Source organism: Bos grunniens, chromosome 7, assembly GCF_055505025.1.
Source record: "Bos grunniens cultivar Pamir isolate PY7600 chromosome 7, Bosgru_T2T1.0, whole genome shotgun sequence".
NCBI lineage: Eukaryota > Metazoa > Chordata > Mammalia > Artiodactyla > Bovidae > Bos > Bos grunniens.
Window position 1 is genome coordinate 18,558,427 of NC_141171.1, and position 276,311 is coordinate 18,834,737.

General features: G+C 50.6%; 12 protein-coding genes, 6 long non-coding RNA genes, 3 other non-coding genes and 1 pseudogene across 140 annotated transcripts; 14 read left to right on the plus strand and 8 right to left on the minus strand.

Moving 5' to 3' along the window:
- The first annotated feature begins 3,515 nt into the window (after nucleotides 1-3,515).
- On the plus strand, nucleotides 3,516-9,737 carry FUT6 (fucosyltransferase 6). Of its 3 annotated transcripts, XM_086409943.1 has the most exons (3): nucleotides 3,516-3,674; nucleotides 6,789-6,929; nucleotides 8,301-9,737. In XM_086409943.1, the coding sequence occupies exon 3, from the start codon at nucleotides 8,313-8,315 to the stop codon at nucleotides 9,414-9,416; it is 1,104 nt and encodes a 367-aa protein (XP_086266069.1). In that variant the 5' UTR covers nucleotides 3,516-3,674; nucleotides 6,789-6,929; nucleotides 8,301-8,312; the 3' UTR covers nucleotides 9,417-9,737. The 3 variants fall into 3 exon arrangements, 2 of the variants coding, with proteins under 2 accessions (XP_086266069.1, XP_086266071.1); XR_015166796.1 differs by lacking the exon at nucleotides 8,301-9,737 and having other exon boundaries at nucleotides 3,545-3,674; nucleotides 6,741-6,877; XM_086409945.1 differs by lacking the exons at nucleotides 3,516-3,674; nucleotides 6,789-6,929 and adding an exon at nucleotides 7,357-7,454.
- Nucleotides 9,738-11,859: 2,122 nt separating this feature from the next.
- On the minus strand, nucleotides 11,860-35,111 carry NRTN (neurturin). 4 transcript variants are annotated; one of them, XM_086410000.1, is made up of 4 exons: nucleotides 34,593-35,111; nucleotides 29,045-29,160; nucleotides 15,357-15,575; nucleotides 11,860-12,449 (listed from the first exon to the last, which is right to left on the minus strand). In XM_086410000.1, exons 3-4 carry the CDS (start codon nucleotides 15,523-15,525, stop codon nucleotides 12,025-12,027), a joined length of 594 nt encoding a protein of 197 aa, XP_086266126.1. In that variant the 5' UTR covers nucleotides 15,526-15,575; nucleotides 29,045-29,160; nucleotides 34,593-35,111; the 3' UTR covers nucleotides 11,860-12,024. The 4 variants fall into 4 exon arrangements, with proteins under 4 accessions (XP_086266126.1, XP_086266125.1, XP_086266127.1 ...); XM_086409999.1 differs by lacking the exons at nucleotides 29,045-29,160; nucleotides 34,593-35,111 and adding an exon at nucleotides 25,536-25,675; XM_086410001.1 differs by lacking the exons at nucleotides 29,045-29,160; nucleotides 34,593-35,111 and adding an exon at nucleotides 24,992-25,129.
- DUS3L (dihydrouridine synthase 3 like) lies at nucleotides 34,668-39,629 on the plus strand. Of its 3 annotated transcripts, none has more exons than XR_015166795.1 (13): nucleotides 34,668-34,807; nucleotides 35,517-35,805; nucleotides 36,063-36,575; nucleotides 36,935-36,976; nucleotides 37,118-37,270; nucleotides 37,478-37,594; nucleotides 37,764-37,829; nucleotides 37,907-38,017; nucleotides 38,165-38,362; nucleotides 38,511-38,586; nucleotides 38,948-39,136; nucleotides 39,227-39,355; nucleotides 39,477-39,629. XR_015166795.1 is itself a non-coding variant. In XM_086409940.1 (13 exons), exons 1-13 carry the CDS (start codon nucleotides 34,710-34,712, stop codon nucleotides 39,547-39,549), a joined length of 1,953 nt encoding a protein of 650 aa, XP_086266066.1. In that variant the 5' UTR covers nucleotides 34,668-34,709; the 3' UTR covers nucleotides 39,550-39,629. The 3 variants fall into 3 exon arrangements, 2 of the variants coding, with proteins under 2 accessions (XP_086266066.1, XP_086266067.1); XM_086409940.1 differs by having other exon boundaries at nucleotides 38,266-38,362; XM_086409941.1 differs by having other exon boundaries at nucleotides 36,063-36,248; nucleotides 38,266-38,362.
- Nucleotides 39,630-40,059: 430 nt separating this feature from the next.
- PRR22 (proline rich 22) lies at nucleotides 40,060-41,939 on the plus strand. Its single transcript, XM_086409942.1, has 3 exons — nucleotides 40,060-40,274; nucleotides 40,373-40,435; nucleotides 40,822-41,939. The coding sequence occupies exons 1-3, from the start codon at nucleotides 40,145-40,147 to the stop codon at nucleotides 41,919-41,921; spliced, it is 1,293 nt and encodes a 430-aa protein (XP_086266068.1). The 5' UTR covers nucleotides 40,060-40,144; the 3' UTR covers nucleotides 41,922-41,939.
- Nucleotides 41,940-43,807: 1,868 nt separating this feature from the next.
- Nucleotides 43,808-43,887, plus strand: LOC147368747 (small nucleolar RNA U2-19). The gene has a single exon (XR_015168697.1). It is a non-coding gene; the product is annotated as a small nucleolar RNA U2-19 (small nucleolar RNA).
- A 172-nt stretch (nucleotides 43,888-44,059) lies between these two features.
- LOC147368748 (small nucleolar RNA U2-30) lies at nucleotides 44,060-44,129 on the plus strand. The gene has a single exon (XR_015168699.1). It is a non-coding gene; the product is annotated as a small nucleolar RNA U2-30 (small nucleolar RNA).
- Nucleotides 44,130-45,974: 1,845 nt separating this feature from the next.
- Nucleotides 45,975-83,679, minus strand: CATSPERD (catsper channel auxiliary subunit delta). Of its 50 annotated transcripts, none has more exons than XR_015166792.1 (22): nucleotides 82,979-83,675; nucleotides 80,416-80,470; nucleotides 78,488-78,564; nucleotides 77,609-77,681; nucleotides 75,780-75,894; nucleotides 72,795-72,862; nucleotides 71,254-71,367; nucleotides 68,600-68,683; nucleotides 67,370-67,520; nucleotides 66,551-66,646; nucleotides 64,793-64,875; nucleotides 64,221-64,397; nucleotides 61,134-61,885; nucleotides 60,860-60,949; nucleotides 60,111-60,169; nucleotides 59,348-59,426; nucleotides 58,824-58,876; nucleotides 55,777-55,851; nucleotides 53,924-54,052; nucleotides 52,391-52,574; nucleotides 47,600-47,757; nucleotides 45,975-46,293 (listed from the first exon to the last, which is right to left on the minus strand). XR_015166792.1 is itself a non-coding variant. In XM_086409892.1 (22 exons), exons 1-22 carry the CDS (start codon nucleotides 83,020-83,022, stop codon nucleotides 46,056-46,058), a joined length of 2,316 nt encoding a protein of 771 aa, XP_086266018.1. In that variant the 5' UTR covers nucleotides 83,023-83,675; the 3' UTR covers nucleotides 45,975-46,055. The 50 variants fall into 50 exon arrangements, 47 of the variants coding, with proteins under 47 accessions (XP_086266018.1, XP_086266052.1, XP_086266053.1 ...); XM_086409892.1 differs by having other exon boundaries at nucleotides 61,772-61,885; XM_086409926.1 differs by having other exon boundaries at nucleotides 61,772-61,885; nucleotides 71,240-71,367; nucleotides 82,979-83,671.
- Nucleotides 46,134-46,489, plus strand: LOC147368750 (uncharacterized). The gene is made up of 2 exons (XR_015166805.1): nucleotides 46,134-46,272; nucleotides 46,380-46,489. It is a non-coding gene; the product is annotated as an uncharacterized LOC147368750 (long non-coding RNA).
- Nucleotides 52,572-65,157, plus strand: LOC147368751 (uncharacterized). 2 transcript variants are annotated; one of them, XR_015166803.1, is made up of 2 exons: nucleotides 52,572-52,729; nucleotides 63,409-65,157. It is a non-coding gene; the product is annotated as an uncharacterized LOC147368751 (long non-coding RNA). The 2 variants fall into 2 exon arrangements; XR_015166802.1 differs by lacking the exon at nucleotides 63,409-65,157 and adding an exon at nucleotides 56,562-56,672.
- Nucleotides 83,680-83,785: 106 nt separating the features above from the next.
- LONP1 (lon peptidase 1, mitochondrial) lies at nucleotides 83,786-101,932 on the plus strand. The gene is made up of 18 exons (XM_086409889.1): nucleotides 83,786-84,231; nucleotides 88,081-88,169; nucleotides 88,722-88,841; nucleotides 90,218-90,449; nucleotides 90,646-90,707; nucleotides 90,893-91,022; nucleotides 91,399-91,482; nucleotides 92,249-92,469; nucleotides 93,954-94,092; nucleotides 94,622-94,800; nucleotides 95,941-96,028; nucleotides 96,419-96,541; nucleotides 96,621-96,737; nucleotides 98,783-98,923; nucleotides 99,297-99,462; nucleotides 100,153-100,373; nucleotides 100,454-100,618; nucleotides 101,596-101,932. The coding sequence occupies exons 1-18, from the start codon at nucleotides 83,800-83,802 to the stop codon at nucleotides 101,770-101,772; spliced, it is 2,886 nt and encodes a 961-aa protein (XP_086266015.1). The 5' UTR covers nucleotides 83,786-83,799; the 3' UTR covers nucleotides 101,773-101,932.
- LOC147368753 (uncharacterized) lies at nucleotides 97,185-98,917 on the minus strand. The gene is made up of 2 exons (XR_015166801.1): nucleotides 98,789-98,917; nucleotides 97,185-98,028 (listed from the first exon to the last, which is right to left on the minus strand). It is a non-coding gene; the product is annotated as an uncharacterized LOC147368753 (long non-coding RNA).
- A 127-nt stretch (nucleotides 101,933-102,059) lies between the features above and the next one.
- On the minus strand, nucleotides 102,060-103,331 carry RPL36 (ribosomal protein L36). The gene is made up of 4 exons (XM_086410004.1): nucleotides 103,297-103,331; nucleotides 103,025-103,119; nucleotides 102,266-102,400; nucleotides 102,060-102,192 (listed from the first exon to the last, which is right to left on the minus strand). Exons 2-4 carry the CDS (start codon nucleotides 103,115-103,117, stop codon nucleotides 102,103-102,105), a joined length of 318 nt encoding a protein of 105 aa, XP_086266130.1. The 5' UTR covers nucleotides 103,118-103,119; nucleotides 103,297-103,331; the 3' UTR covers nucleotides 102,060-102,102.
- Nucleotides 103,332-104,735: 1,404 nt separating this feature from the next.
- HSD11B1L (hydroxysteroid 11-beta dehydrogenase 1 like) lies at nucleotides 104,736-109,607 on the minus strand. 50 transcript variants are annotated; one of them, XR_015166799.1, is made up of 8 exons: nucleotides 109,490-109,607; nucleotides 107,725-107,811; nucleotides 107,511-107,641; nucleotides 106,775-106,886; nucleotides 106,283-106,374; nucleotides 105,886-105,992; nucleotides 105,610-105,775; nucleotides 104,736-105,344 (listed from the first exon to the last, which is right to left on the minus strand). XR_015166799.1 is itself a non-coding variant. In XM_086409986.1 (8 exons), the coding sequence occupies exons 4-8, from the start codon at nucleotides 106,827-106,829 to the stop codon at nucleotides 105,312-105,314; spliced, it is 477 nt and encodes a 158-aa protein (XP_086266112.1). In that variant the 5' UTR covers nucleotides 106,830-106,886; nucleotides 107,511-107,637; nucleotides 107,725-107,811; nucleotides 109,490-109,607; the 3' UTR covers nucleotides 104,736-105,311. The 50 variants fall into 50 exon arrangements, 47 of the variants coding, with proteins under 47 accessions (XP_086266112.1, XP_086266102.1, XP_086266098.1 ...); XR_015166798.1 differs by having other exon boundaries at nucleotides 104,736-105,507; nucleotides 107,725-107,843; XM_086409986.1 differs by having other exon boundaries at nucleotides 104,736-105,381; nucleotides 105,886-105,979; nucleotides 107,511-107,637.
- Nucleotides 109,608-110,189: 582 nt separating this feature from the next.
- On the plus strand, nucleotides 110,190-111,799 carry MICOS13 (mitochondrial contact site and cristae organizing system subunit 13). The gene is made up of 4 exons (XM_086410003.1): nucleotides 110,190-110,272; nucleotides 110,924-111,101; nucleotides 111,265-111,316; nucleotides 111,576-111,799. Exons 1-4 carry the CDS (start codon nucleotides 110,244-110,246, stop codon nucleotides 111,671-111,673), a joined length of 357 nt encoding a protein of 118 aa, XP_086266129.1. The 5' UTR covers nucleotides 110,190-110,243; the 3' UTR covers nucleotides 111,674-111,799.
- Nucleotides 111,800-114,683: 2,884 nt separating this feature from the next.
- Nucleotides 114,684-175,661, minus strand: SAFB (scaffold attachment factor B). Of its 7 annotated transcripts, none has more exons than XM_086409880.1 (37): nucleotides 175,347-175,661; nucleotides 172,184-172,268; nucleotides 162,818-162,882; nucleotides 162,533-162,737; nucleotides 159,009-159,067; nucleotides 156,497-156,524; nucleotides 155,034-155,544; nucleotides 154,560-154,609; nucleotides 153,684-153,778; nucleotides 151,811-151,960; nucleotides 151,637-151,719; nucleotides 151,193-151,332; nucleotides 150,948-151,036; nucleotides 148,732-148,838; nucleotides 146,810-147,040; nucleotides 145,575-145,712; nucleotides 145,110-145,152; nucleotides 140,715-140,799; nucleotides 130,939-131,003; nucleotides 130,648-130,858; nucleotides 129,768-129,826; nucleotides 127,296-127,323; nucleotides 125,837-126,347; nucleotides 125,363-125,412; nucleotides 124,487-124,581; nucleotides 122,691-122,840; nucleotides 122,529-122,611; nucleotides 122,085-122,224; nucleotides 121,840-121,928; nucleotides 120,141-120,247; nucleotides 118,847-119,134; nucleotides 117,959-118,096; nucleotides 117,468-117,510; nucleotides 115,954-116,072; nucleotides 115,565-115,665; nucleotides 115,151-115,202; nucleotides 114,684-114,970 (listed from the first exon to the last, which is right to left on the minus strand). In XM_086409880.1, exons 1-37 carry the CDS (start codon nucleotides 175,533-175,535, stop codon nucleotides 114,868-114,870), a joined length of 4,785 nt encoding a protein of 1,594 aa, XP_086266006.1. In that variant the 5' UTR covers nucleotides 175,536-175,661; the 3' UTR covers nucleotides 114,684-114,867. The 7 variants fall into 7 exon arrangements, 5 of the variants coding, with proteins under 5 accessions (XP_086266006.1, XP_086266005.1, XP_086266007.1 ...); XM_086409879.1 differs by having other exon boundaries at nucleotides 115,565-115,671; XR_015166787.1 differs by lacking the exon at nucleotides 125,837-126,347.
- On the plus strand, nucleotides 119,479-121,626 carry LOC147368758 (uncharacterized). 2 transcript variants are annotated; one of them, XR_015166807.1, is made up of 2 exons: nucleotides 119,479-119,614; nucleotides 119,874-120,605. It is a non-coding gene; the product is annotated as an uncharacterized LOC147368758 (long non-coding RNA). The 2 variants fall into 2 exon arrangements; XR_015166806.1 differs by having other exon boundaries at nucleotides 119,484-119,614; nucleotides 119,871-121,626.
- On the plus strand, nucleotides 144,663-149,178 carry LOC147368759 (uncharacterized). Its single transcript, XR_015166800.1, has 3 exons — nucleotides 144,663-144,870; nucleotides 145,162-145,239; nucleotides 148,443-149,178. It is a non-coding gene; the product is annotated as an uncharacterized LOC147368759 (long non-coding RNA).
- On the plus strand, nucleotides 169,707-169,779 carry TRNAK-UUU (transfer RNA lysine (anticodon UUU)). The gene has a single exon. It is a non-coding gene; the product is annotated as a tRNA-Lys (tRNA).
- A 294-nt stretch (nucleotides 175,662-175,955) lies between the features above and the next one.
- SAFB2 (scaffold attachment factor B2) lies at nucleotides 175,956-205,618 on the plus strand. 5 transcript variants are annotated; one of them, XR_015166788.1, is made up of 21 exons: nucleotides 175,956-176,205; nucleotides 177,312-177,396; nucleotides 181,367-181,431; nucleotides 181,520-181,723; nucleotides 183,954-184,016; nucleotides 184,736-184,763; nucleotides 185,685-186,195; nucleotides 186,623-186,672; nucleotides 187,180-187,280; nucleotides 189,858-190,007; nucleotides 190,096-190,208; nucleotides 194,529-194,659; nucleotides 195,948-196,039; nucleotides 198,671-198,807; nucleotides 199,813-200,103; nucleotides 201,016-201,156; nucleotides 202,256-202,298; nucleotides 203,170-203,300; nucleotides 204,052-204,822; nucleotides 204,944-205,010; nucleotides 205,240-205,618. XR_015166788.1 is itself a non-coding variant. In XM_086409885.1 (21 exons), the coding sequence occupies exons 1-21, from the start codon at nucleotides 176,020-176,022 to the stop codon at nucleotides 205,382-205,384; spliced, it is 2,847 nt and encodes a 948-aa protein (XP_086266011.1). In that variant the 5' UTR covers nucleotides 175,956-176,019; the 3' UTR covers nucleotides 205,385-205,618. The 5 variants fall into 5 exon arrangements, 4 of the variants coding, with proteins under 4 accessions (XP_086266011.1, XP_086266013.1, XP_086266012.1 ...); XM_086409885.1 differs by having other exon boundaries at nucleotides 204,710-204,822; XM_086409887.1 differs by lacking the exon at nucleotides 185,685-186,195 and having other exon boundaries at nucleotides 204,710-204,822.
- Nucleotides 205,619-207,538: 1,920 nt separating this feature from the next.
- LOC147368762 (small ribosomal subunit protein eS24 pseudogene) lies at nucleotides 207,539-212,939 on the minus strand (annotated as a pseudogene).
- Nucleotides 212,940-213,198: 259 nt separating this feature from the next.
- Nucleotides 213,199-218,564, minus strand: LOC147368763 (uncharacterized). Its single transcript, XR_015166804.1, has 2 exons — nucleotides 218,319-218,564; nucleotides 213,199-214,673 (listed from the first exon to the last, which is right to left on the minus strand). It is a non-coding gene; the product is annotated as an uncharacterized LOC147368763 (long non-coding RNA).
- Nucleotides 218,565-227,007: 8,443 nt separating this feature from the next.
- On the plus strand, nucleotides 227,008-235,514 carry TINCR (TINCR ubiquitin domain containing). Of its 3 annotated transcripts, XM_086413603.1 has the most exons (4): nucleotides 227,008-227,348; nucleotides 230,333-230,444; nucleotides 230,970-231,394; nucleotides 232,875-235,514. In XM_086413603.1, exons 1-2 carry the CDS (start codon nucleotides 227,089-227,091, stop codon nucleotides 230,334-230,336), a joined length of 264 nt encoding a protein of 87 aa, XP_086269729.1. In that variant the 5' UTR covers nucleotides 227,008-227,088; the 3' UTR covers nucleotides 230,337-230,444; nucleotides 230,970-231,394; nucleotides 232,875-235,514. The 3 variants fall into 3 exon arrangements, with proteins under 3 accessions (XP_086269729.1, XP_086269730.1, XP_086269728.1); XM_086413604.1 differs by lacking the exon at nucleotides 230,333-230,444 and having other exon boundaries at nucleotides 227,011-227,348; nucleotides 232,875-235,487; XM_086413602.1 differs by lacking the exon at nucleotides 232,875-235,514 and having other exon boundaries at nucleotides 227,018-227,348; nucleotides 230,970-232,133.
- The last annotated feature ends 40,797 nt before the right edge of the window (nucleotides 235,515-276,311 follow it).

The window sequence follows — 276,311 nt, forward strand, 5'->3', positions numbered from 1 at the left end:
TGTGTCCTGCAGGGCTCCAGAGCCCTCAGCAAGGCCCACCCACAGGCCTTGAGGCAGCAGTGAACCTCTCCTCCATCCCTGTCCCTTCAAGCTAATAGCAGTGACCGTCTGCCTGGGTCACAGTTTGGGGGACGTGCTCTCCCTGTCTGGCGACTTGAGGAGCCTGAGGGCCAGCTGAGTTGGGCGCCTGGCTCCCTCAGCGATGATAGCTGTGCAGGGTCTGGGGACTTGGCCCTGAGGGAGCTGCCAGCTGAGCTCTGCCTCGCCTCCTCTAAGCCCGGATGGGGACCTTGGAAGGTGTCAGTTGTCTTGGGACCTGGCCCTTTTTTGTTAGGACGGAGAATGACATTCGTTTGGTAGAGATTTACAGGAACATCATTACCTGACCATGACCTGACTTCAAGAACAAAGAATCTGACACCAAGAAGTTTGCAATAACTCACCACACCCCTCCCTCACATTTTGCTTTAAAGGGGCTTTGGCACCCCGCTCCAGTACTCTTGCCTGGACAGTCCCATGGACGGAGGAACCTGGTGGGCTGCAGTCCATGGGGTCGCTGAGAGTCGGACACGACTGAGCAACTTCACTTTCACTTTTGAAACTTCACTTTCACTGAGCAACTTCACTTTCACTTTCATGCATTGGAGAAGGAAATGGCAACCCACTCCACTATTCTTGCCTGGAGAATCCCAGGGACGGGGGAGCCTGGTGGGCTGCCATCTATGGGGTCACACAGAGTCGGACACGACTGAAGCGACTTAGCAGCAGCAGCAGCAGCTGAAAGCTTTCAGTAACTTTGGGGGTTCTTAGGACATGGCCGTCTCCTTCCACGGCCCTGTAATAAACCTTTCTCTGCTCCAGACTCCAATGGTTTAGAACTGATGGACCTCCCTGTACGTCGGGCACACAGACTTCCATCTTTTGGTAACATTCTGACCAGTGTGAGGTGGCACCTCATGGTAATTTTGATTTGCATTTCTCTAATGACTGGCGATGTTGAGCATCTTTTCATGTGCCTACTGACCATCTGTATTTCTTCTTTGGAGAAATGTTTAGTTAGATCTTCTGCCCATTTTTTGATTGGGTTGTATTTTTGTTGTTGAGCTGTATGAGCTTTTTGTATATTTTGGAGATTAGGTCCATGTCAGTTGCATCATTTGCAAATATTTTCTCCCATTCTGTAAGTTGTCTTTTCATTTTGTTTATGGTTTCCTTTGCTGTGCAAAAGCTTGTACATTTGATTAGGTCCCATTTGTTTATTTTTGTTTTTTATTTCTATTGCCTTGGGAGCCTGACCTAAGAAAACACTGGTACAACTTATGTCAGAGAATGTTTTGTCTATGCTCTCTTCTAGGAGTTTTATGATGTTACGTCTTATATTTAGGTCTTTAAGCCATTTTTAGTTTATTTTTGTATATGGTGTTAGGGAATGTTCTAACTTCATTGATTTACGTGTGGCTGTCCAACTTTCCCAGCACCACTTACTGAAGAGACTGTCTTTTCCCATTGTATATTTTTGCCTTTTTGTTGAAGATTGATGGACCATAGGTGTGTGGGCCTATTTCTGGGCTCACTATTCTGTTCTGTTGATCCATGTGTCTATTTCTGTGCCAGAACCATGCTATCTTCACTACTGTAGCTTTGTAATATTGTCTGAAGTCTAGGAGGGTTATGCCTTAATACAGAGTCAGATTTGTTCTTCCCAGGACTTCCTTTATGGTCCAGTGGTTAAGACGTCACATTTCCACTGCAGGGGATGCAGGTTTGATCTGTAGTGTAGGAACCAAGATCCAACAAAGCCCATGGTGCAGCCAAAAAAAATAAACAAAGACTTACGCTTCCCTATTACAAATGCCCTGCCCTGGTGGATACCCAGCCTCCTGGAGCCTCCGTCAGCCTGGAACTAACTGGATACTCAGATGGTGGATGTCCAGGCAGCATGAAGCAGCCTCATGGACATGATTTCTCATCTGTGAACAGAGGAGTTGTGGTACATGGGAGCCGCCCCTCGTGCTTTTACCCACCCGCCGCAGCCCCCTCCTCCCAGCCTCCCTGCCTCTGCCCTGCTTCCCTCCCCTCCCAATCGTCTGTCCCCAACACGACAGCCTGAAAGAGCACCTCAAACAGGAGTCTGTGGCGGCGACAGCTCCACTGGAAGCTCCTCATGGCCCCACTGTTGCCCTGTGTTAAATGTCCATTTCTGACCACAGCCAGATGCAGCTCAAGGTGGCTGACCTCACTTCCTGCTCCTGAACACCCAGGCTTCCTGGATCCCCTCCAATGCTGCCACTCCTTGCTGTCTCAGGGCCTTTGCGCAGGCTGTCCCTTCTGCCTGGAAAGCTCTCTCATACTGCTTTTTAGTTAGAAAATTCTTTTTAAAAATTGTTTTTATTTATTTGTTTTTGGCTGTGCTGGGTCTTCCTTGCTGTGCAAGCTTTTCCCTAGTTGTGGCAAGCGGCGGCTACTCTCTAGTTGCGGTATACTGGCTTCTCATCACAGCGGCTTCTGTTGTGAAGCATGGGCTCTAGGGTGCATGGGCTTCAGTAGTTGTGGCTCCCAGGCTCTAGAGCACAGGCTCAGGAGTTGTGACACACAGACTTACTTGCTCCATTGCATGTGGGATCTTCCTGTACCAGGAATGGATCATGTCTCCTACAGTGGTAGGCAGATTCTTTACCACTGAGCCACCAGGGAAGCCCTAGTTAGAGAATTCTAATGGAGCTTTAACCCCCAGCTCACATATCCAGGAGAAGTCCAGACCAGGCTGCAACCTCTTTTTTGCAATGTATTTAATTTTAGTATTGATCCAATAGACATTTTTAGAAGAGTATTTATTTATTCGGCTGTGTTGGGTCTTAGTTGGGGCACACAGGAGCTCTGTTGCATCATGCAGGTCCTTTTGTTGTGATTCCTTGACTCTCTAGTTGTGGCTCACAGGCTCAGTAGTCTGGCACAAGGGCTTATTTGCTCCACAGCATGTGGGATCTTAGTTCCCCAACCAGGGCTTGAACCTATGTCCCCTGCATTGCAAGGTGGATTCTTAAGTACTGAACCACCAAGAAAGTCCTTGCAATCTGTAATTTTTTTTTTTTTACAAGTTTTCTTACTGGTTATCTCTTTCACCCACTTGCTTCCTGCCATATTCTTGGGGCCTGACACAGCAGGTGCTCAAGAAACATTTCCTGGCTGAGATGGAATGAAGAGGTGGGATCTGTGGGAAGGGAGGGTAGGAGGCTTGAAATTCTCCTCACCTGCCCCTCCCCCACTCCAAGGAACCCCTGGTGCCCCCTCCCCTGCCACGGAAACCACTTTGAGAGCCAGTGATTTGGGTCAGCCCTTTCCCTTTATGGATGGGTCAACTCTATGCCCAACGCCATGAAAGCCTGGAGGCCACACGGGAGGTCAGGGCAGTGACTAGTCCCCAGTTCCCTCCACCCCTCCCTCAGCAGGCCATGTGGGAGAGATTAGCCAAGTCCCACCTTTGCTATTAAACATTGGCCTGGCTTGCGTGACAGCATATCCTATATCATCTGACTGCAGGTGTGGTGGAGCTGGACTGACTTGTCCACTTCCTTCTCCCCGGAGTCACCTTATCCCCTCCCAGCGTGACCAACTGTTCCTCGGCCCAAAGCCTCCTGGTCGGCTGCTGTCTGCCCTGCACACTGCCCCTCCAGGTAAGGCCTCCTGGGGAACACGTCCCCTCTCCCTGGAGGCAGTGATGCCCCCTGGGAAGGGCTTGCAGGCTGTACTCCCAGACATTTTTGGTGTTTTGGCTGTGCTGGGTCTTTGGTGCTGTGCATGGGCTTTCTCTAGTTGCGGCGAGCAGGGTCTTCTCTCTAGATGTCGTGTGCGGGCTTCTCACTGTGGTGTTTTTTGTAGAACATGGGCTATAGGCACACGGCTTCAGCAGTCGCCGCTCGAGGGCTCTAGAGCTCGGGCTCTGTAGTTGTGGTACCCCAGCTTAGTTGCCTCACGTGGGATCTTGATTGAACCTGTGCCCCTTGCACTGGCAGGGAGATTCCTATCCTTGGCACTGGACCACCAGGGAAGTCCCTCCCAGGGGTCTTTCTGGGTACCAGGTGCACCAGAGGTGGAGCAGGTGTGGGCAGTTCTGATTGATTTGCCAAACCAGGAGGAGCTGCGTTTCTCTCCATTTCTGTCGATCTGTCTCTGGCAAAGCTCTGGCTTAGAACCCCCACTGCTTCTTGGCCCCCATTAGCACCCCAGAGCCCTTCCTCTTTCCCACCCCATTCCGTGGGGAGACGACCTGAGGTGTGGGGAGAAGGGGGTGGATTTTGTTCTGTTTATCTGATCTTTATGGTGTCCTGGCATCATGGCATTTTTCTTCCTTTCTGGGAAAAAAATATCTCAGGTTCCACTTGGGTGGAATCTCAGCCCTGACCTCCCCAACCCCCATCCCCGGATCCAGGATCCTCCTCCCTGCCAAGGGCCTCAGTGCCTCCTAGGAGGAGTTGCTATAAACCCAGGACAAAAAAAAATATATTCATTTTAAGTGCATTTCCACACACTAACCTTCTGTGCGTGGCCCCAAACCCCAGCGGCATAAAGTAGGTTGTGGTCAGAGTTCAGCCTCCTGAACCTCCTCAAAGGTTTTGTCTTTTGGGTCTCTTTCCAGAAATTCTGGCATGAACATGTAATTCTAAATCCCACTCCCTTTTCATCACCCGAGGCCACCTGCCAGCTCCTCCATCCCACACTTGGAGGCTTATGCCAGCTGTGCCCAACAGAAGTAACCCACCAGCTATCAGAGTCTTCTTTAATTTTTTTGGCTGCCCTGCACAGCATGTGCTGTCTTAGTTCCCCGACCAGGGATCGAACCCTCAGCCTCGGCAGTGAGAGTGCAGAGTACTAACCACTGGACCACCAGGGAAGTTCCAAACTAGTATTATTCCAATGTGAAACCAACAGAAGTATTGAGATAATAATTTTAATCTCATTTGCATCCCAAGTCTTGGAATGTGTGCTCAGTCACTCAGTTGTGTCCAACTTTTTGCAACCCTATGGACTGTAGCCCACCAGGCTGTGGGATTTTTCTGGCAAGAATACTGGAATGCATTGCCATTTCCTCCTTCAGGGGATCTTCCTGACCCAGGGATCAAACCCGTGTCTCCTGCCCTGTAGGCAGATTCTTTACCGCTGAGACACTGGGGAAGCCCAAGTCTTAGAAACTGGGTGTATCTTACACCAATAGCACACCCAATCCAGACACTTGGTTTTCACTGTAGATCCTTGATCTTTAATTAGACTTTGTAAAAATGTCCTGTGGGAGCAGATTTGCCCCTCCAAGGTGTCCCAAATATTCTGTCAGGATTTCCAGTTGTTGAATTGGCTATCAGACGCTGATTTTGGTGGGGTTTTGTTGCGGGGCGGGGGTGCGGGTGGACGTTTGGGTTTGTTTGTTTGTTTTTGGCCTCATCTTGGGCATGTGGGATCTAGTTCTCTGACCAGGGTTTGAACCCATGCCCCCTACAGTGGAAGTGTGGAGTCTTAAACCACTGGACCCGCCAGTGTTTTTACTTTTTATCTTGAAATTGTCTTCAATGTACAGAATAGAGAAGCTTTTCTTAATTTAATTTAGCTTAATGCTAACAGTTCGTCCAACACAACTGCTATATTTCAAGGGCTTGAGAGCCAGAGGGGCGCACCCTATGGGGCAGACAAATAATATTTCCATGATAGCAGAACTTGTAGACAGCCTCAGGCTGTAGACTGGAGCTCCATGTGCAACACAGGAGTTCAGTTCAGTTCAGTTCAGTCGATCAGTCGTGTCCAACTCTTTGCGACCCCACAAACCACAGCACACCAGGTCTCCCTGTCCATCACCAACTCCCGGAGTCCACCCAAACCCATGTCCATCGAGTTGATGATGCCATCCAACCATCTCATTCTCTGTCGTCCCCTTCTCCTCCTGCCCTCAATCTTTCCCAGCATCAGAGTCTTTTCCAATGAGTCAGCTCTCCGCATCAGGTGGCCAAAGTACTGGAGTTTCAGCTTCAACATCAGTCCTTCCAAAGAACACCCAGGACTGATCTCCTTTAGGATGGACTGGGTGGATCTCCTTGCAGTCCAAGGGACTCTCAGGAGTCTTCTCCAACACCACAGTTCAAAAGCATCCATTCTTTGGCGCTCAGCTTTCTTTATAGTCCAACTCTTACATCCATACATGACCACTGAAAAAACCATAGCCTTGACTAGACGGACCTTTGTTGGCAAAGTAATGTCTCTGCTTTTTAATATGCTGTTTAGGTTGGTCATAACTTTCCTTCCAAGGAGTAAGCGTCTTTTAATTTCATGGCTGCAATCACCACCTGCAGTGACTTTGGAGCCCAGAAAAATAAAGTCAGCCACTGTTTCCACTGTTTCCCCATCTATCTGCCATGAAGTGATGGGACCAGATGCCATGATCTTAGTTTTCTGAATGTTGAGCTTTAAGCCAACTTTTTCACTCTCCTCTTTCACTTTCATCAAGAGGCTCTTTAGTTCTTCATTTTTTGCCATAGGGTGGTGTCATCTGCATATCTGAGATTATTGATATTTCTCCCAGCAATCTTGATTCCAGCTTGTGCTTCCTCCAGCCCAGCGTTTCTCATGATGTACTCTGCATATAAGTTAAATAAGCAGGGTGACAATATACAGCCTTGATGTACTTTTTTTCCTATTTGGAACCAGTATGTTGTTTCATGTCCAGTTCTAACTGTTGTTTCCTGACCTGCATACAGGTTTCTCAAGAGGCATGTCAGGTGGTCTGGTGTTCCCATCTCTTTCAGAATTTGAGCCCGGTGGCTACGAAGGCGCACAAGCGCAGGTGCCGAGAGGAGCTACCCTGCGCCTGAGGTAAGGAGTGGTGGCTGTGCTTTGCTGGAGCAGCCTTGAAGAGAGACCCCACATCCAAAGTAAGAGAAACCCAGGTAAGACGGTAGGCACTGAGAGAGGGGATCAGGGGGCAGACAGACTGAAACTACAGTCACGGACAACTAGCCAATCTGAACATGGGAGAGGAGTTTGCAATTACATTAAAAGAGGAGAGTTCGGATTCTGGATCATAAGTGCTCCAGCTTTGTGTTTTGGGGCAAAAGACATACCTATTGCTCAGAACCTCTGTTTTCTCATCTGTAAAAAGGGCAGCTCCATGGCTGCAGGAAGTGGAGGGGCACAGGGCTAAAGTCCTAGATTTCCGTTCCCGCGGTTGGGATCTGGAGTCTGGGAGGGCTTTGTGACCGCATGCAGGAACAGAAAGGACCAGGGAGTGGACCAAGAGACACCCAGAATCCCCTAGTGCATGACCAGGGGTGGGAGGTGTCTTGAGTGCTTATTCCCTGAGCTCTTCCTGTCCTCTCCCCGCAAACTGTTCAGGTTCTCTGTCACCTCCGGGCCTCAGCATTGGCTGTTCTGTCCACCAGGAGTGTCCTTTCCCCCAACTCGTATACTGCCTGGTGAGCCCTCTAACATAATTCCATTGTACTCCTCCCAGACGGAGTCTTGGCTCCAAGCCTCAACTCCAGGGCCCTGGGGAGCACTCAGTAACCAGCCCTGTCTTCTCCCTAGGCTGGGGAAGACTCTGGGGAAGCTAAGAAAGGGCAAGGGCAAGGGCAAAGTCAAGGTCAAGGTGGGACCTGAGAACCATTAGAACCTATCCTCGGTCAAGAGGTTGCGTGACCTGGTGGGTAGGAGAGCGTGGACTCCGGGGCCGGCTCTGCTGTTTTCTCACTGAGTCCCCTAGCCTCAGTTTTCTCATCTGTAAAATAGAAATAACCCACATCTGCCCGCTAGGCATGTGTGTTATTGGTTTTTTTTTTTTTTTTCAATATTTATTTATTTGGCTGTAGCAGGTCTTAGTTGTGACACAAGGCATCGTCAGTCTTTATCGCGGCATGCAAGGATCTTTAGTTGTGGCATGCGGGATCTAGTTCCCTGATCAGGGATCAAACCCCAGACCCCTGCATTGGGACCTCAGCATCTTAGCCACTGGACCACCAGGGAAGTCCCTTAGTTAGTTCAGTTGCTCAGTCGTGTCCGACTCTTTGCGACCCCATGAATCCCAGCACGCCAGGCCTCCCTGTCCATCACCAACTCCCGGAGTTCAACCAGACTCACATCCATCGAGTCAGTGATGCCATCCAGCCATCTCATCCTCTGCCGTCCCCTTCTCCTCCTGCCCCCAATCCCTCCCAGCATCAGGGTCTTTTACAATGAGTCAACTCTTCACATGAGGTGGAAGTCCCTAGGCATGTGTTATCCTTCTTGTCAAAGATGCCATATTCACTCTCCCCTCCTCCCAGCTGCTCCAAACCATGTATCCACCTGGTTGCGCCAAGGTGAAGTGTTCCTGGCACCACTGTCTTCCCGGGCTGTTGCTGCAGCTGCTTCTGGCTCTGTGCTTCTTCTCTTATCTGCGTATGTCTCAAGAGAAGCCCAAGCCCAAGCCCAAGCCCATGTGGGTCTCTGAACTGGGGGCCCCTTCCCAGGCCACTGAGGGGTCCTCCGCCCACCTGCCTCTGCGTGTCCTGCTGTGGACATGGCCATTCAACCGGCCAGTGGCTCTGTCCCGCTGCTCGGAGTTGTGGCCTGGCACAGCTGACTGCCAGCTGACCGTCAACCGAAGCGAGTACCCTCAAGCAGACGCGGTCCTCGTGCACCACCGGGAGGTCAGCAACCGGCCCCAGATGCAGCTCCCGCCTTCCCCGCGGCCCCCTGGCCAGCGCTGGGTTTGGTTCAGCATGGAATCACCCAGCAACTGCTTGAAACTGAAGGACCTAGATGGCTACTTCAACCTCACCATGTCCTACCGCCGGGACTCAGATATCTTCATGCCCTACGGCTGGCTCGAGCCGTGGCCCGGCCAGCCCGTGGAGACGCTGCTCAACATCTCGGCCAAGACCAAGTTGGTGGCCTGGGTGGTGTCCAACTGGAATAAAGACTCTATCAGGGTGCAATACTACAAGCTGCTGAAGCAACACCTCCAAGTGGACGTGTACGGACGCTTCCACACGCCACTGCCCCACGCGCTCATGGCCAAGCAGCTGTCCCAGTACAAGTTCTACCTGGCTTTTGAGAACTCCCTGCACCCCGACTACATCACAGAGAAGCTGTGGAAGAACGCCCTGCAGGCATGGGCCGTGCCAGTGGTCCTGGGACCCAGCCGGGTCAACTATGAACAGTTCCTGCCACCCAAAGCCTTCATCCACGTCGAGGACTTCCAGAGCCCCAAGGACCTGGCACAGTACTTGCTAGCACTGGACAAGGACTATGCCAGCTACCTGAACTACTTCCGCTGGCGGGAGACACTGCGGCCTCGGTCCTTCTCCTGGGCCCTGATGTTCTGTAAGGCCTGCTGGAAGCTGCAGCAGGAGCCCAGGTACCAGACGGTGCCCAGTATCGCGTCTTGGTTCCAGTGAGCCGGCCAGCCTGGCACCTGCACTGCTGAGTATCTGGGGCTGGAGCTCTCCCTTACCTGGGGCTTCACCTACTGGGCACCTCTGCTGCCAGGGGTCTTTCCTCCCTGGGAGCTCTCTTGCTAGGAACTTTACCTGGTGGGGGCAGGGGTGAGTTGCCAGGGGCTATGGCTGCCCCTGGGGAACTTGCCTTGGCGTCCTGACCACTGGTGATGGCTCTGGTGGACTGGTTTGTGTTTACTGCTGCTGTTGATGAACTGTCTCTGGGGTACTAAGGTAGGCAATACTAACACCATTTTCCAGATGGGAATGCTCTGAGGAAAACTGGCTTGTCCTCCCTTATTCCACACCAGCACTCTCCCCCCAGGGCAATTCTGCTCCCAGGGGTTACTCACAGGGTCTGGCGACATCTGTGCTTGTCACAAATCGGGTGGGCCGATAGCATCCAGTGGATGGGGAGCCAGACATCTTGCCCAAAAGTCTATGGCGCCCAGAACGGCCCTGAACTTGGGAGAACGGACCGGCCCCAAGTGTTCAGAGGTAGGAAAAACCCTCAAGCAGGGTGGGAAGACCGAGGCCTGGAGCAGGTGAGAGTGGGGGTGGGGCTATCTGGGAGGTCACGTAGGGCAAGGTTGAGACAAGTGAATCTTCTATACCCACTGCAGGGATATGGGAGGGGCAGGGCATGCCCCCAAAGGAGGTTTGCGCATGGTTCTAAGCCCCATGTGAGTGGCAGTCTCTGTGTCCTGTGAGTGTGTGTGTGTGTGTATGGCATGCACTGCTGAGAACCCCCAGCCCTGGGTTCTGCGAAGGCAGCTCTTATGTTCCAATTCTCTGGTGGGCTGGGCCAGCGCCTTGTGGTTGGATCCAGGTGGGAGACAGGGAGGCTGTGGTCCCAGGAGGCCACACACACACAAACACACACCCGCCAAGCCATTTCAGGGACCACAGGCCCAAGCACCAAAGTTGATTTTCCTGCTGTGTGTCCTGGGCTGAGCAATTTCCCTCTCTGAGGCTCAGGGCCTTCTAGGATGGGGAAACTGAGGCTCAGCTTCTTCGGCTTCTGGGAACTCTGGCCTCTCTGCCACGGCCGCTGGGCTGAGTCAGCCCGAATGGTGTAGGAATCCACCACCCCAAACCTCAGAGTCAAAAGACTGCGGGGGTGGATGGGGACCCCAGCCAGCCAGCGTGCTCTGAAACTGCCTTCCAAGCTGACCACCCACAGTCTGGGGCCTGGCCTCCAAGTGCTGCTCTTGGGTCTCCCTGGAAGTCCTGCCTATTAGCTGACTCCAGTGGGTCCAGCTGCCGCAATGGCAAAAAAGAAGACTGGAAAGCAGGGAGCTGGGGATGTTCCTGCCCAGCCAGGTGAGTCTCCCTGGGTGGAGCATCTGAGCTGAGTCTCCCAGCATCAGGATGGGGATTGGGTCTGCGAAGGAGACCTACCATGTTTAGTAGGTTCTAGAAGGTGGTCCTTAGCGCAGCAGAGAGGAGGCCAGTCTAGGAGACACAAAAGTAAAGGAGAGGGTGGGGCTCTTCTTTTGAGAATCCCAGACTAGTGTGGGAGGATGGAAGAGAAGGGACTGTGCCCTTACACAAACTGGGCAAAGGGGCAATTGTGCCTTGGAGACATTCCCCTGCCACCCAGTCTGAGGGGAAGAAGGGTAGGAGTCCATCCATCTGGTCCCCCGTGAGCCAGTCCTGTGCTTGCAGTGGCCACTGTCTTACCCGCCCTCCTCAGACCATTGACGAGCAGACCCCTCTCTGCCTGCTAGGAACCCAACACCCTGTGCCCATTCTGGGCGTGCCAAGCATCAAGGTGACACCGTGGGCAAATCTAAACACCGCATCACGCTTTTTCCATCCTCCACGGGGGCTCCTGGAAAATTCTCCCTCGAGCTCTGGCCAGAGCCTTTACGGCCCCAGGACCTAGGTCCCTGGGGACTCAGCTGTGCCCCAGCAGGCGCCGGTTTTGGGTTAGATGGGATTGGCGCCCGCCCCAGACCTATCCCCGCAGGGAGATGGGCAACGCGGATATTTTTAGCTAGTGAAAGGAGATAGTGGCTCCGAGTTCACCCTGGTGGCAGCTGACCAGGCCCGAAGACGTCTGTTGGGTGAGGGAGATTTGCACCACTTGGACCTCAGTTTTTCCATCTGCACTGTGGCTCAATCTTTCCTACCCAGAAGGACACCTTGTCAGGGAGTAGGCTAGGACACACCTGGAAGGGGCAAGAGAGCCTGTAGAGAGAAGCGAAGGAAGGTCCCTGTGGGCATCCCCCCATTCAGCCCCTTTGCTTCCTGCACGCCTGAACAAAACCGTCTTTCTTTCCCCCGAGCCCAAAGCAAACGGGATCCTCCCACTATAGTGCCGACGGTACCCGTCCCCCTCTTCCCAGTGGAGATGGCGTCTCCTCCCCGTAGGCCTTCAGCACGGAATCACAACCCTGGCTGGATTTTCCACACTTTATTTTGGTACAGTTAACGCGAGAGTCCTGAGCCCTGGACGGCATCTTCTGCTGGTGGGCAGTCTGTCGCGGGGCTTGCCAGGCGGGACCGTGGGTGCCGTCGGGGCGGGGGCCGTGGCCTCCGTCTCTCCGGGCCGGCTGAGGTAGGGTCACACGCAGGCGCACTCGCGCGCCGACAGCTCGTGGACCGTGTGGTAGCGACTGTGCGTGTCCAGAAAGGACACTTCGTCCTCGTAGGCCGTCGGGCGGCAGCAGGGCTGAGCGCGCACCCGCTCTCGCCGCACTCGCCGCCGCTGGCGCAGGCGTCGCAGCCCCAGGTCGTAGACGCGCGCGGCCGCCTCGCACGCGCCTGCGCAGTAGCGGAACAGCACTGTCTCTTCCGACGCGTAGCCCAGGCCCAGCTCGCTCACGCGCACCTCGAGCTCGCGCAGCCCGCACGGCCGTGTCCCCGACCGCGCACGCGCGCGCCGCCGCCGGGGCCCCGGCCGACGGCGCGGACCAGGGGACCGCCCGGCCCATGGCGTCAGTTCTCGAAGCTCCACCGCGTCCGGGGCGCCCTGCAGCAGTGCACGGTCTGCGAGGGGATGGAGAAGGGCCGAGGGGTCAGTGGGTGGATGCATGGGAAGGAGCGCCATATCTACGCTGTTCCTCTGCGAAAAGGGACCTTGGGGTGACTCAAGGCCTAGTGCACCCTCTCCCGACCACATCTTATCTTGCTCCCTGATTCCCGCTCATGCACCCTTTCTGGGTGGCGTGTGTGTAAGGGGAGGGTTGCATATCCAGGCCCACAGGCTGGGTCCCCAAGGCTACCAGCACTCTTCTCTGGAGCCTACACCTAAGATGGACTGCCCAGAACCATTTCCTGTACCACATACCAGTCTGCCCCAACTTGAGCTGAGCCGACCCGGTGTCTGTCTCCCTGTGGGCACACCCCTCCACCACTCTCTGTGGACCCCATCCCTATGCAGGGCAGCACTGGAAATTCTTCCCTTTTTCACTGAGCTGCTCTCACCTCACTGGAGAAAAAAAAAAGGAGGGGTGGCGCTCAGCAGGCGGTGTAGTGAACCAAATCCCTGTCCCTCCTGGGCCCCAGCTGTCCCCACCCCATGCTGGTTGCCCCAGGAAACTGGCACATCCTCTCTGAGCAGTGTTGGGGGCCTGCTTCCCACACCCCAACCGCCCACTCTGGTTGAGTTGTCATGGGTCTCTCACTCCCTCTCTGGGATCCCCACCCAGACCTCCGCATCTTCCCTGAACCTCTGGCCTGTTCACAACGCCTCCCCCTGCCCCCATCCCTCCTGCTCCACCGTGTAGCAGTACTCAAGTTTCCCCTTTCACAACACCAAATCAGGGTGTGTGAGCTTCTCAAAATGCACAGAGGAGCCGCAGACACTGAGACCTGTGTGTTGGCCCCACCACATGGGGTGACAGCTACCATCAGGGGCTCCCCCCATGTTACAGGTGAGGAAACTGGCATCCAGAGGGGAAAAGAGGTGCCTAAGACCACACCACTGGCAGGTGACGGAGAGAAAACCAAACAATCTTCCCACCTCCATCCCGTGCCCAAGTTTGGTGCAAGTCCAACCCTCTTCTCCCACAACTGCCTGGAGGTGCCCTGAGCCATAGATTCCCAGGACTCCATGGCCTAAATTTATTTCCCAAGCGGCTGGTCCTGCCCCAGTGCTCTTCAGCCCCAAGAGAGAAGTGTAGACATCGGAATGGCAGGCAGCACTGAACTGACATTGGGTCTGCAGATGGGGGGCTTCCAGCCCCTGAGCAGGTGGCAGTCACTCTTGTGGTTGAGAGAGGAAATCCCGAGTTTAAGCTCCCACCTGCCCCCAAGGCTGGCACACCTGGCTGTCAAAAGAAATAGCTTCCTGGGAGGCCCAAGCGGGAAGGGCTGTCTGTCAGCCTGGGAGCTGTCTGTTCCCACAGGGGGTCTCAAGAGCAGACAAGCCCCAGTTCTGAGCCTTGCTCTGCCCACTCTGAGCCTTGTAGTTTCAGGCAGATGACAGCCCTACTTTCGTTGCACCCGCTGTACCCTGCTGTACCCTACTTTCATTGTTTGCTCAGTGAGACTTGCAGAGTCCCTACGTTGGCTGGGGCTGGGAGGGTGGAAATCAGGGGCCACCCAACAGCATCTTCTGGGAGATGGGTGGGAGTAGGGTGACAAACACTGCTTGCTCTGGGATCAGAGTGAGCCTAGCTCACTAACGATGCCTAAAATTCCACCAGTGTGCCCACCCCAAAGATGTGTGTCTAGAGTTAATTCATAGGATTGCCAGGTTAAGATACAGATCCCCGGTTCAGTGTGAATTTCAGATAAACAATAATCTTCTAGTATATCTGTTCTTCCAGCAGGCCTGGCCACGTGCACAGGATCTGGAATACAAGGAGATGATGCCCACATCTCCCTGGCCCAAGCCTGAGATTCCTCCATCAGTACATTAATCCCAGAATCTAGAACACGGACTCTGGGGTATGGAAATCTTTGTCCTTCCTCCAGTAGGGCTAGATCCAGGGACAGGATGCAGGGCAGCCAGGACCCGACGGTGGGCCGAGATCCTCCCCGATGCCTGAAATTCCACTGGGCCTTTGCCCCAGGGCCTGGAGCACTAGCTTTGGGGAGCCCGGGTCTCTGGGACCCAGTGTCCTGGGAAGGACTTAGCAGCCTGAAGCGGGGGAGCGGCGGGGGCGGAAGTGGAGCTTGCGCCGGAGGCCACCCTTGTCCATTGTGAAGACAAGAAAGAAGGATTGTGTGGGCCGGCAGGGCGCGTGTGGACTTGCACGCAGGCGTGCATGCACCCCCTACCCACAGGGGCCCACGCACACTCCCCCGCCTACACCTAATCCCCATCCACCCGTGGGGATGCACATGTGGACACACCCGTGCACCCACGAAGTCAGGGCCCACGCACTGCTCTGGCCCCACAGAACCTGCAGGGGGCAGGCATCAGGGGCTAGTGGGGAGCTGGACCATGCAGCCACAACCCCCAGGGCTGACATTTCCACTTTTCTACCTCCTGGCCTTTTCCCACATCTTCTTGCTCATCTTCTGTTCCTCTATGTCTGTCTTTCTCCCCATTTCTAGGACTCGTCCTATTTCTCAGTCTCTCTCTGCCTCCCCTGTCACCCCCCGAGCAGGTCACTAGGGCCTCCGGTCCAGCCTCCCTCTTCCTCCACCCCCCGCTGCGCTGCAGGGGCCACCCGGGCCGAATGCCCAGGTCTAATCTCCATCTGGCCCCCGGGCCCCTCAGGGCTAGAGCCTAATTCCTTGTGACAGCTGAGCCGAGGGACCCCAGTTCCCAGCATCCATCCCCTCTGACACCCCTGCCAGGCCGTTGAGGGGATTTGCACCCTCCCTCCACCCCATCTAAAATAAGCCTTTGTGGCCCGCTCCACTGCGTACAACATTCCACCATTATGGTCGCTGTGACGTTGGGGGTATCTGACTCAAGACAGGGGGCGGGGGAGGGCTTACACTGGGCCAGACGGGCGATTCGGGCATCCAGGGTGCGAGGCGGCCGGCGCAATGGGGCCAGCGCAGGTCCGAGGCGGTGGCCGAGGAGCAGGCCCTCCCGACACATCCAGATGGAGAGCACGGAGCTGCAGAGCACCGAGGCCAGGGCCGCCGCCTTCCAGCGCTGCATCCTCAGCCTGCGTCCACGGGATGGTCAGCCACACGGCCTCCGTTGTCTGTCTGTCAGGCAACAAACGAATGGGCACAGGGTGCTGGACCAGCTAGTGGGGATACAGTGGGGCCCCTGGATTTGAACCACTCCTGCTTAATGACCAATAATAATATAGAAGTGATTCATCTAGGAACCACTGAACAAGGTTGTGGGAAATGCTGCCAAGGAGGAGGTGGGCACTGTGCCAGGGGTAACCTGGGAACCGCCCCCATGTGGGCGTCCCAGAGTGCTTTCCTGAGGATTGAAGAAAGTTGAAACTTGAACAAAGGTAGGAGCTAGCCAGGCAGAAGAGAATGGCATCTCAGGCAGGGGCAACAGCGGGTGCAAAGGTCCTGAGGCGTGACCTGGAGTGGCCAATCCAGCCAGGAGGCTGCAGTGGCTGGAATCCAGGGAGTCTGGGGAAGACTGGAAGGTGAAGACATCCCCAGCAGGGGGCACTGTGGGACAAGGGTGGTGAGGAGAGGTGGTGCTTAGAATAGGTAGTCTGGGAGGCTGGAGCCCTGGGGTTGAGCCATATTAATGTCCCTGGAAGTGACTTTCCACCCTGCTCTGGGCCTAGGTTCCCTGCCCCCCCGCCCCCACCAGACAAATAGATGCCCAGAAGTGGGCAGCAATGGACCAAAGCTGCCCTCAACCCACCTCCAGGCCTTTGTACAAGTGAGTCCTTCCGTCCAGAACATTCTCTCCTCCACTGCCGCCCACTCCTTCCACTTTCAGTCTTAGCTTAGACGGTACCTGCCCCAGGAAGCTTTCCCTGATTGCGCCTCCTCCTCAGCCCCAGGCCCGTGCAAGGGCACTCTCTGGGTCCCCATAATGTCTAAGCTTCCCCTACTGGGGCACCGATTACTCAGTGTTGTGGTTGCCTAGTCGCGTCATGCTCACAGTAGATGTTTAATAACTCCTGCGTACCCCCACACCCCCACCCTGTCTGTGAAGCTCCCCGCCACTGAGCGGCCTCCAGCCCGCGTTTACATTACTCCGCCGGCCGCCCGGCGCGGGGCCTGGCGGCCGGCCCGATGTAAACATTTACACGGAGCGATGAAAGCCGGGCTGGACGACGGTCAGCGCCCCGGCTCGGCCGCGGGGTGCTGGGCGTCCCCGCGCGCGAGCCTCAGGCCGCACGGGCTGACCTGCGCGCTGCCCAGAGCAGTTAATTGCGTGCTATTTGCATCTCATTTGCGTGCGATGTGCCTGTGTCGGCGGAGGGGGACGGGGCGTGGCTAAGAGCAGTAAGTTTGGAACCACCTCTCCCCTCGCCCCAAGGATGCACCCGCACAGGACCTACACCAGACAGTAAGTAACGGAGAACGCTTATTAACCCCCTGTTGTGTACCATAAGCGGTGCTGAGCCCAGGAAGGAGGCATTGTAACCTCCATTTTATAACTGGAGAAATTGAGGCGGGAAACAGAGTGGCTTGGTCAAGGGCACAGCTAGGAAAGGATCTAGAGACTCACACCCTGATTCTTTGACACAATGCACACCACGTGGGTGGAGCAAATGCTCTGGAGTCATTCTGAGGACCTGCCACTGTTGGTGGTATTGGATTTTTTTTTTTTGGCCACGAGGCATGCAGGATCTTCTCCAGCCAGGTGATGGAACAGGTGCCCCCTGCATTGGGAGCGCAGTCTTAACCACTGGACTCCTAGGGAAGTGGTTAAGTGGAAGATACTGCTGTTATTATTACTGTGGTGATAATATTATTACTGTCAGTAGGGTGATGGATAATGAGGGCCCCAACCTGGGGCCATGTAAACAAACCCTGGGCCAGCCTGGAGTTCTGAGGACATGTGCAAAGGCCCTAGGGCAGGGCCATGCTTGGCTGGTTGAAGGAATCACCAAGGCAGCCCCATGTCGCTAGAGCAAAGTGAGCAAGAGGAGGTGAAGGCAGGGAGGTGACGAGGACAGGTTGTGCAGGTCATGCAGCCCTGTGGGTTGGGAGGAGAAGACTTCATTCTCAAGGTTGTGCAGCAAACAGGTCAGTCTTGGCCATTTGTCAAGTGCCCAAACCCACCGCCTTTACTCTTAATGAGCCCCTACTTGATGCCAGATCCCATTGTACAAACTTAATGCATGTTATTAAGTCATTTTAACTTCACAAGAGTCCTTATTCCCATTTTACAGATGGAAAAACTGAGGCCCCAAGTGGCAAAGTGACCTGCCAGGGTCACAGAGCTAAGATGAGAACTCTGGTGGCCTCACCCACCCTGGCAGGGGGAGACATGGAAACCCCCCCAGGTGCAAGACCTCTGGTCGTCACACCCAAGTCTTGGAGTGGCGTGCCTCAGTTTCCCTGTTAGATTGGAACAAGGTCCCTGTACAGCACTAGTGTAAAACAGGGGGCTGAAAGGATAGATGGGTCTCCAGTCCTGAGATGGCCCAGCCACAGGAGCCCATGGTGGCCTTGGAGCTGCAGACCTCCTGGAGCTTTGAGGGGGATGGGAAAGCAGGGGACCGCTGGTGGAGGGGACCTGGCAGGCACAGCTGATAAGCGTCTGCAACAATGGGCCTTTCTGTATGGGGGTCACCCAACTGGTTTGTCTCTGGCGTGGACCTGATGGGGAGCGGGTGTGGCGGAGGGCATGGAGGGGGAGACCAGGTGTGCATGAGCTGTGTGCTTGTGTCATGGGGAAGGTGGGCACTCACACAGCACACTTGGAGGCTCATGTTCACACCCAGCCTTCCCAGACTCACACACACTCTGACTCGCTCAGCACATGTGCACGCGCACGCGCGTGCGTGTGCACACACACACACACACACTCTCTCTCTCTCATGTGTGCCCAATCATTGTTGCATGCACACTTTCAGACACTGCCCAGCTCACACATTCTGATATGCTCAGATGCTGTCCTGCTTACACACTCAGTGGTCTCACACACCCTCAAACAGAATTCCACTCACATGCTTGAACACAATCACACACTCCGGTGTTCTCCCACCTAGAACATGACCATGCACTCGAACGTTATCACACCCTCACACCTGAACATCATTGCATTCACCTGCTAGTGTGTTTCATACTCTCACATGTGGGCATTTTACTCACAAACATAGCATTCAAGCACTACCACTCACTACCACACACGTGCACACACATCCTGATTTGCCCTTGGGAGATCCCCTGATCACACCCCTTACACTCTCTCATGCCCATGGGAGCTCTCGCACACCCTTGAGACTCACACTCCCACACAAATCAAGCACCTTCACACTCAGACACATATTGTCTCTTGCACGCTGACACAGAGAATGGGCACGCCACACACGTGCTGCCTCCAAGCCACCCCTTGTGCACTTGAACTTGTGCGTGCACAGGCGTGCCTGTTATCACCTGCATCCTATATTCCAGCCACGCTCGTGCAAGCAGGCATGCAGACACACACATCCTGCCAGTGCTGGGGCCCTTGGCTGCCAAGATTCCAGGCGACATGGGGCAGTGGAGGCACAGCAGGTTGCGAGGGGGGAAAGGGGAATGTGGGAGGCAGAATGACCCAGAGGAAAAGGCCTGCTCTGCCCACACCTGCTGGCCTTTCAAGTGCCACCCATCTGCCAGACAGGACCTGGTCAGGGGTCCCCTCTCAAGCCAACAATGTCCAGACCCTGGAGAATTCTCATTGCCTAAGGAAGGGGGCATCTCCCTTCATGGGGGTCAGGTCAGCCTGAACTGCAGCAAGAGGGTCCTTGAATGACCTCAACTTCTAGCTGGAGGCCACAGAGTCCCCAGGGCTGGGAGGGAGGGGAAACTGAGGCTCAGAGAGGGGTGATGAACAGCCTGTAGACACACAGCCAGCTGGATCTTTCCAGTTATCCAAGGAGCAGACAATTAGGGTGAGGGTGTGAGGGTGTTCCTGGCAGCTTCTTTGATGGTGCCAGGAAACACTGCTCGTTATCTTGATGTCCCGGCAATGCTCCAAGTTTCCACCTTTCCACAGAGCTTCCCAGGGAACACCCACCAGGCATACCTGTTCCCAGGGTCACCAGCCTTTAGCCTGTGGAGCCGCTGGCCTCAGGGAGGAACCTGATTCATGCTTGTTCCCAAGGAGAGGTTGGAGGAGAGGGGAACCCTCCGCCCACACACTCAACTCTCTAGTCTGGGGGAGGCATGCCTGTCTCCATCAGGCAAACTCCTACTCTTCCTTCAAAGTCCCAGCTCCTATAGCCCCTCCTCCCGAAAGCCATGCCTGCTCCCTATCTTGACCGTCCCCCCACAGCTGCAGGTCCCTCCCCCTTGCCCAGCTCTGCCAGCATAGTGTGTGGGTCCATATCTGTCTTTGCTGGATAGGAGGAGCTTCTGGAGGGGCAGTCTGGGCTGAGTCCCCTCAAGGCAAAGATGGACATTGAGAATTCCATCCACAGTCACCAGGCTTTTGCCCGTGTGGTGCCTCCCTCCACTAGCACTGTTCTCCCCCTGAACCTCACCCCCAGATCTGTCTCTGGTCTTCCTGTATCTCTGTTTCCCCAACTTCAGAAAGGGTCCGAGGGGGTCCACCCCACACTATAGGAATGACCGGGTTGCATGTGGGGCTGTCATTGCCACCCACGGGCAGAACAAGCCAGGCTGGGAAGCCACGTGGGCAGTAGTGGGAGTGGCTGCCCCTGGAGAAGGGTATTTCTGGATGCTGCGGCACCTGGGGTCCAGACAGCTGAACTCACATCCATGTTCTGCCTCTTCCTGGCTGGACCACATGGCAAGCTCCTCCCCCTCTCTGAGCCCGTTTCCCATCTGTACAATGGGCTTCCCAGGACACATCCTCATCTGGAGGGCCATTTTTGTTCAGTAAAGCCCTGCAGGCCTGGCCTATGGCAGCAGTGGGGCCCGGGTGTCAGACGCCTGTGCTTGCACGCCCTTCTCTGCTTCCTCCATCAGTCTTCCAGCTCTGGGGCTGGCAGCTGGGCCCATTCCCCAGGCAGCCTTGCTCATTTTGTTTACCCCAGATGACCCCTGGGGGTTCCCTAGGGATCCACTGATGGGGAAACTGAGGCCCCATTTCATGATGGGGAAATGGGTGGGACTTGATCTTCTCTCCAGACAAGATTCAATGGTTCTGCAAAACGAGAAACAAATTCCACAGCCCACAAAAATGTGCCCCCTCCCTCAGAGGGCCCCAGGGCCCAGCCCCACCCTGTGGTGGGGATGGGGAGGCCGGGGCAGGCGGAAGCCAGCGTCGCACATCTGCAGATAAACCAGGAACATCTGGCTAGCACAGCTGGTTCCGATGTCGCGTCTGCGGGGGCCAGGGGCCAGCCTGTGGGGCGGCCTCGTGGGAGGGTGCAGGCACAGAAGCCCCCTGCAGAACCTCCCAGGCCTGGCTAGAGGTGGGAGCCCAGCCTCTCCTCTTTTTCCTCCAACCCAGAAGCTGCCTGCTGGCCGATTGCTAGAACCATCGCTGGCTCCCTGCTACTCTGAGAATCAAGTCTCGGGTCCTGAGCTTATCCTAAGGGGCTCTGGGTCTGTCTTCGCCAAAGTGAGGCTGAGGAGTAGACTTCTGGGGAGGACTTCTGTGTTGGTTGCTTTGTGATAATAGTATTAAAGAAAAATAGCTAATACTAACCCTAGTGAACAACACCATTGCTGCTGTTCTAAGTGCTTTACATCTTTTAGTGCCTTCGTAGAAAGGTGTGGACCATTTTATCCCCATTGTGTAGACAGAAAAACTGAGGTCCAAAAGACTGAAGTGTCTTCCTCAGGGTCAAACAGAGCATGAATGGCCAAGCTAGAATTTGAACTCAGGTGGCTAGGCAAACTCCTACTCATCCTTCAAAGCTCCAGCCTCAGTGCCCTCTGTTCCACATTCGTGAACACTGTGCCACATGGCCTTCCTCGTACAACCAGAACAGGAATAATAACATTAACACCTGGCGGTGCTGGCCGTTCCGTTTATTTAGTGCCGAGACCTCTGCTGAGTGCTTTCCACAAGTTTATTTCCGCCCCCCTCACAGTCCCTGGAAAAGATGTTCTTATTATTAGCGCCGTTGACCACATGGAAACTGAGGCTTGGAGAGGTAAAGTGACTTGCTCAAGATCACACAGAAATTAAGTGGCTGAGCTGCAGTTGAACCGGGATTTGACTCTAAACTTGTTCTCTCAATGTCTCCACAACCCCCCATAACAAGGGTAATGCTGGGGGGTGGACGGAGAGAAGCAAGGTCTTGCTGTTTAGGAGGGACTGAGGTCCAGGGAAGGAGAGTATTTTCTCAAAGACACAGAGCAGAGCAGCACTAGCAAGTAAACAGAAGACCCACTGTTCTGCCCCCAACTCATTCACTCAACACATATGGAGTGCCTACTAGGTGCTGGGCTGGCCAGGGAACACAGGATGGCCAAGGCCAACTGGGACTCCGCCTTGGCCAAGCTCAGACCATCCATTAAGGGAGATGGATAATAAAAAAGAGAGAAAGATTTTAGGGAATTCCCTGGCAGTCCAGTGGTTAGGACTTTGCACTTTCACTGCTGGGGCCCCAGGTTTGATCCCTGGTTGGGGAACCAAGATCTCACAAGCTGTGTGGCTACAAAAGTAAGAGAGAAAGGAGGGAGGGAGGGAGGAAAAAAGGGAGAGAGAAAGAAGAAAGCAGTAGAAACTAACACAACATCATAAAGCAATTATACTCCAGTTAAAAAATAAAAGAAAAAAATAAAATTAAAGCCCAATAAAAAATAAAGGGTAATTTAGAGGTTGTCAGTGCAACACCAGCCCCCAAATAAAACAAGGTGAAGCAATAGTGACCAGGGTTGCTTTTAGGCTGAGTGGTCAAGGAGGGCTTCTCAGAGGAGGCAGGATTTGCGCTGAGCCCACGTGAAGATCTAGAACAGTGTTCTAGGCAGAGAGAAGTGCATGAGCAAAGGCTCAGACACAGGATGATAGTTTTTCAAAAGGACCGGGGTGACCAGAGCAAACTTAGCCAGGGAACACCACAGGGAGATGAGGAGAGATGGGGGGGCTCCTATTCCCCACCAGTGCCCAGTGCCCACTTCCTATACTGGCCACTGTTCAGGCGTGTTCTTGGGGAGGCTGGGCCGGGGAGCGTGTATGTGGTGGGGCTGCCTGCTTTTCCGACCCGCTGTTTCTGGCCTGGTCTTCTGCGGCTGGCCCATAAAATTCCCACCTCGACCATACCAGGCTGGTCTGGCTTAGCCAAGCTGGCCTGGGACAGGCCTTACAGGCATCTGGGGCGGGCGTTGGGGGGGGACCTCCCCGGGGGAGAATAACAGGATCAACCTAATGAGGCCTGGCACGGCTGAGCAGCTGGCATGGGGCCCAGTGGGTGGCGCGAGGGACATGGGTCCTCTAGGAGGACGCCATACAAACCTGGCCTTGTGACAGAAAGGGAAACCAAGGCACAGACCTCTGACATGTCTCAAACTCTAACACAGGTGTCCTGGGAAGCAGGGGACCCGAGTCACCTTTTCTATGTCCCCAAGTTCAAATTCTGCCTTGGGGTCCTGACATACTGAGCTCTTTAGGCACGGATGGTGGGGCCCTTGCTCTGGGCTTTCTTTCCCCCACTGGGAAGTGAGGGCCACCTGCTGGATTTCTTCCAAGGCCAGACAAAGCCTGAGTCCTCTGGGATTGTTAGTTAAGATCTTTCTGCTCCTGAACACCGATGCCAAAGTGTCCCAGGTCCTACTCAGGCTTCCTTGGTGGCCGTTACACACCCTGAAAGTCCAGGAGGCTGGCTGGCTGTTTTGAGAGCCTCAGGCCTGCCCCCCACCCTCCCCCTCATGAGTGCAGCAGGCACCGGGCCTGTCTTATTTTCTGCTTCGTCCTGGTGCACAGCTTGGCACACGGTAGCTTAGGGCTCAGGAATTAATTACATGGCACATAAGGAAAGATCCCTCCAGCTTGCCCAGCCTCAGTTTTCTCAGATGTGAAATGGGGAGAACCAGCGTCCCACTGTGCCTGCTCAGTTGATTCACTGGGCAGAGGGAAGATCCTGTCTCCCTTCATGGGCCTTGACTCCCCTATCCCACCTTGGGGAACCAGGAAAGCTGCATCTGCAGAAGAATCCCAGAACCTCTCAGCAAAGATGGCTGCACCCGATGATGCCAGATGCATTAAAGGACCTGTTCCTCTCTCTGTGTCTCCAGCTCCCATCTCCAGGAATCTGTCCTTGAAGGCCCCAGCCCAGTTCTCTGTCAACCTTTCAGAATGATCTCTCCCTCCCACACTCAGGCCCCCTGGATTTTCCAAAACCACCCATGCACTTTCCTGCCTCCAGATCTTTGCATATGCAGTTTCTACTAGCTGGATGCTTTTACCTGTCCCACTTAGAAAACTCCTACTCATCCTGCACAGCCCCAACCCCAATGGCTCTCCTCTAGGAAGTCTCCCCTGACCCTCCTACCCGGAGGTAGTGCCTTTGCTCCCCACTTTGGCCTCCACCTTGGACTCAAGTTTGTCTTCCTGGAAGGACAAAGCCCAGGAGCCTGACCCCAAACAGAGTCAGCTACACCATGGCAGTACATGTTGGTGGAAGTGATATCTTGGTTGTGTTCTTTGCCTGGCTGCAAACTGTTTGGTTCCCTCTCTTGTCCCAGACTCTTGAAAGCTGTATCCATTTCTCACCCCCTGAAAACTGAGGCCTATCACCTGAGAGACAAGCAGTGATGGCAGAACCTCAGACACTGCGCCCAGCTGTAGGGAGGCATGATTTGGTTTCTTCCCTGCACCTTTGGAACTAGCTCTTTGCAGCTCTCTGGGAGTGGGCTGTAAGGCCTGGGAGTGGCTATGGAACCTCAAACCTCAGCAGTCCTAGAATGAAGGGTGTGGGGAGAGGTGTCCAAAGGGCCCAAAGCAAGGGGCTGGGGGCGGGGAAAAGCTGGCAAAACTGAAAGTGTCCCCCAACTGACATCCGCCTAGACCAGTCATGCCCTTTTAGGGCTTCCTCAGCCTGGGGCTTTTTTAAAGACAGACAAAGAATGCCATGCAACAGACAGAAAAGGATGTTGGACAGGGTGGACATGCACAAGTGAGGAAAATCAGGGGTCTGGCGTTTCATGCCCCCCACATAGGCCCTAGTTCTACTCCCCAGATCTGGGCTGCTGGCCTCAGCCTTGCAGGTAACCACAGACCCACTGAGCCAGGCCAGTGGCACCATGATATATGTATGCTGGTGCTTCCTGGGGAGGGGACTGTGGTGACACCCACCCCAGGAGAGAAGCCACTTCTGTCTCTGGTCCCAGCCCATATCTGCCCACTGTCTGCAGCCTCCTCCACTTAAAGACTGTGAACTGACAAACCACACTTTCTGGGAGAATTTTGGGACCATCCTGAATATGAGATGTCTTTAGTAAAAAGAGGAAGGAAGACCGCTCTTTCTTCAAATTTGGTCTTTGCCCTTAAGGGACACCCCCCCCCCCAAAATGGTTTCGCGCCCTCTTGCGGCTGCATAAGGCTCCAGGAGCCTAGAGAGCTGGGCCCTTACCGGAGGACACCGTGTCCCCGGCGGCAGCGGCGGCGGCGCGCAGGGAACGCGGCTGGAACGCGCCACTGACAGATGTTTACTTCTGCGTGCAGCTGGGCCGCGATGGCAGCCCCCCACTCAGGGTCCGTGGGATCCGGTTGTCCCCCGCGGCCCCTTGTAGACCACAAGGCCGAAGGGGTGTCTGGGTCTCGCCCACCTAAAGGCTGGGGAAGGGTGTCCGGCTGCTCCTGTTTCCACCCCCTCTCCAGAAGCATACAAGGGGGTCCGAGGAGGCAGAAGCGCGCCCGCCCCGTCGGACAGGGACCACCCCCTCCCCTGGCCATACGCTAGCTTAGAGAGGCACTTACATCGCCCTCCCGACCCCCTACCACGCGCGGACCTGTCGCCTCTTGACCCCACCCTCATACACACGCTTGTTCTTGGCTCAAAGCGGGAAGCTACTGGTCTACCGGGAGTCCCTGGACGCCCCCGCAACCTCCGTCCATGGGGGCCAGTCCTTCCCCCGCGCCAGTCCTCTGCGGGCCCCCCTTCTGCCCTTGCTTACCTGCTCTGGGCGCCCTAATAGCCGTCAGTGGCGGCCGCGCCTGCCGCCCGCGCCGGCCCCAGCCCCTGCCCCGGCCGCCGCGACCGCCATCCGGGCCGCCTGGGCCCGCGGCGCCCGGGGGGGCCCGGGCCGGAGGGGGCGGCCGCGGGGGGGTCGCGGCGCGGGCCGGCCCATGGGGCCCCCCCGGGCTCGCTCAGCCGCGGGCTGCGGCCATCCCGGCCCGGCGGAGGCTGGGGCTGAGGGGGTGCCCTGGACGGCCTGCGGCTCGGAGGGCGCGGGGCGCAGGGGCGCACGGACGGCGCGGGCGGCCTCAGTGCGCGGCGCTGGGGTCCGAGGCGGCGGCGCGAGGGGCCCAGACGCTCCGAGCGGCTCCACGGCGCGCTCTCCCGCCGCCTCCGCCGCTCCCGCCGCGGACGGCTCGGCCGGCTCGGGGCCGGGGGGCGGGGCCGGGGGCGGGGCCAGGGGCGGTGGCTCGGATTTCCCGGGACTGGGAGACGCCCCCGCCCAGTTCCGCCCAGCCAGAGGGGGACCTGAACAACGCAGGTGGCAAGGGTGCAAGGACAGCAGCAGCCCCCTGGACGGCGATATCCGCTGGCCCCAGAGGCTCGGGCGGCGCACCTTTGTAAAGCCCCTCTCCAAGGGCCTCTTGCTGAGATAAGAGCCACAGTGCCCCCCATGCCAGTCCCTCGACCTTCAGCGTTCCCCACTCCACAGAGAACCGGTCTTACTGCCAGACCCCTCCCCCCCCCCCACGTCCTGCTCGGTCCCCTTCAGGAACGCAGGGCCCCAAGAAGTCTTCTCGCCAAGGGAGCCCCTCGGGGGATTTCCCCCGGGACAGCGTCCCTCCAGGTTAGCCATATCCCACTCCCACTTCAAGAACCCCGACGGCGCATCTTCTATAAATCCGAGACTTCTCCAGACCCCCCTAAGATCCGCCTCCGTGGAATTAAGAGCCACAGCACTCCCCCGACACGGTAATCATGGCCCACAATTTCCCTCTTCATCTCACTGGGTATTACGGGCCCTCCAGCCCCTTCCCAGGTCCTCATTCCAGAAAGCTAAAGGTCCCCTCTGGGACCTAGTTTCCCCCGAAGATAGCAAATGAGACCCTAAGACCGACGTCGGACGGTACCCGCTGTCCACAGAGCCTCTCATCAAGTGGCAGTTCTCCTTAGTCTGGCCTCCAAGCCAGATCCCGCGGGGGGATATCTTCCCACCCCTGGCTCCCTGCGGCGCTCCCCTGGGCACCAAGGCCCAGCGCGGCCCAACGAGCCAAACCCACCCGGCACCCTCCCCGACGGCTCCGCGTTCCCAATGCGCCCCCTAGCGGCTCCAAAGGGCTCAGGGGGCGGGGCTGGGAGGGTGGGCGGAGGCTGATCCGCCATGGCCCCGCCCCACCCCGGCCTAGTTACGGTGAAACACCCGCCCCAGAGTCCCGCCCCCTGCCCCAGCGCTCGGCTCCTGCCCTCTGGGTCCCCGCCGCCGCCTGCGTTCCTGGAGCCGGGTTCTGGTTCTCACTCCCGCGGCCTCCCGCGGCCTGATTTCTTGGTGCCTCCTCACTCTGACTCAGGCCGTCTGCATTCCCCTGATTCCAGCTGCCTGGGGTTTGTATGGCTATTAGGTCTTGAGGCCCCCACCCCCACCCCCACCCCCACCACACAGGCACCCCAGCCATGGGGGTGTGGGGCGCACTGGACGCGCGAGCTGGGTGCAGCCTGGATTCTGAATTTGTCGGGGAAGGAAAAAGGGTGAGTGTGCGTCAGAGCCGGAGCCCCGCAGCTGCCCGATTCCAGTCCAGGATGCAAAGAACAGGGATCTGTGCTTGCCTCTCCGTGCCTCGGTTTCCCCGTCTGTAACACGGGATGTTAGCAGTAGATCCTGCAAGGGTTGCAGTAAGGATTGAATTGGTAAGTATGAGTAACCATGCCACTTGCTGAGCAATGTCCACGCGTCTGCCACTACTGGTGTCGTTAAGGACTCACTCTCAGCGACACACACACACACCCTGGCCGGGAGGGAAGGGTGAGGCACTGACCACCAAACCTTATTCCAGGCAGGGTCACACCCAGCGCCATGCTTGTTCTCACGCATACCCGCACACCCTTCTAGAACAGCGCCATCCCTACACACACACACACACACACACACACACACACACACACACAGAGTTCCCTGTAGAGACACAGACACACGTGCTATTCACGTGCTTAGCAGCCCACTGGCCCTCAGAGCAACCCCAGCGGATCTCCACGGTACGGAGTAGGATTGCTCCTGCACACACGTGTCCGCTTGGTGGATTGTTACACATACACACACGCCCTAACCCTCTGACAGTCACACGCAAGGCCGAGCATCGTGTGCCCACTCCACAGCCATGAACGCACAGGAGTCGAGGAGACTCTGTTGTCATGCGTACTCAGGCGCACACGCACACACCGTGCCGGTCCGGGAAGCACAGCCCATCTGCATACCCGTATCCAGACCAGGAGCCCACCCCCACCCCGCCAGCCATCATTAAGCTGTTACCAGCGGCCCCTTGGCCGCCTCCGCTCACCGCACACCGCCTGGACCCCCTCCCTCCCAGCCTAGGCTGGGAGCCATGGGGGCAGGGGCGTACAGACACATGGGGTGCAGGACATACACATGTGCCCACCATGTGGACGCTCGTAAAATGGTTGCCCTGGTAACAGCGACTTGAAAGACCAGGTTCTTCCTCTGGGGTGGGCAGGGGGACAGGGGCGGAGTCGAGGGGCGGGGCCCCCGGGGTGTAGGACTCATGCTCACCTTCCACCACCGTGGGGAGACTCGGTCACGCTCCCCACTTAGAAGGAGACCCCTGCACACTCAGGGACATACACATTGACCCAAACACACACGGAGGAGGCAGCCCCTGTCACACTCAGGCACCCAGAGCCCCGACCCACCTCAAGGCCGGCCCCACGTGATCACACCACACAGGTGTGACCCCCTCTGACATCAATGCATGTCACCTCATACAACCCAGCACGCTGGCCACTTTCTGTCGCCAACCACAGGCTTTGTCACCCCCTGGACAGGTGGTGACAGACACCCTGTCACACTGGCTGACTCACACAGCGGCGGGAACTGGTGCACACATGACATGCCCCCCCACCTCCGTCACGGGAGCTGTCTGAGCCGGGCTGCCTGTGAGGCCAAGGGGATTCAGGGGTTGGTTCTATTTGCAGGAAACATGGATATTTACAATGCTTTATTTTTAAACCTTGCTTGTTCCAGACTGGGCTACTGTGGGGCGGGATGGGTGGAACCCAGCCTTGAACCTCCCACGCTAAAAGTCAGCCCGTGGCTAGGGACTGTGGTCTTTCAGTGCACGGATTGGGAGGGTGGTGAAGCTCAGTGAAGAGCAGGGGGCACTCAAAGGCATGTGACCTCTGTGACTGATTTGAGCTGGCTGGCACCAAGGTCAAGGCTGAGGCAGGGGCAGCCAGGCCCAGACACCTGCCCATCGCCACCTCCTCTCCCATGCTTACTGGGAAATTAGTTCTGCTCCTTTACTGACTCCTCCACAGCACATCTCCGCCAGGTAGCTCCAGGTGAGGCCTTCCCTTCCCCAGCGTGCTGTAAGCCCATGGGGCAGTTGTGAAACCTGAGAATCAGAGAGGTCAAGACATCAGCCCCAGGTCACACAGTAAGACAGCAGCTCAACTCTGGGGCTGGATGATTACCAAACATGTAACCACTGTCCCCCACTGCTCCTCCAACCCTGTCCCTTCTGGTCAGAGGGCCCTCTGCACCCCCCACCCCCGCCCGATGGTCACTGCTTCCCAGGGGAGTGTTCTGTTCCTGGATAGAGGCTGAGGCAGAGGGTTAGGGAGGCTGGTGGCCATTGGCCAAGACGCAGAGACTTGGCTGGTAGAGAAGTTTCCATCTTAACTCCAGGAGCTGGTCCAGGCCCTGCAGCCCCATGGCTGCATTTCGGGGACCCCTCCAGGGACCAGCCCATGGAGGGTGAGGTGGCCTGGCGCCTTCTGTGTTCTCTGTCCCTCCAGCCACCCCTCCAGTCAGAGCATCCTCACACACTGAGTGTTACTCCATCCCCCCCAATATGCTGGTGGCTGAGCTCGCTGTGCCTCAGTTTTCCCATTTGTGAAATGGTTCCCGTGTTTCTTCAGCACAGGGTTGCTGATGCCCAGCCAAGAAGCTCCCTGAAACCAGGCTCTAGGGCTCTGGATTCATCAAAGTTATCCTCACCCTGAGCTGGACAATGCTGAGGGCAGAGAGAGGCCTCGGCTCCTACCGAGAACACAGCTGGACACCCACTCCTGGCCGAGGGTCAGAGCAAGGGCCCCAGGGACCAGGGAAGGAGCCAGCCGGACTGGCCAGGATGGGGACCCATGAGGCCTGCGGGCGGCAGGAAGGAGCAGGCTGATTCCAGGAGAGGATGATGGAAAAAGCAGGGCCGCCAGCTGTCCCTGCAGGGCCATTTGCAGCCCCAGGTCACAGGTCGAAGGCCCTGTCCCTGGGGGTCCCAGGTCGGCAATGCAGGAAAGCCATCAGGCTGGGGGGCGGGGCAGAGGGCTAGGGAGGCAAAGGGGCCTGGGCCTGGGGTTGGGGGACACCTAAGAGGTGGAGCCAGGGCTGAGAACCTTATGGCAGATCACAGACAACCCACACACACACAAAAGCCACAAATGTGTGGACATTGAGTGTGTATCCACACACACACACACGTACAATAGATACACACGCTCACAGATTCATAAATATGCACATCAAAACACAGACACCCCCCCCAAAGTCAGTCATGCTCTGCAGATGTGTGTACACACTCACTAATGCACACACACACACTCAGATGTGCACGGCAGCCCCAGATGCTAAGGCTCACAGGCACCCCACAGCACACACCTCCCAGCACCCTGGCCCTCACCACCCGCCAGTCTGGCCCTGCCTCCTTGCGTCCTTGGCCCAGGCTGCCCTAATCCTGGTCTCGTGTCCTGAAGCCAGAAGATAAGGGGCAGCTGCAGCCCCAGATAAAGGAGGCGAAAGCCGCAAATCCGGAGCGGCCCGGCGGCAGCGGGCAAAGAGCCCGGGCCACACCTGCCCTGCGCTTCCTCTCCCATCCGACCAGCCAAGAGGGACAGAGAGAGGGCAGGGGAGACAGTGGAGGGAGAGAGAGACAGAGTGGAGGCAGGGCAACCATGGGGGCTGGCAACAACAGCAGAGAGATGGAGACAGATGCAGCGAAAGATGAAGAGAGGGAGAGAGATGGAGAGCCAATATGTGGGGAAAAGAGCGAGGCAGAGAAAGGTATGAGATAGACACACTGAGAGAAGGAAATACAGAAAGAGAAGCAAAAAATGCTAAGCCAGAAACAGGAAGAATAAAAGGAAGGGACGGAGGCAGGGGGAGCCCCAGTGCCTGGGCAGAGTGCCAGCGGCACCTTCCCAGGCCCAACTCCACCCCCTCCTGAGTGCCTCAGTCTCCCTACCTGCTCAGGGGCCCCAGGGCAACCTGCCTCCCTCCTGCTTCCTCAGATCAACCAAGGTCAGGCATTTGTATGACTCAGGCCCAGTTCAGTGTTGCAGGAACATCTTTCTTGGTGTCCCCACACTCTCCAGGCTGGCACCTGGGAAGTCCTCAGCTCCTTGCCACAGCCTCAGTGAGGGTGGGACACCCCATCGGGCCAGGGGAGGTATGCCCCCAGTGCCTCAGTTTCCCTAGCTATGACAAGATACAATCACTCAGCAAGTGTTCAGGGAACCCCTACTGTGTGCCAGGCCTGGTACATGCATGCTGAAGACACAGAGGAGCCGAAGCCGACCCGATGCCCACCAGTTCTGGACTTAGTTTAATGAGGGGAAGATCCTCAATGCCTCCCTTTTCTAGAGAAGATGATGCTGAGAACAGAAGAGTGAGTGGGGTACCCAAGGTGACTGGGTGTGGGAAACTGTTACTGGGAGAGGGAACCGCATATCTGAAGCCTGGGAGGTAAGACCAGCTCACGGGAATTCTGGCATTAACTTGGTACTTGAGTTCAGGGAGTGAGGAGGTGAAGAGGCATGAAGCTGGGGAAGGCAGCAGGGGCTGGACTATGCAGAAACTTTGGGGCTATAGTCTAGGACTAGGGAAGTAGGGAGCCAAGGCAGGACTGGGAGCAGGGGAGGGTCATGGTCAGATCTGGGTTTTAGAAAGAGGTGTGGGAGGCTGGGCTATTGGGGGTAGGTTGGGAGATTGAGGCCTGGAAGGGGAGTTGCCGGGAAAGGGGACAGGCTAGAAAGAGACTCTGGAGAGAAAGCAGATTGGACATGGGGACTGACAGGCTGTGGTGGGAGGAGAGGCTGATGCCCAAGGTCTCTGGCTAGGCAATGGGGCAGTCCCCAGACCTGGGACCTCTGCAAGCCATTGATTCAGGTAGAGTTGGGATGAATGTCTGTTTCCTCCACACAAGGTCAGAGACAGGAATAAAGGAGCTAATACATGAAAAGAGCTTAGAACAGAGCCCAATATACAGTAAGTGCTCAATAATTGTGCAGCTACTGGTAAATGATTAGTACTATGCCATTAAAATAATGCAATATTATAACAAAATAATAACAAGCAATTAATAATGTGTCACTTATATTAATACCCATATCATGGTTATTACGGATTCCCTGGCAGCTCAGCTGGTAAAGAATCCGCCTGCGATGCAGGAGACCCTGGTTCAATTCCTGGGTCAGGAAAATAGGGATAGGCTACCCACCCCAGTATTCTTGGGCTTCCCTAGTGGATCAGACAGTAAAGAATTCACCTGCAATGCGGGAGACCCAGGTTTGATCCCTGGGTCAGAAAGATCCCCTAGAGAAGGAAATGGCAACCCAGTCCAGTATTCTTGCCTGGAGAATCCCCATGAACGGGGGTGCCTGGCAGGCTACAGTTCACGCGGTCGCAAAGAGTTGGACATAACTGAGTGACTACGCAGAGCACAGCACATTGTTATTAATTGCCAGTCCACAATCTCCCTTTCTCTCCCTACAGGAAGGCTTTCTGGATCGCCTTACACAGAGAAGGCTCGTTGTCACAGGGCAAATCCAGGAAGCCCTAAGAAGGGTCTTCTTGAAGCCTGAGGCCCAGAGAGGGGAGTCCCATTCCTGAGGTCACCCCCTGTGGGCCTCAGTTCTCCACCTGAACAACTGTTTCCCCAGAGAGATCTGGACGCCTGTGGGATGATGTCCCGGGAAACGATGGTAGAACCTCAGAGGGCAATGGGGCGGGCACCTCAAGAAGAAGTGAGTTCCTGTCCCTGGAGGTGGGTAAGTGGGACAGAGTCTCCCAAGGACTGCTGTGGTTTCTTCCAGAGTCCCTGATTCCAAGTTTTATTTCCAGTTTGTCCTATAGAGGGCGGCAGAGGCCAGAGATGGAAGACAAGCTGCTCCCTGACCCCCATTCCATTTTCCCCCAGGTCTTAGAAAAGCTGGAGTTAAGCCTGTTGCGGCCTCAGGCAAATCCTTTCCCTCCTCTGGCCTCAGTTTGTCCCTCTGTCACTCAAGGAATTCAGTCTCTGTCTCATTTCCTTGTTCCAGGAAAGCTTTGTCAAGGTTAGCGGTAAAATGCACGGGTGGCCAAGAAATTGGTTATTGACATCCTGCACTGTGTTCACATAATTCGAGGCAAATAATAGTGATAAAGAAATAGCAACGTTGGATCCCTGAGTCAGGAAGATCCCCTGGAGGAGGACATGGCAACCCACTCCAGTATTCTTGCCTGGAGAATCCCATGGACAGAGGAGCCTGGCAGGCTACTGTCCATAGGGTCGCAAAGCATTGGACACAACTGAAGTAGCACACAGTAGCAACAATAGTACTCTTTAATGTTTACTGACTGTTATTTATTGAGTCTATAATTTCTAAAACTGCTATTTTTATCAGCCCCATTTTTCTGATGAGGAGACTGAGGCACAAAGTTAAGGACAATGTTCTCAGTTGGTCAGCAGAAGTGCTGGGATTCCAAACTGGCAGGCTGAGTCCACAGCCCAGAGGTGCCTGTGCTGCACCAAGGCTCTTCCAGGAACAGGGAGCTTTAGGAGAGTGCAACAGGCAATGGTGGGGACTGTGGAAAATGGGGACTAGATTCTGCTCTCCTTGGGCTGTTTGTTCTCCACTTCCCTGGGATAAAATCCCCAAGCCCTCCCCAAAGCCTAGAGGGCCCTGCATGACCTTCACCTCCCTGTTCTCACCTCCTCCCTCTCTCTCCCTTGCTCACGCAGCTCCAACCACAGAGGGCTCACTATATGTCTAACACACCAGGCAGGGTCTTGCCTCAGGGCCTTTGTACTAGCTGTTCCCTCAACCTGGAGCACTTTTCCTTCTGATATTCCTGTCTCTCTCACTCATCTCTTGCAAAACCATTAAAATGTCCCCTCAGTGAAAAAGCTTTCCCTGACCATTCTATTAAGAACCGCAACCACCAGAAATGGTTTTTCCACTTCCTCTTCCCTGCTTCATTACCGTCCAATATATAGTATACCTTACTTATGTATTATGTTGACTGTCTTCACCACTTCTATCTAAGCTCCTAAGCATAAGGATTTTTTGGTCTGTTTTATTCACTGCTGTTTTGCTGACTTCCTTGGTGGCTCAGATGGTAAAGCGTCTGTCTACAATGCGGGAGACCCGGATTCAATCCCTGGGTTGGGAAGATCCCCTGGAAAAAGAAATGGCAATCCACTCCAGTACTTTTGCCTGGAAAATCCCATGGACAGAGGAGCCTGGTAGACTACAGTCCATGGGGTCGCAGAGTCGGACACGACTGAGCGACTTCACTTCACTTCGCTGGCGTCTAGGATAGCATGTAACACATAGGCATTCAACGAGTTACTCGTTTAAAGAACACCCCAAATAAAAGTAGTAGTGTTTTAAAATTCCATCAGGAAAACAAAATAGTTCTGTAAGCCGACTGTGGCCCGCGGGAAGCCAGTTTGAGAGCCCCAAGAGACTCATTGAACACTTCCGTTTCCCGCAAAGGGATCAGAGGTAGAAAAGGGACCCGAGGCCCCAGCCCCTCCTAGGTTCCGCCCCATTACGTCGATGCGCGTACAATTGCGTCACTTGGAGCGACCTGGGCATGCGCACTTCACCAGCAAGACCCGGGAAGACACACACGCGACCCGGAAGGCCTTTCCGCGGCACTCCAAAGCGGGCGTGAGGGGGGCCGATGGCGGAGGGAGCGGCAGTAGTTTCAGCAGAGAGTGATGGTGGTGGCGATCTAGGAACCGTCGAGCCGGAACGGGGAGTGGCGCCCATCAAACCTCAGTGAGTCGCTGGGTCAGGCGCGGCCCGAGCAGTGCTTGCCGGGAGCTGGGGCAGCGGCCCAGCATTGGAAGTTCGCCGGCTCTTGTGTTTCGGCCTTCCGTCCGCTCGCAGGGTCAGCGAGCACCTGAGATCACGCACGTTGGGAACTGTCACATGCACGAAGGGAGACCACGGTGCATGCTGGGGTGGGCGGGGTCTGGGGCGGAGGCCGCAGTGCATGCTGGGGACTGTAGGCCTAGCGTATGGCGGGAATGGCGCAAGAGCATTGTTGGCCAACCGCCGCACTTACAGGTAGGGACTTGTGTCTGAAGCTAGTGCCGCGGGGCATGCTGGGTCTTGGGGTCGGGGGGTGGGGTGGCTGAAAGGCATGCTGGGAAATGTGGTGGCAGCGGACCCGTTGCAGAGCACGCTGGGACTTGTAGTTTCTTGTAGCCTAAGGTCGCCAGGGATGTTCACATCTGATATTTGTACTTAATTCAGTTCTCCAGTCTGGGCACTGGGGACTCAGGAACAAAACAGATCCTCCCTGCGGCCTTGAAGTGTTCCTCGGCTGGCAGCTGGCTAGTTCTAAGTAGGGAGTACCCCATCAACAGAGGCATGTAAACAGGGGCAAGTGTTCTCAGCCCCTTTCTCTAGCGTTCATGAATCTGAGCTCAAGGCAGGATACTTCTTTTACAAGCCCTCCTTTCTTCTGCCTCTCTGCTGGCAGATACCTCACCACCAAGGAGCAGTTCCACGAATTCTTGGAAGCCAAAGGGCAGGAGAAGCCCAGCCAGGAATCCGAGACTGTAGACCCTGCTGGCAATGACTTGGCTGAGCCTGAGGCCAAGCGGATCCGACTGGAGGACGGGCAGACAGAGGACGGCCAGGCAGAGGAGGCAGCTGAACCTGGGGAGCAGCTTCAGGCTCAGAAGAGGGCCCGGGGCCAGAACAAGTGCCGGCCTCACGTGAAGCCCACCCACTATGATAAGAACAAGCTCTGCCCCTCTCTGGTCCAGGTGTGCGTCACTGTTACCGAACGTCCCAGATGCCTTGAGTGTGAGCCTGTCTGCCCCCTGTTCAGTCTTCATGACGTTATGATGTATCGTTATTGTTCCCATCTTCCAGGTGAAGAAACTGAGGCTTGGTGAGGTTTCTGCCTTGTCTGAGGACACACAGCCAGGAGGGGAGGGATCTGAGTTTCAGACCTAGGCTGCCCGACTGCCTTCATCAAGGTCTCTCTGTCCTCCCTCATTGCCTCTCTGTTTCCTTGCAGGAATCAGCTGCTAGGTGTTTCTATGGCGACCGCTGCCGCTTCCTGCATGATGTGGGCCACTACCTCGAGACAAAGCCTGCTGACCTTGGCCCCAGCTGTGTGCTCTTCGAAACCTTCGGCAGGTGCCCCTATGGTGTGACCTGCCGCTTTGCCGGGGCGCATCTGGGGCCTGAGGGCCAGAATCTGGTGAGGGAGGGGTTGGTCCAGGCCCCGCCTGTCCGCAACGGCCTGGACAAGGCCCTGCAGCAGCAGCTGCGAAAAAGGAAGATCCACTTCAAGCGTGCAGAGCAGGCTCTGCGCCAGCTGAGCAGGGGCCCGCTGCCAGGCCCCACCCCCGAAGCCACTGTCCCCGAGGGCAGGGAGGCCGAGGGTGCCCCAGGGCAGGACAACTGTGACATCCAGCTGGCCCCCCAGGAACTGGACACCGTTGGCCCTCCCAGTGGCCCTTTAAGGACCTGCGGACCCCTGACAGATGAGGATGTAGTCAGGTTGAGGCCCCATGAGAAGCGGCGGGTATGTGTCATGGGCCCCCTCTGAGGACACTAGCAGCGTCGGGGGCAGACAGAGCTGGACACACTCCCAGCTCCAGAGAGTCCGGGCTCTAACAGAAGGGGGCAGTGGAAAAGGCTTCCTAGAAGGGAGGGCATTGGGACTGAGGCTTTGATGGTTGAGTAGAAGCTCTCTAGCAGAGAAAAGCATGGAGAAAAGAACTTTCCTCTTGGAGGGATTAGGTGACCTGTGCAGAGGTGTGGAGGTGAAAAGGAACCAGACTTACTGGGGCAGGACAAAGCCTGTGGGAAGGCTTGAGGCTTGAGAGGCCTTGAAAGTCAGATTCGTGGGTGGAAATTCAGTGTGCTTTTTTTCCCTTTCAGCTGGACATCAGTGGCAAGCTATACCTGGCCCCACTCACTACGGTAGGACCCACAGCGGGGTGGGCAGGTGCTGGCAGTGTGCTCATCACAGCAGTACCCACTGCTCCCCCTGCCCTGGGGCTTGGGTCCATGTCTGGGGTCCTAGCCTGCCATGCCCTTACGTGTGCATTCCACTGTCCCCAGTGTGGCAACCTGCCCTTCCGCCGGATCTGTAAGCGCTTCGGGGCGGACGTGACCTGCGGGGAGATGGCTGTGTGCACCAACCTGCTGCAGGGCCAGACGTCTGAGTGGGCCCTGCTCAAACGCCACCCCTGCGAGGATATCTTTGGCGTCCAGGTTGGTGGCGCCCCGAGGAAGGGAAGGAGGAGGGGCTCTTGGCTGCCACGTGTCAGGTGCAGGGTCAGGCTCTCCTGGATCACCTCCCAGACCCCCTGCCTCAGCTACTGGCCACGTGCCAGCCTGACGCACCTGGAGGAGCTGATAGCCTCGGCACGGGGCCAGGCAGGACAGCCCCTCACTCTCTGCCCACCCACCCGGCCACAGCTTGAGGGTGCCTTTCCTGACACCATGACCAAATGTGCCGAGCTGCTGAACCGCACCATCGAGGTGGATTTCGTGGACATCAATGTCGGCTGCCCCATTGACCTCGTGTTCAAGAAGGTACCCAACATTCAGCTGAGTGGGTGAGGGTGGAGTTGCTCGGAATCTGTGGGGGCCTCTGTGCCTTGCTTTCTGCATCCGGACAAGGAAGGCAGTGGTAGGGTGGGAGCTGGCATCAGGCCCAGCCTGGGCCCGGCCTTCCCGAGCTCCAGCCACCTGTCTCTCCCAGGGCGGGGGCTGTGCCCTCATGAACCGCTTGGCCAAGTTCCAGCAGATCGTCCGTGGTATGAACCAGGTACTGCTCAAGATGACCACCCAGAGCCCTCACCGACCGACCCCAGGCCCTGCTGCCGACCACTCCCATTCCCACAGGTGCTGGACGTGCCGCTGACCGTGAAGCTCCGCACGGGTGTCCAGGAGCGTGTGAATCTGGCTCACCGGCTGTTGCCCGATCTGCGGGACTGGGGGGCAGCTCTGGTCACGGTGGGTCTTGGGGCGCAGTGGGCGTCAGGGCCCCGAGGCACTTCCCTTTCTAACTATCCCTCCCTCCCGTCTCCTCTCTCCTGGTCTCTGGCTCACCCTCCATCTCTTGTCTCCGTCTGTCCATCTCTCTGTCTCTCTCTCTCTCAGTCCGTCTCTCCCGGGTTCTCTGGGTCTCTTTCTCTCTCTCTCTATGGTCCTCTGCTTCCCCGGCCCCTCCTTCCCTCCCCACACGGCCGCCTCTCCTCCAGCTCCATGGCCGCTCGCGGGAGCAGCGCTACACCAAGCTGGCCGACTGGCAGTACATCGAGCAGTGCGTGGCAGCAGCCCGCCCCATGCCCCTTTTCGGTGGGTCCCCACAGGTCACACACCCAGGCCCACCCCTCACCTGGGCCCCTCCCTGCCCCGATGGGGGGCTCCCGGCTGGCGAGAACTCCTCATGCCCTGGCACCCCTGCCCAACGTGGCTCCCTGAGACCCCGGCCTCTGTCCCTCAGGGAATGGAGACGTCTTGTCCTACGAAGATGCCAACCGGGCCCTGCAGACTGGTGTCGCGGGGGTCATGATCGCGCGGTGCGTGTGCCTCGGGCTGCAGCTGTGGCCTTAGTGTCATAGCGTGGAACTCTCAGGCTTTTTTTTTTTTTTTTTAATTTGGCTGTGTCGGGTCTTAATTGCAGCATGTGGGACCTTTGATCTTTATTATAGGATGTGGGATTTTTAGTTGGAGCATGTTGGGTGTAGTTCCCTGACTAGGGATGAAACCCAGATCCCCTGCATTGGGAGCATGGAGTCTTAGCCACTGGACCACAAGCAAAGTCCCAAATTTTCTGGCTTTGAGCGTTGTGTGAGTGTGGCTGGGAGGCCGGGGACCGTGGTGTTGGGGGCCGGGGTTTCCCCAGCGGCCCACTGACCGCTGCCTGCCGCCCACCTCCAGTGGCGCCCTGCTCAAGCCGTGGCTGTTCACGGAGATCAAGGAGCAGAGGCACTGGGACATCTCGTCGTCCGAGCGCCTGGACATCCTGCGGGACTTCACGCATTACGGCCTGGAGCACTGGGGCTCGGACACACAGGGCGTCGAGAAGACGCGCCGCTTCCTCCTTGAGTGGCTCTCCTTCCTGTGCAGGTGGGATGGGGCGGCGGGGCGGTGGGGTGGGCCAGGCACAGTGTGTGGGGAGCCCCAGCCCAACCTCATTCCCGCCACCCTCGCCCACAGGTACGTGCCCGTGGGCCTGCTGGAGCGGCTCCCGCAGCGGATCAACGAGCGGCCGCCCTACTACCTGGGCCGCGACTACCTGGAAACGCTCATGGCCAGCCAGAAGGCAACCGACTGGATTCGCATCAGGTGCCCAGGAACTGAGGCCCTGGGGGACAGGGGGATAGACGACCTGGTGGGTCTGGGGTGAGCTGGACTGGGGGCTGCCCCACACCAGGCCTGACCCCGGCTGCCTGCCTCCCTCCCACAGTGAGATGCTGCTGGGACCTGTCCCGCCCAACTTCGTCTTCCTGCCCAAGCACAAGGCCAATGCCTACAAGTAGCCACAGGGGCCGGAGGGGCATCTGAGTACCCAGAGAGCCCCCTAAAGCATGAGAAGACAATAAATTTTATTCTTCTAAAACTCAGGCCTTTCTGTGACCCTAATGCTGCCCTTGGCCCTCTGCCATCCCCACCCCCAGCCCCGCCTCACCCCTTCACTCATTCACCAGCCCTGTGCTGGCCACTGCTGGTTCCCAAAAGGCCTTGACAACAAAGAAGCCATCAGAGCCCATGAGATGGGGCCTCATCCTACCTGAGTGTGGATCAGGGTGGGCTGCCTTGGAGGAAGGGGCCTCAGAGCTGACGGGCAAGCCATGCTGGCAGAGGTGGAAGGCAGCAGACCTCACCCAAGGTCCACCATACCCTCTGTGATGCCCGTCTCTGGCTCCCTTGGTTTCCTGGTCCACCCCTGCCCACTCCCCACTCCGCCATTACCCGGAACCTCGACTGGTGGGCGGGCCACAGCCTGGAACCCGCTGCCCGGAGTAACCGGACAAACAGAACTCCACAGGACTCTGAGCCTGTTCTCTGGGTGGGCCACCTGTGCTCCCCACCTGCTGCCCTCCTGGCCCGCCTGGGTCAGGCCCCCGCCTCCCTATGCAGCACCCCAAACCCTTCTACGCACCCACAGCTCCCCAAGAAGGCTTCAGTCCCCAGGGCCTGGATGCCACTGATGGGCTGGACAGCCAGCCCACTCCCGCCTGCACAGAGCCTCTGTCCGCTGTGGGTATGAGTCGGTGGCGGGGGGCGTGGCCATGGGGGCAGGGACTGGGGCTCTGTCCGCCAACCTCAGGACCCCACCTGCCTGCCTGCTTTTGTCCACAGGTTCCTCCAACCTGTACCACCCCCCAACCCCGGAGAAGGAGGTGTTCCCAACCCCTCCAGCAGGTACTGGCCTCCCGCCAACCCTTGAGGACTGGGGAGTAGGCGGGGCCATCCCGTCCCCACCCCTAACCCTAGATGGCTTCCCACTCCAAAGCAAGGCCAGTGTCCCTCATCCCCTCGAGGGAGCCTTGACAGTAAGGCAGGCCTATGACTCTTGTCCCTCAGTCAGTCCCCAAAGCCAGGTCTGTGTCTCCAGTCCCCCATCCCCCCTGATGAGCCCCCAAAGCACATCCTGGGTCCCCAGACTGGTAGATAAACCCCCAGAGGCAAAGCCTATGTCCTCATCCCCCAAATGGACCCCAGGGTTGGTCCGTGTCCTGTGTCCCCCTGATGTGCCCCCCAGGCAGGTCCCAGGACCATCCCTCTGAGGGCCACCCTCCTGGCCACAGGTTTCCAGATGGCGCCCTGCGGGTGCTTCTTTGACCCCCGCATCTACCGAATCGAGTGGGCTGCCACCGACTTCGGCCAGTCATCCCTGTACAAGCTGGTGGCCGTGGGCGATGGGGGGCCAGCTGGGGCCCCCACCTCGCCAGGCACTTACCTCCTGGAGCCCCAGCACTACCTCAAGGCCCCGGTGCCACCCCCACCGCCCGCACCATACCCCCACTACCAGCCACCGCCCCCTGGGGGCCCCCAGTACCTCCTGCCGTACTTCCCGCCTGAGGGGCCGGGGCCCGAGACCATGGGCTTCATGGGGGACGGGGGGCCACCCACCTTCGTGGAGCTGCCCCGGCCCTTGATCAAGGAGGGCCTGCCACCACCACCACCCCCCAAGGAGAGCAAGCTGCCCCCGCTGCTCATCACGCTGCCCGCCGAGACCGCACTGCCCCCAGGCACCTATAGCCACCTCAAGGGCCGCCTGAGCCAACTGCACGGGCCCGGGGAGCCCTTGACCTTCCCAGTCAAGGAGCCGCCCCCCAGCCCGCTGTACCCACCGGTCCCCACTGAACCCAAGGCAGCCGATGCCGAGGTGGCCCCACTGGGGGCGGGCGAGGCCAGGACCCCGGAGGTGGCCCGGGCCTTCGTGCTGCCCGAGAAGGTGCTGCTGGAGGATGCAATGAAGCTCTTCGACTGCCTGCCGGGCAGTGCCGAGCCCGAAGGGGCCCCACGCAAGCCCCTGGGGCCTGGGCCAGCCCTGCCCGACAGCGGGGGCGGCGGTGACGACTCCTCTGGTGACATCCGCTCGCTGCACCTGCCAGACGAGCTGCTGTCCTTCGACTACAGCGTGCCCGAGATCCTGGACACTGTCTCCAACGTGGACTACTTCTTCAACTTTAAGGCACTGGACGAGGAGCCGCTGCCCCGTCCGGGGCCCCCTGCCGCCAACACCACAGCCTCTGTCCCCAGGGCCGAGCCCCCTGGCAAGAGGAAGGCGGGCAGTTCCACCACCAAGAAGGGGCGGCAGGGCAGCAAGGGCAAGCAGGCCACGGGTCCCACGACTGCTGCCTCCTCAGGGCCCCGGCAGGACCTGGGAGCCACCCCCCATTAAAGCGGATTTGACCTCTCAGTGCTGTGTCCGCCCAGTGGCATCAGGGCCATCCCCACATCCTCCCTGTTGTACAGTGGGCCCCAGGCCATGGGGTGAGGCCCTGCAAAACCCCGAGGGTGCTGGACTTACAGAGCAGAGTAGGGGAGCCCTAGATTCAGATTTGGGATTCTAAATCTAGCCATAGAGAATCCACGTCAGCCGGCACTTTGGAGAGGTGGGAACTGCAAGAATTTCACTTCTGTGTTTGGGAAAGTCAGGGCTGCCCAGAGATGAGCAGGGACTGGCCTGGAGACACAGCAAATGCGGGAGTTAGGGAGTGGCCTGCATATCCCCGACCATCCCTCTGAAGCACACTATGGGTAGGAGGGGGGAAGGCCTTAGAGAGGCCTGCGGGCTGGGCTCAGCCTCTACCTACCTGGCAGGGCAGGTGTCGCCAATGGTGAAGGGGCAGGCCCCCACCCATGTTCATGCAGACAGCTGGGGTGTGGAGGTAGGTGCTGGTTGGAGGAGCGGCACCTGAGGCCTGAGGGTGGGGGCTGGGCAGGGATGCAGGAGATGGTGCCTGCCTGGTACACGGGTGGCTGAGAACAGGCCCGCATGTGATGGGGCGTGCAGAGTGCACCTGCAGCCCAGGTGAGGCCCGAGGCCTGGGTGGGCGTGCCTGTTCCAAGATGGGCAGGGGGCTGCGTCCCCTCATTGGACCCAGCTGCGCATGGCAGGCACAGGGAGCCTGGGATTTCAGTTCTCACACCTGTTCCCTCCTGCCTGGGCTCCTCCCGCTGCATCTACATGGCTCCCAGCCCTGTGGGTCCCAGGCCAGGCTCTCTTCAGCCCTTCCCACTGGAGAGTCTGGAGCAGCTGCTGTCCATACCCTCCCCTGAAATACTCAAGGTGACCCTGAAGGGGGTGACGTGCAAGGAGGTGAGGAGAGTTGGGGGCTTCCCTAGTGGCTCAGTGGTAAAGAATCTACCTGTCAATGCAGAAAACAAGCATTTGACCCTGGGTCGGCAAGATCCCCTAGAGACGGAAATGGCAACCCACTCCTGTATTCTTGTCTTGCGAATCCCATGGACAGAGGAGGGTGGCGGGCTACAGTCCACGGGGTTCCAAAAGAGTCAGACACGACTTAGCAAGAAAACAAACAAGGAGAGATGGAGCACACCTCTGGAGTGGGCCAGCCCTGCCTGCTTCCCTCCCCTGCAGGAGTAAGGGTCCAGGTTCAGGGCTGCGTCTCAGGGGCTTTCACTCTTGGACTCTGCTGGGAAGCTGGGGGGCTTGACTGGGATCCAGGAGATGTCGGGGTGGGGGATGCCATGTGCTGGCACCACATCTCAAGCCCACAGGGCTCGTCTCCCTGAAGCCTGTTTCAAGGCTCAGGGAGGCGGGGGCAGCCCTAAGTCTGCACCTGCACTTACTGACTCTCCTCTGAATGGGACATGGGCCGAGAGAAGCCAGGAGCTCACTTCCCTCACCTCCCTTGGAGCCCTCCTCCCTGCAGCCGTGTTAACGGGTGTTTTTGAGACGCACATGAAGTGCCCCCAGTGACGGGGAGCCCCTGGCAAACAAGGTGGATGCAAGGGGAGGAGCTTGGTTTTCTGTAAGATTAATGTGGACTGAGGATCGTGAAGCATGGCATCCCATCTCATGACCGCCCCCCATCAGGCCTGGAGGGTGGATGGGGCAGAGCAACTCAGCCCCTGATGGTGGGACAAAATGACTAGCTTGAACCTGGGCCCATGTCAGTGAAAATACCGAGTCCTAACCACTGGACTGCAAGGGAAGTCCCCGTATTAGGCAATTTAAATGACCATGGCATGGAGGGGGTGCTTCCCTGGGAGTGGTTAAGACTCCAAGCTTCTTCTCTGAGATCTGCTCTTACTGAAGTGGATCAGTGATGAAAGTAACCAAATCTGAGCATCAGAAGACCACCCAGTGTATCTGATGCATGATCTCTGTAGTTCTGAGAAGCAAAAGAATAATTTAAAATAAGGGGTATGAAGGGGTGTGTGTGTGTGTGTGTGTGTGTGTGTGTGCGCGTGTGTGTGTGTGTGTATAGGTGACTGGATAATTAAGGGGCTTATTGGTGGGTAAGTGAGAGTTGGTTGTGGGTGTGCTTGTATGAAAGGCTGATCAGTTCTGACCAATGATGAAGATTTTACTGCAGAACTTTATATAACTATGAAGGTTTCTACACTTGATCTGAGCTCAGAAAAAAAAAAAAAAAAAAGACTCCAAGCTTCCACTGCAGGGGGCATGGGTTTGATCCCTGGTCAGGTGACTATTAGGGCTTCCCTGGTTGGGCAGCTGGTAAAGAATCCACCTGCAATGCAGGAGATCCCGGTTTGATTCCTGGGTCAGGAAAATGACCTGGAGAAAGAATAGGCTACCCACTCCAGTATTCATGGGCTTCCCTGGTGGTTCAGACAGTAAAGAATCTGCCTGCAATGTGGGGGACCTGGGGTCGACCCCTGGGTTGAGAAGATCCCCTGGAGGAGGGCATGGCAACCCACTCCAGTATTCTTGCCTGGAGAATCCAGGACAGAGGAGCCTGGCGGGCTATAGTCTATGAGGTGGCAGAGAGTCACACATGACTGATCAACTAAGCACAGCACACACCACAGGGAACTGTTAATAAGATCCCACAGGCCTCCAGCCATGGCCCAAAACAAACAGAAAGCAAGTAAATGACCATGGGATGTGTTCTTTTAACCTAAGAGTGATCAAAAAAGTTACAGAGAAAATTTTCAGTAGAATGAGACGGTGTCCTGCACCACCTGGAATTTGAAGGATGTGTGGGAGAGGGAAGCCCGCTGAACGGAGGGACAGACTGATCCAACATACATATACATCTATGTGTACAGTGCATATATACATGTATACATGCCCATATATGTATCCACGTGTGCACATTTATATGCTTGTATGTGTGTACTTGTAGATAGGTGTGTTATTTACATCTATGTTCACATGTATTTATCCATACATGTACACATGTGTAATTGTATTATACATACACTTGTGTGACACATCACCCACATATATATGCATGTGTTTACATGAATGTGTATCATACATGTACACACATGTATGTATATTGCAGATATATATCACACACGTGTGCAATATCCACACAATATCCACACATATACAATATGCATGCACACACATGCACATTATCTACACACATGTATGTGAATGCCTTGCTGCTGCTGCTACTGCTAAGTCGTTCAGTTGTGTCCAACTCTCTGCAACCCCATAGACGGCAGCCAACCAGGCTCCCCTGTCCCTGGGATTCTCCAGGCAAAAACACTGGAGTGGGTTGCCATTTCCTTCTCCAATGCATAGAAGTGAAAACTGAAAGTGAAGTCGCTCAGTCGTGTCTGACTCTTTGCGACCCCATGGACTGCAGCCTACGAGGCTCCTCCATCCATGGGATTTTCCAGGCAAGAGTACTGGAGTGGGGTGCCATTGCCTTCTCTGATGTGTATGCCTTACCCATGCTATATACATGTGTGTACATCTCTCTGCATATATATATGCACACCATCTGTACCTGTATGTATGCCTAACCCATGTACATATAAAGTATGTACTATGCTTCCAAATCTTATTCATGGACATCCCACAAGTCTACGTGTGTTCATTTGTATATACGTCAGGGTTTATCAACAGAGATGGACTCTTGGGTCTCATCCTTCTCTAACAGAACTTATCATGTGTCTGATATATCTCAGGGGCTTGCAGATGAGCGCACCACATGCCTGGGTGAGCTCATTTCTCCAAGCTCCTGTTCACTAGTTTTTTTTTTTTTTTTGGCCATGCTGAATGGCTTGTGGGATCTTAGTTCCCAAACCAGGGATCAAACCCCTGCAGCGTGAAGTCCCAACCACTGGACCAGCAGGAAGTCCCCACCAAGCTCCTGTTCACTAGGACTTGGGCTGTCCCCCTTATCCTTATATCCTTACACATGTAGGTGCTATAGTTAAGAGGGACTCTGATGCCAGGATGTCCAGGGAGGCTGATGGGTATAGAAAAACCACAAAACGCGAGTGATACATGCTGCCACTAGCTATTTTCATAAACCCTTTACAACAACTCTGCCCTCTCCCTGGCATTCCCACCCTCCACAGGTGCTCAGCACCTGCCCCAGAGACATGCACAAGACTTCCTGCATCTTTGGTACAGTCTGACCCAGAAGCCGTTCCCCTCGAGGCCCTGCTCGGTGTGCAGCAGCTGGGGGATCATGTAAGCCAGCCAAACGGACAGCAAGGTGGCCGCCGTGAGCAGGACAATGGTGATCTCCGGCGGGAAGATGGACAGTGGGAAGGCCCCGTAGACGTAGACGCTGAAGGTGGTCTCCAGGCGACAGTAGCTGCGAGGGGTGGGTGGGTGGAGTCTGTGGGGCACCGCCTTCAGGGGCCCCGCCCTTCACCCCAGCAAGCTTTTTTGTTTTGGCAGCTCTGCTCAGCTCGTGGGATCTTAATTCTCCAACCAGGGATTGAACCCGGGCCCTCCGCCGTGAAAGCAAGGAACCCTAACCACTGGACTGCCAGGGAATTCCCCAGCAAAGATTTTAAAACCCACAGGAATGACAGCTGGGCCTGGAATGGTTACTCGGGACACTGAGTTCCATTCATACCCACTTCTCTCTCCTCTGATCTGTCATCCTCTTTGTATTTTGCAGAGGTCATTTTTCCCCAGGGCCCCTGTGGTCCCCTGCTCTTGGGACAAGGGGTCTCCCCTCCATGCCCAGGCTATCTTGGGGGTGGGGCAGAAGAGACCAAGAAACTGTTCATCACACAGAGGGGGTGTGACGGGGGCCACAGCATCCCTGAAGTGGGGGTAGCAGGATGGAGGGAAGGGCACCCAGGAAAGGGGACCCAGGGGGCGAGTAGCCAGGGAAACTGCAGGAGGCAGGTGGGGGGAGGGGAGGGGCTGAGGCTCCCAGGCAGGCCCCTTCCCCCCACTGGGTGCCCCCAGGGTTTCCCCAGCCTTCCACCCCTGACGTCCCAGAGGTGGTCTGGTCTGGGGCCCCTAGGGAAGGCAGGGTCCCCCCAAGCTTTTGAGGGTGGCTTTTGTGTCCATCTGGAGGGGAAATGTGATGGGGGAAAGAATGCCACCCACGTTCCCCCTCCCAGTGGGAGATGCTCACGATTTGATCCAGCACAGTGGTGAATATTAATAATACTCAGCTCTTAGGGTAGAGGTGGGGTGCCTGGGAGGCCAGGCCCATAACCTGTGTCAGTTTCCGTGGCATTAATACTCTGGCCAGTGCTGATTTCAAGTTACCAGTGGGAAGTCCGCCGGCTTGCAGACTCCCTGAATATCTGAGGGTTAGTGCTTGGGAGCCTGTCTGTGCCCACCAGTGAGACATAGCCATGGGGGTGACTCTGATTCCACAGGGTAGGGACAGGGGTGCTGCTGGGCATTGTTATTCCCCTTAGGGCCTGCCGTGGTCTCTGAATAAAGATTTACTTAGCCAGTGAACAAATGCCATCCACGACTTAAAGTATCACTCTTCCCGGGGATGGTCTGAGCTGTTGGGGGATTCAGGTTTATCCAGGACCTGCCTAAGGGTGGCAGAAAGTGGGCCCCACACACGTGTGGGACCTGCCCTGGAAGCGCCAGCTGTCTCCCCAGAGGCCCCCGGTGCACAGCGACTCCCCTCATCCACTCACCTGTAGGATGGATCCACGATAGAAATGAAGAAGATGTAGATGCCATTTCTTTGGTCGAAAACAACCTTGTTCTCTGTTTGGCCTCCCAAGATCTGATATGGGACGTCAGGCCATCTCAAGGGTTCATGGTAGTTGGGGTCATGGCAGCTCATGTAATTCTGGGGAGGAGGACAAAGGTGTGCTCGCTGGCCCTGGGGGTTGGGGAGGACTGTGGGAGCCCTCCGACACACCCCATGGCACACTGCCATCCACCAGCATCTGTGGCTGTGAATCTAGGGCCAGGTGCCCGCTGGGCAGGCCAGCCAATTTGTGAGTGTGGATCCGTCTTCCAGCCCTCCTCCTTCCTGGTCTGCCCAAGCTTGAGGTGGGCTGCAGGCATAGTAACTCCTCTCCCCAGGGTCCCTTGCAGCTCTGAGTCTGGGGGTGAGTCTGATACATGTGCTCTTGGTGTTTGTTATGAGCTGGGTTGAATTCCTCCCCAAATCATATGGGGAAGTCCTAACCCTCAGGGCCTTGGGCAGTGTCCTTATTTGGAGATGAGGTCTTTTAAAAAATTAATTTGTTTATCTATTAATTTTTGGCTATGCTGGGTCTTCGTTGCCCCTTGGGCTTTTCTCTAGTTTAGGAGAGCAGGGGCTACTCTTTAATTGCGGTACAAGGGCTTCTCATTGTAGCGGCCTCTCTTGTTGTGAAACTTGGGCTCTAGAGCACACAGGCTTCAGTAGGTCTAGCTCGTGGGCTCAGTAGTTGCAGCTCCTGGGCTTTAGAGCACAGGTTTAGTAGCCGTGGGACGCACGGGCAGAACAACTAAACCCGCACGTGGCAACCACTGAAGTCCATGTGCCCTAGAACCCATGTTCTGTAACAAAAGGCGCCACTGTGATGAGAAGCCCATGCACTGAATGTGTGAATCCCCAACCCCATTCATGTTGATGCACCATCCCCTAGTGGGATAGTATTTGGAGGTGGGGCATTGGAAAGAGATTTGATGAGGTCCTGAGGGTAAGGCCCCTATAAAGGGATTATTTCTTTTGTAAGAATTGACACCAGAGAACTAAAGCAAGGTCTCAAAGAGATACTTGCACTCCTGAGTTCACAGCAGCACCATTCACAATAGCCAAAAGGTGGAAGCAAACCAAATGTCTATGGACAGATGATGGATAAACAAAGTGCGGCTCATACACACTAATAGAGTATTGTAGGAGCTTCTGACACCCTCTACAACATGGATGAACTGTGAGGACGTGATGCTCAGTGAAATAAGCCAGACACACAAGGTCAAATACCATCTGATCCCACCCATGTGAGACCCCCTAGAGGAGTCAGATCCTTAGAGACAGGAGATAGTGAGGGTCAGGTGCCAGGGGGAGGGGACAGGAGTCAGTGTTTCATGGGGACAGAGTTTCAGTTTGGGAAGAAGAGAAAGTTCTGGAGATGATGGTGGGGATGGTTGCAGGACAATGTGAATGCGCTTAATGCCACTGAGCTGTGCACTTAAAAATATTTAAAATGGTCAATTTTATGTTATGTATAAGTAAGTGTTAGTCGCTCAGTCGTATCCGACTCTTTGCAACCCCATGGACTGCAGCCCACCTGGCTCCTCTGTCCATGTGTGTTTGACCACAGTTAAAACAAAATTTTTAAATTATTTTAAAAATTTATTTGGCTGTGCCTGCTGTTAGTTGGCAGAGAAGGCGATGGCACCCCACTCCAGTACTCTTGCCTGGAAAATCCCATGGATGGAGGAGCCTGGTGGGCTGCAGTCCATGGGGTCGCTAAGAGTTGGACACGACTGAGTGACTTCACTTTCACTTTTCACTTTCATGCATTGGAGAAGGAAATGGCAACCCACTCTGGTGTTCCTGCCTGGAGAATCCCAGGGATGGGGAGCCTGGCGGGCTGCCGTCTGTGGGGTTGCACAGAGTCGGACATGACTGAAGCGACTTAGCAGCAGCAGCTGTTAGTTGGGGCTTCCCAGGTGGCGCTAGTGGTAAAGAACCCAGCTGCCAATGCAGGAGACCCTAGAGACACGGGTTGATCCCTGGGTGGGGAAGATTCCCTGCAGGACGGCATGGCAACCCACTCCACTAAGGTATGAAGGATCTGGTGACATGACCAGGGATTGAACCCCAGCCCCCTGCATTGGGAGCTTGTAATCTTAACCACTGGACCACCGGGGAAGTGCCTAACAATTAAGAAAAAATTTAAAAAATCTTTTGAGAGTAAAAGGGAAAAAAAAAAAGCTGGATCACATAAAAACTATGTGAAATTTAATAAGGAGGACAGCTGCTTAGCCTAAAGACTCATTATTATTATTATTTTTTATAGCTAGCTGCACCCCATGGTTTGGCTAAGTAGCTACATAACTGCCCATCTAATGATCATGCTGGAAATGCAGGCATTGCAGCTGTATCTTGATAGAAAAACCCTCGGGGTTCTACAAAATCGCCCACCAGGGCTGATGGGAAAAAAGCAACTGGACAGTCTCTTAAAGGAATGTGTGCCACTTTGAATGAGACGGCTAATAAAAAATGTAAACACCAGCACAGTCAGAAAACAATAAAGTTACATGTGTGTGGCTTGTACTTTTTAAAGAAATGGTCAGACAGGTGGTGCTTGGGTAACATCTGGAAGGCACAAAACGCCCAAGTTGTGAGTTGTACTTTTTACATTAAAAAAAAAATTCATTATAGGTTATGTGAAAGATTAAAAAAAAAAACACCCAATGTCACCAACCAAATAAATTCTCAAACTCACTGGACGGAATGGGGAGTGAGGAAGGGTGAGGCTGCTGGCTCTGAAAACAAATAAAAATTTAAGGAGCCCGGGGTCGGTGCGGGAACCGGCTTCGGATGCGGGTAGCGCGCGCGCCCTGCTGGTGACGTGGCAGCATTGCACTGTGTTCGCGCCCTTGGTGTTGAGAGGCGGATGGCGCTGGAAACTAGGAAGCTCCCCTAGGGGTGCAGAAGCTCCCCTTCTGCACCAGGACCAAATCGACGTGTTCCTTTCATTATCACCAGAGCCCTCTTTGTCAGTCGTGTACCAACGCGCGTAATAGAAACAATCGCTGAGCAGAACCGTAAATATAATCAGCCCCTTACATAATGGGCATTTGGATGGTTTCAGAGTTTTGTACGTCATCAGCAGTGTGCTCCATGAACGCCTTGGTCCTGACATCTCTGATCGTCTGGTCATTCCCTTGGTAGAGGTTCCCAAAGGGTTTGTGCATCTTACATTACCAGCATCCAACACCCCAGCTATTCAGGGACTAAATGTTGTGTCAACCAACTAGAGGTCATCTGTTGAACTGTACTCCCAAAGGTGATGAATTAGGAGGCGGGGCCTTTGGGAGGCAGCAGGTCATAGTGGTGGAGTACTCCTGAAGGAGATTTTGTCGTTCAGTCACTAAGTCGTGTCCCATTCTTTGGAACCCCATGGACTGCAGCAAGCCAGGTTCCTCTGTCCTTCATTATCTTCCAGACTTTGCTCAAATGCATGTCCATTGAGTGGTGATGCTGTCTAACCATCTCAGCCTCTGTCACCTCCTTCTCCTTTTGCCTTCAATCTTTCCCAGCATCAGGGTCTTTTCCAATGAGTTGGCTCTTCGCATCAGGTGGCCAAAGGATTGGAGCTTCAGCAACAGTCCTTCCAATGAATATTCAGGGTTCATTTCCTTTGGGATTGACTGGTTTGATCTCCTTGCTGTCCAAGGGACTCTCAAAAGTCTTCTTCAACACCACAGTTCGAAAGCACTAATTCTTTGGCCCTCAGCCTTCCATATGGTCCAAATGTCACATTTGTACATGACTACTGGAAAGACCATAGCTTTGACTATACTGACCTTTGTCGGCAAAGTTATGTCTCTGCTTTTTAATACACTAAGTTTGTCACAGCTTTACTTCCAGTGAGCAAGTGTCTTTTTAATTTCACCACTGCAATCACTGTCTTAGTGATTTTGGAGCCCAAGAAAATAAGATCTGTCACTGCTTTCACTTCTTCCCCTTCTATTTGCCATGAAGTGATGGGACCGGATGCCATGATCTTAGTGTTTTGAATGCTGAGTTTCAAGCCAGCTTTTTTACTCTCCTCTTTCACCCTCATCAAGAGGCTCTTTAGTTTCTCTTCACTTTCTGCCATCAGAGTGGTATCATCTGCCTATCTGACATTGTTGATATTTCTCCCAGCAATTTTGGTTCCAGTTTGTGATTCATCCAGCCTGACATTTCATATGATGTACTCTGCATTTAAGTTAAATAGGTGGGGTGACAATATACAGCCTTGTCGTACTCCTTTCCCAATTTTGAACCAGTCAGTTGTTCTGTGTCCTTATAAAGGGACCTGGGCCTGGAGCAGGAAATGGCAACCCACTCCAGTATTCTTTCCCGGAGAATCCCAGGCCCAGAGGAGCCCTGGGGGTGGGGGGTGGGGGTGGGGCGGGGCGGGAGGCGGGCGGCAGCGTGGCCACAGTCCACGTGGTTGCAGAGTTGGACAGGACTGAACACGTTCCTGGGCGCAAACGCATCTGGAAGAGCTTCCCCACCCCTTCTGCTCTGTGAGGACACAGGAGGCGTCACCCATGAACCAGACCCCAAATCTGCTGGCGCCTTGATGTTGAACTTCAACCTCCAAGATCCGTGAGAAACCGATGCTGCTCTTAAAAGCCCCTGGGGTCTCTGGTGTTCGGTTAGCAGCAGCCTGAACAGGTCGAGCCGGCTCCCAGCACACACTGCGCAGGACCGGAAGTCGCCTTCCCAGGCCTGCCCTGGGACTATTCAAGAGCGCAGGCCTTACCTCACGGTCCCAGGAGAAGGGCGCTGTGTCGCCAGCCATCTTGGTGATGGTGGTCCAGTTCTGTGGCTGGGCACTGCAGCCTGCCGTGCCGGCCGTCAGGGAGTACGTGTAGGTGAACAGCCCGTTCATCTCCAGCAGGACATACTCGGCCTCCACCACCTCCTGGAACTTGCCTTCGCGCCACCTGGGACAAGGCACGTACAGGCGAGGCTGTGGGAGGCCAGGGGGCCCAGCTATGCCGGGCTGGTGAAACCATCTCATCTGGGGGCGGACGCCTTCTCCCACCACCACCCCAAAGCTGACGCCTCTGGGACATTCAACCCTGATTCCCAGTGGCAGGTAGGGACAGCGGGCACTGACCGGGTGAGGGTAAGGTGGGAGAGCGGGTGTCGATTTAATTCTGGCACCTGCAGATATTCTAGGGTGATGAATTAGAGTTGTTCTAAATCCTTAATTTTGAGAGAATTCCCTGATGGTCCAGTGGTCAGGGCTCTGAGCTTCTACTGCTGGGGACCCAGGTTTGAGTCCTGGTTGGGGAACTAAGATCCTGCAAGCTGTGCAGCCAAGCCCCATGCCCCCCCCGCCCCCAATTCTTATTTTTGAATGCACATTTGTCTCCTGCCAGGCTGGGGCTTACACCCTCCTCTGATGGGAAAGTTGAGTGTTAATCGCCTCAATCATGTCCAACTTTTTGCGAACCTATGTTCTGTAGCCCGCCAGGCTCCTCTATCCATGGAATTCTCCAGGCAAGAATCCTGGAGTGGGCTGCCATGCCCTCCTCCAGGAGATCTTCCGGACCCAGGGATCAAACCCAAGCCTGTGCAGTGGAAGTGCTGGAAGTATGGAGTCTTAACCCCTGGACCACCAAAGAAGTCCCTCCGGAGATGCTCTAATGAACCTAAATGTTTCCACGTGTTTGAGGGTCCCACCATCATTCAGTTCAGTTCAGTCGCTCAGTCGTGTCCGACTCTCTGCGACCCCATGAACCGCAGCACGCCAGGCCTCCCTGTCCATCACCAACTTCCATCATTCAGTTGTCAACAATTTAGTTCAATGATCCTAAGTGGGGGCAGGTTGGGGGTAGGATCAGATCAAAGAAGACAGAATCCATGGAAGGGACCAGAGTGAGTGCACCTAAAAGGTGCCCCCCCAAATTCCTATGTGAAGTCCTAACCCCCCAAAATGTGACTATATTTGGAATTGGAAGCTTTAATGAGGCGATCGAGATGGAGCAAAGTCCTAAGGGTAGGCCCTGGTGCCATGGGAAGAGGTTGAGACACCGCAAGACACCTTGATCTTGGACTTCCAGCCTCTAGGACTGTGAGAAAGTCAGTGCCCGTGTGTGCCCCCACTACCACGCCCACAAGCCAGTCCAGTCCCTGGTGTGTTTTGTTAAAGCCACCGAGTTAAGACAGGGAAAGGGAAAGGTATCAAAGGTGGGAGCTGCGGAGGAAAAAAGGGTGAGGATGCAGCCTGGGTAGAGGGGTGGGGAGGATAGTGGGGGATTGGGGGGGTCGGGGGGGGGGGTCTCACAGCTCCACCACTGGCTTCCACGGGATGTCATAGTAGGCGAGGAGGGGGCAGCCCAGCTTCTCATAGGGGTAATGCACCTCCAGGTCTTTCTTGGCCTGCTGCCCCTGGAAGTTGGGGTCATAGGCTTTCCTGTGGGAAACAGGACAGAGACATGGGTGAGCTCCCCCAGGCGCCCAGATGTCCAGCCACCCACCGCCCTGCTTCCTCTCTGCAGATGGGGTGGGCCACGGCCGTGGAGGGGTGTCTGAGCAGGGGACTCACAGCCATTGTCAACATGACCCCTGGGATGCCCCCGTGGGTGGTGGTTGACCTTCTAGGTCCTCTGAGCTTTGCTGTGGCACTTGATTGTGGGCAGATGCATTTCGGGATGTTTCTGTGAGCTTGTTCTCTGGGGCTGAGAAAGCAGTGCTTGCCCTAATGTGGGTACAGCCGGAGGGCCTGAGTGGAACAAAGAAGGGCCTCCCCCAGTGAGGAGGAAGTCTGCCTGTGGATGGCCTTGAACTAGAACAGCAACTTGTGCCAGAGCTGCCAGCCCCTCAGCCTCCCCCGAACCTCCACAGTCAGGGAACCAAGTCCTTAAAGTGAATCTCTGGCAGTCACTCTGTGTGTGTCTCTATCTTGCTCTGTGTGTCTATCTCACACACACATCCTGTGGCTTCTCTCTCTCTGGAGACCTTGATTCATACACTCTCGTGCACCCAGGAGGTCTGGCTGCAGCCTCATTGGTCAGTAAGCCCAGGAACATCAGTTTGTTAATAGCTTTTTTGTGTGTGGGGAGGGGGAGGTTTGATTATTATTATTGACTGTGCTGGGTCTTTGTTGCTGCTTGGGCTCCTCTAGATGCAGCGAGCGGGGGCTACTCTCTAGTTGCGGTGCACGGGCTTCTCACTGCGGTGAGAATTCTCTTATTGTGAAGCACAGGCTCTAGCACACGGGCTTCAGGACTTATGGCACGTGGGCTCAGTAGTTGTGGTTCCTGGACTCCAGAGCACAGGCTCAGCAGCTGTGGCGCATGGGCTTAGTTGCTCCGAGGCATGTGGGATCTTCCGGGATCAGGGATCGAATCTGTGTCTCCTACGTTAGCAAGCAGTTTCTTTAACACTGAGCAACAAGGGAAGCCCTGGCAGCACCAGTTTTGACTTCAGCTTTGAGACTTTGGATGGGGGATGGACTCTTGGCTTGTATTGCAGTAGGGAGAGCCAGGTCATATAAGACACACCAGTATCCTCCTATGCCAGGGGGATGGGCAGTGTGCACCAGTGTGGAATCGGCTCTCTGTGCCACCCTGCATAGAGGGTTCACCATGGCCAGCCACCCCCATTCCCCGCCTTGGCTAACTGTCTGACCAACTCCACTAGTTGGGGCGAGCAAGTGGCTGGGCTCCACGAGCTGGTGGCAGGCTGGGGAGGGGTCTGAGGCTGGCTCAGCAGGCAGCAGAGCCTGGGCAGACCTGGGCCAGGGACTCTGACACATCACACTGGTTCTCCCACAGGCCTGGCCCCATCCCCTGCCTGTCTCCTCACCCCCTCGGATTCCTTGCTGGCCAGATAACAATTGGCATGGTATCAATTTTAAATGATTCTTTTTCTCTTTTCTTTAAATTTTTTTTTCTTTTCCATTATGATTTAAGAATGATTCTTAGGACTTCCCTGGTGGTCCAGAGATAAAGACTCTGAGCTTCCACTGCAGGGGCACGGATTTGATCCTTGATCGGGGAACTAAGATCCTGCATGCTGCTCCAAATGGCCAAAAATTTAATTAATTAAAAATTAATTGGCCTTTGGCACATGCACACCAAATGGTCATGGGTGTGAGCGCACGCGTGTGACTGTGTGTTGGGGGGCGGGGCTCACCTCTCAATGATGTAGCTGTAGTTGTCCTGAAGGGCCACAGGGTCGAGGACTCCGTGGTAACATGCTGAAAGTTCACTGTGGGCAACAGAAGATGGTGAGATGCCGCCTGACCCCGTGCAAGACCAATAAATCGTTCCCTTTGATCGCCCCCATTGGTTGGATGGGGCTCTCTAAGATGCTCCAGGCTCATCTAGCATCTTCCCTGCCTGGCCTAGGCTCAGCCATTTCGCCAAGGAGCCCTAATTCCTTGGGTTGGAGAACGATGTTATACTTGGAAATCTGGGAGCTGGGTTTCCTGACTTTTGAGATGATGCTTTCCCTTTTTATCTTTGTACCATTACCATCTGTGCATATATCCTTAAGCAATATGGTATCAGCAGGGGGATTGGTTCTAGGATCTGCCACAAATAACAAAATCCCAGGGTGCTCAAGTCCCATAGTGGGGGCCTCTGTATGTGAGAGTTTTACATCTGCCAGTTTCACAGCCGAAGATTCAGTTAACCTAGAAGGTAAACACAATCCATCCACGGTTGGTTAAATCTGCGGATGAGGGACCCACAGATACAGGGGTCGACTGTAGTTTATTTTTGCCAGATTTTTTTTTTTCTTTTTTCCATGTTGCGCGCCTTGTGGGATCTTAGTTCCCCAACCAGGGATCAAAGCCTTGTTCTCCACAGTGGTGCAGAGTCCTAACCACAGGACCACCAGGGAATTCCCCTGATTCTGGATTTTGTTTTTTTAAAGAATAGAATCATGCTATGTGTTCTTTTCTGTCTTTTGCTAAGTCTCTTCAGTCGTGTCCGACTCTGTGTGACCCCATAGACGGCAGCCCACCAGGCTCCCCCGTCCCTGGGATTCTCCAGGCAAGAATGCTGGAGTGGGTTGCCATTTCCTTCTTCAATGCATGAAAGTGAAAAGTGAAAGGGAAGTCGCTCAGTCGTGTCCGACTCTTCGCGACGCCATGGGCTGCAGCCCACCAGGTTCCTCCATCCGTGGGATTTTCCAGGTGAGAGTACTGGAGTGGGGTGCCATCGCCTTCTGATTCCATGCCTATGTTTGTATGATCCATACAGGTAACCCTGTCTCATGCCTTTTCACTGCTGTGACATTCTGTTGGATCAAAACTTTTGCACTTGATTTATCCATCCTCCTGTTAATGGCCATTTGAGTTGGCTTGCTTCCAGCTTGGAGCTATTAAGAATAATGCTGCTGAGAACATTCTGGAACCTGGGTCAGTGCAAATGTGCATGAGTGGAATTGCTGGTGGAAAGATATACATTCTAAAGCAGCTGAAAAAACACCACCAGCTATGTCTGGAAGTTCCCGAAGCTGCCAGGGGGTTCCCACCCTCAAGTTCTACTGCTACCATCCAGGCTTTGTCGCTATGCTGGTGAATAACCCTCTATAATGTGTATCATTTTTGTTTTCATTTTCTTACTGAGGTGGACAACCTTTCTTGCACTTTTTATGTATTGATCAGCCTTTCCCCCCACCCTCTATTTGGGAGTGCCTGCTCAAGCCTTTTGCCCATATTTTTCTCTTCGTTTGTCATTTCTTTTTTTGATTCATAGAAATTCTTTATAAATCCTGGATACAAGTCTTTTGTTCATTACACATGTGGCAAATTATGTTCTGACCCTCTTTAGGGCAGAAGCTTTGAAAAGATTGTTTTAAAATGCTTTCCTGCAATATATTCTAAATACATCATTGACTGATTCAATAAAGTGTTTCCATTTTGGGGGAAAAATGTGGTAAAATCATCCCTTGAGTTTATTAGTGCCCTTCTTCGGTGAAGTGCTGAGGCTGGCTCTTGCTAGCCATAAAATCCTCAGGAATTTTGTGGGGCAGTAGAGACATGTCGGTAGCGATCAATGGGCTCAGTGGGAGCATTTATACTGTAAGAATGGCAAAAGCTACCAAAGCAGGCTTCCCACCTACCCAGAACTCGCTGTTGCCCATTGACCAGCACACCACCGCCTGAAGGGAAAACTATGGTGATCTGACCAATCTTCAGGGTTCTTTCTTTCTTTTTAAAATTTCATGCTGGTGATTTTTCTTTTTTAAAATGTAAGCCACTGATTTTAATTAATTATTTATTTGTGGCTGTACTGGATTTTCCTATTCCTAGCTGCAAGTGGACTTTCTCTAGTTGTGGTGAGCAGGGACTACCCTCTAGTTACAATGCATGGGCTTGTCATCACAGTGGCCTCTCTCGTTGCGGAGTGGGGCTTCTAGAACTTGCAGGCTTCAGTAGCGGTGGCTCCCGGGCTCTAGATCACAGGCTCAGTAGCTGAGGTGCACGGGGTTAGTTGCTCCTTGGCATGTGGGATGTTCCTGGATCAGGGATCGAACCTGTGTTTCCTGCACTGGCAGGAGGGTTCTTTACCACTTAGCCACCACAGAAGCTCCCTTTTCTTCTTTTTTTTTTGTGGCAATTTCATGCTGGTGATTATTCTTTTTTTTTTTAAATGTAAACCACTAATTTTTTAAGAAAAAACTTTAACCCCAAAGTTGCATGTTAATATTACACACAAACTGAGACATATTGCCTTTTACCACAGTGTGCACATCCTTACATAAACTCAAATATTTACAGTTAAAACAATTTCATTTCACATGTGAACTTTCTGAAATACATACAAGCATTAATACTTTCCTTGGCTGCATTCCCTGCGGTAACTGGAGGCAAAGTTCCCCCAAATGTTCAGCAGGTTATTAAACACAAAAACTCAGCAATTGTAATCAAAATGAAGAACTCAGGGATTAAAAGGGAGAAAGAGAATGAGCAGAGGCTGAAGGAACAGAAAGAACAGCTGAATATCACCCAAGTCCATGGCGGGGAGGAGCAGCCACCTGCAGGAAACTCAAAGTTAATCTATTATGATTCCTTATTGAGCTGTTCCTCATGGAAATGTTAAACATATACAAAAGTAGACAGCAGTGTCCCCACCTTTAGCAACTGTGAAGCAATGGTGACTGTCTCATACCGTCCCCAAGCCCCACTTTCCTCTCCCCACCCCTCACTTCCACCCTCCTGACACACTCACTTCTGAATGACGATCTTCTTCTCCAGGTCGCACCCCACTGAGATGAGCGCTGTCTGCAGGTGGGGAGACACGGGTCAGGGGAGAGGAAGGGGGTAAATGGGGATGCTGACCCAAGTCAGTGAGGACGCCCATCGCCTGGCCCCGATGAAAGCCCACGAGGGGTCACACTCAACCCAACAGGGACTGGAGACCCTGAGCTTGGATGGAGATGTGGTGACCAGGTGCCTGGGACTCATGGAGTCATTCCCTAAAAACCTGCACCAGGTATGGGGTGCCATGAAGATCCCCCATTTGATAACTCCCAGCTGGTACACCTGCTCTGAGGATGATGAGTCCTAAGGCACAGCCCTGGGGAAGATGAAGGGGAGGGGCAGCCACCTTGGCATCCGGGACAGGACAGCATCCATTTCCAGATCCTGAGTGTGAGCTCAGCCAGCCCCTTGGGGAAAGCTAGTCAAGGCCTGCTGCCGTTAGTCTGAACATGAAAGACAAAGAATATGAGATGGCAGAAGTTTGGGTCATACCAGTGGCTTAAGGTCCACACATGAAATTTCTTTGTTGGCGATGTCCAGAGTGATGGTAGATATTGTGGGTCTCTTTATGCTACAAGGCAATGGGAGTGTGTGTAACTGTAAAAAGCATCACTGATCCATCCATTCATTTTTCTATTCATCCATCTATCCATCTGTCCACCCATTTGTCTATCCATCCACCCCCCCCACCCATCCATCCATTCATTCATTGCTCCATTCATTCACTCATCTTTTCTCCATTCAGTCCAGAATATTGACCAAGAACCATGGGCTCAGACATGGTGGCACCACCCTCCCTCTAGTTTCTACCTCTTCTTGAGTCAGTTTTTTTAATTGATATACAATAGCTTATTGAAAAGAACACCTGAGCCCCAATTGTATTATCACCTTGCTGCATATAATGTTTTAACATCATTCTTTTAACAGCTGTATCCAAACTTTTTTTTAAACCCCAAACTCCTGATCCATCCCTCCTTCCCGACCACCCTCCCCCACTCAGCAGCAAGTCTGTCCTCCGTGTCTGTGAGTCTGTTCCTGTTTTTTAGATAGGTTCATCTGCGTCATATTTCAGACTCCACGAGTCAGTCACATTATATGCTATTTGTCTTTCTCTAAAGAGTTTTCAGTCATTCTTGCTTTACTGCCCTTGGATTAGGGGAGCCTGGATCTTGGTTCTGTTTTCCCCAGCTCCTGTTAAGGGAACCCTACAGAGACCCTGGGGCCACCTGCCACTACCATCCAGGTGGTGACATACCTGGAGGTGAAGTTGGGGTCAGCCCTGCCCCAGTGGTGCTGTTGCTTCAGGGAAATGTTCTGTGGAACCAAGAGAGAAAATGCAAAATGCAGCTACCACTGTGGGACAGCCCCAGGGTAGTCCTGGAATGGGGTTCAGGAGGAGGGCAGGACCAGGTGTGGGTGGGTGGTGGGGATGGAGGGGTGTAGGGGAGTTGGGAGGAGGAGCCTGGGAGCCACCCAGCCCATCTCTGGTTCTCATTTCCTTCTAGAAGCTCATGGAAATGGACCCTCTTCCCAAGCTCCTTCATTCCCTCGCTGCCTCTGTCCTGGGGACCCACCGTGGCGTATGAATCAGTTTCCCCTCCTGTTTAACTATGATGTGACAAGGTCTGGTGCAAAGAGTTTGTTGTGGTCTGGGGTCAAGTCCAGACTTCCTGGTGTGACCCTGGCTGTGGCCTGAAGATCACCCAGACCCATATTTAAGTCAAGCCCCTTCCTGCGGCCCATTTTGCCTCCTGATGCCTCCTCCCATCCCTCTTCTGGGGGACTGTCACCTGCCTAGGTGGGGAAGAGGCAGGGGCTTCTTCATACCCTGCAGCACCTTATCTGAGTGTTTGTAAGGGAGGGATGACGGATGGAGGTCAGACCTTGAGGGACATCATCAGGTGACCCTTGACATCTGCAGGTCAAAGCCGAGCCCCTCAGCCTGAGGGCTTGGTGGGAGTGGGGGGAGGGGTACGCGGGGTGGGTGCGGGACAACGAGCTCACCAGTCTGTGCTTGGTGTTGCCATCGTAGGTGTAGCCGTCCTCACAGATGACCGCTTGCAGCCCCAGGGAGTGGGGGTTGCTCACCGATACCTGGGGGGTGCGGAAACGGGAAGGGAGGCGCATGCGCTGTACGGGTGCTGGCAGGAGTGGAAGGGCACAGCTTGGGGGCGCAACAACCAGTGATCCCAGTGCCCCTTCGGACTGAAGACCCAGCTTGCTCCGCAAATACTACTGCAGGTTCCATCCCCAAATATGCTCTCCTTGTCATACATACCCCCTAACTGTGGCTCTGAGGCCCTCTGTGAGGACAGCCTGAGGCTGAAGTGCCACAAGACCCAGACTGGTCCCTCGTGCGCGGAGAGGCTCGTCCTGTGCAGGGAGGGGGCTTGAGGGGTACGGGTGAGAGCGCAGGGCAAGATCCGGCGGCCAGGCCGGCTCCTCTCTCGGGCCCTGGTCCCAGCTGACTGGACAGCCCCTGGAATCTTACATTGGACCACTCCCCTGTTTTCAGCTTGATTGCTTGCACCCAAGGGTCCAGGTTTGGACACCTGGGTTTCAGGTCCAGGGATGCCCACTTTTTCTCAGGCATGCCCTGCAAGCGGGAAAGCCAACGCTGGCTGAGCTGGGAAGAAAAGGCGTTTTTGGAAAGGGTCCGGGGCAGCTCCGAAGGGGGTTGGAGGACCAGCATAGAGGTACAGAGAAAGGAGGCAGGGTGGGCAGAGGGACAGCCACGGCCAGACACCTGGATGCTGGTGTCTGGAGGAAGAGGAGAAGTCTCTGGGGGCTTCGTGAGCCAGTGTCTCTCTGGGAGGATGCTAGGGAATTTCCAGAGCCTGGGAACTGTGGGCACGAGACATGAGGCCAAGGATGGCAGATGTTGAGACACTTGTCAAACAGATAAAGTGTCCTTACTAGTGGGACAGGTAACGTGCCTGGCCGGGGTATCATTAGGGCCGTCAACTCCAACTGGCTGTTCATGTCAATGGTGTACATTTTGTTTTCAAATTCCCCTTGCAGAAGCTCCACCTAGTTAGAAATAAATTATGTTTAAAAAGAAAAAAAAATAATCCATCAATCTTTGGATCAATTAAATCAAGCCTCTGTTCCCCAAAATACAGAGCAAGTGGCCAGTGGCAGGTGGGGGGTCCCTAGGGATGGACCCTTTCAGTCTGGTAGGTGCGGCAGCCTGGGTTGGCACTCAAGCCACTCCCCACTGGACCCTGCACCCCTGGAAGACCCTGGAGGTCTCCCTAGTCACAGCCCTTTTTCTCTCCAGAAGTAGCCTGCCCTGCTTCCCGCCTGACTTCTGCAGTAATCACTTACTTGCGTTTCTTCCTAGAATGATTTTTATGTCTTTATTTATTTTAACTGGAGGTTAATTACTTTACAATATTGTGATGGTTTTTGCCATACATCAGTATGTATCAGCATACTGATGCCGATAGGTATACATGTGTATACAGAGGTATACATGTGTCCCCTCCATCCTGAACCTCCTTCCCACCTCCCTCCCCATTTCCTAGAATGATTGCCGAGTGCACATCCCTAGGGCTTCCCTAGGTGCTCAGTGGTAAAGAAGCCACCTGCTAATGCAGGAGACATGAGACTCGGGTTCGATCCCAGGTTGGGAAGATCCCATGGAGTAAGTAGGGAATGGCAACCAGCTCCAGTGTTCTTGCCTGGAGAATCCCATGGCCAGAAGAGCCTGGTGGGCTACAGTTTAGGCGGTCACAAAGAGTCGGACACCACAGCATAGCACAATGCATTCCCAGATGACGTAACTTAGTTTTTCTGTTTGTAAACACTGTCTTTTTCAGTCTCTTCAACCTACAGTTTTCCCTCCCTTCCTTTCTTTTCATTTCTTTCCTAGGCATCTTTAAAAAAAGAAAAACAAATGTATCTAGCAGCGCCGGGTCTTAGTTGTGGCACATGTGATCTTCGATCTAACTTGCTGCACAGGGGATCTTTAGTTGTAGCATGTGGGATCTAGTTCCCTGACCAGGGATTGAACCCAGAGCCCCTGCATTGGGAGGGTGGGGTCTTAGCCACAGGACCACCATGAAAGTCCCTCTATGCCATTGAACCTGTAGATTTCCCATCGTCTGGATTTTCCCTGGTGAGGTTCAACACCCGTTCCTCCATGCTCTGCCTTTTCTGGCAGATTGGCAGCTGGATCCATCAGATTAGGGCAGAATTGAGATGGGAGAGCCAGTGGGTGATCCATCTTCTGTAGGTGGCACCTAATGGCCGACTATCTCTCTTTTCCAACACTGAGCATCAGCGCAGGGCAATATTCTATCATTTTGTTTTCATATATTCACCAGAATAATTTTATGAGGAGACCCTTTCCCTGTGCTATTTGCTGACTCAGGAGAAGGTGTGGAGGAGAAGTGGAGAAATTGTATCTTGTCTTTTTTTAACGTGGTTTTTGAGATCGTGTGTAGGCTGCCTGGTGTCCTAGGAAGAGAACCAACAAGTTGCTTCTGGTTCCAGACCTGGGGTTGATAAGGGACGACACAGTTAACTGAAGTGTTCTTTCCTGGCAACAGGGCTCATCGCTGCCCATGTGCATCCTGGTCTCCTGGTGAGGGTGGTGGTGTGAAGGTGGAGGTTCCTCCAGCGCTGAGTGGCTGTCTCACCATCCAGACCCTGTTCTTTAAAAGTGAGTCACCGACTTCCCTGGTGGTCCAGTGGTAAAGAATCCACCTGCCAACTGCAGGGAACATGTGTTCTATCCCTGGTTCAGGAAGATCCCAGCTGCTGACGGAGCAACTAAGACTGTGCGGCACAGTTACCGAAGCCCGTGCTGCACAGCCCGTGCTCAGCAAGACAGGCAACTGCAGTGAGAAGAGAGCAACTGGAGAGTAGCCCCAGTAGCACCATCATAAAAGGATATTTTGGACAAAATGTGCTTGACTGGGCTTCCCTGGTGGCTGCAGTGGTAAAGAATCTACCTGCCAATGCAGGAAACATGGGTGTGATCCCTGATCCAGGAAGATCCCACCTGCCGCTGAGCAACTAAGCCCGTGTACCACAATTATTGAGCCTGTGCTCTAAAGCCCAGAAGCGGCAACTGCTGAGCCCACGTGCTACAGCCACTGAAGCCCGAGTACCCTAGAGCCTGTGCTCTGTAACAGTAAGCCTGAGCACTGCAACTGGAGTGACATCCTCGCTCGCCGTAACTAGAGAAAAGCCCGAGCAGTTAGGAAGACCCAGCACAGCCAAAAACAAATAAATTTTTTTAAATGGCACTTTTTTCTCATTCCACTGATTGCTGTGGTCCAAAGGCCCTTTGGAAATGGACGGTCTAATATCTTTCTGGAAACTGACCTTCTCCCTACCCCAAGTCACGACCACATACTTTGCAGACGCCAGCTTGGAGTTGGGGATCCATGAGAAGGGCTTGGATATTCAGGCGGCACTTCTGGAAATCGAAAGCTGGAAAGAGCACGTCACGAAGCGGGGTCAGTATTTCCAGCATCCCCACGTCAGTGAACATCAGGACTGCCTCTTGGGACCAGATGTTTTGGTCTGCAAACTAAGAGAAGAGTGACTTATGAGATCAGCTCATTCTCATATTTTTTTGAGGATTTAACTTTCCTTATGATTCATATTTACAGAAGGTAGGCCAAAAACAAAACTCTAAGAAACCCCATGGTCTCTGCCACAGTCCATGGGGTCACAAAGAGTCAGACACGACTGAGCGACTGAACAAGAACCAAAAAGGCCAAGCTAAGTCTTAGATACCCTTTGTTGAGACACCTACTTTTCAGGTGTCAAATTAATTAAAATTCATGTTATATTATCATTATTGCTATTAAATGACTAACTGCTATTTTAATAACTAGAGCAATTTCTTTATAAAAAGGATCAGATGTTTGAGAACAAGACTGTTAGTCCTTAACAACTGAGTAACATCGGGATTTTACCTACTTTGATCAGAGAACTTGACTGGATTCCCAGGCTGCCATAATATAAATTATTCTCTTCAGTCAAAACTGCCAGTTCATTTTCATCTAGGGAAAGCCAACAAAACAGGACAAAAATTGAAACAGGGATTGTTTCCATGGACAGAAGTATAAACATATGAAATATTAAAGTTTAAAAAGTTACCCCAAGTCCCATCATACGGACCAGGGGTCAGCAAGTTTCTTCTGTAAAGGACCAGGTGGTAAGAATGCTCTGCTTTGCTGGTCATGTGATGTCTGTTACAAGCATTTGGCCCCGGGAAAGCAGCTTATGGACACTTTGTAAATGGATAGGCAGGACTATGTGCCAATAAAACTATTTAAAACCCATGGTGGGTCATGGGCCACAGTATGCTGAGCCCTGACATAGGTACCACTGTTAGCATTTCAGTAAACATGCTTTTCAGTAGCTTTATATACTTGGGGATCATATTCTGGGACCCTTTAAGCTGCTTTGTATTTATTTTCTTTTTTTTAATAGCACAAGTTGAGTATTTTTTACTCTATGTACTTATTCTTAATTGAAGTAGCATGGAAATGTATGTTTATTTCCTTCCATACACATGAGTGTAGTTGACCCTTTGGCATTCTGTTACTTAGATGAATCATAACTTTGTGTAACCAATGCTCCACTGATGAGCACAGGTTGTTTCTGATCTTTGGCAGATATAGAGTTCCGACGAACACAAGATATTCTTAAAAGGCTTTTGTTGTTGTTGTTGCACTGTGTGACATGCAGGATCTTAGCTCCCCAGCCAAGGATCAAACCCACGCCCACCCTGCGTTGGGAGCACAGTCTTAACCACTGAGCAACAAGGAAAGTCCCATTAAAAGTTTCCATGAGAAGGGGTAGCAAGATCCAATGTGTATTTTTATTTGGTTTAAAAAAGACAAGGGTGTTTCCTGCTTGTCCAGTGGTTAAGAATTCACCTGCCAATGCAGCGGACATGGGTTCAATCCCTGGCCTGGAAGATCCCACATGCCATGAGCAACTAAGCCCACGCACCACAACTACTGAGCCCACGCGTCCAGGACCCGCGCTCCACAAGAGAAGCCGCTGCGATGAGACGCCTGAGCCCCACGACTACAGAGTAGCCCCAGGTGCCGCAACTAGAGAAAAGCCTGCACGGCAAAGAGGACCCAGCAGAGCCACAAATAAATAAATATATTAAGAAAAGGGAAATTTGGACATAGACACCACACAGGAGATGGTAGGAGACAGAGGGGGAAAATAGCCGCCTGCAAGCCAAGAAGAGAGGCCTCCAAAGAACCCGGCCCTGCCAACACACTGATCGCGAACTAAGAACCTGCAGCCCTGGGGAACAGTACCTGTCTGCTGTTCTGATTCACCCGGTTTTGGACTTCCTGATGGTACGGCAGTTAAGATTCTGTGCTCCCGCTGAAGGGAGCTCGGGTTCAATCCTTGGTCTCGGAACTAAGATCCCACATGCCCTGAGAAGTGGCCAAAATAATCATAGTAATTCACCCACTTTGTGGAGGTTTGTTAGAGCAGCCCCAGCAAACGACATCCAACTGACATTCCATTTCATTGCGAAAGGGCACAGACGTTTCTGCCCCGAGTTGTTCTAGAACATGTAACAATCATGTTCTGTTTGTTTTGGCCAGGTGGGATCTGGCGGTGGGGGTGGGGCGGTGTGTGTCAAGAGTGAATAAGTCAGGTCTGAAGCGCTTCTAGAAAGTTACCCGGGGGTCAGGCACATACTGGCAGCAACGCTGTGGATGGTGATGTTGGCTTTGACAATGGAATTATACAAGATGCGTTGTCCTTCTCGCACCTGGACAGATTCGACCAGCTGACCTAGTAGACAACGGGGTAAATCCAGAGAGACCTGTGCACTTGTTGGCAAAAGGGTCCCCTGCCACCCACACAGCCCCTTGATTCTTGACTCAAAGGAAAATGCAGCTACGAGATGCAATGCTGTAAAATATCTCATGGAAGACATTAGGTTTAAGAAAACGTGACCTCCCCATCCCACCTAAATCTTGATGTGAGAACTCTTAGGGATGGACTGGATACCAGATGAACTTTAGGATGCCTCTTACTGTACAGGTAACATGTAATCAGGCAGAACTTTCTTTCTGGAGTGGGTGCCCCCTGCATGGCCAGGCCAGCCCTAAGCCCTTTTCTTGCATGGGAAGGAAACAGCCATATTCAGGTGGCCTAACCGGTACTTGGGAGCATGTTGTGATTGAAGGTGCTCTTGCAGCCACAGTTGTGCCCAGAGGTCCTTGACAGCACCTTCTTCTAGGGGGCTGCCTTGTGCTTCTCTCCTGGGACTCATGTGTCATAGGCTTCAAAATAAGATCTCAGTTCTTGGATGTGGCCCCTCTGCCCTTGGGGTCTGGTGACTTTCAGAACCTGCCTACAGGGCCTCAATGTCCCAGGTGGCGTAAAGTGGGGGTCGGGGGTTGCAATGAAGATGGCAAGGTAAGAATCAGCTTGTCATGGTACACTAAAGTCAAGGGAGAGGGGAAAACAGCCGCTTGCACTGGCTATGCCCCAACCCTGGGCCTTGCTCACCTGAGTTTCGGGAAACCAGCAGGTTCTTCTCAGACCAAAAGATAAGGATGCCTTTCTGGCCCGGGGCGATGAGGATGTCAAGGGCCCTGTCATAGTCAAAGGGCAGCCCAAAGCTGCGGTTCAAGGGATGGTCAGAGTAGCTGAACATGGCCTGAAAGAAAAATACTCAATCTTGAGTGAGAAAAGAAATCACCAAGGGGACTCCCCTGGTGGTCCAGTGGTTAACACCCTGCACCCACAGGTTGTATCCAGAGCCTGATTCCTTAGCCACCATTATATTCTTAGGATTTCCAGACTCTGGGAGTGTCTGTTATTCATGACGGGACCCTGGCAGTGTGTGCAGGTGCTTGAGGGGACTCTGGATGGGGGGGTGGCCCCACCGTGTGATTAGAGGGAGGGCCTTTTAGCTACCAGGTGCAGCCCAGCCTCTGGGAGCTTCCTGATCCCTGGGCCTCCCCCAGATTTCAAAGCCACACACTTTGTTCAGGAATTTTGCAGCAGGGGTACCAACTGTACTTTAATCTTTGCCTGACTTAATAGTTTTTCTTCAACTGTACTTTGCATGAACTGATTCCTCTTCTTAGTCTTATCCTAAATGATACCAGTGAGGTCATGGTTTCCATGTCCCGATTTTCTGAACCCACGTGAAAATAATCATTAAAAAAAGGGGTGACACGAGGCATGTAATGGCCTCGGGTGCCACCAGTGACACATGCACCGTATCTTATATTCCTACTGAAGTATTGCTGAGTGCATGGCTGAATGAGATAATGAAGGTGGGTGGTGGTGTGTGGGTGGGTAGAAGGGTAGATGGATGAGTAAGTAGACTGATGGATGGATGAGTGGATGGATGAATGGGAGAGTGGATGAAGGATGGATAAGCAGGTTAATGGATGGATGGAAGGACAGATAAGTGTTTTGTTGGGTGAGTAGGTGGGGAGGTAGGTGGATGGGTACATAGGAAAATGGAAGAATGGATGGATGGGAGAGTAGGTAGGTAGGTAGGTGCATGGGTAGGGGATGGATTAATAGGTAAATGGGAGAATGGGTAGAAAGGTGGATGGATGTGTAGACGGGTGGATGAGTGGGTGGATGGATACATGGATGGACAGGTGAATCCAAAGCTAGATGGATTTCAGATATGATAATCTAAGTGTATGAGTTTTGACAAAAACCTATTTTGGGGTAAAGGTCACCAAAGTGGTTCTTCCCAGTCCAAATGGTACTTACCATCTGTTTGTCAACAAGAAGCAGCCCGACCTGTGACAGGGAGTGAAAGGAGAAGATCCCCCCGAAGGTCCCGACTAGCTCTGCCTGTGAGACAAACGGAATACTGCATGTAAATAAGATCATCAGTGTGCTTCCTTTATAACTTAACTCTAGATTAGCTAGTAAGCTAAAAGGAAGGAAAGTCTTTTTTATTATGATTTTTTAAATTATGATCTGTTTCCCCTCTGTAGCATTGAGAAAGTCAATTCCTAGGCAGATTGATAAGAAGTCCAAGGTCCTCAAGGAGGAGAAAGGGGTCTGGAATTCTCGAGGAGAAAAGGACAAACTTTTTGTCCGTCTACATTCCTTCAGTCCACCACCAGTGAAGCTGCTCAGTTGTGTCCGACTCTTTGCGATCCCATGGACTGTAGCCTACCAGGCTGCTCCATCCACGGAATTTTCCAGGCAAGAGTACTGGAATAGGTTGCCATTTCCTTCTCCAGGGGATCTTCCAGACCCAGGGATCAAACCCAGGTTTCCCGAGCCTTGCAGGCAGATTGCTAGTCTGAGCTAGTCTTAGTCAATTACACAATTCAGTTTAAACTCTGTACTAGGGATTATACAACAGTAATGTATCTGGCTGGAGGACAGTTTCTCCTTCCTGAAAACCTTCTGACTAATCCTGATATCTTAGAATGTATATCATGGGAGTGGGTCTGGTAAAGTGAAGTCGCTCAGTCATGTCCGACTCTTTGCGACCCCATGGACTGTAGCCTACCAGGCTCCTCCCTCCATGGGATTCTCCAGGTAAGAGTACTGGAGTGGGTTGCCATTTCCTTCTCCAGGGGATCTTGCTAACCCAGGGATCGAACCTGGGTCTCCCACATTCCAGGCAGACGCTTTAACCTCTGAGCCACCAGGGAAGCCCTTTGGGTCTGGTAGAATCTTTCTATTGTTAAATTCTAATCTTGTTATCCTAAAATGTAAATTGTGGGAGTGGGTCTGGTAAAATTTTCAGGAACTTGAGACATTCTTTTGATTCATTGTAATAACTAATTAAAAGGTATATAACTCCATTGCTAACACTAGCAAGGGGGTACTCTTTCTGATGTCTGTGTCAGAAGCTTTCTCTATCCCTTTTATACTTTAATAAAACTCTATTACACAAAAGCTCTGAGCAATCAAGCTTTGTCTCTGGCCCCGGATTGAATTCTTCTCTCCTGGAGGCCAAGAATCCCGGCATCTTTCGTGGCTCAGCAACAACCTTTCAGCATCTAGGGCAGAACTTTGAATGAAGACAGCTTGGTGTGGGGTGCTTGAGGAAGTGGGGTGACCCAGACTCTGAGATGCCTGCCTAAATCCCTCACTCCTGCCTCGGTTCCTCATTCCTGATCTTTGGCTGGGCAGCAAAGTGCCCATTGGCAGGCATGTTGGAGCATAAGGCCAAGGACCCCAACCTATGGTCAGTGGGACAAGTTGCCATGGCAACCCACCTGGCTCCCCCACCCCTCCCTGGACATCTTTCAGGTAAGAGAGAAAGACTCCCATCTTATTTAAGCCTCTGTTACTTGGTTGTGTTTGGGTGTGTATGTGGGGCAGGGGGGACAGTATTTCTATTATATACAGTGTTATGGACCAAATGGTGTCCTCCTCCAGTTCATAGGTTAAAACCCCAACCCCCTGTCTTAGTCTGTCCAGGCTGCTACAACAAAATATCAGAGACTGGGTGGCTTATAACAACAGAAAGGCTGTTTGAAGTCCAAGATGAAGGGACCAGCATGGTCAAGTGAGGGCCTTTTCCTCGGTTGCAGACTTCTTGGTGTGTCCTCATATGGAGGAATGGGGTGAGCTGGCTCTCTGGGGCCTCTTTTTAAAATTTTTGTATTTTGGCTGATCTGGGTCTTCCTTCCAGCACACAGGCTTTCTCTAGTTGCAGAGCACTGGCTGTAGAGCTCAAAGGCTCAGTAGTTGCAGCATACAGGCTTAGTTGCCCCATGAAATGTGGATCTTAGTTCCCCAGCCAAGGATTGAACCTGCGTTCCCTGCACTGGAAGGTGGATCCTTAACCACTGGACCACAGGAAGCCCTTCTGGAGTCTCTTTCATAAGGGCACTAATTCCATTCGTGAGGGCTCCACTCTCATGACCTAAGCACCTCCCAAAGGCTTCTAATACAGATCACATCAGGCATTAGGATTTCAACCTATGAACTGGGGTGAGGGAAGTGGGGGGACACAAACATTCATAGAACCTCCAAAATGATAGTATTTGGAGGTAGGGTCTTTGGGTAGTGATTAAATCTAGATGAGGTCAGGGTGGGATTAGTGCCCTGATAAGAAAAGACACCATGAAATTAAAAGATGCTTGCTCCTTGGAAGGAAAGCTACGACAAACCTAGACAGCATACTAAAAAGCAGAGACATCACTTTGCTGACAAAGGTCCATATAGTTAAAGCTATGGTTTTTCCAGTAGTCATGTATAGATGTGAGAGTTGGACAGTAAAGAAGGCTGAGCACCGACGAATTGATGCTTTCGAACTGTGGTGCTGGAGAAGACTCCTGGGAGTCCCTTGGACTGCAAGGAACCCATGCCTTCTGCATTGCCAGGTGGATTCTTTACCACTGAGCCACCAGGGAAGCCCCTATTTGTTCATTTTCTTACCACACTGAACATACACGTCTTTCCTGGGTGTACTTCTGAAATCTGTATCCTCGGGAGTTTGAGAAATAGATGTTGGCCTGAGACACCTGATCTCCACGCAAATAAGCAAAAACCGAGTTACTTATATCCTGGAAGAACACACACATAAAACAGTTACTTTAAAAGGAGATAAAAGGTGGAATGGGGTGGCAGCTGGGGAGATGTTCTTTAAGTAGGTAGATAAGTTCTGGAGGTCTAATGCAGAGAATAGTGATCACAGACAATACTAGATTAGAAACGTCAAAGTTGCTAAGAAACCAGGTCTTGGTTATTCCCACCATAAAAAAGAAATGATAATTTCATGACATGATGTGGTAATCATACCGCAATATGTAAGTGTAGCAAATCAACACATTGTATACCTTAAATTTACACAGTGTGGTATGTCAATTGCATCCCAATTTAAAAAGGGGGTGGGTGGAGAGGAAAAATCGGGGGAAAAAAGGGACTTCCTGGGCAGTCCGGTGGTTAAGACATCGCTCTTACACTGCAGGGGGTGAGGGTTTGCTCCCTGGTTGGGGAACTAAGATCCTGCAAGCAAGAAAAATAAAAAGTTTTTTTTTTTTAATTAAAAGGGAGTGGGGAGACAGATGCCAGTGATCACATTCCTGTGCATTTCTCCCAGGAAAATGGAAACTTGGTGTCCACACCAAAAAGCTACATGAACGTTTCTAGTGATTTTATTTATAAAAGCCAAAAAGTGGAAACAACCCAATTCTGGTACGTCCAGGCCATGGAAAATTACTCAGCAATGGAAAGGAACAGACTAGTGACATATATGCAACAAATTGGATGAGTCTCCTGAGAATTTTGCTGAGAAAAGCTATTCTCCAAAGGTTTCATATTGTATGACCTCATTTATAGAACATTCTTGAAATGATACAATTAGAGAGATGGAGAACATTAGTGTTTGCCAAGCGCTAGGGCAGGGTAGGGAGGTATGGAGAGCCTTGGGGCCATGGAACGGTTCAACATTTTATTTTATTATTACTGTTACTGTTTTTACTTTTCGGCTGTGCCATGCAGCTTTCGGCACTTTAGTTTCCCAGCCAGGGGTTGAACCTGTGCCCCCTGCAGTGGACGCACACAGCCTTGACCCCTGGACCACCAGGAAGTCCCCAGTTCAGTATTTTGATGGCAACAGCAGTTCTCTGACTTGACACAGTTGTACTCAAATCAATTTCCTGTTTGTATCACTGTAGTTGGTCATATAAGATGTAACCACTCAGGGAAACTAGCTGAGGGATACATGGGACTCTGTATAATTTCTTCAACTTCCTGTACACCTATAATTATTTCAAAATAACACATTAAGAAAAAAAAAGATGAATATATTCAGTGTGTCAGCCAGATGAGCCCCTCCCATCTCTCAGGTCCTCTTCTGAACCCAGTAAGATAACACAGCCTGAGTCCATCACACTCCCAGCCCTCAAGGCTTACACTGTCCTTATTTCCATTCCTAATTATCTCTGCTCACAGCAGAGTAGAAAATGAGATAATGACACGTGGTACTCACCATGCAGAATGAATTTCCACTGTAACAACAGTTGTCACCAGATACATGTGACACAGGGTGTTGTATGCCTGAAAGTAAAAGGGAACTGAGATGATCTCTGAGTTCCCTGAAGGTTCCGAGAGAGAAGCTTAGAGCGGGGCTTCCCATCCTCCCCACTGACATCTGTGGCCAGATTTCTCAGTTAGGGGGCTCTTGGACACTGCGGCATGTTTCACAGCATCCTGCTTCTGTTGTTGTTGTCCAGTTGCTAAGTTGTGTCCAAATCTTTCTGATGGACTGCAGCACACTGGGCTCCTTTGTCTTCCACTGGAGTTTGCTGGAGTTTCCTCAAAGTCATGTCCATTGAGTCAGTGATGCTATCTAACCATCTCATCCTCTGCTGCCCCTTTCTCCTTTTGCCTTCAATCTTTCCCAGCATCAGGGTCTTTTCCAATGAGTCAACTCTTCGCATGAGGTGGCCAAAGTATTGGAGCTTCAGCTGCCTGCTTCTGCTGACTTATTTAGCTTACTAAATCACTTATGTAGTGACTTATTTGACCAGTGTCACTCTCCTCTAGTCTTTTTTTAAGATCTTTTTTTTTTTTGGATGTGCATCATTTTTTAAAGTCCTGATTGAATTTGTTACAATATTCTTCTGTTTTATGTTTTTTGGCCATGCAGCATGTGGGATCTTAGCTTCTCAACCAGGCATCAAATCCCCATCCCCTCCATTGGGAATTGAAGTCTTAACCACTGGACCACCAGGGAAGTTTCTTTCCTCCAGTCTAGACAACTAAAAATGTCTCCTGACATTGCCAAGTGTCATCTGGGGGTGAGGGGTAAACTGTCCCCCCAAATAGCAGGAAGGGCACCTTTCTCTGAGCAAGGCATCCTTTGTTTCTGAAGGAGAAGCTTCAGCTCCAAAGGAAACACACATGTGGCCAAAAGCGTATGAAAAGATGCTCAGCATCACCAGTCCTTAGGGAAATGCAAAGCAAAACCACAGTGAGACCCCCACCTCACTCCCATTAGGACAGCTACCATGACAGAATCGGAAGACAGGTGTTGGTGACAAATGCGAACAACTTGGAACCCTTGTGCACTGCTGGTGGGAATGCCAAATGGTGTGGCCAGGGTGGAGGGTCCTCAAAAATGGGAAAATATGAGCCAGCAATTCCACTTCCAGGTACATACCTTCCCCCAAATTAAAAGCAGTATATACATGTTCAAACCAGCATTATTCACAATAACTAAAACATGGAAGCAGCCTGAGTATTTGTTGACAGATAAATGGATTAAAAAAAAAACGGGCCTAAGGACTTCCCTGGTGGTCCCTGGTGGCTAAGACTCCGCACTCCCAATGCAGGGGCCCGGGTTCGATCCCACATGTGGCAACTAAGACCTGGTGCAGCCAAATAAATAAAATTTTTTTAAAAAAGAGTAGGCCAGCTGATGTCTTGGAGGGAGATGAGTGTTTGTGCTGAATGTGACCCTTTGATGAGATAAGCCTAAGCCTGGCCCCCAGGCCGCCTGGCTTCACTTGGGTTATACATTCTCTGTGGGCCATTTACGCTGTGTTTGCATGGCACCTCAGCCACCGGGCTTGAAACCTTCCAGCCGTCAATCACTAACCATCATCAATCAGTCACTTCCTGGAGGGACAGCCTGGAACACAGTGATGAGACACGTAAGCCAGAGACCAGGGCAAGGCGCGGCTCTTCTCCCGTGCTTCTCTTTCCCTCCAGCGGGGAGGGGGGTGCTGTGATTGACTCTCCAGCCAGAGCTTAGCAAGCTCCCCAGCAGGCACTGTGGTGACGGACTGCAGGGCTCCATCTTGTTGGAGGGAGTGGGGACCACAATCTTTCACCACCAGGAATACAAGTGGAGCAGAAGGATAACAGGTTGCGAGATGGTGGTATACCACCCCAGTGGTTCTCCACTAAGGGAATTTCAAGCCCCAGGAGACACTGGGTGCTGTCTGGGGACGTGCTTGTTGTCAGGACTCAGCTGGAGGGGGGTCCTGGCATCCAGTGGCTGGGGGCATAACTGCTGCCCCCACCCATAGCACCCAGAGAGTGCTGCATCCCCAGTGTCAGCAGGGCTGGGGCTGAGAAACCGAGTACTGCCCCGTCTCACCAATGGGGGCCCCTGTCCTCGTTCCCCGCGAGGGACGGGCCATCCCTGTCTGTGCTTCTCTTCTCTAGAAAGTACCATCTCCCTTTTCTTCACTGGACCCCGTCTCCTTGCCTCCTCCACCAGGGTTCTCGCTTTCTCTGTCCTTAAAGCCTGAGCTTCTCCACTGTTTCCTGTCCTGAAGGTGACATCTGTGGGACTGCATATGCGCCCCACTCCGGCATCTCGGACCCATCGTCTGCCTTCCCTGGTCCTCCCTGATTTCCTTGCCATCACAACTCCCACTGAATCCTCTTACTGTTCCAGTCAGTGATAGCACATTTCTGTGGCTTGTCACCACAGTCCCCAGTGGAAACAGTCCCCAACCTGTGGGAAGGGGGCTTAGACCAGCTCTCACTGAATTGCAAAGGGTCACGTAGGGAATTCCCTGGCAGTCCAGTGGTTAGCACTGGCCACTTTCACTGCCTGGGGCTCAGTTCAATCCCTGCTCTGGGAACTAAGACCCCTCAAGCTGTGCAGCATGGCCAAAAAAAAAAAAAGGACAGCGTAATGTCCAGGGACCGATGTCCAAGTAAAAGCATCGTCTGTAACTTCCGAAACTTTTCTTTGATGTTGGCCAAACGCAAACAAGGTTTTTAAAAAATACAAAATATAGGGACTACCCTGGTGGTCCACGGTTAAGAATCTGCCTTCCAATGCAGAGGACGTGGGTTTGATCCCGGATTGGGGGACTAGATTCCACTTGCTGCAGAGCAACTAAGCCTGTGCACCATAACCACAGAGAAGCCTGTGCACTGCCACAAAGATCCCAAGTTTGGCCACTGAGAGCCAATGCAGCTAAATAAATATTAAAAAATTACAAAATACACATACCTGTAGATGCAGTCCAGAAGTTGGCTTCATAATCATAAACATAGACTTTTTGATTCACTACTAACAGCAATACCGAACCAGCAAAATGTGCTGACGTTACTTCCGGTGTGCCAACCTAAGAATAGGATATACACTAGGATATCAGTATGTGCAGCTTTTCAAAATCGATTTCAGAAAGCAGTACTTCTAAACAGGCATCCCAGGAACGTTTAGGTCAGCGAGCATTGTTTGGGGTCCTAGATACTGGGAACTATGCGTCCTAGGGATCAGCTGAAGGGAGAACTGGGAGGTTGGCATTAGTGTTGGGTGTCCCTGGGAATACCCAAGTCACTCCATCTCCTCCCATATCAAAACCTCTGAGGGGACTTCCCTGCTGTCTAATGGTGAAGAATCTGCCTTCCAATGCAGCGGACCCAGGTTTGATCCCTCGTTGGGGAAGCTAAGATCCCACATGCCGTGGGGCAACTAAGCCTGTGGGCCACAACTAGAGAACCTGCTTGCTGCAACTAGAGAGAAGCCCACGTGCTGCAATGAAAGATCCCACCTGCTGCAAGTAAGACTCGACGTATTGTTCTATGTCTGTATCTCCATTGCTGCCTTGTAGATAGGTTCATCAGTACTATCTTTCTAAATTCCATAAGCATGCATTAATATACAATATTTGTCTTTCTCTTTCTGACTTACTTCACTTTGTATAATGGGGGTCTAGGGTTGTCTACCTCTTTTTACAATAGCTGGGACATGGAAGCATCCTAGATGTCCATTAACAGATGAATGCTTACAGAAATTATGGTACATAAATAAATATTTTTTAAAGGACCTTTCCTGAGGATAAAGCCTAATGCATCAATAATGAATGATGAACATAACTGATCAATGTGTCACTTATCAGAAAAACTGAGACTTCCCATGTAGCTCAGCTCTTAAAGAATCTGCCTGCAATGCAGGAGACCGTGGTTCAACTTCTGGGTCAGGAAGATCTGCTGGAAAAGGGATAGGCTACCCACTCCAATAATCTTGGGCTTCCCTGGTGGCTCAGCTGTTAGAGACGTGGGTTCAATCCCTGGGTTGGGAAGATCCCCTGGAGAAGGGAACAGCTACCCACTCCAGTATTCTGGCCTGGAGAATTCCGTGGACTGTATAGTCCATGGGATCACGAAGAGTCAGACACAACTGAGCGACTTTCACTTAGCTATCAGAAAAACTGGTATTAATATTTTAACAGATGATAGAACCCTCTGGAGTATAAGTGCCAACCATCAGATTTCTCAAGATAGTTACTGAGAGGGTACAGGTGTTTCTGTTTTGGTTGACAGTAATTTGGGGAGGGCCTAAAATCAGTGCATGTCATGTATCACAAAACCAATTATAAAGAGCTCTTGGAAGACATCTGATTCTTTTTTAAGGGAAAAAGAATATCTGTTCTGGTAGTAAGGGCAGAATAGAATCAACACTCCTTCCAGATTAGAAATGACTCTCAGTGCCTTTAAGTCCCCAAACTACCAAACACAGAGCAGTATGTGCACGGCGCTTCCCAGCTATATCTAGCCCTGTGCGCCTGCTCAGTCACTTCAGTTGTGCTGGACTCTTGGCAACCCCATGGACTGAAACCCACCAGGCTCCTCTTGTCCATGGGATTTCCCGGGCAAGAATACTAGAGTGGGGTGCCATTTTCTCCTTCAGGGGATCTTTTCCACCCAGGGATTGAACCTGTGTCTCTTGCATTAGCAGGCAGATTCTTTACCATTGTGTCACCAGGGATGCCCCTATATCTAACCCTAAGTATTACTATTTCAAGCATCTCTCAGATGGTTCAACAACATAACTACCTGCATTGACGTAGGGATGGAAAATGGAATGAGACTACTCTCAAAGGTGTCCTTTGTGAGAAAAATTTGTCTTCTGAAACAAACAGGAAAAGGTTTCAATTAGGAAAAATTCACCCAAGCAAAGAAAAAAAGACAATGTCAGGCATTTTAAAAAATGTTCCATTCAAATAAAATTCCTTTCTTAACAAGGAACCAGAGATTTATTTATCTGTCTGTCTACCTATCATCCATCATTGTCTATTTAGCTATTGCTCATCTGTTTATTTTTGCCTTAGTAAACCTCTTTAGCATGGCTATTTGACTTCTAGAAATAACAGTTGAAAAGTGTGACTGCATCAAAAATAAAATTATATAAAATGTACATTAAGTCCCAGCTTGTTTTGCTGAGGGTGAACTTCAGGTTTGTCCTTTTATTTCACGCTCAGCCCACTAAAGTAAAGGCTTTCATATCAGGAATGTGACAGAAAAAAGAAACAGTATGTTCCCTTAGGCAGGTAACTTTTAAGAGGCCAAAGGCCATCCATGAACATGGTATATTGTTGCCTTATCCAGATCTCTTTCCCTTGCCCCACCTCTGGAATAATTTTATGGTTTTAAACAGAGAGGAGTTACTGAGTTCACTCCTATGTATTTTAAAGTTTCTGTTTCTACTGTGAATGGCACTCTTCACAGCTGCCTTATATCAAGCCTCTGTGACAAGCTGTACTGTAATTATTTATCTTTTCACCTCTTTCTCTCCAGTTGGACCCCAACTGTGGACTCCCTATAGGCTAGCATCTAGCAACAGAGGACTGAGCTGTCTTTTTTCCTAATGTTTGTGTAATCAAAGAACAAGGGTGAATGTAATGGTTTGATAAAAAGAAGGGAACGATATCTTACCCTAGATACAGGGCTAGGTTTTTCTTACAAGGATGCTTAATCAAGTGAGTTTTCCCAGATGAAAAATACAGGCGGTCCTAGAAAGAGAATCACAAAATTTTAATCCCTATCGATCCTAATAAACACCTGATGAAAACAGTTCCCTATGGGCAACGTGGAACTTGTAAAGGTAGAATCTGAGTTGGGCACGTGGACTGCATCTATGTCATTTTCCTGATTTGATATTATCATCTGATTTTGTTAGAGGTCACCAATGGGAGAAGCTGGGTGAAAGGGACCTGGGATGTCTCAGCACTGTTTTGTACCTTGCTATGAATCTATAATTATGTCAAAAACAAAAAGTTTAGGGACTTCCAAGGAGGTCCAGTGGTTAAGACTCTGCCTTCCCAAGCAGGGGATGCAGGTCCAATCCCAGGTTGGGGAGCTAAGCTCCCACATGCCTCTTGGCCAAAACACCAGAACATACGATAGAAGCAATAGTACAACAAATTCAATAAAGACTTTAAAAATGGCCCACAACAACAACAATGAAATCTTTTAAAAAAACATTAAAACTTTAAAAAGTTTCACAGGACAATAATCCGTATCACTTCGCCTCGTGTATGCTATTTGTTTACAGATTACTCATCATTTGAGAAGCTCGAGGACAAAAAAAGTTAGAAATCTGCTAATAAATAATCACTTGGTTATTTAGCAAGTGCTGACATCACTTCTGAGATAACATGATGTCAATGGGAAACACATTTGAGCTGACAAAGTATTTTTTTCTTCATGCATTTTGGCACATGTGGGTGAAAGGAAGTTTCCCGCTTTGTTTATGTCGTGTAAACAAAGTAATTTGCCTACTATGCTAGTCTGCATTTAAAACCTCCTGTCAGGTGGTCTAAGGCTAAGACTGTGCTCCCAATGCAGGGGGGCTGGGATTCAGTCCCTGGGAAGGGAACTCGATCCCTCATGCCTCAACTAAAAAAGATTCCACATGCTGCAAGTAAGATCTAGTGCAGTCAAATAGATTTAAAAAAAAATAAAAAAAATAAACCACACACAACTAACCCTCCAATCAGATAGAACACTGAATAAAAACTCGGATGATCTTTTTAAACCCAACTCCAGCTTCTGGCTTTGTTGTCTTGTACTGTTGTGCTAAGTCACTTCAGCCATGTCCAGTTAATTCTTTGCCACCCCGTGGATCGTAGCTTCTCTGTCCATGGGATTCTCCAGGCAAGAATACTGGAGTGGGTTGCCATGCCCTCCTCCAGGGGATCTTGCTGACCTAGAGACTGAACAATGACTCTTATATCTCCTGCATTTGCAGGCAGGTTCTTTACCACTAGCGCCACTTAGGAAGCCCTCATTCTGTCTGAAAGTGAAAGTCGCTCAGTACTGTGTTCTGTCTACTTCATCTCAATTATTAATAGCTTTTTAGTGACATGGGAGAGGTTACTGCCTACTTCAAAAGGCAATAGTAAGGATTAGATAAAGTAATATTCTATGCCGCCCACAACACTGACACCCAAGAAATACTAGGAAATACTCATTCTGATCCAGCAATAAAAGTAAAGAATGAATGTTAACTATGGAGCCATGTGTGTGCATGGTCTGTTGCTTCAGTCATGTCTAGACTCTTTGCAACTGCATGGACTGCGGCCCACCAGGCTCCTCTGTCCATGGGGATCCTCCAGGCAAGAATACAGGAGTGGGTTGCCATGCCCTCCTCCAGGGGAGCTTCCCCACCCAGGGATCGAACCCGAGTCTCTTGCATTGCAGGATTCTTTACCCACTTAGCCACCTGGGAAGCCCTCGGAGCCACATAAGGTGTTAGTTGCTTAGTCGTGTCTGTGTGCAACCCATGGAATGTAGCCTGCCAAGCTCCTCTGTCCATGGAATTCTCCAGGGAAGAATACTGGAGTGGGTTGCCAGACACATACCCCTTGTATTTTCTCTTCGACAGGAAACACCTTTCCTGTCCTCAACGTTCGAATACTAGAGGTGAGACAAGAAAATACCTGTCAGTATTTATTCAGTATTCAGTGTGACTCCTACCAAGTTTCCTCTGGGTTAATGGTGCTGTACCAGTTCTTGAAGCTTGTAGGATTAAGGGAGCCCCTGGAGAATCTGATGAAACAGTGAGCCTTCCTCACCTGGAAAGAGACTTATGTATAGGCAAGAATGGAGACATAATTCCCCAGAGCTCATCAAGGGTCATTTGCAGACTGACTCCAGATTAGGAATACTTACTCCTGGATTTTGAGGGGGTGGTTTTTGGCTAGGGGGATGGGAGGTTGTTGGTGGCTGGGAGAATGTTGGTCCAGTTTACAGCAGGTTCTTAGGACTTCCCTGGTGGTCCAGTGGTTAGAAGTCTGCCTGCCAGTGCAGAGGATGTGGGTTTGATCACTGGGTTGAGAAGATTCCACATGCCAGGGAGCAACTAAGCCCATGTACCACAGCTACTGAGTCCATGCTCTGGAGTCTGTGCACATCAATGAAAAGTAGGCCCCACTCTCAGTAACTAGAGAAAACCCACTTGCAGCAACGAAGATCGAGCACAGCCAAAAATTAAATTAAAAAAAGATTCTGCCATCTATAGCAGGTTCTCAGTCTTGCATGTGAGTTAGAAGCACACGAAGGTCCTGATAAACTGTAGACTGCTGGGCTCCACTGCTAAGTCTCAGCAGATTCAAGGATCTGCAGTTCTAACAAATCCCCAGGTAACGCTGATGCTACTGTATCAGGACCGCACTTTGAGAACCAGTGTGGGGAAATGGGAGGATTGGATGGTACCAATCTTTGCAGACTTTGAGACACATCCAGCTAGCAAGTTTTACCTGAAAGTCCTACTCCCCACTGCCCTATTAAAAGCAAGTGTGTCTTTAATTTTACGGCGTATGTTTTTACTTCTATAAAGTAAGGTTAAGGAATCACTCTGCTATGAAATTTGTTGCAGTGATCAAATGGGAGTATGTACCAGAAATACACATTCTCTACTTCATCGGCAAACAGGGCTCTCTGAATGTACAGCTTATTACTGGCAGGAGTTCCCTGAGGGTTGAAACTGGGCTTTAGCATCTGTCCAGTGCCTGTGGCACCTCATGTATGATATTTACTAATCTAACATTTACTGAAATGAAAACATTTGGGGCAAGGAGTGAATAAGAGAAACAGTCAATACCCTATGGAGTTAATATCTTAGTGACAGCAACAAACAAGAAAAAATAAGTGTAACAGAAGTTAGTGATATATAGGAAGCAGCAGCTATAGGGGAGAAGTGAAGTGAAGTCGCTCAGTCCTATCTGACTTTTTGCGACCCCATGGACTGTAGTCTACCATGTTCCTCCGTCCATGGGATTTTCCAGGCAAGAATGGTGGAGTGGGTTGCCATTTCCTTCTCCAGGGGATCTTCCCGACCCAGGGATTGAACCCGGGTCTCTGGCATTGTAGGCAGATGCTTTACCACCTGCGCCACCAGGGAAGTCTATAGGGGAGGGGGGGGGGGTCTTTCAATAAAGCAGTGTACTATTTAAGTTGGTAACTGAATGAAGACGTCACGGAGAAAATCTGGAAGCAAAGCGTCCCAGGCAGAGGGAGAAGCAGGCCCCGAGTCTCCCCTGTTCCACAAGGGACCGGTGGCTGGGAGCAGTGATTCAGGGGTGGGCAGGGGCGACATCAGTGGTTGTCACATCCCCTGCGGACCCTTGGTGATGCCTAGACACGTTTGATTGACTGTCAAGTCTGGGGAACAAGGTACTACTGGCATTGAGTGGATGGAGGCCAGGGACGCTGCTCAGCATCCTACAATGTACAGGACGGTCCCACCCCAGAGAGTGATCTGGCCTTAGATGTCAGCAGCGCTGTTGAGGAACCCTGGGCCAGACCATGCGAGGGAATGAAGGCTGCGCAAGGAAATTGGTTTTTATGCTGGGTGCCACAGGGAAGGGGAATTACGAGGTCAGATTCGTTTACAAACAACTTCTTTGGCTGCCAGGTACAGCCCAGGGGTAGTGGTGGCGGAGGTGGCTTGAAGGCATCGGAATCAGGCTAAAGTCTTTAAGTGGCAATGGGAGGACTTGGTGATGGGCTGGAAGGCATGAGGTGGGAGAGAAGAGTGGGAATCAAGTAAACTGGGAATCCTCAAAGAGGTTGGGGAGCGGAGCATCTTTCCTAGTTTGCGCCCAGAGATGAGCCTGCCCCCTCCCCGACCCCTGGCAGTACCCCAGGCCCGGAAGGGCAGCCCCACCGGCACAGCGGCCGAGCTTTCACCAGCGGGCAGAGCCGAAAGGTGGTCGCCACCACCAACATTAACACCAGCATCTCGCTCCGGCCGTTGCCTCCGATACGCAGACTCATTTGCCGCGGGGAGTCGTTTCACAGTCTGGGCATGCGCACCTTGCTCCCCAGGAAGCCCGAAGCTGACCTTCTCAACAAGCCCCACCCACCCACCCCACCAAACCAAACGCTTGGGCATGCGCACACGGCCGCCCATAGGCAATCTACCTTTTCTGCCCGCACTTAGCGTCTCCCGGGAAACCCGAATCCATCAATCGTGACGCGTCCAGAGTCCGAGCATGCGCATATCACCTAAGTTCCTAAACCTGTTTGGACTGGGCTGCCCACTCGTTCCTAAAGCTGCGCTTGCAGCCACGGTTTTGTCTTTCTAGGGGCCATCATGCGTGTCCACAGCCCTCCCCGCGATTCGAAGGAGCCTTGAACACGCTGGCTCAGGTCAGTTCAGTCGCTCAGTCGCGTCGGACTCTTTGCGACAGTCCATGGACTGCAGCACGCCAGTCTTCCCTGTCCGTCATCAACTCCCGGAGCTTGCCCAAACTCATGTCCATCGAGTCAGTGATGCCATCCAACCATCTCATCTTCTGTCGTCCCCTTCTCCTCCTGCCTTCAGTCTTTCCCAGCATCATGGTCTTTTTCAATGAGTCAGTTCTTCGCATCAGGTGGTCAAAGTATTGGAGCTTCAGCTTCAGCATCAGTCCTTCCAGTGAATATTCAGGACTGACTTCCTTTAGGACTGACTGGTTTGATCTCCTTTGCAGTCCAAGGGACTCTCAAGAGTCTTCTCCAACACCATAGTTCAAACACGCTGGCTAGAACATCGGAAAAGGTGGATGCGACGAGGTATCTTGAAAGTTTCTAGCTCCGCTGCGTGTAGGCCCCGCCTCCACTCTTCCATGTCCCGCCCCCGCAGCCATCTGTTTCCGGCCACCCCTCCCGCGGGCACCCAGACACGCGCTGGTCGTCACGTGCGCCCCAGCCGGGCCCGGGGAAATGACGCAAGTCTTACGCGCCGCCAGGATGGCCGGGCCATGGCGGGGGGCACAGGCTGTGTGCGGCTGTGGGGAGCTGCAAGGTGTTGGACGCTTCGGCGGCCGCTACTGGCCGCCGCCGGGGGGCGGGTCCCGACTGCGGCCAGAGCTTGGTTGCCCAGAGGCCGGAGGGCCTGCGACGCTTCGCCTCCCTGGGCGCTGTGGGGCCAAAGCCCCGCGGCCGCGGGCCACTGGCGGGGACTTTGGGAGGCGAACAACCGCAGCGGCGGCGGCGCCTTCTCGGGAGGCGAGGATGCATCCGAGGGCGGCGCCGAGGACGGGGCCTCGGGCGTGGGAGGCAGCGCGGGCGGCGGGGAGGGCCCTGTCATAACGGCGCTGACGCCGATGATGATCCCGGACGTATTCCCGCACCTGCCGCTCATCGCCGTTACTCGCAACCCAGTGTTCCCGCGCTTTATCAAGATTGTTGAGGTAATGAGCGCCCCGCCCAAGGCCTCGGTTTCCCCATGTCTGCAAGCCGCGGGTTGGACCGAGGGATCATTTACCACCTTCATACCCCAGCAACTTTTTCCAGGAGCGAAGCTTCTCCAAGGCCTGGAGTTCGAGTACGAGTCTTCTCAGCACTAGCTCCATGAGCTTGAGCTAGATTTCTTCCCCTTTCAGATCCCTTCAAGAAAGTTGAATCCAGTGAGCTTAGGATTGTCCAATAGACTCCCAGTCATAGAAATTTGGTGCCGGGAAGGATCAGAACAGTCTTGCCGCTCAGTTACTTTTCTGCGGGTTTCTCCGTAGCTGTTTTGTGACACTCTTCCCCCAGGGCTATCCGCCTTCCTCATACCTTCATTATATGTTCATTGAGGTCATGGGCCAGGTGCGGTTGTAAGTCTAAGGGATACAGCAGTGAGCAAAACGGGCACACATTCATGCTTTTGGAGTTTAGGTTCCAGCGGGGATTAGAGAAGCATAAATAAGAGTAGTAAGTTAATTCTGTATCGGGAGGTCATTAGTAGTACAGAGAATGATTGAGCGAGAGATTGTAGAGGAATTTTAGGAGGAAGGTGGCAGGAGGATGTTGTCGGATTTATTCATTCAGTAGAGTGTTCTTTGGGCTTCCAGGGTGCCTCGAAGCGGTAAAGAATTCACCTACACTGCAGGAGACGTGAGTTGAATCTCTGGGTAGGGAAGATCCCCTTGGAGGATCCACTCCAGTATTCTTGCCTGGAGAATCCCATGAACAGAGGAGCCTTTTGGGCTATATATATAGTTCATAGGGTCGCAAAGAATTGGACATGCCTGAGCAATGCAGTCAGGCAGAGTGTTCTTGACTTGTTACCATGCAGCAGGCTGAGGATTCAGCAGAACAAGTTAGACACAGCCCTCTGCCTCAGAGACTTACATTCTGGTGGAAGAGACAGTAAGAGCCATGGCTTAGGGGGTGGGGCAAGTGGACCGGGGTGATGTAATAGAAAGCAAGAGTGCAAGGAACTTGAGCTTTTTTTTGTTTATTTTTTTGGCTGTGCTTGGTCTTCGTTGCTGCACTTGGGTTTTCTCTAGTTGCGTCAAGTAGGGGCTACGCTTTGTTGCCTTTTGAGGGCTTCTCACTGCAGTGGCTTCTCTCGTTGCACAGCACGGGCTCTAGAGTGTGGGCTCAGTAGTTGCTCTCGGGCTTAGTTGCCCCACAGCATGTGGGATCTTCCCAGACCAGGGATTGAACCTGTGTCTTCTGCATTGGCAGGTGGATATTTAACCACTGGACCTTCTGGGAAGTCCAGACCTTGAGTTTTTAGAGTAGGAAGAACCTGAATGCCTGCTTTCTTCCCCACCCGCCCCCATCTTTTCTTTAATGATGTGGAAACGAGTCTGTGGAGGAGGTTATCTGTTAACTGTCTAAGCAAGGTCATACAATGAGTCAGCCGTGTCTGCATTCACCCTCCTCCCCTCACACTCCCATCTTTGCTGCATAAATTTCAGGGATCCCTTGGAAAGCAGAGGGACAGCATTCAGTCAGCAAGCAGGGGACAGAAAGACATCCCCACCCTGGAACTGCTGATTGCATGCGTCTGAGCTGCCCTTCCAAGGGCGTTCTCTGATGTTAAATAGTGATTACTGGCAGGCCCTAAGGCCAGACCTTGGGGCTTCATATCCTGGTCCCTCTGCCCCCAGCTTGATAGCCTTGGGCAAGATGTTCTCTGGGCCTCCATTGCCTCATCCGTGAAATGGGCAATCCCTCATTTCTTAGAGCTGTGATGGGAGGTAAATAAGGTCACATGTAGGGGACTTAGAACCATACATGGTGCTTCATACACCTTCATAAGAAGTGGCTGCTGTTTCCTCTATGGTGTGCTCTGACACCTCAGAGATGACCCTTGTGGGTCTTTTTTTCATCCTTGTCTCCCACTGCCAGCTGTCCTCTACCCTCCAGGCCTCTGGGGCCAGGACTGTTTGGCAGGTATGGTCCCCTCAGCCTTGCAAAGTGGCACCTGCCTCCTGTCCCCAGTGCCCAAGCAGGGATAAGATTCTTTCAAGAGACCCTGTCTGCCCACCTAGGGCTAGCCAAGAGGGTTATAGGAGTTGATGCAGATGGTATGAGGCTGGCTTGTGGAACGCACATGGAGTATTTCTATTGCTGTACTCAGTCACTCAGTTGTGTCACACCCTCTGCTGCCCCATGGACTGTACTCCGCTGGGCTTCTCTGTCCAGGGGATTTTTCCAGGCAAGAATACTGAGAGTGGGTTGCCATTTTCTCCTCCAGTTCTATTGCTGTTACCTTGCAAATAAGGAAAAGGAGTCCTGCCAAAGGAAGGGGCCAGGTGTTAAGATGCAAGGGTCAGGGGACTTCCTTGGTGGTCCAGTGGTTAAGACTAGGAGCTTCCAATGCAGGGGGCACAGGTTTGATCCCTAGTCAGGAAGCTATAATCCTGTGCTGCTGCTCCTAAGTCGCTTCAGTTGTGTCCGACTCTGTGCGACCCCATAGACGGCAGCCCACCAGCCTCCCGTCCCTGGGATTCTCCAGGCAAGAACACTGGAGTGGGTTGCCATTTCCTTCTCCAGTGCTTGAAAGTGAAGTCGCTCAGTTGTGTCCGACTCTTCAAGACCCCATGGACTGTAGCCTACCAGGCTCCTCCATCCATGGGATTTCCCAGGCAAGAATACTGGAGTGGGTTGCCATTGCCTTCTCCGATAATCCTGTGCAGTGTGGTCAAAATAAAGATGCAGCAGTCACCTGTTAACAGAGGAGAAATTGGGAGCTTCCAGAGTATTTAATAAGTAAATCTGAACTTGTTAGCAAAGTTGGGATTATCTTGATGTTGAAGTTGACCCTGTCTGTGGCTAACTTGCCCCAGTAGCATCTCCTTATCAGTAGCCTCTGAGTGTAGGCCAGTGACTCTTAAGTTTGGGTGGGTCAGGTATCCTCCTGATGGATGTCATGGGCCTTTATCCTGGAAAGAATGCCTTTAGAGTGTTAGGAATCCCCATAACATGTGGTCATGGAGCGAGCTAGCACTGCTTCTTAAAGTCTGGTCCCTGAAAACAGCAGCATCCCCTGGGAGCTCGCTTGAAATGCAGAATCCCAGGCCCATTCCAGCCCCCAGCAGATCAGATACTTCAGAGATTGGGGCCCAGCCGTCTGTTCTTTAAAAAAAAAAATCCTCCCGGTGGTTCTGATTTGTGCCAAAGTTTGAGGGCCATTAAGTTGAGTTCAGGTCTGGCCTGGGAATGAACAGGGGCTTGAAGGGAATCGTCTGAGCCCTAAGGACATCTGTGCTCCTCCCCAGCAGCTGTTTCCTGGGAAACATGAGCCCTCTATCTGCCAATAAAACAACATGAGAATGTGCTGTGATTGAGGGGGGCGGGGTTGGATGATCAATATATGGGATATAGATGGGATTGGGATAACTGTCCATGAAAATTATTAGCCTGTGGAGTGTGTCACAGTTGAGTTATGCACATTTACTGTTGTCCTCCTGACAAGAGCAGAAGGTTTAGACTTTCAAGCCAACGCATTTCCCCGCAGAACCAGCTCTGGGAAGGGGATGTGAAATCAATTTCTTGGCTTTGGCTGTTCATCTCCTTTGAGTTTTCCTTTTAGCAAGAGGGAAAAAAACTAAGGAGTGCGGCTCGCCAGCACTGCCCCACTCCATTCTCCACACCCGTCCTCTCTTTTCTTTTTGGTTCAGGAGTTCTTGAACCGTGTAGGTTAGTCCTGGATCAGACTAGTGCATCTCCAGAGTGTAGCACTGAGAATGCTAGAGTTGCTGTCAAAATATCAGCCAGAAAAACCTACCCTGTGTTTCACTTTGGGGTTGTTGTCATACTAGGTTAAAAATAAGAAGCTGGTTGAGCTGCTAAGAAGGAAAGTCCGCCTTGCCCAGCCGTATGCTGGCGTCTTTCTAAAGAAAGATGACAAGTAAGTGTAATTTCCCCCTCACCCTTTTGTTGAGACCACCCTGGAGTGTAGCTCCCCACAGAGCCCGATCGGTAGAGTAGCCTAGACCTCTGGCCCTTGACCTGAAACAAACCTAGCAAAAGCTACAGGGGACAAGACCAAGAGCTGAGCATCCTTTTTTAGATGGGGCTAAGATTCCGCCCTGAGCCCTGGGCCTTGTGTGTAGTTCAGGTGGGGGGAAATTAACCTCAATGATCCCCCGTGTCAGACCAGAGCAAGGCCACTTCAGAGCAGAGCTAGGTGGGCAGGTGTGGGGGCTCAGGACTCATCCACCTCACTTCTGGGTAGGATTTAGTTCCACTTCAGAGTCAGAAGGCATGTTCTAGGCCGGCTCCAAAAGAGGCAGTATGGAACCAAAGGCCAGGTCCATATGGCCCTGTCTGCCTGTGTGCAGTAACCCTGCATCCTAGAGTGCCAGTGGGAGCCAGGTGGTCAAGGCCAGGATGGGTGTTTCTCTGCTCCTGAGAGAGCCAGAGCACCTGTGCCCATGTGCCACGTGTCCCTCTCCCTCAGCAATGAGTCTGACGTGGTCGAGAACCTGGATGAGATCTACCACACGGGGACGTTCGTGCAGATCCACGAAATGCAGGACCTGGGGGACAAGCTGCGCATGATCGTCATGGGACACCGGAGGTGCGGGGGCGGGACGGGAGGAGCGGCCACAGCTGGGGGTGGGTCCCCATCCCCAATCTCAGGGCCCTTCTCTTAAAGCAGTACTTTGGGTGGTCAGGGAGAAGCCATCTCTCATGCTTATTAGTCCACAAAGCACCACAAAACGGAAGCTGGCATGTTGCCGTGTCTCCCACGTCTGGGTGTTGGCCCGCCATCCCTGCCCATGTCTGCAGCTCCATTCAACTTGGCAGGTTGCGGGGTTTTTTGGTTGGTTGGTTAGGGTTTTTCTTGACTGTGCCGCATGGCATTCGGGATCCAGTTACCTGATCAGGGATCGAACCCAGGCCCCCTGCATCGGGAGTGCGGAGTCTTAGCCACTGGACACCAGGGAAGTCCCATGGAGCCCTGTTCCCTGTCACCCTGCAGAGCGCATCCGGGAAACAATCTGGGCTAGCAGCGCATCTGTGGACCGTCCAGGTGGCTGCGCTGATTCCCATGCCCGTCTTCGTGTTAGGAGTCTGTTAGAGTCTGTTTTAGGAAAGAGCCTGCACCTTTGTCTCCTGGGAGGAGTCATGGCTCAGGAGAAACAGAATAAGGTGCAACCAGAATTAATAAAGACACGGCAGCTCCTCAATGCCCTGCTCACCTGCAGGGTGCCTTGTAGAATGAGTGCTGCTGGCCTTTGAGGCCAGGCCGCCCCAGGGCTCACTGAATCCCCACCGCCTTTTCTCTGCGCACCCTGGGTGTCTGCTGGGCGCTGAGTCCACACCCCTGGTACCTCTCAGGCCTGCTCTTTAAGAGGGTGCTGTTGTCAGTTAGCCTGCAGGTAGAAAGGAGCCAGCGCAGCAGTGACGCCCGGCCTGTTGTCTGCTGGGCTATCGGGGTGGAGCAGCAGGTGAGGGACCCACCTTGGGGAGCTCACCCCGAGTGGGGAGAACAGGTCACAAGCTGAATTCTGATGGTGGCAGGTGCTTTGTGGGAGAAACAAAGATGGAGGGCGGTGCTGGGTGATTGTGCAGGTGGGGCTGGACTTCACGTTGAGAGGTCAGGGAGAGCCTCTTGGTGGAGGCGCCCTTGAACCTGAATGGTGTGCAAGAGCCACTGAGGGGTGCGCTGGAGGCTGAGGGAGGGGCAGGCAGAGTCCTGGATGAACCCTGGAGGTGGGCTGCCACTGGCTTCCTTTTTCCCGGGGGGCCGTAGGTGTTGAAATGGATGGGTTGGCTGGAGTCCCAGGGTGGAGGTTCTTGGGTTCTGAGATGGCAGCGAGCCTCAGGCCTGGTGGCTGCAGGGGTCTGGGCCCAGTGGGCCCTTCAGTCATGGACACTGCAGAGGAGCGTGCAGGCAGAATCCCCCCACCCCACCTTGGTGGTGGCTTTACCCCCTCCTCCTGTCTTCAGGGTTCACATCAACCGACAGCTGGAGGTGGAGCCTGAGGAGCCCGAGGGTGAGAACAAGCAGAAGCTGCGCAAGAAGCCCAAGCGGGGCAAGAAAGAGGCAGAAGAGGACGGGGCCACCAAGCGGCCACTGGAGGTGGTGGTGGGGCCTGGTCCCAGCCCCGCCGGCGAGGTGCTCATGGTGGAGGTGGAGAATGTGGCCCACGAGGACTTCCAGGTCACGGAGGAGGTGAAGGTGAGTGCAGGGGTGTTGGGGGGCAGAGGGCCGTGTTCCCCCAGGAGTCCTGGGAGGAGCCAGCGGCTGGCAGGTGGGAAGTGGGCCAGGGCTTCAGCTGCTGTGGAGGATCTGGGTCCAGGGCAGAGGGGAGGGGCCGGGGGCTGCAGCCCCCTCTGGTCCGGTGACCCACGCTTGGGGCTTCCCTGCTCACTAGGCGCTGACTGCGGAGATCGTGAAGACCATCAGGGACATCATCGCCTTGAACCCACTCTACAGGTTGGTCTCATGCACTCTCCCGGAGGCCGGGGCTGGCCCAGGCGTGTCCTGCTCGGGGGCTCCTGACGTAGCCCGGGTCGGGGGAGCGGCTTCATGCTTCAGTTGTCGGCAGATGGGAGAGCGCGTCAGGAGGTGTGGCCGCAGTGGCGGTCGGTGCCCTGGTGCAGCGCCTGGGTCCCTTGCAGGGAGTCAGTGCTGCAGATGATGCAGGCCGGCCACAGGGTGGTGGACAACCCCATCTACCTGAGCGACATGGGCGCAGCGCTGACGGGGGCCGAGTCCCACGAGCTGCAGGAAGTCCTGGAGGAGACCAACGTGAGTGCGGCCGGGGGCCTCCCCCACTGGCTGCTGCTCTTGGGCCTTGCTGTGGGGCGGTTTCACGTTAGCCCGCCTCCTTCCGTCTGCCTCCGACCCCTGGTTCTTGGTAGTACCGCGCGGTGTCCTCCTGGGCAGTGCCCATCATTCAGTCGGTGGCGTGTTTGGGTTGTCCCCAGACTCAACATTAGAAGCAGTGCCCCTGCCAACGTCCTGGTCCCTGCGGGCCTGGCTGGAGCCCTGGGACCGAGGGGGCAGGCCTCTCGGATTTGGGGAGGCGTGGCCTGTCCACTTGCTAGAGCTCATACTTCCTGTGCCCTGCTTCCCCTGCCCCCCAACCCTCAGCCTGCACACATGATCTTCCCTTTCTCGGCAGATTCCAAAGCGGCTGTATAAGGCCCTGTCCCTTCTCAAGAAGGAGTTTGAACTGAGCAAGCTGCAGCAGCGCCTGGGCCGGGAGGTGAGCAGAGGTTGCAAACTCATGGCACCATCACACTGGGGCCAGGAGCTGTGCACAGTGAGAGCTCCCCTGACTGTCCAGGGAGCTCTGGGGGAACCTAGAAATTGGGAAGCAGCCTAGGAAAGGTTGAAGGGACTTTCCCCATACTCGGCTGGTGGAGGCCTACCTTGGCTGCTCGGACTGTCCGTTTAACCTTTTCCAGATTTAGGTCACTTTTATTGTTTAGTTTTTTAAGAAAAGTTTTACTAGAGTATAGTTGACTTACAGTGACATATTAGTCACTGCTATACACCAAAGAGAATTAGTTATGCAAATACTCTTATTTTAGATTCATTTCCAACATAGGCCATCATATCACTTGATTCTATGTTAGGTAAAAAAGTTGTATTGCATCTTTCATTGGAAAAGCCACGAGGCAGCTGTCAATATGCAGGGCAGCATGACTCGGGGCAGGCGCCAGTGTTGAGCCTGTGTCCTGCTGTGTCAGCTTTTAGAGAGAGGGTGACACCACTTTGATGAGTGTCGGGGACATGCTGGCATCAGGTCCGGCTTTCCCTGATTGTAACCAGGATTGAAGGGCAGATCCCTTCCTCCCCTGGAAGTTGGGGTCACTTATCGCGAGACTCGTGTGCGGGGACTCCAGGTTGAAGGTGAGGGCCGTTGGAGGCTGAGTGTCCCAGGTTTGTCTCCTGGGTCCCGAGGATGTGGCAGGCCCACTCAGGCCTCGGCCCCCTCCTCTGGTCTGACAGTGGCCTGGGCCCCACAGGTGGAGGAGAAGATCAAGCAGACACACCGCAAGTACCTGCTGCAGGAGCAGCTGAAGATCATCAAGAAGGAGCTAGGCCTGGAGAAGGATGACAAGGACGCCATCGAGGAGAAGTTCCGTGAGCGGCTCAAGGAGCTCGTGGTCCCCAAGCATGTCATGGACGTGGTGGACGAGGAGCTGAGCAAGCTGGGCCTGCTGGACAACCATTCCTCCGAGTTCAAGTGAGCAAGTGCTGAGGGGCCTGGCGTGGGGGGCCAGGATTTGACCCTGGAAGGCCAGGACAGTGGGGGCCCTCGGGCATGTTCTTGTCACCACACATGTTTAGTGCTCTCGTGTGGTCCCTGTGGGGGCTGGGTCTCTTGTCACTCTTGTTTCACAGATGAAGGAATCGTGGCTTGGAGAAGTTAAATCAGTGCCCCCACCCCTGGGCTGGTAAATGGGGACGGATTTGAAGCCAGGGACGTTGGGCTGCAAGCCTGTGCCACCCGTCAGGACCAGGAGTCCCCAGGGCCAGTGCCCCAAGGCCAGCCCCTCCCCTGACCTTCTGTTCCCTGGTCTCCTCTGGCAGCTTTGAGAGTCAGAAAACGAGTGTCTTCCTGGTCTTGCCTGGCTGGCCTTCTCCTGTGCACGCTGGCTGGGGGTCAGAGTGGCGGCTAAGGGGTCAGGGCACCATGTGATGCTTCTGACTCTGCCTGGGCGCTGCTCCGGGACAGCTTCTCAAAGGGGCGGGCTTCCCAGGCTGCTGTGTTAGGCCCCTGTCTGATCAGGGTGTCTGGTGGGGTCTGCTCTCTTGCTCAGGGACCCTGGGACTCCCTGGTTTCCCCAGATGCCGCAGGCCTGTACACCAGAGAGACTCCCAGCTTCTCTCCCTGGGGCAGCAGTGCATTCCCCACATTCACATCAGGGTGGACCACACACGTAGTGCCCCAGACAGCATCGACTTCTCTTCGGGTCTGGAGGCAGAGACCCTCATTTCTGGTGTGATGAGAAGGATGGGTTCCTTCTGGAGGCCTCGGGGGAATTGTTTCTAGCCTCTTCCAGCTTCTCGGAAACATTCCTCGCGCCCAGCCCATCCTCCTTCAGAGCGTCACTCCACCTCTGCTTCTGTTGTCCGGGTCCTCCTCTGATTGCCCTTCCTGCCTGCTCCTCCTCAGGCCCCTTAAGAGGGGTTCCTCTGTCCCCGGGTCACAGCTCCAGGCCTCAATTTCCCCACTTGGGCTGGGTCAGGTTGTTCTCATCGCTGGCCCCTCCTGAGCTGTGGGACTCTGAGCCATCCCCATGCTCACTGAGCCTCTGGGCCAGGAGCTGCACCCACACAGGCAGACCTCAGGACAGCGCAGGCTTGGTTCACGGCAGGAAAGTGAGTCATGTGAATTTTGTCGGTTTTCCTGTTGAATGTAAAAGTTATGTTTACCCTGTACTGTAGTTTAAGTATGCAATTGCATTCTGTCTAAAAAAACAAAAAAGTACGTTACATGCTTTAATTAAGAAGTACTTTATCACCTGCTGAGGCAGGGTTAGTACAGACCTTCCCGGTATGACACACACGGTGCCTGCCTGGAGCCGTAGGTGAGGCGGGCGGCCTGTCCAGCGCAGGCTGTGCAGTTCCAGTGTTGGGTGCCTGGGTCCCAGCGCCTGGGTGTGCAGCTGGGGAGGCAGGCGGCGCGCAGGGCCCGCTCACCGGCTCTCACCTGTCCCGTGGTAGCGTCACCCGCAACTACTTGGACTGGCTGACGTCCATCCCGTGGGGCAAGCACAGCGACGAGAACCTAGATCTGGCGCGGGCCCAGGCGGTGCTGGAGGAGGACCACTACGGCATGGAGGACGTCAAGAAGCGCATCCTGGTGAGGCCCCGCCCCCGCCCCGCCCATGCCCTCGTCGGGGCCTCCTGCTGCGACCCAGGACTCCCTGTGCAGCTGGGGAGACCCTGAGGAGTCCCCTGTGAGTCTAGGCTCTGGGAGGGGCTTGGCCGTGGCAGGGCTGGAGTGGCGTCAGCAGGGGCCTGAGGCACCAGTGCTGGAGTGGCTTAGAGGTGCTAGGGGCCACTGGGGGCCCACATCCACCAGGGGGATAAAAATCGTGCTCCTGAGCGGAGGAAATGGGGCAGAGGCATCTGGCTGAGGGCTGGTGGGCCTGGCATTGGGGTCACCCCCCAGTCAGTCCCCACATCCCCTGGTGCCTGCTTGTCCTGTTGGTGCCACACGTTGTCCATCCCTGTGACAAATCACAGTCTGGCCAGCTTGGCTCCTCCAGGCCAGGCGCTGTCCCTTCCCGCAGCCCCAGGTGCCTAGCCATGGGGAGCCTCAGGCCAGGTGGGGCCCCTTGCCCTTCAGAAAGTCCGGCACTGTCTCATACAGTTGCCTCTGCACACAGGAGTTCATTGCCGTCAGCCAGCTCCGGGGTTCCACCCAAGGCAAGATCCTCTGCTTCTATGGCCCCCCGGGCGTGGGCAAGACCAGCATCGCCCGCTCCATCGCCCGTGCCCTGAACCGGGAGTACTTCCGCTTCAGTGTTGGAGGCATGACAGATGTGGCTGAGATCAAGGGGCACAGGTAGGTCTGCCCCCCACACCCCCCAGAGCTCACCTCTCCTGTCAGCCTGCCTTTTCCTGGGTCTGTTCCTGCTCTGGTATCATGATGGGGACAAGCAGCAAACTGCACACAGGAGTAGGTAATTAAAAAGGTGTTGACTGACTTCAGGCCTGGCTTGATCGAGGTGCTCAAACATTAGCTCAAAATCTCGGCTTCTCAGTCACTGGGAGAGCCTCTCGGCCAGGCTGTCAGTAGACAGCTGCATGGCTCCAGCTCGCATCCCACCAGCTCAGCTCCCCACAGCACTGGCCGAAGTTCGGGAGCTGTGTCGTGGCCAGGGCCGGGCACTAGAGTGGGAGGTCTCCCAGGTGAAGACTCAGGGCCTGTCTTGGTTCTTTGCTCCCTTGTCAGGCACAGAGCGGGGGCTGGTGTTCCCTGTGTGCGGGCTCTTAACAGCCACCTGGTCCGTGCATGGCACCCTTCAGTGGGACGTTCAGGGTGTTGTGTTCCAGGGCTTCGCGCCCTGTTGGCCTCTGCAGAGGGTGGGTCTCTGAAAAGCCGGGCTCAGTGAGACACAAGCACAACAGATACATGAGTGTCTGCTCCGAGCTGACTTGGAGCATACCTTTATCTGGTGGTGTTCAAAGAAGGGTTAAATCTGTGTCTAAATTACTTTTCTGGTTTTTCTAAAAACACGGACAGTACTGGACATTGGGACCCGCAGGTCTTCCTGGCAGTAGTCCTCCTGAAAGCATGTGCCGGCTGGGCCCTGGGCCTGGGGACCCTGGGGACCCAGGCATTGGAGACGTTGCTGCCACAGGCCGCAGCTGCTCCCCACTCTGTCCTTCTGCTGAGTCAGGCCATGCAGGCTGGGTTTTGCTATCTAGAGGGATGAGTGAGACTTGGCTGTGAACCTGTTCCCTGTGCTTCCTGCCTGAGCTGGGGGAGGGGTGATCTAGTGCTCTGCCCACCTGCACAGCACAGAAGCATTTATCTTCTGCTGGGCCCCCTGTGCTGCGTGTCTCCTCTCTGGGCAGCTCTCGAGGGGGCCCATGTGTCTCACATGAGCGTCCTGGAGCTCCAGGGAGCTGGGCCTCAGGCGCTGGTGTGGCTAGCCCAGATGCTGGGGCACCCACCACCCCGCCTTGCCCTCTTCCCCAGGCGGACGTACGTGGGTGCCATGCCGGGCAAGATCATCCAGTGTCTGAAGAAGACGAAGACGGAGAACCCCCTGGTCCTGATAGACGAGGTGCGTGGGGCTGGGTGGGCGGGCCTGGCTGGGCGCACACCCCTTCCCGAGGCTGGACGTGGGCCCTGGGCCTTCCTGGCCCCCAGCTCCAGGTGGCGCTGAGCAGACGGAATCTGTGTTCAAGGTGAAATCATGGCCTCTGCGGTTTCCATGGCGCCGGTCATGGGGTGGCCTTGCTGCTCCCAGGCTGTCTCCTGACACTGCCCCTGCCTTGCCCTGGAGGGCGCTGTCCCTGCCACAGCCTCATGGTCATGCCAGCCCCCCTGCTCTTCCTTCTGCTCCGGCCTTCCCCAGCTCTGACCCCTGGGTCTGTCTCCCATTGGGGTGTCTGGTGAGCAGGCGCTCAGGCAGGACAGGGGCCAATACCCCCGCCCACTTCTGCCGCTTCAGGTGGACAAGATCGGCCGGGGCTACCAGGGCGACCCCTCATCTGCACTGCTTGAGCTGCTGGACCCTGAGCAGAATGCAAACTTCCTGGACCACTACCTGGACGTGCCCGTGGACTTGTCCAAGGTGCGTGTCCTGCCCGGGGCTGGGCCAGCGGGGAGGGATGGGCACCCTGTCCCCCCACACCTCACGGCCCCACCCCCAGGTGCTGTTCATCTGCACGGCCAACATCACCGAGACCATCCCCGAGCCACTGCGGGACCGCATGGAGATGATCAACGTGTCAGGCTACGTGGCCCAGGAGAAGCTCGCCATTGCTGAGGTGAGACACCCACAGCCCGGCCCTAGGCTCAGGAAATAGCCAGGTGCTCCCTTGGGGCCAGGCCCTTAGCTAGAGCTCAGGGTACTGCTCAGGGGCTCTCGTGCCAGAGGGACAGATGGGATGGGGCGGGATGACGAGAAGCAGATGAGGCTGGTGTGAACCGTTCCTGCCAGTCACACCTCTGACACTGAGGTGCTGGGGTGGGGGTCCCTGCACCTGCCGGTTCCCGCTGAGGGGCGTGAGTCAATGTGGTCTTGACTCGGCATCCAGGAATAGCATGAGACCCAGGGTCAGCACTCAGAGCAGAGCACAGCCCCCGGCCTGGATGCAGGCCCAAGTCCCTGGCCTCTCCTACCTCAGACTGACCAGGTGTCAGTCAGGGGTTCCCACCATCTGCTCCTCGGTTTGATAATTTGCTGGAACAGCCTACAGAATTCAGGAAATGGGTTTATTCACTGTTACCAGTTTATTATAAAGGATTCAACCAGGGAACAGCCAAAAAAGAGACACTGGGGCAAGGTGTGGGGAAGGGCCCATTTCTTGGGTTATTGATCGGATCCTTGGTTGTGTGTGATTAGCACCCCAGCACCCTCCCCTCCCTGGGGGCAGAAATTGTCCCTCCAGTCTCTCCGTTGGTTCTTCTGGCCCCTAGCCAGCTATGCTAATAATCACCTTGTTATTCTTAGTGTTCTGGAAGGGGCTTTTCCTGAATAAGAAGGGCTGCTCTTCTTGTCCCTGTCACTTGGGAAGCCCCACGGGTCTTGGAAGCGCTTGTGTGGGAATTCTCGTGTCCCAACATCGCAGGCCGTAGAACAAGAACAGGAGACACCTCTGCAAGCACAGTGCTGAACACAGCACAGCCCTACCTGTGGCCTCAGGGCCCCACCCCATCTTGGGGTCCTGAGTTCCGCTCTGATAGGAGGCCCCCGCCTTTAATGTCACACATGTGGCTGGTGTCCAGGCCCAGTCACTCGCAGTCGTGGGCTTTACAGGGAGGCTGTGGTTCCCAGTTCTGTGACCGCCTGCTGGGCCTTTTCCTGGTCCCAGGCTCACCTGAGGTTCGGGCCTCTGCCTGCACCTGTGTAGGAAGCTTCTCCTGGGTGGGGGTCCTTCCCCTTCTGGTGCCCGGGGTGTGGCGGCTTCGCTAGCCTGCGGTCAGGAAAGCCGGGCTTCCTTTCCAGAGGACTGTATTCCTCACGGAGTGTTCTCTTTCTAGAATGGACTTGAGTGTACTCGTCCCCTTGAGCCTTCTGCAGGTGTGACCGGAGCTGGCTCCCAGTCTCTGTGTCCCCTGGTGGAGTGGGCGGCGAGAAAAAGAGCTCTTGGCTGAGGTGGTGGCAGGGGTGCTGGACTCCCCCCCCAGCCTGGAGACTTGACGGGACAGAGGAGGGGCAGGCTTGGTGGAGTGGGTGGAGGGCTTCCTTCAGGGCCCTGGAGGAGGAAGATGAGGACTATGGGATGCATCAGGCCTGTGGTCAGTGCTCCGGACTGACTGTCCGGCCACTGCTGTGTGGCAGGAGTGACCTTGGAGCCTGTGACCTGCTCCCCATCCCTGCCTGTACTGGGCAGCAGCTACTAACCAGTCTCTGTATGAGGAGCAAGTCTAGGGGATCAAGGAGGCCTTCCTGGAGGAAGAGGCACCTACGATGACACCTGGAGGGAGGGCAGGAGTCAGATCTGGACAGAGGATGCAGCAGGAGCAGAGGCTGGAGCCTTGGGAGCATGCGGAGGTGGCAGGCTAGTGTCTGCAGGTCCCAAGCCCTCTGTTCAGGATCCTGGCACCTGCAGGGATTGCTGCCTGCACCTCACGTCCTGGCCTCGCTGATTCCTCACCCTTTGGGTCTTGGCTTAGGCATGGCCTCGTGGAGCAGCCTCCCTGACACCCTGTCATTGCTGGATGACTCCCAGTGGACAGGGGCTCCTCAGGGCAGGCCCAGGGTATACCTCGGTGACCGCATCTACACAGCCAGGGGTCTTGGAAGGCTGGGCGGGGGGTCCCAGAGAGGCTCTTGGGCCCCTGACGGCAGCTCTCCTCCTCCCTGTAGCGGTACCTGGTTCCTCAGGCCCGTGCCCTCTGTGGCCTGGACGAGAGCAAGGCCAAGCTGTCGTCCGACGTGCTGACCCTCCTCATCAAGCAGTACTGCCGGGAGAGCGGTGTCCGCAATCTGCAGAAGCAGGTGGAGAAGGTGAGCTGCCTGCCCAGCGGCGGATGGAGCCTGGGGCCGTGATGGCTAAAGTGGGCCCAGCCAGACAGGACACATGCCACAGTGGGTGCCCAGAGGAGTCACAGCCATAGACAGGAAGCAGATGGTAGGGTCAGGGCTGGGAGTGGGGAACGGGGAGTGAGTGCTTAATGATCAGAGGGTTCTGGAAGGGTGGTTGGACAAGAGCCCCTGTGCACTTTTGCCACCGAGCTGTCTGCTTACAAATGGTTCAGATGGTTTTAGGTCATGTGTGCTTTACAAACTGTAAAAAGGCGAGTGGAGATGAGCTGGGGTCAGGTTGGGGACGGCAGGGTCCTGTGGCCTTGCCACCCCCCAGCCCACTGTGCCCACGCAGGTGTTACGGAAGTCTGCCTACAAGATTGTCAGCGGTGAGGCTGAGTTCGTGGAGGTGACGCCCGAGAACCTGCAGGACTTCGTGGGGAAGCCGGTGTTCACAGTGGAGCGCATGTATGACGTGACACCGCCTGGCGTGGTCATGGGCCTGGCCTGGACGGCCATGGGTGAGTGGCCTCTGCACCCCCAGGAGAGGTGGGCACGTCCACCGTGGGGTGCTCTGAACACCCTTCCCTGCTGCTAGGAGTGCGCAGGGCTGGTTCAGGAACTTTGAGGCAGCAGCAGCGCCAGGAGCTTTGAGTTTCTGTTTTTCAGGTTTGCCTGAAGGAGAGCTCCTCACTGCAGGAGAGGCAGCTCTGGGTAGAGGGTTCAGGGAACCCTGTCCAAGTGACCTCGCTGAGCCCACTGGCCCTGAGGTCTGGGAGCTGCAAGGTGGTGGGAGAGCAGCTCAGGGGCTTATGTAGCTGAGATGCATGTCTGCAGGCAGGCAGGGGGTGTGTGTCAGAGGAAGTAGACTGAGGGCATGGAGTCTGCTGATTTGGGCTATAGTGAGAGAACCGTGCTCCTGAGCCTGCAGGCTCTGCGCTGCAGGCAAGTACTCTGGGAAGCCCAGCACAGAGGTCTTCAGGTTTTCGTGTAACTGGGTCCATTCCTGCAGCTCCACCTGCTGCCCCGAGGAGGTGGCTGCAGGGACAGTGTGAACATAGAGGGGTGAGGAGGTTCTAGGCTGGGATGAGCTGGTTAAGGAACTTTACTGGGAATGGCTGAGCAGGTGGTGGGGGCAGCTGTCCTGGAGTCTGGGGCTGCCCCGGTTCATGGCTCTGCCCCGGTTCATGGCTCTGCCCTTGGGTCCCCAGGAGGCTCCACGCTGTTTGTTGAGACGTCCCTGAGACGGCCGAGGGACAGAGACAGTGACAAGGGGGACAAGGATGGGAGCCTGGAGGTGACCGGCCAGCTGGGGGAGGTGATGAAGGAGAGCGCCCGCATAGCCTACACTTTCGCCAGGGCCTTCCTGATGCAGCACGACTCCGCCAACAAGTTCCTGGTGACCTCGCACATCCACTTGCACGTGCCTGAGGTGAGGCCCACCCTGATCCCCCGCCCTGGGTCACACACACATCTGCCAGGCTGCCTGCCCACCTGCCTGTCTCCCCGCAGGGTGCCACCCCCAAGGACGGCCCGAGTGCCGGCTGCACCATCGTCACGGCCCTGCTCTCCCTGGCTTTGGACCGGCCAGTGCGGCAGAACCTGGCCATGACGGGCGAGGTCTCCCTCACAGGCAAAGTGTTGCCTGTGGGCGGCATCAAGGAGAAGACCATCGCGGTGAGTGTTGCACCGGCTCAGCAAGAGAGACCCGGATAACATATGGCCATCACAGCCATCACTCAGGGCTGAGCCCACCTCCAGGGGAAAAGGCAGGGTGACAGGCTGAGTTTAGATGGGAAAAGTAAGGCTCTTTGGGCTTGAGGTTGGACCCAGGGTTGCCTGGCCTGGAGCCTCTATTGAGCTGACAACCTGACTCCCCACCCCTTGCCCCCCAGTGGCTGATCCAGCCCATCTCAGCTCCTTCCTTGAGGTTGAGACTGGGGTCTCCATCTCTGCCCAGTGGCTGAGCAGTGAGAATGCGGCTGCAAGAGACAGTGGCAGGGGCCTGGGCTCAGGCAGTGCAGATGGACAAGAGCCCAGAGCCTGGAGTCTCCCCAGGTGTGTAGGTTGGACTGAGGACTTCCTAACAGAGCCCTACTGTCTCTGAGCACCCACACACCTCACTGTGGCACCCTGGTTCTGGCCCTCATATGCTCCACCCTGGTATCTCAAAGAGACTGGTCCCCAGAGGCTCTGACGAGGGAGACACCCCAGGCAGGGTGTGTGGGCCTTGCTTTCCTCACCTGTAGAGTGGGAGCTTCCACGGGCCACTAATCCTTAAAGCAGCATATGGGAACCCCCATCCCCCAAGGAGCAGTCAGGCTGAGGAGCAGGTCGTAGTGTGGGAACTTTCAGCTCTTATGCACTTTTAGGTGCCAAACCTCAAAATGTAAAGCAGTGGGTGCGGTGAGTGACCTAAGAAACCACGTACATCACACTGCATGTATTTCCAGGCCCACCTGTGGTATGGGAGCATCTGGGCTGCGAGCACCTGAGCAGAAGTCTGAGCCCTGCTCCCCAGGCTGCCAGAGTGGAGGCTGGCGATGGTACCTAGGGCCTGTTTCCTCACCTATGCAAGGCAGGGCGGGCACCGGGAGTCTGGCTCCCTGCCCAGCCCTCTCTTTCCTCCACACTGACCAACCCCTCCCTCCCAGGCCAAACGTGCTGGGGTGACCTGCATCGTCCTGCCAGCTGAGAACAAGAAGGACTTCTATGACCTGGCTGCCTTCATCACCGAGGGCCTAGAGGTGCACTTCGTGGAGCACTACCGTGAGATCTTTGACATCGCCTTTCCGGAGGAAAGGGCCGCGGCCCTGGCAGTGGAGCGGTGACAGCAGCCCTTGGTACTGCTGGGCCTGGCCCCAGCCGGAACTGCGCCCCGGGAGGGGCTCTGGGCAGCTGAGCCCCAGGAAGCTTGGGGGAAGATTGGAAGCCCGATCCTACTATGACTCAATCAGTGTATTTAATTATGATTAAAAACCGTTTCCAGTACTGCTTGTCTGTGGCCTCTTTTGTTGCCCACCACCACCTCACCTGGATGTTCCAGGGGGTGGGCCCTCCCCCCAATTCTCAACGTGAACTACCCTTCAATTTCCAATGGCAGCAGAGAAACGCCGAGTTTTGGGCAAGATTTATTGTGATTGTGAACAGAAGGGAAGGGCTCAGTCCTTCTTGGCTGCCGCTTTCCTCATGGCGGCCAAGACGTTGCTCAGCTCCTCTCTCTTCCTCTTCGCGCGGATATGTGTCCCCACCTGCCGGGCAAGGAGGGCCGTGAGCCTGCGCCCCGAGTCCCAGACCGGGCCGCCGCACGGGAATCCCACCTACCCTTTTCTTGATGAACTTGAGGGCCCGCTTGTCCTTGGAGACCTTGAGCAGCTCCATGGCTCGTCGCTCGTAAGGGGCGAAGCCACACACCTCCCGGATCATGTCCCGCACGAATTTGGTGTGTTTGGTGAGACGCTGCGTGAAACAGGGGCGTCAGGGCTAGGGCTTCAGGGACCTGCCGACGACGGAAGGCCAGATCCCCCCCAACTCCTCCCACCTTCCCAGTCTCATTGGCATCAAGGCGGCGCGTCACGCCCGGCCCTTTGCACGGCCTGTCCTGGCACCCTGAACACTCGCCCTGCACACAGGCTGGGCACGGTGGAGTTGGGCCCGCTTAACCAAGAAACACACACACACACTCTCCCCTCGAGGCCACGATTCCTCAACATGAAAACCAAGGAATCCACTTTCCCTCCACGTTTCAACCCGGATCCAGGCACCTTCCTACTCGGCAAACTCCTGCTCATGTGTCAAAACCCGCCCCCAAGTCGCTCCCGCCCCAGCTTCCGAATCCACGGCGCGAGGAAGGGTCCTGCTACGTGGCCTCGGTGGGCATCCGCAGCAAAGGGGAACACACAGGAGGGTAACCAGCATTTCCACTCTCTCCTCCGGCCAGCCGCACATTCTTTTTTCCCCTGCTTAAAACACCAGGGTTCCCCCGGTCCTCGATACCCCGACGGAGCTCCGGGAGCTTCTGCCCAGGCCCTGCCCTCCGTCCGGGAGACTTCCTACCCACTAACCGCGCGCCCTGGTACTCACCCCGCGGCGGCGGCTGTGCCTCGGCTTGCCCACGTTCTTGGTCACCTTGTGACCCTTGTTGAGGCCCACGGCCATGGGGTAGCGCAGAGCCATGGCTGCGGACAGAAGAGGGGAGAAGGGATGTGGGTGAGCTCCGGCTGGGTCCCCACCGCCTGGAACACCGCGCTTCGGCTCCCACGGGCTCGCTCGCTACACTCAGCCATCCCTTGAGTTGCCTGGGACCCCCAGGGTTCGGATGGCAACGGATGCTACTCGCGAGAGAGTTCACTAACCTGTTGTTCCACAATGGCTGCCGCGGCGGAAGGACTTCAGACGAGCGGAACTCTGGGATATCTACCAGCTCGCGGGTGGAGCGGGCCAGAGAGGCAAGAATGGCTCGGCCGCCCCCTGGCGGCTTGGAGGAGTCCCTGCGGGCTCTCTGAGCATGCGCGAACAGACACCCAGAGCAAGCTAATTTACCCAGCGAGCCTTAATCTTTAGTCGGACTGGGGGTGGGCGTGACTATGGCGACGGTGCTTCCCTCTGCAGGTGGGTTGAGAGTTGGAATCCTACCTCTTCAGCCACCCGGCTGGCCCAGCGCCAGGGACTCCACCTCCCACTACCAGAATTTCTCCATTTATAGAAGGATGACAAAAATACTACCTATTCCGAACTGAGTAAGATATAATGACACCTGGCACAAAATAAATCTTCCACTAACGGAGGAATTGGTTTTACGATACATGAAGCCAAGTTCTGGACTAGCGCTAAGGAAAGTGTTGTGATATAGTCCCCGGAGGCACTTGATATGTGCGTGTGTGCTAGGTCGCTTCAGTCGTGTTCGATTCTGTGGGACCCTAAGGACTGTAGCCCGCCAGGCTCCTCTGTCCATGGAATTCTCTAGGCAAGAATACTGGAGTGGGTTGCCATTTCCTCCTCCAGGGGATCTTCCCAGGGATCGAACCCTCGTCTCAGGTCTCCTCCATTGGCAGGTGGGTTCTTTGCCACTGGCGCCACCTGGTGTAATTTTAGGGGCAGAGATAGGAGGCATGGTGGGAACAAAACCTTTTTTCCCCCTCGTTTTTATCTTTCAATCCTGTTTATCACCAAGAGTCAATATCAGTTTGGGGCTGATCTGTTTGGGGGTTACCCCTTCAAACATCCGCTGATCTTGGCGCCTTGGAGAACCAACAGTAGCTTGCATTTTATAACACTGTTTTCATGCTACAGTTTTAATCTTTACAGTTACTTTTTCTTTATGCAAGCAGTGCTGGTATACCATTCTAAGGAAAGTCTCCATTTTAAATGTATTAATGTAAATATCAGTGGTGTGCAGATGCACACATGGCCTTAAAGAGGGATAGTCTGTTGTAGGAATCTCAGCTTCTGCCACCAACTTCCCCTGTTTCCTCATCCATAAAATGATAATAATGATAGCACTGACCTCTGGTTGCGAAAATGCCATGAGGTCACGAATGTCAAGTGCATAGCGCTTGATGCAGGTGATCATTACTGGGGCATAAATCACGTGCTTAGTGCTGCAAATAACGCCTTTGGCCCACAAGGGGTTCCCTTCCCTTCCATCCCTGACTTCCTGGATGAGGTCCACCTGTCTTGAAGCCTCCATTTCTCCATCTGTGAAATGAAGTTGAGCATTCTGACATAAATATATCATAGACATCCCTCTCCACCTCATGCCACAAACAAACTGGAGGAATCTGAACAGCGGATGTGCAAGGGAAGAAGGATTTTTATTATCAAATGGGAGGTTGGACCTAGCCTAGAACATGTTCCTTTACTTCTCCCTCTCCTCAGACCCCAAGAGCAACTCGAAAGCTTCAGGGGCTCCCTTGCCTGGGGAAAGGGTTGGAGGATGCTCTGAGGCTGACTGAGTGGAAAGAACCAAGTGGGAGGCAGTGGATTCAGGTCACAGATAGAGCGCGCTCCAAGGGTGGCTCAGTGGTGGTATGCGCTGTTTGATGGGGCCGGGGCTCTGAGACAAGTCACATCACCTCTCTGAGCCTCAGTTTGTCCATCTGCAAAATGGAAGCAACTCTTGTATCATCAGTAACAGCTAAGAGGACTGAGGTAATTGACTTCCGACTTCGTGACAAGATGCCTGGTACACTCCGAGTTCTGCTTGTTTTCAAGTGCTGGTAGTTTTTCTCGGGTTTACTTTTTTGTGTCTTGATGACTTTCTCTTGGCCCTTGACCACCTGCTCAGAAGTGTCTTCAGTGTGTGTCCCAGCTCCAGAAGGGTTGGCTGGAAGGTCTTCTGGGAAGATGAAGGGGCTTCAAGCCCAGAGGCTCAGGCAGCAGCGGGCGTCGTTATATTGAGCTCCTGGCGGACGAACCAGGCCCTTGAGTGTGGCATCCAACTGCGGAGCAGGCAGAGCAGGTGGAAGCGCCACGGGTAGAAGACCCCAGAGGCACGCGTGGCGCCTCCGCGGATTACGGCCAGGGCTGCCTTGGGCCCTGGAGCGGCCCTGACCCTCGTGATGCCCCTGGGGACGGGAGGGTATGATGGGGACTGCGGCTGGGGCTGAGCAGCCCGGCCACAGCCCTTCCCAAGCCAGCCTGGCCCCGCCTTGCGTCCTGGACCTCACCTGACTCCTTCGGCGGCTGAGGCACGATCTCGGAGACCCAGAACGCACATGGTAATGGCCACGTTCACTTCCTGCACGTCCAGCTCCCGCCGGAGAGAACTGAAGAAGCTGTCCAGCGCGAACTTGGCTGCCGAGTAGGGGCTGGAGAAGGAAGTGGGCACCCGGCCTGGGGGCGTGGGAGGGCAGTGGCTGAGCGGCTGAAGCCTTCCTGCCCGCTCCAGGCTCTCCTGCATCAGCCCTTGTGGCTTCCCCACGCCCCGCCCCACGTACACGCACCGAGCAATGAGGACACCACCACCAGGGAGCCCTTGCTGTCAGTCAGGCTTGGCAGCGCCGAAGAAGTCAATTGCACGTAACTTAGGAAGTTCATCTGGAGGTGGCGACTGCGAGTCACCGGGCGGAGGAGGAATCCAAGCCCAGACGGGGAAGGGGTGAAGGCCTTGGTAGGTAGGGGCGGGGCTTGAGGACTGGGACTGCGCTCCGATGAGAGTGTGGGAGCATTGGCCGGGGAACGGAGCCAAGGCCAAGAGGGCGGAGCCTAGAACCAGGAGAGGCGGGGTCTGGAGCCCCGAGGGGCAGGGCCTGATGGGAACGGGGAGACGGTGGAGTCTGGAGGGAGGGCGGGGCCAGGGCCACGAGGGGGCGCAGCAGGGACCGCGGAGGGGCGGAGTACCTGCATGAGCCAACGTGTCGACTGGGAGCTGCGGACCCTCGTGCCTGCTGGGGCGGCGCCGAGGTGGTTCAGCACCAGGTAGTCCAGCCCCCCTGGCCCGGAGAGGCCCGTCAGCCTGGAGCTAGTCCTTGAGGCTCCGTACCCCCCGGCCCTATGGGACATCGCCCCGAGCCCTGACCCCTGAACTAGCGAAACTCCGGCTAGAGCATGGACTCTGTGAGTTCTAACCCAGGTAGTGCCACAACTAAGATCAAAGAGAACCCGTTCTACTCCTTAACCGGGCCTCAACCCTCATTCAATGGGCCGGGTCCAGAGTTCCACCCGCTGGATGGGTTCCACCCACTGGATGCCATGAGGCTCCACCCCTAGCCACGCCCCCTGAGCCATACATCTCCACCCTCAGGCGGCTGTTACTACCACACCCCCGCCCCAATTTGGGTCTTGACCCTAAAGCCTAGACCAAGGTCCCAGACTCCAGGCCCCGCCCCTCACCCAGCTTGTCCAGCGCAAACTGCACCACGCGCTCGGGCACCTCAGGGGAGGCCATGTCCGCAGCGATGTAGAAGACCTTGGGAGCGCCCAGCTTCCGGCAGTTCCCTACCACCTAGGGGGGCCAGAGCTGCCCGTGGGCCCCTCCACCCCAGCTGGTCCCCCTCCACCTGTCGGCTCCATGAGGGCCCCAGCCTGAAGCCTCCCCTCCCCTTCAGTGAGCCTCGGGTTCCATTTAACATCATCCCCAAAGCTTTAACACTGGGATAGCAATCTGGCAGCTCATGGGCCAGAATGGGGGACATTTTTGCTTGTTCAACCATCAAAATTTAAAACTCAGGAGATTTAAAATAAATCTTGAGATTGCTGGCCTCTTGAAGTTTTGGAAGGTTTGTCCCCAGGAGATGTATACTTCCTTGAAGCAATACTGGGCTGTTGCTAAGAAATGTCTACCCACCTCACTTTTGTCCTTGAGAACCTGAGCTGTCAGCACAGCCTTTGTTCACTATCATTACCCTCCTTCAGTGAGAAAAACTCGCTTTACAACTATCTCACTGCTTCAGTCCCACACCAGAACTCAGGAGAAGGTACTCTTGTCTGAGTTGCAAATAAGGAAACTAAGGCTCAGAGAGATTAGGTGACTTGCCCAAGGTCACACAGGAAGCCCGGATGATTGCAGGGGTTCAAACTCAATCCCTGTTCCCCACTCCCCACCCCTACTTGAGATGGAGTGTCTCACCTGCTGCAGCAGAGCTTCGGTGTGGGCAGTGAGCACGAGGTGGGAGCCCAGGCGCGCGTAGTGATACGCCAGCTCTTCCCCTATGCCGGCACTGACTCCGGTCAGTAGCACACGGGCTCCGTGGAGGCTGGCTGGCGGTGAGCAGGGATGGTCAGCTTGGGGGATGGACAGGATAGCCAGACCATCCCTCCCTCCCCCACACCCGGGCACTTACCTGGGTCAAAGTTGTCATCCCAGTAATAGGCAAAGAACAGGGCTCCCAGCCCCATAAGGAGCAGCACCTTCATGGCCCTCCCTGGGTCTGCAGTGGGAGAGAGGGCAGCCCACACAGGCCTGGCCCAGAGTTAAACCCCAGTCACACCCATTTCCCCAATGGTGTCTTTGTTCGAATAGCAAGTGATGATGCCCCCAGCCCTGGCCCCTTTTTTTCTGTCCCCATAGCCACAACCTGGTCCAGGTCATCATCCAGCTCACCTGAGCCACTGCAGCAATCTTCTTACCTGCTGAAAACCCTGCCTGTTTCACTTAGGACAAAAGGTGGGTGACCAAAAAGACCCTGCTTGGATCAGCCCCTCTCATTCACTCTGCTTGGCCATACTAGCCTCGTCACTGATCACATGAACCAGCCAGTCACCATCCTGCCTCAGGGCCTCTGCACCGGCTGTTCCCTCTGCGAGGATGCTCTTCCCAAGTACAACCCAGTGGCTCTCTGTTTCAAGTCTCGCGGCAACCACCACCTCCTCAGAGGGTGCTTGCCTGGCCTCCTTCTCTACAGCACCTCTCTTCCTGATCCTCCTCTGTTCCTTACCTGTACAACATTCATCTCCTTCTCAGCACTTGTCATCCCCTGAAATGATGATTTATTACCTGTTCAGCTCCCTCTTTCCCCTTAGACTCACTTCCATGAGGGCAGAAAGGAAAAGGAAACCTGTTTCTGTTTTGCTCACTTTTTTTTTTTTTTAATGTTTTGGCCACGTGTCATGCCGCATGTGGGATTTTAGCTCCCCGACCAGGGATAGAATCCAAGCCCCCTGCAGTGGAAGCGCAGAGTCTTAAACCCTAGACCACTAGGGAAGTCCCTGTTTTGCTCACTTTTGATCTTCAGTGCCCCAAACCGCCAGACTTGTAGCAGGTGCTCAATAGATAGACTGATCCAGAGTGATAGGAGGAATGTTGGGAGGTGAGAAGTGGGGGAGCCCAGAAAGACAGCTCTATCTGGAGACACCCAGAAGGAAGTGGACACTCAGGACTGGCTTGGAGATGGAGGTGTCCATGTCATCAGGGTTAAGATGTGACTTCATCTGTGGGAGTCGATTTACTTGTATCTCAGGTAGAAGGCATAAGAGAGAAAAGCCAGCTAATTAAAGTGCAGGTGGTCATGGGTTTCCCCTGAAAAGGGCACAGGGCCATTCCATCTTGGGGTTTCTATCCTCTGAACTGCATGGGGCAAAGATTACAGGGCATAGGGATCTCTGTCCAAAAAAATTTGGCATGTCTCTTGCTGCTTCAAACCCTTCCAGGGTTCACCACTTCCCCGAATGGAGACCCAGCAGGTCTGGCCCCTGCCTCCCTGTCCATGCTCATCTCCCCCACGTCCCATCCATAAATCTATCAATTCTCAGAGAAGTGAACTCCTCGCCTTAACCCAGTTATGCCAGCATCCCCTCAGCAAAGAACGCTCTCCCACCTCTCCCCACTTCCAGGGAAAGCCTTGAAGCCCCTCAGCTCAACCCTCTCCTTAACCAGGCCCTGATCACAGCAGCCCCGCAGGGGTTATCTGGCAAGCTGGGTGGGCGAGGGGGCGGGGGTGAATGGATGAATGGGTGGATGAAATAGCTAGGATGTGATGGGGGAGAAAAGGGAGAACCCAGATCCTCGCAGAACCCACTGGCTTCCTGACATCGCTGGGCCTCAGTTTCTCCTCTAGACAAAGGGGGCGTGCGACCCACTTGCACGTTCCCAACCGCGCATTCACTCACTCAGGTTTGTTTCTCCCAACGTCCAGAGGAGCCGGGGGCCGGGCTTAGGAGCCACGGGCGCGCCCCTCCACCCTCACTTTACGTCCGTGTCCCCGGGGCTCGGACCGCGCCCCTCTGCGTAGGGTCTGAGTCACGTGACTCCGAACCGCCCTGCTCGGGGGGAGGGGCTAGACTGTGTGTTGCTGGGGGGAACTCAGCTCCAGGCGTTGCCAGGCAACAGCCTCCGGCCTAGCTCTTTCCCTGACCCCACCCCTTAAGGAAGCCCCAACCCCGACCGGATCACGTGACCAAAGCCCCGCCTATCAGACAATTCCGCCCTCGTGTTGCCGTGACAACCGGGCGGCAGACACTCTCTTCCTAGGTCTGAGCCCTTAGTCCCTCGCGCGGGTGGATCTTCTGGGTTGTGGCTCTCTCTCAGGCCTCACTCAACCTGACTTCTATTTCCCTCACGTCACCAGGGCCGTGCTGCGCCCGACTGCATTTCCCAGGAGGCTTGGCAGCTAGACGCGCCTCACGGGAAGTGCCGACTACTTTTCCCAGACAGCCTTGCGGTGGCCGGCCCTTGAGGACTAATCTTCGCGGAGACGTTTTTTGCAGTCGGACCGCAGCCCATCTTTGGTTTCTCGGAGCCGAGACTCCGACTCCCAGAAACCTTTGCGGCTGACAAGAGACTACGCGTCCCAGAGGCCCCTGCGGTGCCGCAACCGGAAGCGGCGGGCGAACCGAGTGTCCTTGCGCGCGGAGCCGAGCGATCATGGTACCCCGAGTTTGGTCGCTGATGAGGTTCGTGGGGTCACCGGGCGGGCCTCAAGCCCCCGAAGATGTTCCCTTCTGCGGGCACCCGACATCTGGTTTGCTCCCGATCGCCTCTTTGCTGCCCGTTGTGTCAGGTTTCCCATGTCTGTTCAGACAGGGTGGAGCTTCTCCACTTCCTGCTTCCTAGCGAGTCCTTGCCTTCGCACTCTGTATGCTAGAGCCCTCGGAGTTTCAGTTGCAGGCTCTATAATATGGGAGTGCCGCACGCATTTGTTGAGAGGTTAAATGGACACTTAGAAACCTCCCGCGGGTTCCTCTCGGAGCATTCCACGGGAACTGGAAGGTAGAAGGTGGTCAGACGTCTTAAGCCTTAACTTTTCCCTGGCCTCTGCAGGATCTCAAGTGACCCCGTCCCTCTCCATGCTTCAGTGTACCAGTTAAATGGCGCTGAATATTCCTGCACGCTCTAAATTAAGTGCTGTGTGTCAGTCCCGCCTCTGGGCTCCCAAGATGCCCCGCGCTTCCCCCATTAGCTGTCTGGCTTCAGGTGTGTCCCTCTTTGGACTGTGGGCACCCTTCCCCTAGTAGTCTAATCCCACCCTCACCTTTGCGGGCCTAGACCTGGGAGGTGGCCAGCAGTGTTTGTTGAGCTACTGTGGTTCCTTTCTCTGCCTGCAGGTTCCTCATCAAGGGCAGTGTGGCTGGGGGTGCTGTCTACCTCGTGTACGACCAAGAGCTGCTGGGGTCCAGTGACAAGAGTCAGGCGGTCCTTCAGAAAGCCGAGGAGGTGGTCCCCAATGCCGTGTACCAGTTCAGCCAGTATGTGTGTGAGCAGACAGGCCTGAAGTTACCACAGGTACCCTGAGCTGGTATTGAGGCTGTGCCTGGGAGGGATGTAATCTCGGGTCCTTCAGCCCTGCTTGACATCCTCGGCACTGGATGCTGCTCTCCTGGCCTGTGAGGGAGGCTGGGCCTGCCAGGTCTTCTTTCACCAGCCCCTTCTCCCCTTCTCTCCCCAGCTCCCAGCCCCTCCAAAGTTTAACTTTCACATCCGCGACTCTTGGAATTCAGGTAGGCCCTGGTCCATCTGCAGGCAGGGGAGGGGCCCCAGATACCTCCCATATCCCTTCCTGGCCATTCCTTTTCATCACTAGCTTTCCTGCTCTTTGTACAACCCCCCTCCCCAAGAGCTAAAAGAGACAAGGGGGTGGAGATTCCAGGGAGTGGGGAGCAAGTGTGACCTCCATCTGTTTCCCTGTGTGGAACTGACAGCTGGTAGTGGTACCTCTAAAAGTCTCTGCTCAAAGTGCCTGGCCCTTCCTCCCCACAGGCATCATCACCATGATGTCAGCCCTGTCCGTGGCCCCCTCCAAGGCCTGGGAGTACTCCAAGCAGGGCTGGGAATACCTGAAGGAGCAAACCAAGTAGCCTGTCAGAGAAGCTGTCTGCCCCAGGTGGGAACAGGGGCAGGGGCGCCACGAACACCAGACTGGGACCCAACTGGGCAGCTCCTGGCCTTGCTGGCCCAATAAAGGACTTGGAAGTGTTTCTCAATCCATGTGCTGGACCCCTGGGAAATGGGCTTCTGGCTCCTGGGGGCCTGACCTTGATCGAAGGCCAAGGTCCACTCCTTTGTACCTGGACCCTGCCCACCAGTGGACCCTCGACCTGGTATGGGGAGTGGGAACAGACAAAAGCCCTTGGGCTCAGGGTTCAGAACATGCTGAGGGCCCATCTGGGTCTGGGGTCTCCTTGGTTTCTGGAGGGCTGAGCACAGGGTGGGGCAGTCTGGGGGCAAGGGCTGATCCACACGGCCGGCAGTCCCCACAGCTACTGGTTCTCCTCCCTGCTTAGCTCCCTGATCTGCATGTCTAGTCAAGTCCCTGCCCTTCACCCTGTGTCCACTCCCATTCCCCCCTTTCCCCACAATCTGAGGATTGCCGGGGAGCACATTCTGCGCCCCTGGGAAGCCGCCTCTGACATCCCATGCCTACTCTGGGTCAGCTGCCTGGTGACCCACATGTCTCCCCATCCAGCCGGAGTTCTGGGGAGGGTGAACCCTTGAGATGCTCCCTGTGAGGTCCCCAGCACCCAGCCACAGAAGGCATCCCACCATGATGGCAGCAGGAGAAGACCGCTGCCCCTGACAGGGTAGGAGGTGGATGTGGGTGGGAGCCAGCTGCCGGCCTGTGAAGCTACCCTGGGAGCAGGGAGCAGGCCTGGGTAACGACTGGTGCCCTGAGCTGGCACAGGATTGTCTGTCCCCAAGAGTTCTTGGGTTCATGTCACTCTAGGGGATGGAGCTCACTCAGGACTGTAAGCCAGGATGGCAGAGCAGTGTTATAGATGCGGGAGGCAGAGCTCAGAGGCCAGGGTGTCTCCTAGGCTTACCTGAGCGTAGGAAACTGCACATGTCTGTCCATGCACTCAGCCAGTAATGGGTGGGGAGGACTTGTGTACTTGGGAAAGGGATGACCTGTGCCACCTGGTCATTATCTGACAGCCTGGAGACTGGTGCTGCTCTTAACCTCTCTGTGCCGTCGTTGTCAGACCCAGATCCCTGTCCTTCGACTTGTATTTGTTGCCAGTGACCAGCTCCCTGCTGGCCCCAACTGTGGGGCCACTCCCTCCATCTGCTCCCCATAGACCATGTCTGATGACATTATGGACCTTGCTCACACACCTGTGGCTCCCCCACCCCTTAAGACTCCTCAGAGGGGCCCCACCTCCCCTCTGTCCTTCTGGGACACACCGGAAGCCCTGTTCCCAGAACACAGCTGCCTTTCCCCTGTTGTGCGGCCCCTCACTAGGCCATCTCCCCTGGCTTAGACGCCTTCTCCAGGAAGCCTCCCCTGCCCCCTTCCTCCAGTGCTTCTCAGTGCCCTGTCACAGTGTCCATCACCTCGGGGCACATTTCCTCAACTCGGTATCACCGACATCCAGGAAGGATGAATCTGTGTTGGGGTCACCCTAGGCATGGTGTCCAGCAGTGTCCCTGCCTCCAACCCCCAAAATACCAGTGGCGCCTTACCCACCAATGTCTTCTGGTGTTGCCAGCTGTCTTCAGGGGACACAACTGCCCTATGTGGCTGGAAGTCCAGCCAAGTATATAATGCTTCCTTTGGCAGACTGTGGGGCGTGGGGTCTGTTTTCTGTCTTTACCAACTTCTAGAGGCCATTGCCCCTTACCCACCCTCACAGCCAGCAGGGTTGTCTTCCTCTGTCATGTCTCCAGCTTGTCCCTCTGCCTCCATTTCCCTTGTAAGGACACTTCCAATAAGAGGACCCACCTGGGTGACTCCAGGTGCTCTCTTGTGTGAAGCTTAACTGAGTCCTGTCTGCCAGGTCCCTCTTGCCCAGTCAATATGGAAGAATTATGACAGGGATGTGCCTGGCCTGGTGGAGGTGTATTCAGCCAACAGGTGAAAAGGCCTGTCCCGTGTCTGTCTTCCCTTGACTGTGGGCCTGGGGGGATGGGCCTAGTCAGCTTTGGTTGTTGGTACATCTCAGCCTCCAGAGAGGGCCAGGCCAGACCCTACCTGAGTGTGAGAGATAGAGCCAAGAAGCAGGGCTCTGACCACTATTCCCCTAGGAAAGTGGAGTGGGGTGGCCCCAGCCCCATCCACACAGACCCAGGGCCCCTGGAGACAAGGCACATAGTTGACCTAGGGAGGTGGCACTGCCCCATTACACACTGCATTCTGCAGTAAACCTGGCCACCCCTGGAGTCCAGGCAGCCCCTGATCCCTGAACATACCTGTACCTTGCGTGGTGAGACCCCTCCCCACTCCTCCATCCTGACAACTCCCCTTCCACTTGGGCCCTGCCCACCCCGCCCAGGCCTACTTTTATCACTTGGTGTCCAAGAACCCTTCTGCTCCTGTCACAGAACATGTGGTCATTTGTCGTTCACAGTAGGACACAATCTCACTAAAGGAGTCAGATTTCAGAGACAAAAAGTAGGTGGTGGGAGCCAGGGTGCTGGGGAGTAAGTGCTTGATGGGGACAGAGTTTAGTTTGGGAAGAGGAAGTTCTAGAGATAGACAGTGGGAACAGATGTACGACACAGAGAATATACACAATGCCACTGAATTACACCCTTAAATAGTTAAAATAGTAAATTTCATGTGTATTTTTACCACACAAAACCCACATGGGGCAAGCATCTCATATATGGAGGCAGAATGTGGGCGATGGGATAAACACTAGGCCCCCAAGGAGAGACAGATGGCTGAGATGCATAGCCCAGACAGTCCTCTGAACTCTGGGCCTGGGCTCATGTTGGGTGTGCTGCTGGCAAAGTGCTTCTGGAAAATTCAACAGTCCCTGAAAGCTGCCCCCTTCCAGCCTCTTTCCCTGAAAGAAGAGCTGTGGCTTAACATCGATGAGTGCAATTTCATTTTACTTGAGGTAAAAAAAAAACACACAATGCTTTAAATAAAGGGTACTGGAACAGAAACACATTTATTACAAAAAACCAAAAAAAAAACAAACAATTTCACATTGTATTGAGCTACAATATGGCAGGAGATTAAAAAAAAATTATTGTACACAGTTTAAGGGAACTCTTAACAGAACATATTCTTGTTGCCACGTGACGTGTAACACAGGAGCCCAAGCACTTAATAGCGGCGAGTGAAGTGGGCGTCGGTGGGTCTGCTCCCAAAGCCACCTCGCGGGATCACGTGGCCCCGAGAGGCCCCCCCAGGGGCAAAGCTGCCGCGCCTGGAACAAAGGCAGATTGTGTTTGTTTCCCTTCAGTGGGCTCTGCCCTGTGCCCAGTCTCTTTGGGGCTTTCTTCCCTCCAGGGTGGCACGAACAAGGGTCAAAGGTATACCCTGTGAGCAGCAGTGACACCCGCCAGAGCCTACAGGCAAAAACGAGACCAATGATGACAATCCTTACCCGGACATGCCTCCCCGGTTCATCATGTGACCAGACATACTCCTCTCACCACCTACAAAACAAGAAACACTCTTCACACAGTGCCCTGGGGCACAGGACACAGAGATCAGAGGACACAGGGCTCAGACTCAGGGCTCCAGTCCCTGTCTTAAGACCCAGGTTCCTGGTGCATACGTGAGCACATGGGTCACACATACCCACGGTCCTCGCTAAGTCGAGGCAGAGAGAGAGGCGCTATGGCACCCACAGCACCCCTCCCACCCACTCAGGAGCCCCCAGGCCCGCCCACCCACCCACCCAGTGCAGAAAGAGGTGGGAAAAACAGAGTGCTGCTCCCACCCTCAGGAGCAGGGGTGCCTCTAGCTGCCTGGTGCTTCTGCACAGACGCTGCAACTGCCGAGAACCGGCCCTCACCTTGCCACCTCCTGTGGTCCCTGTCCATCAGGCCTCCGTCAGCAGCGCCCTGCCACGCACGGTCCTCCTCTATTCTGCGGCCGTGGTCCCCCCACTCTCGTCTGCCCCTTGGAGAAAGACACCTCTGATTTGGATTGCCCCCACCTTGGCCTTCCAGGTCAGCAACAACACTAAGTTTGGCATTTTGTGATCCCAGCCCTCTGAGCAATGGAGGGCTGCAGGGAATGGAACTGGCACTTGGTCCAAGGCTCTCCAGAGACTGGAAACAGCCTGGGCTGCAGAGCCTATACTCAGTTTATCTCCAAGACCAGGAGTCCTCAGCTGGATACATCAATTAGGCCAGCTGAATGTGAGGCCCTGGTGGGGACCATGGGACATGGGTCACAAACCTGGGTGGAGGAGGGAGCCCCCGGCCTTCACTCATCCTCTTGTCGGAGCCGTAGCCGCCCCAGCCATCACGGGAGTCGCGACCATGCCGCTCTGGTCCTCCGTGGCGTTCAGGGTAATGCTGGATGTGAATGGGCCAAGATGAAAGATTTTAGTACAACCCTGGATCCCACGGCCTCTGGGCAACAAGTTAATAATAACAAGGACGGTAACTCAGACAGAAGCCCCTGTAGGTCTGAGACAGTGCGAACAAGCACTGTATACACCTTCTGGGGTCTAGAGGCCTTCAGCTGGCATGACACAGCTGCACCCTGGAAATCCGCTCACATCCTGGGCAGAAGTGCTCGTGGAGCCCAAGACTGAATTAGATGCTCCCTAACCAGCAGGCAGAGATTCAGGCACCCATGGACCAAAGGGTGGAGGGGTCAAGTGTCTGACCCACAGCAGGAAATGATCACGATGTGCCAGGTGCCTGCATGCAGAACATAATCATGGAGTCACCAGGGATAAACAGCCTTTTGATTTCAGGAGGGCACTAATCAGATGACAGAAGCCATCCATGTTCAAGAGCAGCATGGCAGGACTGGATAGACACACGCAAGTCATCTTATTTAACACCCCCTGCTCCCTTACACAGCTGGAGAAACAGGTTCAGGAGGAGTGGGAGCACCAGGACGTGACCCTGCTCTGGATCCCAGAGAGGGACATGTAACTACCATGATGCTGCTCAACGTGTCCATCACAGGAAACCCAGGACACCAGGGGCACATTCAGCTGTGTGTGAGACGTACCTCTGGGAGGAGAGAAACAGGAATCGGGAGAGGGTCATGAACTGCTCCTGAGGCGGCAGGAAAGGCCTCAGGAGCTTGGCCACTCCCAGCCACGTTCTCAGGCTCGGAGGGAGGTGGACAGTATAGCAAGATGCTGTGGTCAGACAGCACCAACCCCCAGGGTGGCGACTCTGTCTGCCTAGTAACGCCTTGACCATACCTTCCCTCATCTTTTACATTCTCCAAGGAACCCACTAAAAAGTCAAGGCTCTTTGAAGAAAGTTTCTCAAGCTAAATATAAGAGGAAAAAAAAAAAAAGGAAAAAACTGCACTTGTTTTCTAATGTGTTAACGCTGCTAAAGAAAAAATGCGTGGGCAACCACTGACACTCCAGGTGCACCTGGAGCCCACATGAGGCGTCACATCTGGCTAGCACCATGGGTCACACCAATGTTCCAACAGACCCTGGCAGGCTCACGCAAAGCTCTCCAGCACTTTAGTACCCATGTAGTCACAAAGATGTATAGAACCTCAGGGTCAAGGCTATACGAGGCTTCAGAATACCTGCCTGAATTCTGGGCCAGCACAAAGTACAAGCTATTCCTTCACACTGTTGTTCCACAGGCTGCAGGTGCCACACTCCCTTACTCCTCATCACTCTAACTTGGGTGGAGGAGGAAGCAGGCATGTCAAAAAAGAATCAACTGTACAGGGAAAATAGGCTAAAATCACAGCTTCTGCCTTACCTGTCCTTCTCTTTCTCCCATGATTGACCTTGAACCTTCTCTCCTGAAAAAGGCAATTCAAATGAAATCATGAGGCGGAATATAGGTTGGACAGATCCCCAAATGGAAAACATTTCCCAAGTTGAACTCAGGTAATTCACACACACACACACACACACACTGCTGGTTCAACTGGGCTTGAGACCTAGAAGTGCCACTTGAGATCTTCATTATGAATGGACCAAAAAAACAAAAACAGGACAGGGAATGTCCCTGTGATCCAGTGGTTAAGACTTGGGCTTTCAATCAAGAGGATGGGGGTTCCATCTTTGGTTGAGGAGCTAAGATCCCACATGCCATGGAGCAATAAAACCAAAACATAAAACAGATACACCATTTTAACAAATTCAAGACTTTAAAAATGGTCCACACACAGAACAGAATGAACCAGAGCAAAAAACAAACAAAACAACAAAACCCCATGAATTAAGTGGCCAGGGTGAGTGGCTGACCTGTCAACAGAGTGGTCAGGGTAGCGGCCCCGGTCCCTGTGGTCAAAGTCGTGGAAGCGGTCCTGACGATTGAAGTCAGAGTGGTAGCGCTCATCCAGGGCTGCCCGCTTAGCTTCCGGCCAGTAAACATCATCTCGCCTGGGGTAGGGGGGCGGGAAGCAAGAAAGGTGATTTCTCCTCCTTAATGGATGACCTCTGTGGAAGCTGGTAAACTAAACCCTCAACAGTCCAACTGCCCCATCACTTCAAAGAATGAGAACTAACTTTATCCATAGAGTCTATTCTCTGCTACTAGAGGGGACAGTGCCTGGAGGGGTGATGTGGAATGTGACTGAAAAGCTCCATTCTCTTATCCAACATACCTGAATCCCCCAAAGAGAAAGCTCAGGTCTCCTTACAGGAGGGGATCAGTGAAGTGGATGTCAGATCCCTTCTGGGAACTGCTCATGGTCACAAGGGTTGGCAAGTCTATTAGGACAGTTAGTGCACTAATTGTCCTGCCCCGTGCAGATTTGACTCAGGAGACACCCAGTGCAGAGGACTATTAGGAGCACTTGCAGTGTAGCGGTTCAAAACCATTTATATCACTGCAATGATTTCAAAGCCTGGAAAGTGTGTGTGTGTGTCTATCTGTGCTGGTACTCAAACCTAATGATTTAATAAGAACCACTTTCACCCACTGTTTCTCAAACAATCTCAAACCACCTCAGGTTTCCATATAAAGTACAGAATATCAAGGTAAACTATAGCAAATACTCATATGCTTTTTTTTCCCTTGTGCTTCTTTTTAAACAAAAATCACTCATTAACAGGGTTCTGGGGAACATGGCAGAGTTCTAAACGCCACGGGCCACCTTAGGGGTGGCAGTGTGCTGTGGCATGGCTTACCGCCCATAGTCATAGGGCCTGCGGACGGCGGGCCGCCGCTCCTGCTCATAACGCAGCTCCTGCTGGCGCCGCAGCTCCTCACGCTCGTGGTGGATGCGCTCCTGCTCACGACGGCGCTCATGCTCCACACGCCGGCGCTCCCGCTCCAGCCGCTCCCGCTCCATGCGCTCCCTCTCTAGGCGGTGTCTGTGGAAGGCCAGCCTCTCGCGGGCAATGAGCAGCTTCTTACGTTCCTGCCGCTCCAGCTCTGCCTGCATGGACTGCTCACGCTCGCTATGCTCACGCAACCTGCAAGCAAAGAGTAGAGGCTGCAGGGATCCCTGAGCTGCAGCAGTGCCCCCTGGTGGGATTGGGGGTGCCCTTGAACTGCAGATAAACTTAGTAACAAGCAAGTGCCAGAGGATGGTGGAGTCAGAAGGTTGTACAGGACCCACCCTCCCTCCCGGCACTAGGCTGAGACACTGACAGCCCAACTTTTGCAGAGATACTGATGATGCCCACCATCTACTTCCCTCCAATCTCCTGTCCATTCTCTGCTTTGTTTACTGACAGGGAATAGTACCAGCAGAAATGCCTTATCTAGTCTTGTTTTCTGTTTGTGTCAAGGACAAATATTTCTGTGATTTCCTTGCTTCAGGGACCATGTCTTGGACCCTGCGCATCCCCATCCAAAATAGAATAACACCAGGCTTTTGGGAAGGAGCCCATGAAGTGGAAAGGCCGGGATCACCTCTTTCAGTGCATTCATCTGCATGGTCCTGATCCTTGGTAAGACTCAATGATGTTTTATGACCCTGCTGAGCCACTTCTGTCAACCTGGCTATCAGGCTAATTTTTGTTTATTTATTTCAAATCACCTTTATTCCTATCTGTCACATATCTTTGGTCTTTCAGTGCTCAGAAGGGAAATTTTAATTTAGTCAACTCCTTTATAAATTTTTAGTCATTTCAAAAGGTCAAACTCAAATAGATTTACTTTTGCATCACACAGATGAATTTAACTTTTATGTTTCTGTGCAACCAGCAGTTTATGTTGACGTGGGTGTCAGTAATGTGAGCCAGAGACCCAAATGATGCTCCGAAGGCACAGACCAGTGACCTGAAGCCACTGAGGAGAGAGCCTGTCCTTCTCTCAATACTGGAAAATGTCATGATAAATATTTTTATCATGTTAAAGTAAACATGCATGAGGGTCGGTTTCATTCATCTATTTGCCAGTTACTTCACCAAAACTGTACTTCTGGCTGATATGTGTGTCGCCCAAATCAGTCAACATCCCTGGATCCCAACTCACCTGCGAGACTCCGAGTCTCTCGACTTCCTCGACTCTTTGACTTCATCAAAGGACACAACAGACCGCTTCTCTCTGCTGGCCGATTTGCGATCCTGGCTCTTAGATACCTGGTTCACCAAGAAGCATTGACAAGTTAAAGCAGGAAGAATCAACTGTGTCCAGGTCTAAGCATCCAAGATCAGAAATGAAGCTGAACAGCAAATGAAATAATCAAGTAACACTGTATTCTCTCTGGAGAAATCTGATCTTGGCTCACCAAAATCCAGTCACAGACTCACTACCAAGCTAAACTGGAATCCATTGCCTAATTTCAGTAGTCAACATTGAAAAGAGTTTTTTCTCAGAAACTTCATTTAAGATAAAAAAAAAACAAACACAAACTTTTTTTCATTTTGTCAAGTGCATCCAAAACACATTCTTTAATATTAAACACCCAGTGGTGCCTAATCAAGGCCACTTCTGCCATGTCTGAGGATTCCTTATTTGTGCCGAGGGCATTAATTTTTGATATCTATTCATCTTAGGCCTTGAATTCACACTTCGATTTTTCCATTTGACATCTTTTGTTAGAAAGAAGGGAGAAATGATCTGATAGTGAAATATTTGAACACAGTGCAGATATGAAATGCCATACACAGAACTCGCAGCTTGTAATTGGTCCACAACATTCATGAGCTTAAATTAAATGGCTGGTCATCTGGCCAGCACAGGTTAACATGGCAGGCCTGAGGCTAGTGGTGGGAACTTTGGAATTCAGAGTACCCTCGCCAACAGTTAACTGGCAAAGATGGCTCACTGTGCCCTGACCATGCAAACGATGGTTTATGCTGAACAACTGCTTTCCTTCTGGGAGTCAGGAGAAGGTACGTATGTGACCAGCCTCAATAAAAAGCCTGGGAACTGAGGCTGTAACAGGGCTCCCTGGGCAGAAGCGTGACCCTTGTGCTGCTGCACTGTCCCTGCTTGGGGAGCCATCTTGGGAAGGAGACCACAGGGAGCCAGCAGAGTGCCCTCCAGACTCTGGGGCTTTCCCCACCTGCCTGGCTGTGTGACCTCCCTGCATCACTGCAGCCAACCTTAGGCGTAACTACAACTATGTGCTGAGCCCAGTGGACCCTGAGTGGCTCTGGAAATGTGGGTAGTCTGGGGGACCTGGGCCCACATCCATCCTAGTTGTAAGGCTGTCAAGAGTTGAATTATGAACATCCAGAGCTGCCCGTGACCCTAAAACAGCAGGCAGAGTGAAATGGTAAGAACCTGAGATGGGGACTCTGTGGATTCTGTGGCTCTATGCAGTGTCTGCACGGAGACAATGCATGGAATGAGTAAGATGGAGATTGGGCGCAGAGGCAGCCAGAGGGCCGGCTCTGGCAAGTGTGGGTTACGAATGCACGATGGAGAGCTGCTGAAACCTGAGACCGGCAATGAACGTGGACTGCTGTGCCCAGATGCAGGCAAATAAAGCCAATCACATCCATAAAATGAATTTCAAAATAGTTTTTTTTTTTTTTTAAAGGGCAGTAATTCTTACCAAAACTATAAAGGAAAGCCTTTAAACCTTCTCAATTTTAAAGTTCAAAAAAACCCTCCATTTTCAGAAGACTGACAAGCTTTTCTCAAATTACACTCAAGAATCCCCTAAAACACACAGAGAACTGTCAAAGGAAATAAATAACCCAGGCAGGAAAAGAATACTCACTCGCTCTTTGGATCCCAAGGTTTTGACACTGATAACAGGCACACCTTTAGATTTATCCATCACCACTGTCCGCTCAGTTCCTCGGCTTCCTATAGGAAGAAAGGAGTCAGGTAAGAAGGGACACCTCGTATTGAGAGAAAAGTACTCAACTTCAAGGAAAACAAATGTAGTTTGTGTTGCCCATTAACCACACCAGCCAGGAACAGAAGCCAGGGTGCAGTCTCTCACACCCACTGGTCAGCTACCTGACTTTGTGGCTCGAGAGCGCTCTGAAGAGCCAGGTTTCTGATCATCCTGGTCTTCACTCTTCTCTCCACTCCCGTCTTCACCCTTTTTAGCATCATCTTTTCTGTCAGCTTTCTCTTCCCTCTTGAGGTTGGCAGATCTGTAAATGGCATGCAGATACAGATATGTGTGAGATGAAACACTGAGGGAACCACCCAGCCAAGACTCCTGCAATGAGCACCGAGTGAGGATGGGGCTGCCTCGGAGGCAACCACAGGACGGAGAACATGCAGCCTAGGAGAGGAACTCGAGACACCTCTGAGGACTGGCGGGAAAATCCTCCAACAAGTGCACAGAAGGCAAGGGGGTAAAAGCCTCACAGCCTTTCCCACCCATGGAAAAGTGAGAACAAGACATCAAGAGAAAGGTCATCTTGGCCATAATCCCCTCGAGAAGACTCATACCTGTCAGTATTGCTGGATTTTTCTTTTTTCCCCTCCCCTTCTCTTCTCTCAGAGCTTTTCTTCCCAGCAGGTTCATTTTTCGCCTAAAAAAAAGAGAATCAGGTAGAAGTATTACCTTATTTCCTAACGTGGCTAGATCCCAGGAGGAAAATGGTCCCTTACTTTTTCCACTGAGATCATCTTCCCATGGAGCTCTGTTTTGTGCAGGTGGTTGATGCATTTTGTGGCCTCTTCTGCCGTGGACATGGTAACAAAGCCGTAACAGCGTGCTCCAGGACTCCGGGCATTGGTCACAACTTTGGCGCCCACCACCTTGAAGGAAAACACATATGTACATCTCAGACACGAAGCCCCCACATAGACCCCTACATTGTGGTTCATGCCACTTCCAAGAGATGCCAAGAACAGGTGGACAACAAGTGGCAGGTAAAGGATGTGGAGGGCAATCCACATCCAATCTGGCTGCTCCTACTCCATCATGGCTGTTTCTCTAGGGGACCAGGATGACAGTGAGGTGGAGACAGGAGAGTGAAGCTGAAGGCAGCGTCCTGCCAGAATTCCATTAATACTATGCAAACCTTGAAGGGAAATGTTTCTAAATATGCAGCCAGCCAGTAAGAAGACATACCTATAGAAGGAGAGGGACATAGGACGGGTTTACAAAGAGCACTCTGGAACGCAGAGCCCACCCTATTACTCACAAAACAAAATTCACGGGTATGTTTCAGGTGCTACAGATACATCCTCACGTGCTAGATGGTAGTTAATTGACCCAACAGCAGCAGCAAACTAAGGCTGGGTACGCCCATTTACGAGAGAAGGCCCATGGCTCAGGAGAAGTCCCAGTGTGTCAGGAGCCATCACTGGTATTCATCTTTATTGTGCCACATGAAATCTGAGCCCCGAAGTACGGATTCCCAGGAGTCTGGCCCCTATTCAATCCAGATTAAGCCTGCAGTGTACCCAAGACACTGTAGGCTCCAGATGGACACTTCCCTGCAGAGCAGACATCTGCTCTGAGGGCCACTGGAGAATCAAGAGAAGGGTCCCACTCCGTAATGCAGATGTCCAGGAAGTTTTGAGTTACTGTGAGGAACATGTCAAGCTTTGTTTTCCTTGTTAGTTCCTGAACATCAACAGCCAAGATCAAAGATGTTGGTTTTCTCCGTTATCATTTCTGAATCCTAACTGTAAATGAGGGCCTGTGCTAAATCTTACTTGTCAAAGCAGACTGAAGACAAGGAGGTGTGGGCATGGCAGCTTATCTGGAGGTGAGTCCAGGAAGCACTGGAAGGGGCTGGGGGAGAAAGGAAGAAGAGGCAGCACTCAATGTGTATGTGTGGGGGCCCCACCTGGGCATCATGTCCACCTTTTCTGGGCGGAGGAGGGAGAGAGGGAGACAGGCAGGTGTGGCAGAGGTGGCTACAGTTACTCTGCCTAGCGGGGAAAACACGGAGCAGAGGCGGGGCTGCCACAGCTCTGAGAGCCCCAAGTGTAGAGACAAGACTCACATGGGACTGGCAACATGCCCCAGGCACACCACTCTGTGCTGCACAGCTGAGGCCTACAGCTGCTCACAGGGGTCTAGTTGAAAGATCTTTTGTTCACAACACATATCTACCGCTTCTCTAAACACTATGACTCACAACAATGGGCTGCCCTGTCCTCCCCACCTAACAGCAATCCCCCAATAGGTTTAAGGCCAGATATGGACTCATTAAGTTATCAAATGATACGGTGGACTGGAGCCAAGGAAGCACAAGATATACAAAGTGGATGTGGGCTCTGGGAACTCCCGCTGGCCTCACATCTCTTTCAGTGAGGGTGGACCGGCCACAGGCCTGCAAACCTGTGAGTTCAAAGAACCACACGGTGTCAAAGTCCTCATTGCAGGAGACAATGATCTACACGTAGAGGCCATGTCACATGAGCTCACAAGCAGCTTTGTCGGCTCTTACCTTCCCATACTTGCTGAAAAGATTCTTCAAATCTGTAGCTCTGGTGGTAGAAGAAAGTCCACTAACCCAGAAATTCCTTCCACAACTGCTACGACCTATTTTAAAAGAAAGTTCGGTCAAAAACAAGATACAGACAAAATCCTGAGTCTTATGTATCTTAGAATCATTCCCAACCAGACACTCTCCCTGCTTGCTCTAGAGGCCAGCAGTACAGAGAAGGCTGGGGCTGGAGGCCAGCCTGCTGTCCTGACATGAGTTCTAGGGCTGCACACAGGGTGGATAGAACCAGTGGCAATGTCCCTTAATGACTGGTCAGGGCCCACTGGGCCCGTGGCTGGGGTAGCCATCAGCTACCAGATGGCACCACCCATCCCAGTGAGGTGACTTTGGAATGTAAGACAGAAGCTGTCACCGTGGAGCCTGAGATACATCCTCTCCCCAGCTTCTGGCCTTCTTCGAACACCGATTAAGGATGAGTCTGGAGCAGCCAGCAAAACTACTTCTCAATCAGCAAATTAATAAAGGGCTCTGGTGTCGATAAATCTGCCACACCAGGGACCCACCAAACCCCAGTATCTGAAAACTCAAAGCATTTTCTCCATCTGCATGTGTCACTGTGTCCAAGAAGTTCACAAATCAGAGAGAAAGTCAGGATGGAGGAGCTCAAAGGACTCTGGCAAAATCAAGTAAGTGTCCAAATCAAATCGAAGTGACAATTCCGCCCTGCAACCCAGAACCCGCACAGTGAGGAAGCAGGTGGCCAGAGTGGAGAAAGGCTTTGAGACAGGCTCACAGGCCTGTGAGGTGTAAATGGGTGTGTGACGGCTAGAGCCGACTAGAACCATCGCTCCCGGGGGTGCCACCCTGCTGACTTACCCTTCTCCTCTTTCGAAAGCTTTTTTGTATCCGAGTCATCTTCGACAGAACTAGAGACAAAAGACAATGTCACTCCAGAAGGAAGAAGCAGAGAGGAAACTAACTCAAAATTATAAAATATGTGCTGAGGTTGCATACCTACCCGAAATTTAGTTCTGAAAAAAATGATACCCCTACAAACGTGTATGGGAAATCTGACCTAACCATAAGATTTCAGACCCACAGGAGTTAATTAATTCTGCTGGGCTAAAGATAATTAGGAAGAATTAGAGAAAACAACCATGATAGGTTGAGAAAAGAAAAAAAGATTATGTAATCAGCTTAAAATACACAAAGAGAAATCAAACATTCTTTAGAGGTAAACTACAATTGCATCAGTCTGGCTGGCCAATTGCAGAAAAACAGCTCATGTGTGTCATTAAACGACCAATGAAAAGGAGATAGCGTCTGGTCTAAAACTGAGAAAAAACAAACCTCATTTTCTGATCAGCGCCCTCACTGGCTGAGGACTCTTTAGGAGCCGGAGGGACTTCATTACAAGCTTCAAAAGCAAACTTCTTCACGTCTTCTTTGCTATCCCCGGGGTCCGGGCTTGAGGCTTCCGGGGGCGCTTCCGCGGCCTCCTCGCTACAGGCTTCCGTGTGCTCTGAGGCTTTACTACTCTGCTCAATTGGCTTCTCTAGCCCTACAGGCTCACAGTCCGTCCTCTCGTCATCGCCTGTCTGCTCCACGGGCTCCCTTTTCACTACCGCTAACAGGGTGTCTGCCTTGCTCGACTGAGCGTGTGCTGTTGACTCGTTGGCCAAATCTAAATCACCCTCCTCCGGATGGGCGCTGTCAAAAAGGTCCTCTTCCTCCGCAAGTTTTCTGTCTGGCCCCACGCTACTTGTTTCCTGTGCAAATGGCTGCTCCAGCTCGGAACCTTCTTCTTTTACTGGCTCAGATTTACAAGTTTCCCCCAAAATGTCGAGTATTTTCTCATTTTCTACGGATTTAACAGGAATAGAATGGCACAAGGTTTAATTACCAGGGAAATAAAGCAATCACAAATGCGGAACTGGCACGGCGGCCACACTAACACGAAGAGAACTGCTAGCTACACAGAGATTGGAAAACCCGCGGGTACACACACTCAACACTGGTTACACTACCTGCACTCCGACCGACTATAGAGTAAGCCTCTATGCTACATGGAAGAGAAATGAATGCATCCCAGAGACTTATTTAACCCCCAACACCTTCTGGCTGATTCTTGACAGTCTTCATTCTGTCGGCGTGTATATATGACTCTTCCAAATTTAGCTTCCAAAGTCCAAGTTGCTTAACTCAATGTATCACCATTCACTGAACAGAGCTCAATTTCCAAATTTCTTTGAATTTCTTTTAACAGAACAGTCCGACATGAAAACCAGAATCTCTTCCATCGGTGCTCTGAGATATTTGTAGTCCAGAAAGTGAATAGTATTTGTTTGGAATTCTTATGAAGAAACTTTTCCTTCTTCTGGAATCCAGTTATGTCTCAATGCTTTAAAATGTTATCTCCCTACCACTGCCTGCACTGCCTGAATTAAAAGACCACAAAATTAACACACTGCCCAATATCACAAGATCTGTTTTGTGGGGTACAGAGGTATTATCTTTTGAGGCATCCAAACTCTCTCTGTATCTGTTTCAGTGCCGTGTTCATTTAAAAAGGCATGAGATAGTCTCATCTCACCAATACGTTTTACAAAATGAGAAATCAGCCACTTTCACAGATCTGGTGATATGGCTGGGTTTCCAATCTCTATGATCCTGGTATATTTTGGATCGTAAACCTTTAAAACAATGTATACTATAGTAAGATAACTTTAATATTAAAGAATTCAAACAGAGAAGGCGGAAAACTAGAATGATTCCAAACCCCATTGCTAAGTTTTTCATTTAACAGTACCTGGCTCCAAGGACGGTTCTTCAATTTCCTGCAACAAAAAACATAAATAAAATTGTGCCAGATGGATGAAACTCAGAATTTATTTACACCCCAAAGTATAACAACTAAGAAGGGAATTTTTAAAAACACAGACAAGGAACCTCACAAATGCAACAGGCGAAGAAACCTGCTTGTTTCAGGCAAGAGCCTGCAGGGGAGTTGGTACCGCACTTCATCCACCTCGGACCCAGGGAACTGTTTCCATGTTTAATGTAGTCCTGTGCTTTGCTGCATTTCCCAGCGCCTGGCAACATTATCACTTTTAATGGTGAGGAACCTATCACATGGCTGTCTTTTTCAACTGTCTTAAATGCCTGGATAGCTGTGCTTTAGTTTTATACTTTTATTGTCTAGCAGAATACCAGACACATTATACCAGATAATCATTTCTCACTAATGCACTATTAGTTTCCAAAAATTCCAAAGATCAAAGGGAAGAAGGCATGGGTGGCTTGACCCATGTTCTACATGTGCACGGTGGACTCACAACACACACATGCCCACCTACCTGGTCAATCGAGTCCCTACAGTATCCCGTGTACCTTCTTCCTTATCTCTTCCAATCAACAATCCAGTAAGCCAGATCTAATTCTTCAACAACCTTCAAGCCCTTCCCAGGAAGCTGTTGTCAAGTCATACCACTGTTACTCCTCACCAACATCAGTGCTTGATTTTACTACCCCCATTCCTACCTCCTCCGCAATGGGCTCATCTGTACCTCACCCCACATCAGGCCAAGTCCTACACATTTACTGCAGGGACTATGTGCTCACAGAGAGCCCGCCCAACTAAAGGAAGGGACTTGCAACATGTGGTCACTGGCCCCTGTGTTCTCTCTGTTCAAGGGACAACATTCTAGAATTCCAGCCAATTCTGATAAGCAATCTAGGTTCCAGGCAGAAATTTAAGCACTTTACATAAACATATATTAACCAATCATCACACAGCCCTAGCAAGTTGGTTCTATTAGTATCATCCTTCTTTTCAAAGATCAGGAGTCAGGCACACTGTGGTTCACAAACTTGCTCGAGGACATACAGCAGAGCTAAGATCTGAGCCATGGCTGTGTGACTTGAGTCCATTTATCAGTCAGGCCCACGCATCGTTCTGTTTATACACAGGGAGGATTGCAACCAACCTCTCTCCTCGTGCATGAGACACCACAGGTGCTTAGCGTGTAAGTTACATGCACATGAATGGCTGGCACAGTCCACTGGGCAGTGACCTGCCATCCTGGGGAGCCCTAGAAAACGGGTCACTTTTATAACAATTTCATTTACTGGTAATCAAGTTTGTTTTTTTCTCCATTTCATGCTGGGAATTAAAGATTCTACACGGAAGGAAACAATCATTTTAGGCAGAACGATTCTCTCTTAACTTTCCCTAGACAAAAACATATACATTCCTATTTGTCTCTGAAAGGGGCTTGTATATACTGTCCTGACCAGATAATGTACACAGGACTGTTAAACCTGAGGAGACACTCAAGAAAATAAGCCTGCTCCTCCTTTCCTTTCTGAGTCAGGAACAGGCTTTGTCTCTGCAGCTGGAGAGACATCAATCTGAATGGTGAACCAAGTTTCACCAAGTTTTCTTGCGATCTGTACCCTCCTGGAGGCTGGCTTGTGGCTCACTAGTAACACACCCGGCCTGTCTGGCAGAGAGAAATGAAGGTGGTTTCTGAAAGGTGGTTTCCAATTAATCAGCATAAGTTACATTATTACAACAGTAAAAAAACAAGGACTGGCATAAGCCTTTTCTTCATTTCCTCAAAAACGTTCTGAAAATCAGATACTCAGGTTTATTTCAACCGTTTAAACCAACATCGGCTGACAGAAAAAGTAAAAGGAAACTTAAGATCCATATTAGTGCAAACTATACTTAAAAGTTTACCCACATCTTATTTGTTATTTAACTTTTAACACAGGTGGTAGTTTAACCTGTGTGTAATAGCCAAGATGCTACAATCATCAACAGAACTCTGTACTTTTTGAGGACAAACTTCCCAAAGGGAAAATCAGAACCCATCTTTCCCAGCTATGACGTCAGTGCTCTGGCCACTCCACCGCACCCTCCTGCACTGTTGTCCGAGCCCCATTCTTCTGTCCTGGGGAGGGGGTGCTGCCCTTGCAGTCTCATGTCTCACCTAGGAGTACTTCTGCTGCAGAGGAGGTCCTCCGGGACAGACCTCCATGGTTTGACCTGTTACTGATCAAACTAACAAGAGCCCCCCAAAAGTCCCGAGCCGAAACAATGAGCAATTCTCAACAGGCACATTCTACTCAGGAAAGTTGAAAGCAAAACTCCCTCTAGGAGGCCAAAAAAGGAAACAGACCTTGCAGTGACTTTTAGTGGGGACTGTATCAGAAGTGGATTCCAGAAACTGTAGTCTAACCTTTCATTTTAAAAATATTGAGCCATACAACAATTTACCTGTAATATAGTGAAGTCAGATGATGAAGTATCTAAATTGTTTATACTTTCTTTATCCTCTACCTGTAAAATAAACGGAGAATAAAATTTCCAATACCAATAACAGAAATGCCTTCAAAGATGTCTCACGGCTTCTATTTTTTAATCGCCTTTTCTGTCTGAGAAACATTCATCCTTTTGGAAATAACAATCCACTGAATTAATGGCACGAGAAAACGCAGGGTATGAGTTAAGTGCATAGAATCTGGAATTACCTTGGCTTTCATTCTTATTCTCATGAGCTACTGCCTGGAGATATTTACCCTGTACCTTTTTACCCTCCTACTTTCCCAACTGAAAAATGGGCATAATAGCATCTATATATCTGTGGTTAACAGGATGAAAAAACTAATGCCTAATGTCTGGCAGACAGAATTCAGTAACTAATACTCACCATAATTGTATTGTGCCCTGGATTTCATCCTAACACAATTAAAGCTAAGGCTTTAAAAACAAGGCCACAGTATTCGAAGACTGACTAGGCGGGGTACCAATCGAATGACAGCAAAAGACCAACTTTCCACCTGTTTTGGTATTTCAGACATCACAGCTATTACATCACAGAGTAATCTCCTATAACAAGAAGGCTAGAATAGTGTCCTCAAGATGCTTAATGCCGCACTATTCAAATGGAGAGCGGATACAATTATTCCTCACAAGACACCATTTTTCAATGAAGCAAAGTGTGCCTTTTCAGACTCATCTGTGATGTGAATGGATCAGCCAAACATTGTACTGAAATGGCATTAAAAGAACATAATTCCAAATTTAGTTACTATCTGTTACGCTGTTTGAGGAATTTTTACATTTAGGGTACATCCTAGAGACCCTGCCGAGGTACCTACAGCATGTTCTTGAAGCTGCTCTGGAAGCTCTTTCATCTCCCCCTCCACAAGCTCTCTACTGTCAGACAGGGACTCCTGGAGGTTTTCAGCATCATCATCTTCCACACAGTCTGCAACACTCCCGTTATCAATCTCTGCTTCATCCAACACACTGATATCCATCATGTCGATGTCCTGTAAGTTCTCCAAACTGGTCTCAACATCCTCCTGTGACAAAGAAAAATACAAGCATCAGATGACAAGCCCTGGTCCGTGTACGGAGCTGATCACTGACGAGGTTCACATACCTGTCCATCCCCAGAATTTTCCTCTAGCCCATTATCTTCCACACCCTCTTCTTCTGGTTTGCGCCCTGGAGGAATAATTTATAGTGTGAGATCAGACATATGTATTTTTCAGAAGTGACAACTTTCACTTTTATACACCCTAAGCACTACAGAAAGACAACCTAAAACACCTGTGGGACTTCTCCGTTTAAGAACACAGTAATCCAGGAATAGTTATATCCAATCTGGATAAGGGAGTTACCTATGACCCCTAGTAGAAGTGGTTCTGTTTTTATTAACTAGCTGTGCAAGTACGAGGCACTAGAAATGGATTCTTAATAAGGTGGAAGCAACCACACCTTTTCCAGGCCTGCCCGTCATGTTAAGTGGCTTTGGTTATGGGGAGAAGAGTATCACATACAAATGTGCTGCTGTGGGGAATTCCCTGCAACTCCAGTCGTTAGCATCTGTGTTTTACTACAGATGTTTCAGGTTCAAAACTTGGTAGGTGAACTAAGATCCCACAAGCCTGGCATTACAAAAACCAAACAAAACCCAAACTAACAAAAAGGCATACAAACCAAAACAATCAAAAAAGATCATATTTGCTGCTTTTTGGTTAAGGAATGTGGAACATCTTTACCCAGAGACAACCACATAAAAGGAAAACACAGAAAAGCAAAAAGAAAGTAAATGCCTTTCAGAATTTTACCATCTAAAAGTTAGTCCTGGAGCTATCATACAGTGGGCCAGGGATATCCTTCCATACTGTGCTACGAACATACAAATACTCTCCTTTTAAAAACTGTGCTGCCATTTTACAATCCTTTCACTTACTACCTTGTGAATAGCTTTCTATATTCTTTCATAGCATTATATGGTTTGTGTGAGTATGTGCACAGTCGTGTGCGACACTATGGACTGAGGCCACCAAGCCTCTCTATCCATGTGATCTTCAGGGAAGGATACTTGAGTGGGTTGCCATTTCCTACTTCAGGGGATCTTCCCAACTGAGACTGAACCCGCATTTCCTGCACTGGCAGGTGGATTCTTTTTTTTTTTTTAATATTTATTTTTAATTGACTGATGATTGCTTTACAATTTTGGTTTGATTTCTATCATACATTAACATGAATTAACCACAGGTGTACATATGTCCCCTCCCGTCTAGGTTATTACAGAGCCTCAGTTTGAGTTCCTTGAGTCATACAGCAAATTCGCAGTGGCAATCTATTTACATACATTAGTGTGTATGCTTCCATGCTACTCTCTCCCTTCATCTCACTGTTTTCCTCTTCTCCTTTACCCTCTATGTCTGTGTCTATTGGCAAGTGGATTCTTTACCACTGAGCCACCTGGGAAGCACCATTTTTCTCCAAATTAAAGATGAATTTCTTAGGTACTAAGTGTTTATCTAGTAAGACATCACTTTGCACACGAAGGTCCAATTAGTAAAAGCTATGGTTTTTCCAGTAGTCATGTACAGAACTGAGAGTTGCACCATAAAGCAGACTGAGGGCCGAAAAAATGATGCTTTTGAACTGTGGTGCTGAAGAAGACTCTTGAGATGTCCTTGGACTGCAAGGAGATCAAACCAGTCAATCCTAAAGGGAATCAAGCCTGAATAGTCACTGGAAGGACTGATGCTAAAGCTCCAATACCTTGGCTACCTGATGTGAAGAGCCAACTCATTGGAAAAGCTGGTAAAGATTGAGGGTAAAAGGAGAAGAGGGTGGCAGAGCATGAGATCGTTAGACAGCATCACTGACTCACTGGACATGGACTTCAGCAAACTCTGGGAGATAGTGAAGGACAAGGAAGCCTGACTTGGTGCATTCTATGGGGTTGCAAAGAGTCAGGATGACTTAACGATTAACAACAATCATTTGTACCATAATTCAGACTTTAGAATTTTCTTATACCACGTGTTACTTGATTTTTCCATATTCTAACTTCACTCATGTTTTCTGAATTTCCCCCCCCCCCAGAAATATTTTAATTGCAAATAGCCTTGGTAGTTGGCTGGGAACCTCAGTATCCTATGGCAAAACATGCCTCAAGCTTCAGAAATGTCTGGAACTCAACCTAGTGGTCTTTATAAATATGCTAGGAAGATATACCAGCAACACTTCCACAGACTTGTACCGTTCTAGAATATGCACATTGGCTTTTGCCCAATTCCATTGAGTTAGTAGGAAAAATCTAAGTAGACTACTAGAAACTTGCCACCCTTTCTACTGTCTTTCTCCCTTTCACAAGGCAGGCAGCAGGTTTTCATCAGGCAGATCCAGATCTCACTTCAACTAGTACACACAGGTACAATGCAGCCTGAAGCCCTCCCAGGGGAGAATTGTCCCAGGTAAGAAATGCCCTAACAAGCAATGTCAAGAGGATGTGCAGTCCTAAGAACATCCAGTCTTCACTATGGAAAGCACACCCCCATCGGGATGCTAACCAACAACCACTATTTGGCAAAGATACCCTGCTTTCCACAGATGAAAAACAATGTGTCTCAATGAATCCAAAATTAATGTGAATGAGAATTACCACTGTGGCAAAAACTAAAGCAACTGTTTTTGGTACTACTAAGAGAAAAGGCACCCCTCAAATTCTTCCTCCAAAGAGTAAAAACGCCTCCCACATTCGCAATCTCCAAACCACAGGCCCATGCAGCCTCACAGTTCTTGTCTCTGTAACTTTCCCCCATTAAGCTTCTACTTCAGGGAGAATGTCCAATTCAACTGTTAGACCTCTCTGCAGACTCCTGCTGGAACTCCCCCAGGCCCCAGTGTGGCTGGCTGCATGTGGGCAGGTATTTTAAAAAATCTGATTACACAAATACATTCACACAAGTATACTGATTAAAAGATTCTCACCACTTCATAGTAAATTTCACTTTACTAGTAAAAGATCCAGAGAAGGCAATGGCACCCCACTCCAGTCCTCTTGCCTGGAAAATTCCATGGACGGAGGAGCCTGGAAAGCTGCAGTCTATGGGGTTGCACAGAGTCAGACACGATTGAAGTGACTTAGCAGCAGCAGCAGTAAAAGATCCACCCTCATAAATACATGAAAAAGTTCTTTTTCATGTATTTCATGTAAAAAGTTCTTTTCCTTTCTCCCCGTTGCACTTCTAAGAGGTAACCATTGTTGTCAGCTTGGTGGCCCTTGAAAACATCTTGTGGATTTACACAAATACCATTCAAATGGAAATGAACTTGTTATGTAAAGGAATCACACTGTGTATATATACATATTCTGTAACTTGCTTCTGTTAATAAAGGCCTTGGAAAATTGTCTTGCCCTATACGTTGACTCACCTCCACGGTTAGTTTCACAGTTTGGTCACCCCTGTCCAGAAAGCAGCTTTATTAATTTACCATCTCCAATAACTACTCACTTCCTTACACCCTTGTCAATGTGGAATATTGAGAATTATGTACCTATTTACCAGTGTAATTGGCAAAAATGATAGTCATTATTATTTTTATTTGCTTTCCTTCAAGAATTTTTCTTTTTTGTATATAGGCCTTGTTTGTTTTTTCTTTTATCTGTGACCTGTCTATTCATGAAAATGAAGGGGAAGTGTTAGTTGCTTAGTTGTGTCTGACTGTTGTGACCTCGTGGACTGTAGACTGCCAGGCTCCTCTGTCCATGGGATTTCCCAGCAAAGAATACTGGAGTGGGTTGCCATTTCCTTCTCCAGGGATCTTCCTGACCCAGGGATTGAACCCAGGTCTCCTGCATTGCAGGCAGATTCATTACCGTCTGAGCCACCCGGGAGGTCTCTTTTCTGAACTCAATTGGCTATTTTCTTATTAATTTGTAGGAATATTGAATGCTTTCTGGATGTTTATATGCTGTAACATTTTCTCCCAATTATATCTATTTATGGTATCTTTCATTAAGAAAATCTTAATATTCTACCATTAAAATGAGAGCAAGAATGCAACAGTTTTTCAATTTGAGTTATTCTTCTGTATTTTCTTTTTGATGAATATTAGAACAGACAAATCTCAAAGGTCTTTTAGGTTACTTTGAGGGGAATTGAGAACCTTATGCTATCAAGTCATCATATCTAGGAAAACTTTCTCAAAATTAGTTATGTTACACTACTTAAATATTTCCTTGTAGCTTTACCTATTACTTGAAAATACGGTATCTATTTTTAATGTCCTCTGGCAATACCTTAAGTCTTTGACTTGAAAACGATGTTTCATTGGCACATCAAAAACAAAGCAGACAATTAAAACCAGTTAGCAAGTTTTGCAAGTGCACTGTTCATATTAGCCATTCCCACTCCCCAACATTTCTTAAGCTGTCATTGGCTCATTTTGGATTGCTTCACTAGTATTTAATTTCATGAGGTACATGAAGACTAAAGGACCTTAGAGACCCAGCAGTGGCCAAGAATTTGACACCTGCAGCAAAGTCAATGCAACAGCACCCCACTCCAGTACTCTTGCCTGGAAAATCCCATGGACGGAGGGGCCTGGTGGGCTGCAGTCCAGGGGGTTGCTAGGAGTCGGACACGACTGAGCAACTTCACTTTCACTCATTGGAGAAGGACATGGCAACCCACTCCAGTGTTCTTGCCTGGAGAATCCCAGGGACGGGGGAGCCTGGTGGGCTCCCGTCTATGGGGTGGAACAGCATCGGACACAACTGAAGCGACTTAGCAGTAGGAGCAGCAAAGAGTAGGACTTCCATGGTAAAGAATTCGCCTGCAATTCAGGAGACCCCAGTTCATTTCCTGGGATGGGAAGATCCCCTGGAGAAGGGATACGTTACCCAATCCAGTAGTCTTGGGGTTCCCTGGTGGCTCAGTCAGTAAAGAATCTGCCTGCAATGTGGGAGACCTGGGTTCAAGCCCAGGGTTGGGAAGATCCCCTGGAGGAGGGCCATGGCAACCCACTCTCTTCTATGGAATTCCCTGGTGGCTCAGATGGTAAAGAATCAGCCTGCAACACAGAAGACTTGGGTTCCATCCCTGGGTTGGGAAGATCCCTGGAGAAGGGAACAGCCACCCAGACAAGTATTCTGGCCTGGAGAATTCCATGGACGGAGGAGCCTGGCAGGCTACAGTCCATGGGACTGCAAAGAGCTGAACACGACTGAGCAACTTTCACTTCAGCAAAGAGTACACTAGCACTCTGCAAAAACGAAGAAGGGCATCTGGAAGAGATGGTTGATTCCCAGTGCAGGGCAGGGAAAGCAAACAAGACGCTGAGCACCCTTTTGTGCCACAAAGTGTTCAAAGAGCGATGTAAACATGTTAAGAAGATACTGGGGCCAGCTTGCAGGAGTCTCACAGCCAGAATTTGAACATCAAAATAAATAATAATCACAAAGGCTTATCACCTACTGAATAGGAATCTCTAAATTCACACTGATAAGTGGGGGAGAAGTGCAAGTTACTACCTCTTATGGCAGAAATCCAGCACTAGAGATGGAATGATGAATTTAGAAAATCACCACTGGACAACTCAGTGGAATGCTGACACTAGTGGAGGGTGAAAGGTGGTATTTTTAAGTCTCTGAGTATCCTCCCCATAGATACAATTTCAAACTCTCCTGTGGAGAAACATCCAACCAACACCACCTCGAGTTACCTGCCCAAATTGTCAGGATGTGCCTCTAAGGAGGACACATAACAACAGAGGAAAAATAACACTTCCAGTGGTATTTCTGACAAAAGTGTGTGATTTGAACCTAATCATGAGGGGAGGAAAAACACCACCAGAAATACCCCCCAATAAACCCAAACTGAAAAACAGGCTTCAAAATAAGTGGCCTGTGCTCTTCAGAGAATGCTAATGTCACAAATACAAACAAAGGCTTGGGAACTGTTGTAAATTAAAGGAGAGCAAAAAGATGTGCCATGACAACTGAAGGCAAAAGACCCTAGAATTTCTTTCTTCTGAGTTATGAAACATTACTGGAATAAATGATTAAATAAGGTCTAAGCTTAGATAACAGCATTATTCCAATACTAATTTCTTGATTTTGGTAACTACGTACATAGTTATGTAATATCCTTGCTTTTAGAAAATACTGTAGTATGTAGGAGCAAAGAGGCACATACTTGCAACTTATTCTGAAACAGTTCAGGGGAAAAGGGAAAAATATATATGTATTACATTTGTTTTATCCTTTTCTTTCTCCCTCCTCCCCTCCCCTCCCTCTCTCGAGAAAGAAAAGGATAAAACAAATGTATTAAAATGATAGCATTTCGGGAATCTGGGTGAGAATATATGAAAATGTCTTGTATTTTTCTTGTATCTTTTCTAAGCATGAAATTATGTCTCCCAAAAAAAGATACACTGTACATTCATATTCAAAGTTTTTATGGATCCATGCTTTCATTTATCTTGGCTAAAGACATAGGAACGGAATAATTTGGGATGTATTAATATTTCAGTTGAATTTTTAAAAACTTTTATGTGCCAATTTTTCTCCCAAAATAATTGTATCATTTTATATACTCCACAGCAGTGTATGGGAAGTTTGTTTTTCTATGTCTTTGCCATTTTAATAGTTGTTTTCTAGTATTTCTCATCATTTTAATTTTCATTTCCTTGATAGCTAAACGTAACAATTTTTGATGTGGTCACTGGCCATTTACTTATATTCTCTTGTGAAGCATCTAGTCAAAATTTTGCCAATTATTAAAATGTATTTGATTGCTTAAAAACATGCTGCTGCTACTGCTAACTCGCTTCAGTCGTGTCCGACTCTGTGCGACCCCAGAGACGGCAGCCCACCAGGCTCCCCTTTCCCTGGGATTCTCCAGGCAAGAACACTGGAGTGGGCTGCCATTTCCTTCTCCAATGCAGGAAAGTGAAAAGTGAAAGTGAAGTCACTCAGTCATGTCCGACTCTTAGCAACCCCATGGACTGCAGCCCACCAGGCTCCTCTGTCCATGGGATTTTCCAGGCAAGAGTACTGGAGTGGGGTGCCATTGCTTTGCTTTTCTAGTTAAATTACTTTAAGTGATCTATTAAACAAAGTTTTGGTGTAAAACTAGTTTGGAAGCTTTCTAGGATTCTGATTAAAACCATAAGATTTCAAAGTATTTTGAGTTTGTTCAAACTGAACAGAAGAAAAAACTCTTATTTTCAGTAAAAATCTTAATAAAATTTAATAAGGCAGTTGTAAAATAATTCAAGAGAACTTATAAAGTAGTCCTCTTGAATATGAAAAAGTACTGTAAAACTTCAGAATAAGAATGACTGCAAGCATCTAAGAAACCAGACAGAAAAGAGTTTGTATTGGGAATTCCTGGCAGTCCAGTGGTTAGGACTCTGTAAGCTAGGGCCTAGGCTCAATCCCTGGTCAGAGAACTAAGATTCCAGAAGCCACACAGTGCAGAAACTCACGCCCAGTTTTTTTGCTTTGAATGGTTCTACTTCCCGTGAAGTTTCAGAACAGGCAAAACTAATCATCTACGGTCAAAGTAACTATTCTCCCCCCCCCCGCCGCTCCCCGCCTGAGGGACAAGCAGGGATTATGACTGGGCAAGAGCACCAGGAATTTAGCAGAAATGTATCACACTGGGACTTCCCTGGTGGTCCAGTGGCTAAGACTCCACACTCTCAATGTAGGGGAACCAGGTTCGATCCCTGTTCAGGGAACTAGATCCCACATGCTGCAATAAAGACCTGGTACATCCAAATAAATAAGTAATAAATATTTTAAAAATCCCATTATTCTAATCACTATTTAACATCATATACAAAAATAAATTCCAAATGAACTCAAAATAAAACTATTAAATACTACTCTGCAGTGCACATTTCTTAAAAAAGTAATTTTAAAGCAAAGAACTGCTTTTTAAAATACAACATAAAATCTAAACCCAAATAAAACAGGTTAATGGCATTGCCTGTATTAAAGATTAAAACTTGAAAGACAAAAACATCACAAATTAGTTAAGTCAAAACAAACTAGTTAAGTCAAATGAAAGACTGGGGAAAAAAACAATCGACATTTTACAGAGAGAGCACTCTCAAAAGTGAGACAAGCATCAAAATGAGCAAAGGGCATGAAGAGACAATTGAGAAAATACAGATGGCCAATTATCAGAAATTTTCTAATCTGTGAAGAAATGTAAATGGACACTTTACCTGTGGAGAAATTCAGACAGATACAAAGAAAATAATATTTAGCATTAAGCAAGAATTTAAAGTACCAAGTACCTGCCCATGTTGCTAGTTATTAACCAGTAGAGCCTGTTGGAAAGCCACTTGCTAATAACTATTTTAAAAATAAATGTACATATCTTTTGACACCAGAATTCTACTTCTCTCAGTTAACAAAAACATATTGCTTCAGCAGAGGTAACTGGCACATGGACATGCTGAAAACCGGAACAAATAGTCTAGTGATAAAACTGAGGAGCTCAACTGTAATACAAAGGACGAATACTTAAGCCATTAAAAGAATGAGGTCTTTTTATTTTCTGCATTATTGAAAAAAGTAAATTAAAGGATGTTGTGTGTAGTATGGATTTTTTTTTTAATGGAAAGATAAAACCACACTGGGTTTCTGGTTACATCTTTCCGCATTTGTTTTTAGGTAACGGTAGACACACAGAAAAGTCTGGGAAAACATGCCTACTTTTAATAATGGATCGTCTCCTTTATTTAATGCACATTTATGTTCCTAAAAACCCTAACACAAGGATTTCTTTTTCTTAAAAACAAAAACAAACTCCACAGGCTATATCCTCTGCCTGCCCGCCCCAATAAACGTTTTTCTCTGATTTTTCAGTACTCTGCCCTGGCAAAAACATCGACTTAGGCAAAGTCAAAATGTACAACAAACCGTGGGCCACACAAGTGACATCATCCAAGTGATGACACTGACTGCTATTCTCCCAGAACTAATATACCAAAGCGTGGTCCATATTGGTGCCTGCCTCTCAGACATTTCACACCTAGGTCTTCACCACTGGCCAGGTAAAAATATTTCATTTCGGGGCCTGAGCAATAAAACTTTCAATTACCCAGAGAACTTTCAGGATGGCCCAACTGGCCGGTTTTAGCTGATTCTTTCTTAAACCATAGTTGAATGTCACTGAATTCAATTAGGAACTCAATTTATTGAGTAAATACTAGCAGGAAAGAAGACAATGAAGAAGCAAACCCTGTCCTCAACAACCTAATAAGGACACAAGGCAGGATGATGTCAGCATTGAAACTCAGGCCAGGGCAGTGCAGAGGACCTAAGGAGAGAAGACTTGCTACTGGTGAGATCAGAAGTTGCCTCTTGATGAACTAGGACTCAAATGCAGACAGATGGGGAAGAGGAGTGGGTGGAGTAAACCACACGTCTGGGACCTGATTGCAGGTGGATGTAATAGAGGAAAGGTGGTGGGGCGGAAGCGGGAAGGGACCATCTGGGGCAATGGTGAGGGTCATTAATGCCATGTGGAATCTGGCTTTCATGCGGTAGGCAGTTTCGAAAGCAGCATCTGTAAAAGTGACAACTCTGTTTTGGCCAGGCGGTATTTAAAAGGCAAGTTATTTTCCACAAGTCAGAGCAATAGGTCTGAGACTCAAGTAATCCTAAACACTCTCTACCTCAAGAAGGTTAAGACTCTGGATAAGCAACAGCTGCCGAGAAACCTACAGAAAAAAATAAGTAAAGGTGTCAGTACCTCTTCCATGCTGAGACTTCCCAAATCCCATGGAAACACCTTCATTCAAGGTACATCAAAGATTCACAGGGCAGTCCACAGGCACATTAGCAGAGGAAGCCAGATTGAAAGAAGTTCCTAGCATCACCCTCCATACCTTTGCTGGATCTCTTTGATGTCTTCTTATTTCCTTCAGAGGTAATTTCAATTTCATCAGGATTACCTCCCTCATCTTCAATTGCCTAAAGGGAAGGGAAAAGAAAAGTTCACCCAAAAAGGCAGCACACAGACTTGACTTCCACAGAAGCTTCAGGGGCTGATCTGGAAAGGGTCTCTCCCCACCTATTCATTCCATCTTTCTGTTGCAGCAAGGGCCCCAGAGGCAGACCGATTCTACCGTACTTTGGCTGCCTGGCCTCAGGCAGGCTTACTTAATTGTTCCGAGTTTGTTTTTCACTCGGGCATGAGGGACTAATTAAAGTTCTTACCCTGGAAAGCTGTCATGAAAATTCTTGTTAGTCACATAAAGCAAGCACTTATCAGACATCTGACTTATTTTTAATATTATCACCACAATCTGACAAATCCTAATCCTGGGTCCAAAAGAACTCAGAAAGGGAGAAGCAAACTAATTACCTATGACGTCACTCGGCAATGTGTTATTAGACCCTCCCTGATCCCCTCTCAATTCCACGCCTGAATTAGCACCATCTGGACAGAATATGGGATGTGCAATGGATGGGACATTGCACTACCTCATCCCTCACAAATCTGACTCCTAAGGTCTTTCTCTCAACCACTAGGGGACCTGCTTCATTGGACACAGAACCCTAAGGATTTTTGAGTGAGTGCCGCCTCCCATCCCAAGACTGTGTTGCTCAGTTAAGCAGCTCCCAGGCTCGCTCAGCACCGTGAAGGCCACTAAGGAGGCACTCAGGAGGAAAAGAAACAAAAAACCCCCAACCCCCACAAAACAAACAAACAAAAGAAGATGTACTGAGCCTGTCAATGCTGATATCCCCAGACACCAGGCCTCAGATTTTAACTTTTGGAAACCTTTTCTGAATAGTCTTGGGAACCCATGTTCTATTTTTAAATCAGTTTCAAATGCTGTTTTGTTTGTAAGTAGTTTCAGAAGTCTCAAAGATTCTCAGGAGTATTCTAGCTTGGTAAAGTCTAAGTTCAGAATGTAGCTTGGGGGCTCCACAACTAACCTGTACCAGGAACAAAGAAAACCTCTTCTCTGAAGCCAGAGCCAGAAGAAAGATTTGGAGTTATGCCCTGGCATGAAGAAGGGCTCAAACAGAAAGTGCCTTACCCTCTGCCTGGAGACAAAAGATTCCGGACCACCAGCAGCAGAAAACAACTACCTCGGACAGAAAGTGGACCAGTCTGCCTCTCAGATGGTCTCTACGTGTAGTGTTTACAGGGTCGTCCCCAGGGAGGGACCGAAGGCTATGAGTCATCGTTATAGGCCTTGCCAAATTAGACTGTTGTCTCCACCTTTCCCTGTTTTGCTTTTCTACAAAAATAAATAAAACAGAAAAGAGACAAAACACTCTGTGACAGAAGTAGAAGAGAAGAATTCCAGTTACTTCCAGACTTGCTCGGGCAGAGTGGCAGATGGGTGTATACACTGATGGTGTTTGTGTATTTTGAGCACATTCCTAATAGAAGAGCAAGAAGGGATGGATTTCTCCTCTCAGAGATCCTAGTGGAGATCATACGAGCGTCAACCACCAACCTGACAGGGAGGTTCAATGCTCTATCAACATCAAAGGCCTGTGGATTATCTGGGGGAATAATGGCTAAAGCCCTCCAATTTGGCTTTGTTGACAGGAGGCCCTGAAGCTAGTAACACGGATCACAGGTCCCTGGGTGCCAACCATCCCCTCCTTGCATACTCTCCAGGTAAACACTTCAGTGGTGAACTGCCTGCCCTGTCGTCTTAGACGGGAGTCAGTATCCATAGTTAAAGAAATATACACTAGAGTTACAAATGCCCCACTGACTCGGGGCAATAACAACTCATCACTCTCAAGCCTGAACTTCCTCAACCGGATAATAGAAAATTACCCTCACTTCCTCTAAACAGAAATTAATGAATAAAACCCGGATCCTCTGTTTGTGAGGCAAGAGAGGGTGGAATGAGTCACAAACTGTACTGCTTGGGGAAGTAAGGTGGGGGGAGGATAGGTGACAAGGCTTAGAGATCACAGAGGAGAAGTCCTGGAACAAGAGTTGAGAGACGGTGAAACAAAGAATTCACCAGAATCAGACAGCACAAGGCAAGCGGAAGAGCACAAATTCTTAACTCCCTACTTTTCAAACGCATCCCTCAGAATCCTACCTGGCAAGAAGGCGTCAGAATCCCCAGTTTGCAAATACCAAACAGTGGTACCTCCGGTTGTTATAAGAGTTTAGGGCTTTCCTCATAGCTCAGTTGTTAAATCATGTGCCTGCAATGCAGGAGTCCCAGGTTCCATTCCTAGGTAGGGAAGATCCCCTGGAGAAGGAAATGGCAACCCACTCCAATATTCTTGCCTGGAGAATCCCATGGACATAAGAGCTTGGCGGGCACAGTCCATGGGATCGCAAGAGTCGGACACGATTTACCGACTAAACCACCCCCACCAAACAGTGATACAGAGAGAACAGTCAATTGTGGCAGCGATTGCCCCTCAAGCGTTCACATGTATCAGGCAGCGCGCCAAGCCCATTTCATGCCATCTTACTTAAGCCGAACGCGAAAGAATTCTTTCTTTTGGACACAAGGAGAAACAGGCCTAGAGAGGGTTAAAATGTCTTCCACGCTCAAGATCGAGTCACGGAGACTGGCAGAGTCCTTAGGTTCTGAAGTCTAACTGTAGGTTTCATTTCTAGTCTTTATTACAAACAGCACTTTCCCTGCCAGGCTGAGCCCCCGAGCCCGTGCTGGCAAATCCCTAAGCCATTCCCCCCAACCCCGCTCCCAATAAAATACCCTTTTAATACGGTTACTTCGTAAAGTACCCCCCTATTCTCGGCTTCTAGGCCCTAACGGATTAGGCAGCATCTCTAGCTCCAGAGGAGGCCCCGCAACCAGCACACGCTCAGAAAATCGCCCGGCCTGGGTTCAAATCTAGACCTCCCCTCCCCGGCCGAGTGACCTTGGCCGAGTCCCCTGACTACCCGGGCGGAGCGAGGATTTCAGGTTCCGCGTCCACTTTTAGACACTGGGATAAAAGCAGCCAAAGGAAACCCTAAAAAGCAGGGACTGACGCGGATAACACAAGCCCTCGGCCCATGTCACCCGCCACCTCGAACTTCCCCCGTTCGCGTCGAGATTTTCTTGTTCTCGCTCCGATGCAGCGCTGGGCTTTGAACTTGGGCCCGCCGGGGTCGGCGATCTCGCTCGGGCCTCAGAGAAGCGGGGACAGGCCCGGGGCAGGCCGCAAACGGACCCCGAGGCCAGGAGGCCCCCCGAAGCGGCCGCCGGGGTTCCCCGGGCCACCTCCCACACACCCCAGGGTCCCAGCTCTACCTTTCTAAGCCGTTCCATCAAAGCGCTCTTGTTGCCGCTCGAATCCAGGTTCCGTTTTTTCAGCTCCGCCCGCAGATCGATCACCCTAAGGTCGGTGAGGCGCCGCGTCCCGGTCTCCGACGAGGCGGAGCTCAGAGCCGCTGCGCCCGCCGCACCAGAATCGCCTAAGCCGGACAGAGACTCCGCCATTCCAGGGACCCTGGCTCCACCGACTACTTCACAGAGAACCCGGCCGGGTTTACCTCGGCTTTCAGCACAAAATGGCGCCGCCTGCGAGAGAACCGCTCCGGCCGCCCCTGTGCGACTCGCTTCTGCGCAGGCGTATCCGGCGCGGGTTCGACGCTCCCGGCCGCGTCTGCCCATGCGCGGTGGCAGCCCTGGGAGGGACGCACGCCGGCGCACTACTTCTCGCCGGCCTCCCGCCGAGAACGGCCGAGGCGCATGCGTACCGCGGTCACACCGCCTGCCGGCTGTGGCCTGGCGCCAGAGCTGTTCAGCTTGATCAGGCCCGTCGCGCAGGCGCGGCCGGAAAAAGGGGGCGGGAGGAATGGAGTGCCTTTTCCTCTCAGGCGGCGCCATTTTGTGCTAGAGCCGCTACAGCTGCTGGCGGTGGGGAGTAGTTGGTGGAGACAAGACACTTAGGATAGTACTCTGGAAGGGGCCGCCGACTTTGGAATGGCCGCTTTCGTCTCGGAAATCGGGACGCGACGGCTTGGCGACCTGCGGGCGGAGCTGAAGCGGAACCTGGACACGGGCGGCAACAGGAGTGTCCTGATAGAATGGCTGTAAGGTGAGGCGGCCCGGGGGCCCGGGGTGGCGCCAGAGGCTGAGGAACTTCCCCGGCCCTAACTGCCAGGGACTGCGGGGCCGGGCTGTGAGACCCAGGACTGACACCGCCCCTCGCTGTGGCCGGCGCCTCTCTCCAGCCGGGGGCCTCAGAGCGCTGCTCCCAGGGCCGTATGACAGATAGAGGCATACACAGAATTGAAGAATTGACTGTACTGGCTACAATCACAGCCCCTAACTTACCTGTTCTTCTCTTTCTTCCATGATTGACCTTGAACCTTCTCTCCTGAAAAAGGGAATTCAAATGGAAGCATAAGGAGAAAGACAGGGAGTCAGATTCCCGAATGGAAGACATTTCCCGAGTTGAACCCAGGTAATTCACAAACTGCTGGTTCGAGTGGGCTTGCAACTTAGAAACCTAGAACCCAGAAGGGCCGCTGGAGCTTTTCGTCATTAAGATTGAGCTTGGACCAAAAAAAGAATGAGCCAGGACTGGAATGTCCCTGTAGTCGGGTAGTCAAGGCTTAACCTTCTAATCAAGTGTTGGGGGTTCCTTGGTTGGGAAGCTAACACCCACCCCAAAAAACCCAAAAGGTAAATATTGTAAAAATTCAATAAAGACTTTGAAAATGGTCCAGATTAAAAGAGAGAGAGAGAGAATGAACCAGGACAAAGACATGCATCAGGTGGGCAGGGTCAGTGGCTGACCTGTCAACTAAGTGATCAGGGTAGCAGCTCTGGTCCCTGTGATCAAAGTTGTGGAAGCAGTCCTGGTGGTCGAAGTCAGAATGGTAGCGCTCATCCAGGGCTGTCCGCTTAGCTTCTGGCCAGTAAACATCATCTCGCCTAGAGAAGCAAGAAAGGAGGATGTACATTTCCCCCTCCTAATGGACGACCTCTGTGGAAGCTGGTAAACTAAACCCTCAACTGTCCAACTGCCCCATCACTTCACAAAACGAGAACTAACTGTGTCCATAGAGGCCATTCTCTGCCACTTGAGTTGCGAGTGCCTGGAAGGGTGATATGGGATGTGACTGAAGGGCTCAATTCTCTTACCCACATGCCCAAGTCCCCCACAGAGAAGTTAGGTCTCCTTACAGAAGGGAATCAGAGAAGTGGGTGTCAGATCCCCTCTGAGAACCGCTCACAGCCACAAGGGTCAGCCAGTCTACTAGGACAGTTGCCCCATGCAGACTTGACCCAGGAAACATCCAGTGCAGAGGACTAGTAGCACTTGAGATATAACTGTTCAAAAACATTCTATGATCTTCACGAACTCTCCCATCAATATTTTGTAAAATGCACAAAAATCCTAAGACATCTTAAAAACCCTTTACAGAAGTCTCAATGTTATATTACACAGGGACAGATTAAAATGAACAAACGCACACCATGCAGCCTCCCCCAAGTCACCATCCATGTGGAAAAGCTCTCATAGGATCAGCCCTAGGATTATTGCCCCAGACTCCTCACAGCAAGGTCTGAAACAGGCCTTTCTATTTTAGTATTTGTATGTCACAACAGTATGTCTGGGGAATTAAAATAAACCTCATTAATAGAATGAACCAACACAAATCACTACAATGATTTCAAAGCATGGAAGGTTCCCAGGAGGTACATTTTGGTCCCTGATCACCTGACCAGCACCCTGTGTTATGTGCTGCTGTGGGGGTCTGAACTTCCTCGGGGGGCTGGGGGGACAGCCTGTACTGGGACTCCAACCTAATGATTTATTTAATAAGCACAACTTTCACCGTTTCTCCATCAACATCAAACCATCTCAGGTTTCCAAATAAAGTACAGAGTATCAAGTTGAGCTGTAGCAAATACTCGTGCTTCTTTTTAAATAAAAAGCCCGTGTTAACAAGGCTCTGGAGAGCAAAGCACAGTTCTAAATTCCACGGGACACCAAAGAGGCGGCAGCGAGGCGCGGTGTGGCTTACCGCCCGTCGTCATAGGGCCTCCGCTCCTGCTCATAGTGTAGGTCTTGCTGGCGCCGCCGCAGGAGCTCCACGCGCATGCGCTTGCGCTCCAGCCGCTCCCGCTCCATGCGCTCCCTCTCCAGGAGGCGTCTCTGGAAGGCCAGCCTCTCACGGGCGAATAGGAGCTCCTCGTGCTCCTGCCGCTCCAGCTCTGCCTGTGCGTACTGCTCTCGATCACCGAGCTCTCGCACCCTGCAGGCGAAGAGTAGAGGCTGCAAGGGCTCATGAGCTGCAGCAGTGCGGGCAGCGCCCTGGAGTGGGATCGGAGAGGGGGGGGGGGGGAGGGGGGAGGGAGCCTAGCCCTGAAGGTACACTTGGTAACAAGTAAGGGCCAACCGCTGGTGGAGGCAGGCTGTGCAGGACCCCGCTTCAAGCGAGGGACACTTGACAGGCCTTTTGCAGGTGACACTGATGGTGCCTATCACAGTCTCCTCCTGACTCTGCACAGCTGCCAGGTCATCTGTTCATCTTTGTGTTTACAGACACAGAATTGTACCAGCAGGAATGTCTAATCTTCTCTTTATTATGTGGCTGCCTTGCTTCAGGTACCATGGCCTGAACCCCATACATCACCATTTGTTCAGGTGCACTATGCTTTTGGGAAGGAGCCCGTTGAGTGGGGAGGTGGGGGTCCACATGACCACTTGCAGATGTCAGCCTTCTGGCTGTTCCCAGCCTCAGGGACATGGCTGCCCCGCCCCCATTATCATCCACACAGGTTCAGGTAGGGGGCTGTGGTGTTACTGGGTCTGGAACACTCTCCAGGCTGACTTGCCCCTGAACACGCCTCTCCCACCACCACAAGCACCATCTCCCCTACTGTAATTCCCATCCAACCCACAGATGGAAAACCAGTCTCACCGCACTTTTCATCTGCATGTTCCTGATCCCTGGTAAGGCTGAAAAGCCCCTTCTGTCATTCTTGCTATCAGATTAATTTTTGCTTATTTATTTCAAATCATCTTTACTCCCATCTGTCACACATCTCTGGACCTTCTCTTTGGTCTCTCAGTGCACTGAAGTGAAATTTAAATTTAGTCTACTTCACCATTATAAATTGTCAGTCCTTTCAAAAGCTCAAGTTCATAAATTCACTTACTTTTACATCATGAGGATAGCTTTAATTTTTAATTTTATGTGCAGCCAGCAGTTTATGTTGACACTGTGTCAGTGATGTAAGCCAGCCACATGACCTGAAGCCATTTTGGGGAGAGATTGTCCTTGTCTCACTATGGGAAATGTCACTTTTATCATGTTAAGTCCCCACATGCACATGATCTATTTGCCAATTACATCATTTCTAGTGAACTATTTGTCAGTTTCTTTACCAAAACAGCATTTTTTCTTTGCTTGTTGCCTTTGCTTGTTCAGGAGAAAATTCTGTATCATGCCCCCTTTCTCACTCTTCTACTAGAATTTTTACTAATGGTTTTAATTTTTTTTTTTTACAAAAAACATTAACTGTTGCTCAATATAATTGATACGATGTGTTTAGTTTTTTAAAATTATGAGGATATTGTATTGGGCTTATTGAAGGGTGGGACCTCTCAGTTTTCTGACGGGGTCTGTGCCACTGTTTTTCCCCTATTGACAGGTTCTGCAGCAAACTTGGTATGTTGTGTTAACTAGCTCCAGGGAGGCATTCCATCTCCTTGTCATTGCTACCTCCCAGAATCTTGAGAATATCTACCTGAGAAGATAGTTTGAAAAAAAGTCACAAGAAGAAAGCCTGTACACAGGACATGTGTGAAGATAAAGCCAAGGAGCAAAGGTTTAAAGCAACATTCCGCCCTCCGGGACATGAAAAAAATCCTCCCAGGATAGAGTTATCACCAGTCTAGGGCAACACCCAAACCAGCCATCATTCCTAGATCCTGACTCACCTGCATGACTCTGATTCTCTAGACTTCTTGGATTCTTTGACTTTATCAAAGGAACCAACAGACTGCTTTTCTATGCTGCCCGATTTTCGATCCTGACTCTTGGATACCTGGTTTACCAAGAAGCATTGAATAGTTAAGGTAGGAAGAAATCAAATGTGTCCTGGCCTAAGCATACAAGATCAAAAATGAAGCTGAAGAGTGAATGAAACAATCAGGTTAACACTGTTTCTCTCCAGAGAACGTCACCTTGGCTCACTAAAATCCAGAGTCACAGACTCATTACCATTTAATTCTAAAGTGGGACCCATCGAGTACTTTCAGTAGTCAACACGCAAAACAGGATTTTCTCAGAAACAATCCATATATTAGAAACAAGCAAACTTCCTTTCACTTTCTCTTTTCCATTCAAAACACATTCTTCAATATTAAACACGCAGTGATGCCCAACTGAGGAGGCCGCTACTGTCATGTCTAAGGATTGCTGAGTGCGTTCATTTTTGAGGTTCTTCTTAGCCCCTGAATGTACATTTCTATTTTGCCATTTTACATCATTTACTATAAAGTAGTTAAAGAATTTGCCTGCAATTCAGGAGACCTGGGTGGAAATCCAGCTTCCCAGGTGTCTCAGTGGTAAACTGCCTGCCAATGCAGTGGATGCAGATTCCATCCCTGGGTCGGGAAGATCCCCTGGAAAGGAAATGGCAACCCACTCCAGTACTCCTGCCTGGAGAATCCCAAGGACAGAGGAGCCTGGTGGGCTACAACCCATGGTATCCCAAACAGCCAGACATGACTTAGAAACTAAAGAACAACAAAGGGGAAAACACTCTGACACAGTACAACAGTGGTAGAAACACAGTGCAATAATGAAATGCCGTAACAGAACTCTCAGCTTGTAACTGGTCCACAACATTCATGAGCTTAAATTAAATGGCTGGTCATCTGGCCAGCACAGGTTAACATGGCAGGCCTGAGGCTAGTGGTGGGAACCTTGGTATTTAGAGTACCTGAAGGCAATGGCACCCCATCCAGTACTCTTGCCTGGAAAATCCCATGGATGGAGGAGCCTGGTGGGCTGCAGTCCAGGGGGTTGCTAAGAGTCGGACACAACTGAGCAACTTCACTTTCACTTTTCACTTGCATGCACTGGAGAAGGAAATGGCAACCCACTCCAGTTTCTTGCCTGGAGAATCCCAGGGACCGGGGAGCCTGGTGGGCTGCCGTCTATGGGGTCGCACAGAGTCAGACACGACTGAAGCGACTTAGCAGCAGCAGCAGCCAACAGTTAACTGGCAAAGATGGCTCACTGTGCCCTGACCATGCAAACGATGGTTTATGCTGAACAACTGCTTTCCTTCTGGGAGTCAGGAGAAGGTACGTATGTGACCAGCCTCAGTAAAAAGCCTGGGAACTGAGGCTGTAACGGGGCTCCCTGGGCAGAAGCGTGACCCTTGTGCTGCTGCACTGTCCCTGCTTGGGGAGCCATCTTGGGAAGGAGACCACAGGGAGCCAGCAGAGTGCCCTCCAGACTCTGGGGCTTTCCCCACCTGCCTGGCTGTGTGACCTCCCTGCATCACTGCAGCCAACCTTAGGCGTAACTACAACTATGTGCTGAGCCCAGTGGACCCTGAGTGGCTCTGGAAATGTGGGTAGTCTGGGGGACCTGGGCCCACCCACATCCATCCTAGTTGTAAGGCTGTCAAGAGTTGAATTATGAACATCCAGAGCTGCCCGTGACCCTAAAACAGCAGGCAGAGTGAAATGGTAAGAACCTGAGATGGGGACTCTGTGGATTCTGTGGCTCTATGCAGCAGCGTCTGCACGGAGACAATGCACGGAATGAGTAAGATGGAGATTGGGCGCAGAGGCAGCCAGAGGGCCGGCTCTGGCAAGTGTGGGTTACGAATGCACGATGGAGAGCTGCTGAAACCTGAGACCGGCAATGAACGTGGACTGCTGTGCCCAGATGCAGGCAAATAAAGCCAATCACATCCATAAAATGAATTTCAAAATAGTTTTTTTTTTTTTTAAAGGGCAGTAATTCTTACCAAAACTATAAAGGAAAGCCTTTAAACCTTCTCAATTTTAAAGTTCAAAAAAACCCTCCATTTTCAGAAGACTGACAAGCTTTTCTCAAATTACACTCAAGAATCCCCTAAAACACACAGAGAACTGTCAAAGGAAATAAATAACCCAGGCAGGAAAAGAATACTCACTCGCTCTTTGGATCCCAAGGTTTTGACACTGATAACAGGCACACCTTTAGATTTATCCATCACCACTGTCCGCTCAGTTCCTCGGCTTCCTATAGGAAGAAAGGAGTCAGGTAAGAAGGGACACCTCGTATTGAGAGAAAAGTACTCAACTTCAAGGAAAACAAATGTAGTTTGTGTTGCCCATTAACCACACCAGCCAGGAACAGAAGCCAGGGTGCAGTCTCTCACACCCACTGGTCAGCTACCTGACTTTGTGGCTCGAGAGCGCTCTGAAGAGCCAGGTTTCTGATCATCCTGGTCTTCACTCTTCTCTCCACTCCCGTCTTCACCCTTTTTAGCATCATCTTTTCTGTCAGCTTTCTCTTCCCTCTTGAGGTTGGCAGATCTGTAAATGGCATGCAGATACAGATATGTGTGAGATGAAACACTGAGGGAACCACCCAGCCAAGACTCCTGCAATGAGCACCGAGTGAGGATGGGGCTGCCTCGGAGGCAACCACAGGACGGAGAACATGCAGCCTAGGAGAGGAACTCGAGACACCTCTGAGGACTGGCGGGAAAATCCTCCAACAAGTGCACAGAAGGCAAGGGGGTAAAAGCCTCACAGCCTTTCCCACCCATGGAAAAGTGAGAACAAGACATCAAGAGAAAGGTCATCTTGGCCATAATCCCCTCGAGAAGACTCATACCTGTCAGTATTGCTGGATTTTTCTTTTTTCCCCTCCCCTTCTCTTCTCTCAGAGCTTTTCTTCCCAGCAGGTTCATTTATCACCTGGGAAAGAGAATCAGGTGAAAAAAATCAGTTGGGAGTATTAACTGATTTTGTAACATGGTCACATCCCAGGAAGAAAATGGCCCCTTACTTTTTCCACTGAGATCATCTTCCCATGGAGCTCTGTTTTGTGCAGGTGGTTGATGCATTTTGTGGCCTCTTCCACTGTGGACATGGTAACGAAGCCGTAGCAGCGTGCTCCAGGACTCCGGGCACTGGTCACAACTTTGGCGCCCACCACCTTGAAGGAAAACACACAAGTATAGCTCAGACATGAAGACCCCACACAGACCCTAATTGTGGTTCATGCTAGTTCACCCCACTCCTCAGAGACACTGAGAACAGGTTGACAACAAGTGGTACGTAAAGGCTGGGGACGGTAATGCTGTGGCCTGACTGCTCCTACTCCATCCTGACTGTTTCTCTAGAGGACTAGGATGACAGCAAGGTGGAGAGAGGAGTGAAGCTGAAGGCAGTGTCCTGTCAGAATTCCGTTAATAATGTAAACCTTGAAAGGAATGTTTCTGAATATGCAGTCAGTCAGACGGACAGTGAAGTAGGAAGACACACCTACAGAAGGAGAGGGACACAGGACAGGTTTACAAAGAGCACTCTGGAATGCAGAGCCCACCCTACTCACAAAACAAAATTTAAGGAGATGTTTAAGGTGCTACAGATACATCCTAGATGCTAGATGTACATGCTAGATGCTAGTTAACTAGCCCAACCACAGCAGCAAGCTGATGCTAGGGACACCCTTTAATGGCAGAAGGCCCACAGCTCAGGAGAGGTGCCACTGAAGCCAGGAGCAGTGGCTGGTATTCGTCTTCATTTTGCCACATGGAGTCTTAGCCCCAAAGGAAGGCTTCCAAGGGGCCTGGTGCCCTATTCAAGCTGCAATAAGCCTGCAGTATACCCAAGACACTGCAGGTTCCAGACGGAAACTTCCCTGCAGGGAGCAGATGTCTGCTCCAATGGCCACTGCAGAATCAAGACATGGGCCCTACGGAGTTACACAGGCCAGGGTTTCATGAGTGTCTATGAGAAGCAAGTTTAATTTTAAGTCAAGTCAAGTTTAGTTTTCCTTGTTAGTTCCTCAACATAAACAGCCAAGGTAAACGATGTTGGTTTTCTCCATTATCATTTTTTAATCCTGGGAATGAAGGCCCAAGGCCTGTGCTGTCTGACTTGTCAAAAACTGATTGAGGTAAGGGTGCGGCAGCTTATCTGGAGAAGAGTCCAAGAAGCACTGGAAGGAGGAGGTGGAAAAAGGAGGAAGGAAAGGCAGCACTCAATGTGTGTGTGTGTGTGTGTGTGTGTTGGGGCGGGGGGGCTGTCCACCTGGGCATCATGCCCACCTTTTCATGCCAAGGGACAGAGGGAAACAAGCAGGTGTGGCAGAATAGACACAGGCAGAGGTAGCCAGGACGGGGTGAAAACAGGGAGCAAAGACAGGGCTCCTGCAACTCTGTGAGCCCCACGTACGGAAACAAGGCTCCCATGGGACCAGCAACTTGTCCTGGTGTGGCAGAGCTGGGGCCTAAGGCTGCCCATAGGGGTTGGGTCCACAGGCCTTGTTCGTAAAATTTCTCTACAGCTTCATGGTGTTCTGTAATCACCACCATCTCAGAAGAAGGCAGACTGTACCTTTGCTCAGAACTCCCCATGCCACAGTCTTCCCTCCCTAGGTTTAAGGCTGGAAGCCAGAGAAACGGACTCAGGAAACTATCAAATGACTTGGTGGCTTGGAGGCCAGGGAAGCACGAGAAATACAAAGTGGACGTGGGCTCTGGGAACTCCCGCTGGCCTCACATCTCTTTGAGTGGGGGTGTACCCAGCACAGGCCTACACACCTTCGAGTTCAAAGAACTGCAAGGTGTTCCAAGCTCTCACTGCCAGGGACAATGATTTGCCACATAGAGGCCATACTGCATGAGCTCACAAGTCTCCTCCCCTGGTCTTACCTTCCCATATTTGCTGAAAAGATTCTTCAAATCTGCAGCTCTGGTGGTAGAAGAAAGTCCACTAACCCAGAAATTCCTTCCACAACTGCTACGACCTATTTTAAAAGAAAGTTCGGTCAAAAACAAGATACAGACAAAATCCTGAGTCTTATGTATCTTAGAATCATTCCCAACCAGACACACTCCCTGCTTGCTCTAGAGGCCAGCAGTACAGAGAAGGCTGGGGCTGGAGGCCAGCCTGCTGTCCTGACATGAGTTCTAGGGCTGCACACAGGGTGGATAGAACCAGTGGCAATGTCCCTTAATGACTGGTCAGGGCCCACTGGGCCCGTGGCTGGGGTAGCCATCAGCTACCAGATGGCACCACCCATCCCAGTGAGGTGACTTTGGAATGTAAGACAGAAGCTGTCACCGTGGAGCCTGAGATACATCCTCTCCCCAGCTTCTGGCCTTCTTCGAACACCGATTAAGGATGAGTCTGGAGCAGCCAGCAAAACTACTTCTCAATCAGCAAATTAATAAAGGGCTCTGGTGTCGATAAATCTGCCACACCAGGGACCCACCAAACCCCAGTATCTGAAAACTCAAAGCATTTTCTCCATCTGCATGTGTCACTGTGTCCAAGAAGTTCACAAATCAGAGAGAAAGTCAGGATGGAGGAGCTCAAAGGACTCTGGCAAAATCAAGTAAGTGTCCAAATCAAATCGAAGTGACAATTCCGCCCTGCAACCCAGAACCCGCACAGTGAGGAAGCAGGTGGCCAGAGTGGAGAAAGGCTTTGAGACAGGCTCACAGGCCTGTGAGGTGTAAATGGGTGTGTGACGGCTAGAGCCGACTAGAACCATCGCTCCCGGGGGTGCCACCCTGCTGACTTACCCTTCTCCTCTTTCGAAAGCTTTTTTGTATCCGAGTCATCTTCGACAGAACTAGAGACAAAAGACAATGTCACTCCAGAAGGAAGAAGCAGAGAGGAAACTAACTCAAAATTATAAAATATGTGCTGAGGTTGCATACCTACCCGAAATTTAGTTCTGAAAAAAATGATACCCCTACAAACGTGTATGGGAAATCTGACCTAACCATAAGATTTCAGACCCACAGGAGTTAATTAATTCTGCTGGGCTAAAGATAATTAGGAAGAATTAGAGAAAACAACCATGATAGGTTGAGAAAAGAAAAAAAGATTATGTAATCAGCTTAAAATACACAAAGAGAAATCAAACATTCTTTAGAGGTAAACTACAATTGCATCAGTCTGGCTGGCCAATTGCAGAAAAACAGCTCATGTGTGTCATTAAACGACCAATGAAAAGGAGATAGCGTCTGGTCTAAAACTGAGAAAAAACAAACCTCATTTTCTGATCAGCGCCCTCACTGGCTGAGGACTCTTTAGGAGCCGGAGGGACTTCATTACAAGCTTCAAAAGCAAACTTCTTCACGTCTTCTTTGCTATCCCCGGGGTCCGGGCTTGAGGCTTCCGGGGGCGCTTCCGCGGCCTCCTCGCTACAGGCTTCCGTGTGCTCTGAGGCTTTACTACTCTGCTCAATTGGCTTCTCTAGCCCTACAGGCTCACAGTCCGTCCTCTCGTCATCGCCTGTCTGCTCCACGGGCTCCCTTTTCACTACCGCTAACAGGGTGTCTGCCTTGCTCGACTGAGCGTGTGCTGTTGACTCGTTGGCCAAATCTAAATCACCCTCCTCCGGATGGGCGCTGTCAAAAAGGTCCTCTTCCTCCGCAAGTTTTCTGTCTGGCCCCACGCTACTTGTTTCCTGTGCAAATGGCTGCTCCAGCTCGGAACCTTCTTCTTTTACTGGCTCAGATTTACAAGTTTCCCCCAAAATGTCGAGTATTTTCTCATTTTCTACGGATTTAACAGGAATAGAATGGCACAAGGTTTAATTACCAGGGAAATAAAGCAATCACAAATGCGGAACTGGCACGGCGGCCACACTAACACGAAGAGAACTGCTAGCTACACAGAGATTGGAAAACCCGCGGGTACACACACTCAACACTGGTTACACTACCTGCACTCCGACCGACTATAGAGTAAGCCTCTATGCTACATGGAAGAGAAATGAATGCATCCCAGAGACTTATTTAACCCCCAACACCTTCTGGCTGATTCTTGACAGTCTTCATTCTGTCGGCGTGTATATATGACTCTTCCAAATTTAGCTTCCAAAGTCCAAGTTGCTTAACTCAGTGTATCACCATTCACTGAACAGAGCTCAATTTCCAAATTTCTTTGAATTTCTTTTAACAGAACAGTCCGACATGAAAACCAGAATCTCTTCCATCGGTGCTCTGAGATATTTGTAGTCCAGAAAGTGAATAGTGTTTGTTTGGAATTCTCATGAAGAAACCTTTTCTTCTTCTGGAATCCAGTTATGTCTTAATGTTTTAAAAGGTATCTCCATACCACTGCCTGCACTGCCTGAATTAAAAACCACAAAATTAACACACTGCCCAGTATCACAAGATCTGCTTTGTGGGGTACAGAGGTATTGGCTTTTGAGAGGCATCCAAACTCTCTATATCTGTTTAAGTGCTGTGTTCCTTTAAAAAGGCATGAGATAATCTCATCTCACCCAATATACTTTACAAATGAGAAATCAGCCACTTTCACAGATCTGGTGATACGGCTGGGTTTCCAATCTCTATGATCCTGGTATGTTCTGGATCGTAAACCTTTAAAACATTGTATACTACAGTAAGGTAACTTTGTAAAATTAAAGATTCCCAAATTAGAGAAGGTGGAAAATTAGAATGACTCCAAACCCCAAGATGCTAAGTTTTTCATTTAACAGTACCTGGCTCCGTGGATGGCTCTTCGATTTCCTGAAACAAAAAACATAAATAAAATTGTGCCAGATGGATGAAACCTAGAGTTTATTCACACCCTAAAGTGTAGTAACTAAGAAGGGAAGTTTTAAAAACACAAACAAGGAGCCTCACAAATGCAACAGGTGGAGGAACCTGCTTTTACCAGGCAAAAGCCTGCAGGAGAGCTGCCACCCCACTTCATCCACCTTAGCCCCAGGCCCCATGTCCCAGGCTGATCTCAGGGGGATTGCTGTCCATCATTACTCTCGTCTGCTTCTGCAGTTCCCAGTGCCTGGCAACAGTATCATGTTTAATGGTGATGAACCCATCACATGCTTATCTGTCCTTCTAAACTGTCTTATATGCCTGGAGATCAGTGCTTTCATTTTTCTACATTGAGTTTCTAAAAGAACGCCTAACATATATTAGGAAATTGTTTTTCACATAATCAACATAGCATTTGTTTCCAAAAACTCAAAAGATGGAGGGAAAGAAGGCATGGGTGGCTTGACACCTGTTCTTACTTTGCACAGTGGTCTTACCGTCCCTGCCCACTTGGTCAATCAGAGCCCTACAGTATCACACATGCCTCCTTATCTCTTCCAACCACCCACCCACCAGACCAGCTCGAATTCCTCAACAATCCCAGGAACCCCTGTGAAGTCACACCATTGCTACTCCTCACCAACAACAGAGTTTGATTTTACTACCCCTATTCCACCTCCCTGCTAAACAGGCTCATCTGAACCTCTTTCCAAAGCAGGCCAAGTCCTACACATGCCTAAGCATTTAGTGCATGGACCACTTCCTCACAGAGAGGCTGCCCAACTATAGGAAGGGATTTTCTCTCAGTGTGGAATGTGGTTCCTGGAACCTACATTCCCTCTGCATAAGTGACAATATTCTGAAACTCTAGCACATATTGCTAAGCACTGTCTAGGTTCCAGGCAGAAATTCCACCTTACATACACATACATTAACCAATCATCACACAGCCCTAGCAGGATGGTTCTATTAGTATCATCCTTCTTTTCCCAGATTAGGAGACAGGCACACTGTGGTTGACAAATTCGCTCAAGGACACACAGCAGAGCCAAGATCTGAGCAATAAGTGTGAGAACTGAGTCTATCAGTCTGCATCTACCCACCGCTCTGTTTACACAGGGAGGATGGCAACCAAGCTTTCTCCTCATGCCTGAGACAACACAAGCTACATGCACATGAATGGTTTGCACAGTCCGTTGGGCACTGACCTGCCAGTCTTGAGAGCCCTAGGAAACGGGTCATTTTCCTAATAGTTTCATTTGTAATCAATTTTTTTTTTTCATTTCATGCTGGGAATTAAAGATTCTACACTGAAGGAAACAACCATTTTAGGCAGAATGATTCTCTTAACTTTCCCTAGACGGAAATGTATACATTCCCATTGTCTCTGAGAGGGGCTGTGTGTACTGTCCTGACCAGACAATATACACAGGAGTCTCTGAACTGAGGAGACACTCAAGAAAATGACAAGCACCACTCCTCCTTTCCTTCCTATGTCAGGAACAGGTTGTGTCACCTGAGGAGACATCAACTCTGGAGAGACATCAACTGGGTTTTACCAAGATTTCTTGGCATTTGCACCCTCCTTGAGTCTGACTTCTGGCTCACTAATAACACACCTGGCTCCCGCCTGGAAGAAGTGAATAAATATCTTTTCTGAAAGATAGTTTCCAATTAATCAGCACAGGTGACATTATTTAAACAAAAAACAAGGACTGGAATAAGCTGACTGTATTTTCATTTCCTCACAAAACCTTCTCCTGGAAATCAGATACTCAGGTTTATTCCAACAATTTATACCTACAAAGGCTGACAGAAAAAGTAAAAGGAAACTCAAGATCCACATTTATGCAAACTACACCTGAAAGTCAGTGCACATCTCATTTGTTCTCATCTAACATTTAACTTTTACATAGGTGGCAGTCAAACAGCCAAGACACCATAGTCATCAAGAGAAATCTGTGTACTTTCTGAGAAGTTCCCAAATGGAGAACCAGACACCCTGAGAATCCACCTTTCCCAGCTGCGATGTCAGTGTCAGGCCTTCCTCACCCTCCTGCACCCTCATCTGTGCCCCATTCATCTCTCCTGGGGAGGGGGTGCCCCACCCTGCAGTCTCATTTCTCACTTAAGAGTATTTCTGCTGCAGAGGAGGCCCTCCAGGACAGATCCCACAGGCTGTCCTCCTAGCCATCATATTAACAAGAGTCTCCCAAATGGCCTGGGTCTTAGCTGCATGGGTCCACAGTGCTGGTGGGAGCCGAGACGACAAGCCCCTTTCACTAACACATTTTATTCGGGGAAAGTTGAAAGCAAAGCCCCCTCTTCAGAGGCCAAAAAAGGAAACAGACCTTCCAGTGACTTTTAGTTGGGATTGCCGTAAGATATCAGAAGTAGTCTCCAAAAACTGTAGTCTAACCTTTGATTCTAAAATCATTGAGACATACAATTTACCTGTAATACAGTGAAGTCAGGTGATAAAGTGTCTAAATTGTTTATACTTTCTTTGTCCTCTACCTGTAAAACAAATGGAGAACAAAACTCATGACATCAATAATACGGTAACGTAACTACATCTATACAATGAACAGTTACAGCCGTGAAAAGTCACTTAAAGTGACATTCTAAACACAGAGCACGAATCAAAACAGCATTACATTGTGATTCCACCTCAACTGAGAGAAATGTTGTACATAAACATATACCTGCAGGCAGTCTAGGAGACCCACTTAAATGGTATCAGTGGGGGTTCTCAAGACACAAGTCAAACAAAGAAAAACAAAAGTCTAAGTCAAGCAAAAAAGTACAGCTGGGTAGTACATACGTTCTCCCAGTAGAACAGAACACCAGGGTTGGGGCTGCTCTTCCAGGAACAATGTCTAGAATCACATTGCAGAGGGTGTTCTTGGACTTCATGGCCAACATGACTTCCCAAAGCCAGGATGCCTCCACTGCTGGGACTGCTGCCCCTGGGGCGGCTATGGCCTGCATGGGAATGGCATCTCTGGGACCACTGCCTCCTAGCATCATCAACTTTCAAACTGAATGTAGGGGACAGGAGCACAGGACTGGCAAAGCCCAGGTGACCCATCACTGCCCCACCTGCAGGGGAAGAATCACTGGTATGAACTGGGCTCTGTCCAGTGAGGTGAGGGATTCCTCAACACAGAAAGGGGGTTCATAAAATCATTGTTGTGTGACTCAATAAATTAGACTGTTTGCTATTAAGTCCAGAATGTTAGTTTATTTTGGGGGGGGGGAGGATATTTTTCAAATATTTTATGAGCATGTACTGTTATTACCTTTACATGACTAAGATTTTGCACCACTCCTTCCTTCCCCTGACACAATCATCTCAGGACATTCTATGCATGCTCCTAAGGGCATGGACACACACTCGTGTCAAAGACCATCTCCCCTTCTTCTGTCTACCTGATTGATAGCACATTATTCTGGTTCCTGCCTTACTTTTGCATCCATCTTAGAGATTATCATTTTAGTTCACACAAAGAAGCTTAGTTCACTGATATGGTATACAGGAGTAGTCACTGTATTACTGGAAGTCATAATAAATATCTTAGAAATAGTAGCAAAAACCCTACTGTGTTTGCTATACACTAGACACTGCTCTAAACCGAGGTCAAGGGCCAGATAGTAAATATTTTAGGTTTTGTAAGCCAGATAGTCTCTGTCATAACTACTCTACACTGCTACTGTTGTCAGAAGTCAGCCATAGACAACTGTCACAAATAAGTGTGGCTGTGTTCCAATAACTCTTTGGCCAGCTTGATGACTTCTGCTTTAAGTTAGCAATAAACATTCATCTAATTAGACTTCCTCAAACCTATTTTTGCAAATGAGGCTCAGAGAGGTTAAGTGAATTATCCAAGGTCACATAGCAAGTTAAGTGACCAACCTCTAGTCAATGCTGTTACCGCTTAAACAACTGGGTCCACTAAACCATAGTTATTTAACCTTTCAGTTCAGTTCAGTCGCTCAGTCGTGTCCAACTCTTTGCGACCCCATGAACTGCAGCACGCCAGGCCTCCCTGTCCATCACCAACTCCCAGAGTTCACTCAGACTCACGTCCATCGAGTCAGTGATGCCATCCAGCCATCTCATCCTCTGTCGTCCCCTTCTCCTCCTGCCCCCAATTCCTCCCAGCATCAGGGTCTTTTCCAATGAGTCAACTCTTCACATGAGGTGGCCAAAGTACTGGAGTTTCAGCTTTAGCATCAGTCCTTCCAAAGAAATCCCAGGGCTGATCTCCTTCAGAATGGACTGGTTAGATCTCCTTGCAGTCCAAGGGACTCTCAAGAGTCTTCTCCAACACCACAGTTCAAATGCATCAATTCTTCAGCACTCAGCCTTCTTCACAGTCCAACTCTCACATCCATACATGACCACAGGAAAAACCATAGCCTTGACTAGACGGACCTTTGTTGGCAAAATAATGTCTCTGCTTTTTAATATGCTATCTAGGTTGGTCATCTTCCCTCCAAGGAGTAAGCGGCTTTTAATTTCATGGCTGCAATCACCATCTGCAGTGATTTTGGAGCCCAAAAAATAAAGTCTGACACTGTTTCCACTGTTTCCCCATCTATTTCCCATGAAGTGATGGGACCAGATGCCATGATCTTCGTTTTCTGAATGCTGAGCTTTAAGCCAACTTTTTCACTCTCCACTTTCATTTTCATCAAGAGGTTTTTGAGTTCCTCTTCACTTTCTGCCATAAGGGTGGTGTCATCTGCATATCTGAGGTTATTGATATTTCTCCCAGCAATCTTGATTCCAGCTTGTGCCTCTTCCAGCCCAGCGTTTCTCATGATGTACTCTGCGTATAAGTTAAATAAGCAGGGTGACAATATACAGCCTTGACGTACTCCTTTTCCTATTTGCAACCAGTCTGTTGTTCCATGTCCAGTTCTAACTGTTGCTTCCTGACCTGCATATAGGTTTCTCAAGAGGTAGGTCAGGTGGTCTGGTATTCCCATCTCTTGAAGAATTTTTCACAGTTTATTGTGATCCACACAGTCAAAGGCTTTGGCATAATCAATAAAGCAGAAATAGATGTTTTTCTGGAACTCTCTTGCTTTTTTGATGATCCAGTGGATGTTGGGAATTTGATCTCTGGTTCCTCTGCCTTTTCTAAAATTTAACCTTTACTGACAGACATTTAGGAGTTTTCAGGCTTTTGTTACTGAATATATTGTTTTCTAATCACGGGGAATAAAACAGCCTTAAATAAGCAGTCACTAGGAAGGGTTTCACAGTTTCATGTTTTTGGTGTTCCTTCTTAGGAAGCTAGTGAATGAGACTCATCAAAAGATAAACAACTGCATACCCTCCCTATCTGTGTCCAAATAACCTACACCACCGCACCCCTGCCACAGCCATTCAAAGATGACAACCTGCTACTGTGAAGGGTACTGAGATCAGTTCCAAAAGAAATGCAAACACATTTCAAGGAATCCGATTCGTGGATGGATGGACTGGCGGAGCACATGGTCTCGTTTCTCCCATAGCACTCATGAAACATTCCATAAAAGAACTGAGGCAGCTATGAAAATGAGGTGCCGCCTAGGACCGACCCCTAGAAATTCCTACAAAGAAGTCTCCTAGTTTCTATTTTCAATTGTCTTTTTCTGTCTACCTGAGAAATATTCATCCTCACAGAAATAACATAATCCACTAAATTAACAGGTCTGACTTAATGTGGTGTATGAATTGTATATGTAGCTTAATGCTACACTATTCAGATGGAGAGCAGATACAATTACTCCTCACAAGACACCATTTTTCAATGAAGCAAAGTGTGCTTTTCAAACTCATCTAATTTTTTACATGTGAATGGATAAGTCAAATGTACTGAAATGGCATTAAAAGAACATAATTCCAAATATAAAGCTTATCATCTCTTAGGCTATTTGAGGAATTATCACACCTAGGATACATCCTGGAGACCCTGCCAAGGTACCTACAGCGTGTTCTTGAAGTTGCTCCGGAAGCTCTTGCATCTCCCCCTCTACTAGCTCTCTACTGTCAGACAGGGACTCCTGGAGGTTATCGTCATCTTCCACATAGTCTGCAATGCTCCCATTATCAATCTCTGCTTCATCCAACACATTTATATCCATCATGTCGATGACCTGTAAGTTCTCCAAACTGGTCTCAACATCCTCCTGTGACAAAGAAAAATACAAGCATCGGATGATAGTCACTGGTCCATGCACGGAGCTGATCACTGACGAAGTTCACATACCTGTCCATCCCCAGAATTTTCCTCTATCCCGTTATCTTCCAAACCTTCTTCTTCTGGTTTGCGGCCTGAAGGAATAATTTATGGCATGAGATCAATGATATGCATTTTCCAGAAGTGACAACTTTCATTTTTATATGCTTTAAGCACTGAAGAAAGATGACAACCTGAAACACCCTTCTCCATGGCCTTCTAAATGGCTCTTCTCCATTTAGAAACACAGTAATCCAGGAATGGTAGGGCCAATCTACCCCCTAGTAGAAGTTGTTGTTGCTTAGTTGCTAAGTCGTGTCTGACTCTTTAGCACCCCGTGGACTACAGCATGCCAGTCTCCCCTGTCCTTCACTATCTCCTGGAGTCTGTTCAAACTCACATCCACTGAGTCAGTGATGCTATCTAACCATCTCATCCTCTGCCACCCTCTTTTCCTCTTGACCTCAATCTTTCCCAAATCAGTCATTTCCAATGAGTTGGCTCAGCTCATCAGGTGGCCAAATATTAGAGTGGCACTGGAGCTATTAGAAGTGGTTCTGTTCTTATCAACTGGAAGTTTGAGGAGATGGAAATGGCTTCTTAATAAGGTGAAGGCAACCAGACCTTTTCCAGGCCTGCCCTTCTTGTTAAGTGGCTTTGGTTATGGGGAGAAGAGTATCTTATACAAACGTGCTGCTGTGGGGAATTCCCCAGCACTCCAGTGGTTAGCATTCTGTGCTTTCACTGCCTATGGCTCAGGTTGAAAACCTGGTCAGGGAATTAAGATCCCACAAGCTGCATGGGAAAAAACAAACAAAACCAAAACAAACAAAAAACACACAAAAATCAAAACAAAGAAAAAAACAAAACCACAAAGTGCTGCTTTTTAGTTAAGGAATGTGAAATGTGTTTTCCCAGAGACAATCACATAAAAGGAAAACACAGAAAAGCAAAAAGGAAGTAGAAGCCTTTCAGCATTTTACCATCTAGAGTGAGCAGTGGAGCTGTCATACAGTGGGGGATGGATATCTTCCCATACTGTGCTACGTACATACACATACGCTGGTTTTGAAAATGGTACTGCCATTTTATAATCTTTGCACTTAGTATTTTGTGAACATGTTTCTATATTCTTTCATAGCATTATATGGAGATATCATCATTTCCCCGCAAAGTGAAGATAAATTTTTTAAGGTCACTAAGTATTTTTCAAGTAATATAAAAGTACTAGACATTAATCCACCTATATTTAATGATTAATCTTAAGTGTACATAGAATGTGTAAAATGTGGCGGGGGGGATAGAGGGAGAGAAAAAGCTCAACCCTAAATCATTTATACCAAAATTTACACTTGAGAATTTTCTTACACTATATGTACTTGATTTTTCCATATTCTATATTTCACTCATGTTTTCAGAAATATTTTATTTAGGAACACAAGGAATTGTGACACTAATACTAGTATACAATACATTATGTGTAAATAGTCTCGGTGGCTGTCTGGGAATCTCAGTACCACTGTATAACATTCCTATGGCAAAACGCACCTTAAACTTTCAAAAATATCTGGAACTCAACCCAGTGGTCTTTATAAATATGCTAGGAAGATACACCAGCAACATTTCCACAGACTCGTACCATTCTAGAATATGCACATTGGCTTTTGCCCAATTCCATTGAGTTAGTAGGAAAAATCTAAGTAGACTACCAGAAACTTGCCACCCTTTCTACTGTCTTTCTCCCTTTCACAAGAAAGGCAGCAGGTTTTCATCAGGCAGATCCAGATCTCACTTCAACTAGTACACACAGGTACAATGCAGCCTGAAGCCCTCCCAGGGGAGAATTGTCCCAGGTAAGAAATGCCCTAACAAGCAATGTCAAGAGGATGTGCAGTCCTAAGAACATCCAGTCTTCACTATGGAAAGCACACCCCCATCAGGATGCTAACCAACAACCACTATTTGGCAAAGATACCCTGCTTTCCACAGATGAAAAACAATGTGTCTCAATGAATCCAAAATTAATGTGAATGAGAAATACCACTGTGGCAAAAACTAAAGCAACTGTTTTTGGTACTACTAAGAGAAAAGGCACCCCTCAAATTCTTCCTCCAAAGAGTAAAAACGCCTCCCACATTCGCAATCTCCAAACCAAAGGACTGCATGGTTTTTGTCTCCATAACCTTCTCTCATCCACAACCTTCTCTTCTGCTGGGATTAACCCCCAGTACCCTGTGTGACTGGCTGGATGTGAGCAGGTGAATATTTTTCAAAATTTGTTTGATTACACAAATACATTCATACACACAACTCAGCAGTGGCCACAGGACTGGAAAAGGTCAGTTTTCATTCCAATTCCAAAGAAAGGCAACGCCAAAGAAGGCTCAAACTACATTACAATTGCACTCATTTCACATGCTAGCAAAGTAATGCTCAAAATTCTCCAAGCCTGGCTTCAATAATACGTTAACTGTGAACTTCCAGATGTTCAAGTTTTAGAAAAGGCAGAGGAACCAGAGATCAAATTGCCAACATCTGCTGGATCATAGAAAAAGCAGGAGAATTCCAGGAAAACATCTATTTCTGCTTTATTGATTATGCCAAAGCCTTTGACTGTGTGGATCACAATAAACTGTGGAAAATTCTTCAAGAGATGGGGAATACCAGACCACCTGACCTACCTCTTGAGAAATCTGTATGCAGGTCAGGAAGCAACAGTTAGAACTGGACATGGAACAACAGACTGGTTCTAAATAGGAAAAGGAGTACATCAAGGCTGTATATTGTCACCCTGCTTATTTAACTTATATGCAGAGTACATAATGAGAAACTCTGGGCTGGAGGAAGCACAAGCTGGAATCAAGATTGCTGGGAGAAATCCCAATAACCTCAGATATGAAGATGACACCGTCCTTATGGCAGAAAGTGAAGAAGAACTAAAGAGCCTCTTGATCAAAGTGAAAGAGGAGAGTGAAAAAGTTGGCTTAAAGCCAACTTAACATTTAGAAATCTAAGATCATGGCATCTGGTCCCATCACTTCATGGCAAACAGATGGTGAAACAGGGGAAACAGTGTCAGACTTTATTTTTTGGGCTCCAAAATCACTGCAGATGTTGACTGCAGCCATGAAATAAAAAGACGCTTACTCCTTGGAAGAAAAGTTATGACTAACCAAGACAGCATATTAAAAAGCAGAGACATTACTTTGCCAACAAAGGTCCATCTAGTCAAGGCTATGGTTTTTCCAGTAGTCATGTATGGATGTGAGAGTTGGCAGATCAAGAAAGCTGAGCGCTGAAGAATCAATGCATTTGAACTGTGGTGTTGGAGAAGACTCTTGAGAGTCCCTTGGACTGCAAGGAGATCCAACCAGTCCATTCTGAAGATCAGTTCTGAATGTTCAATGTGTGAACGTTCAGGACTGATGTTGAAGCTGAAACTCCAATACTTTGGCCAACTGATGCAAAGAGCTGACTCATTTGAAAAGACCCTGATGCTGGCAAAAACTGAAGGTAGGAGGAGAAGGGGTCAACAGAGGATGACACAGTTGGATGGCATCACCAACTCAATGGACATGAGTTTGAGTAAACTCCGGGAGTTGGTGATGGACAGGGAGGCCTGGCATGCTGCAGTCCATGGGGTCGCAAAGAGTCGGACACGACTGAGCGATTGAACTCAACTGAACTCATTAAAAGATTCATACCACTTCATGGTAAATTTTAGTTTACTAATAAAAGATCTACCCTCCTAAATAAATACATGACAAAGTTATTCTCCCTTCTCTCCGTTGCACTTCTAAGAGGTAACCATTGATAGCAGTTTGGTGGTCCTTGAAACCATTTTCTTTCAGATTTACACACATAACATTCAAAAGGAAATGAACTTGTTATGTATGGAATCATATTGTGTATACAGTCTGTTACTCAATAAAGGCCTTGGAAAAGTCTTGCCCTTATACATTGATTCAGCCCCATCATTTATTTCATGCTATAGAGTTCCTTAGTTTAGTCACCCCTGTCCCGAAAGCAGCTTTGTTAATTTACCATTTCCAATGACTTCCCATTTCCTCACCCCCTGGTCAATGTGGGATATTGAGAATTATGTAAATTTTTACCAGTGTAATAGGCAAAAATTATTATCTCTTTTTATTTGCTTTCCTTTAAGGAAATTTTTTTTGAACATAGGCCTTGTTTGTTTTCCTTTCATCTGTGACCTGCCTATTCATCATCTCTGTCCTTTCTCTACTGGATTGTCTATTTTCTTTATTAATCTGCAGGAATATTTCATGCTTTCTAGATATTAGTGCATTGCAGTATTTTCTCCCAATTGTATCTATTTATGGTATGTTTTATTAGGAAAGACTTAAAACTTTAAAACTTTCAAGTAGCTAAATTTATTTTTCTTTACAGTTTTTTTTAAAAAAAAATTTGGTTGCACTGCACAGAATATGGCACTGTCCCCGCAGACACAATTACAAACTTTTCTGTGGAGAAACCCAACCAATACCCTTAAGTCACTTGTGCAAATTGTCAGGATGTGCCCCTAGGAGGGAAACAGAAAAACCACACTTCCGGTGGTATTTCTGACAAAAGAATATAATTTGAACCTAATCATGAGAGGAACCCCCCCCCCCCCCGCCGCCGCCGACAAAACCTCCCAATAAAACCCAAATTGAAAAACAGGTTTCAAAATAGGTGGTCTGTACTTAAAAAAAAATAGTACTGTTACGAACACAAAGAAAGTCTTGGGAAGTGCTGCAGATTAAAGGAGATCAAGAGGACATGATAACTGAAGACAATGCAAGACCCTAAATGACCAAATCTAAATAAGACTAGAAAACAGTATTTTATCAATATTAATTTCTTGATTTTGATAACTACATATATAGTTATGCAATTTTCTTGTTTTTAGAAAATACTATAGAATGTAGGGACAAAGGGGCACATGTACTTGTAATTTATTCTCAAGTAGTTCAGCAGAAAAGGAAAAATACATATATTACACTTGTTTTATCCTTTTCTTCCTCCCTCCATGTCGCTCTTCTGTCCTCCCTCTCTCCGTTGAGAAAGAAAAGGTTAAAACAAATGTAAAAATGACAACATCTGGGGAATCTGGGTGAGAATTTATGAGAATTTCTTGTATTATTCTTACATCATTTCTAAGCATGAAATTATGTCTCCTAAAAAAAGATATACTGTACATTCATGTTCAAATTATTTTGTGGATCTACACTTCATTTATTTTAGCTAATGATACAGGAGCTGAATAATTTGGGTTGTATTAACATTTTAGATGAATTTTTAATTTTGGATGTGCCAGTTTTTCTCCCAAAATAGCTGTATCATTTTACATATTCTACAGCAGTAGGGGGAAGTAGGTATGGAAGTTTGTTTTTCTATATCTTTTAAACAGTTGTTTTCTAGTATTTCAAATCACTTTAATTTTCATTTCTTTGTTAGCTAATGATAAGCAATTTTTGATGTGGTCATTGGCCATTTATTTATATTTTCTTATAAAGAATCTATTCAAAATTTTGCCAATTATTAAAATGTATTTGATAGTCATTTTTAAAAAAGAAAGAAGGGATATCATGTCAAAAGAAACAAAACAACCCAATAACCCAGTGGCTTAGAGGTAAAGAGTCCACCTGCAATGCAAGAGATGTAAGAGATGTGGGTTTGATCCCTGAGTCAGGAAGACACCTTGGAGGAGGGCATGGCAACCCACTTCAGTAATCCCGCCTGCAGAATCCCATGGACAGAGGAGCTTGGCAGGCTGCAGTCCACAGGATCACAAAGAGTCGAACACAAGTGAAATGACTTGGCATGCATGCTTGCAACACACAATCAGGCAATAGTTTAAAAAGCAAACATGTTGACTTTGCTCTTCTAGTTAAATTACTTTGTTGCTAATTATTTTAAAAGCGTCTAAAAGAACTAAACAAAGTACTGGTGTAAAACTACTTTGGAGGAATGCTGAAATTACCTGAGGTATGCTTTCTAGTCTGCCTGATAGTGCAGGAGACTGGCGTTTGATCCCTGGGTGGGGAAGATCCCCTGGAGAAGAGAATGGCTACCCACTCCAGTATTCTTGCCTGGGAAATCCCATGGACAGAGAAGCCTGGCCAGCCACAGTCCATGGGGTTGCACCGATCAACTAACACTTCCACTTTTCATGCTTTCCAGGATTCTGATTAAAACAACCAGATTTCAAACAATTTTGAATTTGTTCAAACAGGGCAGGAAAAAAAAAACCACCTCTATTTTCAGCTAAAATCTTAACTACAAAATATAATTACTCCAAGCTAAGACACCAGACACAAAAGAGTTTGTACTGAAAATTCTCTGGCAGTCCTGTGATTAGAATTACATGTTCTCACTACTGAGGGCTTGGGTTCAATCCTTGGTCAGGAAACTAAGATTCCCACAAGTGGCATGCACCTGCCCAACTTTATATTGAATGGTTCTAGATGAAGTTTTAAAACAGGCAAAACTAATCATCTATGGTCAAAGTAATCATTTTTTTTTTCCCTGAGGGACAGGTAGGAAGTATGACTGATTGGGCAAGGGCACAAGAAATTTAATAGAAATCCCATATTGGAACTTCTCTGGTGGTCCAGGGGCTAACACGCCACGCTCCCAATGCAGGTTCAACTGTTGGTCAGATAACTAGATCCTACATGCTACAACTAAGACCGGTACAGCCAAATAAATAAATAATATATATACTTTTAAAAATCCATGTTTTGATCCCTACTTACTTCACATCACATGCAAAAATAAATTCCGAACGAACTCAAAATAAAACGGTAAATACTACTCCATAATGCAAACTTTTTAAAAAGCAATTTTAAAGCAAAGGACAGTCTTTCAATATACAAGAAAAAATCTAGGTGCCTGGACAGCTCCTAAAATAGGAGCCTGGATAGCTCAGTAGGTAGAGAATCAGACTTTTAATCTGAGGGTCCAGGGTTCAAGTCCCTGTTCAGGCATGCTGTCCTCTATTGTGGGGCTTCCCCAATAGCTCAATTGGTAAAGAATCCACCTGCAATGCAGGAGACCCCAGTTCAATTTCTGGGTTGGGAAGATCCACTGGAGAAGGGATAGGCTACCCATTCCAGTATTCTTGGGTTTCCCTTGTGGCTCAGCTGGTAAAGAATCACCTGCAATGAGGGAGACCTGGGTTTGATCCCTGGGTTGGGAAGATGCCCTGGAGAAGGGAAAGGCTACCCACTCCAGTATCCTGGCCTAGAGAATTCCATGGACTGTATGGAGTCGCAAAGAGTCAGACATGACTGAGCGACCTTCATAAAATTTAGAAACCATATAGGTTGACTGCATTGCCTGTATTAAAGATTAAAATTCTAAAGACCAAAACACCACAAAGTAGTTAAGTCAAATAACAAACTGGGAAAAAACAATTGTAACATTTTATAGAGAGAAAGCACTATCAAAAGTCAGTAAGACTAACAACCCAGCAGAAAAATAGGCAACAGGCATGAAAAAGCAATTCAGAAAATAAAGGCAGTCGATTATCAGAAACTGTTTAACCTGTGAAGAAATATAAATAAAAACTTTAGCTGTGGAGAAATTCATACAATGAGCTATTTTTCTTCTATATATGAGGCAACATTAAAAAGACATAATATTCAGCATTAAGTGAGAATTTAGAGAAACAGGCACCCTCTGCCATTCCCTGATGTTGCTAGTTATTAACCAGTATAGCCTGTTGGAGAACTATTTGTTAAGAACTATTTTTAAAATAAAATGCACATATTTTTTGACCCAAGAATTCTACTTCTCTAGTTAACAAAAACATATTCCTTCAGCAGAGGTAATTCTGGTTCACGGCCATGCTGAAAACTGGAACAAATAGTCTAATAATAAGACTGAGGAGCTCAACTGTGGTACAGTCATACAAAGAATGATTATTCACTGTTAAATAAATGAGGTTTTTATTTTCAGCACTATTGAAAATGCCATTTACAGGCTAAGTAAAAAAAGTAAAGAATACTGTGGGGAGTAGGAACAGTTTTTTAAGGAAAGACAAAGGTACACAGGTGTGTGAAAATCCTTCTGTATTTTGTTTTTAGGTGACTTTAGACACACAGAAGTCTGGGAAAATATGCCCATAATCTCAATAATGGATTGCCTCCTTTATTTAATGCTTATCTGTGTTCCTAAAAACTTTTAACACAAGGATTTCTTTTTTTGTTAGAGAAAAAGAAAGCAAAAAAGGAGCTCCACAGGCTCTATTTCTCCCCTGCCCCATAATAGTCTATCTGTTGAATTTTTTTCCCTTAATTTATTTATTTTTAATTGAAGGATAATTATAATATTGTGCTCTCTGTTGATTTTTTAAGTACTCTGCTTTGGAAAAAACATTGACTTGCGCAAATTGAAAAATGCATGATTAACTGTGGACCACACAGTGACTTCATTTCAAAGTGAGGTCACTGACTGCTCTTCTCCCAGAGCTAATACACCACACAACCTGGTCGACATTGGTGCCTGCCTCTTAGACATTTCACACCCAGGTCTTCACCACTGGCCAGGTGAAAGAATTTCATTTTGTTTTGGGGCCTGAGCAACAAAACCTCCAATTACCTAGAGAACTTTCAGGATAGCCCAAATGCCCAGTTTTAGCTGATTCTTTCCTAAAACAGTAGTTGGATGTCATTGAATTCAATTAGGAAGTAATTCATGAGCAAATACTAAGTAGGAAAACAAGGAAGACACAGCTTCTGTCCTCAACAACCTGAAACTCAGGCCAGGGCAGTGCAGAGGACCTAAGGAGAGAAGACTTGCTACTGGTGAGATCAGAAGTTGCCTCTTGATGAACTAGGACTCAAATGCAGACAGATGGGGAAGAGGAGTGGGTGGAGTAAACCACACGTCTGGGACCTGATTGCAGGTGGATGTAATAGAGGAAAGGTGGTGGGGCGGAAGCGGGAAGGGACCATCTGGGGCAATGGTGAGGGTCATTAATGCCATGTGGAATCTGGCTTTCATGCGGTAGGCAGTTTCGAAAGCAGCATCTGTAAAAGTGACAACTCTGTTTTGGCCAGGCGGTATTTAAAAGGCAAGTTATTTTCCACAAGTCAGAGCAATAGGTCTGAGACTCAAGTAATCCTAAACACTCTCTACCTCAAGAAGGTTAAGACTCTGGATAAGCAACAGCTGCCGAGAAACCTACAGAAAAAAATAAGTAAAGGTGTCAGTACCTCTTCCATGCTGAGACTTCCCAAATCCCATGGAAACAAAAATACACTGGAGAGATCTTGAAAGAAAATGCACACCTTCATTCAAGGTGCATCAAAGATTCACAGGGCAGTCCACAGGCACATTAGCAGAGGAAGCCAGATTGAAAGAAGTTCCTAGCATCACCCTCCATACCTTTGCTGGATCTCTTTGATGTCTTCTTATTTCCTTCAGAGGTAATTTCAATTTCATCAGGATTACCTCCCTCATCTTCAATTGCCTAAAGGGAAGGGAAAAGAAAAGTTCACCCAAAAAGGCAGCACACAGACTTGACTTCCACAGAAGCTTCAGGGACTGATCTGGAAAGGGCCTCTCCCTACTCATTCATTCGTCCTTCTTTCTGTTGCAGCAAGGGCCCCAGAGGTAGACTGATTCTACCGTACCTTGGCTGCCTGGTCTCAGGCAGGCTTATTTAATTGTTCCGAGTTTGTTTTTTCACTCTGGCATGAGGGACTAATTAAAGTTCTTACCCTGGAAAGCTGTCAGGAGAATTCCTATTAGCCACGAAAAGCAAGCACTCATCGAACAGTCAGCTTATTTTTAGAATTATCACCACAATCTGATTGACCCTATTCCTGGGCCAAACTACCTATGACATTATTCAACACTGTACTGTTCATCTCTCTCCCTGATCCCTTTTCAACACCCGCACTAGCACCATCTGGACAGAATATGGGACATGGCACGGGATGGGACACAGACTACAACATCCCTCGCTCATCTCTCTGTCGGATTCCTGAGGTCTTGCTGTCAACCACCAGGGAACCTGCTTCATTGAACAGAAAATTATAAGGATCTCTTGGCAAGTCCCGCTTCTCATCCCAAGAGCCTGTCCTTCACTTGACTAGCTCCCACTTATGTTCAGCACTGTGTAGGCCACCAAGGAGGCACTCAGAGGAGGGGGAAAAAAAAAATGCCACAAAACAATCAATCAAAGGAACACCGACCAACCCTGTCAATGCTGATATCCCCAGACACCAGGCTTCAAAATCAGATTTTTGAAAACCCTTTCTCTACTGCATAGTCCTGGGAGCCCACATTCTGTTTAAATCCATTTCAAATGGAGCTCTATTTGTAGTTTCAGAAGTCTCAAAGATTCTCAGGAGTATTCTAGCTTGGTAAAGTTAGGTGTGGGGGCTCCACACCTAAACTGTACTAAGAAAAAAAAAAAAAAACCTCTCCCTTCTCTCTGAAGTTACAGCCAGAAAGAAGATTTGGAGTTATGTCCTGGCCTGAAGAAGGGTTCAAACAGAAAGTCCCTACCCTCTTTCTAGAAACAAAAGATTCTGGACCACCAGCAGGAGAATGCAACAACTACCCCAGACAGGCGGCCCAGTCCGCCCCTCAGGTCATCTCGTCCAGGTGCAGTGTTTACAGGGTGGTCCCTGGGGGACTACAGGCTATGAGTCATCCTTACAGGCCTGGCCAAACTACTCTTTGTGTGTTGTTACCTCCACCTTTCCCTCTTTTGTTCTTCCTAAAAGAATAAATAAATACACAAACCAAAGAAGGGACAAAACAACAGGTGACAGAAGTAGAAGAGAAGAGCGCCAGTACTTCCAGACTTGCTCGCGTAAGATGGCAGATGGGTATATACGCCAGTGGTGTTTGTGCATTTTTGAGCACATCCCTAAGAAACTGAAGAGGAGAGGAATAAGGAACGGGTTTTTCCCCTCAGAGATGCTGGTGGAAGATCATACCAGCTTCAACCAACAGCCTGACAGGAAGGTTCAATGCCACCCTATCAGCATCCAAGGCTTGTGGACTATCTGGGGGAACAATGGCTAAAGCCTCCCACTCCCACCCCCACCCCCCCACCAATTTTCCTTTACTGACAGGAGGCCCTATGGCTAGTAATACCATGGATCACAGGTCCCTGGGTGCCAACTCTCCCCTCCTTGCATCTTCTTCCGGTAACACTTCTATGGGTGAACTGCCTGCCCTGTTTGCTTAGAGGGTGTTAGCGTCCATAGCGAAAGACACACACACTTGAGTTACAAAGGCACTACTGACTTAGGGCAAGTAACTCACCACTCTCCAGCCTGAGTTTCCTTATCTGGGTAACAGGAAATAATCCCCACTTCCTCTAAACAGCAACTAACAAACAAAAACCCGATCCTCTGTTGTTTGGGAGACAGGAGAGGGTAGAATGAGTCACAAACTGCACTGCTTGGGGGAGTGGGGGCGGGGGGGAATAGGTGACAAGGCATAGTTAGAGATCACAGAGAAGTCCCAAGACAAGAGTCAGTGAAAGGAAGAAGCCACCAGAATCACATAGAACAGGGAGTGCAGAAAAGCACAACTAACTCTCTGCTTTTCCAACGCATCCCTCAGAACACCGCAAGGCAGGGATCAGTAACACCCAGACTGCAAATACCACACAGTGTATACAGAGAAAAAAGTTAATTGTGACAGCAATTGCACTTTGAATGTTTATATGCTATAGGTAGCATGCCAAGCACATTTTGGGCCATCTTCCTTAACTCTAACGATTAAGAATTAATATTTTTCTCTTTTGGACACAAAGAGAAACAGACCCTCTAGAGAGGATTAAAAGAAATGTCGTTCACGCTCAAGATCGGGTCAAGAGACTGGCAGAGCCCTTAGGTTTTCTTCAAGTCTAACCGTAGGTTTCATTTCTGGTCTTTATTACAAGCAGCACTTTTCCTGCCAGGCTGAGTCGCCGAGCCATTCTCCCTCAACCCCGCTCCCAATACCCTCTTAATAAGGTTACTTCGTAAAGTACCCCCCTATTCTAGACTTCTAGGCCCTAACGGATCAAGCAGCATCTCTCGCCCCAGAGGAGGTCCCCGCAACCAGCACACGCTCAGAAAATCGCCCGGCCTGGGTTCAAATCTCGACCTCCCCTCCCCGGCCGAGGGACCTTGGCCGAATCCCCTGACTCCCCGGGCGGAGCGAGGATTTCAGGTTCCGAGTCCACTTTCAGAGATCGGGATGAAAGCAGCCGAAGGAAGCCCTAAAAAGCAGGGGCTGATACGGATAACACAAGCCCTCGGTCGATGTCACCCGCTACCTCGAACTTCCCCCGTTCGCGTCGAGATTTTCTTGTTCTCGCTCCGATGCAGCGCTGGGCTTTGAACTTGGGCCCGCCGGGGCTCGGCGATCCCGCTCGGGCCTGAGAGAAGCGTGAAGAGGCCCGGAGCGCCAGGCCCCCGGCAGGCCGCGAACGGGACCGGGGCGGGGGTGGGGGGCGGGACCTCGAGGCCAGGAGGCCCCTCGTCGCGGCCGCCGGGGTTCCCCGGCCCACCTCCCACACACCCCAGGGTCCCAGCTCTACCTTTCTAAGCCGTTCCATCAAAGCGCTCTTGTTGCCGCTCGAATCCAGGTTCCGTTTCTTCAGCTCCGCCCGCAAATCGATCACCCTAAGGTCAGTGAGGCGCCGCGTCCCGGTCTCCGACGAGGCGGAGCTCAGAGCCGCTGCGCCCGCCGCACCAGAATCGCCTAAGCCGGACAGAGACTCCGCCATTCTAGGGGCCCTGGTTCTGCCTACCACTTCACACAGAACTGGGCCGGGTTAACCGCAGCTCCCAGGACGAACTTGCGCCGCCAGTAAGAGAACCGTTCCGACCGCTACGGCGCTCCTCTCTTCTGCGCAGGCGTACCCGGCGCGGGTTCAACGCCCGGGGCCGCTTCTGCTCATGCGCAGTGAGAGCCCTGTGAGTGAGGTACAAGGCGCCTTACGTCTCGCCGGCCTCCCGCCGCGAACTGCCAAGACGCTTACATACAGCAATTACAGCGCCTGCGCACTGTTGCCGAGGGCCTGCGGTTGGTCGATGCGCGAGCGTCCGACTGCGGCCAAGAACGCCTATTCGGGCGGCGCGCGTGCGCGGCCGGAAAAGGGGGCGGGAGGAAGCCAGTGCGTTTTCCTCTCTGGCGGCGCCATTTTGTGCTCAGAGCCGCTACAGCCGCCGGCGGTGTGGGAAGTACTTGGCGCGGACAGCATACCCGGGATGGCGGAGACTCTAGCAGGGTCCAGCGACTCGGGTTCTGGCACGGCCGCTGTCGTCTCGGGCGTCTCAGAGGTCGGGACGCGGCGACTCAGCGACCTGCGGGTGATCGACCTGCGGGCGGAGCTGAAGAAGCGGAACCTGGACACGGGCGGCAACAAGAGCGTCCTGATGGAGCGGCTCAAGAAGGTGAGGCGGCCCGGGGCCCTGGGGTGCCGCCAGAGACCGAGTAACGCCCCCGCGCGGGCCTGTCACTGCGACTCCCTACTGCGAGGCGCCCCCGGCCTGCATCTCTCGTTGCGAACTCCGGTCCGAACTGTCAGGAACCTCGGGTCGGCTGTGTGACCTTGGCCCGACACCGCCCCTCTCTGTGCCTTGTCGCCTTCTTCCATTCAGTCATCGCAGTGTTGGGAAAGCCCGTCTTAGTCTTAGGGTAGCCCCTGGATTTTTCCCAGGGTTGTGTGACCTTGGACAGGTGCTGTTCCCTACCAGCGCCTCAGTTTTCTCCCCTACGGAACGGATGATTGAAGAACCTTTGACATTGCCCGGGAAGGGGAGATGTGCCAGTTTTTGCCCCAGGACGTTTGCGTTCACCGTGCCCTGCACCTGGCGGCTTCTCTCCCAGGTCTCCATCTGGCTGGCGCTTTGTTGTCATTTTGGGGTCTGTCTTGAGATGTCTCGTTGCCCCCCCCCCCAAGTGAAGACTTGTTCCAAGTCCATGACTTCCTGTATCGCACCATCCTGTGTTCATTGTCCCATTTCTCAGCATTAAACACAGAATTGAGTATGGCGGGTGGTCATCTCTCATGGAATCAGGCTGTTGAGGGTAGGAACCTGGTGAATTCACCGGGGAGTCCCGAAGCGCGGGTAAGAAGACACTGTTGGCGTGAACCACCAACCTCCCCCACTACCCAGGATGTTCTTTGTTCTTCCCTGCCCTGGGTCAAAGGTGGCCTTTTTGAGCAGTGCTCAGCCCTTTGCCCACTGCCAGACCAAGTGTAACCTGTTTGTTACATTGTTGACTTAAAGTTGAGACAGTGTGGAGGTTAGGGACCATTTTGGAACTTCATCAACCCTGACTGTGAGCCCCAGGCTCTTTTGGGTGAAGGGCCCAGAGAGAACCAAGTGGTACTGGGTTCACCTACTGCCTGGGGACCTGACAGCCCAGGTGGCAGAAACAGAGTTGCTCTTTGCAGGGAAGTGTTGCTTTTGTTGCTGGGAAATTGTTACAGAGGAAGAGCAGTGTGTGCCCCACAGCTCTTAACAGTGTTGTCAACTTTGTCTCTTCCCAACAGGCGGTTAAGGAAGAAGGGCAGGATCCTGATGAAATTGGCATTGCCTTGGAAGCCACAAGCAAGAAGACAAAGAGATTCGTGAAAGGTATCCACTTTAACTTTCTGCTGCTTGGGGTAGCTACAGCAAGAGAGCTTATATAGAGAACTGTTTTTTTAGCATTCTTCTAGCCCTTCAAGTCAGGAGAGCTCCTTTGGCCCTCACTGTCCTCCATCTAACAGGTTGCTTTTCCACCAGCTAACGTGTAAATGTCAGGGTGCTGGGGAGGATTTGTAGGTGCCAAGTAAAAGACCCGTGGCTCATCGGTAAAGAACCCGCCTGCCCAGGCAGGAGATGTGGGTTCGACCCCTGACTCAGGAAGATCCTTTGGCAGAGGAAAATGTCAGCCCACTCCAGTATTCTTGCCTGGAAAATCCCATGGACAGAGGAGCCTGGCAGGCTGCATTCCATGGGATCTCAAGAATCGAACTTGTCTTCATGACTGAACAACAATTAAAAACATTACAGCTTTCGTTTCTAGGATTAAAAAAGAACTAGCGTAAGGCACAGTCTTAAAAGCTGCCCCGGCTGACCTGAGCAACCAGATGCACCTACTTGTCTTCCTGGTTCAAAAAATAGGACTTAAACCAAGGAAAATGACAGCAGGCAGAGACCCAATAGAACCCAACTTCTTTAGGGTCCAAAATAGGTTGTTGGAACATTTGCATGTTTTACTAGTGTGATATTTTGTTTTCAAATCTAAATATAATTCATGTAAAATTCACATGTTTAAAGTGTATAATGCTGTGCTTTTTAGTATACTCACAAGATTATGAGGTCATCACTACTCTTAGTTCTCGAACATTTTCATCATCTCAAGAAGAATCACCTATCCCCCATTAGCAGTCAGCTCCCACATCCCCCTGCCCCCAGCAGTATCTAATTGAGGTTTTGTCTCTAAGGATTTGCGCATTCTAAACATTTCATGTAAGTAGAATCATACAGCATGTGACCTTTCATGTCTGGCATCCTTCACGGAGCATCGTGTTTTTAAGGTTTATCCATGGTATAACATGTATCAGTGCTCCTTTCCTTTTTATGGTTGACAGCAAAAGCTTGGGAACCTCACTAACAGTGGTTCTCATTTTCAGAGTTTACTGTGATAAGGATGGTATAATTTGCAACTCCCATACGATGGGCTCGTTGTCTTGAAGGGTGCTGCACGAAAGTTTTTACAGCTGTCCATGTCCCATTCACCTAAAAAAGTGCTAATTTCAGGCAGTGGGATACAGCTGCTCAGAAAGTAAAAAGAAAAGACTTTGTGTTTTCTGCAACTTCTATTTATATTTTTCACAGCTTTTTCTAACAGGATGACTTTTCCACAACTCAGTGAACTGTTTAAATCTTATGCACCTGTTTTGAAAGGTTAAATTTTTGAGTTAGGTTACATTTAAAGGGGTTTACGTTTAAAACACTGGTATCTTTTCAGTGCTCGTGAAACTGCCTGTATTTCAGCAGAAGACATGGACCGTTGAAACAAACCAATCATGAGGGATGGGTCTACAGCAGGAAACATACAGATAGCCTGTTTGTACTTTTCTGTTAAGTTACCCATATCTGAAAATTTGGTTTTGAATAGCTGAAAGTTTAAACTTTTTTGTGTGTAGATGCTCATTTTAAACTGTGAGGTTAGGCTTATTCATCAGAATGATTTTGGCTCCTATAAGGAATCTTTGAATCGTTAGAAAAACTTAGTTGACTGCTTCCAGTACATGTCTGAATGGGTTAAAGCATAGGTCAGCTCAAAGCTACTTGGAGTTAGCATTGTGTCAGGGAAGCCTTGATAATAATTACTTTTGGTGTAAAGTGAGTGTACCAGTACAGGTTGGGGTTAGAAAGGCACTGGTACCTTTCTTTTTCACAGAAGTCCCCAAAGCCCAAGATCCTGGGGCAGAGAACAGCTCCTCCAGGTTGTAGAGCTAGTGTGTTTTCCAGAGGGGTCTGGGCATGTGCTTAGTTATACGAAGTGTTAGGTCCTCATGGTGTCCTGGTTGAAAATTAGGTCCTCAAGGTTACTAGGCATCAGCCAATAGATTTCCAAAGTCCGCCACAAAGTTGGACTGATTCTGGGAATTCGTGAGTAACCACTGCCTTTCAAAAGTGAAAGGAAGCTGAACTTTGAAAGTTTCATTGCAAGTCAGAACTTGAGTCCTTTTCCCCAACTCATCTAAATGGGCAGAACTGCTGAAAACTGGGTGTGTTTTGAAAAGATCATTCTAAATTAGGTTACGTTTGGGATTAAAATTGGATAGTCTGTGCCATTCCCCTGTTCTGTTCCCCCACCCTTCAGTTTTTAGTCAAGACCCATCCCTTGGGATTGGGGTGCAGCCTGTGTGCCCAGCGTTTATCTTTGTCGCTCCCACTTAGGGTGCTTTCTGGTGAGGTTTTTTTGGTCTGCCTCTCTCCTGTTTACCTTCTTCATGGGCACTTCAAGCTACTGTTTGAGGCTTGAGAAATTGGGTGTGGTTATCAAGCATTTTAAATAGTGTGTTTCAAAAGGATATGCCCAGTTCAGATATAATGGGAGGTGGGACAGCTCAGTTTTTGAGTCCCAGCTTTGGAGCAGAACCAAATTCTCCTGTCAAATGCAGATAATAAACCTGCTGGCATTGTGAGGGGTATTAAATAATGTGAAGAGCGCAGTGTGTAATAAAACCACATTTCTTGAGTAATCATTGATAATAATGGGAAATGAAATACTTAGGATATTGCAGTTGGCATCTTTAATAAATGATTGAGGTTTCTTCAGACTCAACAAACATAGAGTTATGGTTGTGGAGGGTGGGGTGTGTAGGGAGAGCGATGGAGTGGTGGTTTGGGATCAGCGGATGCAAACTACCATGTATAGGTTGGATCAACAAGGTCGTACTGCGTAGTGCAGGCAGCTGTATTCAGTATCCTGTAATAAGCCATAATGGAAAGGATGTGAAAAAGAATATATATATGTGTGTGTATAACTGAATTATTTTACAGCAGAAATTAGCACAACATTGTAAATCAACTAAACATCTATAAAATAAAGACTGAGGCTTCTTAAGTTGCAAAACTGGCATGCCACAGCATTTTGCAGACTCAGCAATGTTGATAGGTTGAACTTTGTGGTAGGGTGCTGTCCTTCGTGTTACTGTGTGCTGGGCAGCATCCTTTGCCGCTGCCCACTACATGCCTGTAGCACTGCCCGTCGTAACACTAAAAATGTCTCCAGGCATCACCCTGTTGCAGCCCACATCCCCACTGACCCCCCCATACTGGCCTCCCACATGTAAACATACGCGCCATGGTTTGCGATTCTTGGGGATATTAGTCTGTATACGCCCTTTAGAACAGGTCACCTTTGTTTTGCACGTCCTAAGGGGAATTCTAGAATATAGGTATGTACATTTTTAAAGCTGTTGATAACAGGGAGCCCAAAGATTTTACTTTCCTTCTAAGAGTTTCCACTTTCTTTTCCTTCCAGCCCCATTGGGAATACCTGGCATCGCTCTCAATAGTCCTTTTGCATTCGCAGAGCCCAGGGTGAAAATAGACTTTATGGTAGCCTTTGCCTTTTTGCCTTGAGTGGAAAAAAGCTTCTGGGCTGAAGAATGTCAGAAAGCCAGAGGCTTGATGCAATGGGGTGGAGCGAAGGGGAACTCACAGGTCTGTTGTCCAGCACACACTCTTAGGGTGTAGTTCTTTGGGTGCTGTATGGACATGACTTTTTTAATTTAATCATTGGGAAATGCCTGTTTTTATCCTTTGCTCATTTTTGTTTGAGGATGTTTGTGTTAGTTTGAAGTAGTTTGGAAACCTTTTGAAGCTTTGGCTATTTTGTTCAGAATCAAAATACTTTGATGGTATTACAGAAATTCTAGATCTTACGTTCCAGTTGAGACAAAACTGTACGTGATAGACGAACAGTCACATTCAGCTTCCTTGTATCATGTTCTCACCAAGACTGAGCTGCGTCGTCCTGCAGAAGCTAATTACAAGGCCAGAACCCAAGTGCTCTCTGACTGAACAATTTTTCTGTTATTAGAACAAAAGGCAGAAGAGGAAGGCACTGAAGACAATGGCCTAGAAGAAGATTCCAGAGATGGGCAGGTAGATGCCATGACAACAGAGGGGGCGGCAGGAGCTCTGCGTCCCGGTCCACCTGGTAGTTGATGCCTTTCGTCGTCCCTCGTTACAGGAGGATATGGAAGCAAGTTTGGAGGGTTTGCAGAGTATTGACATGATGGACGTTAATGTGTTAGAAGAAACCGAAGTTGAGAACAGCGCTGCTCCAGACTTCGGGGAGGATGGCACTGACAGCATCCTGGAATCCCTTTGTGAGAGCAAAGACTACGTGGCCACGCAGCTGAGGGAGCTCCCGGCTCAGTTCACAGGACACGCTGTAGGTAACGCAGTTGCGGTGCAGCACGCTACAGCCCTGGGGCTCCTCACTGTTTGTGTGCGCTTCAGCCAAGACGGAACACGGTGATGGTTGGTTAAATAACACGCAGCTAAATCACCATTTGGTGTCTAAATCTTGGCGTTAAATTGCATCCATTTAAACTCAACACAGATCAGATGTTAACTAATGGATAACTTCTCTGTAATGCTGGAGAATATTTCTGTAATTGGGTAGGGGATACATTCTTAGCATAAGTCAAAAGTCTGACACTGTTGTTAAAAGTATTTTCTTTGAAAAGAAAAGTTTAAAAAAACTATAGAAAGATAAGAAAACAGAAACAGTTCATAATCTCACCATGCAGATAATCCTGTTGATAGTTTAAATATGTATTCCATGTATGAGTTGACAGTTGTTAATTAAAGGATGTGAACTACAGTGAAGAAAAGTCTTTGTCGCCTAGAAGAATCCCTCCAGTTAAAGGGATCCACTGTTAAACTTCCTGTGTATGAGGGAAGACTTCAATTGTCTTAAGCAACATCATAGTGCCAGCTTTTCACTTTGTGTTTTTGGCATAAATTTTCGTGGTGGTCCTCCTGGAACTGGTTGCCAGTTTAACCTCACCACTTTGGCATGCCCAGCTGTCTTAGTTTGGTTTTATTTAAGGCATTCTAGCTTTAAACTGGAAAAGAAGTACCCTTAAAGGACTGAGCTTTACACCTTTAAGGTCAAAAGTCACAGATTCAACACATTGCCACAGCTTGACATAGGCTAGCATGGAGCTTTGGTTTATTCTCTCTGTGTGATCCTATTGTGTGTTAATTATTTCCATAGCATAGACTTGACTTCTTGGTTAATGGAAACATCCTGGTCATAAGTTTCAAACCTGGGGTTTTCCTGGCGGTCCATTGGTTAGGACCCTGTACTCCTAGAGCAGGGGGCATGGGTTCAGTATGTGATTGGGGAACTAAGATCCCGCATGCTGCATGACCTGCCTTTCCCACCCTGCCCTCAAAAAAGTTTCAAACCTAAGAAAAAATCTTTAGGGAGGGATATTTTTGTATTTCACTTAAAAAGTTAGAAAGCTTTCAGATTTAATAACCTTTAAGATACTAGTTTTCCTTTAGCATGCTGTGCTGTGCTTAGTCACCCAGTCGTATCTTTGTGACCCCATGGACTGTAGCCCGCCAGGCTCCCCTGTCCATGGGGATTCTCTAGACAAGAATACTAGAGTAGGTTGCCATGCCCTCCTCCAGGGGATCTTCCCAACCCAGGGATTGAACCCAGGTCTCCCACATTGCAGGTGGATTCTTTATCATCTAAGCCACCAGAGAAGCCTAAGAATACTGGAGTGGGTAGCCTGTCTCTTCTCCACGGTATCTTCCTGACCCAGGAATTGAACCAGGGTCTCCTGCGTTGCAGGCGGATTCTATACCAGTTGAACTACCAGGGAAACCCTTTGTTTAGTGTAGTAGATGATAAAAAGAAAACAAGTTAAATATTTGTTTTAAAGTACACTAGGCGAAAGTGCCAGGTTATTGTTATTTTAAAATAATTGGTACCAAGTAAAATCAGGAATGTGGAGTTCACTTTCCCTTTGAGTCAGCTTCAGAAATCTGAGGCTGGGTAGTGTATACTGACCACCAGTGTGGGGAAACTGCCTGGAGAATGAATCTGCTCACTCGTTCAGTTGGTGCTGCCAGAGTGCTATCAGAGATGCTGGGGCTGCCTGATCCTGGAGCGGGCCTAGAAACAGGGAGGCAGGTGATCAACAGAGTAACATCATCCCCCCCTTTACCCACGGTTTTGCTTTCTGAGGTTTCAGTTACCTGTGGTCAACTGGGGTCTAAAAATATTAGATGAAATAAACAATTCTTAGTTCTGAATTACACGCCATTTGGAGTAGCATGATGAAACCTTGCGCCATCCTCACCGGGACAGAAATCATGCTTTTGTCCAATGTATCCATGGTGTGTGTACTCCCTGTCTGTTGGTATGGAAAAACATGGTGTTTAAGGCCTGATGCTGTCTGAAGTTTTAGATAGCCACTGGACTTTGGGGACATATCCCCTATGGCTAAGGGGCAGCCACTGGGATCCAGCAGTGGGTTTGCAGATGGCGTTTGGCATCGTGAAGAAAACAGATCTGTAGGTGGCCTGGAGAGTGGTGAGGTGTGGGCCTTGGCACTCATAATTCTGTCTCTGCAAAGAGGTCTTGGCGTTTTTTCTTTCAGGTTGATGGCGAAGGCTTCGAGAACACTTTGGATGCTTCATCATTGGACTTCAAAGTGCCTCCGGTAGGTTACTCTCTGGTTCTGCATGGCTAGAAACCTGACATGAGTGGTGAATTTTCCACAGTGAAAAAGAATGAGTGAGTGTGTGTGTGTGTGTGTGTGTGTGTGTGTGTGTGTGTGTAAACAACCCATTGCACTTTGGTCCTGAGGGATGCTTAGCATAAGCAGGTGAGCTAAATTGTCAGGGTCAGGGTTTGCAGCCTAGTGGGCATGGTGTTAATGACCAACGAGAATGTAACCAGAAGGAAGAAGTGCAAGTGATTGGGTTACACAAACACTAAAGGGCTTCCCAGAGGAGTTTCTCTGTCAGAGTTGAGGTCTGGCGAGCCATTCAAATTAGCCAGTTGAAAGGGTAAAGAAGACTTTGGGGCCTGTTGCAAGGATGGACAAAACAAGGTGGAAGCGAGGTGGAGGGCTGCAGAAATACGTGGGCTGGACTCCCAAAGCGCCGGAGCTAGTGTCTTCAGTCCAGGGTGGAGTTAGGGAGAGCCGTCCAGCAGGGTGGAGAAATGGTTTTGTTGACACGTTCCAGTTACACATAAAGTTCCATGTTGGGAGAGAGATTTTTCTCAGATCTGGTGTGATGTCTAAAGCAGTCATCTGTGTGATCTCTGCCTGGACTGGGAAGTTGTTGCCAATTGCAGAGGCCTAACTACAAGGGGGGATTGGACGGGCTAACATTAAAGTGCTCTGTGAGTTTTGTCTTTTCTTTTTCTCAATAGGATATTGAAGAACCTCTGTTGGAGCCAGGTACTGATAAGAGAAACACAACAGTTATGGTTTGAAAGTCTTCTCACTTTTCTTTTAAAGCTGTTTATGTATATTAAGCTTTTTTACGGTCTTATGAATTATTTTAATGGTGGACAATCCAGATCGTACAAGGATCAGAGATTGGAAACCCATTCGTATCACCAGATCTATGGAAGTGCTGTTCTGGTTTCTGGAGGTCAGATATGTTAAGTGAGATGTAGTGATGACTTTCATCTCTCTAACCATGTAGAGTGGCATTTAAGTACTTCCCCTGCCCCACCTTCCCCGGTGATTCTTCCATGTGTTTCTACACATGAAGCAGATCTTGTATTATTTCCTGCAGTCATTTAGATTAATGCAGTGAAGGTAGGACAAAGCGATGGTCAGGGCACTGATTGCCTGAGAAGTGACTGAATTCCAGAAGAGGAACCAGAGTTTCTCCACGAAAATTCCCAACGTGTTGGTCCCCTTCTGGACTGCATTTGTCTCCTCCGGCGGAAATTTCTGGTTTTCCTATTGGACTGTTCTGTTAAAAGAAATTCAAAGAAATTTGAAGGTCGAGCTGTCCTTGAATGGTGATCGCGTTCAATTCAGCACCTTGGACACTGGAAAAATAAGGAGAAGACCCATACTTGAACAAAAACATGAACGAGACTGTCGAGAAGCTGTCACACTGTTGTAGGTGTTTAAATCTGTGGGGGCCTTTTCTCTTCCATGTAGCATAGAGGCTTACTCTATAGTCGGTCGGAGTGCAGGTAGTGTAACCAGTGTTGAGTGTGTGTACCCGCGGGTTTTCCAATCTCTGTGTAGCTAGCAGTTCTCTTCGTGTTAGTGTGGCCGCCGTGCCAGTTCCGCATTTGTGATTGCTTTATTTCCCTGGTAATTAAACCTTGTGCCATTCTATTCCTGTTAAATCCGTAGAAAATGAGAAAATACTCGACATTTTGGGGGAAACTTGTAAATCTGAGCCAGTAAAAGAAGAAGGTTCCGAGCTGGAGCAGCCATTTGCACAGGAAACAAGTAGCGTGGGGCCAGACAGAAAACTTGCGGAGGAAGAGGACCTTTTTGACAGCGCCCATCCGGAGGAGGGTGATTTAGATTTGGCCAACGAGTCAACAGCACACGCTCAGTCGAGCAAGGCAGACACCCTGTTAGCGGTAGTGAAAAGGGAGCCCGTGGAGCAGACAGGCGATGACGAGAGGACGGACTGTGAGCCTGTAGGGCTAGAGAAGCCAATTGAGCAGAGTAGTAAAGCCTCAGAGCACACGGAAGCCTGTAGCGAGGAGGCCGCGGAAGCGCCCCCGGAAGCCTCAAGCCCGGACCCCGGGGATAGCAAAGAAGACGTGAAGAAGTTTGCTTTTGAAGCTTGTAATGAAGTCCCTCCGGCTCCTAAAGAGTCCTCAGCCAGTGAGGGCGCTGATCAGAAAATGAGGTTTGTTTTTTCTCAGTTTTAGACCAGACGCTATCTCCTTTTCATTGGTCGTTTAATGACACACATGAGCTGTTTTTCTGCAATTGGCCAGCCAGACTGATGCAATTGTAGTTTACCTCTAAAGAATGTTTGATTTCTCTTTGTGTATTTTTAATGGGTGATTTCAGTTCCTTTTGTTTTCCTCAACCTGCTATGGTTGTGCTCTTAAATTGTTAAGTGTTATCGTCAGCTAAATAGAATTGATTTTTAAGAATCTGACATTGTATTGGGGGGAGGTGAGATTTCCAATATAAGCTTGCAAAGGTGCCTGTTAAAATTTTATTTCTGACTAATTTTCTGGTAGGTATTCAGTCTTAGCACATACCATACTTTTGATTTAGTTCTCTTTTATTTTTTCTGTACGAGTAATACTAACTTTTATCTCTAGCTCTTTTAAGGAAGAAAAAGATATAAAGCCAATCGTTAAAGATGAAAAAGGTATGATTCAACTTACATGTCAGGGAGTCACCTTCGGATCTCTTATTTTGGGAGGGAGGGGTCTGCAGGAATCCACAATTTGGATCCAGTACTTGGTTTTTTTATGGATTACGGAAATTAATCAGCTAGCTAATTGTATCTTGAGAGACTAATTTTTAAATGTTGGTGAGCTTCTGAATGTATGTTTTTGTTGAGACTCATTTATGGAATGGTGAAAGTCCTTTTATAGGACAGGTATTTTTCTACCTGTAAAATGATAGAATTTTAGAAACTGTTATCTTGGTCATGAGCTGATCATTGAATGCCATTTCAGTTTGTAACTGACATAGGTGTGATTAATCCTCGAGTAAGAAAATTCAGTTTTTGTGATCTAGATTTTTCATTTTCTGTCCCATGTGTTGGCAGTAATTAAATTCTTGAGTCAGAGGAATCAAGGTTGGATTGCGTTAGGGTTTAAGAGAGGGCTGCAGTCTCAGGAGGCCAAGCATAATCATCTCCCTCCTGCAGGTCGAATCAGCAATAGCTCTGGAAGGAATCTGTGGGTCAGTGGACTGTCTTCCACAACTCGGGCAACAGATCTGAAGAACCTCTTCAGCAAATATGGAAAGGTACGCTCCCCTAATGTGCTGCCACCCACCTGGGCTTGGCATATAGGTTCTCATTTCCAGTTGGGGGAAAAGAAATAGACAAGAACAAAACCTTGGAGGTGAGTGGAACCTAACCAGTTGTGGGTAGTAAACCTTGTCTCCTGCTTGAGAGTGGATGACAGGCGGAGCAGACAGCTTGTAGGTGCTGCTCAGAGAAGGTGTGTAAAACTACAGTCTCCGTGTCCCTGCTGTGCTTTCCAGCTTCTCTTGAACAAACTGTCTTTTAGCCAATACCAAACTGGAAACTGGGACTTCCCTGGTGGTCTAGTGGTTAGGAATCTTCCTGCCAATGCAGGGGACACAGGTTCGATCCCTGATCTGGGAGGATTCCACGTGCTGTGGAGCAACTAGAAAAAAACACTGGCAGCTGGCATGCTGAGTTTCTTCCCCTTAACAGTAAGTGAAGAGTTGGTCTCCATATATCTTCTAGCATCTTAAGTACATAGTTGGAGAATTTGAACAGGATGGTGGCTTAAAAATAAATCAACTCCTGGTCACGGTGGCAGGAGGAAAATATTACAATTCAGAAACTTCTGAGAAACATTCAAGAATGATTCTGTTGTCGTGGAATTAGCTAATGAAGCAGTCTCCTGGTCTCCTGGGGGTCCGTGGTGGGTGGGAGAAGTCAGCAGAGTACCACTCAGCAGCAGGAAGTGGCAGGGCTTCCAGGTCGCTGTGCCATCTTGGCTGCCCGGTCATCATTCCTTTGCTCAGGGCTTTGTTCCTTGATGAGAAATTAGGGACTGAAGCGGACAAGACCCTGAAGAAGTATTTGGAAGGACGTAGAATGCTATTATGCCAAAACCTATTTATTCACTTACTTACAGTCAGGCACTGGGCTTCTCTTGATGATTCAGTTGGTAAAGAATCCACCTGCAATGCAGGAGACTCTCGATTTGATTCCTGGGTTGGGAAGATCCGCTGGAGAAAGGATAGGCTACCCATTCCAGTGTTCTTGGGCTTCCTTTGTGGCTTAGCTGGTAAAGAATCCGTCTGCAATGAGGGAGACCTGGGTTCAATCCCTGTGCTGGGAAGATGCCCTGGAGAAGGGAAAGGCTACCCACTCCAGTATTCTGTCCTGGAAAATTGCATGGGGTCTCAAAGAGACATGACTGAACGACTTTCACTGATTGTAAAGCTGAAACAGATAACAAGGCATTGTTCTAGGTCTTAACATCTGCTGGAAAATAACTTACTACAACATGTCATATGTATGCATTTTTAAGTATATTGAAGATTACTGTCTGCCATCATTGTATGGTAGAAGGACCTAATTTAGACTTGGAAGGTGGACTCAGTGATTATCACTGAGGATGTGATGTTTGGGCCAAGACCTGAGTGTTGAATGTGCCTGGCCGTTGGACCAGGGCAGCAGGACTCAGGAAGGCCGTGCAGTGGAACTGGGCCCTGGGACTGGGTGTGCAGACAGAGGCTTGATCTTCAAGAAGCTTGATGGCGGCGGAATCGGGGAAGGGGCGCCGACAGGGAACTGGGCACTTTCTGTGCTGTCTTTTTTCACTTGGGCTTACCTGCCATCAGAAGTGATGCCTTGGCATGGCTAATTAGTTGGATGGAATGCTCAAATGACCCAACCCCTCACTTTGAGGAGAGGGGAGAAGGCAGAACTTCATCTCTGATGTGAGAACTGACATCTGTGTCCCTCTCAGCAAAGGCTCTTTCCCTTTTGGCCCTATATGGGGTGCTTTGGATATATCGGGGCTTCCCTTTGCAGGCTGGGCAGTGGTTCTCTATCCCTATGTGGAAAACCATGAATGTCAGGGTCTGCTGGGACCCTAGGAAGCATGGGTCCCCTCACCGTCTTAGAGCTGGATACAGGAGGTCCAGAGAGGAGCGAACTTGTTCTCATTGACCAGCTGAGTCAGAGGAGGTCAGAGCCAAAGCCCAGGCTCACGTGTCTCAGGCTCTCTGTGTGTCCCAACCCTCATTTCGAATGTCCTTTGGGAATATTTACATTTGACACGAGCATTGGTATAGTGGGCTTTAAGTCTGTCGTCTTGCTTTGTGCCCTGTTTTTTTTTTTTTTGGTGGGGGGGTGGCTTATACTTGTTTTATCTGCTTGACTTTGCATTATGTGTTTTTGATGATATATGGCTAATTAGCTGTATCTGGTATATGTGACTAGTTTGCATTCTGATTCCTTTCATTATTAGAGTTTTTTCTTGTCTTGATGTGGGCATTCATTGCAATGAACTTTCCCCTTAGAACTTCTTTTGCTGCATCTTATTGTATTTCTAGTTTCATTTGTCTCAAGGTTACTGAAGTTGTGGTTACTGACGTCTGTCTTTAGCTTTTCTTATTTATATTGTCACTGTGAGAGTTGATTTTGTATCAAAAGCAATTGTATTTTGACAGGTCAGGATTAATTAGAAGTACTTTAATAAATCCTTGCAAGGAACAACAATTTCAGAAAAGTGCAAACAAGTAGAAATAATTCTGATGATCAATTAATTGCAGGTAATTTTTGACACATAGTGTGGTTATTTTTATGAGAAAATTAGAGTACCCTTTCTCATGAAGGTTGTTGGAGCCAAAGTGGTGACCAATGCCCGCAGTCCTGGGGCTCGGTGCTATGGGTTTGTCACCATGTCAACATCTGACGAGGCCACAAAGTGTATCAGCCATCTCCACAGAACTGAGCTTCATGGAAGGATGATCTCTGTTGAGAAGGTAAGGCCGTCCTTGCCACTGGAACTTGCAGGATTCATAGGCCAGAAGACCTGGTCCCTGAGCCATTTCTGTCTATGTTGTGTTTTAGGCCAAAAACGAACCTTCTGGGAAAAAGCTGTCTGACAGAAAAGAGTGCGAAGTGAAGAAGGAAAAATTGTCTAGTGTTGACAGACATCATTCAGTGGAGATCAAAGTTGAAAAGTAAGGTGCTTTTTAAAAACCTTTCTTTTGGGAGGATGCCAAGTGGCAGCCACAGGGTCATCAGCTCCTCATTTAAATCTCAGGTGGTTCTTGCATCTTAATATTCATGTTCAAATCACTGAGCCAGTGATTTGCTGTGATAAAGAATCCGCCTGCCAATGCAGGAGATGAGGGTTTGATCCCTGGGTCAGGAAGATCCTCTGGAGGAGGAAGTAACAAACCACGAAGTAACAAACCACTCCAGTATTCTTGCTTGGAAATTCCCATGGACGCAGGAGGCTGGCAGGCTGCATGCAGTTCATGAGGCTGCAAAGAGTCAGACACGATTGAGCACAGCATAGAGATTTATGTTCAAACAAGTTATTTATCTGTTGAAACAAATAACAGACTGAAAGACCTTTTGGCAAGGCAGATTTGAACTGAGTGGGTCCACTTACACGGGGAGCCTTTTCAGGAGTAAATAACGATAGCACTGTGGAGCCGAAGTTGATTGAAACTGCAAATGTGGAACCATGTGGATAGGAAGGGCTGATTATGAAGTTAAAAGTTGACTTTTGACTATGTAATGGATCAGCACCCCAAACCCCACATTGTTTAAGAGTCAGCTATATTTTTACTTCATTCTTGACATTCTGAGCTGTTGCACGGCCTTGCAAACCTTGAAATCTTTCCTGATCCACATTGATTTTTGTGCAGTTCTTATATTTTATCACAGTAACTGCAGAAGCCCAGCTTTCCAAAGCCAGTGTTACCCAAAGGAGTATAGCCTGATTTCATATTGAGATGAGTAACCAAAAGCTCCTAGTTCACCTAGCATCTGACATAAAGCGAATATTTGTCTTCAAAATTTAAAATATCCCAGGGCACTTGTGAGTTGACCCATCCTGGTGTGCCTTGAACTATAGTTTGGGAACTGCAGGTCTGAGGTACTATTTTTATAAAGGAGGTGATCTGCATCTTTAATCAAGATGAAAACAAGGACAGATCTTTCAAAGCAGGCATTCCCTGTTGATACTTTTTTTTTTTTTTCTTAAAAACTGAAGGCAACAAAAAAACAAATTAATAAATAATAGCAAAAACAGAAATAAAGAAAGCTGTCCTTTTTTCATACACAATCTTCTGGAAATTCTGTAAAGGACTAACAGCATCCTTAAATTATTATTAGCAATATTGGTGGATGGACCTAGAGATTGTCATACTGAGTGAAATAAGTCAAAGAAAAACAAATATCATATGATGTATCTCTTATATGTGGAATCTTAAAAAAAGGTACGAATGAATTTATTTATAAAACAGTAACAGATGCAATGGACATAAACTTGGGCAAACTCTGGGAGATGGTGAGGGACAGGGAAGCCTGGCCTGCTTCAGTCCATGGGGTCATGAAGAGTTGGACAGGACTTGGCGACTGAACAACAGCAGAGTTACAGACTTTAAAAAAAATATATATATATACACATGAAGCTAACACAACACTGTAAATCATCTATACCCCAATAAAAATTTTTTTAATAAAATAAAATTAGCACTATTGGGAATTCTCTGGCGATGCAGTGGTTAGGACTGTCACGAGAGTGTATGTTCCTTGGTTCTTTGTCTCGTCACAACAAAGAATTGGAGCGACGGACATTAAAGCCCTCGGCGCATCACAGCTCTCGGGTCTTGGACAAACCGTGTTACAGCTCTTAGGCAAATCAGTGTTACAGCTCCATTTTATTTAGAAGATAGCAGGAGAATCCAAGACTCGAAGAGAAGAGAGTGGAGGAGTGCGTGGGGAGAGAGAGAGAGAGAGAGAGAGAGCGTGTGCATGCCCGCGGGAGAGAGAGTCCATCCCTGTTGATACTTTTATCAAAACAGTAGGTTTATGTCTTTTGAGGAGGTAGACTGTTGACGTGCCTGACAGGGTGCCTTTCTCAGAAGGTAGAGTATCTGCCATGAGTTTGTATTGGCAGCACAATTTATGTTCATTTCTAGGTCCACTTACACTCTAAAAGTTGAATCCTTTGCTGAGAATGTTAGTCTTCTGTAATTCTTTTCTTCTCCTTGTTTTTTTCATGTAAGAAAATTTATGGTTAAGTAAACATGCTTAGGGGCAAAATTATATTCATAAGTTAAACTTAGTTTTTAAAGATGTTCTTGTTGATCTTCATTGGAAATGAAATAGCCAAATTGGAATTCATAAACCCTGGAGAAATGCATGTCAGGTGAGCCTTTTTGTATTAGGGGTGAGATGGTAGTTTTATCGGCAACTTCTCCTAAGAGACACATCCCGTCAGTGGTGCTGAAAACCAATTCTGGTAGAACACGGGAAGCCACGGGGGCAAGGAAGGGAGTGCAAGCCCCCTTAGTGAGCCCTTGTCAGGTGGATTCCACAACCAGTGGAATGATGCTGTGAGCCCTGTGCTCTGCGTGGAAGGAGGCGCAGCTGGGAAAGGAGTGGAATGGGCCTGTGGCAAGCAGGGGCTCTTCCCCCTATATAGGGGCACTTAACTGGGTGACAAACTTAAGTTGTTTGAAACCAAACTGCTCTCACATAGGTGATGTAGGAGCATTTTATAATTTGATTTTAATCTTACTCTTTCTTCAGTGGACACCCTTGTTGACCTCTCGTTTTGAAAATTTCTAGGTTTGGTAATCAGCCTAAGGGACATAGAGAAGCTTTTCCTGAAGAGGGGGCTGGTCTTGGATGAGTTTTTATGAAATTGCCATTTCGAAAGTGCACTCAGATGTCAAGTATAACCCCACTACCCAGGGCTGACACTTTTGGTGTATATATGCATCTAGTGTTTTAGAAATTGCTTTTTAGGAAATTCCTTGGTCCAGTGGGTAGGACTCTTGTGTTTTTACTGCCAATGGCCCAGGTTTAGTCCCTGGCCGGGGAACTAAGATCCCACAAGACACACAGCGCAACCAAAAAAAAATAGAAGAAAAGAAATCCCTTAACTTTGTGATACTGAGAAGTCCCTTTGTGTCTAGGAGGTGGCATGTGAGTTTGGAAGAAGTAGGAGGCATCTCCTTTCAAGATGTTTCTTAGGTCTGCTGGGAGGGAGAGGGTTCCCACACCAAGAGTGGAAGAAGCATGTCAAAGGCGCTTCCTGGGGACTTCTCTTGCAGTCACATAGTGACCAGGAAGCAATCTCTAGTCTGTCAGAGGAGAACCAGGTGAATAACAGAGGACTGGGGTGCAGCAGGTGAGAAGACCCACATCTGTGCAGTGTGTCTACACAGCTTGACGGGCAGAGCGTGGGTTGAAAGGTGTGATAGAGCAGCACAAGGACCATCCTGCTGTGTCAGTCTTAAGAAACCTAGAGCATCGCTGGAGGGCGTCATGGTTATAGGGACATGAATGTAAAGCCAGCAGAGGTGGAGCCACGTGATTGGCAATAAAGGCATCCGTGGTGGCTGTCTCAGGGTGCAGACTTGAGCTGTATCTATAGTGTTTGGTGTTGTACATTACAAGCATTTAGAGTGAATGGTTCCAATTAAAGATGACAGCTTCATGTGTGAAGTTTAGGAGGAGGGAAGGGTGTGCTGCGGGGCACCTGGGAGAGGACTCCTTGGGCCTCCCACACTCTGCCTGGTTGGTGGGAAGAGAGGGCAGGGGTGCCTGTTAGCAGGTCTCATGGGGCCTGGTTTTCCCAGCCTGGACCCTAGCATGCAGCGGGCACTCAGTAAGCATGGACTGAGACGAACACCAGTAGAGGATATGGGAGACATGTTTGAATGGCAGCCGTGATGTGTTTGACTGCTTAGCGGGAAATCGCCTTCAGCTGAAATAGCACTAATGGTTTTCATGTTTGCTGGCACATCACATGGCATTGTCCCTCCCCCAGAGTGTGGTATGCAGGTGGTCTGGGTGGGAACCACTGCTCCATGCGGCAGGCACCACCCATCCTTGTGCTGAACCTCCATTCGGTTTTACACTCTACTTACTGGGAAACGTGTTTTTTTCCTACAAAAGATAAAAATAATATTCCACAAAAACAAAAGGAAGCATTTGAAATTAGTCTTTAACAGGCTTTTTAATACAGTTGGAATGTTTCTTGTGTCTGCTTGTGGGTCTGTTGATGTACTGGTGCATTTAGCCTTTGGGAAAAACGCCCTGTGAGCCTTCAGTGTCATGCAGCAGGTTTCTAGGTGTAGCAGGGAACTTCAGTGGGAAGGGGCTGTATCTGAAGAGGGTATTATCTTTCCCATGGTTTTCAAATAATTCTATTCCTTTGACTGCCAGCGGGCAGATTTGCTGTGTGTGGAAGTATGACCTGCCCCTGAGGGACTCTCAGGAGCTCAGGTATGGTAACTTTGTTTCTTTGTACACAGAACCATCATTAAGAAGGAAGAGAAGATGGAGAAAAAGGAGGAAAAAGAGCCTGAAGACATTAAAAAGGAAGAGAAAGATGAAAACGAGCTGAAATCAGGACCTGAAAATCGGTCCAGAGTCACGAAATCAGGTGATGAGTCTGTTATGTGTTGACAGGACGGGAAGAGATGGCAAGGGCGGCGAGTAGGCATGTGGAGTGAGGGCCCAGCAGGTGCCCTTTGCTGAGCTGAGCTGTGTACAGGAAGCGCTGAGAGCACCAGAGCCTCGGTGATGAAGTGGCTGAAGGGAGTTTGCAGATCAGAGATCCGGAGCTTTCCTGGTCAGGGTCTGTGTTTGTTGGTGGCTCAGTGACCTGGGTATTTGCTTTCCCTGAGTCTCTGGCAGAATAAAGTGTGGGATTTGCAAGAGCCAGGTGTCCTGGGTTCCTGTGACTGATTCCGTGAGATTCTGCTCTTCTGTCATCAAGTTTTTCCTGCATTTATGTTAACACTAGATATAGTTTAAAAAAAAAAAAGAAGAAAAAAACCAGAAAACGGAAACCTCAGAGGATGTACATCCATTGCACCATTGCAGCAGCCACACTTGGGGCACTTCACCTCTGTTGTCATTTTATCACAGTTGATTGTGCTCTGACCTTTGGGTTTGCATGAGTCCACAGAGCACTTTGTTGAAAAAATAAAACCAACGTGTGCACCCTCCCCTCCCCCCCCCCAAATAAACAAAACCCAGCCAGCTGGAGCCTAGGAATTTGGTACAGCACATTACAAGTTACATCTCAAGTGTTTGGGATACTTTGCCAGCAGTTTCAAGACAGGCATGTTTTTTAAGATGTTCCTCAAGTATTGTAAATCCCTAAATCAGTCATTGTTGGGGTGGTTAGAGCCTGCTAATTGTGTCATTGAGGGAAAATCAGTTTGGAAGCCTTCATTGTGGGAGATGAATGAAGGGAGCTCACCCATCTGGCAGGGCGCATGAGCCCGCAGGCAGCGTCTGACTTGGAATATGGGGCCCTGGGTTGTGCAGAGCTTCCCAAGATGTGTGGGCGGAACACACGTCCAAGTGGGTTCACCTTGAAGCTGCTGGGGTTTAGTGTGGGGGTGAAGGAAGCCCGCAGGTGGCAAATGTTTGCACCCATATTGCAGAATGCACTTTGATCCTCATTTATGCCGTAAGAATCGAACAGATCACCCCAGATGAGTAAAGGCCAGTCGGGGGACACTAGCCACCTCACACCTAATGTTGCCATGTCAGCAGCGCTTTTTATCACATCGGAGAGGCGAGTGGGGACACCAAGGCTCCAGAGCTTAGCAGCAGTCTGTGGAAGGTGTGTCCAGAGCCCCCAGTCAGCCTGGGGCCCACCTGTGGTCGGGGAGGGAGGGTGTCGACATGCGTTCATAGACGGTGTGTTTTTCCTGAAGGAAGCAGAGGAATGGAACGAACTGTTGTGATGGATAAATCCAAAGGGGAGCCTGTCATCAGCGTGAAAACCACAAGCAGGTCAAAGGAGAGAGTGAGTATTGCCCTTGCCCTCTCGAGTCCAGCCGGTTCCAGTGACGGTTTAACAACCACATTGATTTGTGTTAGGAGAACAGCGTTGTTTCACCCTTGAAATGTTAAGGTTCTTTGAAATACTTAGGAGACATGTTGCTATTAATAACTAGACTGTGCACAGACACGGATTAAGTTCTGAAACTTAGTCTGAAACAATCCTTAACTGTGTTTGTAGCCCATAAACGTGTTGACCCTTTGCCAATCCTATTACTCTATACCTAATCTTCAGGAGAGCTGATTCATGAACTGGATAGAATGGGCAAGGCCTAGGGCTTGTCAGGCTGGAAGGCAGGTTCTGCTCATTTTCTGTAGCTGTTTTTCCTAGTTTTTTATTAAATTAACCAAAAAGACAAGTTGAGCCCACCTGCCTCTCTTCCACGATCAGAGTGAGCTCCGTTGCCTATGTGTCCTGCACCACAGGACAAGCTTATTGCTTCTTGTTTTACTTTTTCTACTCTGGCAAACTGAACCCTTTGCTTCCCAGCTGAAGGTTCTAACTAAAACATGAGCGAGGAGAGCAGTTCCCTTTTAGTGATATAGAGCTAGCAGTGTTCACCCAAGAGCACTTTATGATGTTGAGGCTTAATTTTGAAATGAGCACTTGGGGTCCATAAAGCGGCAGTTCCCAATGCTGTGTTCCCCTGAGGAGAACCATAAAATACAGAGAAAAATCAAGGAAGGCCAATAATCTCACCAGCCAGATAACTCTGATGTTAAACAAAAATGTAAACTTGATGAGAAATACAACTAGTACAGAAAGAGATGAGGTAAGCAAAGCGGAAGCCTCCACTCTGCATGGGCCCCTCTCAGCGGCCAGTGCACCCGCCACTCACGTATCTACACGCACCACACCATGGGGCCTGGGCTCCTGGGACTTGGTGCTGTGCACATCGGTGCTGTCTTGTGGAGCTGTATGTATGGGACAAAAAGGTCGGCTTTAAAGTTCAAGTTTCGAAGTGATTATAGATTGTTGGGAAGTTATCAGAGATAGTACAGAGGTCCCAAGAACCTGCCCGGTGGTTCTGTCCCCGTTAACTGTGTGGAGGTGGGGCAGCACCAGGATACTTTGTCACCAGTGTAGACCTGAGTCCTGCCACTGCAGTCCACACGCATACCTGGTCCCTCAGCACAGAGATGTCCTCCTGGACACCCCTGTAACGTTGCCCCACTCCACCAGTCCATCCCCAATGCTGGAAGCCTGTAAGCGGTTTTTTGTCACCAGCATGGTGTCCTGAGAATGTGTGTGAATGAAATCATACAACCATGACCTTGAGATTGGTCTTTGCCCTCAGCATGGTATCCCTGAAATCCATCCAGGTGTGTGTGCAGGGGTGTCCTTTTCCGCATAAAGCTTTATTACTGAGCTGTGGATGTACCGTGGTCATTTTGACCAAGTCCTCTGCTGGCGGACACTGGCTGTCTCCACGTCCCCTCTGGATGCAGCATTTGTGGGTATACTATTTGTTAGGGCAGGTCCAGAGCTGCAGACACATTGTTTGTTGTGGTAGATGCTCATTGAGTGCCCTTCAGAAAGGTTATGGAGGACACTGGCATGTGCCAGGCCACTAAGAAGTGACTAGGGCAGGCTGTGGACCCGGGAACCCAATGTGAGACACAGACCTCTCCCCCCGCCACTGCCATGCCACCCTCCCCAGCAGATGACGTCTGTACCTCAGGATGCAGGCCGTCTGTCCTTCCCTTCTCCAGCCTGCAGTGTGTGCTCAGACTCCCAGTTCTGCCCTCCTTGCAGATCATTGCTGTGTTTGGGGTTGTGAACCTGTCCTTGTAATGAGCGTGGACAGGTCTCTGTCCCCTCCTTTTTTTTCCCTCTTCAGTAAAATGTTTGGTTATGACCTTTGACTTTCTTTTGGATTGCTTTGTTTTTCATTGATATTTTGCCCCTCTGTGAGCCAGTTAAGACTGCTGAGGACCTTTTTAAAAAATGTGTCCCAGGCTCCTTCCCTGGGAATTGTGAGGCAGTGGGTCCACAGGAGGCCCTGGGTTCTGAGTTACACGAAACCCTCCAGGAGAGGCTGGCTTGTGGCCAGTGTGGGAGCCCAAGCCTTGGAGAGCCTCAGAATGGAAGTCATTTGTCAGTGTTTCCTGCCTTCTCCCAGAAATGGAAGAGCACAGAAGTGCCCACAGTACTCTGCTTTACTGTGCTGGTTTACACTTGGGGGCCTTTGGCTTGCTCTGTATGGAGGCCTCCTGCCTGAGCCCTGAACCAGCAGTCGAAGGGTGACCCCACCGAGCAGAGTGATTGCTGCCCTGGCTTGTGCGCCTGCCCTATGCCTCTGGGGAGCCTGGTTTTGTTGTAGATAATGCAGAGAGCTTGGCTCTGCGATTCCAGAGAAACTGCTTGCTGAGGTTTTACCCTACTCCTTCTCTTTCATTAATGCCCTTTGCAAGATTTGAAAGCAAGGCTGTAGCACCCAAACTCAGGCGGTGTGAGGCAACCCGTGCTGGGGCCTCCCTGTAAACCCCAGGGGACCCAAGGTTCTTAGTCTAGTCCAGACATGCTAATTTCACTTGCCTCGTATATTTGTCATCATCAGTTCCCTGACATTCATAAGCCAGTTTTGGTCAACAGAGCTCAAAGAGTCAGGATCGCAAGTCGGAAAGCAAAGAGAAGAGAGACATCCTGTCGTTTGATAAAATCAAAGAACAGAGGGAGCGAGAGCGCCAGAGGCAGCGGGAGCGGGAGATCCGAGAGACAGAGAGGCGGCGGTGAGTGGGGTCTCTTCTCGGGGGGATGCCCTTCCTCCCGAGCCAGCCGCCTGGGCTTGCTGGCCTCCTGCTGTCCGTGCTGCACCCGCCCATCCCATGACGTAGTCGTCCCAGCATAGTCATCCAAGGCTGTTTCTGCTCAGCAGCATCTCCTCTGGCTGAAGTTGTGCCCTGGCCCAGGTAGCACGCATACCCAGGCCACCTGTGGCTTTGACAGAGGAGGGTCTCTGGGGTCAAAGATCACCAGCTTCTCCAGTTTGCTTTTCTAAAATAGTGTGACTTTAGCTTCTGCATGTGGGCTTTAGAAAGTCAGAGTTTCTTGACCCATTTGAAGATGTTTCACTTCCAGCTGGCTTGCCCTTGGTGTAGAGCCTTCCCTGGCACCCTGGGAGCGAGTGAGGAGAGCAGGGGGGCATACCCAGCTCCCTCACCAGCTCCTATGTGTGGTGGCCAAGGGGCAAGACCTGTGATTCCTTCACTGGTGCCTGGCTTTCTCCTGTCCCCACACCGTCTTAGGTCCCTTTCAAAATGCCATATGTTAAACGTACACCCTCGGAGAGGGAAGGGGTGACAAAAAGGAGCATGAGTTGCGTCTCAGGGAGAGTGGCTGTCATCCGTGTCTCCAGGGTTTTATCTGCTCAGGAACTTCAGGGTAGTGGTTATCCTTTGCTTTTTTTTACTTTTCTGCCCTTGTTTACCTGTGGTTTCATTCTGGTGCTCTTTGAGCAGGTCCTACTGGTCTGGACCTGAGGCTCTGTGTCCACTCGCCATCATCCCTCCCTCCCAGCTCACCCTGGTTTTGCTAGTTGGAGAAGGGGAAAGGATGGAGTTTGGGGTTTCTGGACGATCAGAGCCGTTCAAGGGGCAGGTTGGAGCCTGTGAGGGGGCAGCCAGGTCACATCCAGGAGCTTGATGTGTCCAGGCTCCCTCCGAGGACCTCAGTGCCACCATGTGGACTGGGCGCCACCATGTGGGAAAGTCAGGGTGGCCTTCCTGTGTCTGCAGAGAGCGTGAGCAGCGGGAGCGGGAGCAGCGCCTGGAGGCCTTCCACGAGGGCAAGGAGAAGGCGCGGCTGGAGCGGGAACGCGAGCAGCTTGACCGCCAGTGGCAGCGCCTGGAGCGGGAGCGCCTGGAGCGCGAACGGCTGGAGCGGGAGCGGGAGCGCGTGGAGCGGGAGCGCCGGCGTGAGCAGGAACGTATCCAGCGGGAGCGTGAGGAGCTGCGGCACCAGCAGGAGCAGCTACGCTATGAGCAGGAGCGGCGGTCGGTGGTCAGGAGGCCCTACGACATTGGGCGGTAAGGCCGCAGTCAGAGTGGGGAGTGGCTGCGGCCACCTTGATGTGGGGAGTCGGGAATGCTGAAGATGGACACCTGGGCAGAGCTCGTAGCTGCCGCCTCCGCAGCTAGTAGAGTATCTCCAGAGCTGCCACTTGGTGGAGGCTTGGTGATGCTCTTGCCTTGGCAGTCCTTTCGTTGGCACTGTGGTTCCTGGGGGAGCTTGACACTGTCTAGTGGGGAGGAGACAGGCAGGCATGTGTTAGGCTGTGTTCCCTGCCATCTCCTTCGGGCTCACATGTCCTCCTGGAGTGGGAGGCACAGAGTCGGTGCTGTGGAAAAGTAGGTTGCCTTCCTCTAAGAAAGGAGGTTTCTCTCTCTCCACCTTCTCTGAGCTGCTTAACTGACGGTCTCCCATCACCCCACCACCTTTGAGCCTAATTTTTTAGTAAAAATCAGGAAGAAGATAATTGGAGACCATCCCAAATTGTATGTAGTTCGCTGTCACCCGATCTAATTCCCTTTGCTTCTGAAAAGCGCGAAGGGAAGTTCGGGTTACCGTAGACAACGAGTTGGAAATGTGGTAACTCAGAATGTTGTTTCTGGAGAATCAAATATTTCATTTCACTTGCATTTGAGCTCTTGTGGGAGCTCAATACCTTGGGATCAAGGTATTAACATCCTTGTGATACAGTTAGTTCACAGTGGTTCTTCTTTCAGGACTGTCAAATGAGAATGCCAGGGTGCCTTTTGGTAGTTTGGGGTTTTTAATATATCAAGTCAAAGCGATAATGACTGAATGTTTAGAGATTAGCCCTGCAGGACATTTTAAACGATACTGTGTCTGGAGAGAGCATTCCACCTCCACCCTCTTTTTTTTTCTGCTCATTCTCTCATAAGTGAAATTTGCATCTTTTTAAAAATGAAAAACAGGCGAGATGACGCCTATTGGCCAGAAGGAAAGCGCATGGCCATGGAGGACAGGTACCGCCCGGACTTCCCTCGGCCTGATCACCGTTTCCACCACTTCGACTACCGTGACCGGGGCCGGTACCAGGAGCATGTAGCTGACAGGTCAGTGCCCCACCCCTCTCCAGCAGGGGTAGGTCTCCATCTCTTCTCATACTGGAGGTTCCTAGTGACCGCCACACGTGGGATTTAGAGACAGACCTTGATCGGGATGTGGGAATCAGTGGTCCCTTAGGGCATTTTCGCTTTGACTCTGGGGAAGGCCTCATGGTGTATGTTTCGTGCACTGTCCTCTTACAATGGGCGGGTCCCAGGCTCTGGGTTGCAAAGCTCCCTGGGGTCTCTGTGGCCACTCTTCCTTCTTGTCCCTCCCCCAGCAGGAGTTGCACTGGAGCACAGGTCTTTGAGGAGGGGAGGGCATGGCCCAGCCTCCTTGTTCTTAAGGATGAGGAAGTGGTTTAGAGAAAGGCCGTGACCCACTGGAGCCATCTGCAGGGGTCACTGACCTACATGGGGCCCGAGCCAGCGGGCACCAAGGGGGCTGACTGCAGGGTGTGGCAGTGGCCCTCTCAGGCCTGCTTTGTGTTTTAAGGGTCTGGGGGTGTAATTTTTTTTGCCAGTGCCTCTTTAATGAAGACTATCTCATTTATTAGAAAGGCAGCCCTTGGTTTTCCAGTTTAAGCATTCTTTCTTTAAGTTTCTCATTGCGCTTGCCCAGGCTGCATATCCTTGAGCCATTTCACTGCTCATTAGCTCCTCCATGAGCGAAGGGAGATGGGGGTGAAGACAGGCTGAGACACCACTCATTTATTTAATCATGGCCGGACTTGGTTTCCGATGTGTTAGTCACATGGGTCAGATCATACCAGAGGTTAAGACCACCAAGGCTTTCTTATTATCCAGTTTGTCACCAGGCCACAGATTAATTTGGCATTGGCTTCGTGGGTTGGATCTCTACTTTTGAGACTCCTGTGAGGGACTTTAGTTCAGTAAAACCTTCCTCCCCACTTTCTTAGGCTCCGACTTCACTCCTACCCCCAGGGAGCTGCCAGCCAGCTCTTTTTTCAGGCCTGTCAGTCAATTAACTGTTCTCATGTGGTGAAAGAGGATAAGTACCCCAGTTGTTGGACTCTTCCGTGTGGTCTGCAGCAGTATCAGAGAGAGCCGTCAGCTGCCACTGGAATGAGATACTTCTGTTTTGCAGGAGGGAAGGTTCAAGATCAGTGATGGGAGAGCGAGATGGGCAGGTGAGTAAAAGCCAGACCTCAGGCTGGGAGCATGGCTGCTTCTGTGCAGTGGGCAGACATGGACATTAAATACATAGGGCTTGTTCATCTTATTCAATGGGAAGTGAATAAAGAGGATTGATTGTCTGCTTATGTAGAATGCCTTCCAGTCTAGACACATGGGATGTCCCAAACAGGGGCTTAGCAGCCTGCCGGGGTCATTAAGCCTGTGTTTTAGGGCATCCCTGTCAGGTACTGGGGTGGGTGCCTCTGTCTGAGGGCCTGCAGGTACCCTAGGGTGTCAGCTCAGAGGAGAGCTGATGCCACCCCCATGAGAAAGGTGGTGGCAGTGTCAGAGTCGTGGCTGTTTAAATGGGGTCAGGGGGCAGAGGGGGTGGTGAAAGAATACATAGCGTCTCTTGCTCCCAAGATCTCTTGCTTCCAGAGCACTGACTTGGTTGGCCAGGGGCATTGAACCACTCCCAGCAGCATTGCTGGCTTCCAGGCCTCCACAGTACTGAGCTAGGGGTCTGAGGGCGCTGGCCTGCCCTAGTGGTGTAGGGGGAGCTTCCTGTCACCAGCAAGGTGCAGGTGTTTGTCGTCTTCAGGGAAGACAGGTCTGAGTGATGCCTTGGTGGACCCAGAGCCTGGGACTCTCCGTGCTCACGGGGTCAGGGGCCCTCTGCTGGTCCTTCATGTGCATCAGTGATAGAGCGTTAGGGGTCCTCAGGGTTCTTAAGTGAGGAAGGGATCAAGAAGTGTCAGAAAGGGCCTGGGCATGTCCTCTTGGGTGGCAGGGTCTGCAGGTTGACCAGACCCAGAGGGTGGGCCTGCCACAGGCCTATCCAGGAACCGTGAGGCTGGAGTCGCCCTGTCCCTCTTGGCCTTCCAGCACTACTCAGACGAGCGCCACAGCCATGGAGGACCACCAGAGCGCCACGCCCGAGACTCCCGAGACGGCTGGGGCGGCTACGGCTCCGACAAGAGGATGAGCGAGGGCCGGGGGCCGCCACCTCCACCCAGGTTAGCGGGCAGGCCATGCCAAGCCTCCCTGGGGGCATCACTGCCCTCACTTGGTCCCAGCTTGGCTTCTGTGCAAGGGATCCAGGTGTATGTGCCCGCCAGGTCACCCGGAACAGTGTCAGCCCTAGGTGTGAAGGTCCCTATCGCAGGCCCTGGCTGCTGAAGCAGGTAGCCCTGAGGCCGTCTAAGGCTTGTCCCCTGTCAACAGTAGAGAAGCTTCACTCGGCCCTGTGCTCCAGAGTTGTCTGGGTGTCTTGTCAGGCTGGTGTCACAATCACCAGAAGTCTTTGCCACATCTCTAGGAGTGTTCCGGATGTTGATCAGAGACTAGGGTGCCAGTTGGATAGATAGTGACCTGCTTAACACCGAGTTCTCTTAGGCTGTTCAGCCACAGTCTTCAGTGTAAAGGGGTGAGTTCGTGCTCTGGCAGCAGGCTGTGTGGAGCCGCGTCACCGTGGGACTGGGCGGCCATCACACAGCCTGGGGCCAGGTGGCTGCACCTGCACATGGGGACTGGGTTTGGATCGTCAGCTCCCAGGGTTTCTGTCTGAAACAGCTGTTTGAAGGTGCACTGTGCAGTTCGTTGTCGACAGCGCAGTTGGATGGCTTTCAGTTGATCCATGCGTCCATCCCTACGACCCATTTCAGAGCATTTACATCACCCCCCAAAGAAGCCCCCATCAGCAGACCCTCCCCATCTCCCTGGCAACCACTAACCCACTTTCTCTCTCTCTGGATTGGTCTGTTCTAGATGTTTCCCATCAGTAGAATCACACACTGTCTGTCTGTGTCTGCTTCTCTCAGTGAGCATCATGTCCTCAAGGTGCATCCGTGTTGGAGAGAATGTCAGGGCTTTTCTCCTTTTCCAGGCTGATGAATCTCACAGTTTATGGAGGGACCACATTTTTTGTATCTGTTCATGAGTTAGTTGATGGACACTTTGGTGGTCTCCACTTTGGGGTGGTTGGTGTACAAGTTTTTGTGTAAATTCAGGTTTACCGGTCTCATACACCTTGGAGTGGAATCGCTGGGTCACATGGCCGTTCTACATTTAACGTTTCAAGGGACCACTGTGCTATTTTCCAATGGGGCTGTACTGTTTCACATTGCCAGCAGCCTGGTGTGAGGATCCCTGTGTCTGCACGTCCTCACCTGCACTTGACACCGTCGTCTGTCTTTTTGATAGTAGCCATCCTGACGGGTGAGGTGGTTGTGACATTAGCTGTGCTGAAGACCTACTCATGTGCTTACTGGCCACATGTGTTTCTCTGGGGAAGTGTCGCTTCCTGTTCTTTGCCCACTTCTCTCAGAAACTCTTGACAGGAGGGCACAATCGCCCAGCCACAGCCACAACCTCTCCCTGGAAGCATAGTGGGACCTTTGTGTGTCTGCCTTTTGTTTTGGCAAAGAGGTGGCCGTGACTGGTCGGAGCACAGCCAGAGGCTGGAGGAACATCAGGAGCGCACCTGGCCGGGCACAGTGGACACGGACACAGCGGGCCGGGAGCACTCTCGGTGGCAAGGTATTGGCTGACCCCCGCCTGCAGGTCTGGTAGGGCTTCTGGGCAGGGGCGGCCAGGGTTCCGCCAGCTTTCCTAGGGCTTCTGAGAAGGGAGTGTTAGCAGACTCTTCCTTCTCTTCCAGGTGGTGAGAGGGGCCTGTCTGGACCCTCGGGCCCCGGGCACATGGCAGATCGGGGCGGAATATCGGGGTAAGTTTTATCTGCCCATAAAGCTGATTTCTTCTCGCTCCTCAGTTCCTCTCACTTTCTGCATCCTTGATCAGCTTTCTGGTTGAGTGTTTTGAAAACACTCCCATAGCAGCCCTCCCCAGAAGGCAACCTGTGGTTGTGAATTTTCTCCTCTGGAAAAAGCCAGGGGGCTCTGAGCCTGCTGTTGCGAGGTGACACGGTGAGAACACACGCGTGCCTTTGTTCCTAGGCGAGGCGGCTTTGCACACGGCGGGCACACCCAAGGTGATGTGGTGCCTGCCGGAGGCCTCGACAGCGACGGACTGGCTGGCCAGGACCGGGGCGACAGAGACCCCCACCCCCACCAGTACCCCCACTTCACCCGCAGCTACTAGACCCCACCCGTCCACGCGTCCTGGTAGGCGGACAGACGTACTGTTGAACTCTTAGCGGAGTTACCTTGAACTTGTGGAATCTTTTAAGAAGCAAAAGCAAATCCTGCCACCGTGTTGTAGCTCAATCCAATGTGAATTCACTTTTTTTTTAATAAATGTGTTCTGCCATTTTTAAGACAAGGTTTCTGTTAATGAGGCATTCCATTTTCCATTAATAAAAGTTTATGGTTCTCACCCGTGTATATGTATCGGTGATTACAGAGCAGAGAACAGGGTCAGCCCTCAGCGGCATCACTGTTCGGAAAGCAGAGGCCGGCTCACATTCCTGAATTCTCACAGCTCCTGTCCCCATCTTACAGAGAAGGAAATGGGTGCAGGGGTCACACTGCTCACGAGAGTCCTAGAGCCCTTAGGTGGCAGAGCTGGGAAGGAATTAGGAATTCTTCACCAATGGGGAGGGAGTGTTCATCCGGGGCCCCTGGGACCAGTCACTTTACCTGACAGTTCTGTGCGATTTGTGGGTCTGGCTGAGCGGCGGGGTTGGGCAACCCTTGCTTGGCACAAGCTCAGCGGTACTGGATCCACCCGTTTTCCTGGAAATGCAAGTTCATAGGTGAAATCTCATTTGTGATTATAAATAGCAGTGATCTTAATTAAGGGCTTCCCCTGGCAACGCAGTGATAAAGAATCTGCCTGGAATTCAGGAGACACAGGTTCGATCCCTGGGTTGGGAAGATCCCCTGGAGAAGGAAATGGCAACCCACTACAGTATTCTTGCGTGGGAAATCCCATGGACAGAGGAGTCTGGCGGGCTACAGTCCATGGGGTCTCAAAGAATTGGACATGACATAGCACACTCACAGCAGCAACCTTCATTGAAAACCCCTGACGCCAAAGGGGTTGTTCACGAGCTTCTCCCAGCTCCATCTAGGCCCCTGCGGTGTGACACCACAGTGAGGCGTGTCTCTGGAAGATCGCTGGCCCTGCCCTTCTCAGGGATGAGATGACCTGGTGGCCATGAGGCTGACCCTGGGGGGGCCTGTGCAGGGCTTGGGGGCAAGAGGGAGAGCTGCCTCCCTGAGTCCCAGCCCTGGACCTGTGTGGTCTGGACTGGCGAGTGATGAGTTAACCTGTGTGCAGCCTGCTGGGAACATGATTCCCTCCTTCCCCTCCCCTTTCTCTGTAACTAGGACAGCCACCCACTGGCCCCAGAACAATTGCCAATTCTCCTGGAGTCCCCTGTGTTCCTGCTGGGTTGGTGAAGCAAGGGTTTAAAAGAGCAATCTGAAAACCCGACCCAGCTTGCCTTGAAGCCTGCATCTGGTGGTCCCTGTCTGTCTGAATTGCCCAAATAAACACCTCCCTCACCACGGGGGCTTTTAGAGTCGTTTTCCAATGACAAGTTGACAGGATGCCATCTCCATGCACTGGGGCCCAGTGTGGCATATTACCTCCTGCACGGACAGCCTCATTGCACCCCACAAACTAGTCTGGAAACCAGGGTCCAGGGGGTTCAGAGTTGGCTGGGAGAAGCCAGGTTGGGATTGGGACCTGGAGGTGTCACCTGTTCACAGATCTTGTTACAAGGTAGGAGCAAGTCCTAAAGTTCAGAACTGGTGCTCCCGAGGGGGCCCCAGGAAGTGTGAAGAGTGTGGGCCTGTATCACCCCACAGCCTGTGAGGAAAGACAGGCCCCTTCCTCATTACCCAGGCCTAACACCAGGCTCCATGGTACTTGGATACCCTACAGGATAGGTGATGTAGTCATTTATTCTCTTCCAGTTGTAGAGGTCAGGAGTCCAAAGTCAAGGTGTCAGCACAGCTGGTTTCTTCTAAGGCTGTTGAGGGGATTCTGTTACAGGCCCTTTCCCAGACTCCAATCCAGTCCAGTGAAAGTGAAAGCTTTAGTCACTCAGTCACGTCTGAATCTTGGCAATACAGTGTCCCCATCGACTGTAGCCCACCAGCCTCCTCTGTCCTTGGAATTCTCCAGGCAGTACTGGAATGTGTAACCATTCCCTTCTCTAGGGGATCTTCCTGACCGAAGGATCAAACCTGTGTCTCATGTTTTCTGAATTGGCAGACAGGTTCTTTACCGTTAGTGCCAGCTGGGAAGCTCCCTGACTCTGGTGGTCATCAGACTTTGACGGTTGCTGGCAATCTTTGGCATCTTTTTTTTTAAGTCTTTATTGAATTGATTACTGTTTTGTGTTTTTTTTTTTTGTAAAAGGTCTTAGTTTATTCTCTCAAGAAACATCTGCACAGTCACCACAGATACAGCCACTGCAGAATCTTTACTCCTTTTTTTTGCCAGCACCAACATCAGCCTTTGTAGTCCCCCTGACTTTCTTCATTCTGTTCTTGAGTTCCTTTGGCTGTTTTCTTGAGGTCTTTTTCTTCTCATTTAGGCCATATTTTGTCAGCCTGTGTTTGGGCTCACTCTTCGCGTAATCCAAGGAATCATAAATCATTCCAAAGCCAGTTGTCTTGCCACCACCAAAATGGATTCGCAATCCAAATACAAAGATGACATCTGGTGTGGTCTGGCACATTTTGGCCAGTTTTCCCCAAATTTCTGTTTCAAGTACTGTTGCCTTTCCAGGGTGAAGAACATCTATGACCATTTGTTTCTGCCGAAGTAATTGGTTGGTCATGAACTTCCTGGTCCAGATAGTTACTATGTCATTCACAATGGCAGGTGATCTTCAAGCAGCCAGGGAGGAAAAAAAAAAACAATACTTTTTTTTATGTTTTATTTTTTTGTCCAAAGAGGCATGTGGGATCTTAGCTCCCCAACCAGGGATGGAACCCACACCCTCTGCATTGGGAGGCAAAGTCTTAACCACTGGACCACCAGGGAAGTCTGTAATCTTTGGCATCTCTTGACTTGTAAATGTCTCTCTGCCTCCTTCACGCAGCCTTCTCCCTGTGTGTGTGTGTGTGTGTGTGTGTGTGTTGTATGCGTGCTTATGTGTCCAAATTCCCCTTTTTATAAGGTCACAGTCAATGTTGGATTAGCACCCACCCAAATGACCTCATTTTAACTTGATTACCTCTGTGGACATGAATTTGAGCAAACTCCAGGAGATAGTGAAGGACAGGAAAGTCTGGCATGCTGCAGTGCGTGGGGTCAGACACTACTGAGCAACTGAACAACAGCAACCTCTGTGCAGGTCTTGTCTTCAAGTACAGTCACTTCCTGAGGTCCTAGGGGCCAGGACATCAACATGTGAATTTGGCAGGGAAAAGAGGTCACAGTTTTCAAAGATACACAGATTTTTCAGAAGCGCAACTTCTGGGAAAATTGAGGAAAATGGCTTGTCATTTAGTCCAGAACCTTACAAAGAGTTGTTCACCGTTTCTGTGAACAGACCTGCAGGGTCTAAACACCCCCCCTGCTGCTTCTGCCTCAGATGAGCTGTCTCAATAGACCCACGTGTCTGAGCACTTCATCCTGTGCTCAGTGTAACCAGGACTGGTGCCCGGCATTCACAGGCTGAATTAGTATTTATCAGACATTATTTTCTTTTTATTTCTTCTGATAGAGCATCATATGGTTGGGCTGCTGTTTTGTTGTTGTTTTTTTAACTGTATGTGGTTAAGTCATAATGGGCTTCCCAGGGGGCACTAGTGGTAAAGAACCTGCCTGCCAATGCAGGGGACAGACGCAAGACACACGGGTTCGATTTCTTGGTCAGGAAGAGCCCCTGGAGAAGGAAATGGCAACCCATGGTATTCTTGCCTGGAAAATCCCTTGGACAGAGGAGCCTGGCAGGCTACAGTCCATGGGGTTGCAAAGAGTCAGACACCACTGAAGCGATGGAGCGCACAAGTCATATTAGCTCTGATTTTTATTTCTGGAGACAAAAGGGAGGTGGAAGAAAAGACTTGTTATAAAAAGAACCTGCAGGGACTTCCCTGGCAGTCCAGTGGTTAAGATCCCATGCTTCAAATGGAGGGGCTGCACATTCTAACCCTGGGTGGGGAACTAAGATCCAGCATGATATGCAGTGTGGCAAAAAAAAAAAAATAGAACCTGGGACACTTAGGCTGTGTCCACCTTTTGGCTGCTGTCAGTCGTGCTGCTGTGAAGATGAGTGTGCCTGGATGTCTCTGCACACCTGTTTTCTACTCTCCTGAATGTATACCTGGGAGTGAAATTCCTGGCTCCTATGGTAATTTTAGACATTTAACTTTTGAGGAACTGCCAGGTTGTTTTCCATCGCGGCTGCCCCATCTTAACATTCCCACCAGCCCTGCACGGGAGTTCCGAGTGTGTCTCCCATCTTCACCACTTGTTTTCTGAGTGCGTTTCTTGTTTTAAATAATAGCCATTCTGTTGGGTGTGTTAGGCCTTCCTTGGTGGCTTAGTGGTAAAGTATCTTTATCTTTAGTGGTAAAGTATCTGCCTGCCAATGCAGGAGCCACAGAAGATGGGAATTCGATCCCTGGGTGGGGAAGATCCCCTGGAGAAGGAAATGGGAACCCACTCCAGTATTCTTGCCTGGAGAATTCCGTGGACAGAGGAGCCTGGCAGGCTACAGTCCAGTGGGTAGCAAAGAGTTGGACACAACTGAAGTGACTGACCACCACCACCAATGAGTGTGTTAGTAGTGTGGATAAGCAAATGGTGGTCCAGCCATACAGTGGAATGTTGTTGTTGCTTGTTGTTTAGTCGCTCAGTTATATTCTTTTCCATTGTGGTTTATCACAGGATATTGAGTGTAGTTCCCTGTGCTATAGAGTAGGACCTTGTAGTTTATCCATCTTATATATATATATATATATATGCTAGTTTGCTAATGCCAGATTCCCAGTCCTTCCCTCCCTCATCCCCCTCCCCCTTGGCAACCATAAGTCTGCTCTCTACTTCTGTGAATCTATTTCTGTTATATAGATACATTCATGTCATATTTTAGATTCCATATATAAGTGATATGATATTTTCATTTTTTGTCTGACTTAGTATAATAATTTCTTCTGCTGCTGCTGCTAAGTCGCTTCAGTCGTGTCCGACTCTGTGCAACCCCATAGATGGCAGCCCTCCAGGGTCCCCAGTTCCTGGGATTCTCCAGGCAAGAACACCGGAGTGGGTTGCCATTTCCTTCTCCAATGCATGAAAGTGAAAAGTGAAAGTGAAGTTGCTCAGTCGTGTCCGACTCTTAGCGACTTAATGGACTGCAGCCCACCAGGCTCCTCCGCCCATGGGATTTTCCAAGCAAGAGTACTGGAGTGGGGTGCCATTGCCTTCTCCATAATAATCAACTTATATTGCTGCAAATGGCATTATTTAATTCTTTCATTGGCATTATTCATTCTTTTTACGGCTGAGTAATATTCCATTGTATATATGTACCACATCTTTATCCATTCCTCTGTCGATGGACTTTTAGATTGATTCTGTGTCATAGATACTGTAAATAGTGTTGCTATGAACACAGGTACATGTATAGGATGGCAAGAGTTTTTAATTAAACTGTCTATTTTTTATTGGGGTATAGCTGAGTAACAGTGTTGATAGTTTCAGGTGAACAGCAAAAGGACGCAGCCATATGTATTTAATGGTAACCATGCATGCGTGCTAAGTCACTTCAATTGTGTCTGACTCTGTGATTCTATGGACCGTTGCCCACCAGGCTCCTCTGTCCATGGGATTTTCCAGGCAAGAATACTGGAGTGGGTTGCCATGCCCTCCTCCATTCTCCCCCAAACTCCCCTCATATTCAGGCTGCCATATAACATTGAGCAGAGTTCCCTGTGCTATACAGTAGGTCTTTGTTGGTTATCCACTTTAAATATAACACTGTGCACCTGTCCATACGAAGGCAAATTTTTGTGTTACATATATTTTGCCACGATTTTTAAAAAATGTTTTAAAGGTCAGGGTAGGGGCGGTTGGGTGTCATAGGAATGAGAACCACGGCAGTAGGCTTGGGAGACAGACTTGGAATCCAACCTACCTGTCTGCCCATAGGAGTTACTAGTTCCTCTCTGTTTTGGCTTTGTTAACTGAGAATAGGACAGTATTTGTCATAGAGGGTCTTTGCCAAGATTAAATTAGTTAATAGATGTAAAAAGCTCCTAGAAAATGTTAAGTGTTCAATAAATGTTAACAGGCACTGGGAGGCCTACAGGAATAGGGCCTAAGGTACTCATGTTCTCCAGGAGACCCATAAAATGTTTTCTGAGGCCCAGAGAGAAAGAGGGCAGAAATGATCAGCTCCGAAAATGCAAAGAGAAAACTGCAAAATCAGAATGAATACCTTATCACATGTCTCCACATTTACAAAAATGTGTCAACTCCATCAACCGCTAAATTCTGTATTCATAAAGATTTCATTACATTTCAAAACAGCTCCTAGGTTAAATTTTCTCACTTTGCAGGAATTCCCCAGCCTGCACAATGATTGCCAGTCTCAAATTGCACGCATTCCTCTTCGTTAAATATTTTCACATGCAGTGCTCTAAAAAGGACTTTTGAGTTTTTAAAAACACAGGCATAGAGTTGTCAGTTCCTGGGGATATGGTGCTTTTTCACTGGTTTGCAGATCGAGGGGCGGGGTCTCCACTGAGACCTCCCAGTGCTGCCCCTCCCCAACCCTCCAGAGGTTAGCCCATCCCTCCCTCGTTGGTCACAAGATCACAGGATGGTGAGGCCAGTGGGTTCACATCTCAGACTCTCCTTCTTTTGTCAACTGTGTGTCCTTGGAAAAGTGACTTACCCTCTCTGGAGCTCTCAGAGTTGTCATTTCTCAAATGGGCATGATGCCTCCACCCCAGGTCGCTGGGCAGATTCTGGTGGGTGACTATGTCAGGTCCAACCTTATGAGCCAGAGGCCTCATTGGCTCAGCAAGATGCCAGTTTCTCAGCATCTCCTCTCCCCAGAGTAGCGCTGATTTTTTTTTTTTAAGGGGGGCGGGGGGGGGCGGTGCTTGGCATGCAGTTTGTGGGAATCTTAGTTCCCTGATCAGGGATCAAACCTGGGGCCTCAGCAATGAGTGTGCTGAGTTCTAAACACTCATTACCAGGAAATTCCCAGTATTGCACTGATTTTATGATTTGAGAGTTTCACACAATACCTGCAAGAGAATTAGGTGTGTGTTTCCTCTGGCTGTCATAAGAAATTCACATAAACCTCTCACCTCAAAGTCTGGAGGCCTGAAGTCCTCCAATTCAAGGTGCCTGCAGAGCTGTTTCTTTCCAAGGCACTAGGAGAGCGATCTGATTCCCTGCCTTTTCCAGCTTCTCCAAGCCACCCACACTCCTTGCATCCTGGCCCCTTCCTCCAGCTTCAGGAGCCAGGAATGCAGCATATTTTTCATCCTTTTTCCACAGTCACATCTCCCTCTGACTATTAGGGGACAATTTCTGAAATCATGAGCCTTGGCCAGGCCTGCTTGCCCGAATTGCCTCGCAACAGTAGGTCCTGAAAAGCAAAGTGGTGCTGCCTCTGAAAACTAACCAGAAGAATTTGAGAGGGGCCAAAAGGAGGGAGGAGATACCAGCCCATAATATGTCCTACCAACCTCCCAGAATCCTTCATGCTTGAATCCATCTTGAACAAGAGATGCACACACCACCTGGAAGAACCAGGGGTGTGTGTATGTGTGTGCATGTGTGTGTGCTCAGTCACTCAGTTGTGTCCAACTCTTTGTGACCCCCTGGACTGTAGCCCGCCAGGCCCCTCTGTTAAGAGAATTTTCCAGGCAAGAATACTGGTGTGAGATGCCAATTCGTCCTCCAGGGGATCTTCCCAATTCAGGGATCGAACCCAAGTCTCTTTCATCTCCTGAATTGGCAGGTGGATTCTTTACACCACCGAGCTACCAGAGAAGCCCTAAGCCTGGTGACTCAGACTAAATGTGGGCCAAACAAGATGACTGGCCAGAGGCAACTCAGAAACCAACCTCATTACCATAAACCCTGAGCCTTCGAGCCACGTAGCAGAGCAGTTCTCCTGGGTTCCTTTATTTGCTATTTTCTACCCCCACCCGGGCGCCCCCTTCCCAACAAAGTCTCTTGCTTTGTCAGCCCGTGTGTCTCCTCAGACAATTCACTTCTGAATGTTAGACAAGAGCCCACTCTCGGGCCCTGGTAGGGTCTCCCTCCCTTCCTGGTACATGATCACAGTCAGGAAGGGATCTCTGATGTGGACTTCTTTGGGTAGGGGGAGGGGGCGTTATTTTGCCTTTCCCACTGGGATGGGAATCTGTGTTGGGGGCGGAGGTTCACAGGCGTGAGTACTGACCAAGGAAGTGAGACAGTGGCTACCTGTGGCCTCAGGCTTGGCCTGATGACTCAGATGGTGAAGAATCTGCCAGTGATGTGGGAGACCCAGGTTTGATTCCTGTTTCGGGAAGATCCCTTGGCAGAGGAAACCCACTCCAGTATTCTTACCTGGAGAACCCCATGAAGAGAAGAGTCTGGTAGGCTGCGGCCTAGGGTCACAAAGGGACATGACAGACGCGAGAAAAAGCTGCCTGGCACTGACCCTGGGGTGATTAGGGCAGGGGGATAGTGACACCGAGTGTGAGAGGAGCCAATTGGGATGTGAGCTCTGAGTCGACTGGTTTGCATGTGAAAGGCACCCTAGGGCAACTTGTTTGCTGTCTCTGGGAATTAGCTGGTCCTGGGAGGGGCTGAAGCCCCAGATGTCAAAGCATCAGAAACAAGAAAATAAAGACATGGGTAACACATCCATGTCTAACTAATACACCCAGAACGCGGTTGTTGTTGTTCTAAGTCGTGTCCGACTCTCTGTGACCCCATGGACTGCAGCATACCAGGCTTCCCTGTCCATCACTGTCTCCCAGAGTTTGCTCAAACTCATGTTCATTGAGTCAATTATGCCATCCAACCAACTCATTCTCTGTCGTCCCCTTTTCCTCCTGCCTTCAATCTTCCCCAGCTTCAGGGTCCTTTCAAATGAGTCAGCTCTTCAGGTCAGGTGGTCAAAGTATTGGCGCTTCAGCTTCAGCATCAGTCCTTCCAATGAATAATCAGGGTTGATTTTCTTTAGGATTGGCTAGTTTGATCTCCTTACTGTCTAAGGGACTCCCAAGAGTCTTCTCCAGCATCATAGTTTGAAAGTATTCATTCTTCGGTCCTTAGCCTTCTTCATGGTCGAACTCTCACATCCATACGTGACTACTGGGAAAACCATAGCTTTGACTATATAGATCTTTGTCATCACAGTGATGTCTCTCTTTTTTAATGTGTTGTCTAGGTTTGTCATAACTTTTCTTCCAAGGAGCCAGCATGGTAGACACAGAGTAAATTCTTATCGAATCTATGCAGAGGAGAAAGAGAGAAAGGACACAATAATCCTGTATCTTATGGACTTCCCTGGTAGTCCAGTGGTTAAGACTCTGCCTTCCAATGCAGGGGGTGTGGGTGCGATCCCTGGTTAGGGAGCTGAGATCCCACATGCCTCACAGGCAAGAAACCAAAACATAAAACAAAGCAATATTGTAACAACTTCAATAAAGACTTAAAAAATGGTCTGCTGCTGCTGCTAAGTCACGTCAGTCGTGTCCGACTGTGTGCGACCCCATAGATGGCAGCCCAGCAGGCTCCCCCATCCCTGGGATTCTCCAGGCAAGAACACCAGAGTGGGTTGCCATTTCCTTCTCCAGTGAATGAAAGTGAAAAGTGAAAGTGAAGTCGCTCAGTCATGTCTGACTCTTCGCGACCCCATGGACTGTAGCCTACCAGGCTCCTCCGTCCATGGGATTTCCCAGGCAAGAGTACTGGAGTGGGTTGCCATTGCCTTCTCCAAAAATGGTCTACATTAAAAAAAATCCTTAAAATCCTCTGTCTTCATGTTTTCATTCCTGGTCTGGCCTTTTGGGTCTTCTGGGGCCTGGCAGAATGCTAGCTTAGAATGTCTGACGGGGACACCAAGCCTTGTAGTGTCTTCAGTCAACACCAGGTGGCAGACCATCTCCACTGAGATTGGGAGGGAACCTGGCATGTTCGGACACGTGCAATAGTAAGGCTGCTGCTATTCCTGAGGAAGGTCCAAGGAACACCTCTAGTAAGAGTTACCTGGCGGTGGAGGGATGGGCTTATTTATTTTTTAGTCACACCACCACGGTGGCTTGTGGGATCTTAGTTCCCTGACCAGGGAGAACCTGGGCCATGGCAGCAAAAGCTCTGAGTTCTAACCACTGGACCTCTAGGGAATTCCCAGGGAGGGGCTTCTTTAAAATGCAGGTTCCCAGCCCCAACTGACCCATTGTCCCCTGGGAAGCTGACTGTTGAGAAGTGGCTTCCAGGGGCTCCTCACCATGGTCCTGTCAGGGAGGCCCCCGTGAGGGCTGGGTGACTTATGTGAGACCAAGCCAGGCTGGAGAATGTTATCCCAGCTCTACCCTTTGCCACCTGGATGACCTGGAACCAGTTACCTTGAACGCCTGAGTTTTTTCTTGCTGTCTTTTTTTTTGGCCATGCCCCGCAGCATATAAGATCCTCCCCAACCAGAGATCGAACATGTGCCCCCTGCTTTGGGAGCACAGAGTCTTAACTACTGGATCTCCAGGGAAGTCCCTGAGTCTTCTCTTTGTAAAACGGGCTGGGGGATTTCTGAGGATGCAAGGAGCTGATGCATTTAAAGTGCTTTACAGGCTTCCCTGGTGGCTCAGTGGTACAGAATCTGCCTGCCAGTGCAGGAGACATGGGTTTGATCCTTGACCTGGGAAGATCCCACATGCTGCGGAGCAACTAAGCCCTCGCGCTACAACTGTTGAGCCCGTGCTCTAGAGCCCAGGAGAAGAAACTACAGAAGCCAGCACTCTAGAGTCTGTGCTCCACAACAAGAGAAGCCCCCGCAACGAGAAGCCCGTGCGTCACAAGTAAGGAGTAGCCCCTACTCGCCGCAACTAGCGGAAAGCCTGTGCGTCAACCAACAAAGGCCCAGCAGTCAAAAATAAATAAAATTATTATTATTTTCTTTTATTAGGTTGTACCAGGTCTTGGTATATGCAAACTCTTAGCTGCGGCATGCGGGATCTGGTTCCCTGACCAGGGGGTTGAACCCGGGCCCCCTGCATTGGCAGCATGGAGTCTTAGTGACTGAACCACGAGGGAAGTCTCTAAAATAAAAGTATTTTTTTAAAGAGTCAAAAATAAAGGGCTTTGCACGGGACCCAGCATCTGTGGGTGCTTAGCCAGTGATTGTGGTTGCAGTCAATTCTTCTAGAAGAGACAGGTCTAAACTGGGGCCTTCCGCCTCCTTGCAGTCTTGGGGAGGGGGTTCGATCTGCCCCCACGCCCACCACAGCTGTAATCTATAACCCTGTGTTTGCAGTTTTTCAAAGAAGGGGCCCTGTTCGGGTATCTGAAAGCTGCACGCTGAGGGGTTAAGTGCCAGGAGCCGCTGATGATGCCTCACGGCTGCCTCCAATCTCACAGTCAGACCCACCTCGTGCCAGTCAGCCGTGAAACTGCCGGGCGCCCCACATAGCCAGCCACAGAAACTTCGCGCTGGGCCCCATGGGGAGGCTCGTAAAACACACTGAAGCTTCCCCTGCCGGCCCCGGCAGACCGAATATTTACAGACTTGGCTGAAATGAGACCCAGCAGGGCAAATTTCACAGGCAGCCCAGAAAAAGTCTCCTCGCCCCCTGTCCCTGGGAAAACAGGACATAGGGTGAAATGTAGTCTGTTAGGTCAAGGCCCACACCCTCAGCAAGACAAGATGTGACCTGGGCTTGACATAGTTGCTCAGTCGTGTCCGACTCTCTGCAACTCCAAGGACTGTAGCCTGCCAGGCTCCTCTGTCCATGGGATTTCCTAGGCAAAAATATTGGAGTGGGTTGCTATTTCCTTCTCCAGGGGATCTTCTGGACACAGGGATGGAACCTAGGTCTCCTGGCATTGGCAGGCAGATTCTTTACCACCGAGCCACCAGGGAAGCCGGAGAGAGCTCTTCTGTTTAGCAGCAGCTTCCAGGGCATTTCCTGTGTGCCAGGCTCTGTGCTAGGGACACAGCAGTGACCATGACTGAGACAGATTTGCTCTGTGGAGCCCATGGGGAGTGTTTTAAGCAGGAGGTGGAGTGAGCCTGGCTTCCTGAAGGAGCTGACTGGAAGGATATCCCAGGAGAGGGAACAGAATGTGCAGGAGCCCCTGGGAAGGAATGGGTGTGGCAATCTGGGAGGAACCTAGCAAGCAGGAATGTGTGTGAGTTGGGTTCAGAGTGACCTGTGAGGTCCCAGTGGGGTCAGGGATCAGGCCAGCAGACACAGGCAATTTGAGGGCACTGGGGGTGGGGATGGCAGGCTTTAGCAGTTGAAGGGATCCTCAGGCTCCTAGTAGGGATAAAGGTGTCTGTTATCCCAGAAAGGCAACCAGCACTTTCTGTCTCTAGGGAACTGGCAGCAGCCAGTCCTGGGGAAGGGACAAGCCAAGGTAGGCTCATGGCCAAGTTATCTGGACAAAGGTAACAGCAGGGGGAGCCTCCTGCAGACTCCAGGCATGAGGTCCCCCACCCCCACTCCAAAGACCTGAACGTAGGTGGTAGGAGCACGCTGGCTAGCAGAGCTGATAAGGTTGGTAGTTCATGCCCAACCTGGACTGAGTCACAGCTGCAGGCTAATGAGAGAGGCGGCTAATTCATGGAAGAGCAGTTGGGGGAGCGGGGAGCGGGAAGAGTGGGAGAGAGAAAAAAAGATGGAGAGATGAAGAAGGAACAGAGCTTCAGAGAAACAGAGACAGACAGACTCAGAAGGAAAAAGAGACAGCAACGCATAGAGAAGACAAGAGACTGAGACACAGAGAGGGACACAGATCCAGACAGAGACAAAAGCAGACGCAGAGGGACTCGGAGACGCAAAGATATTGAACCTCAGGGGCTGCTGCGACCCCTGCGCCCCCACCACATAGCCACTGGATGGTGCTAGAGAGCCACACACTGCCCCACGGTTGTCCCTACCTGGCCTCTTGGCAAGCCCCAGTCCTTTTCTCTCCGCCTGCGGTTCCCCTACTGGTCCACTGGCACGTTAGCGGGAGGCCCGACCCCAGCAGGGAGATGGAGATGGAGATGAAGGCTGCAGCAGAGTTTCGCAGGAATCAAGGATGTCCAGAATCCCTGTAACCTTGCCACCCCCGTGCCAAGGCCCTGTGCATATCTCCTGTGCGTAGTAGCACTGCTTGTCCCGGGGTGTGTTTTCATTGGTCTGGGTGTGTGTGTGTGCACAAGTGTTTTGAAATGGGTGTGTCTGGTTTTATCTTGGGAGTGTGTATCCAGCCAGTCTCGGTCTCATTTTGTCTCAAGGTATGTGGTGTGTGTGTGTATGTGTCAGAGGCTGGGGGGCGGTGTCTCTGTGTGTCTGATATTTCCAGGAACCCAGAAACTTGCCACACTCTCCTCTCCCCTCACCTTTCCCAGCAGTTCTGCATGGAGTCACCCAAGAAACTGGAGAACCAAAACATTCAGGAAAATTTCCTGGAATGCCAGAGGCAATGCTCTCTGGAGAGACAAGAATGGGTGTCCACAGAGGGGACTGAGCAAATTTTAGGTTCTCCTAAACCCAAGCACTTACTTGGTGCTGCTTTTCATGCTGTGGACCCGGTCTCCTCATCTGTATAATGGGTCTGATATGATAGCAGCCTCATAGATTTGTTGTTCAGTGATTAAGTGAGTTACGGTTTGTAAGGCTCTTTGAACCCTGCCTGGCACACAGCCTAAGGACTCAGTAAGTTTCAGAAACCATCTCTTTGATCCTTATAACTACAAGCACATCCATTAACCTGTGGGTCAGTGGGATCCTCTGAGAATTCTCCACTCACCACTAGGGATCTGAGGGTCATCTTAAAGACTCAAATAAAGCTGCGTTGGCTCTTACTGCAGCACATGAAGATCTTTGGGATCTTCAATCTTTGTTGCATCATGTGGAATCTTCTGTTGTAGCATGTGGGATCTAGTTCCCTGACCAGGGATCAAACCCCAGCCCTTGGCATTGGGAGAAAGGAGTCTCAGCCACTGGACCACCTGGGAAGTCCTTAGAGTGTCTTTTTTTTTTTTTCATTTTTAATCAAAATATAGTTGATTTATAATGTTGTGTTAATTTCTGCAGTACAGCGAAGTGACTCAGTTATACATGTTTCTTTTTAATATTCTTTTCCATTATGGTTTATCGCAGGATATAGTTGAATATGGGCTTCCCAGGTGACTCAGAGGTAAAGAATCTGCCTGCCCAATGAGAGGAGATGCAGGACACATGGATTTGTTTCCTGGAGTGGGAAGATCTCCTAGAGGAGGAAATGGCAACCCACTCCAGTATTCTTGCCTGGAAAATCCCATGGACAGAGGCGCCTGGGAGGCTACAGTCCATGGAGTCCCAAAGAGTCAGACATGACTTCGCAACTGAGCATGTTCATGCATAGTTGAATATGGTTCCCTGTGCTGTTCAGTAGAGCCTTGTCATTTATCCATTCTCTATAATAACTTGCATCTGATCAATAACCTCAGATATGCAGATGACACCACCCTTATAGCAGAAAGTGAAGAGGAATTAAAAAGCCTCTTGATGAAAGTGAAAGTGGAGAGTGAAAAAGTTGACTTAAAGCTCAACATTCAGAAAACGAAGATCATGGCATCCGGTCCCATCACTTCATGGGAAATAGATGGGGAAACAGTGGAAACAGTGTCAGACTTTATTTTTCTGGGCTCCAAAATCACTGCAGATGGTGATTGCAGCCATGAAATTAAAAGATGCTTACTCCTTGGAAGGAAAGTTATGACCAACCTAGATAGCATATTCAAAAGCAGAGACATTACTTTGCCAACAAAGGTCCGTCTAGTCCAGGCCATGGTTTTTCCTGTGGTCATGTATGGATGTGAGAGTTGGACTGTGAAGAAGGCTGAGCGCCGAAGAATCGATGCTTTTGAACTGTGGTATTGGAGAAGACTCTTGAGAGTCCCTTGAACTGCAAGGAGATCCAACCAGTCCATTCTAAAGGAGATCAGCCCTGGAATTTCTTTGAGAGGAATGATGTTAAAGCTAAAACTCCAGTACTTTGGCTACCTCATGTGAAGAGTTGACTCATTGGAAAAGACTCTGATGCTGGGAGGAATTGGGGGCAGGAGGAGAAGGGGAAGACAGAGGATGAGATGGCTGGATGGCATCACTGACTCCATGGACGTGAGTCTGGGTGAACTCCGGGAGTTGGTGATGGACAGGGAGGCCTGGCGTGCTGCGATTCATGGGGTCGCAAAGACACGACTGAGCGACTGAACTGAACTGAATCCCAAACTCCCATTCCATCCCTCCTGTATCCCCTCTCCCCCTTGGCAGCCATAGATCTGTGCTCTATGTCTGTGAGTCTCTTTCTATTTTATAGATAGGTTCACTTGTGGCATAGTTTAGATTCCACATATAAGTGAAACCATGTGGTATTTGTCTTTGACTTACATCACCACTTAGTATATAATCATCTCTAGGTCCATCCATTGTTGCTGCAAAATGGCATAATTTCATTCCTTTTATGGCTGAGTAGTATTCCGCTGTATGCACTGGAGCTCTTATATGGAAAAAATTCATTCACCAGTTCTTGTAAACATTATGTGGGCCAAAATAACCAAACAACAGAAACAGCAGAAAAAACAGATTCAGCCCCTGGGCTTCCAGTTTGAGAGACCCTCTGACCCAGGGGAAAAGTTTCACCAAGAAATCTGTGTCACAAGAGGCCAAGGATTTGTGATTCCATAAGTTGGCCATGCCAAGTTCAGTGACTATGTCACAGGCTGGGGCAAGCTAGCACAGCATTCTCCCTCCCTATCTGCCTGCAGAACTGGTGGGGTGCAGGCCTCCACCTACACTCAGGCCTTCTGCCTCTGACTGCCCATGTATTCCTCTCCCTGCCAAGACAGCCAGAGTGATGTGTTGATTGCCACTTAGGATCCTGGCTCTAGGATTCTATTTTTTTGTCCACATGGTGCAGCTTGGGAGATCTTAGTTCCCTGACCAGGGATTGAACCCAGGCTCTGGGAGTGAAAAAAATGTGGAGTTCTAACCACTGGACCGCCAGAGAATTCCCACTAGGATTCTAGAACGTTCAGGAAGAGGGGAGATTATTCTGAAGATCTAGAATGCCGGGCACTCTTAGATTCTGGGTGTCCACGATTTCAGAGACTCCACAATTCAGATCTGCCCAGGTTCTAGAACTCAGGGATTCACCAGGCTTGGCACTGCCTGCCCGGGTCTCCCATAATTGCCCGTGACAGATAATACAGTGTCTCGAGGCAGAAACCATGATCCCTCTAATCCAGCGGCCGAGGCCGAGGGCCTACCGCCTGAGGCCACCTGGCTTTTCCTAACGGCTTAATGAGAAAGTCAGAATTAATTGGAACTGGCACCCAGCACTTGCAGGGCTCGGCGTGGCCGGCTCGGCCTCCATATGTTGAAGCTGAGCGTCTCTGGTTCTGCTCTGACCTGTTCTGCACACCAACAGGTGTGTTGCCTGAAACTTGGAGGCTGGCCTGACAAGGGAGGTGGCTGGGGCTGTGGTGGCCAGCACCACAGGTGAAGTGAACCCCACCCCACCCCTGTCTGAGACAGTGCGACCAGCATTCTGGACCCTCATTCTCTCCCTCCTCTGGGCCTCAGTTTCCCTCCTTTGCTCAGTGACACCAGCCTCAGGATTCTTTGTGGATTACATGTAAATTGCTCAGCCTGTGTGCTGTGCTATAATCTGTCCTTGGGCACCTGGATAGATTCCCAGAAGGGATACAGCAGTTTCTCATTTTAATAGCTATTATCAGAGAGATTAGAACATTTCACACATATAATGAGAGAGATTAGAACATGCACCCCCAGTGCATGAGACTGCTCTTTTCCCCAAACCCCAGCAACATGGTGAATTATCAAACTTTTTCATCATTAGCAACCTGATAGATTTTTTTTTAAGTATTTTGTGGTAGTTTTATTTTATATTTAGCTTATGGCAAGTGAGAATGAACTCCCTTTTATATGCTTAGAAGACATTTGTATTCCCTTTTCAGAAACTGTTCATATCATTTGCCTCTTTTATTGGATTTTTGGTCCTCATTGACTTCTGAAAGCTCTTTACATATTAAGGAAATCGTTCTGTTGTCTATCATGTCTTGGAAAAGTTTCTCTGACTTAATCTATTGACCCTTCTAGTATTTGTGTGTGTGTATAGGAATTCTATATTTGTATGTAGTCAGTTACTAATCTTTTAAATCATTAAAGGTGTAATGTCGTGCTTCAACACACTGCGATTATTATTAACCTTCCATGTTTTCTTCTAATAGTTTAATAGTTTCTTTGTCTCTCTCTCTCGTTTTTTGCTGGGTGGGGGATGATCCATCTGGAATTAAATTTCCTCTTCTTGTTGTTGTTCAGTTGCCCAGTTGTGTACAACTCTTTGCGACCCCATGGACCTCAGCATGCTAGGCTTCCCCGACTTTCCCTGTCTCCCAGTGATGCCATCTTCCCATCTCATCCTCTAACACCCTCTTCTCCTCTTGCCCTCAATCTCTCCTAGCATGAGGGACTTTTCCAATGAGTTGGCTGTTCACATCAGATGACCGAAATACCGGAGCTTCAGCTTCAGCCCTTCCAGCCCTGAGTATTCAGGGTTGATTTCCCTTAGGATTGACTGATTTGATCTCCTTCCTGTCCAAGGGACTTTCAGGAGTCTTCTGCAGCACCACAGTTCAAAAGCATCAATTCTTTGGCATTCTGCCTTCTTTACGGTCCAGCTCTCACAACCATACATGACCACTGGGAAAACCATAGCCTTGATTATACGCACCTTTGTCAGCAGATGCTGACACAACACACTGCTGCTTTTCAACACACTGTCTAGGTTTGTCATAGATTTCCTGCCGCGAAGCAATCGTCTTCTGATTTCATGGCTGTGGTCACCATCCACAGTGATTTTAGAGCCCAAGAAGAGGAAATCTGTCACTCAGTTCAGTTCAGTTCAGTCGTTCAGTCATGTCCGACTCTTTTCAACCCCATGAATCGCAGCACACCAGGCCTCCCTGTCCATCACCAACTCCCAGAGTTCACTCAGACTCACGTCCATGGAGTCAGTGATGCCATCCAGCCATCTCATCCTCTGTGGTCCCCTTCTCCTCCTGCCCCCAATCCCTCCCAGCATCAGAGTCTTTTCCAACGAGTCAACTCTTCGCATGAGGTGGCCAAAGTACTGGAGTTTCAGCTTTAGCCTCATTCCTTCCAAAGAAATCCCAGGGCTGATCTCCTTCAGAATGGACTGGTTGGATCTCCTTGCAGTTCAAGGGACTCTCAAGAGTCTTCTCCAATACCACAGTTCAAAAGCATCGATTCTTCGGCGCTCAGCCTTCTTCACAGTCCAACTCTCACATCCATACATGACCACAGGAAAAACCATAGCCTTGACTAGACGGACCTTTGTTGGCAAAGTAATGTCTCTGCTTTTGAATATGCTATCTAGGTTGGTCATAACTTTCCTTCCAAGGAGTAAGCATCTTTTAATTTCTGAAAGAGATGGGAATACAAGACCACCTGACCTGCCTCTTGAGAAACCTATATGCAGGTCAGGAAGCAACAGTTAGAACTGGACATGGAACAACAGACTGGTTCCAAATAGGAAAAGGAGTAGGTCAAGGCTGTATATTGTCACCCTGCTTATTTAACTTATTTAATCTGTCACTACTTCCACCTTTTCCCCTTCTGTTTGCCACGAAGTAACAGGGCTGGATGCCATGATCTTACATTTTTTAATATTTAGTTTTAAGCCAGTTCTTTCACGCTCCTCCTTCACCGTCATCAAGAGGCTCTTTAGTTCCTCTTCACCTTCTGCCATTAGAGTGGTATCATTCGCATATCTGAGGTTGTTGATGTTTCTCCCACCTATCTCGATTCCAGCTTATAACTCATCCAGCCCAGCATTTTTCATGATGTGCTCAGCGTATAGGTTAAACAAACAGGGTGACAGCAGACAGCCCTGTCGTACTCCTTTATCAATCTTGAACCAATCAGTTCTTCCATACAGGGTTCTGACTGTTGCTTCTTACCCCCATACAGGTTTCTCAGGAGACAGGTAAGATGCTCTGGTAGTCCCATCTCTTTAAGAGCTTTCCACAGTTTGTTAACACACACAGTCAAAGGGTTTAGCATGGTGCATGAAACAGAGGTAGATGTTTTCCTGGAATTTCCTAGCTTTCTCTATGATCCAGCAAATGCTGGCAATTTTATCTCTGGTTCCTCTTCTTTTTCTAAACCCAGCTTGGACATCTGGAAGTTCTTGGTTCACATAATGCTGAAGCCTAGCATGCAAGATTTTAAGCATGTCCTTCCTAGCGTGGGAGATGAGTGCAATTGTCCAATGGTTAGCACATTCTTTAGTACTGCCCTTCTTGGGAATTGGGATGAGGATTGACCTGTCCTGTGGCCACTGCTGCTTGCCCCATCCAATTAAATTTGCTCTTAGCCACCTTTAAAATCGCCATCTGAAATCTGATGGTTGTCTAAGAAGCTGCATAGAAAGCGGACAATAGCAGGATGGCTGAAGCCAGGTGGCTAGGGTTCAAATCCTGGCTCTGCCATTTTCCTCTGTGTATCCTCAAGGAAATTACCCTCTCTGAGTCTCACTTTGTTGCTGTTGTTGTTCAGTCACTGAGTCATGTCTGACTTTTTACAACCCCATGGACTGTAGAGCTCAGGCTCCTCTGTCCATGGGGTTTTCCAGGCAAGAACACTGGAGTGAGTAGCAATTTCCTTCTTCAGGGGATCTTTCCGACTCAGGGATTGAACTCGTGTCTCCCACATCTCCTGCATTAGCAGATGGGTTCTTTACCACTACCTTCACCTGGGAAGCCCAAGCCTCACTTTACTGATCTGTATAATGGGAGATAATAGTGCCATGTGAGAATTAAGGGAAGCTTTCTTTTCTTTTTTAAAATCAAGTATTTAGAAGGCCATCTGTCACTGAGCAAGGTTTTTTTTTTTTTTTTCCTCTCTCTTTCCTGTTTGCTATTTTTGTTTTTATTTGCTTTTCCTTGAGGAGTTTAATTGCACTTGACGATTCTTTCCGCATAGCCAATTAGCCAGTGACTATGTTTCAGGAACATTTCAAAGTGCTTACGTGCAGTAATTCATTCCTTGTAACAATCCCATTGGACAGATGGCAACATTGAGGCCCAGAGAGGTTAAGTTCCTTCCTAAGAAACATACAAGGGTCAGGGTCGGGCTCAGAACTCTCCATCTGTCCACTGCCCTGTTCTGATTTCAGCCTCCCTCCCCGGCTTTTGGTCACTGCTGAAAGAGGAGCCCCCAAGGGGCTCCACAGTAACTGGCTTCTAAGTACAGACAGCCTCTCTGAGGTCAAGTCAACATTCTGGACACCCAGAACTGGTCAGTCCTGTCCTGGCAGGTATGGCGATGGATGGGGGCAAGCAGCATTCAAGGAAGGCTTTCAGGAAGAGGGCGCTTGGATAAGACTGGAGAGGCTGGTGGAGCCTGAGAAAGGGGTTGCCAGGGTGGGGGAACTGTATGGAACTGGGAGTAGGTGATTTCCTGCTTACAAGCCTCCCCTGACCGTCACTGGCCACAAGCCTTGACTCTTGCTTCTCCCCACTAGGCACACAACTAAATAGTTGTTGATCATGGACAGGTAACTCCTTGTCAGGAGTGTTGAACTCCTACTCATATGCCAAAGCCCTAGTGCTCCATGCCCACCCATTTGGAAAGCCATCTATCCCTACTGGCCTTTTCCAGCTTGGGGTCTCTTCTACCACTCAAACCCTGACCGCATAGCACTGGGAATCTGTGTGTCCAGCTCTGTGTCTCTGACCTTCAGTTGGGTGACCCTTTAAGGCATAGCCCTAAATTGAGATTTCTCTGGTGCACAGCATCACTCACCCAGCCTGGACACAGAATAAATACTGGTTGAATGTATCATCAAGGAAATAAGGGACTAAATGAGAGTCAGATATAAATACAAACCTCAGTCACTTCCCTCCAGGGCTCCCATCTCCCTTGGGGTAAAAGCCCAAGTCCTCCGTGTGGACCCTCAAGGCCCTGCACGACCTGCTGCATTCCGCCCCCACCGTCCCCCCGCCCCCTTAGCTCACTCTGCTCCAGCCCCACTGGCCTCCTCATTGTTCCTCCAAGACACTAGGCAGGGTCTTGCCCCAGGGCTTTTGCACGGGCTGTTTCCCAGCTCAGCATGCAGTAAGCACTCTTGATTGTGACCTTTTGCGTGGCTGGCTCACTCCTCCGTCAGATCTCCATTCAAATGCCACCTCCACAGAGGGGCCTCCCTTGACCTTGATCTCTGAAATAGCCGGCCAGTCTGGAGCTCTGGTCCCTGCCTGGCACTTCCCACGATCGGATGCAGTGTGCATTTACACAGTGATCTTTATGATGCGGCTGTTTTCTGTACATTTCATTCCCTGGTTCCCTGGGCGCCTCCATCTGCCTGGCGCGCAGTAGGCACTTAATACATCTCGGCGTAAACCGAGGGTGAGGGTCAGGGTCTGCGGGTGAGGGCTCGGGGCCGGCGAGTCTCCCGCCGCTCCCCGCCCTCGCGGAGCCTCCAGCCTGCGCGCCGGGCGTGCCCAGGAGGGCGGGGCGGGGCGCGGCCGCGGCGGGGGCGGGCGGCCTGGCCGGTCGGGTGGGTGCGGAGGGCGGGCGCGCGCGCGCGCGCGCGCGGGGCCCTGCGCCGGGTCCGAGCGCCCGGTGCGGGCCATGGAGGGGCTGCGGCGGGGCCTGTCTCGCTGGAAGCGCTACCACATCAAGGTGCACCTGGCGGACGAGGCGCTGCTGCTGCCGCTCACTGTGCGGCCGCGGGACACGCTCAGCGACCTGCGCGCCCAGCTCGTGGGCCAGGGAGTGAGCTCCTGGAAGCGCACCTTCTACTACAACGCGCGGCGGCTGGACGACCACCAGACGGTGCGCGACGTGCGCCTACAGGACGGCTCGGTGCTGCTGCTCGTCAGCGACCCCAGGTGGCCGGGGGCTGGGGCGGCGACCTGGGAACTGGGGCGGGGGCCTGGGGGCGGGGGTCAGGTGGCCCTGGCAGGAGTTCCGGGTGAGGGGTGAGTTAGGGCTCCGGGGAGACGACGGGGAACTGGAGTGATGGGTTGGGAGGTGGGTCAGGATTGATGGGGCCTGGGGGGCACTGGTGGGCCTGGTTGGGGTGGAAGATGGGAGGTGGTGGGTCAGGGCTGGGGAGGGAACAGGGGGCCTGGCTGGGTCCCAGGCGACGGGTGACTCAGGCCTATGGGGGAGATGGCAAGGAACTGAGAGCCTGGCTGGCATCCCGGGTTGGGTGGGAGGTGGATCAGGATGGATGGGGCCTGAGGGGGCACTGCTGGGCCTGGCTGGGGTCCTGGCTGGGAGTGCTAGAGGAAGATAGCAGGGCACCCCAGGGCCTGGCTGGCATCGCCAGTGCGGTGGGAAGTTGGGAAGTGGGTCAAGCTGGGGGGAGGCGAGGAGAGAGCTTGGCTGGGATAGGGAGGAGTGGGATGGTGGTTGCTGGGGAGGGTGACTAGGGGCCCTTCTCACCCCTGTGTTTGCCGCCCCCATTCTCCCCTCCAAGCACTGGCTATTGTGGGAACCCGCTGGGAAGGAAAGATGGAGGGAGCCAGGTGCCAAGAAAGGTCAGGAGGGCTGCTCGATCCCCCTGCGGGCTTTCTTCTTTTATCACTCTGCCTCTCTGAAGCCTCCCCTGCATTTCTCTTGATCTTTCTGTTTTCCGTCAGTCTCTCTCTGGGGGATGCTGTCCCTGTTAAATTTCATTTCCTTTCCTTCTTCCTGTCTCTGTTTCTCTGTGTCTCTATTCATTTCTGTCTCTGCTGTTTTTCTCTATGTATGTATGTATGTCTCTCTTCCTTCTCTGTTCATCCATTTCCCCCACTACTCCTGTCTTCCCCACAAACTCCTGCTGCCCTTGCTGCCCATGCTGTGATCTGGCCATCTGGGGATATCCAGAGAGGTCCCCTGGCCAAGGTGACCTGACACGAGTGGGTCTCCCAATTCAAGGAGGGTGGGGGTTGGGCAGAAGGGCCATGGGAACAGCACACGCAGAGCCCTGGGGCAGCTTTGGGAAATGGTGAAGGCTGATGCTTGGCTAGATGGACAATGAGATGGAGGAGATGGGCAGGGGCTGGTCCCAGAGCCCAGGATAGACATGCTGGATGGGGGAGGAACTGGAACTTTCTGTGTTATCTTGGAGTTTATGGGGGTGATGCTTGCTGGGCCCCTAGAGGCTTGATCCACCAAGCCCAGGGTGGCTTTTTTAAAATATTTATTTGACCGCACTGGGTCTTAGTTGCAGCACTTGAGATCTTTGATTTTCACTGTGACATGCGTGATCTTTCAGTTGCAGCATGCAGACTCTTAGTTGCAGCATGTGGAATCAAGTTCCCTGACCAGGGATCGAACCCAGGTCCCCTGCATTGGGAGCTCAGAGTCTTAGCCACTGGACCATCAGGAAAGTCCCTGGGGGATATATTTTGAGAGCAGTAGTCTCAGATGACAGTCCTGAAGGCTCAAGATGCCGTAGGAGGGCTTGCCTCTCCAGGACCTCTCGAGGGAGGGTCTCGGGGTAGGAGGAGATGGAGGTGCGCTGGGAGAGGATGTTCCTGGCAGTGGCCAGACAAAGCCTAGCAGCTGAATGATGCACAAATGCCCGCACAATCAATGTTCAATATACAATAAGCATTCATTAATTGCCTACTGTATGCCAGGTCATGTGCTGGGCACTGCATTCAGCAGGGACCCAGACTAGGCTTGCCCTCATGGAGCCCAGTCAGTCTAGTGGGAGAGACAGACAAGGAACCAAATAAATATGTGATTAAAACATCAGGCTGTAATAAGTGCTGTGGAAAGTTGCAGGAAGGTCAAGAGTGATGGAGGTGCTGCTGCCTTATCAACAGTGGCCAGGGGAGGTGTCTCAGAGAAGGTGACATTTCAGAGTACCATGTGAAGGACCTGATTAAACAGAGAACAAGAGTAAACAGGAGGCAGAGGGCACAACATATGCAAATGCCCTCGGGCAAGACCTGGTATGTTGGAGGAACATTGAGGAGGCCCCTGTGTCTGGGGCAAAGTGAGCGAAGGGAAGAGAGGGAGGAGGGGAGGGCAAGGAGGGGCTGGGGGCAGGTCATGCAGGACCTTGTGGGCCATGGGGAGGACTTGGGCTTTGACCCCCCCAGGGAGATGGGAGCCCTGGAGGGCTATGGGCAGAGGAGGGGTGTGGCCTGACTCAGGTGCTCACAGGCGCCCTCTGCAGGAAGGATAGACTGGTGGAGGGGGGAGGTCTGGTGATGGAGAATGATGGTGGCAGCTGAACTAAGACAGTCAACTTGCTGCTCCTCCAACTCTCTAGGTGTGGTCCTACCTCAGGACCTTTGCACTGCCGTTCCCTCTACCTGGAATGCTTTCCGCTTCCCTCCCTCAGCTCCTTCAGGGCTTGGTTCAGTGTAGAATATCCTCAGTGTAATCTTATCCTGTACACTTATCCTCAGTGTAGTTTTCCCTGACCACCTGTTTAAAACTGCATCCCACCAACACCTGCTTTATCTTTCTCCCTGGAACTAACTTGTCTATATTTCACTGATTATTTTTGCTAATATTTTACTAATTCTTTTCACCCCATCTCCCCCACTAGACTGTAAACTCTGTGAGGGCATTGTTATCCATCCTATTCACTGCTGTCTCCCTAGTTCAGTGCCTGGCACACAGTAGGTGCTCAACAAATGTTTATTGACTGTATGATTTCTGGAGGTGAGGAAGAGGATGCTCAGAACATCTTCCTGGAGTCCTAGTGGCTCCTGGAAGCAAGAGAGAGGATCTCTAGGGTGGAAGCGAGTCATGGCAGATGCAGAAAGATGCACTGGCTGGATACCAAGCAAACCAGGAGGCCTTAAGTGCCAAGGTGAGGGCTACATTGGCCTGTAACCTGTGTCCTTCTGTATCCCTCCTGCAGGTAAACTGGGTTGGAGGACGTGGAGCCATGGCCGAGGGGATCAAGGCTGCTGGCTGAAGGAGCAGGCTGGGATGGGGAAGGGAATCTCCTGGGAGCCTTGACCTCACTCAGGGTAAGCCTCTCTAGTACTTGGGACATGGAAGGGACCTTGGAGATAATGGAGACCATAGATAGGTAAACTGAGGCCCAGAGACGAAAAGGAACTCTTCTCTCTGATGACCATCACCCCTCTCATATTCCTACACTTCTAGACCCTGGGGTAGGGTCACTGGCCTCATTCTCACTTCCCTTTGAACTAACACGTGGCCCTGAGTAATGCTGCCCTGACTTGCTGTGTGTCCTTGGGCAAATTGCTCACGTGCTCTGGGTTCTGTTACTCCTTCTCCTACCATTGAAAGAGTGGGCTTTGGTTGGCATGTTTGGTGTAGTTGCACTCTTTGCCTGCAATTCCTGTGACTGCCACCAGGTGGCTCCAAGTGCCAAGCTACCCTGGCTACCAGGATGATGGAAGGGGAGGAGCTGGTGGCAGGTATTAGCGGAAAGGTAAGAAGGAAGACTGGTCAGAGAGCTGGTCTTTCATCCTTTTATTGGGGCCTGGATTGAAATTCTCTTATTCCCTCCCTCCTGCTGTTCCAAGGTTCTGGGCTCCCAGGATAGATGCTGAAACACTGGCCTGCCCAGCTGCTGCCCACCACCTGGGACCTTTCTGACGGAGCCCTAGTCCTTGACACCGACTGAGGACATTGCTGCTCCAGGGCAGCCAGCCTTCCAGTTATGCTGTGTGATCCTGAGGCCATGGCTCCCACCTTGGAGCTTCAAGTGCCCAGGGGGATCCACAGTGTCATCTTGGGAGGCAGCCGGAGGATGTCACACATGGAAAAGCATAGAGCGGAGAGGAGGGGAGCTTGTGGGCATCACCAGCTCCTGCCTTGGACATTCTCTCAGGCATGCCTCTGCCCAAGCTGTGCCCCTTGCTGGAAGCACTTTTCGCACCCCTGTCTTCAGCTCCAGTCCACCGGGGATTGCAGCCTCCTCCAGGAAGGATTTCCTTCTTCCCAGACAGTGAGCACCTTGTCTTCTTTGGGGCCCCCACAATCCCCCTCTACTGTGAACAGCCTCAGCTGGTGGGTGTGGCTGGTTACTCACGAAATCTCAAATGACTGAAGGTGGAGTACCCCAGCCCTCTCTCAGCACTCCAGTGTCGCACTGTGCCCCTCCCCCAAACCTCTCTGCATGTTGTACCCAGGCCCTTCCCTTGTCGGCGTCCTTCACTTGCAGCACAGGGTCTTCCGGTTGAATGGGTGGGGGTTGGGGGTGGGGGTCTGTGCCTGGCAGAGCGCTGAGACATTGATGATAATCATGGGGGGTGATCCGGACTATTCCAGGCAGTGCGTTGTAGGAATTCTGGGTACAAGACCCTCTGGGTAGGGAACTCCCTGTGGTCCAGTGGTTAGGACTCTGCTTCTGCTGTGCTTCCAGCCAGGGTTCAATCCCTGGTTGGGGAATTAAGATCCCGCAAGCTGCAGTGTGGGGACAGAAAAAAGGCCCTTCAAGTAGAACTCGGCAACTCAATTGTATTTCTGATCTTTGGCCACAGGGCATCGGGTCCTCTATGCAGTCCACCCACCGCCTGGGGTAGCCCATTCACATGCACCCTAGGGGGCTGCATTCACGCCCTGGATGCTGGCATCACAGGGCAGAGGCTCAGGAGTCTGGGAAGAAATAATGTTTTAATTAAGAGTTTTGTTGGCTGCAGGGCCGAGAGTAGGGACAGATGGATAATAAATCATGGCCAAGGGGAGAGTAGCGCTCAGATCGGACTTTGTCTTCCACTGGCTGGGGACAGCACCAGGCCTGCGGGGCTCCACTAGGCTCCCCTCAGACAAGCCTCTCCGGGACTGGCGTTCCTCCTGCTGGGGCCAGGCAGCTCAGGCCCCTGCTCCTGCCTGCTTTCAGCCTCAGTGGGTCACGCAAACGCTGAGGGACATGCCCACTCCCCATCCCCCACCCCCACCCCCAGGACCCAGCAGGAAAGTGGGGCTTCTAATAGTCATCCCAGCTCCATTCTTTGGTTCTCACTATGTCCCAAGGTCTGTGCCTGGCCTCCACTTACTCTAGTCTGCCAACTGAAAGGATTGTCAGTGGTGGTGAGGATTATGACCCATTTTACAGATGGAGCATCCAAGGTCACCCCATTCTCCTCGGGTCTGCTGCCCTGGCCATCCTTGAACTGAAGGGTCCCCAGCCCATGCACAGGTCCCTGATAGAAGAAGGGGGAGAGTTTCCTGCTTCTTGGCTGAGGTGGGGGTGGGAGAAAGCATTTTCAGGCCTTTTTTGACATTTCACAAACAGTATGCAAATTGCATGCAAATCACATGCAAATCATCACTCATTTCTTAATCCTCGACAGCTCCACTGCGTTCTAAAATAATAATGTTGGACCTGTCTCTTGGTATTGGCCTGGAGGAGGGGTGCAAGTCTTTTTCCCTTCCATTGTTCTCTCTCTCTCTTTCTTCCTGTTATCTCTTTACTCCCTTCACAGTGTTTGTTGGAGTCCTCCCAGTCCTGAGATGAACACAAACAGCAAAAGTGGCTTCTGACATTCCCATTTTCCAGATGGGAAAACTGAGGCACAGAGAGGGCCAAGCCTGGCCTGAGATCCCAGCACCACTTGTGGAAAGCATCCCCACCAAGTGCTGCCATAGACCAAAGTGGACAGTACCTGTGACCCACGGAGGAGAGATAACAGTGGTTGGAGCAGGCCTAATACAGCTTGGAGGAGCCAGGGGGAATTCTCCTTGGGTTTCTTGGCCTTGAGTGACAGTCTGCTTGGATCTGGAGAAATCTGACATCTACTGATCTTACTCCTCAAGTCATTTCTCCTGCTATGCCATCATCGTGTTCTTTGAATTCGGGCCACAGCCTCTCTGCTCAGTTTGCATGCCTTACTGTTTCTATTTGCAAACTCCTCTTCATCCTTCAAAGTCCCAGCTCTCATGCCCCCTTCATCATGCAGCCGTTTCTGATCCGTCTGAGGTCTGATCTTTCTCTCTGGTCCAACCTGACCCTTTTGCGTACAGCAGCATTATTGTACACTCTGGATTGTTCCCAGCACTTTTCTGATGATTATTTTTTGTTTCTGGTTGCACTGGGTCTTAATGGCTGCGCTCAGGCTTTCTCCAGTTGTGGTGAATGGACACCACTCTTTGCTGCGGTTCACAGGCTTCTTACTGCAGTGGCTTCTCTCGCTGCGGAGCACAGGCTCTAGGCACACACGTTTCAGTAGCTGTGGCACATTGGCTTAGTTGCTCTGCAGCATGTGGAATCTTCCTGGCCCAGGGATCGAACCCATATCGCCTGCATTGCCAGGTGGATTCTTATCCACTGTACCACCAGGGAAGTCGAACACTTGTCTGATTTATACACACCTCCAGACTTGTATTTTCTGCCCAGGAAGTGCTTTCGGGTCTTTTTCACCTGACGTAGTCCTACATTTTCAAGGTCCTGGCACTAACGCCCAATCTCCATTGGGTTCAGCAGCCCTCTCCCAGTTGGCCTCTGGGTCCTAAGCCTCCAGCCCGCCTGGCTCACTCCTGACCCACAGAACAGGGAGGTCTGTTTGTCCTCCCAGTCTTAGGAGTCACCTCTAAGTCACCCAGGATCACTCAGGCTGGAACTAGGTACAGAGGGACCGAATTGAGTGTGTATAGAATAACAGATTAAGTGTTTGGACACACGGCCAAGTTCAATCTCCCTAACTTGGCCTTGAGCTTCACCTTCCATTGACAGTTCAGCCCTAAGCACGTCCTTTCCTCTTCCCTCTTTACTCATCTCCAGGAATGCTTTTCCCTTGACTCCTATTCTGGGTGACCCCAAGCCAGCCCCCTCCCATCTCTGGGCTGTGAAAATAGGGGAAGCCTGGTCCCCGCCTCAGGGCCTCTCAGGTTCCTGGCTCCACCCCAGAAGCAAGTCTGGGCTGTGAGGAGTTTCGGGTGAGACTTGGCAGTTACCATCTCTCGCTGGGGCCCGCGGCGTCCCGGGGAGGGGCCACCTCCCGCCTTGGCTGCCCACTCACTTTGTGCTCCCAGAAGTTGGAGGGGAATTTTCCTGGGTGGCAGGTAAACCCAGGTGGTTCCCAGAGGAGGCATCTGTGGCTCAGCCAGAAACTTCAGGTGCCCAGACTTCCCACTTCGGTTTTGCTCTGCCTTCCTCCCTTCCCTTCTCTCTCTGGGACTCCAGACTGGATTCTGGCATTATCTAACTTTGTCCATTACTTCAACAGGCATATGTTGAGCATGCTCTGTGTGCCTGGTCTGGTGCTGGCTGCTGGAGATACCAACACAGAGCTTGCTTTGGCTGCCTTAGATGGCGGGGCAGGCTGTTCACTGCACAAAAACATCCAGCTGGGGTCAGAGGGCCTCAGGAAGGGGAATCTTTTTGAAATTCACACAAAGTGTCCTATACCACTGAGTGGTGGTCCTGACCCTGCTGCCTCCCTGCCTGCCCCCAACCTGTGTGTCCATCCACTCAGTCTCTTCTGCATGTATCTGCCTCCCATTTATCACTTCTTTCTCTGTGTCTCTTGATCTCTGCTTCTCCACTGTCTCATTCCAAGTCTATCTGTCTCCATTGCTGTCTCTCTCTCTCTCCATGTCTCTGGCAGTTTCTCTGTCTCTTTCTCTCTCCATATTCCTGTATCTGTCTCTCGTATCCACTCTCAGAAAGGATATCCTTTCCTGCCGATCCTCTGAGCGCAACCTCTGGGGTGTTTCCAAAAGCTGCTGGGACTGCCCATCTGTAATTGTAGATGAAGCACCTCCTGTTTGCAGGCACTGAGGACAGCATGGTGACCGGGACACCCAGCTGTTGGCCGTCTTGGAGTTATAGATCCAGCAGAGGAGACAGAAGCCACAGGGCGGTGCTCCTGGGACCCTGGAAACCCCTCCTCTGAGCTTCCCCCCAGTCCTCTTCTGAATGACCTCGGGTGGTCCTTGTTCCTCTGTGGGCCTCAGTCTCCAAACCTGCCCAAGGAGGGAGGGAGGTGTTTAAGGTGGCTGGGCCAGACTGCTTGCACGGTCTGGGCTATCTGTAGGCAGAGAGATCCTGACTCATCCCCAAGCCAAAAAGGGTTTGAAAGAATCCTCTAACGGAAAAACAGTTCTAAGAAAAAAGAAAACAAAAAGTCACAGTCACCTGCCCAGGCTGCTGTCTGACTCACCTGGGGTGGAAGCAGCCTCACTGCCATCCCCTGGAACATCTGAGAAACTTCCCACCTCTTCCCCTGATGGCCCCTGGCTGCTGTTGGCCTCACCGTGATGGCTCCAGACCTGGCACTGACCTCACGCTTGTGCTGTGGGCTCCAGTCCCACTTAACCACCTTGCTGACCTCTGAGTGGGAGAAACTCTTTCTGGCCACAGGACCTTTGCATGCGCTGTTTCTGCATTTGGAAGACCCTCTCCCCACCTCTCACCTTTCACTCTCCGCTTTGCGGGTTCAATATCACTTCCTTGGGGAAGCTCTGAACAACCACGTCCCCTTGGTTTTGCATTCACAAAGTATCCTGTTCTCTTCCTTTGTAGCATTAATTATTTATATTATTATTCATTCAATGTGTTATTTTCCCCACTAGCCTCTGGGCACCAAGAAGGCTGGGATGAGGTCTGGTCTGGTCACTGCTGGATTGTGCAGCATTTAATAACCCAGAGTAAGGGAGTGGGAGCCAAGGACACCCTCCCTTCTCAGGTTCCATAAGGGTCCCCCGCCCTGGTTTCTGCCACCACTGGGTCTAGCTCCAGGTGGCTGCAGGGCACAGAGCCTGGGGATTGGGATTCCACGCACTCTGGCTCCTGCCACTTTGATAAATGGGGGAAATTCAGAATTAATTATTGACTGCTGCACCGAGCCGGCCTGATCTGGACAGATAAAGAGTGTCCTCACTGTCGCGGCTACCCAGCACTTCTCGGAGTTTATTAGAGGTTGGGAGGCGGCTGGCCAAGGGGGAGAAGCCCAGAAGGCATGGAGCCAGATGGAGCTGGTTTGCAAAGCCTGGCTCGGCCAGGCCACTTCGGAAGGCCACAGCGGTCCGCGGATCTCATTGCCCTTTGGGGAGATCGTGTAGAAGCCGGGGCGGAGGGGAGAACTTGGGCTTTTACACTGAGGGAGGCGGGACCCTGGAGGGCTGTGCGCAGAGGAGGGGCGAGGCCTGACTCAGGTGCTCACAGGCGCCCTCTCGTGGCTGCTTCTGGGAGGCCCGACTGTGGGGGCTGAGTTTGGGAGCCAGGACCCCAGGGTGGAGGCAACTGCGCTGGTCCAGGTGAGTGATGATGGGGGGAAGAGCGTTCCAGGCAGAGGGAACATGCAGTGCAAAGGCCCTGAGGCAGGGCCATGCCTAGTGTGGGAGGAACAGTAATGAGGCCCAGGTGGCGGGAGCAGAGTGAGGGAGAGGGGAGCGGGAGGGGGGCCGGCTGGGAGGAGACAGGGCAGGACCTGGTGGGGAGGGTGTGGGCTTTTCCTCCTAGATGGATGGGATGTGGTGGGCTTAGCAAGAACAAGAGCTCTGACTGGCGAAGGCTGGTTGTACTGCCTCTGGATCCAGGCACTCCAGCTGAGTGCCTGAGGTTAATGGACTTCCCAGGTGACTCAGAGGTAAAGAATCCGATTGCCAATGGAGGAAATGCAGGTTCGATCCCTGGGTGGGGAAGATCCCTTGGAGAAGGGAATGGTAACCCATTCCAGTATGCTTGCCTGGAGAATCCCATGGACAGAGGAGCTTGGGGGGCTACAGTCCTTGGGGACGCAAAAGAGTCAGACACAACTTAGTGACTAAACAGCAGCAACAGTGAGCCTAATGACTTGCCCTTCTGGGCCTCAGTTTCTCATCCATAAACTCAGTCCAATAGTAGGACACCCTCTCATAGTTCAGTTCAGTCGCTCAGTCGTGTCCGACTCTTTGCGACCCCATGAACCGCAGCACGCCAGGCCTCTCTGTCCATCACCAACTCCCAGAGTCCACTCAAACCCATGTCCATCGAGTTGGTGATGCCATCCAACCATCTCATCCTCTGTCATCCCCTTCTCTTCCTGCCCTCAATCTTTCCCAGCATCAGGGTCTTTTCCAATGAGTCAGCTCTTCGCATCAGGTGGCCTAAGTATTGGAGTTTCAGCTTCAACATCAGTCCTTCCAATGAACACCCAGGACTGATTTCCTTTAGGATGGACTGGTTGGATCTCCTTGCAGTCCAAGAGACTCTCAAGAGTCTTCTCCAACACCACAGTTCAAAAGCATTGATTTTTCAGTGCTCAGCTTTCTTTATAGTCCAACTCTCCCATCCATACATGACCACTGGAAAAACCATAGCCTTGACTAGACGGACCTTTGTTGGCAAAGTAATGTCTCTGCTTTTTAATAATGCTGTCTAGGTTGATCATAACTTTCCTTCCAAGGAGTAAGCGTCTTTTAATTATAGTGGTGAGGCTCAAATGAGCTCGGGATAGGGAGGAGCTACTGGTGCCATGAAGCAGCCGTGACAGGGATTAGGGTTAAGACAGCAAGCCCCTGGCCTTCACACAAAACTTAGGAGGCTTGGAGGAAGGTAGACAAAAGGTACAAACTTCCGGTTATAAGAGAAACAAGTACCAGTGATGTAATGTACTCGATGACTGTGGCTAACACTGCTGTATGATATATAAGAAACTCTTTAAGAGAGCAAGAAATCCAGGGTCTTCCCTGTATGTCTGGTGATTGGGACTCCATGTTTCCACTTCAGGGAGTTCACGTTTGATCCCTGGTCAGGACATTATCAAGCCATGAAAATAGAAAAAGAGAGAATAAATCCTAGGAGTTCTCAGCACAAGGAGAAAAAAATGTTTCCCTTTATCCTTTTCTTTTCTTTCTGTTGAATCTATATGAGAAGATGGATGTGAGTTGAACCTATTGTGATGATCATTTTGCAATATGTGTAAATCGAACCATCACGGCCTTAAACTTATGCATTGATGTATGTCAATTATTTCTCAATAAAAGTGGGGAAAAAAACTTTAGAGGAGCTGTCAAACTCAGTCATCTGGATAAATACGATTTTAATGTAACATTGGAAAGAGAACTCGAATGCAAAAACATCTACAATGAACAAAGTATCTAAGTGTTAAATATTGACAGGCTCTGACTGCGCGCAGTGGCTCCGGCCTTCACACTCACCTCACCCATTCTAGGCGCTACAGCACTTGGGAGGCCTCCCCCCACCCAGCCTCCCCTCCCTGCAGTAAAGGCCTCTGATTAAACCTTAATTCCAGATGATTAAGCCCAGGGGTCTGGGGGCCTGGCAGTTCTGCAGGAGGGAGGCCCTGGCAGGGGTGGGCCAGCCTGGGCCTCCCTGGGGGAGAGGGAAGGCCAGGAAGGAGGCGGCTGAGTGGCTGGAGTGGCAGCTGGAACTTAATTAGCCCCTCAGGATTAATTACTAGGCCCAGGAACAGGCTGAGAAATCTATTACTCGAGTGGCTCCCGGCTCCAGGCTTCCCTCATTCGCTCCATCATTTTTTCTCTACACCTCCTTCTCATTCTTTTCCAACAAAATATATTTGTTGAAAAAATGCACCTTTATATCCTATCGTGAAAACACAGATAATATATTTTTTCAGCAGAGTAGATAGTATATAAATTTGGGGGGATATACATTGAAGGAAATATTTAACTGTTAAAAAGTGATCTACGTGGTTCTGGTTGGAACCATGGCAACCACTGTGAGCACTGAGCCTGTACTGAGAGCTTATACACCCTTCTTAGCTCACCTTCTCCTCACAATAGCTCTGGTAGGGGGGTTGCTAGAAGGAGGCGGGAGGGTAGAGAGGAGATGGTGCTGGACTTGCTATTTTCTTCTCCAGGGGTTCTTCCCAACCCAGGAATTGAACCTGCGTCTACCTGCATTGTAGGTAAATTTTTTTTTTTTACCACTGAGCCACCTCGGAAGTTCATTTTGCTGGAGCTTTCTAACTCTATGATCTGTGCTCTGGGCTCCATGGAATACCCTGGAGTGGGACTTGAGATCTCGTCCTGCAAAGCCCTGACAGGCTGTTCTGTGAGCCACTTCAGGTTCCACTTGAGCCCACTTCTTGCTACTTTTTGCTTTCTGCCTCCAAGCATTCGCCTCAGTTGCTCCCCACCCCAGGAATGCCCCCTCCTTCCTTTGTGTGAATCTGCCTTATCTTCAAAACTCAGGGCAGGGGACTTCCCTGAGGGTCCAGTGGCTAAAACTCTGAGCTCCCAATACAGGGGGCCCGGGTTTGATCCCTGGTCAGGGAACTAGATCATGCAGCAACTGCTGAGCCTGTGAGCTCTAGAGCCCTCATGCCACAACTAGAGAAGGCTGCACATGCCCACAACAAAGACCCTGTGCAGTCAAAAGATAAAAATAACAAAAGCCAACCAAACCGAACAACCCCCACCCACAAAACCACAGGGCACTTGTCTGCAGGAGGCTTTCTTTGTGAACCCCCAAATTGAGACTTCACCCACTCTACCATGGCCCTCCCCAGTCCCTGCCCATCTGGGGATTCGCTGTATCCTCCTTTGAACCCTGCGTAGCTGAGCTCAGGTCAGATCTCAGTCATGGGGGGGACACTGGGCTCTTTGGTTCCTCCTCTCACCCCTAAGCACTAGCATCATCCTCCCGTTTTAGAGAGAAGGAAACTGAGTCTGAGAGAAAGAGCCAGTGGCCTGACTCTCACACCAGGGAGGGGACAAACTCTGACACTGTGTCGTGAACTGCCTCCTATGTCCACTGTCCTGAACTGGCCAGAAGGGAAACCATCCCCAACAGGCAAACTGGCCTTCCCCAGGTCACATGGCTGGTCCTGGCGATGGAGTCAGGGATGGGTTCCTCCTCAGAATGGAAGATGAGGGCTTCCCTGGTGGCTCAGTGGTAAAGAATCCATCTGCCAGTGCAGGAGACACGGGTTCCATCCCTGATCTGGGAAGATCCCATAGGCTGTGGAGCAACTGAGCCTTGGGGGCCACAACTATTGAGCCTGCGCTCTGGAACTCAGGAGCTGGAACTACTGAGCCCATGTGACGAAGCCCATGAGCCCTAGATCTGGTGCTCTGCAGCAAGAGAAGCCATCACAATGAAAAGCTCTCACACCACAAGTGGGGAGTAGCCCGCGCTTGCTGCAACTAGAGAAAAGCCCGCATGGCAATGAAGACCCAGCACGACCATAAGTAAATAGATAAAATTATATATATATTAAGGAAAATGAGTCTGGATGGAAGGTGAGAAAGGCAAGGTCACAGCAGGGCTGGTGTGGGGAACTGGCCTGGGCAAAGGTGGGGATGCCAGAATGAGTGGTTGAGGGGTGGGGGCCGGAGAGAGGGGGCCCGGCAGGGTACAGGGAGGGCGTGCCCTCGGACTGGGGGCACTGAAGCTCCCAACCCTCCCCTCGGTCTCATCCCCATCTCCCACCTCCCTCTCCTGCTGCAGAAATATTTAAAGGAACCCATCACTTTCTGGCTGGCTTCATTTGGTGGACATTTCATCATTTCCTGGGGTCCAGGGTCTAGGGAATTAATTTAGCAGGTACAGGGCTGGGACCAGGAGAGATGACCCTCAGAGTGAGAGCCTGCCACCTGTCCCCCTACCCCAAGGCCCCCTCTGGCCACAAGAGGTCCATTACAACAGGTGAGAAGACTGAGGTCCAGAGCGGAAGGAGCAGGCGTGAGGACTCTTGACTTCATAAGCCCCCGCATCTTGGTGCCTCTCCTTGCCCCCTTCCAGAGCTCTGCCCTGGGCAGGTGTTCATGCTCACACAGGTGAGAGCGGCTGATAGAAATTTTAATGGTGGAAACTCAGGCATGTTAACAGGAAACTGGAATAATGGGTCCCCAGAAAGATGCGATGCTGGGTGGCAGGTGTCAGACCTGACAGCTTCACCCCGTCAGCTGGGTCCCCTGAGTCCCCAGCCTTCTCAAGGCCCAAGGGGCACTGCTGTCCTCTGACTGTTGAGCACAGGACACACGTGGGCACACGGCATGCCCTATGAACCATGCCGGTGCCTGTGGGTGGTATGTATCTCCCCACCTCCCCTCGCTTCACACAGCAGCCTTATCCTCTGCCTCTTGCCCAGGAACCATTATAGTGTCAGAACAATGATGTAGCCCAAGATGGGCTGGCCTCATGTTTAATTCATCCTGGGGCTAATTATAGCCAGGCTGGGGGAGGGGCGTGGTAACCTTGGCCTCCCCTCTTCAGCCCTTCCAGCCAGCCAGAATGACTGGGGAAGGATGAGGGGATGGGGGCTTGTGACCTCCTGTTGGCCCCAGCTCTGGGCTGCTGGGCCAGCCCTCTGGCACCTCCTTCTAGCGTGCGGCCTCGGAGGAAGATGGAGGCAGCGCCCATGGCAGGCACGGGGCCCTGCAGGATGACGGGAAGGAGGCATGGGGATTCCAGCTCAGGGCCATTGTGTGCATGCCTCAGGATAGTACTTTCCTTCCCTCCTCCCTCTGTCCCTCGGATCAGAATTGACACTAGTATTGGGGTTGATACAGGCGCTTACATCATCTTCCAGGTGGGCCCATCAAAGCCTAAGGTCCCAGGGCAGAGCCAGCCAGCACCTGACACTGGGATCACGTGATATTCCTCACTGTAGCATTCAGCCCTCCGTAAATGTTAGCCGCACTCTTTGGCGGTGTCCTTGGGTGCTCACGATGCACCCAGAACAGTTCTGAGCAACTTACATGATTGTCACCAAACAGAGATGAGCATCTTGCTCACCTCCAATGCAAAACTGAAGGAGGCACCCACAGACACAGCCAGCAAGGTAAATACCATTTTAAGCATATTTTAAAGAATCCAAAGCAGTGTTAAAAAAAAACACACGGAACAAGACATCCAGATAGTAAGTATAGGTGGATTGGACCCTACACTGGATATTCTTTTCATGTTGACAGCCCCTAGGAGGTGGGGACTGTGATGGTCAACATCCCGTTTTACAGATGGGGAAACTGAGGCACGGAAGATCAGGAGGCATGCTCTTGTCTACTCTCCTCCTCCCCCGCTCTGCCCCCGCTCCATGTCCTGGCCCAAGTTAGGGCTTTGTTCTCCCTTCCCCAGCTTGGACCCCTCCTTCCTGACACCCAGCCTGTCCCCATCAACTTGAACGAGTGACACGGCCCAAAATAGCTTTGGGTGTCAGTCGCTGGCAGGCTGCCCTGGGCCACATGCCCACAGTCCTCCATAAAAGCTCTTCCCAGTGGGTGGGAGAGACCCATGCTCTCTGCCTGTGCCTCAGTGTCTCCATTTGTCCCCTGAAGGAGTGAAGCCTCTCATCTCTGGCTTCCCGTCCAGCAAGGTAGGTGGTGAAAACCAGGTTCCCCCTGCTTGAGAGGCCACCATGCATGAAGCCTTCCTTGAGGGATAAGCACACGCCCCACCTCATTCCAGTTTGAATATATGTGTAGTTTGATGAGTGCTTTAGTGCTGGAATTCCAGAGCCAGCTGGCCTAGGTTCAAATCCTGACTCCACCACGTGCCTGTTGTGTGACCTTAGGCAGACCACTTAACCTCTCTGTAGCAACAGCTCCATCAGTAAGAATCACAATCTGGGGAAATGCCTCTGGATTCAAGAAATAAAATGAATGCTTGGAAAGCTTAGGGCAATGTTTGGCATACACACTAGGTGCTCAGGCCTTGCTGAAGTCTCTTGAAGTACTGAGCTTCAAGATCCAGGCCTCCAGGTCTTGCAGTCATGTGAGTCACGTTTTAAAGATGAGGCTCCAATACAAGCCTAAGGTCATGCCCCAACCACTAGCTGCGAGCTCAGCAGGGATTCGAACCAGAGGCTCACCCTCCAGCTCCAACGCTGACCCCCATCACCCTCTAAGGCCCAGAGATGGCACCAAGTGTGCCTGAGTCACACAGCGGCGGTGCGAGAGGGCAGGGCGTGTCCCTCCTGGCGGCGGCGGCAATCGCCCCCGCAGCGCCCGCGTCCTGGCCCGGGGCTGGGGGGCGGGCAGCTCAGGCCGGGACCGGGGACCCAGCTCCCGGCGGCGGCGGCGCTGAGCGTTTCCATGGCAGCCTGGCGGGAGCAGGCCGTAGCGATTAGGCGTCCTGAGGAGCGGCTGCTAAAAATAGCCCGCACCGCACCGGGCTCATTAGCCGCTGGGCTTTTGACTGCCAGGTACCCTCTCCCGGCTCTCCTTCCTGCTCGCGTCCGAGCTCGCAGCGCGCGGCTGCAGGGGGATGTGACACGGGAGGCGCAGCCCGTCCTGCACCGCCTCGGGCCTGGACTGGCCTCCAGGCTTGGCCTCTCAGGGCCCTCTCCGGGACCTCATTAAAGGCAAATTTGGCCACACTCCTCCCCTGCTCTAAATCCTCCATGGCGCCCCCTTGCCCTTGCTCCCACGTCCCGGGTATTTCACCCTCATTGCCTCTCTGGCTTCATCTTCCCCTGGTCTGGATGCTCTCAAGGCTCTGAGCCTTTGCTCCTGCTGTGCCCTTCATGTGGATCCCCCTGCCTTTCCCTCTTCATTTTTCGCATCTCAGCTTACATGTCACCTCCTCCAGGAAGCCTGAGGCTCCAGCCCAGCTCAGGAGCCTCTTCTGGGCTCCTTCCTCACAGCTCGGACACTAACCCGTGAGCGCTGAGAGGGAGAGAATGAATGGGTTTTGGTCCCGATGTCTGAAATAGAACCTGGTACACAACAGTTGCCTGATAAATGTTTCTAGAATGAATGAAAGAATGAAATCAGCCAGCTTGATAGAGGCTTTACTTAGGTGGGCACTCAGTGGGTTCCCACTGTCCTCTGTTCCCAGGCCAGAATGTCAGTGTCCATCCTCTCTCAATTAGGTTGATTCTTCTGCTCCCTTTGGACAGGATATCTGAGCTGTGTGACCTCTCCATGTAACTTACCCTCTCTGGTCTCCTTTTGCCCTACGGAAATGCCATAGACATAGGACTTAGAGGTCAAAAGTTTTGGTGGAGCTGTGATAATTTGGAAGAGAGGAGGAGATATGAAGGTGAAGAGGATGTACGGAAAAGTGGACATTCACGAATATATCTTGGAATAAAACTAAGTCTGTTGGAAAACCAGTGGGCAGCCTCAGATGCTTAGGATTTCCAGAGAAGCCAAGAAGGGCAGTTTTCAGGCTGGCCACAAGGTGGCGCATTTGTCACAGCACAGCTTGGTTGTGGGAGGCCAGGCTTCAGCAATACTGAAGTTCAGTGAACCGTGAACTTCCAGATGTTCAAGCTGGTTTTAGAAAAGGCAGAGGAACTAGAGATCAAATTGCCAACATGAGCTGGATCATCGAAAAAGCAAGAGAGTTCCAGAAAAACATCTATTTCTGTTTTATTGACTTTGACTGTGTGGATCACAATAAACTGTGGAAAATTCTGAAAGAGATGGGAATACCAGACCACCTGACCTGCCTCTTGAGAAACCTCTATGCAGGTCAGGAAGCAACAGTTAGAACTGGATATGGAACAACAGACTGGTTCCAAATAGGAAAAGGACTACGTCAAGGCTGTATATTGTCACCCTGCTTATTTAACTTCTATGCAGAGTACATCATGAGAAACGCTGGGCTGGAAGAAGCACAAGCTGGAATCAAGATTGCTGGGAGAAATATCAATAACCTCAGATATGCAGATGTCACCACCCTTATGGCAGAAAGTGAAGAGGAACTAAAGAGCCTCTTGATGAAAGTGAAAGAGGAGAGTGAAAAAGTTGGCTTAAAGCTCAACATTCAGAAAACGAAGATCATGGCATCTGGTCCCATCACTTCATGGAAAATAGATGAGGAAACAGTGGAAACAGTGTCAGACTTTATTTTTGGGGGCTCCAAAATCACTGTAGATGGTGATTGCAGCCATGAAATTAAAAGACTCTTACTCCTTGGAAGGAAAGTTATGACCAACCTAGATAGCATATTCAAAAGCAGAGACATTACTTTGCCAACAAAGGTCCGTCTAGTCAAGGCTATGGTTTTTCCAGTGGTCATGTATGGAGGCGAGAGTTGGACTGTGAAGAAAGCTGAGCGCCAAAGAATTGATGCTTTTGAACTGTGGTGTTGGAGAAGACTCTTGAGAGTCCCTTGGACTGCAAGAAGATCCAACCAGTCCCTCCTAAAGGAGATCAGTCCTGGGTGTTCACTGGAAGGACTCTGACGCTGAAGCTGAAACTCCAATACTTTGGGCACCTCATGCCAAGAGTTGACTCATTGGAAAAGACTCTGATGCTGGGAGGGATTGGGGGCAGGAGGAGAAGGGGATGACAGAGGATGAGATGGTTGGATGGCATCACCGATCCGATGGACATGGGTTTGAGTGAACTCCGGGAGTTGGTGATGGACAGGGAGGCCTGGCGGGCTGCGATTCGTGGGGTCGCAAAGAGTCGGACACGACTGAGCGACTGAACTGAACTGAAGAGCAGAGTCAGAGGGAAGCTGGGAGGAGGAGGGTGAGTAAAGGGTGATTTGCACCAGAGCAGTGTCAGCTTTTGGCTTCCCAGGTGGTGCTAGTGGTAAAGAACCCAGCTGCCGATGCAGGAGATATAAGAGAAGTGGGTTTGATCCCTGGGTCTGGAAGATCCCCTGGAGGAGGGCACGGCTACCAGCTTTAGTATTCTTGCTGTGTAGAATCCCATGGACAGAGGAGCCTGGTGGGCTACAGTTCATGGGGCCACAAAGAGTTGGACATGACTGAGTACACGTTAAGTTTGGAAACAATATCTGTAAATCTCTAAGCACAGTGCCTGGCATATATAATTTAAGTCTTCCCTGGTGCCTCAGCAGTAAAGAATCTGCCAACACAGAAGACGTGGGTTGATCCTTGGGTCAGGAAGGTTCCCTGAAGAAGAAAATGGCAATCCACTCCAGTATTCTTGTTTGCAAAATCCCATGGATAGAGGAGCCTAGGGCTACAGTCTATGGGGTTGCAAACACTTGATCATGACTGAGCAAGACAACAACAAGTGTCAGCAAGAAGAGAGGAAGTCTGGGGAATGCAATGTGGGTAGTGACAGTGCTCAAAACTCTTGATTATTTGGGATCTATGGAACCATGACCATGACTTCAAAGAGGAAGCCATGGTTTAAATGCAGCCTGTCCTCACAGGCTGTCCTCACCTAGTCCGCATCAGCCTAGGTCATGGTGCTGGCTCTGCAATCACCGGGAGTCCAGGCTCCTACCCATGTTCTACCTCCTCAGCCAAGCTTCCGTCTTGTGGACCACAGTGGCTGCTCTAGCCCCTGCCATCACAGCCCCCTTCCAGATGAGGGCAGACAAGAGGATAGGGCTAAAGGAAGGGCTGTCCCTGTCTTTTGAAGTTACAATCTGCAAGTTACGCACATTGTTTATGCTTACACCGTACTGTCCACCACATAGTCAAAGGGTCCCTTTGAGTATCAAGGGCAGCTGGGAAATGTAGTTTTTAACCTGGGTGGGTTCTATTTCTAAAGGAGAAAGTAGAGCATGAAATGTGGGGACCAGCCCATAACCAAATGGTTTGGGAAGGAGGAGTGAACATTTGTTACTGTTGCGGCAACCCTAGCAGGGAGGTGCCCTTAACTGTCGGGACTTGCCCCATGCCTTCTCTGCTTCACCTCCTGCCTCTGTCCCCCTGGCTCATTCTGCTCCAGACACAGGTCTCTCGCTGTTCCTCCAACACACCACGCACAGTCCTGCCCCAGGGCCTTTGCACGTGCTGTTCCCCCGCCAACCCTGCTTGGAAGTCCTCTCCCCTATTCAGCTCTCTGCTCAAGTCTCACCTTCTCAGAGGCTTTCCTTGCACATCCTGTTCCAAATTGCACCCCGCCGTCCCTCCCCAATTCTCGTTCCTTCTGGATGCCTTTCCTGCCCTAGTTTTTTCTCTAACACTTAGCACTCTGTGAAGCCAAATAGAGACTTTCCACATTTCTTTGCTCATTGTCTGTCTCCTTCATTAGGCTTTGAACTCTAAGAGCAGAGATCTCTGCCTCTTGTTCTCACAGCTGCATTCCTGATGCCCAGGACAGAGCCTGGTGCTCAGTCAGGGCTCGGGAAACATTTTGAATGACTGCATTGCATGACTAAAGCAGGTACAACGATTCCCTCTTTTAAAGCTATGGAAACTGAGGTCTCGAGGAGGAAAGGTGATTCCCCCAAGGTCACAAACTAGTGGGTGGCCAAATATGGTAGCATTACCTGCTGAGCTCCCATTTCTTCTCTCTCTGGCTGGGCCTCTTTCTCCAGCTTTCCCCTCCACACCGAGGGTTATCTGTAAATTTTGGTTCTGCTTCTGTTTCCTGGAACACATTTCTGTTGCTTGCAGCCAGGAACCCAGGATGACCAGAGGGACACCCCCATCACACTGGGCACAGTGCCCAGTCCATTAGCTGCCATGCCACATTTAATTGCCACGCAAGTACAAAAGCATTTGCAAATTTAAAATCATGTAAAATGCTCTCAGCCCCAATTTTAGAGGAGTGGAAAGACTGAGGCCCCAATAGGGGGAAGAGCTGATACTGGTTACAGCCAAAAGGCAGCAGAGAGAGGCGGTCCACACTCTTTCTTCCTGTCCCCTGTGAGATGAGGCTCACTGTCACCTATGACATTACAAAGCTAGTCTTGGGTTTGAATCCTGCCTTGTGCAGCCTTGGCATCTCCTCTCCCTCCCCAGACCTCAGTTTTCTCTACTGAGAAATGGGATCCTAATAACTGTCCTGGGTATATTCCACTGTGCCCAGAACTGGACATACAGAATGTGCTCCCAGGAGGCATGAAGTCAAGAGCATCCGTTAGCTGCCTGGGGGCTGCAGACGCCCCCACCCCACCCCGACCTACAACTCCAGACCCTTTCCACCTTCCCAGCCTTGCTCTCTATTCCCTCGGCCGCCCCGTGCCAGGCTTCTGTTTAGTTTAATAATCTCCCGAAAGTTTAATTGTTGTTTTATTCATCCGTGACCTTTCTCTCTCATCTGGAGACGTATTATTGCTAATCTACAAATTTCAAGAACCAGATTTATTTGCAAAACCAATTACCTGCCTATGCAAATGACCTCTTTCAGCACCCGCCTCCCCGGCCAGCTGGCTGGTGGGGGGAGAGGAGGAGCTGCCTGTCCGCCCCCGTTAGAGCCACTGCTCAAACACTTGGATGCTAACTTATCTCTAATTCCTCTAAGCAGGGCAGCCCTCTCGGCCCTGGAGTTAATTAGAATCTCAGTAATCAAGGGAGGCCCTGACCCCACATCTCTCAGCTCCGACCTCCTAACAGGGCCTCTTGAAGTGGACGGAGGCTCTGATTGTCTTCCCATCTGGCCCTTCCGATGGGAATGATGCCTGTTCATTCATTCACTCATCCATTCAACATCTCACATTGACTGCTGTGTGTCTGGCACTATTTTAGCCTCTGGAAGCAGAGCAGGAAATAGGAAGCCCAGAGGAAAGAAGTCCCCATCCTTATAAAGGGGACAATTGGAGACAAAGAAAATAAGCAAGATTTTTTTTTTAAAAAAAATGTATAGCAAGGCACATGGTATGGATTGCAACAGAGGAGAAACAAGCCATGCCAGGGATGGATGGCCAGAGGTCATGACTCCTTTCTCTCTCTCCCTCCACTCGAGGCACAAAATGGAGCTGATTCTTAAAATGCCATGCTTGGTCCTGCCTCAGGGCCTTTGCACTTGCTATTCCTGCTGTCTGGAACATTTTTCCAAAACCCCTTGGCCAGGGACTTCCCTGGTGGTCCAGTGGTTAAAACTCCAAGCTTCCAATACAAGGGGTCTGGGGTTCGATTCCTGGTCAAGACACTAGATCCCGCTGCCACAATGAAGATGCTGCATGCTGCAACTAAGACCCGGCACAGCCAAATAAATAAATACATGTTAAAAAAATAACTTTTGGCCAGACCAACACTTCCTCCCACAGTCTCCACTAACACGTCACCTCCTCTGGGAAGCCTTCCTTGACTACTCCAGACATAAGGCATTTCCCCTGACCGTTTCTGTCCCATTCCTTCTCTGCTTTAGAATTCTCACTGCCTCCTGGAATTTGGCACTGATATCTCATTCTCTGTCTTACATGACTTTTCTTTTTTTTTTAACCAAGCTTCATGGCATGTGGGATCTTAGTTCCCCAAAGTAGGGATTGAATTCTCACTCCCTGCAGGGACAGAGTAGAGTCCTAACCACTAACCCGCCAGGGAAGTCCGACTCTTGCTCTACTTTGACGTCAGCTCCTCGAGGAGAGAGGAACTGAGTCTATCATGCTCACAGCTGTATCCTCAGCACCCAGAACAGTGTCTGGGTGCTCAATAAACATTTGTTGAATGAATGAATGAATGATGCAGGGGCCAAGAGGCCATGCTAGTTATGGTGGAGAGTAGTGGTCCTCAACTTTTTTGGCACCAGGGACCGGTTTCGTGGAAGACAATTTTTCCATGGACCAGGGAATGGGGTGGGGGGATGGTTTCTGGATGTTTCAGGTGTGTTACATTTATCGTGCACTTTATTTCTATTATTATTACATCAGCTCCACCTCAGATATCAGGTATTAGGTCCTGGAGGTTGGGGACCCCTGGAGAGGACACAGTAGCTTCTTGCTGTGGTCACCTTGGCCTCAGTGTTTTCCCAGGGCCTCATGGAATGGTTGAAAGGTTCCCATTTTACAGCTGAGAATGTGGAGGCTGCTAGATTAGGTGTGTGGCTTAGCCAGTGAGGGCTGGCAGGGCTGAGATCAGAAACCAGCTACTGAGGAATTCCCTGGTGGTCCAGGGCTAAGACTCCATGCTCCCAACGCAGGGGGCCTGGGTTCGATCCTGATCAGGGAACCAGATCCCACGTGCTGCAGCTAAGTGTTTACATGCTGCAATGAAGGTCAAAGATCCTGAGTGCTGTAACCAAGACCCGGCACAGCCAAATAAATAAGAAACCAGCTATTGAAGTGCTCTGTCAGTGGTCCTCAGAGCCTCTGCAACTGTCCCACGTGAAGAAGGGACATAGTGATCATTGGTGGAGACTGGACTGGGGGCGGGGCCCCACCATCCCTGGACCTTAAGTTCTCCATCTGGGCAAAGCGGCTTTGACACTCACCACCCCTGGTTTCTCTCTCACTTCTCTGGCTGTACTTGCTCATCTCCTCTGCCTTCCTGTCCCCTGCTTTTGATTCCTGTCCATCTACCCAGGACATGCCCAACAGCACTCAATCTGGGGCCAGTAACTTCCCTTCCAACCCACATCTCATCCATGGTCCTTACTTTCTGTCCCAGGCCGACTTCACGTGCCCTGCCCTTGATCAAGACATTGGACACTGGCTTCTCCTTTGCTTATGCTGTTCCCTCTGCCTGTCACACTGTTCGCCCTGGGAGCCCTTCCACAGCCCCAACCTCTTATATGCCATCCTGAGGGTATCTCCAGGAACTGTCAAAATTTCCATGATGGAGTGGTTCAATTGTTTGTTTAACATCTATCTTTGCAGCTAGACACTAAGCTCCTAATTGAGCAGGGGCCTCAGCTGTCATTTTTTAAAAAACATTTATTTATTTTTAGCTGTGCTGGGTCTTCATTGCTCTGTGTCGACAGTAGAGCATGTGGGCTTCAGTAGCTGCAACTTTCGGACTCAGCAGTTGTGACGCAGGGGCTTAGTTGCCCCGAGACATGTGGAATCCTCCCGAACCAGGGATCGAACCTGTGTCCCCTGAACTGGCAGGTGGATTCTTAACCACTGGATCTCCAGGGAAGTCCTCAGCTGTCATTTTTATCCAGCACAGAAAGGACCCAGAACAGAAAGGCAGGGCTCTGCAGAAGCTTAGTAAGTGTTGGTTGAATGGTTGACCTGTGAGTGGGTGGGTGGGGGAATGGATGGATGAATGGGTGGGTGAGTGAGTGGGGCATGCAGGGTGGGGGATGGAGGGTGGCTGGGTGGTTGGGTGGGGTAAGAGATGGATGGAAGGATGCGTGGGGCTATGGGTGGGTGGATGGGGGATGAGGGATTATGTGGAGGAATGAATGAATGGTATTGAATCCCATGTTGATGGTGTGGGCTGCCCCTGGCACTGAACCTTGGTGAAACCACCCCCATCCCAACCTGCCAAGTGGTGTAAGGATTCAGCAGACTCTGTGTGTTGGGGGGCCGGAAGGTGGCTGGGCACAGATCTCTAGCTCTTTCAGGGCTCAGATTGTCTTGGGTGGAACGGAGTGGGTGTGGAGGTGGTTGGGGAAACTGCTCTTGAGAATTCATGGCCCCTCCCCGCCAGGGCTGTGCTCCCGCTGCTCAACGCTAAGTGCACCCCCTTCCCCAGCCTCCCTGTTTCACCCCCTCACACTTGATTCAATCCTGGCCGCCCACTGATTCAATTATTCTGCTGCTGGGGTGGCCAGCAATTTTCTTTCGGGACTGAGAAGCTGTGTCAGTATCTGTGTGACTTTGAACAGCACGGGGACCCAGAAACAGAAACACAGACACAAAGAGAAAAGGAGAGAGAGAGAGAGAGAGAGAGAAATAGAGAGAGACAGACAAACTGTGTGTGAGAGTGAGAAAGAGAAAGTTGGTCTGGACCAACCTCACCCCCAAGGCCTCAGAAGGCTTTCCAAGTATTCAAAACAGTGACCATCCTGTAAAAATTCCAGATTTTCCACTCGTGACCTCATTTCACTCCTCCATCCCTCAACACAGACACACAGACACACACACACACACACTTCAGGGCACAAAACTCAGCCTGGATTTTGCAGAGGCCCTTGCTAATGACCAGGAATGAAAAGGGAGCCTTGGGAGGTAGTGACCTTGTCCTTCAGAGAGGAATGCAAACAGAGGCTCTGGACTAGAAGTTCCTTTCAGAGTCTAGAGGCATTCCAGGTGCCCATTAGTTCTACATCGGGTTCTTTCATTGTGTGTGTGTGTGTGTGTTTCTGAGCATCTGCCAAGTGCTAGGGGGCTGGGCTGGAGGGAGTGAGGGGGGCAGAGGGAAGAGGTGAGGGTAGGTGCGGAGGACTACGTGGGTTGTGAGGAGAACTTGGGCTTTTACCCAGGGACCTGGGAGCCCTGCAGGGCTGGGGGCAGAGAGGACTTGACTCAGCTTTTGCCATGGCTGGCTATGGGGGAGTATCTTGTCTGGCTATGTCACGTTAATGGTGTGGGCTGCCCCTGGCACTGAACCTTGGTGAAACCCCCCGCCCCCATTCCAACCCTGCCAAGTGGCTCTGAGGATTCAGTAGACTCTTGTGGGGGGCAGATAGGGGGAGGTGGCTGGACTTAGACCTCTAGCTCTTTCAGGGCTCAGTTCCTGAAGGAAGGGTAGGTTCCCCCTCCTTTGGCTCCTTAGCCCCCTCCTCTGTATGAAGGTAATGGATGGGGCCATTTTCAAGCACCCTCCTGTCCTTGACACCTTGGCCAGCGATCCTTGACGACACTGGGGCCCTGTATCATAGGCGATTATCTGTAAGCACCAACCCTCCCGAGAGCTTTGCAGACAATAATGAAATCACCTAATCTTGTGATCAGAGACTTACCAGCCGGCACTTCTCTCCAGGGAGGGATTCCCGTGGCTCTCGCCAGGAAAAAAAAAAAAAAACAACTTCCTTCTCATTTGGCTTCCCCGCCACCCTGCAGAAGCTTAAGCAAAATCAGCTGTTCCCTAGAGAGGGATCTTGGGGGACTGTTTCATTCATTCGGGCTCTGTTGGAGTCTCTTATGTTCTGGCTGAGCATCCTCATTACTGTGTGGTTTTGGGCAATTCCCCACCCTCTCTGTGTCTTGGTTTCTCTAAACTGGTTCCTGCCACTGCTTCTAAGCTGACTGTGAAGGGCTGCAGGGTGGAAAGCACAGAGTGGGGATCAACCCTTGAGAGACAAAACCTTTCCTTCCCCTACCCTGCTTTTCAATTGTGGCAAAACATCCATGACGTAAAATTTACCATCTGAATCATGGTTAAGGGCACCACTGAGTGGCTCTATTGCTCTTGTTGGCTGAGTGGGCAGCCAACACCACCTTCCATCCATCCACAGAATTTCTTTTTTTATCACCCCAAACAGAAACTCTGTATCCATGACGCTTGCTTTTTTATCATCACAAAGTATCTTGGTGATCCTGTCATGGGAGACCTTAGTCTTTCACACATTTGCATAGGACTCCCGTGTGGAATGTTCATCACTCCATCCTTTTTTCTAAGCTTTCTCAGTTCAGTTCAGTTCAGTCACTCAGTTGTGTCTGACTCTTTGCGACCCCATGAATCGCAGCACACCAGGCCTCCCTGTCCATCACCAACTCTCGGAGTTCACTCAAACTCATGTCCATTGAGTCAGTGATGCCATCTAGCCATCTCATCTTCTGTTGTCCTCTTCTCCTCCTGCCCCCAATCCCTCCCAGAATCAGAGTCTTTTCCAATGAGTCAACTCTTCACATCAGGTGGCCAAAGTATTGGAGTTTCAGCATCAACATCAGCATCAGTCCTTCCAATGAACACCCAGGACTGGTCTCCTTTAGGATGGACTGGTTGGATCTCCTTGCAGTCCAAGGGACTCTCAAGAGTCTTCTCCAACACCACAGTTCAAAAGCATCAATTTTTCAGTGCTCAGCCTTCTTTACAGTCCAACTCTCACATCCATACATGACCACTGGAAAAACCATAGCCTTGACTAGATGGACCTTTGTTGGCAAAGTAATGTCTCTGCTTTTGAATATGCTGTCTAGGTTGGTCATAACTTTCCTTCCAAGGAGTAAGCATCTTTTAATTTCATCGCTGCAATCACCATCTGCAGTGATTTTGGAGCCCAAAAAAATAAAGCCTGACACTGTTCCCACTGTTTCCTCATCTATTTCCCATGAAGTGATGGGACCAGATGATCTTCATTTTCTGAATGTTGAGCTTTAAGCCAACTTTTTCACTCTCCTCTTTCACTTTTAAGAGGCTTTTTAGTTCCTCTTCACTTTCTGCCATAAGGGTTTTTTTCCTACATGGCTCTAATTCTTAAGTTTTTTTTTTTAATTTTCATATTTATTTTTGGTTGAACTATGTCTTTGTTGCTGCACACAGGCTTTCTCTAGTTGCAGAGAGCCACTCTTTGTTGCTCCATGACATATGGAATCTTCTTGGAACTGGGATTGAACCCATGTTCCCTGCATTGGCAGGCAGATTCTTATCCACTGCGCCACCAGGGAAATCCTAATTCTAGAGTTTTTGCTCTTGGTCACTGAGCCATTCAGCTGAGAACCCTTGCTTCCTGGGGTGATATCAACCATATTTTAGCTCCAGGTATGTCTGCAGTATTGACCAATGAGAATGGATGTGCTGGAGCCAGGTCTTAGCAGTGCTGTCAGTGGCTAGATCTTGGAGGAGGTCCAGGGGACTTGGGGACGGGTCAGGGGAGTGGGCACGAGACATTATCCATTTACTGAGTGTTCCTGGACAATGACAAGCTCAAGGTCAAGGCCAAGTTTGGAACATGGTGTGTGTTTCTCTTTAACTACCAGTGCTGAGGTCTGAGGCTTCCCAAAGCCAATTCTGCCACCCTCATCCAACAGAGATTCTTCCTTCTTCTTGACAGGATCTTGGGTTTTGGAAAGAAAAGGCTAACAGATCCTTAGGAAACCTCTGTAGCAAGCAGTCAGGAGTAGGATGGCAGGGAGGGGTCCCATTAGGGCAGCCAAAGGGTCCTGAGAGCCCCTGGCCAGTCCCTGGTCCAGCCTGCAAGCCTGGAAGAGCGTCCCCTCCCTCTTGAGCCTTCCTGGGAAGGTGGATGGAAAAGGAGGGTACTGGATGCCTGGTGAGGTGGAACTTCACATTTTTCCATCAGGAAAAGCTGCCAGCCACATTTCCTTTGTAGAGTCGAGACAGCTAAACTCCGTGAAGTAGAACTTCTTTATTTAGAGAGAGTCAGTTGACTGATTTCTCCTCGTTTTGCTCGTATTTAAGTGGATGCTCACAGTCGTGGGGGAATGGTGATGACGATGCTGTAGCAGATAGGATCTGTCAAACCAGCCCCTAATCCGACAGCTGAGAGCACTAAGCGTTTATTTTGGTTCACGAGTCTGCAGATTAGCCCGGTGATTCTTCTAATCGCAACCAGGCTCATTCCTGCCTCTGCACTCATCTCAGGCTTGCAGGCAGCTCTGCAGATCTTGGCTGGGCTCTTTCGTTTGGGGATCAGCTGGCTGTTGGCTGGGACAAGTGGGCTTTCTTCCAGGGATGCTCTTCTGGCAAACCAACCTGGGGTTATGTGCATGGCAGTTGGGCTTCAAGAGAGTGAACAGCAGCATGCAAATCCTGTTGAACTTGGAAACAGACCCTGTTCCAGTCAAATCTAGAGATGACTGTGGCCTCAGCTGGCACCTCAATTGTAACCTTGCAAGAAACCCTGGGGTGCAGGACCAGCTAAACCATGTCAGGGCTCTTGACCCCCAGAAACTGTAATAAATGGTTGTTGGTTTAAGCTGCTGTGTTTGGGGCAACTCATTACACAGCAGTAGCTGACTAATAATACACCTCTTCCAAAATTCCTTCATGTGTTGAGTGGGCATGTGGGGATAAGGTGGAACTCATGGGAGCAAACGAATTGATATTCCTTTTCCTTCCCTTCTGAGTTTCTCTCTAATGGGTCGAGGTGGCCCCAAGGGAGATATAAAGGCAGGGAAGGAACACTCAGTGGTGTCCCAGTAGGGATTTTGTTACAAAGCAAGTGGGAGGGGAGCTGGGGGAAGAAGCTGGTTGGTTCTAATAAAGAGTGTGATGAGGGCTGGAAGTCCTGCTTCATTCATTCCCCCTGTCCTGCTGTCCTAGGGTCTAGCTTGGGGATGGAGGCCTGAACTCATTCATGAGTGTAAGCTATTTGGCTCTAACCTTGGGGAACCAAGTTGGGGTTCCACTGGGTCCAGTGCAAGGACATGGCTTAGCAGGGATCTGGAAAAGCTGACAAGACTGTGCAAGACCATTGTTCATCAGCACCACCTTGTGGCAGCCACAGGACTAACAGCAGAAATGGCCACCCATCCCGCCACCTGGTCCCTTCTCTAATGTTTGACACAGAGAGAGAGAGAGAGAGAGAGAATCCTCTTTGCACTAATAAATGGCTCAAGGGTCTTGGAAAATTTGAGGGAAATGTCAAGAAGCAGGCAGTAGGAACATAGGAGATTAATGGGAGAATGAAGGAAAACTGGCCCCATTTAGACCATTTTTGGCTTTTCAGCCTCTTCTGCATCCTTCCTTCTTGTGGAACAGTGTCTTGGATTGTCCTGGGGGGACCTCTCCTGTCTTGCTTTTGGTTCATGAGGTTCAGGCAGGGCTCCAGGGAGGGAGGCTGTGACAGTGCCGCAGCCCCACCCATATCCTCTTGAGCTCATGCAAAGCCTGCTTACTGTGAACACCTGAAACCATGTCTCTGAAGGTGTTTTGTGGCGGTTGGAGCTAAGACGGAGAGTTATTGCAGCCCTTTGCCTTTATGGATAGGAAGTTGGTGGATAAATACTGCAGCTCCCCTGTCTTTCTGGTGAGATAACTCCAAGAGATGCTCTGCACAGTATCCTAAAGACTCACAGGGGGTCCCAGTTGCCCACACAGTAACCCCCTACTCTTGCCTCAGGGTCTTTTTCTGGGGGAGCCCAGTCAAGAACACTGGGGACTTCCCTGGTGGTCCAGTGATGAAGACTCTGAGCTCCCAATTCAGGGGGCCCAGTCCCGGTCAGGGAACTAGATCCTGCATGCCACAACTAAGAGTTCTCATGCTGCAGCTAAGACTTTGCATGATGCAACTAAAGATGCTTCATGCCTCAGTGAGGATTGGAGTCCATATGCCAGTTAAGATCCAGCACAGTTGAAAAACAAATACTCCACCCACCCACCCCTGCAAAACAAACAGAAATCCCAAATCCAAACAACACCACCCAGGGCTGGCCAATCAGGTTTCTGAACCTCTGGCTTCAGTGATCAGCTCAGGGCCTCCCACCATGACCCAAGTTAGCCAATCAGAATGAACTCCTGAACATGTGCTGGAATTAAAGGGGAAATGATGCTCTTTTCTTCAGGGGTTGCTGTGCTAATAGAAAGGTGGTCTTCCTGGAAGCTATCTAGTCACCATGTAGGAAGTATCTCCAGGTGAATGGAACTAATAGAGAGGAAAGCAGATGATCCTATCATAATTTGAGCACCTGGATCAAACTGTGCCTGAAGCCATATATTTTGTTACAATAGCTCTCTTTTTGCTTAAACCAAAGTGTCTGTTTGTTTTGTTATTTGCAAACCAAAGGGCCCTGACTGTTGAAGACCTGGAGCTGGAGAAGTTGGTCTCGTGCAGTGTATGCGTTTGCTGGGGCTGCCATAACAAAGCATTGCAGAGGGGGTGGCTTCAACAACAGAAATTTATTTTCTCACAGTTCTGGATGCTGGAGACAAGCCTGAGACAAGGTGTCAGCAGGACCGGGTTCTTCTCCTTGGCTCGCCGATGGCTGTCTTCCCCCGTGTCCTCACATGCCCCTCCTCCCCTGTACATGTCTGTGTCCTAATCTCTTCTTATAAGGACACCAGTCCTATTGGATTAGGACCCACCTTAATGACCTCATTTTAACTTAATTACCTCTTTAAAGACCCATCTCCAAATACAGTCACATTCTGAGGTCCTAGGGGTTAGGATTTCAACATATGAATTTTGGGGAGATGCAATTCAGTGCATAATGGGCACCAAGCAGGTGGTGTGTGTGTGTGTGTGTGAGAGAGAGAGAGAGAGAGAGAGAAAGAGAGAGAGCGAGTGAGAGAGAGATCAGCAGAACCTCTCCAACTGCAGAATTGCTTTGTTTGGGCCTGGAGGCTGGGGGGTCCAGGTGCTGCTGAGGGTGACAGAGGAGGGAATCCACTTCTAGCATCTGGGAGATGATGGGGACAAGAGCAGCCAAGTAAGCTGCTTTAGGGCTGGGCCCTCTGGCACCGCAGGTAGAAGCCGTTTCTGCAGAGGGCTTAATGATGGGGGCTTTGGAGCTAGACTGCCTGGGTTCAAATTCCAGCCCTGGAACTTGCCTGTCCTGTGGGCACTTCAGTAACCCTCTCTGTGCCTCTGTGAGCATCCACATATTTATCTTCTTCCCCTCACCTCAGATGCCTCATTGAGTCACTACTCAGCCCCAGGCACCCTGGCCAGGGAGGCTGAGGCGGGGGGTGACTGATGGGCTCTGCCTTGAGGGTTAGGTCTTTAGATCCATGCTGATCTGCTGCTGGGTTCATCTTTCTAAAATCATAGCTGCATTGCTGCTCTCTTTCTGCTGGAGAACTTTCTATGGCTCCCTATTACCTGTAGGAAGTCCCAACTCTTTCCGCCACTCACCAGGCCTTCCCTCTCCCTTCCACCTGTCCCTTCAAAATCTCCTCGTGTTTTAAGGCCCAGATCAAATGTTGCCTCTTCCAGGAAGCCTTTGCAGACTCCCTTGAAATTTCATCTAGCTCCTCACAGGGTTTATCTACTGTCAGTAACCAAAGTACTCGTCATAGTTCACATAACCATCAGGTCAGTTCTATGATTCGGTCTTTATCTCAAATCCATTTTGCAGACAAGGAAACTGAGGCACAGCAAGATGAATTAGGGATTCCCAGTTAGCACTAGTGGTGAATAATCTGCTTGCCAGTGCAGGAGACGTGGGTTTGATCCTTGGGTCAGGAAGATCGCTTGGAGTAGGAAGTGGGAAACTGCTCCAGTATTCTTGCCTGGAAAATTCCAGGGACAGAGGAGCTTGGTGGGCTACAGTCCATGGTGCTGCAAAGAGAAGTATACGACTGAGCACACACACACAAGATGAATTAGCTGGTCCAGCTTTAGAGGAGGAGCTGAGGTAGGGACCCCTGATCCCTGGACCCCGCAATTTGGGCTCCTATGCTCTGTTCTTTTTCTGGCTGGTGATTCCTGCCTCTGAGTGTTTCCATGATGGGGGGCTGACTTTCCTCGCCTGGATGGCCTTGGAACCTTGCCTCCTCCAGGATGAAGGAGGCTGGGCAGAGACAGGGAGAGGGAGAGACAGAGGGTGCCAGGATGGAGGTGGGAGGGTGGCAGCCAGCGAGAGGGATGGGGCAGGGGGAGATTGATCGTCCTCAGGATGCTGGGCCTCCATGGCCACGTGGCTGGTGGCTTTTGTGGAGATATGTCATGTTGCAGACTCAGCACTTGGCCCGCATCCCCCATGACCGCTGCCGCCCCAGCCTCCCACTAGAAAGAGAAAAGAGCTTATGAGCCCCTGGTGCTGCCACCAAACCCGAGCTGGGTTCTCCATGGTCTCTGTTAGGCAGTAACTTTCTCCCCAGAGGTGAGGAGGACAGTAGTTCTTAGCCAGGCAAGAAAGGGGCTTGCCTGGGGCTTAAGTTTTGGCTTTGTCACCCACTGGGTGACCTTGAGATGCCCTTCAACCTCCCTGTGCCTTTGTTTGTAACTCTCTTCTCTAGAGGGTCAGCATGGACCTGGCAGGCTGGAGCTGACGTTGGGGGGCTCACCTAATGATAACCACAATGATAGTAGTAATACAAGCCACAGCTGTGGTTACAAACAATATCCTGGCTGAGGAAAGCATGGGCCTTGCAATCACACACACCTGGGTCCAAATTCCAGTTTTTTTTTGAAATTTGCAAGACTTAAAGGCACCGTGGGCAAGCTGTTCAGTCTTTGGGGTCTGAATGTTCTGATCTGGGCAGTGAGTACAGTGATATTTTCTCTTTTGTGGAGGCTGTGAGGAGGAGCTGGGGAGGACTAGGAGGGTGAAGGTCCAGGAGATTGAAGGTTGTCATCTCCATAATGTGGCAAATCCCTACATACATGAAAAGAAAGTGAAAGTTGCTCAAGTTGTGTCCGACTCTTTGTGACCCCATGGACTGTACAGTCCATGGAATTCTCCAGGCCAGAATACTGGAGTGGGTAGCCTTTCGCTTCTCCAGGGTCTCTTCCCAACCCAGGTCTCCCGCATTGCAGGTGAATTCTTTACCATCTGAGCCACAAGGGGACCACTCCATACATACATACGAAGGGGAATTAAGGTTGTTCATGGCGTGAAGGTTGCCAGTCTTTCTTTAAGAGACCTTAAGAGAGAGTGGAGGAGGAAATGGCACCCCACTCCAGTATTCTTGCCTGGAAGAGTCCGTGGACAGTGCAGTCTGGTGGGCTACAGTCCATGGGGTCGCAAACAGTTGGGCTTGGCTGAGCAAATGAACACACATGGACGAGAGAGCGTCTGTGTGTGCGTGTATGCGTACGTCCGTACGTCCGTGTGTGCGTGCGTGCATCTGTGTGTGCGTGCTCTGCGTGCCCAGTCATGTCAGAGTCTTTGCAATGCCATGGACTGTAGCCCCCCAGGCTCCTCTGTCCATTGGATTCTACAGGCAAGAATGCTGGAGTGGGTTGCCATGCGCTCCTCCAGGGGATCTTCCCCACCCAGGGATAGAATCCGCGTCTCCTGCATGGGCAGGTGGGTTCTTTACCATCTGAGCCACCAGGGAAGCCAAGTCCAGGTGGAGCCAGTGCAGTTTTTAGACGTGGAAGAGGCAGGAGGGGACATGGAGAAGTAGAGAGATGGCAGCGTGTGAAGGACTTGAGCCGCCATTGCTGGCTGTGAAGATGGCAGAAGGAACCAGGGTCCAGAGGATGCCAGAGGCCTCCTGAAGCTGGAAAAGGCAAGAGATGGATCCCTAGGGCCGCTCTTGGGAACAAGCCCTGCCCACACCTTGATTTTAGCTCGGAGAGACCCACGTGAGCCTTCTGACCTTCAGCACGGTAAGAGAATACATTTGTTTTTCTGTGTTTCACTGAGTTTGTGGTAGTTGGCTAAAATACAGGAACCAGAAAAAACTAACAGGTAATGACTGGCATGAGCAGATGTGAGGGTCAGGAGTGTGTTCCTCGTTGCCTGTCTCCTGACGTCCATCCTCCGGTCTTTCCGCACCTGGATTGCTAGAGGTGGTAGCAGAGGAACGTTGTTGTTTTTCAGTCGCTAAGTCACGCCCAGCTCTTTGCGACCCCACGGACTGCAGGACACCAGGCTCGCCTATCTTTCACGGTCTCCCGGAGTTTGCTCAGATTCATGTCTGTTGAGTTGGTGATGTTATTTAACCATTTCATTCTCTGCTGCCATCTTCTACTTTTGCCTTCAATCTTTCCCAGCATCAGGATCTTTTCCAATGAGTCAGGCCTTGGCATCAGGTAGCCAAAGTTTTGGAGCTTCAGTATCAGTCCTTTCAATGAATCTTCAGGATTGATTTCCTTTAGAATTGACTGGTTTGATTTCCTTGAGTTCAAGGGACTCTCAAGAGTCTTCTCCAACACCACAATTTGAAATCATCTGGCTCTCTGATAATGACTCCATTTCCCAACCTCCTCCCTGCCCCACCCCCCACCCCCAGCTAGCTAGCTAGCTAGGTGTGGCCATGGGAATGAGTCCTGGCTAAGGAGATTTGGGGAAGGTCTTCATGGAAGGCTCCACATAGGAGACAGTCCAGTGGAGAAGGACTCTTTTGTCCTTCCACCTTTCTTCCTTCCTGCTGCTAGAACAAGATTGTGATGGTTGGTGCTTTGCAATGAGTTTGGACCGTGAGGAAAAACATGGTAGATATCCTTAGGAAGAGACAGGACTCTGTTCTTGAATAACTAAATCCTCCTTGGATGAAGAGGTCATTCATTTATTTAGCAAGCATTTAATGAGCACCTTCTGTGTGCTGTGGGGAACCTGTGAACAAAACAGATGAAAATTCTTGTCCTTGGGGAGTTGACATTTGGAGAAGGAAGGATCAGATAATGAACAAATACATACTTTCAGGAAATTATTAGTACTAGACAGAAAAATAAAGGAGGATATTAAAAATCAGCACAGGGATTGTTGAGTGAAGGCTCTTGGAAGAGGTGCCTTTTGAGGAAAGACCTTAATGATTTGTTGTATAAGATGAAAAATGTTTCCTAATGTTGGACCAAGTTAAGTTGGGTTTTCCTGTTGCTTGCAGCCGAAAGCATTGATACTCTTTGAGTTCTTGTCATATCCACTGGGTGAGGCAGCCCTACAGTGATTCTGTTTTACAGAGTAGGAAATTGAGGCTGGGAGGAGGAGGTGACATGCCCAAGATCACACAGCAAATAAGGTGCAGAGCCAGGATTTAAACCCTGAGGTAGAGTGGGTGTCTGGGAGCCACAGAGTTTGAAGTCAGGATTAATGAATTGAGATCAGGTGGGGGCAGGAAGATGCATGATGAGACATGTCCAAACTCCACACCTCTGTTTCTGCAGTCTTCCCTGCCTGGGATGCCTTCCTTTCCGATCCCAGTGGCAGCTGTGCCTCCTCCAGGAAGTCTCCCTGGCCCTCACTAGCCCTGTGGCCCCATCGTGCCCTGTGGCTAGAGCCCAGAGGCTTTGGGGACAACCTCAGGTTCCTTCCCCTTTCCTAGTTGCTGTGCCGTCATGTTTATGCATCACTCTGGGAAAAACTGATTACATTCAAGCCTGACCTTCTTCCTGTCGGCGGGGCCCATCGTCATGTCAATCACATGGCTCAGAGAGGGAAAAATTATTTTATCTTTAACGACACTTAAAACTGCTCAGCAGGGCCGTCACGGAGACTGGGCACAGGCAGCTGCCGGCCCCTGAGCTCTGGATCGCGCATTGCTCAGGCTCCTGCTCTGCTCTGTCCTCCCCTAACAGAAACTGCTAGAGCCTTCTGATTTGCAGACCTAGTGCCCACCCTCCGAGTCCACTCGTCTCCAAATGGAGTGCGTCCCTCTCTCTGTCAGTCTCTCTGTCTCTTTCTGACTCCGTCTGTTGCTGTCTCTACCTCCTTCTGTCTTTATTAGTACGTGGGAAGACCAAGTGACCCCTCCTGCGTATCAGGTGCTCATCCACTGTGGTCACCCACAAAGCATTTTCATCTCCCCAGCACCCTGTGGTGGAGACCCCATGATCATGCCCATTTTCCAGTGCTGGAGACTGAGGCCCAGAGAGGCCAGGCTCTCTTTTCAGGGTCACACAGCAATAGCAAGGCAGACTGGCTACCAGGATTCTCTGTCTCTGAATAGAAAGAAAATCTGCTGTTCCTTCCCTCCAAAAGCAAGATGAGATCTTGGAGGCTTTGGACGGCTCAGACCTCAGGGTTTGGTTTGACTCTTGAGTCAGACACCATGTGATCTTGGGCGGATATTAAATATCTTTTTGCCTCAATCTCCCCATTAGGTGAATGGGCCCCTGGGGGAGATTTTTTTTTTTCAGTTGAAGTTTAGTTGATTTACAATGTTGTCTTAGTTTCTGGTGTACAGCAAAGTGATTCAGTTATACATATATATTCTTTTTCATTATAATGTATTATATTGATAATAAATACATTGATATATATTGATATTGAATATAGTTCGTGGCGCTATACAGGAAGCCCTGTAGTTTGCCTATTTTATGTACAGAGGTGTGTGTACATCAGCTAATCTCATACTCCTAATTCATCCCTCCCCCATCCCTTCCCTTTGGTAACCGTAAGTTTGTTTTCTATGTCTGTGAGTCTATTTTTGCTTTATAAAGAAGTTTATTTATCTCATTAAAAAATTATTTATTTATTTGTTTTTGGTCTTCACTGTGGTGAGCGGGCTCCACTCACTGTCGCGACGCGAGGCCTGCTCATTGCAGTAGCTTCTCTTGTAGAGCACAGGCTGTAGAGCGAAGGCTCAGGAGTTGTGGAGCACAGGCTTCGTTGCCGTGCGGCATGTGGAGTCTTCCCAGATCAGGGACTGAACCCCTGTGGCCTGCATTGGCAGGCAGAGTCTTAACCACTGGGTCTCCAGGGAAGTCTTTTATCATTTCTTTTAGATCCCACATATACGTGATACGCTGTGGTGTTTGTCTGGCTTACGTCACTTAGTACGATAATCTCTAGGTCCATCCATGCTGCCACAAATGGCATTATTTCATTTTATGGCTGAGTAATATTCCATTTTATATATGCACCACATCTTCTTTATCCATTCATCTGCTGATTGACATTTAGGTTGCTTCCATGCCTTGACTGTTGTGAACAGTGCTGCGAGGAACGTTGATCGGGCTGCATTTATCTTTTTGACCCTGTAGGATTCTTGAGAACTGGGGTCTTGAATGTCACAGCAGGCTTGTCAGATAAAACACAAAACATCCAGTTAAGTTTGAACTTCAGATGAATCAGGAACAACTCTCTAGTATAAGTATGTCCTAAATATGGAATGGGGTAGGCTTATGCTAAAATTCACCTGCTGTTTGTTTGAAACTCAGATTTCACTGGGTCTCCCATTGTTTTCCTGGCCAAATTTGGTAGTCTTAGCACAGGGGTCTACCCGGCTCCTCCATCCATGCCTGGAAAATCCCATGGAGGGAGGAGCCTGGTAGGCTGCAGTCCATGGGGTCACTAAGAGTCGGACACAACTGAGCGACTTCACTTTCACTTTTCACTTTCATGCTTTGGAGGAGGAAATGGCAACCCACTCCAATGTTCTTGCCTGGAGAATCCCAGGGACGGGGGAGCCTTGTGGGCTGCCGTCTATGGGGTCGCACAGAGTTGGACATGACTGAAGCAACTTAGCAGCAGCAGCAGCAACACAGGGGTCTAGAGGAAGAGAAGGTTCTGGACACTCTGGGGCAGATTCATTTACAGACATGGTGCCAGGCTCTTCAAACACAGGACAGGCTGAGAGATTTATGGGCAATATGGCACACATCCCCCTGCTGGGGCCAGGAACCGCTTCAGCCATTTGAAAATGGTGGTGTCCATCGGGGCTTGAATATCTCAGGCAAAGCTGAGCAGAAGCCCCAAACTTCACGAGATGACAGTGCAGTCCAACTCAGGCCACTGTCTTCCTGTCCTATCTTCCTCTTGGCCCTGCCAGTCCCCCATCACAGCCCATCCCCAAGGCTGGTGGCCCTCAACTTGAGGTGTCAATCCCTCCAATTCTAAATTTTGCCCCAGAAATCAATTAGGACCCTGGGCGAGTTGATTATAAATCAGCTATTTTCATAATTGTTGTGTCTTTAATAAATCAAAGCCGTGCGAGTCGCTGGCAAAATGGAGCTGTTCTCCAAGGGTCATCCATTACCCAGGGGAAGACAGGACGGCGTTCACATTCTTCTGTCCTCCACCCAATCTGGAGAGGCGGTCGGCCGGCCAGGGAGTTCCTGGACCTGGGCCGGGCTGTTCCATTACGGAATTGCTTAAGCAGCGTTTTAAATAACAAAAAGGGATATCATTTAATTTTTTTGCAACCTGGAGATCAATACACTGTCCTTCAGATGGCATGACGGATCGTCTTGGCGAGCTTCTGCGAGTTAATCCAATTTCCCTGGGTCTGGATGAGACTGGGCAGGCTGGGTGAAGCCTCCTGCCTGCCAGGCAGAGCTCATCCTGGGATGCCTGGTCTCCCACCCAGCCTGTGAGCGCTGCGGGAACATATATACAGCAGTGGGGGAAGCGGGCAGGTGGGCAAGGAGCCAGTTCTGTAAGGCAGTGGTTCCACTCAGGGATGATCCTGCCCCACCTCCAGGGAACACTGGATGTCTGGGGACATTGGGACTTGTCACAGTGGGGGATGCTCCTGGCATTGAGTGGGTAGGGGCCCAGGGAGGCTGCTCCACACCCCCACAGTGTCCAGGATGGTCCCTCCACAGAGAACAACCCAGACTCAAAAGTCAGCAGTGCCAAGGCAGAGAAACACTGCTTTGGGTTAATACATGGAGGATCCTTCCCTCTGCCCCCTCTTCACTTCTGAGCCCTGTGTCCCTGTTGTTCCAAAGCTTGGAGGGACCAGGCTTGCTGTGGTAACAGAGAGACCCTGGCTCAAGTTCCGGGTCTGTGGCTGATGGCACAATAGTCCAGGGAAAAGTGGCTCTGTTCAGTTTCTTCCACCATCACGTGGGTCTCCGGGTTCCTCGCCTGCCTCTCTGCAGGGCTACAGAGATCCTGGAGGCAGTGACTCAATCCATCCATTGTATTCTGAGCACTTACTGTATGCCAAGCCCTGTTGTAGGTATTGAGGATCCAGACACCAAGATGGAGATTTAAATTCTAGTTGAGGGTGGGGGGGACTTCCCCTTGCAGTCCAGTGGTTAAGACTCTGCATTTCCGATGTAAGGGGGAGCAAATTCAATCCCTGGTCAGGGAACTAAGATCCCACGTGCAGAAAAAAATTTTTCTAGCTGGGGAAGAGGAAGATTTGGTGAGTAAATAAAGGAAGAAGAAGGCAGTTTCAGAGGCTGGTTTCTCCAGAGAAACAGAACCAATAGAATATATATGTATATATATCGGAGAAGGCAATGGCACCCCACTCCAGTACTTTTGCCTGGAAAATCCCATGGATGGAGGAGCCTGGAAGGCTGCAGTCCATGGGGTCGCTGAGGGTTGGATACGACTGAACGACTTCATTTTCACTTTTCACTTTCATGCACTGGAAAAGGAAATGGCAACCCATTCCAGTGTTCTTGCCTGGAGAATCCCAGGGACGGGGAAGCCTGGTGGGCTGACGTCTATGGGGTCGCACAGAGTAGGACACGACTGAAGTGACTTAGCAATAGCAATGTATATGCATATATATATATATGTATATGTATACATGCACACACACACATCACACATCTAGGAAGAGATTTATTACTAAAAGGATTTGGCTCATGTGATTATAGAAACAAGAAGTCCTGTAATGGGCCATCCGCAAGCTGGAGACCCAGTCTGAGGGCAGGAGAAGACGATATCCAGCTCCTGTGATGGTCAGGCAGAGAGTGAGTTCTCCCTGCTTCTATCCTTTTGTTCTGTTCAGGCCCTCCACAGGGAGAGCCATGTGCTATGCTCAGTCTGCCAATTCAAATGCTTCTCTTCTCCGAAAACATCCTCACAGACACACCCGGAAATAATGTTTAACCAAAGATCTGGGCACCCCCTGTGGCCCAGTGTAATTGACACTTAAGATTAACCGCAGGGGGCTTCAGCAAGGAGGTGACATTGGAGCAGGCGCCCTCTAATGGCTGCTGCAGGAAGGACAGACGGGGTGCTGAGGGGCAAGTGATCAGGTGGTCCAGGCAGGTGACGATGATGTCTTCCAGGAGAAGACAGAGGAGGAGAGAGGAAGAGAGATTCCGAAGGGTTTTGAAGGCAGAGAGGACAGGATTTACTGAAAAGATTAGAAGTCAGACAGACAAGAAAAGGATGAGACCACGGATGAAAGCCAGGGGGCCTGTGACAATTCCCCTCTCAGGGCCTCAATCTTCGAATTTATAAAATGGGGCTGATATCGCCCATCTCAAAAAAATTTTTTTTAACTTTTAAAATTCTTTTCCGTCATGGTTTATCACAGGATACAGTAGCATCTTGTTGTTAATCCATTCTTTATGTAATAGTTTGCATCTGCTAACCCCAAACTCTTCCTCCATCCCCCCTACCCCCTTCTCCTTAGCAACCACAAGCCTGCTCTCTGTGAGTCTCTGTTTCGCACATAAGTTCATTTGGGTCATATTTTAGATTCCACATATAAATGATACCATACTGTCTTTGTCTTTCTCTTTCTGACTTCCTTTATTTAGTATGGTAACCTGTAGGACCATCTGTGTTGCTGCAAATGGTATTATTTCATTCTTTTTTATGGCTGAGTAGTATTCCATTGTGTGTGTGTGTGCGCGCGCGTGTGTGTGTGCATGCACACACACACACACACTAAGTTGCTTCAGTCATGTCCAGCTCTTTGCAACTGCATGGACTGTGGTCCACCAGGCTCCTCTGTCATGGGATTTTCCAGGCAAGAATACTAGAGTTGGTTGCCATACCTTCTTCCAGAGGATCTTCCCGACCCGGGGATTAAACCGCGTCTCTGTGTCTCCTGCGCTGGTAGGTGGGTTCTTCACTATTAGCGCCGCCTGGGAAGCCCCTTATATATATATATAACATCTTCTTTATCCATATATCTGTCAATGGACCTGTCTTGGCTATTGTGCTGCTATGAACATTGAGGTGCATGTACATTTTCTAGTTAGAGTATATGTCCAGGAGTGGGACTGCTGGGCCATATGGGAACTCTATGTTTAGTTTCTGGAGGAACCTCCTTACTGACAGCAGGGAGAAAAACGGAGAGATATAGGGTCCCAGCAGGACATAGCTGGCCATCCCGAATTTGGGTAATTACCAGTAAGTTGAATAAAGGTACTATTTTTGGAGATATGGTGAGGTTAAGGGAAATTCCTAACCTTAACCTGGTGCAATATCCAGGCTGGTAACAGTGGGGAGCCCCCACGACCCTGAGATCTGAGGGAGTAAGGGGATGACCTTGCAGAGAGCTGTGTAGAGAGGGCCACCTGTCAAGACCTGGGTCTTTAGGAAAGGGACCCAGCAGCCCTGCAGAAAAGAAGTCAGGGAAATATACACCTAGCCCTTTGATGCTACTTCACAGAACCTCAGTTTTGTTTGGTCGTATGCTCCATGCTTCCAGGGGGCTAACTCAGCTTTCAGTCCCAAGAAGGACTTGTGATTTGTTTAAACACAATCCTGCATTTTTAATTCATTCACTGGAAATTTACGGAGTACCTATTAAGTGCTGGGCACTGTTTTGGGCACTTAGGATTTAATACAGAGCCAAATAGTCAAACTGTCTTTATGAGCTGACTATCCAGTGAGGGGAGAAAGAGACATAAAACAATGAGCACAGTAAATTAATATTGGGCATAGATGATTAGTATGTTGAAAATAAATAGAGCAGGATAGCTTCAAATGCAACCTAATTCATAAATCTACTCTCTCTTCCTTTCCCCGTCCCCATCCCAGGTGTTACTGTCAGCAGCTTCCCTCTAACCCCAAAAGAAACAGATTTAGGATGAATATGGCAGAAGAAAGAGGGAATAAACCTGGATTCTTGCTTATCTGTTATAATACTGGATCAAACCCTCCCTGAAGCCCACTCTACTTCCACACTAAATCCAAGCATAGCCCCACTTTACCGGGCAGACTGTTGAGGCTGGAGGAAGTTCAGGAAGCCCACAGACTCTGTGGGAAGGGGACTGGTGAGCTGGTGGAACAGATTTCTCTCTGCTGTTGCCTCTGGTTTGCTGTGTGACATTAGGTTAAGTGTCTTGGGATATCTGAGCCCAGTTTCTACAACCATAAAATGAGATGAGAATTTCTATTTGACCGAGTTGTTTGAGAGATGGGTAAGGAGGCATATGTGGGGAGACTGGTGAAGGATTTAGTACATAGTTGGTCTCAGTAAATGCATGTGTTGTGGTTACTAAGGCTGTTTGCAGGACTTCGGTTCACCTCCTGCTTGGGGCATGATGCGACTGCACTTCTCTGCTGTTACTGATTGGATTCCGTGCCCTCAAATTCATATGTTGAAGTCCTAACCCCCTGGTACCAAGGAAGGTGATTTTATTTGGAAATAAGGTCATTGCAGATGTAATTAATTAACATGAGGTCATCCTGGAGTAGGGTGGGTCCTTAATCTAATATAAATGATGTCCTTATAAAAAGGAGACATTTAGACACAGAGACACATGCACACAGGAAAATGCCATGTGAAGACTGGGGTTCAGCTGCCACAAGCAAAGAAACCACCAAAAGCCAGGAGGGAGACCTGGAACAGACTTTTCCATACAGCCTTCAGAGGGAGCATGACCCTGCCAGGACCTTTATCCCAAACTTCTGGCCTCCAGAACCAAGAGATAATAAATTTCTCTTGTTTGAGTCACTCATTTGGTAGTACTTCATTATGGTAGCCCTAGCAACCTAACATGCAGGACTTTTGAAGTGAGGCATGACACCATGAATTGCTTTCGCTAAGAAAATGTGAACAGAATTGTTGTGCGTAACTTCCAGGGGAAATCCCTTTTATTTATTTATTTATTTATTTTTTGCCGAGTGGCATGTAACATCTTAGTTCCCTGAACAGAGGTTGAACCCACGTCTCCTACATTGGAAGTAGGAGTCTTAACCACTGGACCACCAGGGAATCAGGTGGGATCCTTTTAAAAGCAAGTGTGCAGAAGACTTCCCTAGTAGCTCAGTGGTTAAGACTCCAAGCTCCAAATGCAGGAAGCATGGGTTCGTTCTCTAGTCAGGGAAGTAAGATCCCACGTGCTGCATGGCATGGCCAAAAAAGAAAAAAAGCAAGTGTGCAGTTCTGCATATCCTCTCCCGTCAAGACCACCTTTTTCCACCCACCTGCCTTTATGCCCACATACAGTAGACACAGAGGCTCCTTGCCAACCTGTGTTGGGCATATAGTGTGAGTGATAAATAAGCCCTGGTTGTTTTTACAGCCACTACAATTTTGGGATTTGCTCTGATTGCTATGGTTGTGTATATTCCTTGAAAATTTAATGCCTCAAAACTAATAATTACTGCTTGTGGTTTTGTGGATCAGGAATCTGGGGACAGCTTAGACAGTTTTGTTTTGTTTTTTTCCCTTCAGAATCTTTCACAAGATTGCAGTCTAGTCATCAGCTGGGGCTACGTCATCTGAAGGCTCAACTGGGGCTAGAGGAGCCACTTCCAAGCTGGCTCCCTCTTGTGGCCATTGGTGGGAGGACTCAGTTCCTCTCCAGGCTCTCCTTGAGCCTCCTCACAATATGGTGGCTGGCTTCTCCCATAGTGAGGGATCCCAGAGAGAGCAAACAGGAAGCTGGAGAGTCTTTTATGGTTCGGACTCAGAAGTCCCATTAACCACATGGGTCAGCCCTGATTCAGGGTGTGAGAGACTCCAGAAGGACCAGGGGACCATCTTGGAGTTGCTGTAACCACATAACCAGCCCATCTTGCCTGATATAAGACACCATAGCACTGTCTGGCTGAGAGACCTTAGAATTACTTCTCTTTTCTGAACTTGAGTTTCCATAGGTTCAGAAAGAGAGGGAAGTTTATCTGCCACCACGGTGGAAAGAGGGACTTCCTAGGAGGTAAACTGACTCCACTGACCACCCTGACTGTGTTACAAACCTGGAGATGATTCATGAGAGAAAAGGCCACTTTCTACCCACCTCCTGGTTGCCTGAATTGAAGATCTGAATCTAGAAATTTTGGCCAGGATATCCAGCGGTGCTGTAGCATGGGGGCTGAAGTTGTAGAATCTGGAATGAGATCCATAGGTGTCAAGTCTTGGCTCTATCACCTGCCAGCCATGTGACCTTCAGCAAGAGGTTGATCTCTCTGGGCCTCAGTTTTCTTATCTGTAAACTGGAGCCAACACTAGCACCTACTTCATATAGGAAGTGAGGATTAAAACCTCACCTCATCACAGAGCAAGAGACCCAGGATGGTCCTTACTCATAGGAAGCATGTACTAATTTGGCTGTTATTATCACGACCCAAATAGTCACTAAGAGGACTAATCCCTGGTGGTTAACTCCTACCTCGTTTGGGGGCCCCAGACTCACTGAACCTCAGAGCTCAAAGAAATTTTAAGGATTCTTGGATTCAAGGCTCTCATATTCCAGGTGGGAAACTGAGGCCTTGAGAAGGGCAAAGAAGTCTTAGCTTGGATAGCAGCTGACTTCCTGACCGCCCTTTCCAGGGACTGAACTATTATGCTGTCTGTAGGCATGACATTTGGGCCAAGGAATGGGTGGAAGATTGGTTTGGGGAGGGGTGAAGCAGTTCAACCAGGTGTGAGCAAAAACCTGGGGGTGGAAAAGCTTGAGAAGTCTGGGGAAGATATTGGGACTAGATGTGAGAAGACGGAGTAAACTTTGATTCGATGACCAGTTCAGGTGCTGAATCAAACTATTTCTGAAGCCCACCCATTCTTGTTATTCAGTCGCTCAGTCGTGTCCGACTTTTTGCAACCCCATAGACTGCATCCCACTAGGCTTCCCTCTCCTTCACTATCTCCCAGAGTTTGCTCAAACTCATGTCCACTGAGTCGATGAAGTTCACCCTACTTCTGAATAAACTGCAAACCCGACCCCACTTTGCCTCTTCAGCCCCTGAGACTGGAGGACTTTAAGGGAATCCACAAACCCTGTAGGCAGAAATAGGGTGAAATGGTGCCACTGAAACTTGCTGTTATTTATTGGGTTGGACTATTTGGACTGAAATCTTTGACAGCTGGGAGCCATCGAGGGTGCTGGAGCAGAGAAGCGACTCCCTTAAAATTCCCAGGATTTGCACTCTTCTTTCCCTGGCTGGCTTGGAAAAGGCCCTGTGCTGGAGCCAGCCGGCTGGGACCCCCCAGTCCCTCTGTGTCCCCCCGCCCAGACCCGCTGCTGGGCTATCATCACTGCAGGAGATCCTGGGAGCCGGAGACGAGAATGACCCGTGATTGTCACAGAGGCCTCTGCTCTAATTTCCCTGAATGGGTTTTGAGCGGCTAATGCGGCCCCCGCTGGGCAGAAGATGGAGCGCCTGGCAGGGCCTCCAAGAGCAGAGAGGTTTGAGGCCCATCCATTGCCAGGGCCTTAACCCTAGCCCGCTCACTCGCTGCCCTGGGCCCCGGGACACTTCCAGTCCTGCGGGCTCTGAGGAGTGAAGGTGGGGCAGAAACCCTGCTCTATGGATCTGACCCAACCAGCGTGGGTCAGCAAAACCAGGCTCTGCAGTGGGACTTTAGGATTTAGCATCAGGACTGGGGGGGGATTCCAGCCTCCTCTGGGGATGGACATAAAAACTGTGGCTCAGAGTGGGGCAGGACCTAGCATCTTGTCCTGGAGTCAGGGCACAGCCTGTGTTAAAGGGGGCACCAGGCTAGTGTTTGTTGAATGAATAAAGGAAGGCCCAGGGACATCTACAAGGCTCGTGGGGGCTGGAGTCCAGACACGGTGACAATCACCATTGTTCTCCTTGCATATTTACTGGATGTGATTGTTCTCCCTCTGGGTGTCCAGAAACTCAGTGGGGCACCAAAGAGACGTGGTTTCTCTCCCAGGTGGTGGAGACAGCTGTGTGGCTGGGAGGGAAGCAGGGTAGCTCTGGTTGGAGCTCTCAGTGTGGAGTGGAAGCCAGGACAAGGGTGGAACAGCGTGGGGGAGCAGCCAGGTGATCCTTAGAAGATTGGGGGGGGTGCCATCCTGGAGCTCAGCATAGAGGTCTTACCAAGAAGGAGTTTCCAGGGTCTGGCCAGGGCCATGTAGGAGCCAAAAATGATCTCGTTTTCCCAGAGAGCCTCATGGGTCTTCTTTTCATATGAGGGTGTGTGTGTGATGGTAACAAATCACTCAGGAGGGATAGAATATTCTTCTGACACACCAGGCCCTTTCTTGGCAAGGGGAACAGCAGCACACCACTGATGCCAGCCGTTCAGACTCCGGTCTGGACCCCTCCCTGCAGGACTGCCTTCTACTCTGATCTTCCCTGGACCTCTCCCAGCGCCTCCATCCTTGGGCCAGTCTAGCCTCAGCATCTTCCCTGCAAACCCACCCTTCCTCTTGCTTCCCCATCTCTGAGCTCTCCCACGGTGCCTGCATCCCCAAGGTGGAGACCCAGCTGTCAGCCTTGTGTTGCCTCACTTTCCCTCCTACCACAGCCCGTGAGTCCCTAGGTCTTGCCTCTTCTCCCCCAAAGCCTCTCTCCGCTCTGTCCTTTCCTTTCTGCCCCATGACTGTGTTATGACTGTAGCCCCCACCACCTACTTCCACCTCCTTCCTGGTCCCCCGAATCCCTCATGCACCCTCCAATTGCTTGAAGAAGTCACATTTCCCACCCCACCCCAAGGCTTTTGCTACACCCAACATCCCTTCTTTTCACTGCTCCCATCTCATCCTTCAGGTCTTTGCTGAGTCACCTCCTCCAGGAAGTCTTCCCTGATGCCTCCCCACACTGGGTCACATCCCATTGTCCTGTGCAGCTCCCAAATAACTCCCATCACTCTGTTCCTATTTTTCAGCTTGCCCAAATACTTCCACAAGGACAAACTTTTTAAAAAAAAATCTGTTTTGCTCTCCTCTGTGTTCCCAGCACCCAGCATAGGTGGGCTAAATATTTCCTGAAGGAAGAAATGCCCGAAAGACAGCACAGAGTCAGATTCCCCACCTGCCACCTCTGCACGCCCCCTCACAGCAGCTCAGTTCCACGGAACCAGCATTTCTGTGTCCCTTCTGTGCACAAGGCAGGCCCAGAGGTGAAGCTAGAAGGATGACCCATGAGTGATGGCAGGATGCAAGATATGGGAAGTGCCTCAAGGAGAGAAAACCTGTGGGACTTGGGGAGTTGGGGGTGGGGGTTTGAAGACCCTGTCCAAAGAGACATCATTCCTTAAAATGAAGTTTCTGGCTCAAACCTGGGACCAAGGTCCAAGGACAATGGGACTGTATTGTGCACTCTTTCTTTCTTTTTTTTTTTTTTAAATATTATATATGTATGATTTTATTTGGTCGCACCTGGTCTTAGTTGCGTGTGTGTGTGTGTGTTAGTCGCTCAGTTGTGTCAGACTGTTTGCGATCCCATGGTCTGTAGCCCTCCAGGCTCCTCCATTCATGGGATTTCCCAGGCAAGAATACCAGAGTGGATTGCCATTTCCTTCTGCAGGGGATCTTCCTGACCCAGGGATCAAACCCAGGTCTCCTGCATTGCAGGTGGATTCTTCACTGTCTGAGTCACCAGGGAAGCCCCAAGAATACTGGAGTGGGTAGCTATTATCTAACTGCCTGACCAGGGATGGAACCCAGGTCCCCTGCATTGGGAGCACTGAGTCTTAACACTGGACCACCAGGGAAGTCCCTCTGTACTTTTTCTTAAAATAAGAAACAAAAGCTTGATGTGAATTGCCTCCCTCTTCCCTGGGAAGCAGTACAATTTTTCCTGTTACTACATCACTTGCAACAACCAAGGTGCTTCCCACAAATGGCACTGTGATGAATTCTGCCCCCTCGCTGGGGCTTCTGCACCCCTTCCCCCCGAACCCCCACGTGAGTGGATCCTGGGGAGGGGGTGGGAGGGGAGCGCGGTCAAGCTCTGGTGATGGCCATTTCCTGACAAGAGCAAGACTCTCTGCCTAGGGACGTGGACATGTGTCATCGAAGAACATAAAACCTGAGGCTGGGACAAAAGTGGCTGTGGGATCTTCCAGGGGTGAGTTTTTCCTCGAAGTTAATGAGCCTTTGACCTCTGTGTGCTCCAAGCCCAGAGCATGTCACTGATACATTTACTTCATCCTCAGACATGTCTGTGTTGTTGCCATTACCATTATCCCTGTTTGACAGATGGGGAGACGAGGCCCAGAAAGGGAAAGTGACTTGCCCAAGGTCACACAGCACGAGACTGGCAGAGCTAGGAGTCGAACACAGGCAGGCTGGGTGGTGTTCTATCCACCAGTTGCCCTTGCCCTGCTCCATTCCCTCCCTTTAGGCTGGCCAGACTCCTGATCTTTTTAAAAAAATAATTTTATATATTGATTTTGGGCTGTACTGGGTCTTCGTTTGCTGTGCAGACTTTTCTCTAGTTACAGTGAGCAGGAGGCTACTCTTCGTTGCGTTCCGTGGGCTTCTCATTGTGGTGGTCTCTTGTTGTGGAGCATAGGCTCTAGGGTGTGTGGGCTTCGATAGCTGTGGTTCCTGGACTCTAGGGCACAGGCTTAGTAGTTGTGACACATGGGCTTAGTTGCTCTGAGGCATGTGGGATCTTTAAGGATCAGGGATTGAACCCGTGTCTCTTGCATTGGCAGGCAGTTGCTTTAGCACTGAGCCACCAGGGAAGCCCCAGACTCCCAGTCTGTACCCAGTTTGTAGCTCCACATCTTCCAGGAAACCCACTCCAGTCTCTCCTGTCTCTTCTTTGATTCTCAAAGACTTGAGGTCCCCATCTGCCTCAGGGCCTTTGCACTTGCTGTTTCTACGTCCTGAAATACTCTTTCCCTGTTTTTCTATATGCCTCTTTGCTCACAGAGCCCCTCCTCAGAGAAGCTTTCCCTTGCCCCACTGTGCTCCATCCCATCAGCATTTTGCTAGTTTTCCTCCATGTTTAACATCCAGTATCACGCCCATGGGTCCAGTGGTCATGCTCAGTCTTGGCTGCTGCTGAATTGTTGTTTAGTTGCTCAGTTGTGTCTGACTCTTTGCGACCCCATGACTGTAGCCCACCAGGCTTCTTTGTCCATGGGATTCTCCAG

Bases quoted from the DNA above. Each gene is read 5' to 3' on its own strand.
- HSD11B1L (XM_086409947.1), bottom strand. From the start codon at position 107,797: ATGAAGGTGCTGCTCCTTATGGGGCTGGGAGCCCTGTTCTTTGCCTAT. The intron at 106,887-107,510 runs GTGAGACACTCC...TGGCCCCCCTAG, and splicing joins CCGAAGCTCTGCTGCAGCAG to GTGGTAGGGAACTGCCGGAA. The intron at 105,776-105,885 runs GTGCGTGTACGT...CCACGCCCCCAG, and splicing joins GGTGGTGTCCTCATTGCTCG to GCCGGGTGCCCACTTCCTTC.
- SAFB (XM_086409879.1), bottom strand. From the start codon at position 175,535: ATGGCGGAGTCTCTGTCCGGCTTAGGCGATTCTGGTGCGGCGGGCGCA. The intron at 147,041-148,731 runs GTGAGTCAGGAT...CTTCGCCTGCAG, and splicing joins AGAGAATCAGAGTCATGCAG to GGTGCGAGAGCTCGGTGATC. The intron at 119,135-120,140 runs GTGAGTTGGGAT...CTTTGCTTGCAG, and splicing joins AGAGACTCGGAGTCTCGCAG to GTTGCGTGAGCATAGCGAGC.
- PRR22 (XM_086409942.1), top strand. From the start codon at position 40,145: ATGCAGCACCCCAAACCCTTCTACGCACCCACAGCTCCCCAAGAAGGC. The intron at 40,275-40,372 runs GTATGAGTCGGT...TTTTGTCCACAG, and splicing joins AGAGCCTCTGTCCGCTGTGG to GTTCCTCCAACCTGTACCAC. The intron at 40,436-40,821 runs GTACTGGCCTCC...TCCTGGCCACAG, and splicing joins GTTCCCAACCCCTCCAGCAG to GTTTCCAGATGGCGCCCTGC.
- RPL36 (XM_086410004.1), bottom strand. From the start codon at position 103,117: ATGGCTCTGCGCTACCCCATGGCCGTGGGCCTCAACAAGGGTCACAAG. The intron at 102,401-103,024 runs GTGAGTACCAGG...TGTTTCACGCAG, and splicing joins GGCACAGCCGCCGCCGCGGG to CGTCTCACCAAACACACCAA. The intron at 102,193-102,265 runs GTAGGTGGGATT...CTTGCCCGGCAG, and splicing joins TCAAGTTCATCAAGAAAAGG to GTGGGGACACATATCCGCGC.
- FUT6 (XM_086409943.1), top strand. From the start codon at position 8,313: ATGTATCCACCTGGTTGCGCCAAGGTGAAGTGTTCCTGGCACCACTGT.
- NRTN (XM_086410000.1), bottom strand. From the start codon at position 15,525: ATGCAGCGCTGGAAGGCGGCGGCCCTGGCCTCGGTGCTCTGCAGCTCC. The intron at 12,450-15,356 runs GTAAGCCCTCCC...ATCCCCTCGCAG, and splicing joins AATCGCCCGTCTGGCCCAGT to ACCGTGCACTGCTGCAGGGC.
- CATSPERD (XM_086409891.1), bottom strand. From the start codon at position 83,022: ATGGATTCGGGTTTCCCGGGAGACGCTAAGTGCGGGCAGAAAAG. The intron at 64,876-66,550 runs GTATGTGCCTGA...GGCTTTCCCTAG, and splicing joins CATCCACAGCGTTGCTGCCA to ATGAAAATGAACTGGCAGTT. The intron at 55,852-58,823 runs GTGAGTGTGTCA...TGTTGCCCACAG, and splicing joins AAGAAGATCGTCATTCAGAA to TGAACTTTCAGCATGTTACC.
- DUS3L (XM_086409940.1), top strand. From the start codon at position 34,710: ATGGCGGAGGGAGCGGCAGTAGTTTCAGCAGAGAGTGATGGTGGTGGC. The intron at 36,576-36,934 runs GTATGTGTCATG...TTTCCCTTTCAG, and splicing joins GGCCCCATGAGAAGCGGCGG to CTGGACATCAGTGGCAAGCT. The intron at 37,271-37,477 runs GTTGGTGGCGCC...ACCCGGCCACAG, and splicing joins AGGATATCTTTGGCGTCCAG to CTTGAGGGTGCCTTTCCTGA.
- SAFB2 (XM_086409885.1), top strand. From the start codon at position 176,020: ATGGCGGAGACTCTAGCAGGGTCCAGCGACTCGGGTTCTGGCACGGCC. The intron at 181,724-183,953 runs GTAGGTAACGCA...TTTTTCTTTCAG, and splicing joins CTCAGTTCACAGGACACGCT to GTTGATGGCGAAGGCTTCGA. The intron at 186,196-186,622 runs GTTTGTTTTTTC...TTTTATCTCTAG, and splicing joins GGCGCTGATCAGAAAATGAG to CTCTTTTAAGGAAGAAAAAG.
- TINCR (XM_086413604.1), top strand. From the start codon at position 227,089: ATGGAGGGGCTGCGGCGGGGCCTGTCTCGCTGGAAGCGCTACCACATC. The intron at 227,349-230,969 runs GTGGCCGGGGGC...TGCTGTTCCAAG, and splicing joins CTGCTCGTCAGCGACCCCAG to GTTCTGGGCTCCCAGGATAG.
- LONP1 (XM_086409889.1), top strand. From the start codon at position 83,800: ATGGCGGGGGGCACAGGCTGTGTGCGGCTGTGGGGAGCTGCAAGGTGT. The intron at 94,801-95,940 runs GTAGGTCTGCCC...CCTCTTCCCCAG, and splicing joins GCTGAGATCAAGGGGCACAG to GCGGACGTACGTGGGTGCCA. The intron at 96,542-96,620 runs GTGCGTGTCCTG...CCCCACCCCCAG, and splicing joins TGCCCGTGGACTTGTCCAAG to GTGCTGTTCATCTGCACGGC.
- MICOS13 (XM_086410003.1), top strand. From the start codon at position 110,244: ATGGTACCCCGAGTTTGGTCGCTGATGAG. The intron at 111,102-111,264 runs GTACCCTGAGCT...TTCTCTCCCCAG, and splicing joins CAGGCCTGAAGTTACCACAG to CTCCCAGCCCCTCCAAAGTT. The intron at 111,317-111,575 runs GTAGGCCCTGGT...TCCTCCCCACAG, and splicing joins CCGCGACTCTTGGAATTCAG to GCATCATCACCATGATGTCA.